The sequence below is a fragment of the Callorhinus ursinus genome, unplaced genomic scaffold, assembly GCF_003265705.2.
Source record: "Callorhinus ursinus isolate GAN/ISIS: 27379988/994484 unplaced genomic scaffold, GSC_fseal_2.0 scaffold7, whole genome shotgun sequence".
Lineage (NCBI taxonomy): Eukaryota > Metazoa > Chordata > Mammalia > Carnivora > Otariidae > Callorhinus > Callorhinus ursinus.
Window position 1 is genome coordinate 25,627,030 of NW_027397069.1, and position 287,644 is coordinate 25,914,673.

Below are 287,644 nucleotides of genomic sequence, written 5' to 3' on the forward strand. Positions count from 1 at the left end.
TTGAGATTGATTCTTCATATAGTAACACTATTTTCAGATATTATGAATGTTAGTGTATAAAAGCCAGCTTTGTTTCCAAGACTGAGAGGTCCTTTCTATCCTGGATTGTAATCATACCACAAAATTTGTCCATTTGTTTACCTGCCTACCTTGAAGGTGTGGCACAGATGGAACCTTGGATTTCTGTGCCTGCTCTCTTCTTCCTTCAAACATTATTATCTTCTCTAAAAGCCTTTTTGTGTTGGTTTCAATTTTAGCTGTCTTTGTGCTACATAAGTTGTATCCTTCTTAAGACAATACATGGTTATCCTGAACCTGAACAAAGTGTCTGATATCTCTGATCGATAGTTACCACTTTTTGCTTTGCAACTAATAAGAAGTTTGTGGAGAGCCAGATTTTTATTTTTTAGAGCATCCCCAGCTCTCTTGTGCCTCACATTATCGCTGAAGGAGTAATACTTAACCTTTTCATGGAGTTTTTTGAAATTATTCTTTCTAAGGCCCAGGATACACACACATCAGATTTTGCTCAGAATTTTCCTATCTCAGCCGTCAAAAACTCTGAAATGATACACTTTTCCCTAATGTTATATCCCTTAACCATAGTTACTTGGAATTTACTATGTATTCAGTAATATGCTATGAGTATGTTTTATGCAGGTGCAGTTATGTCTAGAAGTTATTTAGAGACCCATTGTGTTTTGGGGGTTATATCCACCTTACAGATTTTCATCCATCTTCCTTCCAACTTTTTTATCATGTAGGTTAATGTAATATTCTAATGAAAAGCCTGTTTCTGTTTTATCTTTCAGTTGGAAATTTTCTTCTAGCTTTCATTATTTTATAATTCATTTAGTATACTAACCTTTATGTGAATAAATTTTATTTCCTATTCCATTTCTTAAGCTCCTTTAGTATTCACATAATTCAGCTTTTTTCCTGATAAATTTACCAAGATTCTTGATTTACCGATCATGCAGTGATACTGCATCTAAAGCTGTCTGTCCAGATAGCTACTAGCTAAGAGTTTGTAATTATTACTATCACCTTATTTTAAATCCTCCAAACTATTAATAGAAGTGGAAATAATTATTATACTTAATTATACTAATTGTTTTATCTGCATATTGTTCAGTTACTCACATCTTTTGACCAGGTTGAATGTTTAATTTATATATTATCTCAAGAACCAATAAACTAGTTTTTTTCTATTTTTAAAAATAGATAATTTTAAAATAATTTCCAGAATATCAAGTTAGACTTAACCATTTACTGCCTATGGAAGGTGTCTATACTGTCAAAAATATCTGAAGTTCTATTCAGAGCAGAATACAAATGTACAGTACTGGGATTTAAATCAGGTGAAGAAAGTCAGGAACACTGTCCCTGTTGTTCTACCATAAGCTCAATGAAATTTTATGATCATTGCTTATGAAGGATATATAGAATTAGATTTCTTTCTTATAATTTAAAAATATATATACACACCAATGTAGGTATGTATAAGCATGGACAGAATACAGTGAAATTTAAGCATTGTCATAGGTTTATAAAACTTCCTCAAATTCTTTCAAATATCTATGTTAGGGTTACATGTAGTAATTTTACTGAGACTATAAAATCCAATCCAAATCTCCTTAAGATTGAGAACTAGACAAGAAGCAAAAATAGATGCTGAAGACTATTTCTGCCAGTTATTTGTAGTCTCCTATAGCATGTTCTGTGGGAAAAAGTCCATCAATATTACTTCCCCTGTCTGAGTATCAGGGATAGTACATAGGCGATGTGATTAGACACCTGACCTCTCAGATATAATGTATTTCCAACATAGTGTCCTTTCTAATATTCCGTTTAACATCTCTGATCATTGCTTAATTGTTGATTTAACAATGAAAAGGAGTATATGCCACTTTTTAAATCCCAGAACTGCAGTTTTGTGTGCTGCCACCAGATGGTGACATATTCTTTGATTCTTCCAGTGTATGTTCCCAGTGACAAGGTCAAGGTTCTAATATTTACAGCAAAACCACAATTTGTCCTTGTTAAACTGAAACAAGAATGTTTTCCTTATTAAAAATTAAAGTTATACTGCTTTTTTATTATCAGTACCTAAGGAGTAATTTTTTTAAGTACAGTTTACAGTGAACTCAGAGTTGCTGTGATCAGAAAATGAACTAAGTTCCCCAGGGAACTTAATAGTCAGGATCCAAAACAAAGAAAACAAAGAATAAATGACACATAAAGAACCGTATTGTTAATAAAGGGATATTTTATACCAAACACACAACATTGACTTCAAATAAATATTGGAGAAAAATCCCGTTTTTTATATTGTTTTAATACTCTCTTTAGTGAACTATATATTGCACCCCAAATAATCAGAATTCCACAGAGGCAAATTTAATAATTGGTTGTTTTTCCTATAAAGTGAGATTTTAAAAAGAACATGATTATTTCGTTTCCAACAAATTGCCTGAAAGTTGACTGACTTTCTTTTGTGCATAGATATCAGTGTATGTCTTAAGGATTGTTTCTCTTTTTAAATTGAAAAATACACATCTTTTAAAAAGTTAACTATATCAACTTATGTTCAAATATGAGCAAATTTTGTAAAAATTAAATGCATAAAACAAGTGGTGTGTGTAGTCACAGCTTAATTTCTTTAGGCATTTAAGACTTTCAAAAAATGTTTCTTATTCACTGTGAATCATACCTAGGAATTCAATCTCTCTAGGCTTTGTAACATATTGAAAAAACTTCAAAGCTGTTCTGGCTTCAAAACCTTTTCCAGGAGTTTGTCCTTAAACCTCTAACATCTTACCCTGCAAATTGCCTTGTTTTTCACATTTATGCTTACGGGTGCTTCCAATTAAGATAGTATTTTGATTCCTTCTCCTATGTCCTCCTGTTAAACCCTGTCTTCACAGACTTTAGCAAGCAAGCCACGACTGTATCCTTACATTTGCAGTTTGAATTCCCCTTGAATTAACTGTTCCATTCGAAAGCTGGTACCCTCCTAACAGATATTTTCAGTGACAGTTGCAGACTTTGTATTATATGAGATTTAAATAGCAGAAGAATTCCTTTTGCAGTGCTTGGTACCTTTGAGGTCTTACAGATTTCAAAAACAACGTTGCTCAAAAACAGTAAAAATTTAAGATTTTTTTTTAACTTAGATGATGATTTGAGGGCGTGTATGCCCCATCTCTCCACGCACTCCTACCTTTCTCTCTTGAACCACTGCAAGGAGTCCTTGCAGTCATTCTTATTCACAGAAATTAGTCACTTTTGTTTGTCAGTGCTAAGATCTCATTGTACTTGATCTGTCAGTGGTGTATGACAGAGTTGATCCCTCTTTTTTTCCCTGAAATACCTTCTGCTGGATATTTCCTACCTCATTGACTGTTCATTTCTCTTTTCTGCATCCTCCTCTGTTCTGTCTTCCTAGGAATGTCCCAGGGCTTTGTCTCTTCTGGACCTCACTCCCTAATTGGCCCTCTCCAGGCATGGAATGTCACTTAGCATCTGCATGCTTGTGGCTCCCAAGTTCGTCACCACTTGATCGAATATATATTTGTTTGTTGCCTCTCCTTTTACCTGAAGATAAACTCCATTTCATCATTTTATCTTCAGTTTCTAGAACAGTGTCTGACACGTAATACATAGTACCTTGCATGGAAGGACTTCTTGGCTTATGAGTAGTTCATATTTAATCTTGGCCACACTAATAAATCAGTCAACTATTACTTTTTCTGCATTGAGAAAAGTGTATGTTGTATCCAATTTTTTATTTCAGTAACAAGAAAGTTATCTCCTTACTACCTGAATTTATTTTAGCTCAACTGATTACATTTATTTTCATTGCTATGAGTTAAAATTTTAAATAAAATGGATTTTTTTTTCAGATTTAGATAGAGGGTTTTTTTAAGATACTACTTTTAAAAGACTACAATTTAGAAGTTCTATTAATTATTTGGAAAAATGATAATTTTAAGTACTTCATTTTCTGCATGGTAAATCATTAATGTGTCTAACATTTTTCAGTGACTTATAAATTTGCTTTGCTTTGTTTGTGTTACAAAACTTTTTATAAACAAAATTTGGTATCTCAGTAATAGGCTCTACAGAACAGTAGCACTAACGTTTCCCACCAAAGGTGGACTTAGAAAAGTAGTCAACCGTGTTTCCATACATACTGGAAAAATCATATAGTCATGTGTCCATATAGAAAACTAGGTGACAGTAGCTATGCTAAACTGTAAGTAATATTTCTGTATCTCCCACTATTTACAAAAGAAAAAAATTTACTTATAAACTTGTATTTATAAGTAAATGAGCACCAAAGAAAAGAAAACTGAGTTAAAGAAACATTAGTCTAAAAAGGAATGTTCATATTTGGTTTATGAGAGCAATGAGCCTTACTTAACTTTTAATGCATTTGGAGCTATCTTTATTCATTTAAATCAATTTGACCTTTGTTTTCCGTTTTAATTTTAGAGAAATATAAACCTGTTGGAAAATTTAGCAAAATATAAACTTTTTACTGAGGTGATTGTGCATACCATTTGAAATGCTTTGTTTCTGCTTGTGTTCTCTGCTGAATTTTTTTTTCCATTGAATCTGTGCTGCTTCTTTGCCAATGTTTTCCACTATAGAATCTCCATCTCACAACCTTGCTTCTCGCGAGCGCATTTACAAAACTTATGGTGTAGCTGGGCCTGCCTCTGCTCTCTCATCTCTGTCTCACAAACTCAAGGGTGGGTATGCGTGCATTCATGGATGGGCCATTCGTAGTGAACATAGGAGGTTTCAGTAAAGTTTTATTAGTTCACCTCAGTCATTTCCATCCCATCCCATTTTTTTGGATTAAAGTTTATCATTTTATTTAAAATTTGATATTTTGGGGTAATTTGTGTTGTATCTATTCAATATTATATTATTAATTAACCTATTGATATGCATGGTTGTTATATTTATAGGTTAAATATTGTTTTTACTTAATTTCAGACCTATATAAGGTCTTAAACAAAATAGGTATATAGAAAGAAGTGCCTGATTTGGGGGTTGTAAAGTCAATATTATCAGAACAAGGTGGTATATATGTGTAAGGCATAAAGCATATTGTGATCTGTAAGAACATAGTATGTCATGTGACAGGGTTAGTCTTAAACTTATTTTTCTGCTACGGAATGTTAAATCATTTTCCTGTTTCAGTTTCTTATGAAAAACACTTTGATAATTAAGTTGAAATTTTTCAGTTTAACTTAGGTATCAGGATAGATATACATATGTAGATACATAGGTCTAAACCTACATGTCCCATCTGGCATTGAGTCTTCCTTATAGCATTTTCTTAATTACTTAGTTTTAATATTTTAAATTTAGAAATACTCAAACTACTATGACAACTGGTAAAATTTCAGGTAGTTTAAAAATATGCTTTTGGTCTTTTACAAGACTATAGATGCCTACTCATTTTTTTGTCTTAAAGTAATATTTAATTAAACTTGAAATCCTGTATTTTAAGACAATTTTATCAAGTTATTTTTGCACCAGTGGGTAACGTATTGCAGAAGTTTTTCAAGTAGTTTTCCTTTTTCTGAGAAATCAATAAAACGTTTTTATATTTCTCCTTTTCACAGTTGACAGTGATACTATATATTCCTATAGGATAATAAATAGTATTGTAGAACCTGATCTCTACAGTATATAGTGTTGTGTAACCTGATACATAGCATGGCATAGCACAATATAGTATTATATTATGGTATGTTAATTATAGTGTAGTATTACATAACCTGATGATTTATGATTTTGGCACAAAAAAATTATACAGGTCATTAGTGAATGAATATGTAACATTTAACATGTTTACTAATTTGTTTGAAATTACTAAATTTCCATCCTGCCCTGTATTATTTTTTCTTCAGAATTCCATTGAGGTTAGACAATTTTTGCCTACTATGACTTAAACTTACATACAATAAATATAAAAAATTAAGCTAAATTAAGTGATGAATGTGAAAGTATTATATATGCTCTAAATATTTTATATTTATTGATATTTCTTATATTTATTGATATTTCAAGCAGCTACAACATGACAGTTTTTCCTAATACTTGCTACATGCTCCAAAACTTTTTAAACCCAAATGAAGAAAATAAACATCAATTAGCAGCACATGGGTCTACGATACTTAACAAACATGACACTCTTTTTAAAAAATACATGAAATACATTTTGGAAAAGTAAATTTTTCAAAAGGATTTGTTTATAATTTTGCAGTTAACAGTTCAGGTAGAAATAACTGCATTATTTATATACTTGGACTCCCAAAAGATATTTAGCTATGACCACTTACAGATCCTGAGAAAATATTCACCATACTAGAGGCAAAGAAATTAAGTGTACAGGTGCCTGTGCCCTCCAACCCTCTCTATATAGCAAACATTTTTTGCTAACTTATAACAAGTAGTGTTCCTGATATTTGTAAGATTCCATTATTCAGCCAACCACAGAGATTTCCCTTTATGAGGAATTGCACACCATGGATTTAGAAAGCAAACCTGTTTCGATTCACAAATTGATCTCTTAAAGAAAGGACTGGCAAACTGATTTACTGTTTACTTATTTGTCTAGTTTTACTGTTACGTATCGTTCAGCTTCTGAAATAAATGTGATGGTGAAAGCACTTCCAGCTGTCAAATTAGTAACAAAAACTAGTACTCCAAACATCACACATTGAAAATTAGTGGAGAGGACTAGACTGGTATTTAATTCTACCAAATACAGTTTATTTATAAAATTTGCTCTGTGGATCTACTATTAGATCAATAAGATGAGCAGCAGTTTGCTAAACTACTTTTGTACAGTTTGAGAGCACTTATTTGTCAGGATTTTACATCTTTTTATCTGTGCTCTACCAAGGCAACATCAGTATCTAGAAATTTTTTTATATGTGATTTTTTTCACCACTTTTCCCTCAAATTAGCCTCGTCTCTTACACTATTTTTATGCAAAGAACACATACTACATATGATAAATGAAGTTCGTGATAGAATGATAAAGAACTGTAGAAACTGAAGAGCATTATATTTAGTATATTTTGCTCATTCAAAGAATGAGAATAATTATTCTGAACACTGTTATGTTGCAGTTAAAATAACTGTTCCATTCATTAATGTGCTCTAGAGACACCATTTGCCATACTTCATTATTTTACCACAGAATTACAAGACTCTGAAGCATCTGACCCTTACATCATAGTGGCTACAGTTAGTTTTCCTTGTGGCCTTGTCAGTCATAATTATAAAAAGTGGATTTTCAGGGAATCTGAAATTTGGGAATAGCAGAAGAAAAAAGTATTTATTGAGCATGTACTATATTCCAGGACCCATTCTTGACATTGTATCAGTGAAGAGTAGCAGACAGAAATACCAGTCCTTATGGACCTTCCATTAGGAGGGCAGATTCTATGGCAATACTGTCTGATTCTATGGCAATACTGTCTTGACCTATAGACAACTAGAGTGTAGACTACAAACACCTGTGTGCACTTGCATATGCCCATGCACACACACACAAGCCAGCCAAAAAAACATTTCCCTACATTACCCAAATTTGTTTGCATCCCTTTTGCAAAAAAAGAGATACCTGCAGTATAACCAGTTAAGAGAGCCATCACACTTTACCACATACCCTTTTTCAAAACATATAAATACTTCTAGCAAGGTTTATGGGTTTTCAGTCTTTAATACCACTTGAATCACTTTAATCGTATTGCTTTTCTCCTGACAACTAATATTATGTGCATTAAAGGTAGACATTTTTATTTTAGGGAAGAAAGGTAATGTTCTAGGTTGACCACTTACTGGTGACAGAGACAGCCTGGCTCTAATGCCTCAAAGGAAAGCCTGAGGAAGGAGAGGCACTGCATGAGGGCCAGGATGCCAAAAACAAATGGTGTCCCTGTGGAAATATCTAGTGCTCTGCCTGGGAAAGAGAGACTTTTTTTTATCCTTTTTTTCCGTTATTTTCCTGACTTCTTCTTTCAGGGCCCCATGATTCAGACATGTACTCCTAATTCTGAGGATCCCACCATTTTTTTTTCCAAGAAGACACAGCTCTAAGTTCTAACGAACTAAACTTAATGAACTAAATAAACTTTTAGAATACAATCTTTATAAACAATAAGACTGCCTGAATTACATGTAATTAAATAATAACTTTCAGGCATTCATATATTAATTATAAATTCTAATCCAATCATTATTTGTGTTTCCTAATAAGCAGCTCTTTATCAGCCTAATTGTGTGTATTTCTGTACTTGAAAATAATAAATGTATCTATATATAAATTCAGTTTCCTAGTTCAGTAAGATCTGTACCATTACCCTAATAAGGATGTGAGGTATGACTCTACCGGAAATTTAGCTCAACTACTTTATATTTTAAAACACACAGTTTTTAATTTCTTATTCAAGAAAAGTAATAGTTATGGTTTTTCTTTCTAGTCTGTCCCTGAATTTAAATTCTAATGAATAATTATACTGGCGCTGAGATTCAGATATCATGGATAATTCATACTGATGCATAGGTATTATTTGTTCAGTCTGTTGTACATCCATGAAAATAGTTTTTGGTGGAAATGGTTGTATAATGATGCAATAGAAATTTTACAAGAAATAGTACCCTTTTTTCCCTTATTCTTCAAGTATTTTTGTCTATGACAATATAAATTTTTTAGTTATGTTTTTATTCAATATTTAGTGGCTATATTGTTAGTAAGTTATAGTTTTATTAACAATTTTCACTATGAAATGGACCATACAGGTGACCGAGGAACTCTCTCAACATCTTCTAGACCAGTTTCTACTTCAGGAAAATCAGAACTGTCCTCTAAACACAGCAGATCTCTTAAACCTGATGGACGTATGAGCCGGACTACTGCTGATCAGAAGAAGCCAAGGGGTACAGAAGGCTTATCAGCTAGTGAATCCCTTATGTTGAAATCTGATGCTGCAAAGTTGAGGTCAGACTCTCATAGTAGGTCCTTGTCCCCCAACCATAATACCTTGCAGACGCTAAAATCTGATGGGAGGATGTCTTCTAGCTTTAGAGCTGAATCCCCAGGACCAGGTTCTCGGTCATCATCTCCTAAGCCAAAGACTCTCCCAACCAATAGGTCTAGCCCATCTGGTGCTAGTTCTCCACGCTCCTCCTCACCACATGATAAAAATCTACCTCAAAAAACCACTGCTCCTGTTAAAACTAAACTTGATCCTCCTCGGGAACGTTCCAAATCAGACTCTTACACACTTGACCCAGATACCCTACGCAAGAAGAAAATGCCCCTCACAGAACCATTAAGGGGACGATCAACATCACCAAAACCAAAACCGGTACCAAAGGATTCTAAAGATTCCCCTGGATCCGAAAATAGAGCTCCTTCTCCCCATGTGGTGCAAGAAAACCTTCACAGTGAAGTGGTCGAGGTCTGCACTTCAAGTACTTTAAAAACAAATAGTCTAACAGATAGCACCTGTGACGAAAGCAGTGAATTTAAGAGTGTCGATGAAAGTTCCAATAAAGTTCATTTCAGCATAGGAAAAGCACCACTGAAAGATGAACAGGAAATGAGAGCATCCCCCAAAATAAGTAGAAAATGTGCTAATAGGCACAGCAGGCCCAAAAAGGAAAAATCTAGCTTTCTCTTTAAAGGAGATGGATCCAAACCTTTGGAGCCCGCCAAGCAAGCCATGTCTCCTTCCGTGGCTGAGTGTGCCAGAGCAGTCTTTGCCTCTTTCCTGTGGCATGAAGGCATAGTACATGATGCAATGGCCTGTTCTTCTTTCTTAAAATTTAATCCTGAACTTTCCAAAGAACATGCTCCTATAAGAAATAGTTTAAACAGCCAACAGCCTACAGAAGAAAAAGAAACCAAATTAAAAAATAGACATTCATTGGAGATATCATCTGCACTGAATATGTTTAATATTGCACCTCATGGACCAGATATATCTAAAATGGGTAGTATCAACAAAAATAAGGTGTTGTCTATGCTTAAAGAACCGCCTCTGCATGAAAAATGTGAGGATGGGAAAACCGAAGCCACTTTCGAAATGTCTATGCACCACCCAATGAAGTCCAAATCTCCTCTTCCCTTAACTTTACAACATTTAGTGGCTTTTTGGGAAGACATCTCTTTGGCTACTATCAAAGCAGCTTCCCAGAATATGATTTTTCCAAGTCCCGGTTCTTGTGCAGTCCTTAAAAAGAAAGAGTGTGAAAAAGAGAATAAGAAGGCCAAAAAAGACAAAAAGAAAAAGGAAAAGACAGAAGTTCGACCCAGGGGTAATTTGTTTGGTGAGATGGCCCAGCTGGCCGTGGGTGGACCAGAGAAAGACACCATCTGTGAGCTGTGTGGAGAATCCCATCCATACCCAGTGACCTATCACATGCGACAGGCTCACCCAGGTAAATGATATTACTGAATCTATAAGCACTTTGTGTTAAAAAAAAAAAAAAAGGAACTAAGTCACTTCTGACTTGAGCTGCTCTATGAATTATGTTAAAGTAAAGAGAAACTGTTTAAAGTGCATCAATATCAGTTTTGTGGAAAATAGGTAAAGAAATTCTGATAGTATGGTGGTAAGGCAATTCAGTACAATGGTATCTTAATGTATCACATTCTGAAACACTTTATTTTTTAAATGTTTTATGTGTTACCCAAAGGGTGCTGTTAAAGTGTGTAACACAACAGAAATAATGACCTGTCCATACACATAGGAAAGATCCCAGTATTAGGTCTTCTTCGATTTTAGTGTTTTCCTGTTAAAAGTTGCAAATTAAATTAGACTACACTGATTTCCTTGGTCATTTTCCTATGGAACTGATCTCAACTATTTAATCAGAAGACTGTATTTTTTTAAAGATTTTATTTATTTGAGAGAGAATGAGAGAGCGAGTATGATAGGGGAAAGGGTCAGAGGGATAAGCAGACTCCCTGCTGAGCAGGGAGCCCAATATGGGACTCGATCCTAGGATTCCAGGATCATGACCTGAGCCAAAGGCAGTCGCTTAACCAATGAGCCACCCAGGCGCCCAGAAGACTGTATTTTAGATAAATATAAGGAATTCTATAACAATTGATAAGTATTCCCAAATTCACCTATTATGACTTTGGTTAAAATTTTTTTCTTTCTACATACCATACATGAAATGTTTTATGAAATACATGATTCCTTGAAATATATCATTCTTACAGAATATTTTGTCCAATCTTACTGGCATATGTCAGTAAACCTAAATGTACCCCCATCTTAAATTTATTTTTTTCTACCTGTATAGAGAGTATCTCCAATATTTTAGGCATCATTTAATTGGTTATTTTTTGGCCAAGTGGGCTATTTTTCTGATGCAGTTAATAGCCTGAAAAAAAAAAAGTCAGATACTTTCTTCAGTATTTTGCTTACTTTGCAAAGGTAAGTCATCATTCATGTGTAAGCATCAAGGATCAGATTGTTAAGGACACTTAAAGTGTATTTTTGCTCTTGTTTCAAGGTTGTGGCCGGTATGCCGGTGGACAAGGTTACAATAGCATTGGACATTTTTGTGGAGGATGGGCTGGTAACTGTGGTGATGGTGGCCTAGGAGGAAGCACTTGGTATCTGGTATGTGATCGCTGTAGAGAAAAATATCTCCGTGAAAAACAGGCTGCTGCAAGGGAGAAGGTATTTTTATTCTGTTCTGGCTATACTGTTCATGATAAGAATAAATCTTATAAAAATCCCTTTTTATCCTCATACAATATCAGATAACTCCACAGAATTGATATTAAAGATCAGCTTTTATAATCAGAATAATATTCAAATTTAACATTTGTACTGTTAGTTATTTTTAATTACAAAAATAAATTATATCTTGGGATAATACAAGACAACTAACCTGTGGCACATATGCCTTACTGACAAATGTTTACTGTGTAATTCTTTATTATTCATGGTGTACTACTCTACACATGTACATAGCTTTCCATCTTCACCTTTATCTCTCTCAACTCTCCTTCTTTTCCATTCTCCTTTTCCTTTTCTACTCTTTATCTACTCTCTTTGTCTTAATCCTTAATTATGTTGTAGGTCTATGGGAACTAGAGGCACACCTAACTAAAAATTTTGGCAAACATACAATGCACACCACACACACACACACACACACACACACACACACACACACTGCTTACCCTTTAAAAAAAATAATTACATTTAGATTTTCCCAAGGAAAGAAAAGAAATAGTTTGTGTTCAAAATAAAATAATTTCAGACAGCTCAGGAAAAGCATAAAGTGAATGTTATTTTTGGTAATCACTATTATTATTTTAAAATAGTTCTATAAGTGTTTAATAATTTTTATTAGAAACTCACAATACTTAGGCTAAGAAATTTAAAATTTGAATCTAAGTAGGAAAAGATGACTGCAAAGTTTTCTTTGCCAGGTCAAACAGTCCAGGAGGAAACCAATGCAAGTCAAGACTCCTCGTGCCTTGCCCACTATGGAAGCTCACCAGGTGATTAAGGCGAATGCGCTCTTCTTGCTGTCCCTGAGCAGCGCAGCGGAGCCAAGCATTCTGTGTTACCATCCAACAAAGCCATTTCAGTCTCATCTTCCCAGCGTGAAAGAGGGCATTTCTGAGGATCTTCCCGTTAAAATGCCTTGTCTCTACCTGCAGACATTAGCTAGGTAATATAACTTGGTGGTTGTTTTTTTTAATCACTTGGGATTAGGAGCTATTGTTGATTAATATCATGCTCTGAATACCCACACTACATTACCTTTTGTGTACAATAAAGAGACCTCCAGGGATTTATTTTGTGAGTTCCTTGACCAATATATGACTGGCAGGGTATACACTTTATGGGAGTCAAGATTTTTAAAAAAATGTAAATACTATATTAATTTGTATTATTAATACAAAATATGTCATAGAAACTAAGACTCTAGCTATCTTTTACTTTTTGGAAAGCTGACTTCAGTCTGTTAATAGTTGGAAGTGCTGAAGTGGAAAGAAACAATTTGCTATCGAAATCTTCCATTTTGTTTTTTTGAAGTATTCATTCTGTTAGCATTTAAATGTTAGTTAGCTGGGTACCAACTTTGTTCTAGACCTTGAAGACACCAAGATGAATGTAATAAAATCCTGACTTCCATGTGCTCACACTCTGGTGGGAAGACAGACCTGTAAAGGAAACATTTAAGATGTTTTATGAAGAGTTCTCTAATAGAAGTATGCATAGGATGCTGTTAGGGCATGAAGGATGGAGAGTACCTGAATCTTTCCAAGGAAGGAAAGCAGTCAGTCAAGTAGGTGATGGAGGAAAGCAATTCCCCACAGTAAAGCACATGTGTGAAGACAGACATGAAATAGCATTACACATTTAAGGAATCAGAGGCTGGTTAAAGCATTGGCCACTGGGAGAAACATAAGAAATGCCCCAGTAGTAGCTACCTAAGACCAGGTAATGTGGGGCTCTGTAGCCCATGCTAAGTTTGGATTTTATCCCATAGGGAGAACGGTTAAGGAATATTAAACAGGGAAATAAATGAACTGATTTGCAGTTAGATCACTCTGCTTCAAACATGGAAATTCCATAAAGGTTATAACTAGAGGTGGGGGAAGCCTGTTCATAGTATACCGTTGTCCTTTACTGGACTTGAGTTGTACAGCCTATACTTCCGTACATTATACACTGGCATTGTAAACACACTTTCATATACCAGATTCAGACTTTTTTTCAACAGCTGTCAAATGAAGATTTCTGGAAATTGCCTGCAGGAATGGCTTGCCAACAACAGTTCCATTTTAGCGATGTTGTCCTCTCTATAGCAGAATTATATAGTTTTTTTTTAAATTTTGTACTTACTATTTTAATAAAATGAACAGGAAACAAAATGAGAATGTCATATAAATGCATTTGAAACCAAGGTGGAGATCATTAGGTATGCCAAATGTAACAAATCTTTAGCTTCAGTCAGACGACTTAGGAGACTTAGGTTAACAACTCTCTGTTCCAGTTTGAAAAGGAAAGAATTAAATTGTAAAACATGTTTAAAAATATGCCACTGTACCATAATCATGGATTTTATATTTTTAGTCCCCTGGGGAATGGACACCCACACCCACCACACCCCATGGAACATTTCATGGGTCTAATCTCTCTCAAATTTGATTCTTACATATGTTCCTACCAAAAATGGTGACTGTATTTCAATAGTCCATGCAAGAAACATGAGCCTGAACCAAGGCAATGATGATAGGGAGTCAGAAGAGAGGAAACTTAGTATTCATAGGGCTGAGTGTTCACAGCTGGTCACAGTTGAGGATTGGCCTACCACAACTCCAAGATACTTTGGCCCAGGCACCTGGATAGTTGGCCCAGGCACCTGGATAGTTGGTGGGATCATTCACCAAAACACTAGAGGATGGAAACGTTCTCAGAAGAAAAGAAAATGAGTTCAATTTTGGATTTGAAATGTTTGTGGTACCTGGAATATTTATGTGTGAAATTGTCAGACTTCTATTTCCTCCTACTTACATCTATGATTATTTTAATACTTCACTCTTACAGTTAAATGTGCTGCTTTTACTTTTATGAAAGAAATTAAAAATAAAAAGTATCTATGGTGCCATCATACTTGAAGTCACTGGATTTGATTTAATGCAGGCATCATCATGAAAATTTTGTGGGCTATCAAGATGACAACCTCTTCCAGGATGAAATGAGATATCTACGTTCAACATCTGTACCGGCCCCGTACATATCCGTAACACCTGATGCAAGTCCTAATGTTTTTGAAGAGCCAGAGAGCAATATGAAGTCTATGCCACCAAGGTATTTCACTTCTCCCCTCTCTATTGGATAGCCAGTGTTTGGTGGGAGAAAGACTTTGAACTAAAAAAGAATGCTTTAGAAGTTCTTTTGTATGTCCTTCCATCTCAAGAAGGACATTGAGTCAGCTCTGCTAACTATTAGAGCTGTAAGAAAAAGCATACATACATACATGAATAAGACGAAGTCCTTGATAGCAGAGGCAGACTAGTTGGAGAGAAGAGATCAACTGATGGAAGTAATAATGAAGGATTCCATTGTATGATATTGTATCATTGAGTGCTGTAGTAAATGAGACTAGAGAAAGATTAGTTTGAGGCAGTGCTTAGGGAAAGTTCCGTGAGAGAAGTAGCACCAAAAATAAATCTTGAACTTACTGGATTACCGCATGCAGTCTTCTCCCACTTGCTTAGGTATGGTAGTAACATCAGTGTAAAGACCTTCTTGAAAACTGAATAGAAGCATATAAATATAAAGCAGAGGGAATTAGGGTACCACTGTGACTTTTTGGAGGAGGAACTGCATGATAAAATTTCAAAGATAGTCTCACTAGTGTCGATTGAGAAGCTTATACATTTAGTCAAAGATTTCCACTAACTGTGTGGAGTTGGATTATGTTGGGAATGATTATTAAAAAAAAGATGGATAATAGAAATATTTTCTAGTAAAAATCAGTGTGGCTTGTTGGCTAACTAGATAATGAAAAGGATAAGTTTAGGATAGCATCAAGATATCAGGCATGAGTAATTGCAGACACATTATCATTGGGAAGGAAGACATTTGCTCAAGGAAGAAAGAATGTGCTTCTTTACATATGCCACTGTGTTAATACTATGTGGTTATTATTATAACTAATATAACAGATTTTAATACACACAGTAGAACTCATATATCCAAGTGAGTATTTTTCCACTGAAAATACTTGCAACATTTTCCCCCAACTGTGTGGATTATTCCTCAAGAGTTTTTTTGAGCTGCTTTTAAAATTTTCTCCAAAGAGTACAGTGTAGCCTTTTATATCTTTAAGGTAATAAAGTATCTCTAAAGGAGATAGATTTTCTGGAAGAGTCAGAAGCCATTTTGAGACTAGTCTGATAAATGTGATTCATTGGGTTGTTATTACCCTTTAGGATCAAAATTAAGTGGTATAAACTTCGAGGTAAAAACAGTGAAAAGAAGTTTGCATATATCTTGGAATATCATAGAATATTCTGTGTATCGTAGAATATCATAGTCAGGGTAAAATCCTCTAACATAGAAGCCCCTAGTATCATCACTAGTGTCACAGAAGAAAGTGGAAATCTAGGGAATCCTATTTCCCACAGTGCCGTGCTGAAGCAAAGCGGCAATCCAAGGTGCCAGGGAATGCTGCCACAGAGACAGGATACACACCCAACTCAGTGGAATGGTATAGAATATTCAATAAAATCTCAAGTTATCTCTGGAAGGAAAAAAAAAAAAAAAACAAGTGTCAGTGTGGAAAAGGAAGTCTAGGGAAATCCACTGATAGTTTATCAGAACAAACACAAGACCTAGACAGAGTTGCCCACTTTAAAAATATCATCAAAAGGAAAATAAATAGTATGTCATGAAAGGCAGATGAAGAACCCAATCTCAAAGAAAAATCTCTCAAAGAAAAAAAGAACATTTATAAGTACTCTGCTGTACTGGAAAACTTGATAATGACATATATTTAATGAAACAGTGGGAGAATGAATTAAAAGGTTATATCACAGAGCTAGGAGGACAGACTGAAGACCAAATCAATACCATTAAAAGACTAATAAATTAGAAACATTTAGAATAGTAAATTGAATGACTGACATAAAGGAAAAATTTGAGATAATCACAGTAAGTAAAGAGTAATAAGACAAATAATTATAGCAGTTAGAATGAAGATAACAGGCATGGAAACAGGACAGTCTAACATAAGAATAACTGGTATTGGGGCACCACCTGGGTGGCTCAGTGCGTTAAGCATCTGCCTTTGGCTCAGGTCATGATCTCAGGGTGCTGGGATCAAGCCCCGTGTCCGGGCTCCCTGCTCAGCGGGAAGTCTGCTTCTCCCTCTCCCTCTGACCCTCCCTCCTTCTTGTGTTTGCTCCCTCTCTTTGTCTCTCAAATAAATAAATAAATAAATAAATAAATAAATAAATAAAATCTTTAAAAAAAAGAATGACTAGTATTTTTAAATTAGAAAAACCAACCAATGTAATTGAAAATGTATCTAAAGCTATAATATAAGAAAAAATACCCCAAATGATGAAGTATTGAATTTCTAGATTAAAAGGAAATTTTTGTACCAGGTGACTATGAGGAATAACTGAACTTAAAAAAAAAAAAATTGGTTTTCCAACCATTTTGAGTCTGTTTTTGTGTGTGGTGTAAGGAAATGGTCCAGTTTCATTCTTCTGCATGTGGCTGTCCAATTTTCCTAACACCATTTGTTGAAGAGACTGTCTTTTTTCCATTGGACATTCTTTCCTGCTTTGTCGAAGATTAGTTGACCATAGAGTTGAGTGTCCATTTCTGGGCTCTCTATTCTGTTCCATTGATCTATGTGTCTGTTTTTGTGCCAGTACCATGCTGTCTTGATCATGACAGCTTTGTAATAGACCTTGAAGTCCGGAATTGTGATGCCCCCAGCTTTGCTTTTCTTTTTCAACATTCCTCTGGCTATTCGGGGTCTTTTCTAGTTCCATACACATTTTAGGATTATTTGTTCCATTTCTTTGAAAAAAGTGGATGGTATTTTGATGGGGATTGCATTGAATGTGTAGATTGCTATAGGTAGCATTGACATCTTCACAATATTTGTTTTTCCAATCCATGAGCATGGGACATTTTTCCATTTCTTTGTGTCTTCCTCAATTTCTTTCATGAGTATTTTATAGTTTTCTGAGTACAGATTCTTTGCCTCTTTGGTTAGATTTATTCCTAGATATCTTATGGGTTTGGGTGCAATTGTAAATGGGATCGACTCCTTAATTTCTCTTTCTTCTGTCTTCTTGTTGGTGTATAGGAATGCCACTGATTTCTGTGCATTGATTTTTATATCCTGCCACTGTACTGAATTCCTGTATGAGTTCTAGCAGTTTTGGAGTGGAGTCTTTTGGGTTTTCCACATAAAGTATCATATCATTTGCAAAGAGTGAGAGTTTGACTTCTTTGCTGATTTGGATGCCTTTGATTTCTTTTTGTTGTCTGATTGCTGTGGCTAGGACTTCTAATACTATATTGAATAGCATTGGTGATAGTGGATATCCCTGCCATGTTCCTGACCTAAATGTGAGACAGGAGTCCATCAGAATCCTAAAGGAGAACACAGGCAGCAACCTCTTCGACCTCAACTGCAGCAACTTCTTCCTAGAAACATCGCCAAAGGCAAGGGAAGCAAGGGCAAAAATGAACTATTGGGACTTCCTCAAGATAAAAAGCTTTTGCACAGCGAAAGAAACAAGTCAACAAAACCAAAAGACAACCAACAGAATGGGAGAAGATATTTGCAAATGACATATCAGATAAAGGGCTAGTATCCAAAATCTATAAAGAACTTATGAAACTCAACACCCAAAGAACAAATGATCCAATCAAGAAATGGGCAGAAGACATGAACAGACATTTTTCCAAAGAAGACATCCAAATGGCCAACAGACACATGAAAAAGTGCTCAACATCACTCGGCATCAGGGAAATCCAAATCAAAATCTCAACGAGATACCACCTCACACCAGTCAGAATGGCTAAAATTAACAAGTCAGGAAACAACAGATGTTGGCGAGGATGCAGAGAAAGGGGAACCCTCCTACACTGTTGGTGGGAATGCAAGCTGGTGCAGCCCCTCTGGAAAACAGTATGGAGGTTCCTCAAAAATTTGAAAATAGAGCTACCATATGATCCAGCAATTGCACTACTGGGTATTTACCCCAAAGATACAAATGTAGGGATCCGAAGGGGTACGTGCACCCCGAGGTTTATAGCAGCAGTGTCCACAATAGCCAAACTGTGGAAAGAGCCAAGATGTCCATCGACAGATGAATAGATAAAGAAGATGTGGTATATATATACAATGGAATATTATGCAGCCATCAAAAGGAATGAAATCTTGCCATTTGCAACAACATGGATGGAACTGGAGTGTATTCTGCTGAATGAAATAAGTCAGTCAGAGAAAGACATGTATCATATGACCTCACTGATATGAGGAATTCTTAATCTCAGGAAACAAACTGAGGGTTGCTGGAGTGGTGGGGGGTGGGAGGGATGGGGAGGCTGGGTGATACACATTGGGGAGAGTATGTGCTATGGTGAGTGCTATGAATTGTGTAAGACTGTTGAATCACAGACCTGTACCTCTGAAACAATATATGGTAAAAAAAAAAAAAAAAAAGATAGTAGGAGGGAAGAATAAAGGGAGGAAATCGGAGGGGGAGACGAACCGTGAGAGACTATGGACTCTGAAAAACAAACTGAGGGTTCTAGAGGGGAGGGGGGCGAGGGAATGGGTTAGCGGGTGATGGGTATTAAAGAGGGCACGTTCTGCATGGAGCCCTGGGTGTTACGTAAACAATGAATCATGGAACACTACATCAAAAACTAATGATGTAATGTATGGTGTTTAACATAATAAAAAATAAAAAAAATTGGTTAAGTTACTGAAATTCCAAGAAAAAAAAACATACAAATTTTTCAAGTGTCTGAGCAGCGAAAAAAGAAGTCAACGTACAAAAGGAAAAGTTTTCTGTTGAACAACTTTGAGTGAAAGAAAACAAGTGAAACAATGTCTCTAAAGCTTCAAAAGATATTACCTTGGAAGTTTTACCCAATCAATCAAACATACTGATATATAAAAGATCTTGGGAATCTTAAAACCAAATTATGGATTAATCAAATAAATAAAATGCATGGAAAGCATAAAAGGCTATAGACTTTTTTCCATCGGACATTCTTTCCTGGTTTGTCAAAGATTAGTTGACCATAGTGTTGAGGGTCCATTTCTGGCCTCTCTATTCTGTTCCACTGATCTGTGTGTCTGTTTTTGTGCCAGTACCATGCTGTCTTGATCATGACAGCTTTGTAATAGACCTTGAAGTCCGGAATTGTGATGCCACCAGCTTTGCTTTTCTTTTTCAACATTCCTCTGGCTATTCGGGGTCTTTTCTGGTTCCATACACATTTTAGGATTATTTGTTCCATTTCTTTGAAAAAAGTGGATGGTATTTTGTTAGGGATTGCATTAAATGTGTAGATTGCTGTAGGTAGCTCTGACATCTTCACAGTATTTGTTCTTCCAATCCATGAGCATAGAACGTTTTTCCATTTCTTTGTGTCTTCCTCAATTTCTTTCATGAGTATTTTACAGTTTTCTGAGTACAGATTCTTTGCCTCTTTAGTTAGATTTATTCCTAGGTATCTTATGGTAATGGTATTGGGACAATTGGACAGCCACATGCAGAAGAATGAAATTGGACCATTTCCTTACACCACACACAAAAATAGACTCAAAATGGATGACAGACCTCAGGGTGAGACAGGAATCCATCAAAATCCTAGAGGAGAACACAGGCAGCAACCTCTTCGACCTCAGCCGCAGCAACTTCTTCCTAGAAACATTGCCAAAGGCAAGGGAAGCCAGGGCAAAAATGAACTACTGGGACTTCATCAAGATAAAAAGATTTTGCACAGCAAAGGAAACAGTCAACAAAACCAAAAGACAACCGACAGAATGGGAGAAGATATTTGCAAATGACATATCAGATAAAGGGCTAGTATCCAAAATCTATAAAGAACTTATCAAACTCAACAACCAAAGAGCAAATGATCCAATCATAAATGGCAGAAGACATGAACAGACATTTTCCAAAGAAGACATCCAAATGGCCGACAGACACATGAAAAAGTGCTCAACATTGCTCAGCATCAGGGAAATCCAAATCAAAACCTCAAAGAGATACCACCTCACACCAGTCAGAATGGCTAAAATTAACAAGTCAGGAAACAACAGATGTTGGCAAGGATGCGGAGAAAGGGGAATCCTCCTACACTGTTGGTGGGAGTGCAAGCTGGTGCAGCCACTCTGGAAAACAGTATGGAGGTTCCTCAAACAGTTGAAAATAGAGCTACCATATGATCCAGCAATTGTACTACTGGGTATTTACCCCAAAGATACAAATGTAGGGATCTGAAGGGGTATGTGCACCGCAATGTTTATAGCAGCAATGTCCACAGTAGCCAAACCATGGAAAGAGCCAAGATGTCCATCGACAGATGAAGAGATAAAGAAGATATGGTATTATATACACAATGGAATATTATGCAGCCATCAAAAAAACCCAAATTCTTGCCATTTGGAATGACGTGGATGGAACTAGAGGGTATTATGCTGAGCAAAATATGTCAATCAGAGAAAGATATGTATCATACAACCTCACTGATTTGAGGAATTCTTAATCTCAGGAAACAAACTGCGGGTTGCTGGAGTGGTGGGGGGGTGGGAGGGATGGGGTGGCTGGGTGATAGACATTGGGGAGGGTATGTGCTATGGTGAGCGCTGTGAATTGTGTAAGACTGTTGAATCACAGACCTGTACCTCTGAAACAAATAATATATTATATGTTAAAAAAAAAAAAAGGATAGCAGGAAGGGAAAAATGAAGGGGGGGAAATCGGAGGGAGAGACGAACCATGAGAGACTATGGACTCTAAGAAATAAACTGAGGTTTTTAAAGGGGAGAGGGTGGGTGGATGGGTTAGCCTGGTGATGGGTATTAAGGAGGGCATGTATTGCATGGAGCACTGGATGTTATACGCAAACAATGAATCATGGAACACTGCATCAAAAACTAATGATGTAATGTATGGTGACTAACATAACATTATAAAATAAAATATAAAAATAAAAAAATAAAAATTAATTTTAAAAAACAACACTATAGACTTTACACATAAGGGTAGTTTTCATAAAATCTTAAAGAAACTATGACTCAAGCGTTTTTATATTCAGCCAAGTTGAAACATCACAAGCGTATAGTAATTCAGGTAATAGAGCATCTTTGAGCTATTCTTTAAAAAAGTCTTGACAAACTCAAGCTATTACAGAAGATAATAATGACTCCATTAAATCAGTAGGGGATAGAAGGGTGGTTTTGCCTCGCAGGTGACATCTGGCAGTGTTTGAAAACGTCCTTGTTTGTCATAACTCGGCTAGTTCAGTGGGCATCCTAGTGTGGAGAGGTCAAGAATGTTGCTATCAACGTACAGTACACAAGACAGCCCCCCACAACAAGGAATTATAAGCATGACCATTGACAGCCCCCCACAACAAGGAATTATAAGCATGACCATTTTTATAAGAACAAGTCATTATCTTTTTAGGTTGTATAACTTTTTTTTTTTCACGTTGTTGGATAAGCTTCCTCTGAAAGCACAACAAATGTCTTGAGTTTTGTAGTAACACCATTTATAAAGTGAATTGAATTAATGTATCCCTACTCGCTGGTCATTCTGGAACCTGTTGGCCCGTGCCGACATCCAGGCACAGTATTTACAGCCCATTCAAACAAGAATGATTATACCCTTAGGTGGTGAGTAAAGAAAACAGCCAGGGAGTTAACTACTTCCTAGAAAACATAAGCTTGACTGATGGACATAGTAGTTCAAACCTGACTTGAATGATGGAAAAGAAATCCAGAACTCATAGTGGGCAAAACTGTCCCTATTTGGAATGAGGTAACAGAAAAAAGAACACATGAAAAGAATAGTTGGTAAATCTTTCTTAGAGAGAAAGTAAGGAAAGGTATTTCTCTTTTTTATAAAAAGCCTCAGTAAAAGAAAATATATAACCATATTAATAGCTTTTCAAGTATTTTTTATTGTTGCTATAGTAAATAGAAAAATTGTTAGTTTAATTAAACTGGAATGAAAATCATTGAGTTCTAGAATGTCAGCATAATATAACTGTGCCAAAAATCAGTTTGTTACCTCTCATTGCACTTAGTATGGCCGTGCTCTAGAAAGGACTGTGGGCAGCACTTCCCAAGAACGAGAAACCTAATAGAAAACTCAAGCACAGAAAGAAGATTGAATTGTTTCACTTTCCAGTTTATTGTGTGTATACATACCTGTTTTGTTTCTCTTCTGTGCTCTTACGAATATATCTGTCTAGGTTTCTTGAATATCATGACATAACTTCCACCACAATGCTTTTGATTCTGAAAGGAGTTTAGAACATTTAATGCCTTTTTTTCTTCTTCATTGAAAAATGCAAAGTAGATTTAAGAAAACCAGAAGTTTTAGGACGCAGTTTCTGAAATCAAATTGTGACTTAAAGAGAGATTGTCAAGTTGGCTTTGAATTTGTGTTTTTTCTACAGGAGGTATAGGTTCATATATTTGACTACACTATTATAAATTAAATGTAGTTTCACTTTATTCACTTTTTCTCCTAAGTTTTTATCTGTCATCATGTTCTATCTGCAGTTTGGAAACTAGTCCCATAACCGATACTGATCTTGCAAAGAGAACTGTCTTCCAAAGATCATACTCAGTTGTTGCTTCTGAATATGATAAACAACACTCCATTTTACCTGCACGAGTTAAAGCCATTCCTAGAAGAAGAGTTAACAGTGGAGACACTGGTAAGTATAAAGATAAAAAGAAAGATTGTGTGGTCCAAATGGTTTTATTTGCAGATATTTTTTTTAAATCTAGTTTTTGAGGGGCGCCTGGGTGTCTCAGTCGTTAAGCGTCTGCCTTCGGCTCAGGTCAGGATCCCAGGGTCCTGGGATTGAGCCCCACATCGGGCTCCCTGCTCAGCGGGAAGCCTGCTTCTTCTCCCACTCCCCCTGCTTGTGTTCCCTGTCTCGCTGTGTCTCTCTGTCAAATAAATAAAAATATTAAAAATAAATAAATAAAATCTAGTTTTTGAAAGGAAATGGATTAATTTTAAATTGTGGTTGACGTTCCTTTTATTTGACACACCCAAAAGTATGCTTGTCTAAATTTTGCATCTCGGTTGGAAGAGACACCTAGAGACCATCCAGTGATAACTCAAGAATAAGTTGACCTTTAAAATCTTACCTGTTAGGTTCTAAGCCAAACATTGCCACCATTATCCCTTCTACTAAGTTTCAGTGAACTAGTGGTTCCAGTGACTTACACTTTCACAATTATATTCTCATTCCTAATAGAAGCTTCTAACTCTTGGAGCTACTTCCACTGTGAATAAATAATGTGGGGATATAAGTAGCTCTTAATCAGTAAAAAAGTTAAATAATCTGGACTAGTTGGTATCAATAGCCCCAAAGTAGAGCTGCTTGGTTCTATGTCAAGAATAAAGAAAGAAATCCAAGAGAAAAGGATAATATCGCGATTTATCAGGTAGCCCACTTAACTAAAATGAAGATTTGGTCTAATATTTATACATAGGTAATTGTATATCATATATAGATTCCATTTAGGGAAAAAATACAATACTTAGCTTTTAGAGTGTTTTAGAAAGCATGAACTTTAGATTCAGCCCAGAATTCAAAAAACAATGAGACAACCTAATAGCTACATGATTTTAGGAAAGTAAGATAATTTATCTTTTGGGATGCCGGGGTGGCTCAGTTGGCTAAGCGTCTGCCTTCAGCTCAGGTCGTGATCCCAGAGTCCTGGGATGGAGTCCTGCATCGGGTTCCTTGCTCAATAGGAGCCTGCTTCTCCCTCTCTCTCTGCCGCTCCTCCAGCTCATGCTCACATGCTCTCTTTCTCTGTCTCTCTCTGACAAATAAAATCTTTTAAAAAAAAGTATTTAATCTTTCTCAGCCTCAGTAAAAATTGAAATTGTTACGATTTGTGTCACATGCAAAAACAAAAACCCCTAAGACTCTAGTGAATAAGCTAGATACTGTTATTTTTAATATCATCTTAAATATATTAATTGTATGTATTATCTATGAAAGTTAATTTTTTTTTTTTTTTTAATAAATAGAAGTTGGTTCTTCCCTCTTGAGACATCCATCTCCTGAGCTTTCCCGGCTAATCTCAGCCCACAGCTCTCTTTCCAAAGGAGAACGAAATTTCCAATGGCCAGTTTTAGCTTTTGTTATACAACATCATGATCTAGAAGGTCTTGAAATAGCAATGAAACAGGCCCTAAGGAAATCTGCTTGCCGAGTTTTTGCTATGGAGGTATGAATACATTAATGGGGTTATTGATTCATTGATCATACAAATCATTTGATGATTTTTTTTAATGTTAGTTCCTTTTCTACCCAACAGAAATTTCAAAAAATTAAGAAACATTAGCCAATCAAAAATATCAAATGTTCACATCAAAATTAAACTCTTTGTTTACGAATATAAATGAATATAGAGGTCCATATTTAAGCACTCTAAAGAAATTTATTTCTGCACTGCTTTATTGTTTGAATCCTGTTAGTATCTTTTTTAAAAAAGCTTTTTGTAATAAGGATGTCATTTCAGATAGAAGAATCATGAAAAAGACATAACAAGTAGACCTTTTGAGTTATAAATTTAACTATAATGACTTTCCTGTGTCTATTCTCAGGAAATGATAGGATTACTATCTGTCATATTTTTATATATATATTATATATATATATTTTAATCTTTTTTGTCATGAGTATAATAAATAACCTGCCACTTCATTGATGATGGGAACAGTGTAAATACATTTAAGTATATGATAGCTTGTACAGACTCGAGAAACATTTTGTGTTATCCTAAATGCAAATTGGGAAAAAAAATGTGCTTCAGCAAATTAATATGAAGATGAATTTTTGAAATAAAAAGTGGTTTGAAAAAATATTTCTGTGTTACATTTCATAAGTATTATTTTCCCTATTATGTTTTTTACTCGGGACCAAAATTATTGACGATTTCAAGTTCAGTGTGTTTTCAATGAGATGAAGGCCAGCTGTGTTCATTATCTTCCCTTGGAACACTTGGTCCGTGGAGTACTCTGTTTCTTACTCAGAATGTTTGCTCGCATGTTTTCTTCTATCTGTGACTCACTTAACCATCATTTGTCCAGGCGTTCAACTGGCTTCTGTGTAATGTCATCCAGACGACTTCTCTGCATGACATTCTGTGGCATTTTGTGGCCTCTCTGACGCCTGCCCCAGTGGACCCAGAGGAAGAAGAGGATGAGGAACGTAAAACAAGCAAAGAAAATGCAGAACAAGTACGGGAGATTCGGGGCTTCTCAGTTGTCCGTATTTTTATAGAAGAGTAGAACCATCTCCAGATAATGCAATAGTATACGTGAGCTCGTTCACAGATTGTATAACCTAAAGGCGAGAATAAAATTTCAATGCTGTGGGCAGTATATTCACTCTGTTTAGTGAATTTTAGTGAGTTTTCGCTCCAGCAAAGATGTGATCATTCAGTTCTGATTTCTTGCTAAACGTTATTGTCATGAAGCAGTGACAACATAATGCCTATGCAAGACAGATAACCAGGGCGACATTATCCTACGGAAAACCTGTCTACTTCACAACATGGCTGTAAGTTGGCAGAGAGTAAAAATATACCATGTAGGGACGTGAAATTTAAAAATGTCTGCTTGGCTGCAAAGGACTTGGATTTTATGGGAAGCAACCTGCATAATGGAAAGGCATTGACTAGAACCCTGGAAACCTGGGTGCCAGCCGCATTTCCACCTCTGTAACGGTGCAACTGTGGGCCTCGTTTCCGTATCTGTAGAGGGAAGACTAGACAGCATTTAGTTCCCTTGTAGGCATGCTAAAATTATATGCTTAACATTTTATGATTAATTTCCAAGGATATCAAGTAACATTATTACAGCCAGATTCTTAAAACTCACAAGGAAACGAAGTATCATGAGTAAGAACTAGTAGAAACGGAGGCAACAGAAACAGACCAGCAATTTCCGTGGTGGTAATTTATCTATTTGTAGTATGGCTGTGTTTAATGTGTTTAAGGAAATAAAAGACCAACTTTAAAATATAATAATGTAAGAACTGTAAGAAAGACATTTGAAAAAGAACTAAATAACAGGTAAGACTTATATATTAGTATAATAATTAATGTTAGAAAAAAAGCAGTGAACCAAAAAAAATCAGTTCTGAAATTTACAACAGATTAGTCAAAAAATTGGTGAATTGTAAAAGAGACCTGAAGAAATCATCCAGAATAAAACAAAAAAAAAAAAATGAATTGCTTTAAAAAGTGAAAAATATGAGGTCATATTTATGACCTTTATGACCAATTTAAAAATTGATATTTTCAGTGTGCTGAGAGGAAATAACTGTCAATCCAGTGAATCTGTCTTTGTAGAAGAAGGGCAAAATAAAGATATTTTCAGAAAATAAACAGATAAATAGATATTTGCCACAAACAGACTGTTAGAAAGGAAAATTGTAATACGCTTCAGGTACAAAAGGAGATCTCACATGGAAGATCTGAGAATGAAAAGAAAAGAAAGTGTTACTTCTTAACAAAGACTGTATAAAAAGTGACAATGTGTAATGCGAATGATTTTTAAAACTTAGTACCAAAATACAGACAGCAGTACCATATACATGAGGAGACAAGTGATTGGTGTTAGTGTTCAGTGGGTTGATAATGATTTTGATTAGCTTTAGATTAAGTTGAGTGTGTGTCATTACACAAAGAATAGAAATAGAGTGTATAGGGAGAGGGCACCTGGCTGGCTTGCTCAGTGGAGTGTGTGACACTTGATCTCGGGGTTGTGAGTTCAAGCCCCACATTAGGCGTAGAGATGACTTAAAAATAAAATCTTTTAAAAAAATTTTATAAGAAAAAAAATAGACTGTGTAATTTCCAAACTCATAGAGAAATGAAAAAAAAAAGAACTCAACTCTTCCCCAAGAGGGAAAACAAAATAGAAAAAGTGGTACAAATAGAAAGTAACATATTAGAAATAAGTACAAAGAAGACTAAATCTTCCATTTAAAGGACAAAAATTGGGATGCCTGGGGTGGCTCAGTCAGTTAAGCGTCCCAACTTGTGATTTTGGCTCAGGTCATGATCTCCGGTCATGAGATAGAGCCCTGTGTGGAGCCCTACGCTCCACAGGGAGTCTACTTCTCTGTCTCTGTCCCTCCCCCCCCCCGCCCCTGAGCACACGCGCGCGCACACACACACACACTCTCTCTCTCAAATAAATAAATAAATCTTTTTAAAAAATAAATAAGGGGCACCTGGGAGGCCCAGTTGGTTGGAGCCTTCAGCTCAGGTCATGATCTGAGGGTCCTGGGATTGAGTTCTGCATCCCTGCTTATCAGGAGTCTACTTCTTCCTCTCCCTTTGCACTTCCCCACTGCTCATGCTCGCTCTCCCTCACTCTCTCAAATAAATAAAATCTTTTAAAAAATAAATAAAAAGCAAAAATTGTCAGAATAGATGAAAAAAACAAAAGGTAGTTGCTGTTCATGAACATTACATCTAAAACATAAGAATCCAGGAAGATTAAAAGTGGAAGTTTAGAAAAGGATATACTGGACAAACACCAAACAAAATAAAGTTGGTGTGACTCTTTAACATCAGAAAAAAAAGAAAGCTTTAAGACAAAATTAATAATAGGGATAAAAAAGCTTTCTACAAAATGATGAATAGTTCTAAACATGTATGTATCAATAATATAGTCTTAAAAATATTAGGTAAAAATTGACAGAACTGCAAGGAGAAATAGAAAAAAAAATCCACAATTACAGTGTAAGATTGTTTCACACCTTTAACAACTAGATATTCCTGCATAAGGAACCACCCTAAAACTCATCAGATGAAAACAGTTGCCTTTTTCTGACAAATCTGTGGGTGAGGCTTCAATTTCTGCATACACATATAGAGTCAGATTTGTGAGCACACCAGGATCGATACAGATAGAGTATTCATTTGTTTGGTGATTTTATTTATGAGTGACCTCATCACTTTTTCCCTAAAAGATAATACAAACAAAATTAGTTAATGTGTGTTTTGGGTATGATTTGGTTTTGGTTTTATTTACATCTCTGTTACATGACTGTCTTTACAGTATACATAACCTTATAAGTATACATAATTTTTTTTGTGTGGGGAAAGTTCTTTTCAGCATACAGACTGATCAACTTGCTTTCACTTTCTGTCTCAGGAGAAAGACACAAGGGTATGCGAACATCCTCTCTCAGATATAGTGATTGCCGGTGAAGCTGCTCATCCTTTACCACACACGTTTCACCGCTTACTTCAAACAATCTCCGATCTTATGATGTCTCTTCCGAGTGGCAGTTCGTTACAGCAAATGGCCCTAAGGTAATTTTACATCTAAGTGTTCTAGGTACAGTGGAGGAGAGATTTTATGTAATGTTCAACTCAAAATGCTCAAAAGACCTTTTTAAATAGTAAGATACAAAGAATCTCTACATTATGTGAATGGTGTTTCACTCATTACTGTCATAATCTAGAATCATCCTCCTTAGCTCGCACCCATTTGCTGCTCTGTAAAATGAGGTTAATACACTTCTTAGTGCTCTGAATTATCAGTCTGTAACAGTTTTCCTCACTTCTGCCCTCTTCTACCCCAAGTCTCTTGTCTCAGTGCTACCCAAGGGTAGACTCTTAAATGTCACAAAAGGGAGAGGGAGAATGAAGTCTCAGAAGCAGAAATCAAAATAGGGTTTTGAATTGAAAAGAATTTTGAGAAAAATGGAACCTTAGTTATATACAAGGCAGCCTAAGTCTACCTTGGGGAACATCACCTACTTTTAAGTCTCAGCCTGCTAAGATTTTAACATTACTTCTACATTGTGAACCTTGTTATCAGAGCCACATATGGGACCACACATATAAATGATATTTATCCTCCACTGATTTTTATAAGCTGTAAGGTGATGGAGTGATTTGGGGCTACCCACAGCCCTGATGATAAGACCAGCAGAGGGGAGATTGTGTTTCCCCTTCACAAGATTTTTGAAGTGCAGTATGTGTTATATACACCCTCATGAATTAGTATAAAATTATAAGACTAATAAATTTGAGAGGCTGTTTCAGTTGGGATAACACTTGTCTATCTGCAAAATTGATTTATTATCTTTTTTGTTTCTGTAGCCTTGATCTTCGTGGCTACAGAAGCAAATTTCTTTATATGTAGATGTATTTTTCTATGTGTAAAATGAGTGAACTTTCTTTAGATCTTACCTTGTTCCAAAGAGGTAGTGATATTATTCCCTGATTTTTTTTTTCATTTCTGTTTTTCACCTGGAACATTTAAGATTTTTTGAAATACTAACTACAGAGTGCTTTTCCAGGATTTCCTTAGGAATTATTTAATATATTGCTTATACCTTTTTAGGTGCTGGAGTCTGAAATTCAAGCAGTCTGATCACCAGTTCCTCCATCAGAGTAATGTCTTTCATCACATTAACAATATTTTGTCAAAATCAGATGATGGAGACAGTGAAGAAAGTTTTAGCATCAGTATTCAGTCTGGCTTTGAAGCGATGAGTCAGGTCAGTCATTTACCACCTGTGCTGTGTTATCCCGCTAACATTCAACAGTGTACAGAAGGAGAAACTGCAAGTTACTCCTAAACAATCTGATTCATTTGTTTCTTACCTCATGTCTTGTTTGTTTTATTATCATGAAAGATTTCCATTTCAGTGTTGTAGTAATGTACCTTTGTTTCTGGTAGGAATTGTGCATAGTAATGTGCTTAAAGGACTTGACCAGCATTGTTGACATAAAAACTTCAAGCCGACCTGCCATGATTGGCAGTTTGACAGATGGTTCTACAGAAACCTTTTGGGAGTCAGGAGATGAGGATAAAAACAAAACTAAGAACATCACCATCAACTGTGTGAAAGGAATCAATGCCCGCTACGTATCTGTCCATGTGGACAATTCCCGAGATCTTGGGGTAAGAAAGGAAACTTGATTTGTGGCTCATTAGTTCTTTTCAGACCCTCGGTGACCATGCCCTATCATTTCGGAGCTTAGCAAAAAGATTTTCTTGTGGAACTGCACCAATCAAACAACATTTTTATGTTTCCCAAATAAATCTTAAATCTAAAAACAGATAAAGAGCAGTGGGGCACTGTGGAATACCAATTCTAAAAAGAGGTGTGATTACAAATAACACCATGGCTCCAGCTAAGCAGAATAAATGAATGCCCTATAACTGCCTACCCGAGTGCCCTTGTTTCAGCTCTTCTCTTGGCCTGAAGTCTTCCCCTTAAACTCTGCCTATCAGATTCCTCCCAGAATCTCGAAAGACCAGGAGAAAAATCCTCTCCCAGTACATCTTCTATAAAAATTACTCTTTCCGGGGCACCTGGGTGGCGTAGTCGGTTGAGTGTCTGCCTTCAGCTCAGGTCATGATCCCAGGGTCCTGGGATCAAGCCCTGCATTAGGCTCCCTGCTCAGCGGGGAGCCTGCTTCTCCCTCTCCTCCCTGCTCATGATCTCTCTCACTATCTCTGCTGCTATCTCTGTCTGTCTCTCTCAAATAAATAAAATCTTTTTTAAAAAATTACTCTTTCCCTTCTCTAGGTTCTTTTTTATATTACTCTGACGGCACTTAATACACTTGGACCTATTGTGTAATTAGCTCTCAGTTTCCAACCCTCACCCTTAGCTGTCATGGCAGTGTTGGTGGGGTATCTAGACTAACCTGAATAATCATAATTTATATTCTTCCTAGCACTATTCTATTCACATGTTTCATCTAAATTAAGTACTCCTTCACAAAGGCAGTCAACAAAGGAAAAAGAGGCCTATTTACTTGAGTGTTAAGAACCAAGAAGAAGGCACCAGCTGCCAAACCCACATGCTTCTACCCCCCATTCCTGGGGAAGGATACTCCTTAGAATTTTTCCTTCAGAATGGGTGTGGCTTGCTAGCAGATAGAGTATTAATAAATCCCCTTTGACCGTTGCCAAGCTTCTCCCATCCCATTCATGTATTTCCTTTCCCAGAAAGAGCCAGAGTGGTGGGGTTGGGTCTTGGGTAACCCAGATGGAATGCCAACCTCAGAAGTCCAGTCTGCTGTCAGAACACTCCTTGCCATCCACAGCCACCCCCAACTCCTGTTTCCTGGCAGCAAACAAGAAAAGGGAGCGTAGCTAATATATCATAAGCTTATCTCCTTTTCAGAGCCAAGAGTTTCAATTGGCACAACTACTTTATCTTACTAGAAAGTCAAGTGTAAGAAATCAAAACATTTTTCTAGCTAGAATTTACTGTTCAGTACAAAGTTATCTTTGATTCATGGTGTATTTTAAGCTAGGACATATTCTCTCTCTGTCAGAACAATGATTGCAATCAATTTGACATTTTTCCCTTTTAGGGAGATAATTGTAGCAATATTCGATTTTAAAAGCCTCAGTAGGTAAGCCAACATCGGCTTTCCTTTTAAGAAACCTCTAAGTTACATGCATCCTTGAGGCTAATATACCTCTGCGTCCCCATCTGCCAACACCACCAGTGCCTTATGTATGGCAGTTGTTGGAATTCCATCAGCCTAGAGCTGATATATAGCTAAGTATGCAGTTCTCTAAGGAATTAATGTGCTAATCTGTTTCTTGATGTGCCTTGCTTAAAAGTTACTTAACTTTAAGGTCTCTGGCTCTAGTACCAGCATGATTCTTTTCAGTACTTAAAGATACTGAACTTCTGTTTGTATTTCTTTCATGTGTTAATGTTCCTTCTCTAGTGTGGCAAGCATCTCCAGAGGATAGAACCCATCATTCTCATATATCCTTCTCCAAGTCTGTAAGGCAGTCTGGGTACATTGTGACACTCACAAGTGTTTGTTGATTAAGCCACCTGCCTTCCTTTTACGTCCAGAAGCAAGGAAAGTATAGCAGAGAGAGTGGGACAAGAGTGATAGAGTTGTTGAAAGGTCTCATGATAGAGATAGAACTTAAATCTTTAGACTTTGGGGGCACCTGTGTGGCTCAGTTGGTTAAGCAGCTGCCTTCGGCTCAGGTCATGATCCCGGGGGGTCCTGGGATTAAGCCCGCATTGGGCTCCCTGCTCAGTGGGGAGTCTGCTTGTCCCTCTGCCCCCCTATGCCGCTCATGCTCTCTCTCTCTCTCTCTCTCAAATAAATAAAATCTTTAATAAAAATAAATAAATAAATCTCTATAGACTTTGGATAAAAAGAGGGAATGCCAAGCTCCTCTTTCAGAGCCCATGGAGAATGAAGGTAGAATTTGTGAGAATAAGACAAGACTGGGGTTGGTTGTAAGAATGTGGTTGGTCGGGCAGAGGGAGTGAGATCAGTTAGGAAGAACGATGACAGAGTCAATGTGACATTGGTACACTGTAAGAAGTCTCTGTAAATTCAGGAGCAGGAATATGGAATAATAATTGTTGATTGTCTATTTTAGAATAAAGTTACCTCAATGACCTTCTTAACTGGCAAAGCAGTAGAAGATTTGTGCAGAATCAAGCAGGTAATTAAAATTTTGTCATTAAATGTTTTGCTACCCAGGGAGAAATTCTTCTCAGCCTTTACTGTTAAATTCTAATTTTGGCATGCTACCAAAGTATTCTAGAAAATCATCTGTTTACAAAACACTAAACTGACAAATAGTCCAGATATAAGAACATTTACAACCATCCCTGTGCTAAACATCTTATCTGTTAGTGCCCTAAATGTTCCCGTCATGAGTGATTATACTTTACCTACAGTCTTCGACTCTGCCTAGGCTCCTTAAAAAGAGTCAGAATGCCTTAAATGCATCATAGATCAATTCACAATCAACACCTACTCTTCAGGTTAAAATGTAGATTATTGTCCTCTAACCTGAAAATCTATCACTTAAAACACTAAAACTGTATCCAGGCTGCAAGTCGATTTACACACCATCTCTAGAAACAAATTAGGTTTTATTTGGGCATGTATCTGAGATTCTGTATAAACTGACTTGTGTTAGTGAAACTTTATCAAAGCTGTTCTTCTCTAGCTACTTTATCCCATAAATGTTGACCACTTGTTTTGCTTTGTTTTTCAAATCATATTGAAAGAATGAATTGAGATTTTGGATTAAACAAATAGTAAGTTTTGTTTTAAAGGCTAAAAAATTTAGGGAAATAATCCTATTCAGTGAGATACTATTTATGCTCAATGCTCTTTCTAGAAAATTGGCATTATCAATTAAAATAATATCAATTTAGATGTCTATATAAATAATGTAGACGTCCCAGGTCATTTCTCTTTGACATCAAATACCATAAGAACAGTTTTCATTTTATCAAGTGAATAGTGTCAAAAACCAGTTCACAGTGCATTGAAATTTAATCCTTGAAAAAAAGTTATATTCTCAATGAAATGCAGTGAAATAAGGAATCACAAATGTGAAGTTACATATAATTTTTCTTCAAAAGTAAAACATATTAAGAAATTGCACATCAAAAATGCTCATCTTCTAAAAAAAAAAAAAATGCTTATCTTTAAATGGTGCTTTAATGTGAAGATGCACAAAACAGGACCCGATGCTGATCTTGTGAGTGTTTCCACTTGCAGTCAGTGTAGGGAAAGGGCAGTCACATAAATTGATTGATGATGTTACTTATATAACTTGTCCCTGGAAAGTACTCAGACCTACATTTTAATTCTCAACTCCATCTCGTACTGAGAATCCCTCAACCTGTTTTAACCTCATTTCATCTGTATAATAGCTACTATAGTATTACTTACCCTCACAAGGTTTAAGATAATCAGCGTGAAGTAACAGTAAACCTTGGTCCCTGCACAAGTCTTTGTGATTTGAGCTTGCTGTTATTAGCGCTAAGTCTAGGACAGTGATAAGAGAGTGAGACAGCTGTATCAGGTTTCTGTCCCTTTTCTGTTGTGCTAGGTCGATCTGGATTCCAGGCACATTGGTTGGGTAACAAGTGAACTTCCAGGAGGGGATAATCACATCATCAAGATTGAATTAAAGGGCCCAGAAAATACGCTGAGAGTTCGACAAGTAAAAGTCCTGGGCTGGAAGGATGGCGAAAGCACCAAAATTGCTGGCCAGATTTCAGCCAGCGTGGCCCAGCAAAGGAACTGTGAAGCCGAGACTCTGCGAGTGTTCAGACTTATTACATCTCAAGTGAGTGTCCTCACTACATAATCTAGCACAGGATACCCTGAAATAAAATCTTATTCAATAATAACACCAAAATAGTAACAAAATACTTTGTAAAACAAGTTAGAGATGGCTGGCAACAGATGTGACCCATTTCCTCCTCTTCTCATAGCCCAAAACGCCTGTGTTTCATTTTGCACTCATAACTCTTAAAAGTAGTGGTATATAGCAAGAATAGCATAGTAATATTATAAAACCTGCAGAATTAGCTCATGCATCCTTTAGCTTTCACACATTGATTCCTTCTCATGTTCCTGTCTTCATCAGGTATTTGGAAAGCTCATCTCTGGAGATGCTGAACCTACACCAGAACAAGAGGAAAAAGCACTACTGTCATCACCTGAAGGAGAGGAAAAAGTATACAATGTATTTATTTGTATTCTAAAAATATTTATTTCCCTTTTTCATTTTCTTATTTTTGTTCAGTGAAATAATCCATCTATTGGCATGTATTTTAATGGATAGATGATATTAGTTTATATGCAGTTAATGTTTTTTACTTTAATTAGTAGAAGATGAAGAAACTATCAAAAGAAATTATTTGTTTACATATGATCTAGCTAGTATTGTAAGTAACAGAATTTGCTCTGTATCTTAGGCTGTTGTGTTCAAATGTTAGGATTTGTAAAATCAGCTTAGTCATTTACTGTGCACCATCGATGATCTTCTTCCTCCATTTAATCTGCCCTTCACAGTCCAGTTCAAAAATACTGTCTTCTCCAGGAATCTTCTTTATGTTTCCCCCAACAAAATGCAGTTTTCCTTCTGCTAAACTTCATCGTAGTTTCTATGAGTCTCTTCTCAATTTCTTTCATATGTTTGTTTATACACATATTTGTCTCTTCTACTGAATCATAGCTTCTTAAAGACCAAGTGCATATCTGATTTGTCTTTATATCCATGGCATAAAACACACATGCATTCAGTATATTTTTACTGGAGTAACTTGTTCTTCATCTTGTTCTTGAAATTTCTTTTAAATTGTGTTTGCCTTTACTTATTTGGTCTACTCTAAAACAAGAGGAAAACCTCATCTTTTTCCAAAAAGAGGTCAACCCTGACTGGTCTCAATATTCTTAAGTCATTAGATATTACAGATAATCACCTTGGCAGCCTTTTGAAAGATAATTTCATGGATTTATCTAGTCTAGCCCTGTGCCTTCTGATACAGTAATGTCTAAGTCATCCACCCACATCTTTCTATTTGTGGTCTGTAGAAAATAAGATTTTATAAATTCTGGTTGTTTCTTTTAGCATCCTGTGGGGATATCATTTGAATGACTGCAAGAGTGTGTGACTATTCATTAAATCAACTGAATTTTAGCAAATGGCAGTTCTGTGCTAAATTACTATGACAATTGGTACCAAGCCCTCGGAAAGTTTGTGTTCCATTCTTAGATATGAACCTTTCACACACACCCCCAAAAGGAAATCAATAGGGATACTATGTAGCATATAATCAATTTTTCATGTATGTGAAAACATTGCACATGTCACAGGGTTTCAGAGTACATTAGAAGTATTGTGCCCTGCAGTGGTCAAAAGAGGCTTTTGGTAGGTATTGGGTATGACTTGGACCTGAAAGGGAATGGGTCAGAGTTAGATTGACAGAGGGGATGGGAGCAGGGCTCACTGAGAGGCTGGCCTAATAGTAGGAGTGTGTAGGTTGAGATGTTAAGGTTGATTGGGAAAGTTTATGCTAGTGGTAAGATGCCCATGAAGTAGCATAATTGTTAAGAGAATCATTTTTTACATCAGGTTTTTAAAGTAGAATTTAGATAAGGAAAAAATTCATCCTTTTAAACTGTATTGTTTGATGAATTTTTGTAAATTTTTTGGTGTAAGTTAATAATATACGCTTATTGGGGAGCCTGGGTGGTTCAGTCGTTAAGCGTCTGCTTTCAGCTCAGGTCATGATCCCAGGGTCCTGGGTTCAAGCCCCATATCGGGCTCCCCGCTCAGCGGGAAGCCTGCTTCTCCCTCTCTCACTCTCCAAGCTTGTGTTCTCTCTCTCTCGCTGTGTCTCTGTCTGTCAAATAAATAAAATCTTAAAAAAAAAAAAAAAGAACTAAATAAATAAATAAATAAATAAATAATATACGCTTATTATCCTTTTAATATCAATAGTATCTGTAGTGATGTGTCTTCTTTTATTACTTCTTTCCATTTGTTCGCTTTGTGTTTGATTTGTTCTCTTTCTAGTTTCAAAGACTTGAGATCTTTCTTTTTTTCATATAAGCAATGGTACAGTTTTCTTAGCACTGCTTTAGTTGAGTGTCACAAATTTTGGTGTGTTGGTTATATTTTTTTTTCATTTCATTTAGTTCAGAATACTTTTTTATTTCGATTTCGGTTTCTTCTTTGACCCCTGGATAATGTAGAGGTTTCTTGTTAATTTCTAAATATTTGGGGATTTTTCAAATAGCTTTCTATTACTAATTTCTAGTGTAATTCGTAGCAGTCAAAGAATATACTTTGTATAATTTCAGTCCTTTTAAAATTGTTAAGATTTGAATTCTGACTCATATTTTAGTGAATGTCCACATGCACTTGAAAAGAGCTTGAACTCTGCTTTTGTTCTGTGAGGGGTTTCTATAAATATCAATTCAAGTTGGTTGATACTTTTGTTCAAGTCTTCAAGAGCTTTACTGATTTTTGTTTGCTCATCTGCTTGTTCTGTCAAGTGCAGAGAAAGTTTTGAAGTGTCCAGCTATTTGGATTTGTCTGTTTGGATTTTAGTTTACCTGGTTGCAAACCTCAGCTGTTCAATGGATACCAAAAATTACATGGTTTTGTAGACTATCAGCTTCTTCTCATTGTTAAAGTGGGCGTCACATTCTCTTGTAGCTTTCTTTATCCTAAGAAAAGTGAAGCTAAGAGTCATTTTTTATTCTCAGAAGAGTAGCTTTGCCTCACTTTTCTTACCTGGAAAATAAAATATCATATTTACCTAATGGGCTTGTTGTGAAGGTTAAGAGTATGTGTATGTGATAACTATATAGCTGTGTATCTATACCTTAAGAGAGTGCCATTCACATAATAAGCACTACAAAATGTCAGCCTTTACGTCTCTTCTTATGATATGTTTCTTTGACTCCTGTTAGTGGTAGATTAGCCTAATCTAAGAACACCATTATCATAGAGTTTTGTTGGGAAATTTCCCTTTTAACCAAATACCATTTTCTGAGTTCTAAAAACTAAATGTAGGATACTCAAAATTTAGAAATAGATGTAATCAAAGTAGCCCAAATTGACAGATTAAAGAAGTTCATGAGAAGAAAGTATGCTTCTCTGGATTTCTTAAATTCAGAAATTTTGCTTTTTTTTTTTTTTCTATGGTTGACCTTAACCAACAGTGGTTTCTTCAAACTTTATCCTTTATCTTAGTGTTACAGACCTCAATTTAAAATAAATTCACCTTATAAAAATACCTGCATAGTTATTTCTCAAGATACTTTAAGATCAAATATACAAATTTTATTCAAAGAGCCTGGGTTTTTTTTTCCCCCCTTTTTCTATGTAAAGGCAACATCAGATGCCGACCTGAAAGAACATATGGTTGGAATCATATTCAGCAGGAGTAAGCTGACTAATTTACAGAAACAGGTTGGTAAATAGCCATTTCATTGTCTTCATCAGTTTTTGTTTTTAGGGTGTAAAGTGTTTTCCAAAATTTATGGAGGCTTCTTTATGCTGACTCTTTCGTAGGTCCTGCAGAATGTGTCTGCCTTTTTCTAGAGAGGAAGGAGTATATTGGCATACCTGCATCACTTTAAAGATTTTGTTATGAATGTTAACTTTCTTACCTTGCTGCTCTTTGTTATTTCTCATTTTCAGGTAGATTGTTTCATTTTGGTGTCAAATATCCACCTGCATCAAATTTCATTTGCATTTTCTGTATTCCTTTTCCCACTGTTTTTTTGTGTGTCGGTTGATTTTTTTTTTCTGAGCAGTTATAGTGTTAACTAAATCAGTGTTAATATTTTTAATTATAAGGAGATGGAGTAGTGCTAGATTGTTCACATAATGAGGTACCTATGTAACATAATAATTAGCCCTTCAGAAATCAAATAAAACACTGGCTTTACATTAGCCCATCATTTTAACTTTCAACATCATTAAATCTTGTTTAAATAAATAAATTTATCTGTGCTTTATCTTTTTAACAGTGTTTCATTGAATCTTAGATGCTACCAGTTATAAAATGTGCTGTTATCTCATGTATCACTAAAAAAAAGAAAATTTGCTGCCAATTACATTGTGAATGCCATCAATTATAAAACACATTATGAATAGAAATATTAATAATATGTGGAAGGAAAATATGCCTTAGAAGTGATAAAATATGGTAATTTGCTTTGATTAATTTGATGTCTTAAACCACAGCCAGGGGTATTGGTAACTTGTATATAAATAGTTTCTACATAGTAGTTGACTTAAATATTATGATTTTTATTCATGGTTCTGCTAGTTTTCCTTAATTGTTTTTAAGATGAGTTAAGAAAATAGTATGATGGAGAATTAATGGGGAGAAAGAGTATTAAATTGAGTATCAACTAATATTCTTGTCTTTTTTTTTTTTTTTACTAGAAGTAGTAAATCAGATTTACAAATATGTTTTTACATTTTCTTTATGTTGCTTTAAATAGGTGTGTGCTCACATCGTCCAGGCTATTCGCATGGAGGCCACCAGAGTTCGTGAAGAATGGGAACATGCTATATCAAGCAAAGAAAATGCCAATTCTCAGCCCAATGATGAAGATGCCTCCTCTGACGCTTACTGCTTTGAGCTGCTCTCTATGGTCTTAGCCCTGAGTGGCTCTAACGTGGGCCGCCAGTATCTGGCTCAGCAGCTAACTCTGCTCCAGGATCTCTTTTCACTGCTCCATACGGCCTCTCCTCGAGTCCAGAGACAGGTGACTGCTCATACCACCTACCTTTTGGCTTTATTCCTCAAAACACTGTTAAAAATTACACTATCAAAGAGAATCACCTTAGGGTCTTAACTATTAATCTTTATTTTTTGTTTTGTTATTTGTTTTTTTGAATTTATCTTAACTCCATGCTTTTTATTTTGGACTAATTGTTTTGAGAATATGGAAGAGCAAAGTATGTTCCATTTTATTACTATGCTATTGCGATAAAGAATATCCTGTCTACTGATTGTCTTATTACCATGAAATGTGTAATGTTTTTTTATTCCTGACCAAATAAAGACATGTTTTTTTCTTGCTGCTCTGGAGGGCTAATTACCACTTCAGAAATCAAAATAGTGTTTAAGTCATACTTCTGTTCTTCTGAAAGCTTTTGATGTCATAGAATGGCAGCTAGGCTCATTTAAAAAAATGAGAACTTTAGAACACCAATCTTTAAGAGGAATTCTTTCCTTTTATTTTTCTTGTCAGGTAACCTCCTTACTAAGACGGGTATTGCCTGAAGTGACCCCTAATCGTCTGGCCAGCATCATAGGAGTGAAATCCCTTCCCCCAGCAGATATCAGTGATATCATTCACTCAACAGAAAAAGGAGATTGGAATAAACTAGGTATCTTGGACATGTTTCTGGGATGCATTGCCAAAGCACTCACAGTGCAGCTCAAAGCCAAAGGAACTACCATCACAGGAACAGCTGGTACCACTGTGGGCAAAGGTGTTACAACAGTTACTCTTCCGATGATTTTCAATTCCAGGTTGGTTGTTGCATCTGTTTTAGTACTAAAATAGAACAGAGGGAGCTACTATTTAGAGAATTAAGACAGGATTTCAAATTCCACCTTGTTTGTTTACCAAAGAGAAGCCATAAATGACTAATCCATGTATAAAAATAAATGCTGTCTATAATAAAAGTGTAGTTTCAAGTTAGTGGGGAAAGGAAAGTGTGTCGAATATATGACGTTGAAATACTTCTCATGTAGAAAAAATATCGTAGGCCCCTATCTCACACCATATACAGAAATAAACTTGAGATCAATTAAAGCTTTATGTATATTTCTTTTAAAAATCTACTAGGACAAATTCTAGAAGAATATTTTTGTAATCTTCAATCCAGGAAGACCTCCTTAAAACACAGAACCCAAATGTCACAGGGGAAAAATTCTCAGATTTGGCTACATAAAAATGAAAGTTAATTATATGAAAATGTTTTTAAAATGTAAACTGACTTGAAAATATTTAACACCTATATAGTAACAATGAATTATTAGTCATAATATTTAAAAAATGACCACAGATTAATGGGAAAAGGCAACTGATAGAAAAATACATGACAAGAGCAGTTACTTCCAAGAAGAAAAATCCAAATGCCAGAGACAAACAAAAAGACACTTTGCTGGGAATCAGAGAAATATAGATTAAAACGATAGGAAAATATCTTTGTCTTGGCAGCATTATGAAGAAATAGGCATTTTTTTATAGCATCTAATGTAGATTACTGCAGCCTTTTTGGATGTCAGTTTAATAACATATCACTGTATTTAAAATATGCTTATCCTTTGACCTACCAGTTCTACTTCTAGAATTGTTTCCCTCAGAAATGTTTATACACGTGCACAAAGATATATGCAAGGAAGTTTGTTACCGAATTGTGTGTAACAGCAGAAAATTAGACATCTGGAAAGTACTACTCAAAGAGCCAGTTCATGATGTTAAATAACACCAGAATGTAAATCAGTGTGTTGCTTTCTTCATCTAGATAGTCTTAACAAAAGAAAAAAAAAAATGTCAGCTGAAGTAATTATACTCTATGATGTAGTTGTACTCAATGATGTAGTTGACATATTCTGGCACAAGCCCTTAATATCTCTCTCTATGTGGATTGGTAACAAATAGTTTGTAGTCCTTGGATATGCTTTGAACAGCTCTGTTCTAGAGGATGCAGGGTACAAAAATAGTATATAAACAAATGCCTGAAGGGAACATGTATCAGAATAGCTACTCTCAGGGTTGAAGAGATAAGTTATGGGTAATATCTTGATTAATTTCTTTTTAAAATTCTTAAATTGTTTGAATCATTTAAAAAATTAAAATGCATACTGAAATAGCAGTTTTCATCATATTTATCTGTAACTGTAACTGATTAGTTTGCAAATGCTGACTTTTCTTTGTAGTTATGTCCGTCGAGGTGAAAGTCATTGGTGGATGAAGGGCTCAACTCCTACCCAGATCTCAGAGATCATCATCAAACTTATCAAGGATATGGCGGCAGTGAGTTCCCCTCCTCCTGATCATTATGTCACTGAAGTGTAGTCAAAATCTGATTAAAACAAGCAGCTTATTCTGCTACATCAATAGTAGAAGTACACTGATGTTATTTTGCTTTACTTAAAGCCTCGTTTAGTAGGTTAACTATCATGCTGTTCGTCTTTTCGGTCAGTGATTAATTTGTCCTTTGTGTAAACTGTTCATTTCCAACTTCCCAGTTAATTTACTTGCAAATTGTTATATTAGTCTTCTAAGACTTTAAAACTTAAAAAATAAAATACACTTTTTTGAGCCCTACAAATCAGCCTGAGTCCAAAACCCTAAAGGAAAAACAGGGCTCCCCAAAGTGAAAGTTTCTCATTCTCCCTAGTTCTCCTGGTTTATAAAACTTCTACTCTTCTTTATTAATATTCTCTGTCATTGTCTGTAGATGTTCTTTTCAGGGAGATCCAGGTGTGTGGAGAAAAGGGAATTACTTCTCAGAGTACCTGGCTCTTATTGGTTGCTCCGTAATGCTAGTTTCCTCACATTCCATTATATGTTCAGGCTCAGGAGGGCAAGATGCTGTGGAATGTGGGCTTCTGAGAGGTAGAGCAGACAAAACATTCTGGAGGAGGAGGAGGGACTGGAACTGCCCTTTAAGAGACTGATACCATATGGAGGAGAGGCAAGAGAGGATATTCTGGGGAGATAGGAAGTTCGGTCACTGCTCCCAACGGCAAGGACATTTCCTCAGTTGGAGTAATGGAGAACTTTCTCACTTTCAACAAGTCTTTCTCAGGATGTTCACTGGATGAAAATACTAAGGAAAAATATTTAGGAACACCTAAATTCTATGGTAGTCAGGTATTTATGTTCAGCAAAAATCAAGTTAGCAAATAAAAGTTGTTGTGGGGGCACCTGGGGGGCTCAGCCAGTTAAGCATCTACTTTCAGCTCAGGTCATGATCCCTGGGTCCTGGGATCGAGTCCCATATCCGGCTCCCTGCTCAGCACGGAGCCTTCTTCCTCTCCCTCTGCCACTGCCCCTGTTTGTGCTCTCTTGCTCTATCTCTCAAATAAATAAATAAATAAAATTTTTTTAAAAAATAAATAAAAGTAGTTGTAGTTTGAACCCATTTATCCTCTTGGGTTCTAGTAATACTCATCTAAAAGCAATTAACTTAGCTATATAAATTTTGTGTTAAATAACAAAGCTTCATAATCAGAATTTTTCTGAAGCATAGGTACTTTATTTAGTACTTCTGTTTTTATCTAAACCTAAGAGGAAATACTCTTGGGCTGTATAGATTGAGTATTGAGAACCTAACTTTTTATTTACTTTCCAATCATTAAAATAGTGATTAGAAGTTGAATTTTTCATAGAGTTGTGAAGGATTTTTATTTCAAAAGTATGCCCCTGAATCTAAAGCTGCACTAACAGGGGCACCTGGGTAGCTCACTCGGTTGATTGTCCAACTCTTGATTCCTGGCTCAGGTCATGATCTCAGCGTCATGGGATTGGGCCCCACAGTGGGCTCCGCACTCAACATGGAGTTTGCTTCTTCCTCTCCCTCTGCTTTTCCCCCCACTCACGTACTCTCTCTCTCTCTATCTCAAATAAATAAAATCTTTTTTAAAAAGTTGCACTAACATCTTTCCTTTTTGATGAGATGTTGTTTAAGAGAAGAGAATTTACTATTATAATTATACATTTCTGGTTGCTTATTAAATTATTCTCTCCTGCTCAATAGGGTCATCTGTCTGAAGCATGGTCCCGAGTGACAAAAAATGCCATTGCAGAAACCATCATTGCCTTGACCAAGATGGAGGAAGAATTTAGATCTCCAGTGAGATGTATTGCAACAACTAGGGTAGGAGTTTCTTTTCATTTGGTCTATATCGTTGCCGTAATAGGTTTGAACAAACTTAAATCAATAAGTCAGCTTAATCCAATTTTTTTTTACCAAATACTGTATTTACGGAAAAGGTGTGAAAGGCTTTTTTGAATTACGAACCAAGTATAGTGGTTACAAACATTCATTGTTATGTGTTCTTTATCCCTTGTTTTTGTTATTATTTGGGAAGCTAAGGATCAACTGGTTAGAAAAGGCTAAGTTCCCTTATGTTGTCTTTCTAATAATGTATTTATCATAGCTTACATAGTAAATTTAGTGTCAGCATTATGCTCCATTAGACTGAGAGTCCGTCAAAGACAAGGCCCTCCCTTACTCATTTGGTATGGCCTAATTATTCTAAAGTAGAGCCTACCTATTGGATTTACAGACCTTACTTTTAAAAAAGCAAAAAGTATACGGGCGCCTGGGTGGCTCAGTTGGTTAAGCGACTGCCCTCGGTTCAGGTCATGATCCTGGAGTCCTGGGATCGAGTCCTGCATCAGGCTTCCTGCTCAGCAGGGTGTCTGGTTCTCCCTCTGACCCTCCCCCCTCTCATGTGCTCTCTCTCCCTCATTCTCTCTTTCAAATAAACAAATAAAATCTTTAAAAAAAAAAAAAAAACAAAAAGTATAAGCCCTGGGCAGAGTGGGGCAAAATCTCTTAGCTAGAGAGTAGGATTGCATTCTTCCGATGAGACATCTATAGTCATTTTTGACCCACCAAATTTCATGTCCCGTGTACTTCCAAAAGAGATTAGGGATTTTCTTGAAGCAGGGCAGTGTGGCAGCATTAGGAAGAAGCAAACACTGGCAGAAATCGTTTGATTTAATCTTCAGAAGTCTGGAAAGGAAGACAAATTGTCTTTCTCTGGGGCAGAAAAAGCCACTTGATGCCGTGCTGTTATTGAATGTGACAAGTGAAGCAGTTCCTCTAACAGCAGAGCCTTATTAGCACCACACACATACGCTTCTTTCCTTCTGCACTCCCCCTTTATCCTTGCACACTTTAGGTTTCTGTTTCTGTTTTTCCTTTTGCTATTTTTCCATCTTCCTGTTCATGTCCAGTGACACTCATAAGCACTTCTTAAATAATTAACTATTTTTCGGTAATAATGTGTAAAACTGAAGCTTACCCTTTAAGCCTTCAGAAAATTTTAAACTGTTTCTGAGGCTATTTTCTAAAGTTTGCTAGACATTTACTTATTTCTGACAAAGTATACCAAGGATAGTGCTAGGCATTTAGGGGCATACAGAGACCTCTGAGGAGCTGTTACTCTGCAGAAGGATTTAACATGACCCCGCCTACTCATGGGACTGTGTAAAATTGAACAGTCATTGTGCCACCTTGCTTGGAATGTAGTGCCTCAGGCAGATGACACTAGATGGGAAAATTTGCAAGAGGCATGGGTACAGTAAATATTCAATATGTAAATTAATTTACTGATACATTGCTTCCACAGTAGACCAATAAAGGATAATCTTATATGTCAGGTAAAAACCAGAATGGTTCATCCAGCAGCAGTCAGTAAACATACTGTGCGCGTGGTCCATACAGCGGTGAGCACGTGTGCCTGGTACCATGTCAGAAAACCTGAGTGCCACTGGGTCTCCATGTATTTCCAAATTCAGCTAGCGTTTGTTGAGCTGTTATCATGTATCAGACAGTCACTGTTTTCTAAGCCTTTCTAAAAATTCAGTATTGTAACAGCCTTTCCTTTTAACAGCTCTGGCTTGCTCTGGCTTCACTGTGCGTGCTGGATCAGGACCATGTAGATCGTCTCTCTTCGGGGAGATGGATGGGAAAGGATGGACAGCAAAAACAAATGGTAAGACCAGAATTGTCTTATAAAAATGTATCTTTTTTTTTTTTATAAGTAAGCTTAAGCTTACCACAAAAAAAAAAAAAAAAAAAGACCAAAAAACAAAAACAAAAAAACGAACCTGCAAATCAAAATTCCACAATTAGCAGAAAATTGTGTCACATTGCCCACGGTCATCTCACAAGTCTGTTTCACTTAGGGTCCCCTCTTCATAGTTTGTTAGGGACTTTAATTATGTAAAAGCGCTTTCCCCTTCTTCTCTGAGTCATGTTTGCATCATATTAAAATGTGTTTTTAGCCACACTCTCATTGTATATCTAGATTTTACTCTAAATGGTTATCAGTCTTAGGGTTAGAAGGAAATAAAGCAGTAAGAGAGGCACCATGACATACCATTTATTCACAAATACACTACTTAAAGTAGTTTGAATAGGTATCCCTAGGTACACTGGAAGGGAAGACTTTATAAAGGTCCTTTCAACATTTTCTCACTAATGTTCAAGTTTCAGAATGAGTCATTTATTCATTGAGCATACAGGATGTTTGAACCTAGGGGAAAGAAAGTTTCTTAAGTCATTAATCAAAGTATACATGTTTATTTTATTAGTCATTAAACCGGGCGCCTGGGTGGCTTAGTTGGTTAAGCAACTGCCTTCGGCTCAGGTCATGATCCTGGAGTCCTGGGATCGAGTCCCGCATAGGGCTCCCTGCTCAGCAGGGAGTCTACTTCTCCCTCTGACCCTCCCCTTCTCATGCTCTCTCTCTCAAATAAATAAAATCTTTAAAAAAAATTTTTTTTAAATCATTAAACCTGCTCAGCACATTAATTATTGAATTAAGGGTTTTGAGGTGTTTTTGTACTTAAGTACACTTGCCATAATTCTGTTTAATGTTCAGCTTCTAAATTCCTAATAGACTTCAGAACAATAACATTATTGTTGTAAATAAATTACATTCCATTTGTATGAGCGTCTGCGACATTCTTGTAAATGTAATGTGACATGTGGGAACACCTTGTTTCAGCCTATGTGTGACAACCATGACGATGGAGAAACTGCAGCCATCATTTTATGCAACGTATGTGGAAATCTGTGCACTGACTGTGACAGATTCCTTCATCTTCATCGGCGAACCAAGACTCATCAAAGACAGGTGACAGCTTCTGTCTGTATGTGCGGAGCAGTATCTGGAGCATAGGATACGTTCAGTAAATTTTGAAATAAATGTGGGAAGGAGTCTTGCTGTGATGGGAAGAAAGGGACTTTGCAATCAGAGCCTCAGTGGAGTTCCCAACTGTCTCATTTATCGCTGTATAAACCAAGATGGTTGGCTAACCTCTCTCAGACTTAGTTTCCACATTTATAAAAATGGGGCTGTTGTCAAGATTCAGGACAAGATTAGAAATGTCCAAAGCTTCTTAGAGTGCTTAGTAAATAAAAACCATTATTGTTATTGAGTAATTAAATTTTATACTTCCTCCTTCAGAGTGAAAAAATATTTTTCCCTTTTCTTAACGAAACAATAGGTCTTCAAAGAAGAAGAAGAAGCTATCAAGGTTGACCTTCATGAAGGTTGTGGTAGAACCAAATTGTTCTGGTTGATGGCACTAGCAGATTCTAAAACAATGAAGGCAATGGTGGAATTCCGAGAACACACAGGTAGCAGAAGATTTAAGATTGAACCATGCCTGCTGCTTAGGATTTAACTAGATATTATTTACTTACTGTGAATTATTTAATGTGGATTATTTTGAGTATATTCTGATAACTATGACATCATTGATCGCTGTCTGTATTATTATATATACTGGATAATGTCCTGTAACAGAGAGAGCATTAGAACCTGGTTTGTCACTCACTAGCTATGTTCCCTTGAGCAAGTCATTTTATCTCCAAAACACATGGTTTTCCATTTTTTATTTTTTTCTAAAGTAAGTCTGGTTATATTCTCAGCTTAAAGTTATATTGAATCTTACAAATTCTTAATTTTCAGTACCTCTGTAGCTTGCCGTTTGTCTGACTGACATAAATTTTTGCTGTTGGAGTTAAGTGCAAATCTGAACAAATTTAACTCCACATAGGAGTAATTTTTCATGCTACAAGAGCGTGGTCTTTTTTTCTCATAGCTGACTTTTTTTTTTCCTATAATCTATCAAGGTCATATATTACATTAATAAATCTAATGTTTAACCATCCTTGTATTCATGAATTAAACTATCCTTTTTAAAAACCTATTTTTCCTGTAAATATTGCTGAATTCCGTGTATTACTATTATATTTAGAATTTTTGTATCTCTGTTTTAAAATGAGCTTGGTCTGCATTTTTGTATCTTCCTGTTCTTTTTCCTATTGTTCTGTTCTTGTTTTATGGATTGTGTTCCTTCTTTGACTGTTTCAAACATTTTCCTTTACATATTGCTCTGTCAATGCTAGTTCCTTAGATGGGAATTCTTCTTTTTTCAAGTTTCATATTCTCTAACAATAGGTTTTCTTCTATGCCTTGTAATTTTGTCATTATATAAATTCTTAAAGGTTTATCTTCTGTGCCTTCTTATTTAATTTTTATTATTATATTTAATCTGGAACTGTGCTTTTGGAGCTGGGGATTTGCCGTATCTGCTCAACCTGCTATCTGTTTGGCTTCTGATAGGTCTTTAGTTTCTTGTCCCTTTTTTTGTGATTAGTTACTTTATAATTACAACAGCTTTACAACCCTTCCACTGTAAAACTGCCAGGCTGGTTTCCCAGAGATAGCAACTGATACAAACCTGATTTTCCTGTTGTTGTTTTTTTTTATTAGTTGTATTAAAATATGTAGAAAACATATTCTTAAGGAGGATTTTTCTTTTTCTGCTTGAACCTAGGCAAGCCCACCACAAGTAGCTCAGAAGCATGCCGCTTTTGTGGTTCCAGGAGTGGAACAGAGTTATCTGCTGTTGGCAGTGTGTGTTCTGATGCAGACTGCCAGGTGAGTGAGTATACAGTTAGACAGGCTGTCCCAGTAAGAAATAGCATACATTCCCTCATGATGTATTTACTTCATATTAATTAAGAGTTAGAGCTCAGCATCACTTCAGTTTTCTAAATTAATATATTCTCCATGTCAAGAGCTAAATGCTTTATCAGAGCTAGAGAATGGATAAGTTTCTCAAACCCACACAGACAGTGTGTGTTTATCAGCTATCACCATAATAGATATTTAATGTTTGCTTTTTTGCTACAAAAAGGTAAAAATCTATGGACTGCATTTCTTTGACCTCTAACCTACTTTATTCACTTATTTCCCTATAATCAACTTTCAATATTTGAGAGTTCTTTAGTCCTCAACATCCATACACATATTTCATGCTATCCAGATATTTTCAGTTCCTCAATTCAGTTGACAAGAACTTGGATAGGCCCCAGCTAGTGAAAGATACCTGTATGGTGTTTTGTTTTGTTTTGTTTTTTTAAAGATTATTTATTTATTTATTTGACAGAGAGAGACACAGCAAGAGAGGGAACACAAGCAGGGGGAGTGGGAGAGGGAGAGGGAGAAGCAGGCTTCCCGCGGAGCAGGGAGCTCAATGCGGGGCTCGATCCCAGGACCCTGGGATCATGACCTGAGCCGAAGGCAGACACTCAACCGACTGAGCCACCCAGGCGCCCGCCTGTATGTTTTTTATACCCATTTTAGTGAGGGGATAGGTGGTGATTGGGAGATTGTATATCCAGAATTTTTTTGCTTCATGACTGTGCACAAAAATAAATAGATTAAAATTATATTTCACTTTTTATCATCATTCCCATTATGTGAAGTGAAATTTTTTTAAATCACATTAAAAGAAATTACTGAAAAATTTTAAATTAAAATTTTAAAATTACACACTAAAAAAATTTGCTAATAATCCATAAGTTATATTCAAATAAAGAATAAAAATAGGATGCCTGGGTGGCTCAGTTGGCTAAGCATCTGCCTTTGGCCCAGGTCATGATGCCAGGGTCCTGGGATCGAGTTCCACATCGGGCTCCCTGCTCAGTGGGGAGCCTGCTTCTCCCTCTGCCTGCCGCTCCCCCCCTGCTTGTGCTCTCTCTCTCTCTCTCTCTCTCTCTCTCAGACAAATATATAAATAAAATCTTTAAAAAAATAAAAAGAATAAAAATAACTTTATTGCTACATAGCCTTAATGTGTATTTCCTGTGGGAAATATCTTGGAAAATTAACATAATGGATATAATTACCAGGCTGTGTGCCTTTTTTGATATTTTGTATGCCATTATAATTTATGTCTAATAGGAGTATGCTAAGATAGCCTGTAGTAAGACGCATCCCTGTGGCCATCCGTGTGGAGGTGTCAAGAATGAAGAGCACTGTCTGCCCTGTCTACATGGCTGTGACAAAAGTGCCACAACACTGAAGCAGGACGCCGACGACATGTGCATGATCTGCTTCACCGAGGCGCTCTCAGCAGCACCAGCCATTCAGGTTGTCTCAGCTTATAAAGTGCCTGGAATTTAACATGGGAAATAGAAATATATCTGTGAAATAAAGAGATCCCTGGACTTCTTGCCTCACTGGGAGAAAATGTGCCCCTAGTATCTCCCAGTTTGTCGAAGAGCGTATTCCGACTCTTTATGTTCTGTTTCCATTTTGTGCACTCAGCTTTCATTTGTCATTTGTCTGAGCCTATATAATCAATGGAATGTATAAAATGTTCATAAGGGAGGAAAAGATAATCAGATTATCTGGTAACTACTCTCCTTAATTTCCAAAACCCAAAATGGTAGCACTATGTAATTGATGTGTACGTAGTAGTACACACCGCTGTATGAAACATATATGCATATGTCTATAATATTAGTGATATTATTGAAGTTACTATTTGCTAAATGTTTTTTTAAATTTGACCACTTGTTTATATTTTCAGTTCTTATGATTCTAAGATAAATGAATATTCTCACAAAATAAATCTTAAGTCTTTAAATCAGTAGTTCCTTCTTTCTATGAGATACAAAAGGGAATAATTTTAAATTGCTCCCTAACCTGACTTACTCTTTATAAGGTGGCATTAATATGCAAGTGGTAATAAATTGGAAGAAGCTGAAGACCTAGTTAATAATTCATGAATAACAGAGAGGTGCTGAAATTTCATTGTCCTAAACTTGATTTTTCTTTTATCTGCTTTAATTAGCACCTTCATTGAATAATCTGCCAGTTATTCAAGTGTTTATTATTATCACATTTGCTTATATCCCTCTTTTTTTTTAATTTAAGCTGGACTGTAGTCACGTATTCCACTTACAGTGCTGCCGACGAGTTTTGGAAAACAGATGGCTTGGTCCAAGGATAACATTTGGATTTATATCTTGTCCCATTTGCAAGGTATGGAGAGAATCAGAAATTATCTACTTTCTATCTGTTTTCATCTTTATCTTCATCTTCCAGAATAAATGTGTCCACATCTCTTGGTGTCCTTCCCAGTTTACTTTTTGCCCCCAGCCCCCATCAGTTTCTGCTCTTTTCATCCAGGTGATGCCAAAGAATATTATAAGATCTCTCTATCTGTTATAATGCATTTCAAAACAGTAAGTGTCAATTAAAAGCTGGTTAAGTGAAATTAAACATAGCGCATCAGAAAATTCATTTAGATATCTTCATGCATTAAAGGGTGTTTGTCACCACATTCAGACCCTTCAGAGTTCAGATATGTGACATGACAACGGGTGACTACCAAAATGAATGAGCCTGTGGTGCTTGTAGGCTCTGATACCTGCCATTAAAGATGAAGTCTGGGTTTTCATCTTCATTAAAGATGAAGCCTAAAAACCAAGATTCTTTTAGAATCTTAGGTAAAATAAGGAGAAAATACTGACATTTTGCCCATCTCTTTAAGGATAGTAAGCAAAGTAGCAACTTGTTTTGGCAAGCCAGTGATGATTAATAAAAAAAAAAAAAAAGCCTTTCTTTAAGATTGTGATTAACAATGCCTTCTCTGTTCATTCTTCATTCCTTTTTGTTCTGTTAAGCTCTCCCTATTTCCTTCAGATGTGCAGACTGGTTTGAAGGGTATAACATGGAAAGACTTAGCACAATTATTGCTTAGTTAGACGGAGGAACAATCAAAAAGATTGTAGTAATTTGCCCTCTCTTCTCATATGGTGCCACAAAGAAAGGTCACATTTAGGAAATGATATATGAAGATGATACAGAAAATACTACCTCCTCATTTCTGTCACCTGGCGTTCTACCCTACCCCCAAGGAGCCAGAACTCACACACACGGAGGGAGTATGTCTTCCTTGTGGTAATAAGGCAACCTTTTATTCCCAGAAGAGCTAAGGCAGCCAGAGAAAAATTTCAGACTCAGGAAATGTGAAGCTAATAAAACAGAATTTTCATGCTTTATATCCCCTTTGCCCCTGTTGTCCCTGATCTTGGGAAAATGTGAGCTTGTGAGGATTTTACAGGATTATTCCTAAATGGCATTTTATTTAGAAAATGTTCACTCTCTGCTTATCTCCTGGCACAGTGCTTGGTTCTTAGGTGCACACTTCAGTATTTGTTGAATTCATAGGTAAATGATTCTGTTAAAGAATGTTCATTTTTTAAATTTCAGAACAAAATAAATCATATAGTATTAAAAGACCTGCTTGATCCAATAAAAGAACTCTATGAGGATGTCAGAAGAAAAGCCTTAATGAGATTGGAATACGAAGGTCTGCATAAGAGTGAAGCTATCACAACTCCTGGTGTGAGATTTTATAATGACCCAGCTGGCTATGCCATGAACAGATATGCATATTATGTCTGCTACAAATGCAGAAAGGTATGCTGTGAATTATACTAGGAATTTTTAAGAACTAAAGATTATCTATGTGATTAAGAATTGAATTGTATAATGATATCTAATTCTTATATCTTAAGTCTGAAGTTAAAAATCAGAAAGCTTGATACTACATTTGAAGTTGAATTTTTTTTACTTAATTTGGGGATTTTTTTTTTAACCTATACAGACTATTTCCAAAGCATGTTACATTTCTGTATACAAGTTACTGCACATCAGTAATCTCCTGTTTGCCAAATCCAGTTGGTATTTTTTTTTTTTAAAGATTTTATTTATTTATTTGACAGAGAGAGACATAGCGAGAGGGGGAACACAAGCAGGGGGAGTGGGAGAGGGAGAAGCAGGCTCCCCGCTGAGCAGGGAGCCCGATGCGGGGCTCGATCCCAGGATCCTGGGATCATGACCCGAGCCGAAGGCAGACGCTAAACGACTGAGCCACCCAGGCGCCCCTCCAGTTGGTTTTTAAATAAATGTCTTCTACTTAACTCTTTTCACCATTTCCTCATTAAAATTCCTTGGCTTCCAGGACAATACTCTGGATATCCTTTCTTTCTGGTTTCTTGTCTTTAACTCCTTTATATAGGGTTCCTTTTCATTCGCCGCCTCCTTACATATTTAGTTTCTCAGCACTGTATTCGTGCCTAATAATAACCTCCTTACTTTTGCTGAGCTTCTGTATATCCATGTCTTTGCCAAACATCTGTACCATCCTGACCTTCCAAAATTTTTGAGATTTAGATACAAATATTTAAGTGCTTACCAGACATTTGAATTTCTCACACATACTTCAAAGTCCACATGAGGAGTATTATAATCATCGACTTTGACTCTCTCGTTCTCCAGTCTTTATTTACAAAGTCTTTTCAATTCTGTCTCTAAATCTCTCTGAGTTCTTTTTTTCTGTTACATCTTCAGCAACCCTAATCATTTTCTTTGGTAATTATAGTAGCCTTCTTACTGAGCCCCTTGTGTGGAGCCCCTAGTCCTTCCATTCCATCCTTTACACTTACATCACTGCTAGTAGATTAATATTTCTCAACCTCAGATCTGATGTGTCATTTTTCTGCTTACCCTGTCCAAATCTCCCGTCTCATTTCCCAATATGCTACCATTTGCACCCCGTGCTACCAAATACCGAACAGCCTGCAATTCCCCAAATTCAGCCATGTCTCCTCACTCACTGACTCCTCCGTGCCATTGCATAGGCTGTTCCTCTTCATGGAATGCTCTTCCCTACTCCTTCTCTACATTTCACTCTGACCTGACGCCCAGCCCAAACTGACGTGCTTGTATGCATAGCCAAATCTGTCTGTTTCACCTTCTCTGTAATGTGCCCACACCTCCTCTCCACTACCACATGATTTTGATATCTTACATACCGTCTTTGTAGCACTCCTTATTTTGCATTATGATTACTGATTCACTTGTCTCCGCGCCACTTGGTAAGTTCTGTGAGAACAGAGACAATGTTTTTTCGTTTCTCTTTCTCCAGTACTTGGTTGGCACTTATTAGACACTGAGTTAATTAGAGAATGAATAAATGAATGAAGGAATCTGTAAATGAAAAGTGCATAGTCTCCTAATGTAACAAAAAGAAAATACAGCTAATGAATGGAAGGCTAACTAGGTAGATGATAGCCAAAAAGGCAGATAAATATACATACATTCAGGGCAAGACTAATAGTGTACATTTGTGAAACTTGTATTGTTACAAATAACAAAATAGTATTTCTGTGTGTTCAATGTGTTAAACATCGTAAATGAATACTGTGTTACCATAGGGATGACAGTCCAATGTCTAGGAAGCCAAGCAGGGAATCTAGAAAAGTGAAATAGCTAGAATAAACAGTAGACCTCAGGGCAAATGAAGTACTTCTGAGGCCAGATTTAGCTGGGGACAACCATTTATAACTTCTGTATCAATGGAACCTGTCTTTTGACCTGTTTTTCTGGTACAGATAATAGATTTATATTGACTTATCTTGTTTATCCTCAAGTATCGACATAGCTTTTTGGCTGTGGGACATGTTGTGTATGCAGATTGCCCCAATTATAATTGGCCTCATTTATTTCGTGTCCAGAGTAAATACAGATAAACCATCCACCAAGATAATTTCATTTATTCAAGTGTGTATATTGGATACTGCTGAGTTCCTGCACACAGTGTAGCTTTATAAGTATGAGCAGTCTTCTGAGGAATTACCAAATTTCCCTTTCCTTTCTTTCTTTCTTTCTTTTTTTTTTTAAGTAACCTCTACACCCAACGTGGGGCTTGAACTCACAACCCCAAGATTTAAGAGTCGTGTGCTCTACTAAGCCAGCCAGGCACCCGTTCCCTTTCCTTTTTAAAATTTTTTGTATAATCAAAATTGATTTTTTTTTCTGTCACATTAGCCCCACGATTCTAATTGTGTACTAATATTTATTTTAGGCATAGTTTTTGTTTTTTGTCTTAAAGATTTTATTTATTGATTTAACAGAGATAGTGAGAGCAGGAATACAAGCAGGGGGAGTGGGAGAGGGAGAAGCAGGCTTCCCACGGAGCAGGGAGCCCGATGCGGGGCTCGATCCCAGGACCCTGGGATCATGACCTGAGCTGAAGGCAGACGCTTAACCCCTGAGCCACCCAGGCGCCCCAAAATTTGGAAATTTCTTGAACATATTTTTCAAAGCAGTAGAAGGAAACATTTAATACTTCAAAATGAGAAAAATTACTCAAACTTTGCCCTGAAAAAAGTTTCTCATCATTATTTAATATCTTATTCTTGATGTTTATTTGGAATAATATACATTCTTTCGTTATTTTGTTTTGACAATACAATGTTTGAACTTCCTACTGTAAGCATGAGTTTATTGCAGAATTAAAGCAGATTTATTTCATACCCTGATCCACCCATATAGGCATCTACTTGGCATTGCAAGGGAGTGTCGAATAGATAATAGTATTTTCTAAGACCTCTTGATCTTTCTTTCGCTGTGCTCATACTGTATCTCCCATAGCAAGGTTTTCTTTTTTCCTGCCGTAATCTAATTGTGTTCTCTGCATAGGCATATTTTGGTGGCGAAGCTCGCTGCGATGCTGAGGCTGGACAAGGGGATGACTATGATCCCAGAGAGCTCATTTGCGGTGCCTGTTCTGATGTGTCCAGGGCTCAGGTGGGCAGAACATTTTATTAGAAAGGACAGTTTAGCAATGTTAAACCTCTGTTTTTTTCAAAAATAATAATATAACTAATGTGGTGGGAATAGTATAGCAGGTTTTTTGCCCAGTGTTTTCTGATGTTTATACACAGTGTATAATTTTCCAAATTAATTCATAGATATTATTCTCTCCAATGGTATTTGCATTTTATAATTTTGTCCTCCATGAAATGGTCACCATATTTCAACAAGTAATAAATTTACTTATTTCATTTTCTTAAACCTGCAGCCACACTTTTAGGTTTACCTCACCTCCAGTGAAATCTCCACAGTGCAGCTATGAGACTGAGAGATAGATGAAATACTAACTATTCAGTTTGGCTGCCCAGGAACAGTTCACCAGGAACTTAAATGTGTCTTATTTATTAAATCAGATTGGTTCTGATGGACGAGATGAGATGAGAATTTAGGGCTTTCTCCAGACCATTTGGGCAAAGCCACACATTTATGCATCAATATTTTTAATGTATCTGTCATCAGTTCTTCAGTCAGTTTTGAGAGCTATGTGTACTTACAAAATATGAATCACTGAGCTATATATATGACTATCTTAAGTGTGATTGAAATGACTTGCCATAATCTTGTGTCTGTGTATTTTCTTTTGCTATAGATGTGTCCAAAACATGGCACAGACTTTTTGGAATATAAATGTCGCTACTGCTGTTCAGTGGCTGTCTTTTTCTGTTTTGGAACAACACATTTTTGTAATGCTTGTCATGATGATTTTCAGAGAATGACTAGCATTCCCAAGGAAGAACTACCACACTGTCCTGCAGGTATGCTTTTAATATTTTTAAACATGACTGTGATGTATATACTTTCTGGTTTAATTTAATGATCACCATAAGAACTCTGTTCCAAGTGGCAGAAACCCGGTTCAGACTCGCCTGAAGAATCAGGCAATTTTTTGGCCCTTGTAAGCTTCTGACATTCTGAATGAAGTAGAAAGATCACCGTGGTTATGAGGCGTCAGGAGTTATAATGGAGACAGTTACCTGGGGAAGGAGAAGGAAGTCATTTAAAGATTAGTAAAAGAATCACTGTTCAGCACTAAAGGGCCATGTGAAGTTTGAAGTTACGAATTGATAATAGAACCATTTTAAAGGATTCTTGTGATTTTTTTTTTTTGAGACACCTGGAACCAGTGCCATAAAATGGACAAGTGATTTGATCTAGAATGACTGGGAATTGGCAGTGTAGTGAACATCAGAAAGCCAAGGAGTTAAGCCACTGAGAATATGGGAGAAATGATTGTGTATGGAGGTCAGGCTGAGAAAAATAAGAATATGAAACCAAAAAGAAACAAAAAATTGGAAGAGATCAGGAGGGTGGTGGTCCCAGTGAGGTGGGAAGGGAGAGAAGTGGAAGGTGAGGTAAACATGGCCGCAGAAGAGAATTTTACATGAGATATATCTGGAATTGGTGAAAATACATACAAAAGTACTTAGAGCACAATACACGATTTTGTTAAAGCTGGGAAACACACTCTCATTCACTGCTTATCAGAGTGCAGATGCTAGAACTCTATAGAAAAAGCCATTTGACGGTGCCTCTCAAAATTGCAAACACATCAATAGTCCCACTTCTGGGGATATACCTACATATGTGACGTAAATAAAAAGTAAATGTGCAAGGATATTACTTGTAATAATAAAAATTTGTAAACAATCCAAGTATCCAGTAGGAGGGTGGTTAAACACTAAGTACTATGCACCATCAAAAAATAAATAAATAAATAAAATGATGAGGGTGGTGTTTCTGTGTACTGATCTGGAAAGATGTAGAGGAGACTATTACATGAAAAATCAAGTTACAGAACAGGGTATACGGTATGTGATCTTGTAAGAAAGGGGGAAATGAAAATATATACTCATATTTGTTTACATGTACCTTAAAAAATACTGGAACAGTACACTAGAAATTAACAAAATTAATTAACTATTGGGAAAACCCAGGAAGATGGGTAGAGAAGGGGGGAAGGTGACTTATTATATACAATTTTTCTAACATTTTGATTTTTAAACCATGAGAAATAAATTATCCAGAAAGAAAAAGAATATGTAGGTTTTTTTGTTTTGTTTTGTTTTGATTTAGTATGGCTACTTCTATTTGTTCATGTCAAAAAGAAATTGTTACACTGTTCCCCCTCTAAAAACTTTTTTTTTTAAGTAGATATAATAGACTTTGAAAGAAGCAAGATCAGAATAATGTGAGGCTAGGTGTTTAGGATAATGGCCAGAATAAAGATGTGAAACCTAATAGCAGGAGGAGGATGCTGAGCTGGAGGTGAGCAGATGAAGGGAGTGAAATGGGGGCAGCATTTGGATCAGGTTAGCTTCAAGGGGAGGGAGAGGGGGTTACTGAATGAAAGTTGTAAGTCAGTGGTCTGGGTAAATGGGAACCAGGAGAGTCAGTCTTGCTTCCTGGCCTTATAACATAGAGGAGCTCAGGAGATCAGCAGCTTCTAGTTGAGAAAGCTTAGAGGCGAGCAATGTCATCAGGGAAAATCCACATTTTGCTTAATGGAAGAAAGTTTCTTTTATGTTCAGAAACAAGGACAAAAGAACAAAACACTAAAAGTATTCAGATTAGCTAGCAATAAGACAGGTATGGTGGAGAACATAGTGGTGGGGTCGTTGCTGAGAGGTTCCGGCCAAGGCAAGGCCTCTCCTCACACATTCACACGATCACTTAGGTCAGCCAACACAGGGACCCCACCCTGGAAACAGCCGTGAACCAGAGAAATGAGGCAGGAAAGGATTTAGAGAGTTTGCAGAAGGAAGGAACAGTCATCGATCCTGGGCATTTTCACATGTATTTTCTTTCTTTGTTTCCGTTTTCTTTTCTTTCTTAATTTCTCTCTCTCTCTTTCCTTCTTTTCTTTCTTTCTTTTTAAGATTTTATTTATTTATTTGTCAGAGAGAGAGAGCACAGGCAGGGAGAGCGGCAGGCAGAGGGAGAAGGAGGCTCCCCACTGAGCAGGGAACCCGATGCAGGACTTGCTCCCAGGACCCTGGGATCATGACCTGAGCCAAAGGCAGACATTTAACCAACTGGGCCACCCAGGCGTCCCTTAAATGTATTTTCTTACGTAGTTTTTACAACCTATACCGTAGCTGGTCTAAGATCATAACGCTCAGACAGGGGTGTGCTCTCCCAGCCTCTCACATTCCTCTAATTTATCCATTCCTTTAGAGAACTGGAATAAAATTAAAGCAGACCCCACAGTGAAATCAGCAGGGAAGACAGCCATGCATTTCACTTAGAAGGACAGAAGGATTGATTCTCTAACCACTGTCAGCCCATTAATTCCAATTAATATATGGGTGAGGATAAGAGTCCAGATTAAGAAATTAGATAGTTCCTCTATTTCTAAAATATTTGCTGACTACCTTCTTTGTGCCAGGATACTTAACCTTTATAGCTCCCTATGAGTTAAATATTGCTGTGCCTATTTTAAAGATGAGGGACCTAAGAATCAAGAAAGATTAAGTTAACTTTGCCTCAGGTTTATCTGCAAAGTGGGGACAATAGTTCCTGCCTCTGACTGGTAGAAGATTGAGTTAATATACTAGAACAGTGCCTCAGTAGTAAGCACGCAAATGTCTGCAGGTGTGTTTTGGTTACTGTTTTTCACCATCATGATTAGATTATGAACTTCTTGAAGATAGGGGCCTTGTACTCTTCATTTTTACATCCCAAGCACCTGATGTAACACCGTTCACCCATTAGGCACTAAGTAAATATTTGTTGAATAAATGACCCTTTGTTTTCTCCCAGAAAAAAACAAGGACTGCAGTTTGCAGGGGCCATCGTTGATGGTGTCAGGCACTTAAGTTAGATCTGCCATTGAGTGTCCCTCCCTCCTGACAGCTCTCCCCCTCCCACCAGGGGGGCAGGTGGAATATCAGTGTGCAGTGTGATTTGGGGTGGGAGGTGCTGATATACTTTATAATTTTAACTGGAATAATTACCTTTCTAGGTTTTAACTGCTGCTCTTGTGTCTGCTAGCTGAAACCAGCAGTTGACTTCTTCTGAGATGATCTGTCCTCAGTTTGATATTACCCTCATGCCTTGGTCTTCCACTTCTATGGAGCTTAATTTTCATTCCTTTACATGAGGCCAGTTTGTTGTTGTTCAGTAGTAGTAATAACAACTAACATTTACTGAGTATATGTACAGCCTAAGCTTCATAAACACTAGCCTTTTTTCCCCTCCTGTTTTCCTTCTTTTACATCACAGAAGTTTTTAAACGTAGAAGAGATAAATAAGATCTCATTCCCCATTGATCTGGATAAGCTCATTCCATCCGATCGCATACTTTTCTCTTAAATAGAGTCAAAATTTACATTTATTGTTTTGGTTACTAGCTGTAGGAAACTAATGCATACTTTTATCCCTTCCTCTGCTGTTAGGGACTCTGCATTCAAGTATAAGCCCAGCCAGTATTCCCTGCACAGTAAAGCTCCTCATTTATAAAGGAGCTAAAAATGCCTTTTAAATGATATGAAACACATGATGTGAAGCACATTAACATAACAGGTCTTTTTTAAAATAGAAAAGTACAGGTTTTTATACATTTTGTATTTTTTTCTATTTTTTATTTAAATTCCATTAATCAACATATAATGTATTATTAGTTTCAGAGGTAGAGTTCAGTGATTCATCAGTCTTTTTACACCATTACATCACGTGCCCTCAATGTCCATTTTTAAGCCTCATCTATTTAATTATTATTAAGCTTATATCTTCCCCAAAGTGCTTCTTCCACATTGTTAAATTTTGTATTATTTTACCATTCATATATTTAGGCCGGTTTTCATTTTTCTACTAATCTCCCTTCAGATACTTTTAAAAATAACAGACTTTAATAATCAGTCTTCCCATTCGTCAGTGTGTACTTTTTCAGAGAAGGTATAAGGATAACATGGCTTATTTACACTTAAATTTGTTCTTACTTGGAGAAGAACATTCTATACAAAAGTTTCCATATTCTCTCATCCAGAATAATTTTCTGTTCAACTGAACTGATGGGTTTTCATTATCATTTTTGTTCATCATTCCTTGCCGTAAAATGATGTATCTAATGCTCAACATCACTCATCATCAGGGAAATGCCAATCAAAACCACAGTGAGATACCACCTCACACCAGTCAGGATGGCTAGAATCAAAAAGACAAGAAATAACAAATGTTGGCAAGGATGTGGACTAAAAAGAACCTTTGTACACTGTTGGTGGGAATGCAAACTAGTGCAGCCACTGTGGAAAACAAGATGAAGGGTCCTCAGAAATTAAAAATAGAAATACCAGGGGCCCTGGTGGCTCAGTCACTTAAGCCTCTGACTCTTGATCTCAGCTCACCTCTTGATGTCAGGGTCATGAGTTCAAGCCCCATGTTGGACTCCATGCTGGGCATGGAGCCTATTTAAAAAAATAAATGAAAATATAACTATCATATGATCCAGTAATACCACTACTGGGTATTTACCCAAAGAAAATGAAAACACTAATTCAAAAAGATATATGCACCCCTGTGTTTATTTTAGCATTATTTAACAATAGCCAAGATATGGAAGCAACCCAAATGCCCGTCAATAGACAAATGGATAAAGAAACTGTGGTACACACACACACACACACACAGAGACACACAATGGACTGTTATGCAGCCGTAAAAAGAATGAGATCTTGCCATCTGTGATAACATGGATGGACCTAGAAGGTATTATGCTAAGTGAAGTAAGTCAGAGAAAGACAAATACTGTATGATTTCACTTACATGTGGAATCTAAAAAACAAAAAAGCAGAAACAGACCCATAAATAAAGAGAACAAACTGATAGTTCGAGGAAGGGGGATACAAAATGGGTAAAGAGGGAGTGGGAGGTACAGGCTTCTAATTATGGAATGAATAAGTCATGGGACTGAAAGGTAGTACAGCATAGAAAATACAATCAGTGGTATTAGAATAGCTTTGTATGGTGACAGATGGTAGCTACACTTGTGGTGAGCATAACATAATGTATAGATTTTGTGGAATCATTATGTTATACACCTGGAGCTGATGTAGCATTGTGTGTCAACTATGCTTCAATTAAAAAAAAATTTTTTTTTAGGTGATGTATCTCATTCATTAATCAAATAAGATCTATAGCTCATAGGGGTTATTTCTAGGCAGGATGTTGTAGGTAAGGGATTCTGTCCTTTCTCTGTTGTATATACCTGGTATGTTGAATTTTTTATGGTGAACATTTTTACTTTTGTAGCTAGAAGAAATATAATTTTTAAATTTTATATTTGTGTAACCATAGCCATATAATTTCTTTGAATAACTTATTGGTGATTTATATTTACATTAGGTTTGTATGTATGTGTCATTTTTAATTATATTCTTTTGCCTCCTTCAAAATTTATATAGGTCCCAAAGGCAAACAATTAGAAGGAACTGAATGTCCACTCCATGTTGTTCATCCACCCACTGGGGAAGAATTTGCTTTGGGTTGTGGAGTGTGCAGAAATGCTCACACTTTTTAGAACACTCAGATTCCTTTGTCTACAGAGAAGAAGTTGCCTTCATCCCCCAAGTGGATGTGGTAAAGTTTAAACTCTGCTCAGGATAAGGACGGGACCATTTTTACATCCATGAAAATGAACCATTCACAGTGCAAGAAGGATGCCAAATACCATGTACATAATTCTTGCTATGGAAAGTTTCCCCATTCTTTCGGTTTATCTTCTTTTGAACCAAGACATCAAACTTGTGAGGTGTTTGCATGTGGCCATTACCGTCATTGGCCTGTGAAGCATTGAACATTTATAGGTAATTGATATAAAAGAATCGCCATGCCCATGGACTAAGAATGATGCTGGCTTTCAAGCAAAAAAAGAAAAATAATCATTGTTTATTGTATACTGCCTTTTTGTAATCCTGTATAATTGCATCACGGGTGAGGATGAAAAGAGGAATATTCTGGTTTATTTCCTAGACTGTTATTTAAAAAAAAAAAATTGTGTTAGGACTGGCATATAAATGTAATAAGTATCACACTGTATATAAAGATATCAATGTTTGTCCTGTATAAGAATTACTAAATTACAAATGCAGTTTCATTTAAACTTCTAGGTTACGTTGAGCCTGAAATTTTAATGAAGTGCAATACGGAGTGTGCCTCATTATCTTGCAGCTGTAAACATATTGGAATGTACATGTCAATAAACCACTGTACATTTTTATACAGTGATAAAGTCTGACAACTGTGTGAGCTATTGCTTTAGAAACAAAATGGAAATTTTTAGATTTTACGATCTAAAAATCCATCCAAATTCATTAACACAGCACAATGATGACTTTCTTAACTCTTAGGGAAGAGTAGTAATGCAGTACCTTTTGGAATCTTAAACACTGGGACAAACATATAAATATGTATGTTAATAAACAGACACATGCCAAAGACAGGAAAAGAAAACATTTAGGAAATTGACCAACCCCATCTTACTAACCAGCCCCTTATTAAACTTTTATAAAGTAATCAACAAAATTACTAGGCTTTTTTTTTCTTACAGACTACAGTGTGTTTCTGTAGATCTTTTTTACAGTTAACTCATGAAATTGACAAACTATTGATTTATGAGTCATCATAAGTCAGGTTATATTTATTTCAGGAGAATGGCAAAAGTTTTGATAAGTTTTGTTCTACATTCCCACTGTTGAAAATGTATACATCTATTCGTCAATATAATGTTTGCTTTGAAGAAACTTGAAAAGATCAAATCTGGACACAGATAACTATTCAGAGAATCTTTTAATAAATTTCATAAACATGTCCAAGTCCTATGCTTCAGGATTTAGGAAAGACTGTTGTTACTGGTTTTTATTTTTGCTGTTGTTGGCAGAGGAGTAGCTAAGAGGCCATTTGAGCTCCATCTTGAAGAATAAGTAGTATTTGAAGGGGTGGAGAAAGGCATTAGGAAAAATACGTAAATAGAAAATTCTACAATGTAATAGAACAGCGTGAGTAGTCTAATTCCTGATGTTGGAGACTACTGCCAAAAACAAACCAAAAACAAAAACCTGAAGATCACAAAGACTGATCTCTTCATGATGCAGTTTGTGGATCCGCTGTTCGTGCAAACTCATGGGCTTCCTGAGCAAGGAAGGATCTGAAGTAGTACAGAAGGTCCCCCTTCATCTAAATAAGATACATCTGATCCATCGGAGATTACACAAACTCTGTGTTGGGTGATGGTGCCCCAGAATGACAAGCAATTTGTAATTGCCTCAATGTGTTTGAAAGCAGGAGCAATCTGTTGTCCTTGAGGGCACCACTGGTGGTCCCAAGCCAAGGTGAAAGGGTTGCAGGCAGAACTAATCCAATTTGAACCTCCAGAAGACCTTGGGTTAATATTTCATGAAGAAATCTTGATGCCTTAAGCAGAGAAGTGTTCTGAAGGTATTCACATGTTTATATCCTCAAAGGGCCAGTTGAGACTTGCTGCCTGTGTTCAAAAAAGATTCCAGAACCTTCAGGGCAACACAGTCTTTTCCTTCAGAACATATCATTCTGCCGTGATGATGTTGGGCAGCATCAGGAAGGGATGACCACTCAGGCCCAGGGCCTACCTCTCAGGACTTAGGAAGCTCTGTGTCTCCTTTTCCAGCCCTCAGCTATGACAGTAACCTGGTGCCTGGCCTAGGCCTGTGGGAGAAGTCTGAGGGCACAGGCTCAGGACCGGCTTTAAATTTTTCCAGAAAACCCAAAGTAGGGGCGCCTGGGTAAGCATCTGCCTTCAGCTCAGGTCATGATCCCAGAGGCCCGGGATTGGGATCGAGCCCCACATCCAGCTCTCTGCTCAGCAGGGAGTCTGCTTCTCCCTCTGCCCCTTCTGCCACTTGTGAGCTCGCTCGCTCTCTCTCAAAATCTTAAAAAAGAAAACCCAAAATAGATGCAGAGACGAGACAGAAGCTGTTCCTAGGTATATCGAGGAGACTGGAGGGGAGAACGGGATAAGGCCATTAGAGTGGTAAGAGTAGAGGTAAGGTAATTAGAATGGATTTAAACTCACAGGCCATGGGAATGAGACCAACCTTCAGAATGCCACACGGGAGACGTCACGGACACTTGAGAACTGGAAAGAATACCATTTTGTATCCATTAACTTTGCTGGCAAATTGATCGGTTCCAGCGTGTAAACTGTGATGGATATAAAAGGAGACAAGAAACTAATGAGATGCTTGACTAGAATGAGCCATCTCAAGTTAATATTCTAGAAATCAAAAGGATAAAACTTACCATAATTTATGAGGAAGGTATTTTTAATCATATCCCAAGCATCTCAAAACCAGAACTTCAGGAACAAGTTATGACAAAGCACAGAAAGGAAGGGGCTTTGCATGCATCTGTCTCAAGCATACCTTGCACAAAGAAAAAGGTAAGAAACAACAGAATCACGATAGCAGGTGTTAGGGAAGCTGGAAAGAAACCTGCTTTCCTCTTATATTTTCAGGCCTAGGAATAAGCCATTTTTAAGCAGTTTTCCCGCCAGACTGTTTAGGTCTAAAAAATTCCTTCTCCTATCTATAAGATTACTTGAAAAATACATGCAGTATTCTCTGTTCACTTTTAATTCACAACAGGTGTTGATTTGCCTTCTTTTTCAGATTTTCAGCCCCCACGTCTCTCCCCACTTTGTCGCCGAATTCTACCTGTGTAGAGTAACATGTGTCTCTGAGAGTGCCTGTCTGATGGGACATGGCAGTTCATTTTCCTGAAAACCACCAACAGTGCCTAAAGCATGCTGAAGTTGAAGCCAGTAGGCTTGAGTTCGAGTCCTGCTTCTGCCTCTGTTTTGGCTGTGTGAACTGAGTAACCCACTTACCCTTCTTCAGTCACAATGTCTTAGAAACAATAATACCTAATCTAAGTCAAATGAGAAAGAATTTACACAAGCACTTCGTCCCACAACAAAGTAGTATCTGAAAGTGAAGAGTAAAGGAGAAAACATTTATTCAGCACCTTCTATTGTTAAGCTATTCAACACCTTCTCAATGGCAGACACCAAATTGTAGGCCTTTCATTTAATCCAGCAATTCTGAAGGATGTAACATTATTAATCTCATTTTATGACTTTAAAGGTTTAGAGAAGTTAAATGACTTGCACTGGATTCCAGCTAATCTAATCTAGCAAAGCCTGAGATGTGGGGGCACCTGGGTGGTTCAGTCAGTTAAGCGTCCACCTCTTGGTTTCTGTCATGATCATGGTTTCAGTCATGATCTTGGGGTTGCGAGATTGAGCCCCTTGTCAGGCTCCAGGCTCAGCTTGTGGAGTCTGCTTGAGATTCTTTCCCCCTCTGCTACTCCCCCTTCTCGTTCTTGAGCACTCTCTCTCCCTCTCTCCCTCTTTCTCTAAAATAAATAAAATCTTAAAACAAAACAAAACCTGAGATGTGAATCCAGTTCTTTTTGTCTCTAAAACCCAAGCTCTACCATCTCATGCTATTGCTATTACATCACCCACAGCTTCAGTGAAAAGAAGTAACTGGATACTTGCTGTATGGGTAAGGTTACGAAGGGAACGTGACAGTATTTGCCTCAAGAAGCAGGCTAGATCTGGAGGTGCACAGCTTGGATCTCCTTGCGGGGAGCCCCCACGTCAAGGAGGCTGTTAATCGACAGCCTCCAGCTGCAGCACCTGTGAGATCTGCCACAGCACTTAGTCCAAAGCCACACTCTCCCCAGGGAAGCCCCAGCCAGTGGCGGGAGTATGGGGTGCTAGGACCTGGCCATCTCTGCCCAACAAGCACTGCTTTCTGGACAATCTGCACCAGGACTCTGGGGCTAGCCGAGACTTCCCCAGAGCAGCTTTTCCCACCCGGCCTTCCTTCTCTCTACCCTCTCCTAGATGTCAAACCCACAGTGCAGTCTTATGGCCGTCCCCGCCTGCTGCCCCTCACCCCTTCATCTCTCATTGGCACTACCCCAAACAGACTTCCTGCACTTCTAACTTTATCTTGGCCTCTGTTTCCCAGAGGACCTGACTGACACAGGGGGATAACACATTTTAAATGACTTACTTATGGTGTCTTCATTTCACAAACCATGTAAGGTAACTTAGAGGAAATTCAAAGACCATAAAAGATAAATACTGAAGTGAAGAAAAATTATGAAAAGAAATCCCGGGTTAGAGATGAGTGTCCAGTAAGTAACCATACAGTCTTACATAGTGGCTAGAGAACAGGCCATCAACTTTGAGATACATTTCTTAGCTAACAAAGCAAGGCAGGGAACATGTTCAGGTACAACTTAATGTGCATTTCCTCAAAAAAAGCAAAGTGCAGATATTGAGCCTAGTCTTGAAGCATGGATAAATTTTGTCAAGGAAAAGTAGGAAAGAGCATCCCAGGGAGAGAGTATGGTAAGAGCTAAAGCAATGATGTGTTCCTCTGAAGTGGAAGTAAGCTGTTTTTCTTTATTAATTCATTGATAAATATCTGAGCACCATTCTATATCTACAGTTGACAGTACATTCTCATGAGGGTGGGAACTGGGTTCCCAACTGCTTTAGTAACCATGATTTACACACAGAAAGTACCTGATGAACATGAGTTGGTGAGTAAAATACGTGCGATGTGCTGTGCCAAATGCCAAGGATAAGACACTCACAGAACACTTACAAAAATGTGTAAATAATGTTGTTAAGAACTAGAATCAAGGTTTTCTATCAATAAGAACATTTGTTGGGGTACCTGGGTGGCTCAATCAGTTCAGCATCTGAGTTCAGCTCAGGTCATGATCTCAGGGTCCTGGGATGGAGCCCCACGTGGAGCCCCTCGAGGAGCCCTGTGTCAGGCTCAGTGGGGAGACTGCTTCTCCCTCTCCTTCTGCCCCTCACCCACCCCCATTCCTGCCCTCTCTGTCTCAGTCTCTTTTGCAAGTAAATAAATAAAAATCTTAAAAAAAAAATGAACATTTGTCAAGAGTTTACAGTAGCTAAACACTTTGCTAATCCAGAGTGGAGGGTGTAGTAGGCAAATAACAGTCCTCCAAAGATGCCCATGTCCTAACCCCCGGGAGATGTGAATATGTTGCCTCGTGTGGCAAAAGGGACTTTGCAGATGTGATTAAGGGTACAGACCTGGAGATGGGGAAATTATCCGGGATTAATCCAGCAGGCCCAATGTAATCTCAAGAATCCTAATATGGGAAAAAGGCAGGAAGATCAAAGCCAGAGAAGGAGAGGTGGTGATAGCAGCAGAGCTCAGAGATAGAGAGTGGAAGACCCTACACTGTTTGGCTTTGAAGATGGAGGAAGGGGCCAGCAACCAAGGAATGCAAGCAGCCTTAGACGCTGGAACAAGTAAGGAAACATTTTCTGCTAGAGCTGTGATTTTAGCCGACCTGGACTTCTGACCTCCAGAACCATATGCTTTAATAAATCTGTATTGTTTTAAACCACTAAGTCTGGGGCAATTTCTTATAGCAGCAATAGGAAACAAAAATATAAATAAATAAAAGGGGCTTCATGTGCGTTATCACACTTTCATCTTCCACAAACCTGTGCACAATTGTTTTCCTTTTGCAGATGAGGCAGCCGAATCTCATGGAGGTTAAATAAGTAGCCCAAGGTTTTGTACTAAAAGACAAAGTATTGAAAATACCTAAATTATTTTTTTGAATTCCTTACATATTGAAATATAATAGTTGTGATATACTGGGTTAAATAAAATATATTATTAAAATTAATTTTACCTGTTCCTTTTTACTTTTTTTTTTTTAAGAGAGACAGTGAGAGGGCAGCGAGGGGTGAGGGAAGGGCAGGGGAGAGGGAAAAAGAAAATCTTAAGCAGGCTCCACACAGAACCCAACAGTGGGTTCTATCTCACAACCCTGAGATCATGACCTGAGCTGAAATCAAGTGAGCTAGCCACTTGCTCTCTCTTGCTCTCTCTCTCTCAAATAAATAAATAAATAAAATCTTAAAAAAAACATGACCTGAGCCAAAGGCAGATACTTGACTGGCTGAGTGACCCAGGCACCCTGAGAGAGAAAGAGAGAGAGAGAGAGAGAATCTAAAGCAGGCTTCATGCTCAGCTCAGAGCCTGACGGAGGGCTCAGTCTCAAGACCCTAAGATCATGACTTGAGCCAAGATCAAGAGTCAGATGCTTAACTGACTGAGCCACCCAGGTGCCCTAAGGAATAGTTATTTTAAAATTAGATGAATATGAAAAACAAATGAGAAATTTGGGGAATGGGATTTTCAATTTCAGCTTATAGTTGGTATAAACTCTATATTGGAGGCAAAGAGAAAATCAGTGAGTTAGAAGATGATATGTAATGTAGCAAAGAGAAACAAAGAGAAAAATATAAAAGGGCAGTTAAAAGACATAGAAAATGAATTGAGAGGAGTGAGCATGCAATGCATAAGACCAAAATGGAAGGGTTGCAGGGAAAGAACTATCTGAAGAGACAGTAACTTATATGGGGACGGCAGATGAGTTTGCAAGAGAAGTTGTAACCCAGATCCCTCCATAAGGTGGGAATTTTGAAGATCTTTATCCTTTTCAAGGAATAGCTGGCCCAGGCCACAGGGAGATAAACAATCAGGTAACCTGTCTTAGCTTGAGCTCTAGGTTAGGAAAAAGAAAAAAAGTCTTTCTGAGCATTCATAACCATGGGCCTGCCCTCACACAGGCTAGAGCCTGAAATTATACTGTCATGACCCAAGAACCCAGGAGTCAAGAAATTATGATAAAAAGTTGTTCCAGGCTAGTAATACCCTGCAGCACTTAGCAGAAGCAAACCCAAAAAGCCTCTCTAGAGTGACACGCCCTCAACCAGGCTGCACAGGATTCCTACACCTAAAGCTTCACAGAAGATGAATTCACAATCCAAAAATCATAAAATACATGAATAAAAACCCACCATGAACATTTACAAAAATCAAGATTAGGCCCCCAATTATTTCATGTGATTAAAATGATTAAAGAAAAAAAATTAAAAACGAGAAAAGAACATCAAGAGAGATCAAACAGATGTGAAAAAGAACCAAGTGTAACATTTAGAAATAAAAAATATAGGGAGAGATTGGCTTAAAGGAAGCTATACTGATCTGAAGAAAAAATTAGTGAGTTGGAAGACATATCTGAGGAAATCACAAAGATTTCAGTACAGGGCAATAAAGACATAAAAAATATGAAATTAAGAGATAGGGAGGCAATCCTCTCATGCAGAATAATTCCCAATAATTTCTGCAGACATTCCCCTCCCTCACGGAGATGGAGTATAACTCCCCAACACTTTAGTGTCATCTGTGCTTTGTGATTTCCTTCTAAACAATACAGTATGGAAATTGAGGAAAAAAAGTAATTTTGTAGTGGAGCAACTTGACCTCACCCTGATGAATGTCAACATCAAGAGAGATTAAGTCCTTTTGACAACAGGTAGCCTTGATATGATGTGATAAGAATGGTACTTTATACATTTGTGATCTTTCTCCCAAACAATCATACTCTCAGTCTAATCATGAGAAAAACAAGATACAAACCCCAATGGAGGAACATTATACAAAATACTGAATCCTGGAGCAGTACTTCTAACTGTGAAAGTCACTGAAACAAGGAGTAACTACAATGGTGTCTTAGGAGCTACTCAACATAACCTAATCTGTCTTAACCAGTGGAGGGCCAAGGTGGGCGTGGAGATGGGAAGAGCTTGATCCTGGCAGAGAGGGTACACTGTCTGTAGAGAATTTAAAAACAGTAATAATGCTGATAAATGTTGGTTTGCTTTTTATTATCACATGTATTGGCAATTCTAAACAGGGTTGGCAATACAAGATTCTGTGCTGGACCAAACTACTCCACAGCCACCCTCTTCCTTCCCCTTCAGTGGCACGGATCTTGACTAATACAACTGACAAATGTAAGTAAGTGCTGACGGGTTTAAAAATAAACACAAATTTCAAAACACAAGTTACAAAAAGGTGAAACAAAATCATTAAAAACAGTAGCAGGTAAGGAGAGGGAACATTCAATAGGTGAAATGTGTCAAGATCCTTGTCTTCTTTAGGGGGAGAACAGACTGTGATGAGGATTTTAAAAGAGACTGCGACTGGAGTGTGAGAGTTTTAACGTGATACCATATATCCTAGTTACGTTTGCTGATTTGGCTTAATATGCTTTGCCAATCATTTATACTGTTAACCGTGCTTTAAATAAATGGGCCTGATTGATTTACCTGTTTTTCTTCCACTAATAATTATCATTGCCTGTCTTAAACTTCCCATTGTCCTTCATCATTCAGTCACTGAACAACCTAAAAAAATGTTGCTGTTCAGATCCATCCACATTATTATGTGGCGAGAGACTCTGTTCCATTTGACCTGATGATCAGATAGCCAGGCCCTCAACAAAGAACCGATGGCATTTTCCCACACTGAATTTTAATGTAATTTTACACATGGCTTCCAAGGTTGATTTCTGGGGAGCGATAGAAGAGTAGAGCACTCGCTGGGCATCACTGCTTCCAGGCTCTTACACATGGGGCAGATCACAGAGAAGACCTCTTGGGGTGAAAAATAACTTTCTTTTTATTTTGGAGGAAGGCCGGAGGTTTGGTGCATGATTCAAGTTATGATTTTGTACCTAAGGACATTTCTAACTTTAAGAAAACCCAGGGTCTAAAAATCCGAACTTTTAAAACAAGCTAAGTAGGCAGCCCTTAAGACACAAAGGCTTCACCTGGGGGTTATCTTTTAAATAGCCATCTACTCCTTTACACTTTCTCATTGTGTTTCAGAAAGCTGTTCTCAAATTTCAGGAGTCTATCTACTTTATAAAGGTAGTTTTAAAAAGTAGTAACTCTGATGACAAAAAGATGGTTTTAGAAAAATTGGAAAATACAAACTTTAAATATAAAAATCATTTGTAATCCCATCGTTAACACTGCCACCATTCTTCCCTGACTCCTCATAGTTTTTAAAATCACCTATACGTACCTAGGCTGTGTGTCAGTTTTTAGAGCCTGTATTTTAACCCCTCGGGTTCCGCGGCGCAGGCGTGCCCAGCCGAAGCCCCGCCTGGCAGCGCGGAGGTGTGTCCGCCGTCAGCAGCTGAGTTGATTTTTCTGCCGCGAACCAGCTGTGCGTTTGCCGCTGGCTGCGGAGACAGTCCCTCCTTTCCTCCCTTCCTGCTCCATCTCCCTAAACTTTCCAGTTTCAACAGCAGATAGCTTTTTAGCCATCTAGCTCGTTCCAGCCCTCCCACACTGGCTTCGAAACGAAAACTCCCCTAAAAGGAGCAGTAGCGTGTCGGGGAGAAAGGCGGCCGACTCTCCTGGAATCGGAAGGCGGAGGCCCCCGTCGGCACCGGCGGTGCGCGCTCCCGGCGGGCGCGGCCCACTCCCACCTTCCCCCGCCCTCCGCGGGCGCGCCCCGGCGGAGACGCGCCCGCCTTCTCGGGCGGAGACGCGCCCGCCTTCTCGGGCGGAGACGCGCCCGCCTTCTCGGGCGGAGACGCGCCCGCCTTCTCGGGCGGAGACGCGCCGGGGAAAGCGCGCGGCCGCGAGCCCCGGGCGCCATTTTGGAGCCGCTGTCTGGGCCGAGGCGGCGGGGACCTACGCGGTGGCCGCGACTCGCTGAAGGAGTCTTTTGCGGCGACAAGGGGTCTCGGAAGGAGGACGCGGACCGCGCGGGACTGAAAAAGAAGTTTTCTCCTGGGGCAGCCAGAGCCGCAAAGGTGGAGCCGCGTTGGCGTCCGCCGCGGGACCAGAGCCTCGGATGCGGGCGGAGCGCGGGGGGCCGCGGCGGCGGGAGCGCGAAGCGGGGCCCCCGGGGGGCCTCATGTGAGAGCCGCGGGACCGGCCGCCGCCGCCGTCCCCGGAGCCCGGGGTGGTGTGTGCGGGAAGCCGCCCGCGGCAGCAGGTAACGGCGGAGGGGCAGGGCCAGAGCCCCCCGGTGACGGCGGGGCGGGGGTGGGTCCGCCGACCTTCGCGGGCGGCAGGGCGGGTCGGGGGCGCGGGGTCCCGGGCGCGTTCTGGCCGCCCCTCGGGAGCGTCGGGCGGAGCGCGGCGCCCAGACCTTGGAGCTTGCTTGGGGGCGTTTCCCCGCGATGCCTGCTTCAAAACATGTCAACAAGGCGTGGTGCGTGTGCGGGCTCGGGGTTGTCGCCGGGTTTTATTACCCTCGACGGGGATTGGTGACAGGCACCGTAGAGCTTGCGCTCTGCCACGCTCTTCCCGGCGTGGGCTGTGCCCGTGTGTGTAGCTTGAAAAACGAGGGGCGTTAAGATGTCAAAACAGACTGCCCAGGGTAGAGCGCGTGCGAAATGTCGGAGAGCCAATCCGTGGAGGTGGCGCAGGAGGAGGGGACGCTTCGGCCCCGTAGCCAAGTAGAAAACTTGGTCAACTTGCGATGAGCAGCTTCGCGCCTGCCTTAGGCGTGGGCAGCGTTTCAGGTGGAGTTGCATATAGGGATCAGGAAGCAGCCTGTTAAATGACTGACGTGCATCTCCAAGCTAAGAGGGTAGATTACCATTATTTTGTTGCTGATGATGTCCAATCCAGTGGCCCAGATCTCTTAATTAGTCTTTTTTTCTCCTTCTTTTGAAATATTTATAATAATGCCCTCCACTCTGAGTTTTCTACAAATAACCGCTACATATATTTTCATCACCACAGTCTTCCTACCATCTAGTTCTGAGAATTAATCTCTTCCCACTTTTTTTTTCTTTGTATTCCAGCCGAAGAATGCAGATTAATTTTGATGTTAGTCAAAGCAGAACACAAACGGAAAGGGAATGTGATGCCAAAAGAGGCTTTTTAGAGCTCAGTACAAATGGGCTTTTACAATCACTACATGCACAGTTTACTAAAAGTGCTTAATACAAATGGTGGACACACAGCTGAGTGTTCTCAGCGCTTCTTCTAATGAACGAGTTTACTGCTTCTTTCAGAGTGTATGGAAATGTTAAGAGTTCAGTAACTCCCTGTGCTGCTCAACTAGTCTGTAGTTTTTCCTTATTAGTGTCCCCCCCCTTTGGTGCATCATGATAATATCAATCCCTACCAAGTGTTCTTGGGGCCTAAGTTGCATGAATTATTTGGGGCCTGGAGAAGTTGCAGTTTGAAATGGAACTGCTGGAGCCCTGAAGAAGCCTGATTTTCGTGCTTTGCAAAGTCTCATTGACATTTATTGTCCAGCTTCCTCCTCTGCACTCCTGTTCAAATATAAGAGGTGTTTTCACTTTGACTAAAACAGGAGAACTCCTGTTTTAAAACTCCATTTAAAACTCCACTGATGTAAATTTTTTGCAGACTGGTGGATGCTCTGAATTGTTTATACAGCAAAGCTTCATGTGTAAATAGATTTAATAAAATACTTGAGATCATCTTGGAAAAAACTGACATTTAAAAATTTTATTAGACGCCTACAGTGTTCTTTTATTTTCATGCATGAATGAAAATAATACAGAGAACCATTTTTATCAGCATTTGGCCTTGCATTTTTCTCTTGCTGACATAGACTCTTGACTGACATATTACAGTCATATTACATATGACAATTTGTAGACTTTTGTTCAGCTTTTCATAAACTGGTAAGTGCTTAAAATATACTTTGGTGATCATACAGTCTTATATCTAGACCAAGAGATACTATTCCTCAGGGTTGCATATGTCTTTTCGATATGGCACCTTTTTTCTCCCCTCAACTTGGAAGGGTATTGAAACATACTTTTATTTAAAACAGGGCTGTAATAGACAAAGGAAAGTACCTATTGTTAGCATCAGCAAAGTATTAGCAAAGAAAATTGTGTAAATAAGGCTGTCATTTTATTGTTTATATATCCCTATATTCTAAAGTAAAATGAATCATTCCATCTGTAAGTTGAATAATTATCGTTTTAGAAGATTTTCTCCAGAAACAGGCAGTCAGCATTGTATATTAAGGAGTAGAAATTATAAAGACAGTTTCATTCTTTTTTGAATCTGTGCATCTCGAAATTATGAGTGATTTTAGGCAGTCAGAAGAGAAATTATAAGCCAAATTGTGAGTTTGGTGGGCAGCAGACTCTTTGTTCTTTGACCCAAATTTTCTGTGCTAAAATTAAGCCTTCAGGATAAGGTAGGGCCGAAAAATGGGTCATAGTGACAGTGTTACCTCAACCTCTAGTGGGATATTATTACTAGAAGGTTTTTTTTTTATATTAAAGATTATATTGTAGATTATACTACCTTTTCTCCAAACACATTCAAAAATGTATTCTTAGATTCACACCCAAGTTTTAATCTTCCATAAAACTACCCTCTTGCCATCACCTCTGTCATTCTGTTTTCTTCTTTCCTCTCCCCTTGCTAGTTGTTTAACTCACATAGTTGGAAGTAGGATCAGTGAGGAATGTAGTTCATTTATTGCACATGTGCTAAGACCTCCTGGGCAGATTCTAATGGCATGAAGGCCAAGGGGCCTTTGCCATTGTTTCCTTCCAGCCGCCAGTCCTCTTTTACAAGTTTTGCTAGCTGTTGGATAGAGAGAGTCTACAGAGACATAATTTGGTTAAGAGTCATGCATATGCACATCCTTCATCCCACACAGAAATCAGAAATTCTTACACACTCATATGCCAGAAGAAGGGAGTTGGAGCCACAAGCCATTCTTTCCAAAAGCTGTGACTCCAAATCGAAACCACTACCCTGCCAGAACTATTCTCTAGAGATAAAAGTGTTGCAGGCCTAAACTAAACAGGGGTACTAGTGATTGATCTGCAATTACCCCCTTCAGTTTGGAGCCTGCAGTACTTTTCCAAATAACAAATCAAAACAAGACCTTTTTATCTGATTAAAATGTAATTCATTGACATTAAAAGAAATGCATATATTATAGACAAACGCATATAATATTGGCAAAACAGTATTCAACTGTAATGCCACTATTATAATCTCATTACTACATTGTTAATATATAATACAGTATAATCCCACTTATTATAGTTACGTTACTGTGGTGAATCTACTTCCGGTGTGTGTTTCTTATACATAAACATGTGTTCTTGCACTTTCTCACACATACTTCATTTTTGTGTCATACATTGTAATGTCTTTAATGCTAGACTGCTTTCCTGTACCTGAATTCAACATTCTCTATCTCCTTTCAAGCCCTAATACTATTTAATTCCTCACAAGAACCCTGTGCGTTATTATCCCCACTTTACAAACTGAAGCGCACAGGAAGGTCAAGTAATTTGTTCAAGGCCACATAACGAAGAGAGGTAGGGCCACAGTTCAAACCCAGGGAGCTTGATTCCCCAGAGCCCATTCTCTTAACCATGCTACTATTTTGCAACAAAGACCATTACAAAAAAACAAATGGAATGAAGGTAGTACATATATACAGAGTAAATACATACCTAGTTCAGAAATACAGTTTAGTGGGGCACCTGGGTGGCTCAGTCGTTAAGCGTCTGCCTTCAGCTCAGGTCATGATCCCGGGGTCCTGGGATTGAGCCCCGCATCGGGCTCCCTGCTCCGCGGGAGGCCTGCTTCTCCCTCTCCCACTCCTCCTGCTTGTGTTCCCTCTCTCACTGTGTCTCTCTCTGTCAAATAAATAAAATCTTTAAAAAAAAAAAAATACAGTTTAGGGTAAACATTGCAATAGTAACTGATGTGTTGGAAGAAGAAACCACATTTTGGACCTGTGCATAGTAGGGATGGATTTGTTTATTTTAAGCAGAGATTGCATCTGGCAGTAATGCATATCACAGACTATTCAGTGTGGAAAGATCTGTTGGCTACTTAATTCAAATCCTTTCTAAAGGTCCTTGGGACTGTGGTGTCCTTGAATTTAACTCAGATATAGCAGGTATCCTTAGATGATTTTTTTTTAATTTTATTTTAATGTTAATCACCATACATTACATCATTAGTTTTTGATGTAGTGTTCCATGATTAATTGTTTGCATATAACACCCAGTGCTCCATGCAGTACGTGCCCTCCTTAATACCCATCACCAGGCTAACCCATCCCCCCAGCCCCTCCCCTCTAGAACCCTCAGTTTGTTTCCTAGAGTTCATAGTCTCTCGTGGTTCGTCCGTCCCTCCAATTCCCCCTCTTCATTTTTCCCTTCCTACTATCTTCTTTTTTTAAAACATATAATGTATTATTGTTTCAGAGGTACAGGTCTGTTAAGAACCTTTGGAAAGTATCACCGTAGATTCTTTTTTATATTCCTTTTAGTTGACTACAGTTTTTGAAATATAATTCTTGGTTTAGTTTCAAAATCATGATTCTTCCCCTCACCCAAGTAGTACAGTATAAAAACAGATGTTTAAAAACACCTGTAAAATAACAGTTGGTCTCCACTGGCATTTTTCATTATATTTTGTTTTGATATTCTCCTTGAATTACTGGTCCAGTTCTTTTTGCATGTTTGTGTTTCTATTTATAAACATACATATGCATCTCAGTGACAGAATGAGTATTGGATTTATTTTTATTCAAAAGTTAAGTATGAAAAAAAATGATGCATTTTTCTGAATAGGATGAAACGAGGAGGAAGAGATAGTGACCATAATTCATCGGAAGGTACTGCAGAGAAGTCTAAGAAACTGAGGACTACAAATGAGCATTCTCAGACTTGTGATTGGGGTAATCTCCTTCAGGACATTATTCTCCAAGTATTTAAGTATTTGCCTCTTCTTGACCGGGCTCATGCTTCACAAGTTTGCCGCAACTGGAACCAGGTATTTCACATGCCTGACTTGTGGAGATGTTTCGAATTTGAACTGAATCAGCCAGCTACATCTTACTTGAAAGCTACACATCCAGAGCTGATCAAACAGATTATTAAAAGACATTCAAACCATCTGCAATATGTCAGCTTCAAGGTAATACTTTAAATCCTTTTAAAAAATAAAGCATATTTTGTTTTGGCTTTTTTTGTCCTAAACCAGTATGTCTTCCCCTGTCTTTAAAATACTGCCTTTTTAGAGAAAGTTCTTAAAGGTTGAGAATTACTGCATACCTTAGAAGCTGTCAGAAATATATTTGAGCTAAATAACTCCATTGAATCATAATTACTGATAATTTTTTAAAAGAACAGAAGCAACTATTAAATAAGCATAAATCATTTACCATAGCTGACAGTCACATTGAATTATTGTTAATTTGAGGAAAAAGAAATATAAAATAAATGTGGAGATTATGATTGACTAAACTTAATTGCTGTTACTGTTTAATAGGGACTGAATTCTGCTTATTGATGGCTTTATGATATAGGGTCTTCAAAGAAAAAGGAGATACAGAAATATTATGTAAAAGGTTTAGATGAATATATTTTAGAGAGAAATAGGAGAAGGTGTGTGGAAGAATGCCAAAGAGAACTGTTTGTTTCTTTTCATTGCCAGAAGGGACATATTGGAGTTCATGCAGTGATGAAAGAAATTAAGTGGGGTGGCTTTTTGAGCTGTCTGGAATAGTTTAAGGAATCACAGTGGTTTATAGGAGTACAGAGGCTTATAATGTTTTGTTCTGAGGATGAGTAATGGAATGTAGACGTGTTTACTAAACCTTTAACATACCTGACAGTTGTTGCAAAGTAACATATGGAATATCTGATTACCCATAGGTAGCAGTTGTTAAATAGGTCAGATTAAACCTAGATAAAGCAATGGTTCTTAACCCAGAGTTCTTTGCAGAAACTAGTCTTGACTCTCTCAAGGGTGTCATTCCTTTTTAGATGAAGATTACTTGCTTATTCTTCCACATGTGTCTGAAGAGGAGGAGAGAGGTGGTGATGGGAATGGTTGGGTACATTTGGCCATTTTACCAGAAAAATGCACAAAGGCACTTAGCCCACTGGGGGTAGGATTGGTAGGTTTAGCAAGTAAAAATAGAGGATGTCTATTAATTGAATTTTGATTTTAGATAATCAACAAATAATTTGGTATAAATATGTTCCATTCATTATTTGGGACATAATACTTAAGTGGATGTCCTGTATATTGTCTGGCAACCCTAACTGAGGGTAAGGGTGAGGAAATGGTGAGAGAATCAAACAAATCCAAGAACTCCTTGAGTGTTGTCCCTCCCCTCACCTCCCCATGAAGAAACTTCAAGAGCCTTCCTTGGTTTCAGTCATCTTTGAGTTGTCTAAGAGTATTCTAATGGTAAATTTGAGAAAAGATGAGCATAATACATTAATCTTATATGTTTAAGACCACTTGCATCCAGGGGGTTGGCTGGGTCAGTGTTAAACTCCTTTACAGCCATGTGACACAATTCAGCTGTATCCAACTTGTATAACCCTCACAAAACCATCTGTCCTATAAGTTTAAACTTTTTCTTTATTTTATTATGTTAATCACCATACATTACATCATTAGTTTTTGATGTAGTGTTCCATGATTCATTGTTTGCATATAACACCCAGTGCTCCATTCAGTACGTGCCCTCTTTAATACCCATCACCAGGCTAACCCATCCCCCCCCACCCCCCTCCCCTCTAGAATCTTCAGTTTGTTTCTCAGAGTCCATATGTCTCATGGTTCGTCTCCCTCTCTGATTTCCTCCCCTTCATTTTTCCCTTCCTACTGTCTTTTTTTTTTTTAACATATGATGTATTATTTGTTTCAGAAGTACAGGTCAGTGATTCAACAGTCTTACACAATTCACAGCGCTCACCATAGCGCACATACCCTCCCCAATGTCTATCACCCAGCCACCCCATCCCTCCCACCCCCCACCACTCCAGCAACCCTCAGTTTGCTTCCTGAGATTAAGAATTCCTCATATCAGTGAGATCATATGATACATGTCTTTCTCTGATTGACTTATTTCGCTCAGCAGAATACCCTTCAGTTCCATCCACGTCGTTGCAAATGGCAAGATTTCATTCCTTTTGATGGCTGCATAATATTCCATTGTATATATACACCACATCTTTTTTATCCATTCATCTGTCGATGGACATCTTGGCTCTTTCCATAGTTTGGCTATTGTGGACATTGCTGCTATAAACATTGGGGTGCATGTACCCCTTCGGATCACTACATTTGTATCTTTGCGGTAAATACCCGGTAGTGCAATTGCTGGGTCATGTGGTAGCTCTATTTTCAACTGTTTGAGGAACCTCCATACTGTTTTCCAGAGGGGCTGCACCAGCTTGCATTCCCACCAACGGTGTAGGAGGGTTCCCCTTTCTCCACATCCTCGCCAACATCTGTCGTTTCCTGACTTGTTAATTTCACCTCACACCAGTCAGAATGGCTAAGTTTAAACATTTTTATTAGGGATTGTTTATTTTCCTGAGATACAATTTCTGATTTACCAAAAGAACCATACTGTTAAGATTCTCCTGAGCTCTCCTGATTATATTTGTGTTCAGTTTATCACTAACTAGGCTAGACAGGCTTGTAGTCAATTATGCGTATAGAACAGTGGTTCTCAAACTTTATGTGCATCATAAACACCTGGAGTGCTTGTTGAGACAAAGATTGCTGGGTCCCACCCCCAGAGTTTCTGATTGAGATGATCTGGGTTGAGCATGAGAATTTGCATTTCTAACTGCTTCTCAGGTGTTGTTGATGCTGCTGGTCTAGGGAGCACACATTGGAACCACTTGTGTAGAAATACTTAGCCAATGAAAAGTATTACAAACACTTCTGAAATAGTCCATCAGTTTTACAACCAGCTCTTGAGAACATTTTTGGGTTAAGGTAGTGTACATCAATCTGGAAATGAAAGTAATATTACTTTTAAGTAGTCTCTCTTAAGATGTTTTTTAGTCCAGGGAAAACTTCCTCTTTGGTAGAAGAGCTCCTTCTCATATCCTACAGGAGTTTTTGTCCATATTACTCTTCCTCCAGGAAATGTTTATGTGTGGGAGCAGCTGCTTCTCATTTGGTTCAGATTTTCATGCTTCACTGGTCAGATGTCCTTATTTTATTTCACATTCATCTTTCCATTAATATCATTAATGATGAATCCCAGGTTGTGACTGATTTGAACCTTTTGAGTAAATGCTCACTTTATGGTTCCTTGAAACGTGTACCATAGACACTGTATTTGCATGTAGAATCAGATCCACTACCAAATATATAATTATTTTTCAGAGGTTATAAATTCATGTGTTCCATTAGGTTATATATCATACGGTCAGTTTGGAATAAATCAACTTAAAAACCAAGTCCTTTCAACATTAAGTATATATTGTATCATAACAAAATTTAAGTCTTGACAATTGCACTTAAAATTTTTCAGGGAGACATGTATGTGAGGGTATATGATTGAAAGAATAAATACTCTTTGTAATGTAATAAACTAATAACTGTTCGTGCTTTTGTAAAAATAAGATTACACAGAGAAATGTAAATATATGCATGGCTAAATGATGTGTTCTTTTTTAAGGTGGACAGCAGCAAAGAATCAGCTGAAGCAGCTTGTGATATATTATCGCAGCTGGTAAATTGCTCTTTAAAAACACTTGGACTTATTTCAACGGCTCGGCCAAGCTTTATGGATTTACCAAAGGTATTTGCTGGTTTTGTTATTGGCAGTTACTGAGAAATTGAATGAAGCCCTGCCCATTTCTTGTAGTGACAATAAGAGTGTAAGAAAAATAGTATACTCAGTGGAAAACTGGTTACTATTTAGATGGTTAGGCAGTAGGATTTTTAAAAAAGCTTTTCCTTTTTCTGATTACCTTGTACTTCTTGATGGGAAAAGTTTGAATTTGCAGAGGGGACATACTAACAGAGACTAAGTAAAACTGAGAAACAAGCATATTAGAAAAAAGACATATAGCAGCCCCTTTTTGGACTTTCAGAGCAGATTGGTGAAATTATAATCAAAGAAAAGTAGACAGTGCCAGTAGTGAGAACATATATAGCTCACTTATAAAATCTTCTGGTAAATGTGTAAAGATTTATTCTTGAGCAAAAATTAGTGCAGCTTGGATTAATGCATAGATTTTATTTAAAGAAAACCTTTTCTTTTTGGTGAAGAGTGAACTATTTATATTCATATATATATGTTCTAACATAATCCTGCATGTAATTATATGGTGTCTCTAATAACTAGTCTCAAAGGAGAAAAATAAGTGTGCATTTTTAAAGATTTATTTAATTTTTTTATTCACATTTTTTAAAGATTTTATTTGACGGAGAGAGAGCACAAGTAGGGGGAGCAGCAGAGGGAGAGGGAGAAGCAGACTCCCCGCTGAGCAGGGAGCCCAGTGCGGGGCTCGCTCCCAGGACCCTGGGATCATGACCTGAGCCAAAGGCAAACGCTTAACGACTGAGCCACCCAGGCAGCCCTATTTATTTAATTTAGAGAGCACGCTCGAATGTGAAGGAGGGGCAAAGGGAGGGGGAGAGGGAGAGAATCTCAAGAAGAATCCCCACCCAGCATGGAGCCCAGTGTGGAGCTTGATCCCGTGACCCTGAGATCATGACTTGAGCTGAAATCAAGAATCAGACGCCCAACCGACTAAGCCACTTAGACACCCCAAGTGTGCATTTTTAGAAAGGCAATTGATAAAGGCCCCCTGAGTTGTTAGCTGATGTTGGGTAGGTTAGCATCCAGCAATAATTTGAAAGGTTTTTTTCAGAGTACACTGCAAACTGAAATATAGATACCCATATAACACATCTAACAGTTTAATTTACTAGGGTGATTCAGGAAGAAATAGTATTAAATTGAGTGTGTGTTATAACCCAGGTGGTAATGGAATGGAATATCAGTAACAAATGTATCACCAGTTGATTACAAAGTCTTAATTGATTTTATTTTTTGAGAGAGAGCGAGCATGAGTGGCTGGGGTTGGGGGCAGAGTGAGAGGGAGAGAGAGAATCCCAAGCAAGCTTCACACCTAATGTGGAGCCCAACATGGGGCTTGATCGCATGACCCTAAGATCATGACCTGAGCCCCTTAATTGATTTTTTAAAAGTTTCCTTACATACATTTGAGATTAAATGTTTTCCTCATGTGAGGTAAGGGAGATGGGTAAGATACTCTGTTCAACATTTTAAGATTGTAAGTACGTGAGTCAGAGCACTGTGGTTCTCTCAAACTTAATGTACGTGAAAATCACCTTTAGAAACTTTGAGATTTTGGATTACTTTTCCTGTTCCGAATTTCCCCCTCCTATGAGCAGTCCAGGAGATTCTGATTAAGTCAGTTAGAGCACTGGGCGCCTGGGTGGCTCAGTCGTTAAGTGTCTGCCTTCGGCTCGGGTCATGATCCCAGGGTGCTGGGATCGAGCCCCGCATCGGGCTCCCTGCTCAGTGGGAAGCCTTCTTCTCCCTCTCCCACTCCCCCTGCTTGTGTTCCCTTTCTCGCTGTGTCTCTCTCTCTCAAATAAATCTTAAAAAAAAAAAAAAAGCACTGACTTATATGGGAAATGATATATTCTGAATTGATTTTCTACGTACATAGCATAGCTAAAAAACAAATATATAGTATAAAACATACCATATTAAAAGGTATGCTGAAGGGTGGGGGGATGGGTTAGCCTGGTGATGGGTATTGAGGAGGGCACGTTCTGCATGGAGCACTGGGTGTTATGAACAAACAATGAATCATGGAACACTGCATCAAAAACTAATGATGTAATATATGGTGATTAACATAACAATAAAAAAATTAAAAAAAAAAGGTATGCTGAACAAATTTAATTTCCTTTTTTCTTACTACTAAGGATTATTATTATACATATCTAGTACTAATACTTTGGTAGTTTTTTCTTTGGGTACTATGATGCATCTAGTAGGATGGCTTCCTTCCTTAATTAAATGGGTCTAAGATGCTTATATTGTTCCCCCCCCCCCCCCCCCCCCCCCCCTTTTGGCTTTGTAGAAGATTGAAATAGGATATTGCTATATCTTGGAAATCTTGGGAGAACTGAAGAGAACATGAAAGAAATGTATTTGACCAGAGATAAATCTGAGGGAAATGAGGAAAAGGCAGTGATAGTCATGAGTATACTAATGACATGTGACTGTACAAGATATAATTGAGTTTGATGCCGAAGTGGTAGGAGAAAGCTATTAACATTTAAATGGGTCAAAATTTAATTAGTTAACCAGTTATTGTAGGGGAAAAGAAAGTTAGGGTATGTGATCATGAAAATGGTGTTTCATTGTACTTTCTTGGCTGTTAGCCTGCCCTCATTCCTTTTAACTGCTGTAGTGAATTTATAAAGCAAAATGGAGGGTGAGATTGGTTATGTAGAGGAAGATGTTGGAGCATATGTTTACCTCTCTTTCCTACTCCTGGATTCTTTGTCCATTGGTTTTAGCTGATTCCAAGTTACATACTCTGACCATGCTTTAATTCCTGCTGTACTACAGTGGTTCCTTTAGGGTCAGATTCTGTGTCCAGCAGATAATTACATGTATATAATAAATGCAATAATAATAACTGGTACGTTTGTGGGAGAATACATTAGAATAACATGGCTTGAAAATATTATAGACAATTTAACATATTTAAAGGAGTTTTAAACTTGGAATTTTATTTAGGTGTGATTTTCCTTATTTTAGAATCAAATTTTCTGTGAGCTTTTATATTCCAACTAAGTCTTTCATAGCTTCTGAGTTGATTTTTGTTATAATTTTTAATGATTATGCCAATAATTATTACTATTTTAACAGTCATTATCAGACCAAAAAAGAATGCAGTTGAGTGTTATAAAACACCGGAGCAGGGTTTCCAGATGTGATACGAAGTTTTGGAGAGGTGTTCTCATCCTGGAATCCATAATTTGTCTTCTTACTTACCAGTGATTATTGTGATTTAGGACTCACCCTAAGGCTTGAAATCTCTTTCTTCTACAGCTGAAAAGATTTTCCTCAAAGATCGCAAATAGTCACATCTCTTTTTTACAGAGTGCAGGGATGCTACGCCTAAAACAGTTAGTAATATATCATTAGGGTTCAGATGAACCATATGTGAATTATATGAACACCCCCCTTCTCATTTGTGAAAATTGCAACTTTTAATTTTTTTGCTTTTCAGTCTCACTTTATTTCTGCACTGACGGTAGTGTTTGTAAACTCCAAATCCTTGTCCTCGCTTAAAATAGATGATACCCCAGTAGATGATCCATCCCTCAAAGTACTAGTGGCCAACAACAGTGATACACTCAAGCTGCTGAAAATGAGCAGCTGTCCTCACGTCTCTCCAGCAGGTATGTTGTGCTTTTTGCCAGATGACATGTTAGTAAAATGTATTGATGTATTTATCAAATTAAAAACTGTGATCATTAACCTTGTGGATGGGTTAATATGATTATTTCATCTCTTTTGCATAAACATATTTTTAATGTCATAATACAATAACATAAATTCTGTAGCATTCCTAGCCTAGACACTTACTTTCAACTTATTTTCTACTCTTATTTGGCAACTTGTGTCCAACCTGTGCAAGAAAATGGATAAATTTTAAAAAAAGACAGTATTAGATCTGCCTGAGGTGTCCCTTCAGGTTAGATAGAATTTTCTCTAATTGTAGTTGAGCCAGCAGGGTAGGTTTTGAATCAGCAATTTAGTAATTGTTTTTCTTCTCACTGTGTAGAGGGAGGAGAGTTGTGCTAAAGTTGCCATCTTACATTTTGCAAGATAACCCTATTCCTATGTTGAATTTTGGAGCTGAGAGCCCATTGAATGGGGAATAGCATTATGAAAGCTCTTTCCAACTTTTATAGAATTTTCTAAGCATTACTACATTACTCAGTTTGAAATCATTTAAATTCTAAATGGTTCATATTGTAAAGTAAGTATAAACTCGCACTTGGTATTACTGCTCTCTGATGCTTCACTTCTGACACATCCTCCCACTGTTGACATCCCTCCCAGTCTTTTGGCTGTGTTATTTGAGAAACCTCTTTTTAAGACATAGTGTTAAATCCTTGGTGTCTTTAAATACTTCCCACCTCCTTGCCATAACTAAAGCCTGGCCTTCCCCCAAGAAAATGATTTCCTCTTGGATGGAGATTACTTACTTGTCCATGTGTCCTACATGGAGGGTCTTGGTGATGGGAATGGCTAGGTCTATTGCAGTATTCCCTAGCTGCTTCTGCTACTTCTAGATTATTACTGAAAGTGATTATCTAAATAAAATATAATTTAAGAAGAATGGACCTTTGGCACTTCTGATGTGACCTTGGTTACATTTTCTATCTACAGTATAGGTTTGCTGTGAGAGTGTGGTTCATATTTCATAGCTTGATAGGGTACAAGGCCCTTTGTATCCTGATCTCCACCTGCCTCTTTAATCTTATTTGCTATTCATTCACATGACGCTTTTACTTGAGTCCTACATAACTACAGTTCTTAGTCCCTGTGTGTGTGCTTTAGTACATTGTACTTTGTGGAATACCGTTCCCCCCCGCCCCACTTCTTCATCTAGCTAACTCCAGGCCAGCCTTCAGAATTGAGCTCAGATGATCCAGTTTTGTTCTTATTTCCTCCTTCTCTCTGGTTTAGATCCCCCATGTGTTGTTTCTGTAGCACTCTGAACATAACTTACAGCATTTCCCATAATATAGGAGAGCCTTTGGGTCTCTGGTTTCTCTGTGAGACTATGAGTTCATTATTCTCTTTATCCTGGTCCATCTTCTGTTCATTTACTTTATTAAACATACACATCAATTCTGATAGTGTGTCTAAACTTGCATGGTCTTACCTAATGGCTTTTGGGCAAGCTGTTCAGGAAGGGAAGGGAAATGAAAGAGGGTTACTTGTAATACTTTTTAATTTAAGAGTATAACCATAGAGGATTTCAATTTAAAATTTAACATATTTGCATATTTTCTTTCTATCCATATTTTGCATAGTGGGACTATTCTTTCTTGAAGTTGAAATTAAGGGCTGTTTTCTATTTTTCTTCACTGAATATTTTATCAAACTTCTTTCCCATTTCATACAGTCCTTATAGTTGTCTACTTGCTTGATTTCTAGGCACCATTTGATACTAGTGACTTGACTCTGATACTGTACTCTTGATTTTCCTCCTTCCTCTCTGATTGTTCTACCATTTCTTTTACTGATTTCTCTTTTCATTCCTTAAATTTTGGTGTTTCACTGTGTTCTGTGCTGGGTCCTTTTTTTGTTTTACTGTGCAAACTCTGGGCTGTGTCATGGTCATCTATGGTTTCAGTTTCATTCTATATGTTAACACTTCCTACTTAGAGTTGCTCTGGAACTCCAGAGCTTTGTTAAGCTGCGATGGCCCAGTTGCTTGGGAGTGTCTCATTGATATTCAGACTAATAATGAACTTTCTTTTCCCTCTATCCAGATCTCTCACCTTTTCCTTTATGCTATCTCAGTAAATGGTACCATCCATCCTAGTTGTCAGGGACCTGACAGACATCCTTGATTCTTCCTACCCTTTCGACATCCCTTCAATCACCAAGGTCTGGTGGCTCCATCCCTAAAGTATGCCTTGAATCTCTATGCTGCGGACTGAAGATCTGTGTCGATCCCCCCTCCAATCCCCTTTCATATTGCTGAAGCCCTGAGTTGCAGTGTGGGGGTGTTTGGAATTGGGTTGGAAGAGTTAGGTCATGAGGGTAGAGCTCTCATAAATGGGATTAGTGCCCTTATAAGAAGAGACAGGAGAGAGGATCTCCTTTTCACCATGTGAAGACACAGCAAGAAGGTGGCTATCCACAAGCCAGCAAGAATTGTGGTCCTCACCAGAACCTGACCATGCTATTAACATCCTGATGTTGGACTTCCAGGCTCCAGAACTGTGAGGAATAAGTGTTTATTGCGTAAGCCACCCTGTCTGTGGTATTCTGTTAAGCAACCTGAACTGACACTGCACCTTTCTTCATCTCCACCCTTACTACTCTAGTACAGGCCCCCATAATCTTTGTGTAGTGTCCTCTTTTTTTTTTTTTTTGAGATTTATTAAAAGAGAGCAAGAGAGTGACAGGATGTGAGCATGAGTGGGGTGGGTAGGAGGAGCAGAGGGAGAGGGATAAGCAGACTCTGTGCTCATTGAGGAACCCGTTGTGGGGCTCGATCTCACCACTCTGAGATTGTGACCTGAGCTGAAGTCAAGAGTCGGACACTTAGGGGCGCCTGGGGGCTCAGTCGTTGGGCGTCTGCCTTCAGCTCGGGTCATGATCCCCGGGTCCTGGGATCGAGCCCCGCATCAGGCTCCCTGCCCGGCAGGGAGCCGGCTTCTCCCTCTCCCACTCCCCCTGCTTGTGTTCCCTCTCTCGCTGTGTCTCTCTCTGTCAAATAAATAAATAAAATTAAAAAAAAAAAAAGAATCGGACACTTAACCAACTGAGCCACCCAGGCGCCCCTGTGCAGTACCCTCTTAAACTGATTTCCTAACTTGCAGCCTGCTCTTCTTTAATGTGATTTCCATGCTACAGACGGTAATCTTTCTGAAATACAAATCTGATTTCTCGTTTTCTTCACACTATGCTTTAGGTAAGATCCCAACTCCTTACTGAGGCTTACAAGGTCCCATATAATCTAGCCCTTGCATGTCTCTTGGGCTTCATCCATAAAGATGTTACCTTACTTGCATTACTATATGTTGAGTTCCTTTTAGTTCTTAGAAGGCTTGTGTTTCTTCCACGACTGGGTGTTTATACGGGAAATACTATTCACTTTCCTTCTCCCTCACCTCTTGCCCTCACTTGATCCTTCTAATTCTTTCTGTCCCACTGTGTTAGCTCTGGGAAATCTTCCTTGATTCCCTTGTTATGACTCCCAGAGCATTCTTGTTTCATTATCTGCTGCCTTCTATTAGGATAAGGCTGTCTTGTTCATGTTGTATTTTACTGCCCTAGCACCAGTGCTTGATATGAAGACGCTTTTAAGTATCAGCTGAAATAATAAACATTTAGTTATTTAGTATTCTGTGTTGTTGATAAGCCAACATTTTGTCTTATAATTCTTTTAAGGTTGGATACTTATTTCTACATTTTTGCTGTGATTTAAAAAATGAACTATTTTGGCACATAGCGGTTTCCTTCTACTAATTTCTTCCATAGGACAGATGATTAAGTAGAAGAACTAGGTCAGAGGTTCTGGATCTTTTTTATGCTTTTTACTGTTTTTTCTTCTAAATGAGTTGTGTGAATTTATAATACCACCAATAATGAATTTCTGTGCAAGTTATAGCATATATCAGTGTTTCATTTCTTTTTATTTCCAAATAATATTCCTTTGTATGGATATATGCCACGTTTACCTTTTGTTCATTTGATGGATATTTGGGTTTCCACGTTTTGACTGTTATGAACAATGCTGCTATGAAAACTCATGTAAGATTTTGTGTGGACATAAGGCTTAATTTCTTTTGGTTATATACCTATGAGTGGAATTGCTGAATCATATAGTAACTGTTTGAGTTTTCTTTTTTTTTTTAAAAGATTTTATTTATTTATTTGAGAGAGAATGAGAGAGAGAGAGCACATGAGAGGGGGGAGGGTCAGAGGGAGAAGCAGACTCCCTGCTGAGCAGGGAGCCCGGGACTTGATCCCGTGACTCCAGGATCATGACCTGAGCTGAAGGCAGTTGCTTAACCGACTGAGCCACCCAGGCGCCCCTGTTTGAGTTTTCTATTGCTGCGTAACTAACAACTACAAATTTAGCAGGTTAAACCAACACTGATTTAGTAGTATCACAGTTCTGTAGGTCAGAGCTATAGGCTTTGCTCAGCTAGCTTGTCTGCTTAGCTAGAGAGTTCTGAGTCTGACTTCTTTTCTGCAACTGGACTCAGCTTTTGAAGTGCTCATGTGATTAGATTAGAACCACCTGGACAATCCTAAAGCCAACTGTGCTGTATAACGTAACATAATCATGGGAGTGGTATCTTATCACATTTACAAGTTCCAGGGGGTTAGGTTGTGTGATCTTCGGAACCATTTTTAGAATTATGCCTGCCACAACTGCTTTAATAGTTATCAAATGGTATCTGTTTCTTTTATTTGCATCTTTGGTTACTATTCCCCATGTATTTGTTTTCTATCAGGCTTTATGAGATTGTAAAGAACAGAGATCAGGTTATCCTGGGTAATGATTTATTTCAAAGTATATCCACACCTTATGGAGAACAAAAACTTTGAGGTGGCTGAAGAGTGAAGCACAGATGTCTTTTTTTTTTTTTTTTTAAGATTTATTTATTTTAGGGATGCCTGGGTGACTCGGTTAAGCATCTTCCTTTGGCTCAGGTCATGATCCTAGCTAGGGTCCCAGGATCGAGTCCCGCATCGGGCTCCTTGCCCCGCGGGGAGCCTGCTTCTCCCTCTGCCTCCCGCTCCCTCTGCTTGTGCTCTCTCTCTCTAAAATAAATGAAATCTTACTTATTTTAGAAAGAGAGAGAGAGGGTGGAGGGGGAGGAGCAGAGGGAGAGAGACAAGCAGACTCTGCACTGAGCACGGAGCCCAGTGCAGGGCTCAATCCCATGACCCTGAGATCATGACCTGAGCTGAAACCAAGAATCAGACACTTAACTGAGCCACCCAGGCACTCCAGCACAGATGTCTTTTATTCCCTCTTTTGTGACTCTTATACTGATGAGTCAGTTTATCTCTTCACTGATTCTGTTGCCTATATTCTCCTTCCACTGCTATTAAGCTTTGTCTTACTGATGCCTGTCTTGTCACTTCTCAACCAGTAGTTAAGTACATGAACTTAAGAGTCAGTCTGTTTGAATTCCAGCTTTGCTGTCTTTAGCTGCATCGACTTCAAAATAGAAATAACACTTTTCTAGATTTTTTTGAGTATTCATGGGATAACATATCTAGTACCTGACATGTCATACTTATACAATAAATAGTAGATAATATATGTGTTTTGTTCCTATCCTGGTTTCTAAACACAAGAAATAAATGGTTTGAATGGATCATTTATCAAGTAGTATAGGCCATCTGGTTGGGGTAGAATTTTTATTCTAGGCCATTTCACTGATCAGGTACTGACCTTTGGTAAGATCTGCTGCTGATAGGGGTTTGGTGCAGTTCTGAAGCATAGTGCCCTAAGTATAGGGAAACATTTATAGAACTGTTTTCTGGATATGTTAGAATATGTTAGTTATATTTAATATTTCCATGAATGTGAATTTGTTTATCTTTGACTCATTTATCTAGTGGTATCTTGGTATTTTTTGTCTTGGAAATTTGATAAGTTTATTATATACTGTTAGTTAAAACTCTGTTGCTCACGTGTTAGAAATCTTTTTTAGGGCGCCTGGGTGGCTCAGTTGGTTAAGCGACTGCCTTCGGCTCAGGTCATGATCCTGGAGTCCCGGGATCGAGTCCCGCATCGGGCTCCCTGCTCAGCAGGGAGTCTGCTTCTCCCTCTTCCCTCTCGTGCTCTGTGTCTCTCATTCTCTCTTTCGCAAATAAATAAATAAAATCTTGAAAAAAAAAAAAAAGCTTTTTTAAAAAGTTGTCAAATGTTTTATTTAGTTACATTGATTCTTTTGTATGGCTTTACCTTTTTTTTTCTTTTTAATTAGGATTAAGTTTTCAATTTCAAAAAATGTCCATTGGCCTCTGTAGCAATGATCATATAATTTTTCTTGGCTTAACCTGCAAGTTTGGTATTAATAATCAGTTTTTTTAAAAAATATGACACTGTCCATTTGTTACTGGGGTAAACTTAGTTATGGAATATTAACATACAGCTAACACTTGAACAACATGGGTTTGAACTTTGTGGGTCCACACACGTGGACTTTTTACAATAAATACAGATTTATACTATATATATATATTTCCTCTTACGATTTTCTTAGTATTTTCTTTTTTCTAACTTTATTGTAAGAATGTAGCACAAAATATATTTAATATACAAAATATGTATTAATTGACTATGTTATCAATAAGGCATCTGGTCAACAGTAGGCTATTAGTGGCTAAATGTTTGAAGAGTCAAAAGTTATGTGCAGATTTTTAACTGTACAGGGGTCAGTGCCCCTAACCCCGGTGTTGTTCAAGGGTCAACTGTATTTATTAATAATTTATGATCTAAGTTGTTAAGTGAGCTTCATGTCTTTTTAAGGTATCATATTTAGAATTGGTCTCATTTTCTTATAGACAGAATTAGTAATAGGTTTTTAACTGTGACTTTCTGGTAGTCCAACAATATAAATTTTAAATTGTATAGCTTTGTGATAGGGAAATATGGTAAACCTTTATTGTGAGACATGTACTTGATGAAATTTTTTGAACAGATGATGAATTTGTACAAAAATTTGGAAATAATTAGGTCTTTTCTCTTTCAAGGTATCCTTTGTGTGGCTGATCAATGTCATGGCTTACGTGAACTGGCCCTGAATTACCACTTGTTAAGTGATGAATTGCTGCTTGCTTTATCTTCTGAAAAACACGTCCGATTAGAACATTTGCGCATTGATGTGGTTAGTGAAAATCCTGGACAGACACACTTCCATACTATTCAGAAGAGCAGCTGGGATGCTTTCATCAGACATTCACCAAAAGTGAACTTAGTGATGTATTTTTTTTTATATGAAGAGGAATTTGATCCATTCTTTCGGTATGAAATACCTGCCACCCATCTTTACTTTGGGAGATCAGTAAGCAAAGATGTGCTTGGCCGTGTGGGAATGACATGCCCTAGACTAGTTGAACTAGTAGTATGTGCTAATGGATTACGGCCACTTGATGAAGAGTTAATTCGCATTGCAGAACGTTGTAAAAATTTGTCAGCTATTGGACTAGGGGAATGTGAAGTCTCATGTAGTGCCTTTGTTGAGTTTGTGAAGATGTGTGGTGGCCGCCTGTCTCAGTTATCCATTATGGAAGAAGTATTAATTCCTGACCAAAAATATAGTTTGGAGCAGATCCATTGGGAGGTGTCCAAGCATCTCGGTAGGGTGTGGTTTCCAGACATGATGCCTACTTGGTAAAGACCGAATGATGTGTAGGGCATGATGAATAGCACCTTAACATTAAGCATATTGTATTATCATAAGAGTTTATTTCCTGTAGTTCTGATGTAATTCTGTTTTGTAGCATGGAAATTTGATACCTGCATTGAATATGTAAGGATGTTACTGGAAGACCCATGGACCAGTTTCGGTCAGAAAACTTCATCTTTCTTTAGCCTGATAGCAATCAAAGCTCAGAAAAAATCTTTTAAAATGTCATTCAGATCTGAAAGTAATAACCAGTTTTGAAGATTAACAGTCTGAAAGAAACAAAACCTATACTAGTATCTGAGAAGTGAGTACTAATAGGTTTTCCAAAGTTATGTTCTCTATGCATTTTTTTAAAAATGTAAACTTGACATTTTAGGGTCTTCAGTTATACATACACCTGTTATAAGGTGTTTAATATAGCTCAGGACAGAGCATTTTGTGAGAAAAAATGTGTAGGATATGTCGTATCAAATGAAAGAGATTGGTTGAATGTTCTGAAATATGTTACAGAGCTGTTTAAAGAGGTATGTATAAGTAATTGGATCTCTTAGAAAACTGGAAGTGTCAGTGGTTATTATAGAAGGATAATAAACAGAGCCAAGATCAAATTAAAAGAAAAAAACAGGAAGGGAGGCAGTGTTTAACTTTGTATAAACTTTCAGGTTTGCTCTATAATCTGCTAAACCATATAAATTCTTTTCTGTGATGTTACTATGTATGTGACACTTTGAGGCATCCAGTGTAAAGTAAGGAATGCTTTACCAGTTCTCCTTGGTTTTATCTTTGTTAAAGCTAGTTTTGAAGTATTATACAATAATTGAAATGAAAAACTTATCTATATAAAAAAGCCAAATTGAAGTAATTAAAGGTAGAACTTTAAAATGTTTATAAATTATTTCCATGAAAGAATATTATTTCCAGTGAATTTTAGTGATGGCTCATTTTTCCATTTTGGAATTAAATAGTTCTATAAGTAGAGTTTTCAAAAATAAAAGGAGCACCAATTGTACAGTTCAGCATAAACAAGTAAACTTAAAGGAGGATATATTTAAGTTCATAATCATATTTTTGAGTAAATATTCTCAGTGGACTGGAAAAATTTAATAGAAAAATGTCTTAAGTTTTGTGATTTTAATTTGGTTAAAATGCTATTTTATATTATTTAAGTTAGGTAGCATTTTTATTACTTTCATATGAATAAAGGTTATCCACACATTGCTGTAAAAATATTAAGTTTTGGGTTATATTTAGTTTTTTTAGGTATTATATAAGCTTTGATTCTGAGCACTAGTGCTAGTAGATTATTACCTTTCCTAAGGGAAATTAGAAGTGATTTACCCCAATGGACTAATATATTAATGCTTGAAACTTTTAGAAAGCATCTTGGTAATTATGGAAACTAACAGTCTTACAGATCTAATCTATTTTTTAAATAGATTACCTTCCTAAGAATAAAGTAAAAGGTGATTTTTCAAAAGTTATGGTATTCTGGCCACATATAAATGAGAAGAAAAAAGGCTGATCCAGACTTGGAAATTAAAAGCAATTATTGTAATATTTTCCCCTCTCACCAATAGTAAATAGCTTTGTACAAGAAATACCTGTGTTAGTGGATGAAGCTTTTCTTCCTTGAACAACTTTGGAAAATGGATTTGACAGTACATAATCAGTTCTACTAACCAAAGCTTTATTTGGAAATTTAGTTTTTTGTACAAATTGAATTACATAATGCTTGAAATACTTTGTCACTTTATAAGCAAAATGCATAGCACTTACTTTGTTTATACTGTAAAGTATGTTAAATGCTTTTATCAATTTGAGAATAAAGAGTTACTAATGCCTTTGTATTATTTAATTTTTAAAAACTACCCTAACATGTACTTGATTTTCCAACAAGTGAGGCGTACAAATTTAGGGTTTTAGTTTCAAATTTGTATTGATAAATACAGTGTTTAATATTAAATAAGTTTATGGAAAGATGTAGTAAGATTAGGCAAATGGAATCTATCCTTGAAATAAACTCTTATGACTAAAGTGATAGGAAATAAAAACTGACCGTGAAATGCACATTTCTTTTTCAAATTTTATAAAGAAAATAGTTAAATTAAAAAGAATAGACTCTGCTTTTAGAATAAGAATTATAAAACAGATTATTTTGAAATAGAATTCTTAAAAGTCCTTAAACCCAGGTAGCCTTTTCATAGAGACATGTCTTCTATAAATCCATACAGTCACAATAGTTTGTGTTTTTTTAAGATTTATTTATTTTCGAGAGAGAGCTGAGGGGAGGGGCACAGGGAGAAAGAGCCTTAAGCAGTCTCTGCTGTGCACAAAGCCCCACTCAGCTTGACCTGGGGCTCCGCCTCATGACCTTGAGATCACAACCTGAGTCTGATGCTTAACAGACTTTACCACCCAGGTGTCCCAACCAGAATAGTTTCTAAACTATTGAAATGATTTTCATTTCCTCTCTTCACAGCTTCTAGAAAATAACTTCAATTTCCCTTGGTAATCTGGGCTATTTAACAATACTATCAGGAAAAAAAACAACAGGCATAACTAAAGATTAAATCAATTTACTGCATTCAGAGAAAATTTTTTATTTACAGAAAAGCTTAGAATAGATAAATGGGGGGGGGGTTGGTGTGAAGGCTTAGGCCTGAACTAGGTCCTTTAAGAAGCTGTAATCTGTACCCCATACATAACTGGGAACAATATTTGTAGACTCCAGCTTCAGTTTATCTGAGATTTTACTGTTATCAAGCAGCCAGAAGAATTTTACCTGCTTCTGACACCCAACTATCCTTTAAACACAAGGACATATGACTTACAAACAGACACAAAGCCCTTTATTCCAAAAGACAACCAAGAGCTTATCCTTAGAATAATCAGTCCAGTAAAAGAATATATGAAGAAGGGGAGAGAAAATGTAGACAGGCAAATTTGAGAGCACAGGAAGCTACTTGGACAATGAAAGGTAAATAGGAAGATGATGGAAACAAACTTCGCCCAGCCCATTTGTCTTGGCTGTGAACAGGGAAAAGCATGTGTATGGTTTTGGAACACTGTTCTTCGTAGAACATACCAACAATTTCTTAAAAAAAAGATCTTGAACTGAAAGCCCCAAAAACTTCAAGTACCACCAGACCAGATTATAAAACTAGATGAAGTTTAAGACTTTCTTCCCTGATTTCAAAGGAGCCAATATCAAGGGTTCCAAATATGTATTTTAATCTTTTGACTGTTTTCCTATAAGTATTAAAATACATTTGATGACACTTTGTGGGTATACTTACTGAATACTGAGCCAGAATAAGTGAGGATATATTTATTCTAAAGCCCCTATATCAGACTTCAACAAAATGGTTTTTCACAGAAATAGAGGAAATTTTATACATTCATAACAGAAAAATAGAAATCACATTTAAGTTATATAGTAGATCAAAGGGCAGCAAGATTTAATTGGCAAATTCCTGCCTGGCCATAAACTACCATTTTGAAAGCATGTTCATTCCATCTCTACTCCAAAAGGCCTACTTCATCTTATAAGTACAGTTGACAAGTTTGATAAATTCTTAAGTAAGTACTAATGTGATTTTTATGCTCTATGCTATAGTCACCTGAGTCTACCAATTATTTTCACAGAATTCCTTCATTTGTTAAAATATTCTTAGGAACTGAAAAATACTGAATAAAAATTCAAGTTCCACATCCAGATGTCCTCATTTGTCTTTGCTACGGAACCAAGTTCTGTGCTTTAGAGTTAACACAAATGTGGCACAAGAGTTTTTGCTTGTTTCCCCAGTGCAGTTCTAGAAAATCCAGAATTCTGTTTTCCAGATCAATTTTCCTAAATTATCTAGTAAAAGTTGGCACTGCCCTATTTCAGCCACTAGGTGGTGATAACGCAAAGATCCACGTTTGTGACCTTCTGAAGATAACTAGCAGGTTAAAGAGGCAAAATTAATTAGGAGAGTTTAGGCACTATTAACATGAGTACATAGGCTAAATGGTAGGCAGTGAAACAAAGTTCTCCCCATGTATCTTAGCAAGACTTTGCCTTTGTGCTGCAGTAAGCAGAGTAATGCAGTGCTTAAGTTATCTGTGGTGAAGGGCTGGGTTTTTATTTTCAGACTGGTGTAGTGCCTATAGTTTTAAAAAAGACAATAAAAATTAATTCCTAGACAAATGAAATAAAGACATACAAAATACAAGCAATTTTTTTATTAGATTCAACAGAAACAAAATTACTCCAATAAGTTGCTTTAAAAGAAGTTTCTGAATCTTTCCTATCCGTGTCTGTACTTGACCAGTAACCTATGGTGTTGGTAACCTGTGGTGCAGGCACTGGTCTGAGGACTACATTTTGAGTAACGGTGAAACCTCGCTTGATAGTGTTTGCCATGCAGTCAACAGGACTGGTTCAAAATGTGGCTCGGTTACCATTAGCTGGGTAGCCAGGGAAAGGTCATTTATCCTAAGCCCCAGTTTACTCATTTGGGTCAGGTAAATAATGCCTCTGTTTGGGCTTTGTAGGAGAACTCAGTGATAACTAACCTCTCAAGAGGCACTCAAATGTTAGTAGAAACTGAGTAACAGTTTACATATTTAACCGATTGTCTCTGCTTCATCATCTTACTGACTGGTGTTTTTTCCATGAATAGACATCACCAAACATTTAAAGGACCTTGAAGCACAGCTACTTGGAGATCCTTGACAAAAACCTGTCCCCTGTCTGAGAAGTGTACCCTCTTCTGAGTTGGCACCTCAACTGGGTGGAAGGAATTCAAGAAGAGTAGAGGAGTCAGAGGGTGCCTGTTCACCCAGATGCACCTGCAGTCAGATACTTGTGTCCCCTGTGTTTGAAGAATTGCAGAAGCATTCAACTGTCAGCTCAGTCTAGGGAATTACTATAAACCCCAGGAAAGGTTGGCATTTAAACTACATTAGGCCAGATCAAGGATGGCACTTTGTTCTTTGACTCATCATTATAGCGACCATTTACTGTAACTTTCCTATGACAAACATACATGGCTTCAGTCTTTACAACAATCCTGACAGATGAATCATCTTAGACATAAGGACAGTAAAGTTAAGAAATGCTAAGCTGCCTAAATCACAAAATGCCAGTTGCTGGCTAATTCTAAAATGCTAGCTAGAAACTTGAGCTCTTTAACACTGTTTTTACCTCATCCAGAAGCACGAGTGCTGCAGCTATGGTGTCCAGATTGGTCTCTAAGTGAACAGAACAAAATCAAACTACTAGACCTGGTCCCAAAAGTTACAAAAGCTGTAAAGTCCGTCTAAACCACCAAAAAGTACTTAAATGAAAATGCATAACTACTGTACCAGAAAAAAGTACCTCCCATCATGAAAATGTCACTGAGGGTATTAAAAAAATCTTGGTACACCATATCCACAATTAAAAAAAAAAGGGGGTCCCCAAAGATCCTATATATCTGATATGAACTGTAATTCATATTAAGAAAGGCTTGGAGTTTGAAACCAAGATCACCTAATGGGCCCACTTTGACCAATGCAGTAAGTTTCAGCTTCTCTCCAAAAATAGTCCTGAGATGGTATGGGGCAATTCTGCCCAGGTGCATTTCTGGTCCAAGGTAGAAAGGCCTAAGAATTCCACAAATGTAAAATCACCCCGTGAAAAACATATATGCTGGTGATGAAAGAAAGAGCAGAATTAAAATATTATAAACCAGAGAGTGTTTTGTTTCTGTTAGGTAAAGGGATTTCTTCATAAGTTACTTTAATAAAAGGGAATTTCATAGGTAAAAACCAATATTCAAAATTATAAAACAAATAGAACTCTCTGTGTATAATCACTGCATCAAAAATTTGCAAGATACTGAAGAGAAATTCCTTAGTTGACCAATGTGGTTTGAAGGGGTAATAAAATTTTTTTATGGCTAAAGCAAGAGTCTTATTTCCTGTTGGCCCAAAAACAGATGTTTCATTTCCCAAATAGGTAGGTTCTCCACTGTAAAGAAATATTCTCGTATAGTTGGTTTCTATCTTCTTGAATTCTGCTCCAAGTTCAGCCAACTTCTTATATGTCCTTAACACGAATTTAGAACAGTCGTAGGATTCAAACCATGTCTCCGCCCCTCTTGCTGGGCTGGCTTGGACAGTCCATGTCTCGTAATAAATCCCTGTTTCATTGTCCCGCTTTACCCACTTGGCCATTTCGTTAAATGTGTTTCCTAGTTAAAAAAAAGAAAAAAATTACCTATGTGAACATCAAAGCTAATACTAGTTTTATGTAAAATGTTCTAACCTGATGATTAAGGCCATGAATAAATAATAGTTTTTATTATTATTTAATTATCTATTATTTATAGTAATAGTTCCAAACCTGTATCTCACGATAGGTATCCAAGCTCAGCCAATTTTTATTCTATTTTTCAAGGTACAAGGTATTTCTGAATTGTAAACATTAGCTACAACAGGTGTATAAAGTCTTACATACCAATTCTACAATCATTTAAGGTATAGTCAAAAGCAAAATTATACACATGCAGAAGCCCCCCCCCTTTTTTTAAGAGTTTATTTATATTTTGACAGAGACAGTGAGAGAGGGAACACAAGCAGGGGGAGTGGCAGAGGGAGAAGCAGGCTTCCCGCCGAGCAGGGAGCCCGATGCGGGGCTCGATCCCAGGACCCTGGGATCATGACCTGAGCTGAAGGCAGACGCTTAACGACTGAGCCACCCAGGTGCCCCAGAAGCCCTCTTTCTTTACCCCACTCAACAAATTTTGGATTCAGAGGCAAAAGAGAGAAAACCAGGAAAAAACTCTGGAAGAGGTAAAAGTGAATGGGGCGGGGCCAAGGCGTGTTAAGAATGGAGGAGGGGAAATGCAGAGCTTTTCCGTCACATAGCATGGTGCCCACACAGTATGAATGGCAGCCAGGGGAGCCGCTACTCTAGAAAGCTGGCCTACTCATGTTACAAGAGAAAAATACTTATATACCCTATCCTCCTTGAATATTTGATATTTCCCTTTTCTCTCTATACTTGCAGCTGGTGGGATTCTGCTTACAACCTTCCCACTAACCATACAAATTCTTCCAATGAAGCAACTAAACGGGAAATGTTTTTGGCCACGTTTGTGCACTATACAGATTCTGGAATGGCTCACACTCTTCCACCACCTTGTACCAGACCAGAGGAATCTCTCCAAAAGTTAACAAAACACCATACTTCGTGTGGTTACAACCTCATTTACAATGCCTAATAGAGCTTGGCCCCAACAATTCACTTTTTCACCTTGTGTGAACCTTTCTTAAGTGCTCCAACTTGAGTCCATGAAATCAGTACTTCATGTCCTATAAAATGAATAGAGTGGCTGCTTTGATCAACTTTATGGACTTAAAATTGTGGAATAATATAAAGCCTGTTTTCTTAGAACTGGGGATACTGTTCTTAGTGTTCTTCAACTTTAAAAAGTCACTCCTGTAATTAAGAGAGAATACTTCAAAACACTTCTGTAACATGAGAAAATATCAATGAACAGAATTAATCACAAAGCAGATGGGTAACTTGAAAGATTTAGGTACTAGCACATTACAAACTATTTTACATGAAATAATGATCACTTGTTCATATCATACACTGATGTCAGAAAGAAGAATTTTCAGATAATGAGATAGGTGGACAGAGAAAGGAGAAATGTAAACTGGCCTGGAATGAAGAGTATGAATGCTGAGCACGGTTAAAAGAGAAATGGACTTTGGTATTGTTGGAATGGTTTGGGGCACATCAATTAGAAAGTAGGAAGGAAGATCAGGTAACAGCATGGTGTACAGTTAGAAGATTCCCAGATGACATTTAAGACACCATTCTATTCCTGGTTCTACCAGCAGATTTGTGACTTGAAGAGACTGGTTAAGTCATGCTACCTGGCTGACCCTCAATTCCTTACTTATAAAAGGAAGAAGAGTGTTTTCTCCTCACTGAACTATGAGATAACACGCTCCAAAATGCTGTGCAAAGAGCTATCCAAGTGGAAAGCATGATAACATCCTCAAGTCCTGTGGTTTACTGAAGAATTATCACAAACAGGGCTTTCATTCCAGATCTCCATTTTCTTGGAGAACAAGTATAATGCGGAGCTCTATGAATCATATGGGCAAGCTCCCTATCTCTAGGATGCAATGGCAGTCTCATCCCCATTCTACACACATGGGGTAATGAGTCAATAAAGTAAAATGTCATCCAAGGTCACATACCAGTTTCTGGTAAAAGTTCTGAACTTTCTTCATCACTACCCAACAACGCTACACATGCAGCAAAATTCCAAGTGTTTCATCAACTTTCCAATACATCCAAAAGAACATTTTTTTTTAAATTTATTTATTTATTTTGAGAGAGTGAGAATGAGAGAGAGAGAGAGTACATGAAAGGGGGGAGGGTTAGAGGGAGAAGCAGGCTCCTCGCTGAGCAGGGAGCCCGATGCGGGACTCGATCCCGGGACTCCAGGATCATGACCTGAGCCGAAGGCAGTCGCTTAACCGACTGAGCCACCCAGGCGCCCAGAACAGAAAATCTTAAGAGATAAAATATTTCAATTGCTTGAGGAGCCTCAAATCCATAAGACTGTGAATATTTTGGGAAATAATGTAGTGAAGTAGTTAAGAAAATGGTCAACAGGGCTTCAGTGCCAAGGTTGGAGTCCCACTTATTAGCTGTGTGACTTTAAGCACTTTGTGCTTCAGTTTCCCCATCTGTAAAATGGTGGTGGTGGGGAATAACAGTAACTATTTTGGGGAGGGGTGGTTGTGATGATAAATGATGTATAGATAAATGATATAGATAAAGCACCTGGAACCGCTGCTGGGCCCAGAGTAAGTCCCCATGAGTGGTAGCTATTACTTCTTGACATAAAAACAAGGTATCATCACTGAAAGTCTTTTTCCAGATACGGTTAACAGCACCTTTAATCAGTTATTTTATCGGACGTTTCGTGGATGTTCTTCTACTGTTTTATTTAGAAAGTCCAATTTAATTGCAGAAAACATTTTATCATTTCATTCATTTTTTACCATGGAATAGAGGAGATACACTATTCATCATCTAAAGGTGACGCTTGGGCGCCTGGGTGGCTCAGATGGTTAAGCGTCTGCCTTTGACTCAGGTCATGATCCCAGGGTCCTGGGATCGAGTCCTGCATCAGGCTCCCTGCTCCTTGGGAGCCTGCTTCTCCCTCTGCCTCTCTCTCTCTCTCTGTCTCTCATGAAATTAAAAAAAAAAAAAAAGTTTAAAGGTGACGCTTGGCATGAGCAATAGTTTGGGTCAAAAATTATTGCTTCCAGAAGTACATTTTGTAAACTGACCTCTAAAGAGCAGAACATGAATGAAATGCCTCAATGAAAGTAATTTTTTTTCATTTGGATACTGATGCAATTGTCAAATATTGCCATATTTTTCAAACTTACCTGATATGGTTGCTACTAGAACTAACGTCCCGTTTTCCCTCCAGTGAATATCATCAATTCCTTCAAAAAAGCAGGCAGCTCCTTGATTACACCAGAAAGGGGCGTTCATTTCAGGTCGGAGATGGGGAAATGTACAGTTTCCAAGTTGGAAAAGTTCATACCATTCCATTGTGTAGTTCTTGCCAGTTAAAGTACTCTTGAATCCAATGGCATCATGCATAATTTTCTGTGTAAAGATCATACATGTATAAAAGCACCTGTGAAGGAACCACTGGCCCAGGAACCAAATGGGAGAAAATGTAATACACCATGACTGTCTATCAACTACAGCAACTGCTCAGCCATTCTTCCTCCATTTGCTATTCTTGCGTCCATGCTGTGGCTCCTCAAAGCCCAGGCCCTCCTCCACTCTGGTTTTGACTGCTGCCTATCTCAGACAGTAAGGATGTTTGCTATACGGACATGCTCTTCATTTCTTTACAGTTTAGAATGGGTTCAAGAAGCTCTGTGCCAGTCTCAGGAAGTCTATATACTTACAGGCGGATGAGAGGCTCAAATGGTGAGCTAACCTAGGAAAAGTGTGTGCAGCAGGGACTGGAGGTGAAGTGTTTCCTGCCTACCTTGCCCCTTCCCCAGGCCTTCTCCTTTCTTACTTTCCAGGAGCTGGGTACAGGAGGTGGGTACAGATACAGAATATCAAAATGGATTAAAGCAACTGCATTTGTTACTGTCAGGATCATAAAATACGGTAATATTTTTTTGACTACCCATTTTAAAGATTTTATTATTTATTTGAGAGAGAGCACGCACAAGCTTGCGAGCACACGGGTGCCCTCGCGAGCGGGGTGCGGGGCAGAGGGAGAGGGAGAGAATCTCAAGCAGACTCTGCCCGCAAGCACAGAGCCCAGGCGGGGCTGGATCTCATGACCCCAAGATCATGATGAGCTGAGCCAAAACCAAGAGTCAGATGTTTAACCAGCTGAGTCACCCAGGTGCCCCACTGACTACTCATTTTAAACATGCTAAGAACACCAATTAAACATTGTCTCAAATCAGCCCTTTGAACAGCGATTATTCCCTCAAATCCACTTAATAAATCATTTAATTAACCGAAGTTATAAGATCAATATGCAGCCTTACCAAGTGTCCCAGGAGGTTCCCATATTTAAATTCCCATACTGGGGCTTGTAACCGAAAGACTTCAATGACATCATCACCTTTCATAACTGGGATAGGTGAGCCAGTTGGACAGAATGTGTATTTAGCTTGACAATAAGGATCTGGTTCTGGACGGAAGGAAAAGCGTCTAATAAAGAAAAAGAAACCACTAACTTAGATTCTAATAGGAATTTGGTTCTTCTTGAACATTTTAGAATCCAGATTTTAGTACCACTGTCAATAACATTTTCAGAGGAAACATTCAAGTTTAGCCCATAGTGTTTAAACATTTGATCTGTTATCCTGTGAACAAACTTCAATGACGTCTTATTTATTTTTAAAGATTTTATGTATTTGACAGAGAGCACAAGCAGGGGAAGCAGCAGCAGAGGCAGAGGGAAAAGCAGGCTCCCCGATGAGCAGGAAGCCGGATGCCGGCCTCCAACCCAGGGCCCTGGCATCATGACCTGAGCTGAAGGCAGATGCTTAGCCGACTAAGCCACCCAGGCGCCCTCCAATGATGTCTTTAATAGCAAATGATACATTAAAAGCACTTTGATAAACGCATGCTTCTCTGTTTCCTGCTCCCATTGTGAAAATCTTGAAAACGGAGGCTGTATCTTAAAATGTTGACAGATCAGATCTTATTTAGTAGACAAATATTCACTGAATAAAGGAGTATTTTCAAGTGACATTTAATTTCCTAAACAATCCATATGTTAAGATGATTCCAAAATAATTATGATTAAATAGAATATATATATATATATATTTTAGAATATATTTTCTGTTTTCTTAAGAATTAACCAACAGGAGTGCCCCTCTATTTGCTAGACGGGATGTGGCCCAATTCATGAATCATTTAATAAAGCTAATTAGATCTTTAAAGTAAACAATTTTAAATAATGAGATTAACCAATGATCCTTCAGCCAATATTTATTAAAGCTCTACTATGTGTAGGACACCATACTAGGGAGGAGGAAAACAAAATTAAAATGATGTTCCCTTCCTCAAGAACATTTGGGTGGGGGCTGGGAATACATTAAACAAGTAAACCAAGTGCAGTGTGGTAAGTGCTAAAGAAAGATAGAGTCCTGCGAGCACACAGGAGAGAAATCACTTTTACCAGATGTGGAATGGGTGGGGATGAGGACAAAGAAAGAGATGAAGACCTGGCTTAGGTTTTTAAAATACTTCCAAAGGTCAGGACACAAAAGTAGAGAAAACATTAAGTATTTTAAGACAGCGGGTAAATAAAACTGTAAATAAAGAATTCAGGCTTCAGGGCAGGAGAGGGCAGCAGGGGCTGTCCTTTTGCACTGATGCAGCACGAACCGCAACCCGTGGACTCTACAACTGGCAAGGAATGAGCCCCAGAGTGAGCTTCACGGATTTTAAGTAGCAGCCCTGGTCTGACTGGATTTGCTGCAAAACAAACCTTATTTTATGAGTTAGAAGAGGGCGGTGAGAGAGGAAGTTAAGGCATCGGTCAGTTAGTTTACTGTAATAATGTAACAAGAAGAGAAGCCCCCCCCAATCCCCGAAGGCCTTGGCAATAGGACCAGGGGGCGGATTGTAGTAGTAGACACCCCTGGTCACCTTCCATATTTGGCAGTGGAAGATACAGATGAAAGACGCTGCCTCCATCTATCCTGAAGAATACTGATCTCTAAGGTTTTAGACAGATCTGTTCTTTTATAACGCTACCACATCAACAAAAATTTCTATTTTAAGAAGTTAGCCAAAAATATTAACACCCCCCTTCCCTCCACACACACAACATTTATAAGACTCAGGTATACTTACCTGTTTTAGAGGTGCTCATCTGGTTGAAACAAATACATAACTATACAAAGTTTTCACTTGCCCACAGCTAAATCTCTTGTAGGTCAAGGGTAATTTCAAAAGCATAATTTGTGTGAACTTAATAAAGTTAAATTTTATTATATTCAGTAGAGAAGATTAAACTCAATATTTGAAATTTTTATAGAAACACGAAGTTATAGTTCATACATTCCCCTAATTTTAAATCAAGTAGTTTTGAATTTACAATCTCTTATTTTATTGAACATTTTTTACTTCTTTTTTATGTTTTTTTGAGCGAACGTTGTATTAACATTTTTTTCAAGAAAACCCAAACTTCTCTTTCTATATATATCGAGCAAAACAAGGAAGTGGTGCAAAGCATTCAGTGAGCAGAATACGCTAATATCCAGGCTTGACAAGAGCTGGCATTTACTAGATGTAATCCCCCTACAAACACCGGGTAAATGCTACTATTCCTGCTAACTCAGGACATGTGGTTACAGAGATACGGATATCGGCTCTCGAACAGCTAGTGATGGTGGTGCCTGATTTGACTGGAACCCAGAACTCTCGCCTGACCACTAGGTTAACCTGCCTCTCCACTCACTATTTTGTCATCCGAAATAGCTGTGCGTTTTCAAAAGCCCTGCCTGGTGTTAACAGCGTTGTTTTCTTTCCGTGTGTTTAGCCACCTGACCATCTTCCGCTGTGTAAATAACTCTTCTAGGTCAGAGGCTCCAATCAGCTTCACAGGTTTGCAGTCTCTGTCCTGGTCTTATGACCACATCCTACACCCAGACTGGGAACGGGACAAACGAGGTCACCAGCCTTCCCGGGGTGCCCGAGTCAAAGGGGGCGGGCGAGTCTAAGGACACATGACTTTTAGGGATAAAAACGGAAAGTCTCAGAAAACCCCAACCAGTGGGTCACGCTGTCAGTTGTGCCAATGGGTACGCGCTCACGATAACGACGTGCAAGACGTTAATAAACAAACGCGATATTCAGTCTCCTCAAACTATTCAAACAGTCGGTTACTTGCATCCAAAATTCACTCAGTAAAATGACATTACTTCCCGTTTCTTTCATGATTAGGGAGTGTCCTGAGCCTAGGTCAGCTAGAAACTGGCGCAAGTGTCCCCAGAGGAAGGGAGGCCCCAGGGCGGCGCGCCCCACCCGGTCCCCCACCGCGAGGGGAGCGCCTCTCGGCCCCGGCACCCCGCCCCGCTAGCCCCTGCCGTGCGCGCGCCCGCCGCGCCCGCGCGCACTCACTTGTAGGGCACGGGCCACTGGCGCCGGGAGGGGTCGGCCGCGGCTGTCGGCAGCCAGAGCAGCGCCAGGGCCCAGCGCCAAAGAGCGCACCCCGAGGCCGCACCCGCGCTCCGCTGCCCACCGACCCCACGGTGGGCGCTCCCCGCCTGCGCCATGTGGCGGCTCCCGGTGCTTCCGGCGCCTCCCGACCCCGGCGACGCGGACTGAGCATGCGCGGAGCCAGGCCTCCGCGCCGCACCAAGCCCGGACTCGGCCGCCTGGGTCCGGCCGGTCCCACCCTCGGCCCCGCCGCACCGGACGCCTTCCGGAGCGGGAGGGAGCGGAGCTCTTTCGTGCGGACCGGTTTTCCTGTCCGCAGCTGCCCGCAGGGTGGTGGCTTTCAAAACTTTGCCGGCCGGGAAGGCGCCTGGGTCCGGCTTCTTGGAGCGCTCCATCCGGGCCTCGGGGCCTCCTTTTTCTGAAACAGACCCAGAATGCCGAGTGCTTCTGGCCCCGCGTCTCAGTTTAAAGTTCACCGCTTCTTTGGAGCTATTTTTCTGACCTGCGCTCAACAATTCCCACCTAAACCAAACCACCACCACCAACAAAAGAGTCCGTCTTTGGGCCCCTCCTTTGGATTCTCTAGCACGGAACTCTCACCCCTCCACACAGGGTCCAGACTAGGTGACATTAAACATTGGAGTGAAAGAATCTTTATTTGGCGGTGGTGGTGCAGTGAGGAAGACAATCCTGGAGGAATGACTGGTCCTCACCCAACCTGAGCCAATGGCCACCGCAGTGCACAGCCCACGATACTACGCTATTTAATCCACTCGACCCCTTCCCCCCCAGATGTTCTTCCTTGTTGGGATCACCCGCTTCAGTGGGGGAGAAGATTCTACATTACCCTTCTTTGACCCTTCATCCAGCTCAAGAAAACAATGGGATCAACCGCCCTGCTTCTGGTGAGATATCCAAGGCCTGCCATACTTTTATACAAAGATATTAACTTATGTCTATAAATAGTACATTAAAAGCGTTATAACTTATAGTTACTTGTTTTACAAGAGAGCAGCTTACCTTCACTTCACCCACAACACTTGTGAACCATCATAGTATTTGTAAAGGATAGTGGAGTAAGTGACGTCAGAGGCGACCACATGACCCATGCTGGGGATGGAGGGAGCAGCACTGGCTTCCCCACGCCTGCTAGGCTTTCTGAGGGCTGATGGGAATTTGTCCCTCCCGCACCCAACCTCCCCTTCTCCCACTTGCTGCACCAGCTTGGGAAATTCTGTGGAGATTCAGGCAGGGTACCCTTTTAACACCCATTTACCTAACTATTTAGGTGGGTGCAATCCTAGCTCTCCTGCATACCATGGCTCAGTTCTGAATCACCAACTGACCTCTCCAAAGACCCACACAAGTTGGGGGTGGGGAGGGAGGGCGCAACACATCCTAGCTATGACGGCTGAAATGTAATGTTCAGTTTGACAGGGCACCCACAGGATTCCCAGAGGGTATTTACTTGAGCATGATTTACCCCTGAAGCAGCTCTCCAAAGTAACAATATACAAATAATGGGATCATAGGCTAGAGGGCCAATGGAGCTTCCCATCCTACTCAGGACTTCTGAGAGCTATAGAAACAAGTTTCGAGTTGACCATGGTCAGTGGTGGGGCTCTTCTCTCTCGGGACTGCAGTCTCTTCATTCCGCGTGCAGGGAGCTCTAATGGTGAGAAAGCAGTCCCTCATATTAGCCTTAACTAAGCCTCTCAGTAGCTCCCATCTGCTCGGGTCTGGTTCTGCCTTCTGTTCCTTTTGGCTATGACCCCAGCATCCCAGGCAGAAGATGCTTATAGACTGTTGTTACCTGATACCTCATTGTAGTGACCTCTCTAGTTCATGGTTTTTAAATCTTGGAAGATCCATCAAAAAATAGTTTGAATTTTAATCCAATTGGTTTCCCTTGGGTCCTTGCTCAGTTAGCTTAAGAACATTCAGAAGAGTACTGTAGTCTGATAAAATTATGTTTATCAACCATTGAACTGTTGCCCACCAGTGGAACTGTATAGCATCTCCTCAAAGGAAAAAATAGAGTTATAGGATTCTGGGGGAGGGTAGAGTTTAGGTGAAATTTAAATTTTTATCTTCACCTCCACCTTGGGCAGGTAGATCCGGTTAATTTCACGAAGCAACTGCAAGCCAGTCTGTATCCAGAATTACTGGTTTAAAAACCAGTCCACATTTTTTTTCATCTTTCTTGCCCTTCAGAATGTTCGCAGCTTTTTTTTTTTCTTTTTACTAATAATGGGATATATATGTGCTTAGAATCTCTCCCGTAGATCTATCCCACAGATAGGAGATATTACTCAGTTTTGTAAAACCAAAAATACAGAGAAGAGAGAATGTTTAGAATATTAATATATATTTTAATCAAATACAAAGTTTAATAACAGGAGGCTGAAACATGATCGTATGCTTTCTAGTCCTAATGATGCCTTCTTAAAGTCAAGGGACGTTTGACTCAGACCAGCCTTATCTAAATCCCGGAGAAGTGGACCTGCAAGTTTTGGGGTGGGGTAGAAGTCAGTGAAGAAGGTGTGACACCTAGGGCCCCAGTATATAGGTGCCTGCCCTGCACTTCCTTCCTTGCCTCCTAATCCTCATGTCTCCCCAGATCACTGCCCCTGCAGGATCCAGCTGTTGGGGAAAGAGGAACTCTTTCTGATGGCAGACTGGGGGTGATAATCCAGAGCTTGGTTGGGTTGGATGCCTGGAAGTAGGTCAAGTAAGAGCTTCCAAATGGTCTGCTTTGGGTTTTTGGCATTAAAACGCCTGAGATTTTAGGGGCGCCCGGGTGGCTCAGTCAACCGGTTAAGCGTTTGCCTTCAGCTCAGGCCCTGATCCCGGAGTTCTGGGATCGAACTCGTGCGCTCCCTCTCAAATAAATAAATAAAATCTTAAAAAAAATAAATAAAACCCGTGAGATTTTAACTTAGAGCCCTGAGTTTGTGAGTTTTATTTCCCATTTGCTTTAGTTCAGTGATTGCCAACCCTGACAGATGATGGAATCACCTCAGTAGATTTTAAGACATACCAATGCCCAAGCTAGTGCTTCCATCCCAGGGGTTCCCATGGAACAGGGCCTCAGCCTCTCCAGGTGATTCTAATATGCAGCAGGCTTGAGAATCCCAGCTTTAGAAAGACTTTAAACATAGATTTATTCAACTCTCCCATGGTTTTGAGCCCTCTGTTTCTATCTATAAAATCAAATCCTCTCGGGACACCTGGGTGGCTCAGTCGGTTAAGCGTCTGCCTTCGGCTTAGGTCATGATCCCAGGGTCCTGGGATTGAGCCCTGCATCTCATCAGGCTCCTTGCTCAGTGGAGAGCCTGCTTTGCCCTCTGCCTGCCGCTCCCCCTGCTTGTGCTCTAACAAATAAATAAATAAAATCTTTAAAATAAAATAAAATCCTCTCTTCCATCTCTTTAAAAAGCATGTACTGTTGACCCTTGAAGAACACGGGTGTGAACTGTGTGGGTCCCCTTATACACAGAATTTTTTTTAATATCAATACAGTACAGCTGTAAATGTACTTTTATGATTTCCTTAACATTTTCTTCTCCTAGCTTACTTCATTGTAAGACTGCAGTATATAATACATGTAACATACAAAATGTGTGCGTTAACAGTTTATGTTATCAGTAAGGCTTTAGGTCAACAGTAGGCTATGGGTAGTCAAAGTTACACAAATTTTCGATGCATGGAGTTGTGTCGTTCAAGGGCTATGTAATTTATATACATATGTATACACACATATATGGCTGTGTGTGTATAGATAGATATGTGTATGTATGTATTTGGAAATCAGTCTCTTTCTGTTCTACTTTCTTTCTGGAAGCTAATTTATAGCTCTCCCCCCCAACCCCCGCAGAAGTCCCCTGCAGTTCTTCCTTGTGGCTATTTGTAGTTGGTGTTGGCCCTGAAGGCATACGGAATTACTTAGTGGTTTTCTGACTTTCCTTCCTGGTTTAGGCTCTGAGATTGATTTGCTTGATTATTTTCATAGAGGCAATGACATCATTTGTTTTTATTTCTATTTTTGAAGGTGAAGCTATTTGCTCCTAATGCTGAGCAGATGTACATTGTTAATCACTTGAAAGAGAGCCCAGCAGAAGAGAAGAGAAATGTGCTGGAGGAAAGTGCCAGGAGAGCCCATGAGGACATAGAAGATTTGGCAGACCTGAACCCCAGCAAGCTTGAAGCTGTCATTATGCCGGTGAGTTAGCTGAAAGCTGTGAGACCAACTGTTAATTTTAATTAATGTTCACTGACTTTAAACCCCTTTGCAGAAAGAGTGGTGCAGACTTAGCTACCATCTTGAAGCCTCTGTGCCAGGCTCTAGATCACGGTTCTCAAACTTTGCTGCACATGAAAGTCACTTGGGAAGGCTTTAAAAAGTCTCAGTGCCTGGGTCACACCTGAGACCAGTCGCATCAGACTTCCTGGTGCTGGAAACAGATGGTAGTGCTTTTTGATGCTCCACAGGTTCTCCCACTGTGCGGCCAAGTTTGAGAACCAGTGCTTTATGAAAGGAGTCACCAGTGGTTCCCAGACTTGGGTGCGCCTGTAATCACCTGGAGGACTTTAAAACCACCAGTGCCTGTGTCCCTATGGCCTGGATTTTGGAATTTTTTAAGATTCCCATATGATTCTCATATGCAGACAAGTTTGGGAACCACTGCTCTATAAAAGCATGTCTCTAAGTTTAATAGGTATGTGAATCACCTGGAGATCTTGTTACAGCCCGCAGGTGCTGATTCAGCTCCCAGGTGACAGGTGGCATGCAGCCCACGTTTTGAGACCTTGAGACACTGGAAATCACAGTGGAGGGTTGCCTGTTTCTGGACCTTTTCAGTGCAGGAATCACTTATAGATAGGTGACTCTACCTTTTAAAATAAATAATTGATTTACAAGTATAATTGTCTTAGATGTTTTTTACTTCTTTTTATTTAATCCCCTCATAAGAAACTGTGTGTTATATATTGATCTTTTTCAGACTAAACAGTTTTAGTTTGTTCAAACACTTAAAATCAGTTTTAAGATTATTTTTTAAGATTTTTCTTGAGAGAGGGCATGCGCACAGGCGCACGTGCACACACACACAAGCAGGGGTGAGGGGGCAGAGGGAGAGAGAATCTCAAGGAGACTCCTCCCTGAGCATGAGCCTGACACAGGGCTCAATCTCATGACCCTGAGATCATGACCTGAGCCAAAATCAAGAGTCAGATGGATGTTTAACTGACTGTGCCACCTATGCACCGTTATTTTAAGATTATTTATTTTGGGAGGCACGTGGGTGGCTCAGTTGGTTAAGCATCTGCCTTTGGCTCAGGTCATTTTCATAGGGTCCTAGGATCAACCCCCACATCGGGCTCCTTGCTCAGCAGGAAGTCTGCTTCTCCCTCTCCCTCTGCTGCTCCCTCTGCTTGTGCTCTCTCTCTCTCAAATAAATAAATAAAATCTTAAAAAATAATCTTTTTTTAAGATTTTATTTATTTGAGTGAGAGAGCGCACACGAGAGAGCACGAGCGAGAGGGAGAAGCAGTCCCCCCACCCCTGCTGAGCAGGGAGCCCGACTCAGGGCTCAGTCCCAGGGTCCCGGGATCATGACCCAAGCTGAAGACAGGTGCTTAACTGACTGAGCCACCCAGGTGCCCCTATTTTAAGATTATTTGAAATGTTCACAATATTCTTGAAATCTTTGAAGGTGGTTTGGAGATGTCCTACCGTGAGAATCAGAAATCATTGTTTTAGATAAGGAGTGTGTTGCTGTGGATACTTACATGTCTATCTGAACAGGTTGCTTACTGCTATTTTACATACAAAGTATTCCAGATATCTATTGCTGGGTAACAGGCACCACCAAAATTTAGTGTCTTCAACAATAATTTATTATCTTTCCTGGTTCTTTTGATCGACTAGGCTTAGCTTGAGCTTCGTTTGAGATCTCTCTGGCAAGCTGCATGGTGGCTGGAGCTGCAGGCATCTGAAGGCATGACTGGGCTGGAAGTCACCACCCTGGTGTCTTTCTGGTGCCTAAGCTGGGATTGTCTGGAACACCTGAGCAGCCATCTGGCCATTCCCTGTGGCGATCTTGGGCTTCCTGGTAACCTATAGACCCCAGGGTGTTTGAGCTTCTCACATGAGAGCTGGCAACCCTCAGAACAACATTCCAAGAGACCCAGGCTTTCCTCTTACGCTCTAGCCACAGATGTCCCTCAGTGTCATCTCTGCCACATTCCATTGATCAAAAGGGAGATTTAGGTTCAAAGAGAGGAGTCTACAAAAGGCAACGAATACTAGGCGGCATGGTTATCGGGCATTGGAGACTTGCTACACATTATATATACAACATAAGTTTAAATATCTCTTTACAAAACCTGGGGGGAACATAAGGGAGATTAATTATTAATTTTATTTGAGCTGCTGGTGTCTTGTAGATTTAGTCTTTTTTTCTTTCACTGCGAAAAGGTATGCCCTGAGACAACTTTGTAAAGATTATTGCCCTTGAGGTCTGATGTTAAAATTAGTTTTCACGTCTCAAATGGTGTCACTTGTAAATCAATCAAAAAATTACAGTGGTTTTTAGTATATGTGCTGCCGAAGCGAGCACAAATTACAGTGGTTTTTAAAACAATCTTTTATTCTAATACATCAAGATACAGTTTTGTTTTTAGGAGGACTGAAGTTATCTCAAATGCTCTTTTAAAAATTATATTTCTACTTTGTACCACACTTGAAATATTTAGCAAAAATTATCATCATGATGGGTATCCCACCTTGTATCTTCAGAATTTTACTGTTGATGAAAAACGTTTATTATTATTATTATTTGGTGTCTGTAAAATCCACTTTCTACAAGGGCTACATTGAAGCTGTGTAAATTCCCTAAGGGTCAGGTTTGTGTTTCAGCATTTGGCACCAGCTTTTTACAGAAGGATCTCTGAGCAACTTTGACAAATACAGGTTGCTGTTCTGACTTTTAAAAATGAAGTTAATGAATTAATTAAATCATTGCCAACCCCAGAAGACTTAAAGAAATGTTATTTTTGCATTCTAATGGTGGGTTATTGTGCTCATCTGCCTTAATTCTTTGCTGAAGAATTAATTGTTCATAGGTTCTTCTTGTCAGCTGCCTCAGGTAGCCCTGGGTTTCCTCTCTTTGTAGGTGGTGTTGGGGTGGCCCAGAGCCACCCCGTGAGCAGTTCGGTAAAGGACTCTTCTGTTGCATTTCACACATCCTGGCAGCTGACACCTTCATGCTGTGAAGTCACAGTGGGTCAGGAAACTCATGTGGATGCAGGGGGAGGAAAGGATGAAAAGCTTACTGCCTGGTAAGTAGGTTCTATAGCATTTTCCCATTTTCCTTCCTCCAAATGAGTATCAATGTGACTGCTTTCCTGGTAGCTTAACGAATTATCTTCCACTTGGGGCCTGCCATATTTGGTAATTGGCACTCAGGTGGGGGCCGGACACGGTGAGGGACAGTGCTTTAAGGTGATGAGACCAGCTGGCTTTGAATCATAGGGAAAATGTATTCATTCGAAATACACTGGCTTACTCTATAAGAAAAAATTTTCAGTATATCAGTTCTCTTGTATGATATCATTCAGCTGAATGGATCAAATTATCCTTGCTTTAATTATTTCCTATTGATCCGAGTACATACAGCCTTCATTTTCTCTTACTAAGGGAATATTTAAATGAAGCCTCATGTTGGAACAGATTTCTTCCATGCACAGTGCCTGTGGGCTTCTGTTCCAAACACTGCCGCATTTGAGAGGCCAGTGCGAGCTGACCATTTTAACTCTCTTCACAGTCATGGTGTCGATTGCCTGAGAAACATTTTCTTCCTCCCAGGTATCTTTTCTTCTGATAGGTTCGATGATGCAGCTGGGGCCGCTGCCGAATAGGAGCCTGGCTGCGCAAAGGGCTGCAGGGAGGGGGGTCCTGCCAGGATGCTGCCAACAGAGCGGCCCAGAGGCGGCCCCTCCATGGGAGCAGTGTGGGGAGGGCGGCAAGGCGGCGGGGGAGGCTTTCGAAGGGGTTTGAAAAGTGATGCTTCAGTGATAATATTTAGAAGAACATGTTCAAGTAAAAACAGCTCCAACCAAATGAGGGACACACTTTATCACTTACTGAGAGGTACTTTCAGTGTGATCCTGACTCAAAGATTAAATAATTGTCACTGAATTATTCAGAAATACATGGTTTCTAGACAAGCATAGTTTCACTTCTTTCATTTTTCAAAGTCAGAAATGACTCTCAAGCCGTGTTTCAAACAGACGGGCATTGGGCTGTTCCAAAGGCTCTTTCCTGAACCTCCAGCTTGGCTCCTGTAAGGACACCAACTGTAACTGGGATGGGTTGAATTGTCCATAATAAGAAGGACAATAGAAAGCAGGGGGAATTTAAGTGAGATGATGACATCTGGATGTTGATTTCTGCATTTGCAACTCAACTAGATGACTAAACTAATCTTCATGATTTCTGTGAAGGTTTTCTGTTTGCTATGACTCAGATAAAGCCATGACACTTTTTAACGTTACTGTGTGTCATACATTCTTTTGATGTCCTCTGCAGCTGTCCGTGCCTGGGCACCCAGGCTTTAGCAGGAACCAGAGTAGCCTGTGGAACGCTCATCTGTTTTGGAGTGTTTCACTTGCTAGGAACTATCCCTATACTTTTTTTTTTAATTACAGAGTAGGGGAAGAGGGGAGGAATAAAACAATCTCACCGGGTGATAAAAACCTGCAACATCGCAGGTAGATTTCATATGGATGGGAAGAGACTACAGACACGGGCGCATGCGCACAGGTGCATCCTTCTGCCGGAAGGAGGAGCAGCAGATCTTACTGTGACCTTGCCCTGCTCCCTTCAGTTCCCTGTGGCTTTGCTCTGTGCGGGGAAGTCCTGCATTTCTCCAGTGCCATGAAGCTTCTGTTGTCACAGGTTCTGTCTCGGCCCAGGAAGAACCGGAAGCTACGAATTCTACCTCTGGAAGGTTCACATTCCCACCAGGGGAGGAGTGAGGAAGCACAGCTGGCCCCGAATAGGTACAGAGCACTTTCCTTGTCCTGTGTACTGATTTGCTTGTCTCTCTACTCACAGCTTATGGATTATAAGCTCATGATGGTAAGAGGCGTTTGTCTATTTTGTTGACCTGCACCAGGAACATCCTCTGGCATATGAAGCCCTTGATAAAAGTTTGTTGATAATGAACGCCCACCATTTACAAAGCGTCTCCAAAGAGGTTCCCCTACGTAAGGTATTACAGGCCTAAAGGTGGGGTCATAGGAGATTCATCTGACGGGGATATCTGTTTTAGATAAAGGCTTCCGAGCAAAGTTGTTATAAAATACAACATATAAAAATTCCCTTTAAAGTCACATATTCTTGGGGCGTTTGGGTGGCTCAGTTGTTAAGCATCTGCCTTCGGCTCAGGCCATGATCCCGGGGTCCCAGGATCAAGTCCCGCATCGGGCTCCGTGCTCCGAGGGAAGCCTGCTTCTCTCTCTGCCCCTCACCCCGCTCGTGCTCTCTCTGTCTTACTCTTTTTCTCTCAAATAAATAAATAAAATCTTACAAAGAAAGAAAACTCACATAGTCTCATTTTCAGTGCCTGGGCTAAAATCATTACCGCTCTTGTGACAGCTGTGAGCTGCTGGGGCTAGCAGCTTTAGTTAACACTGTGATAGAACCCACGGCTTGTAGAGCTCCCACTGCTACACAGCAGAGACAATTCCCGGAGTGGAGGTGACATCCAATTTTCCTGTGTTGTATCTTTATAGCCTACAAAACCACACAAATAGGAAAGAAAGGCATTTCGGGATGGGAAATGCGCAGGAAAGAGAATGTAGCAGGCCTCAAGCTGCTGTCTTTATTAAGGCCCATTCATGAGGTTCATCCTTGGCGGGCATCTGGGAGCTTGGCCCTTAACCCACTCCCTGACTGATAAAAATAGTTTGCTCTGCCGAGACTGTGCAGACATAGTTGTTCAGCAGACAATTATGCCAAACACCTGCTTTCCTTCTTTGAGTTTGGGATTATGATCGTTGCTGGGCGGAGGGGACCTACGTGACCAGACACTATTAAAAACCTTGGGTGCTAATTCTCTCCCCAGGGGAGAAAGAGTGTACACACTTCAGTGAATTTTTCACTCCTGGAGAGAGGAACACATTCGTGCGTCTCCTAACTGGTGGGAGGGGGCATCTGAAGCCTCCAGATGCTGCCAGTGGCTTTTTCTCTAGTCGAACTTGTCATGTATCCTTTCACTGTAATAAACCTTACCCATGGGTACGAGAGTCCCCTATATTCTTCTAATGATCCCTGAATGTGCGTGTGGTCTTGGGGATCCCCAAAACACATATGCTAGCCAGCATCGTGGTTCCTTTGGTGTATCTAGTGACAGGTAGTTTGACTTAAGGCCTTGAACGTGTGCAGAGGATGCAGAAACACAGGGAGGGTGCTGGAATGTGCCTCTCTCTGAGCTGGAGCTTTGGTCCCAGTCTCAGGTGGGTTTTCTCCCTGGTGGCCCGGCCTGATCCATGTGGAGGACTCATTCGCCGACACATAGAGCCTATAACACTGTGGCACATCCTTTGCTGCCACCCCGAAGGGAATGGAAGGGGAAAAGCAAGCATTTTCCACACTGCCTAGACAGCAGATCAGAGCGGCCCAAGCCCCCACCTTGGGCTTTCTCAGGGTGAGTGGCCCACAGGCCATCCTTGTTCTCCAGTTTCATGGACCCAAGAGACAAGTGGGCTTGATTTAACTCTTCCATTCCATCAAAGCTCTCCTTCAGCACTCTGGCTCAAAAATGCCCAAGCTTTTGACCCTTCTAAAAAGGAATCATCTAGAAAGGAATGTGGGGAGCCAATCTTTCCCTCTCTTACCTCTGCTTTTTTTTTTTTTGTATGTGGTATGGTGGGGGAGTGGGGGTGGGGGATGGTGTGCAGGACTGCCAGTGAGGAGGACCCTTATGTTCTCTCTACAGACCCATATTCCCTCATAGTTTTTCCTGCCAGTTAACTTGGTGTGCATAATAACCAATATCAAGGTCACCTTGAGTGCTGTGGTCCCCTCAGGACATCTTCCCCAACCTCTGCTGTTTGTCTGAAGCATCCATCAAGGCTGTGAAAAGATAAACTGAGGCGTATTAAATTTTTTTTAAAAGATTTTATTTAGGGGCGCCTGGGTGGCTCAGTTGGTTAAGCGACTGCCTTCGGCTCAGGTCATGATCCTGGAGTCCCGGGATCGAGTCCCACATCGGACTCCCTGCTCAGCAGGGAGTCTGCTTCTCCCTCTGACCCTCTTCCCTCTCGTGCTCTCTATCTCCCATTCTCTCTCTCTCAAATAAATAAATAAAATCTTAAAAAAAAAACTTTAAAAAAATAAAAGATTTTGTTTATTTGACAGAGAGAGTGAGCACAAGAAGGGGGAAGGGTAGAGGGAGAAGGAGAAGCAGACTCCCCACTGAGCAGGGAGCCTGACACGGGACTCGATTCCAGCACCCTGGGATCAAGACCTGAACTGAAGGCAGATGCTCAACCAACTGAGCCACCCAAGTGTCCCTGTGTTAAATTTTTTTAAAGAGTTTACTTGAGAGGCGCCTGGGTGGCACAGTCAGCTGAGCATCCGACTCCTGGTTTTGGCTCAGACTGTGATCTCAGGGTCATGAGATCGAGCCCTGCTTCAGGCTCTGAGATTCTCTCGCTCCCTCTTCCTCTCCCTTGACCCCTCCTGCTAGTGCTTGCTTGCTCGTCCTCTGGCTCTCTCTCTCAAATAAATAAATAAATAACATTACATTACATTACATTACAAAAAAGTTTATTTGAGCAAAAATTGATTTGAATTACATAGCATCCAACCTAGCCAGGTAGAAAGGAGCTCCAAGTTACTGTGTAAGATGAAAGACTTATAGGTAGGAGGGAATAGGAACAGGGAAGTTACATTAGACCAAATAGATTGTTTATTTCAAGGTTACTTTCCTTTAGGGGATGGCGGGGGTCTGTCAGGCATATTGCCTAACTAGTGCTGTTCTGGAAATTCCTGAATGATTGGTTTGAGATTCCATTTCTGGGAGTGCTGAAACTGTAAGTAAATCTCATTTTAGTGGTGTGGGGCTTAGCCTAAGGACTCCATTTTGGGTCTGTGTCTTGCTTATAACAGGGGTTACCTGAGGATATTATTACTAGCCCTTAGATCTTGCCCCTAGAAATTTCTGAAGTGTATAAAGACAGGATAATTAAATTGTATCTGAAGGCCACATTAGAAACCACCACTTTGATCTCCCGTTTTATTTACTGTTCAGATTAATCACAGCTACATGATATGTCTTATCGAACAGCATAATCCAAGTGGTAGAGAGCCAGCCATAGAAAATTCTACACATTTCTAAGTACTGTTTTAGCTACATCCTACAAATTTGGATATATGCTATTTTTGTTATCGGTTGGTTCTAAATGTTTTATAATTTTTATGACAATTTCTTCTGTGACCCAAAAGTTACTTCAAGGAATTTTCATTTCCAAACATTTCAAGTTTTCTAATCATCTTTTTTTATATTGAATTTAAACTTAATTGCATTATGATTAGAGAAAATGATCTGTATCTTCCAGTCCTTTGAAAAGTTGTTAAAACTTGCTTTATGGCTTATGGTCCTTTTTTGTAAATGTTCTGTGAGATATTTAAAAGATTGTGAAATCTCTACTTGTTTGGTGCAGATTCTCTGTAGGTCCTTTAGATAAAACATGTAAATTGTGTTTAAATCTTAATACAGTTTATTTATCTTTGGTTTTCTTGAGATATCAGTTGCTAAGAGATTAGTGTTAAAATTCTCTCAGTATGGTATTGGATTCATGTATTTCTCCTTGTAGTTCAGTATTACTTAGAATTATTTTAATTACCTACTGATTTGAATTTTTTATCATTATGTAGTCACCTTCCTTGTTCCCAGTAATGCTTTTTGCTTGAGTTCTGTTTTTGTCTAACATTAACATTTATTTATTCCAGCTTGCTTTGGTTAGTGTTCCATCCATATTTCTCGCATCTTTTTACTTTCGACTTTTCTGCATCCTTATGAGTCTTGGATAACTTATATAACTGGATTTTTAAAAAGCCTTCTGATGACACCAAAAGCAGGAACAATAACATTTTATTTTTATTTTCTATATTTTTTAATAAAATTTTTTTAAATGGTAAGATGGAGTTGATTGAAATTTAAAATTTTTGATCTTTAAAAGAGACCACTAAAAACATGAAAAGACAAACCACAGACTTGGGGGAAAATGTTTGTAAAACATACATCTGATAAAGAACTTATACCCAGGATATATAAAGAATTCCTACAACTGAATAAGAAGACAACCTAATTAAAATATTTCTCAAAAATAGGCAAGAATTCATCATTTGGAAAATGCAGACTGAAACGAGATACCATTACATACTCATTAGACAGGCTAAAATAAAAGAGACTGACAATTCCAAGGGTTGGTAAGGATATGGAGAAACTGGGACCCTCATATATTACTGGTAGAAATGTAATGGGATAGAACTACCTTGGAGACGTTTTTTGGTTTTTATTTTTAAGATTTTATTTATTTATTTGACAGAGACAGAGAGAACACAAGTAGGCAGAGTGGCAGGGAGAGGGAGAAGCAAGCTCCCCACTGAGCAGAGAGCCCGATGCAGGACTTGATCCCAGAGTCCCGGGATCATGACCTGAACCGAAGGCAGACACTTGACGGACTGAGCCACCCAGGCGCCCCTGGAGGTTTTTTTTATAAAGTTAAACATGTACTAACTAAATGACCCAGCATTCCAGCAACTAGGTATCGACCTAAGAGAAATAGAAAGATATGTTCACACCAAGACATACATGTGGATGATCATAGAAGCATAATTTGTAGTAGACCCGAACTGGAAACAGTCCACTGTCCATCGACTACTGAATGGGTAAATAAATGTATATTCATACAATGGAACAGTACTCAGCAATGAAAGGGAATAAAATACTGATACATATGTGGGAAAAAAAAGCCCTGTTATGCTAAGTGAAAGATGCCAGACATGTAAGACTACATATTGTATGATTCCATTGTTTTAAAAATATTTTATTTATTTATTTGAGAGAGGGCACAGAGGGAAAGTGAGAGGGAGAAGCAGACTGCCCGCTGAGCAGAGAGCCCGACTCAGGGCTCGATCCCAGGACCCTGAGATCAGGATCTGAGCTGAAGGCAGACGCTTAACCAACTGAGCCACCCAGGCACCCCTGTATGATTCCATTTAAATGAAATATCTGGAAAAGACACAACTATAGAGATAGAAAATGGATCATTGGCTGCTAAGGGCTGGAGGTGGGAATGAGGATTAATCACAGGCCTGCATGAGGAGTTTTTGTTTTTTGTTTTTTTGGCATGACAGAGGTACTCCAGGTATTCTGATGGCTCAGTTGATGGAGCATGCAATTCTTGATCTCGGGCTGTGAGTATGAGCCCCACATTGGGTGGAGAGATTACTAAAAATAAAATCTTAAAAAAAAAGAAGTACTCCAAAACTGGATTGTGGCAATGTTTGCACAACTCTGTAACTTTACTAAAACTCACTGAACTATACACTCAAACTAGATGAATTAATGATATGTAAATTAGAAACTAATAAACATTAAACATTGTTTTTAATTATACATAATCTTTGTGTTTTTTAACTGGAGTATTTAGTCCATTTATTCTTTTTGTAATTATAGGTATATATGGATTTTTTCCTGTTGTTTTATATTGTGTTTTTTGTATGTTCTACATTTCTCATTTTTTTTCCTCCCTTCTTGCCTTCCTTTGGATTATTTTTTTCCTAATTCCATACTTCTCCATTTTTTAATTTTTTATTATTTTTAAAAGATTTATTTGTTTATTTGAGAGAGCGAGAATGAGAGAGAGAGAGAAAAAGTACATGAGAGGGGGGAGGGTTAGAGGGAGAAGCAGGCTCCTCGCTGAGCAGGGAGCCCGATGCGGGACTCAATCCCGGGACTCCAGGATCATGACCTGAGCCGAAGGCAGTCACTTAACCAACTGAGCCACCCAGGTGCCCAATTTTTTATTATTTTTTTAAATTTCTCCCTCTATTAACCTGGAAGTGATACATTCTACTGCTGTCTTATAATGGTTACCTGGAAATGTCAACATGCATACTTACAAATCAAGGTCTAGAGTTAATAGCTTTACCCTTTTCTCAAATGACACAAGGAATTTAGACTACATTAACTACAATAACTCCCTGCTTATATCTATTGCTAAAGTTGTAATTTTTAACCCCATAAGACATTTCTGTTATTTTACAAAATCAATATTTAATTACTCACATATATACTTTTTTTTTTTGTTGCCATCCTGTATTATATCTCAGACTCTTCATCCATTATATTTTTCCCAAGAAATTTTTGTAACAAATGGCAATATATTGTAGAGGTTAACAGCGTGGCTTCCAGAGCCAAACTCTTTTTACTTTTTACACTGCTTTTTATTTCTGCTTTATCAGTAAGGAAACCGAGGCAGAGGGTTACCCAGCAACATGCCTAGGGTCACATTTAGTAAGTTGTAGGGGCAGGATTTGGACCCACCAACTCCTTATATTTAAACCAATAGCACCCCCTCCACTGTGGAGGGTTTGTAAAAACCCGTGGTCTAAGAAATCTGTTGGTGGCACAATAGGCCAGAGGCCTTCTCCACTGTCAGCAAATTTGCATGTAGGTTCAAATTCCTCCTACATCTTGAGGTTCATGAAGTTCATAAAGAACTCCTCTGTAAAGATTAACTTTACAAGCAAATTACAGGTGACTTGAATTTCAGCCTTATGAATGCTTATAAAAATCAATTTCTCTGTGTTCCTTGCATATTTATTATTTTGCTTTAGGTACCTGGAACTGTCTGGCAAAATTTATAGGACACGACTCTTTCCATAAAAATCCAGTTCTCTTTCTGGACTCTCTCCACCTTGCTTGCCTTATTCCTGGGCAGATCGACCGTAAACCCTTGCTTTATAAAGCAAATAACCGAATTCTCCCCAATATAAAGTCACTTAGATGTTGATAAATCTCAGGAGAGATTGTACGATGGAATTGTTAAATGCTGGATAGATTTTGAAACCATCTCTGATGGAGAAGGTCCTTTCAGCAGAGTGGTTAGCACAGAACAGTCTTCTAGGTCTTCTAGATTCTCTACGATCTTGAGAAGCCTTTCTACTGTGTCGTAGGACAGCGTGCTGGAGGCATTGGCTCTGAACTTCTCCCGCAGGTCCTCCTGGCTCAGTGGCTTCCTCCAGTGGCCGTAGAAGGTATCCGAGCACTCTGTGAAGGTGGCTCCATCACTGAGAATGACACTTACCTCACAGTATAGTGTGTTGAAGCTTGGCAGGTTGTCCTGAGGGTGCTCGAGCTCCACTTTCCCGAGCAACTCTCTCACCTGTGGCCTATCGATCTGGCATTTGTGGAAGGATGGGACGGTGATGCCACCATCGAGCAGTGTGGTACAGGCCACATACTGGAACGAGTGACGAGCTTCATGCTCCGAGTCTGGGAAGGGCCTGTTGACATACTGGACATCTGGAATTCTGAGCACAATTCTCTCAACGCGGTCAGTGGGAAGCAGGGCTCTGTCTGTTACAAGGTGCTTTCGGACGGACGCAGCTGCGTCCGCCACCCAATGGGTGGCCAGATGTGCAGGGAACCTCTTGAAGGCCACATCCTGCTGATCCAGCAGCCATGTGTGGGAATCTAGGTTTGGAAGAACCTGTGGGGAGTAGTTGGCATAGAAGGCCCCAAAGCCCGTCTGCATGTCCAAGACCTGCTTGTTTCCTTGGAGACCCAGCATTGCCAGGAAAGCAGATTCCATCCCATGCCTGGCAGCATTGCCGATATGAAGAGGCTTGGTCTGAGTGGCAGCATTTGCCATGGGTGCCCCGGCATGAGAAACAGCAATAGCCAGGGCCTCTTGGCATTTTGTCATGCTGAGCCCTAGAAACTTGGATGTGGCAGCCGCACTACCCAAAGTTCCTACAACTGAGGGGGGATGGAATCTGAAAAGTAAAAAAAAAAAGCGAAGAGTTGGAGCTTTACAGACCTCAGTCACCAGGAGGCAGTATAGTTAGTGGTCAGGCGTGTGGATGCCGCAGGCCTGCTGCCTGGGTTCAAATCTCAGCTCTGCCACTTACTAGCTGTGTGATCTTAGCAAAGTCACTCAACCTCTCTGCACCTCTTTCCTCTCCCATAAAATGGTGCTAATCATACTATCTACTGATAGGATTTCATGAGTTTTGAACGAATCTACAGGCTTACAATAGTGCCTGACACAGTAAATTGTTAATTGTTGCCAGAAAAGCAAAAGTTGTTATTTGCTGAAACCCCACGTAAGTAGCTATAAAAAGGGAGAACCTGGTGGAAACTGTGAAAATCCACTCAGTATTCCAATTTACTCCTCTCCTAGTAGGCGGGATCAATTGGAAAAGTAAATATAAGATTGAACTACATGATACAGTCAACATGGGACCATTTTTGATTAGTGGGTTGAACAGTTTCAAGATCTTCTGAATGTTCTCAGTCTGAAGGACCTTAGCAAATATCAAAGTAGATTCTACTTTGAGATGGGATTAGGAAGATTCACAGTACCCGTGGATGCCAAAATGACATGAATCACCCTCGACTAGAGGCCCCAATTAATTTTATGCTCATGGTTGCTTGACCCTCTAAACCCAAAGGAGACTTTTCATTAGTACTTCTGAAGTCACACCTTTGTATATGGATATATGGTTTGATATGTGACTGGAAAATTGACTTAGCTGTCAGCACTAATGTTAATATTTTCAACTGAGCTAAGCTCTATGTCAGAAGGCTCTGCAGAGATAATGATCGACAGGTGAAGGGGACATGTGTCTGCCTCTGGATGGGGCAGATTCTCTCCGTACCTCTTTGGTATGTCACTGGCTTCTTTGGAGAAATGCAGTAATTGGCCTTGTACTTCAATCCCAACATTGAAAGCCAGCAGCAGATCAAGGCCAGAAAATGTTCGACTTGAAGGGAGAGCTTCTGCTAAAGCCATGAGGACAGGAAGGACAGCTCCAGAAGGGTGGGTGGCAGGATGCCATGTGTCATCAAAATCCATTGAGTGAATCTATGTAAACAGACACACAACAACCAAAAACCAAAAAAATAATATTTCTCTGAATGCAGTGACCAGTAAGGGTTTAGTTTCATAATAACTTTATTTGATATGAGATTTTTTAGATCTGATTATCCGAAAATAAAACCTATAAGCTGGCTGTAATTCGTAATCATACGGCTGGGCACTGAAACATGCTGTCCTCTGCCCAGAGCAGACAGGACTTTGGGGAGCAACTAGAGAGCCCCCAGTGGGCTTGGATCTTACCCAGGTGGCCAGAAATCTTTGGCACAGCCCCTGGAAAGAGCTATATCCCCCCTTAAAAATAAGGCTGTGAAATTAGATGGTGGTTCCTCTCTCCCTCCCCCACCCTTCAAATAAGTTGCACTAAAAGTTTAATGCCATTTATTCCATATCAGGCCATATATTTTTGTACCTTTTCATTACGAAATAATTTCAAATTTATAGGGAAGTTGCAAGGACTCTTGAACCCAGATTAACTATTAAGCTATATTTTAAAATCATTATTTTCTGCTGTAGGTTTTATTCCTCTTCGTCCTAGCCATCTGCTTATCCCTTATACGAAATAGTAATAACCAGAAGTTCACTTAAAAATAGAATTCCAGGGGTGCCTGGGTGGCTCAGTCAGTTAAGCATCTGCCTTCAGCTCAGGTCATGATCCCAGGGTCCTGGGATTGAGCCCCGCATTGGGCTCCCTGCTCAGCGGGGAGCCTGCTTCTCCCTCTCCTTCCCTCTTGTGCTTGTGCGCTCTCTCTCTCTCTCTCTCTTTCTCTCAAATAAATAAATAAATAAAATCTTTAAAAAATAGAATTCCATGTCTATTGGATGTGGCTGGTCTGGATGCTGGACATCTACTCCTGGATGCACTTGCTGGATTTGACTTTCAGTATTCTGAGCTACTGTCCCAAACCATAAAAATACCTCAGAAGTCCCAACACATTCACGTCTAAATTATATCTTGTATATAGATACAGACGGATGCTGACACACAAAGCAAAAAAACTTGTCAGATGAAAAGTGCTGATTTTTGCTTCAGAAAATGTAGACACCATATGGCCATTGTTTCTTTCTCAATAAATATCTAGTGAATGAATGGATGGATGAAAAGCTGGTTATTGAATAGAAACTGGCACTGGTTACAACAAAAGGAACTGAGTCTAGATATCAAGTTTTATATTTTTTGCTATCTATATGCAAAGTTTAGATACCTTAGGGTGTTTTATCTAAGTCCTCCATCTTATTTCCTGTGCTTCACAATTTATTTGAAAGCATTAATTCACTGTCAAACACAAAAAGTGAAGTAACTACATAGAAGAGAGGACAGACCACTTCATCTCTCTGAACTTCAGTAACTCATCCGTGAAATATGGAAACCGAACAATTTCTGAGCTATTTCCTGGCTCTGAAATTATTATTGTCTCACAGTTGAAAAGATACGTAAGTCTCCTTACAGCCACACCGTTCACAAAAGCAGCATATGATGGCGGGAGCCTTAGGTCTGGTCGACCCCAAACACTGCTGGACATGTTGGAACTGTAGATCTGGAACCAAAGAATATCAATCAGTGATACAGAGTGAAAACACGACATGCCAAGTTACCACTTCAAGAGCCGTTCCTCATCTTTGGAGTCAATAATGGTGCTTATTTGAACATTTTGTGCTGGATTGCAGCCTTAAACCATTGGAATTTTCTCTTCCTTGTAGAGGAATACACAACTTTCCCCATGGAAGGGAGAGGAGATGTTGGGGCTCTGTCCCAGACTGAGATCCACAGGTGTGCCAGGGAATGGAGTCTGAATTTATTCTTATTTATTTCTTGAGGGTAAATACCAGGGAAGGTGGACCAATTGTCTATACCAAGTACATCCTTTGGAGGGTGGGTGCTCCATCTCCCACATAACACACCCACTCTGCTCAGAGTGCTGAACCAGCTTTTTCTCCAGAGACTCTTAAAGTCTTTGCATGAATAAATGGTAGATGCTATTGGGGTAGACGCTATTCCTAAGATTGGTCTATAGACAGTAACTTAGCGAAGAATATGGATGAATATTAAAACTCAGATAAATAGAGCATAAAACCATATACAGCGATGCTACACACACCAAGTACTATCTCTAAAACAAAGAGTAGAATAATAGACCATAAACACATATCTCTGGGCACATTGACAGGTATACCTCATGAGCAGGCATTTGGTTTTATATCTAAAGTAGACACCGAGCTTCTTACCTTACTATATTCGCTGGCTTTGTGAAACACTTCTGTACTGGTTCCCAGGAAGCCAACGCCCAGAGTATCCAGAATCATTCTCTTGCTTCTTTGAATAACGTTATCTGTCAGGTGCCCCACTGTCAAGCCATGGATCACTCTGGCAAAGCTTTCTGTGACAGACTTTAAAGAGAAGAGTGTTAGAACATGCTACGTGCAATTTGTATTTGCTTATTCCTCGCTATACAGGAGCTTGAGGTACTTTTATGTGACGAGTTTTGCTCCACTAGGGGAAAGCCAGTTAATCAACCTAAGTTCAATTCCTGAGAAATGATGAGCACGGAGTCCTGCTATGTGTGAGGCAAAGGGATGTAGAAATGCCCAATAGCCAGTTTCTGTCCTCGAGTTGAGGACACAGGCCAACATGCAGGTGATGGCCACAGAGAGGGTGGGCTATGGCGGAGGGAAGCACAGAGTTAGGAGACGATGAGAGGGACATCTTGCCCATAAGGTGGGCATGCTGGGGGGCGCCTGGGTGGCTCAGTTGGTTAAGCAACTGCCTTCAGCTCAGGTCATGATCCTGGAGTCCCGGAATCGAGTCCCGCATCGGGCTCCCTGCTTAGCAGGGAGTCTGCTTCTCCCTTTGACCCTCCCCCCTCTCATGCTCTCTCTCTCTATCTCATTCTCTCTCTCAAATAAATCTTTAAAAAAAAATAAGGTGGGCATGCTGGGACCGGTGTATCCATCTAGGAGCTGCCATTATTAGATATGCGCCCGGTGTCATGCTGACTGTTGTAAATACAGTATCCATTGAATGCCGCAAGTTTCTGGGTAGGTATTATGAGCATCATCTCGCTTTGCAGGTGAGGAGACCCAGACTTGATGTTCCTGAGTTACACAACTCTTAGATGGTGGAGTTTGGACACATTCCTACAGGCCTAACTCCAAACTGCTGCATGTAATTATTAAGCCACGTTTCTCGAGGAGGAAAAGAAACATCGGAACATGTGGGGTTCTTGTTGAAAATGAACATTTCTGGTCCCTACTCCAGACTTCCAGAATTAGACTACCACCCCACCTGCAAATGAACTAGAAGCTTTGGAAGCATAGCACAGGATTCTGTGTTTTCATTAAGATCTTTAGGTGATTCTTAAATGTTCTAGTGCTATCATGTCCGACATGGTAGCTACTCTCCACATCGACTATTGAGCATTTGAAATGTGGCTAGTCCAAACTAGGATGTGTCATAAGAGTAAAATAAACACTGGGTTTTGAAGATTTAGTAGGAAAACAAGAATATAGAGCATCTCAGTAATAATTGTAAAATATTGATTATGTGCTAAGATGATAATATTTAGGATATATCAGTAAATGAAATGTAGTATTATAACTAATTTTATCAGCTGCTTTTTAAAATATGGCCACTAGAAAATTTAAAATTACACTTGAGAACTACTTCCTGTCTATTCTTGGTGGTGGAGATTACCTGGAGGCATCGATACCTGGGCTGGTTATGAAGACTTAAGGGAGTCAGCAGGTGAAGGTGCCCGGGACAAGGATGGAGGTTAAAGGCAGAGGTGACAGCGTGGCCTGGGGCTTAGAGGTGTGAGGGATGCAGTGATTTAGGCAAGCCCAGCTGCAGAGCTGCACACAGGGGGCAGAGGTGAGAGGGGTTTGCAGGCTAGACTGAGTGGTGGAAGTTCCACCAGGCTAAAGACTGTGGCTTAAAGGGGAGCCATGGTGCTGTCTTTAAAAAGGTTCATATGATCAGAACTGTGTTTTGCAAAGATCTCCATCAGCCCTCGTGCAGAGAATGGATTGAGAGGGGTAGACAAGGGCAGGTAAGAGACTGCTGTGATAGCCCAGGTTCTGGGTGGGGATACGACGGTGCCATGTGCCACGAGAGGGAGCACAGGAAGAGGGGCAGCTGTCTGGACAGTGACGACGGGCTAGCTGTGAACTTGCTGAATATGAAATGCCCGTGCTCATCCTAGTGGAGAAGACCATTCTTTTTTTTTTTTTTTTAAGATTTTATTTATTTATTTGACAGAGAGAGACACAGTGAGAGAAGGAACACAAGCAGGGAGAGTGGGAGAGGGAGAAGCAGGCCTCCCGCCGAGCAAGGAGCCCAATGTGGGGCCCGATCCCAGGACCCTGGGATCATGACCCGAGCCGAAGGCAGATGCTTAACGAATGAGCCACCCAGGCGCCCCTGGAGAAGACCATTCTGCTGCCACCCACAAACCAGATCATAAAAACCTGCGGGATTATTTGCATTTCAGAAGCAGCAGAGTGTTTTGCCATTCCTTTAAAGATCAAGTTCTTCAATGTATAGGTGGTTATTTTGTTTTCTACACGTCTTCCCAAGACAACATCTATTATGTACCACTAAAAACACCCACTCTTCAACTGTGTCTCACGACATGCCTAGTACTTAGCACCACTTAGTAAATGTCAGCTTGTTTCCCTTTTCTGCTCTGATTATTACATCGTTGTACAACTTCCTTTGCCTCTCTGAGCATCAGATACCGCTTTTTAAAACATAGGCTACAGGGCGACGGGTTTTTGAATCAGAGGATCTGGGGTGTGTGGGGCTCCCTGATGCTAAGATCAGTGTCTGGGCAGGGGTTCAGAGATGGAACCAGTGGCCATCTGAAAGTCCTCAACCTGCCCACCAGCTGGTTCCCTATTTTCAGTCTTGAGATGACCAAGTCACAGAACCCTTGCCATTTTCGAAAAAGAATGGGCTACGTCGTATGTCTCTGAAACTTTGGTAGAAAGGTGAGGGGAGCCTGGGGTGGGAGACAGCAGGAGAGAAGGCAGATGGGGGAGAGAGAGGGGGCTGGCACGGATGTTTCTAATCAGGATGGAGAATAATAACTTGGATTGTCCTGCTGCTAGAAATGTGGGTAAACATATTTAGGGACAGGGGCAGGGAAGGAGGGAAAAGCACTGGCTTGATGATCCACCAAGTAAACTGAGAACTGGTTGGATCCCTTGTTCTAAGCAAAATGACCTCTTTTCAAGCTCTCTTTCCATCTGCACAGCTCCCACAGTTGAAGGCATTTAGTGATTGGTCGTTCATCTCTCCGGGGTTAGATCCGACCTGGGGGAGAGGCTTATGCAGACACGTGTGTGCCTGGGGAGCATGTGTCATGGGGGCAACCACATGGAGCCTGGAAGGGGATTATGGCATCCGTTTGCATGATCCCATGGCGCTAGAGACCTGCGAAGGTAGGGCCCACTGGGGATCTCCTGACAAGTCCTGGATAGCGCCTGCGTCCCAAAGAAATGCTCCCGAGGAAGAAGGAACATGAGAACATAAACATGCAACTGCTCAGCTGTCTGTAGGATTGAATTCATCTATTTCTAAAATGTTTTTTTGGTCTTCCTGATTTTCTCATGGCATTTACAACAAAATACTGTTATCAATGTATAAATTAAGGCAAAACATGCAGCCATTTGATAAATATTTCACAAGTTCTTGCCATGTGTCTGGCACTGTGCTAAGCTCTCTAGAATATCAAACCAAGATGTTAGGATTCCTGCTACAAAAAGATTATCTTCTCCGGGGAACTAAGGACAGTAAACAGACATTAAAAAGGCAATCTGGCCATGCCATAATGGAAACAGACAAAACCAGGAGGTTAAAATTCAATGAGCTTGTAATAATTCATTTTCTTCCTAATTCTGTGCAACAGAATCATATCTCTTACTGGTAAAACACCAATGAAAAACCAGATGCAGGTAATTAGATAGCTCAGAGGCTATGAGAAATGCTAAAATGCCGTTTTTGAAGAAAGCAGGAAGCTCTAAGGACATTGAGAAAAGGAGAGGTAAGCTAGAAAACCAATTTAAGTAAGCCACGTAAGATGTGACAATACCTTGAGCATCGTGTCAAAATTGGAGGCGTATCTCAGGCGCGAACTGGAGGAGGACTTCACTGGCTGGGTGACACCCTTTATACCTTTCACTCTTCCCAGCCCATTCCCCTTCTCTTTGTTGTGACCCTAAAGTTTCCACTATTTCAACACCTCCCACATACATACGCTCATTTCAACTTCCTCATGATGAGTTGTTTAACCTACAGGGGATGAGGAATTAAATGAGGCCAGGAAGGAACAGAGAGATGGTCAAATGATTTCTTGTAGACATCAGGGAAGTGCACTGACAGCAAAGGTAGGATTGCATCCTGGGCTTAGATGCCAGACATCAAACGCAGAAAAATGCACCCTCTTTTATCCAGGTATTCCTGCTTCGAAAAGTTTATGCTAAGGAAATCGGCATGGATGTATGGAAGAAAAAAAACACAGATTTGCTTATAAGATTAAAAACTAAAAACAATCAAGTACCCCCAAACAGTGGGTTGCTGAAGTAAAATAGGGCATGGGCAGTGTTTAAGGCACACTCATCTCCCCCTTCATGTCACCACTGTTGGTCACTGTTGTCTGGGGACAAATGTGCCAGCCTGAGTTCCTGGTAGCTTGACATTAAGAACCTAGAAGGGCATTGGGAATTAATCATGCTTTTCTCCTGCTCGACCCTTGTTGGGTCCTGCCCTGCCTTTCTGCAGATGCAGATCTCTGGTTCCTGGTCCTCTGCTCAGCTGCTGGGATACATGGCCTGCCTCCCTGCTCTCGCCCACGGCACTGGCCCCACAGCCTGTCCAGGCCTCTTTGCTTATAATCAATCACTCTGGTGTGGCTGGTCTGGATCTCGCTCTGCTTCTCTGGGTAATTACTGTTTCCTTAGTCTTAGACAATTGGTTTATACTCCTAGTGGTCCAAAAAAAAAAAAAAAAAAAAAAAAAAACAGGTTATTTAACATCTGAGCAATTCCTAAGACCACTTTTACATGAAATGAAAATAGGCTATGGTGACTTCAACCATCTCACCGTGGAAAAGCTTTATAAAGGAATGATGAGGGGTGCCTGGTGGCTCAGTCAGTTGAGCATCTGTCTTCGCTCTCAGGTCATGACCCCAGGGTCTTCGGATGGAGCCTGCTTCTCCCTCTCCCTCTGCTTGCTGCTCTTCCTGCTTGTGCTGTCTCCAACCCCCCCCTCCGTCAAATGAATAAGTAAATAAAATCTTTAAAAAAAATAAAGGAATGATGAGCTTTAGTAAGCCTGATGAGCTTTAATGAAAAGTGCCATCATTTAGCTTCTCTGGGCTCAAGTTTTGCCAGTATTTTTTTTTTTAAATATGTCAATTTGGCTAGGCTATGGTATCCATGTGTTGGGCCAAATACCAGTCTAGATGTTGCTTTGAAGGTGTTTTTCGGATGTGGTTAACATTTAAATCAATAGACTTTGAGTAAAGCAGATTATAATCTATAATGGGTCTCATCCAATCAATAGAAGGCCTTAAGAGAAAACACTGAGATCCCCCAAGAAGGAATTCTGCCTCCAGATGGCTGTTCAGATTCCCGACTCCTGTGTCCACTCTTCCCTGGCTCTTCAGGCTGCCAACCTCCCCTGCAGATTTCATGGTAGCCAGCCTTCACCATCACATGAGCCAATTCTCTGAAATCTCTCTCTCCATTTGAATTCATTCTAAACACACACACACACACACACACACACACACACACACACACACCCCATTCTATTGGTTTTGTTTCTCTGGAGAACCCTAATACAAAATGCCTTCAAGGCCCCCAGCTTCCATATCATTTGTCTTTGTATCTCCAGTACGTTTAATCATCTCTGCCCCATTCTGGGTGCTGTGTGAATGAATGTGTGAGGGAGGGCATGAATGTGGACCCTAGGTGAGTATGGTAGCTCCAAGTCCCTCCCCTATTCTAGTTTTTGGACAGTTGAGGAATTGCACTTCTGCCCCGGGGGGTAACATTCTGCCTGCATGTCCTAAAATGGACAGCAGGGGCTTTCCTGAAAGGCTCTGGAGCTGCTGTGCCTCCATGGACTTCTGGAATGTTGGGGGACCAGTATCAGCTCAGGAGCTCATCCTGTGGAGGGATGAAAGCTGACTGTGGGAACAGCTGGTGTCAGGGAGTAATGAAGAATTTAAAGAGACCAATGGGCCAATCCAGCAGGGCTTTGCTAGGAACATGGCTTCATGAGGTCACGTGAGTGACCCTGCAGGATCCAGCCCTGAGTGCTGAGCTCTACTGGGGAGGGACTGCCTCAACCTTTTAAAAAGGCTGAGGCATAGGGACACCTGGGTGGCTCAGTCGTTAAGCGTCTGCCTTCGGCTCAGGTCATAATCCCAGGGTCCTGGGATCGAGCCCCTCATGGGGCTCCCTGCTCCAGGGGAAGCCTGCTTCTCCCTCCCTCCCACTCCCCCTGCTTGTGTTCCCTCTCTCGCTGTGTCTCTCTGTCAAATAAATAAAATCTTAAAAAAAAAAAAAAAAAGGCTGGGTGCCTGGGTGGCTCAGTTGGTTAAGCGACTCCCTTCAGCTTGGGTCATGATCCCGGAGACCTCCCCTCTCATGCTGTTTCTCTCTCTCTCTCTCAAATAAATAAATAAAATCTTAAAAAAAAAAAAAGGCTGAGGCATAGATCAGAATGCCAGTCTGCCATTTTATACTTTGGATGTTCCTTTCCATTGCAAGGCTAGATACTTTCACCGTGTAGGGTCTTTCCCTAGGGCAGTGTGGCTGGGAAGTCAGGTGAGTAATGAGATACTGCTTGCTGAGTAGGACTGGAAGACAACAGTGACAGGGATTTCAGGGACATTCACCAGGACAGTCACAAGTCCCTGCTCCCACAGAGTGGATACTTCTCTGTTGGTCTTCACCAGATGCAGTCCTTTTAGGTTACCCTAGATGGTCTCTGTTTACTTGTTTTTCTTTATTCCCCTTTAAGAATCCATACTGATCATCTTCCTCTTGTTGCAACACTCCTATACATGACAGCACATTCTTGTTTGGTCATGTTTTCAGTGTAGTTCTCAGAAATTACATTTGAGTTCTTGTAACTGGTAAGGTGTCTGCTTACTTGTGGCATATCATGTCTTCTTGAAATATCTTCATGGTCCTGACACCTTGTCATTGCTCTTAGACATCTCTTGTCTCGTCTCATCTTTAGCATGGGTCATTTGTACAGAACTCAGTCATTATCTGTGGATTTTGCTAGTTTAAGTTGCAGAGGTAATCTGTGTGCCTCCATCCTGGGTGTCCCTCATGTTGCTCCAATGCATGAATCACAAGGAATAGATCCAAGAATGAATGGGACTGATCATGTTTAAAAGTATTAAAATTTTGGGGCGCCTGGGTGGCTCAGTCGGTTGAGTGTCTGCCTTCGGCTCGGGTCAGGATCCCAGGGTCCTGGGATCGAGCCCCGCATTGGGCTCCCTGCTCCGCGGGAAGCCTGCTTCTCCCTCTCCCACTCCCCCTGCTTGTGTTCCCTCTTTCGCTGTCTCTGTCTCTCTCAAATAAATAAATAAAATCTTTAAAAAAATAAAAGTATTAAAATTTTAAGGTAAATAATTAGTGGGAAGTTGGGGTGTAAGAAGGAAAATGCTTAGGAATGACATGATTGAAAAATACAGTAAGTCCAAAAGCAAGGTTGAATAGGGCCAAGAAGGTTAAAGAGTAGGCGAGTAAGTGAAAAATAGGAAATGCCACACGGTACACTTGCATAGGTTGTGAACCGCTCCTATGTAGGAGGGCTCCATCTACATCATAGACCTGGTAGCTCTGTAGGACTGCGATAATAACGGCATAGCAGAAACATGAAGTTTTTCATTCTGATGAAATCATTGTTTTATAACAATTTTTCTGACGAGGAAAGTAAAGTATGCTGGAAGACAATTCTGCCTGGGTCTCACACGTTTCTTCACATTTTGCCAGCGGACTCACTGACTGTTTATTCCAGATTATCTTTTGAAAAATGTGCGTAGTAAACAGCCTTGGAAAGTAGAAGTATTATCTCTGTGGAGGAAAGGGCAAGCAGGCTTACTGCCTACTGTAGAAGATTTGGGTTCCCTGAATTCAGGTTTCTCTCCTGTAATGAAATTCCCTGCATGTGTAGATGTCACCTCTTTCCATTGTTGTGGGCAAAGGGGCTTTTCTTGTTGCGAGAAAAAGCTGACACTCTGCTATTTCTGTGAGTAATAAAGTCCCTTGTTTCTGGCCCAGAAGTCTCGTGTCTTCTGCCACCATCCATGAAACTGTGGTAGGCTACATTGTTAGCATGCTTGTAGGGTAATATCGCAGTCCTTGACACGGTGTCTGGAAGAAGGGGAGCATTTTTCTGAATAGCAAAAAGGTGCTCTATGAACTACCAGCAGCCAGAGAGGAGCTAAGTCCAGAGCATAATATAAAGAGGAGAGAAGGTGGGGATAAGCAGCGGAGATGGTTTTTCTAGCCAATTCATTGATCATCTATGTACAGTGAGGCCCCTCACAACTTCTAAGATCAGTGCTGACCTCAGTGTAAGATGCTTAACCCTTGCTATCTAAAAAACTCAAGTAGGGGAGATTTTAGAAATCTCTTCCTCAGGTAAGGCCCCAGGCCAATGAAACAGACTCTCTAGGGGTGACAGGCCGGCATCAGTATTTTTTAACGTTACCCAGATGATTCCGTCTGTAGCCAAGCTGAGAGCCTAAGATTCTGAGATTTACTGATGATGTTCCCTTCCTCCCGTCGAGTCAGCACTTACTGGTCTCTGGCCTTCCACTCTGGGATTTAAGGCTTGCTCCTTCTCCAGATATGTACCTGGCTTCGTTCAGAGCCCTACAGTCTCTCCAGTTCTAGCCGGCTCTTTCTTCAGTCTTTCCCTGGGGCCCACAGATCTCTCCAGATGCTATCTCTTGTCTCCATGCAGTTCTGACTTTTGTCTGATTTCTCCTAAGCTGTGTCAGGCTCCACTGGGCAACAAATTATTTCTTTAAAGACCCTAAGCACTGAAAAAAAGATGCTGTAAGCACTTGCCCGTTTCCCTTGTTGGGCAATTGAGCGTTGCTGTCACCTCATGTCACACTTCCCTGACGCTGAGCGGGGACGTCGGTGCGGCCTGTACATTGGATGGCAGGGGACATACCTGCTTGACAGAGTTTCAGCCGGCACCTGGCAGGGTCTGTTCCCTCAAAGCCCACTCAGCAGTGTGGGTGGATCTGTCAAAGGCTCATTTCTGGCAGTTAACTGGGCATTGGCCTGTCTGGCGTGGTTGTCTTAGCCCCAAGACAGCCTTGGCTCTCCTCCTCCTGGGAAATAACCCAATATGTGTTTTAGTTCATCTAGGCAAGCAAATTTACTTGTTGAGAAGAGTGGTTCTCAAACTGTGCGTATCAGAGTCACCCGGAGGGCTTGTCCCTAGAGTTTCTTTTATTTTATTTTTTAAAGATTTTTATTTATTTATTTGAGAGAGAGAATGAGATGGAGCATGAGAGGGGGGAGGGCCAGAGGGAGAAGCAGACCCCCCGCTGAGCAGGGAGCCCGATGCGGGACTCGATCCCGGGACTCCAGGATCATGACCTGAGCCGAAGGCAGTCGCTTAACCAACTGAGCCACCCAGGCGCCCCTAGAGTTTCTTTTAGAAAGTCTGGGAAGGTCCAAGAATGAACATTTCTGACAAGTTCCCAGGTGGTGTCTGTGCTCCTGGTGCCATACCCACGCTCTGGGAACCACTGCCTTACACCCGTGCTGCAGTGTGGTCCACACCAGCGTCCGCAGGGGGCTTGCTGGAAATGCAGAATTCCAGGCCCAGCCCGGACCTGTTAAATCAGAATCTATGTTCATTAAGTTTCTCAACATGTGATCTGTGTGCACCTTGAAGCATGAGAAGTGTTAGTTTAGATCACGTATTTTTGACCCCATTTAGGACTTTTAAATGTCAAACAAAGATAAGCCTTATTGGTTATCAATATCCAAAGTAGTCAGTACATTATACTATATTCTGGCCACAAAGGAGACCAAATAAGAATTTATGGGTGACTTAGGGCAAATCTATCACAACTCCAAATGCCTCAACATTATGTCCTTCTAACAGAGAGAAGGTAATATCTTCAAATTGATAGCAATTTAAAAGATTGTTAATACTCATATGCTCAGTGCAGTCTAATGCCAGACGGGAAAGATGAGTTTTTTTAGCCCCTTCTCTGCCAGTAAAACAATGGATGACATAACATACACACTTAATTTAGAGGTTACTTAGAGTTTGGATACTTTGAAAATCAGTCAGTTAGAAGTACATCTGTTAGTTCTGGGTCACTGATGGTAGGAGATAGAAAAAAAAAGAATGCAATTTTTACAGTTACTCTTACATTTTGGAAAAAAATAAAGATAGGCAGACAAGATAAAGTACATCAAGTTTGCTTTCTAAAAAGTGGGAGTATCGAGATCTTGTTATTTTCCCTAAGTGTCAATGAAGATTTTGGATATCAAAATTAAAGATGAATGATCAGATAAGTGTCCAAACACAGTAAGAGAAAATAATTTGCATCTGTCAATAAATTCTGACAAGCTGTGTGAGAATAATCAAGCAATACCAACAAAACCTCTACTTCAAGCCCAAAATGTGCAAAATGGAAGCATTTAGTAAATGTTTCTGAAATATAAGATCTAAATGCTACAAAAGCCTGAAACTTAATAGTCAAAATAGCCATCTGTCTTGAGTGTTTATGATGGGCCAGCAGCCGAGCTAAGAGCTTTATCTATATTCAACACAGTCTCATTAATCCTTGCCCAAACCTTCTGCTCCCATGTTTGCTTGTATTTTGCAGATGAGGAAACCAAAGCTCAAGGAGTATGCGTCTTTATATACGCATGCCATCATTATGGACACTCTCTGCAAGAACCTCTTGAAATAATTATTAGCTTATTTTGCCTGAATGTTGCTGGTAGGAGGATACAGAGGAAAACATTCACATATTTCTTTCTTTGCCTTTTATTAAAATGAAGAATGTTTCGATGACCAATCCTCTTGCCGTGCCCGGGACTGAGGCATTTCATTGCCAAAGCCGGGAAAGTCCCAGGCACACTGCGATGTTGGTTAGTCTCTGGAAAATTCAGGGAAGTGCAGCCTTGGAGTTTAGGCTCTGTAAGCGGTGGGCTCCGGCTTTTCTCTAGTTTTATTTTTTTTTTAAGATTTTATTTTTATTTATTTTTAAAGATTTTATGTATTTGACAGAGAGAGAGGGAGAGAGAGCGAGCACAAACCAAGCGTGGGGGGCAGAGGGAGAAGCAGGCTCCCAGCTGAGTAGGGACCCTGGGATCATGACCTGCGCCAAAGGCAGCCGCTTAACTGACTGACCCACCCAGGTGTCCCTCTAGTTTTAGTTAACAAGCATTTCTTAGCGAGAAAAGGGGACTAAAAGCCCTTTAGTGCCTTAAGATCTATTCTTAATGGATTAGTGAATGCTGAGCCTGCTGGCACTAAAACTGGCTTTTTTTTGGTGACTTTTTTTCCCCTCAGCCATGATGATGGATCTGTAGGAGATGGTGGGCCCGACGAGAATCATAGTCTGACGTCTAGGAACCGGATACTGTGATTTGCCCCACCTAAAGGAACACGGTGAAGTGATCAGCTTTGAACGACCCTGGATGTGTTTCAAAGGCTGTGTGCCCTTTCACTTTTTTAACTGGTAAGTGACAAGGCCAGCCTTCCTTGCTGTACACCAGCAATCTCCCCTGTTTTGTTATTTTGGCTCGTGAACTCATCTTCAGTGAGGTTGATGTGGTTTGAAGTGGTGGGGTTTGGAGCCCATGGGCAAGAAGGAATTCTTGAGACATTTTTGGTGCAAAAAGGTAATTTTATTAAAACACAGGGACCCGTGGGCAGAAAGAGCTGCCCTGGGGCCGTGAGGAACGGCTGATTATACACTTTGGAGCTGGGGGGAGGTAAAAGCAAAGGGAAATTTCCAAAAGTACTTTCATCTGCTAAAGAAGACTCCCAAGACCCTGGAGGCCTAGCTATTGTCAAGCTAAGGTTGTTTTTCCCCCTAACAAGGCATTAGCATTAAGACAGTTGGGTTTCCTGGAGGAACATTATACTCTGCCTGCCTCAAGTACTTGACGATGGGCTGCAGCTTATAAGGACATTTCATTTCGTCTCCATTTCCTTCTGCCTTTGCTCTCCGTATCAGAGTTTTGTCTGTGGATCCCCACAGTGGCCTGAGTTGAGGGCGCAGCCCTTCCTTACTCACAGCAGGTTTTATTTCCTTCTGCTGGGAGTCCCTGCATTTCATGGTCTTGGAGTGGGGAGGGTGGAAAGCATTTCTTATGCTAATTTCTGGCTTGGTAGATGAGGATCATGCGCGTAGTATAAAGTCAAATCATAAGACCATGGAAGGGCAGACCTATGATTGTTAATTCTTGTGGGGGATACTTTCCTGCCCCTACTCAGAGCCCACATGGAGATAGGCAGGCATTCTTGTCTCCCTATACTGGTGGATAATTTTTCTGGTGTATCTAGGGCTGTCAGATGAAATACAGGGCTCCCAGTTAAATATGAATTTCAGACTGGCAACAAATACTTTTCCAGTATAAGTATGTCCCAAATACAATACTGGACATACTATATTAAAAACTTATTTGCTGTTCATTTGCATTACTGATTTAACTAGATGTCCTATTGAAGGATAGTTAGAAGGCAGGCAGGCAGGGAGAAGGGGCCCCCGCCCGAAGAGGCAACACTCTTAAAAGGATTTTACACCACCCTGGAAGGAGCCCTCCACCCTTTCCCACGTCATAGGTAGATGACAAAAACCTGATTAGATGACAGGTGCTGGGAGGGTTAATCGGATAAAAACAGCCCGCCAACAAGTGCATAAAAACCCCTAGACCTAGAAACTCGGGTGGCAACCCTCTCGGGTCCCCGCCCTCTTCGGGAGCTTTGTATTATCACTTTGCTGTCGCTCAATAAACCTTGCTTTGGTGCCCACACTCTGTCTGGTCTATCTTCATTCTTTGAAGTGGTGTGACCAAGAGCCACGGGCATCGACAGAGAAAAAAATCCTCTAACGCTGTTAATTTGCTAAATATGGCAACTCTGGGCGTATCTTTTACTTGGGCCGAGGTCTTTTTTGGGCAGTCAAGCTTTATTTGGGGTCTCGGTTGTAACTTCTCGACTGAGGTCTCCTTCCATGAAGACTTTAAACTCAATTCTGAGGGGTGCGTGGGTGGCTCAGTTGGTTAAGCATCTGACTCTTGATTTACGCTCAGGTCATGATCTCAGGGACCTGAGATGGAACCCTGTGTCATGTCAGGCTCTGTGCGGGGTGTGGAGCCTGCTTAAGATTCTCTTTCCCTCTCCCTCTGCGCTACACCCCCACTTTGTGCCCATGAGAGCGCACACACACATGCTCTAAAAATAAAATTTCAACCCTGAGATTGTGAGGCTGGCAGCAAGCTTGAAAGCCCCACCAACCACATGATTGACACACTCTTGGCTCTCTGGCTTCCTGTTGTAGTTTTCAGTTTTATTCTCATTTTTGGCCCTTGGAGTTCCCTTATTTTCTTCTAAGCTCAGGCATGTCTTTAAGAGAATGTTTGTTATATTTTGTCCAGGATTTTCAGGTGTTTTGAAGTGAAAGGGTTCCAGGTTACCTGGGCTGTCCTATTACAGAACATTGAAACTGCCACCCCTCTGTAAAAATCAACTAGTAATGAAGGATAGTTGGCAGGCAGGCAGGGACAAGGGGCCCCGCCCTAAGAGGAAATCACCCTTTAAAGGATTTTACACCACCCTGGAAGGAGCCCTCCACCCTTCCCCACGTGATAGGTAGATGACAAAAACCTGATTGAATGACAGGCACCTGGAGGGTTAATCAGATTAAAACAGCCCACCAACTAGCCCATTAAGACCCCTAGATCTAAATGCCAAATGGCAACCCTCTCGGGTCCCCTGCCTCTTCGGGAGCTTTGTAGTATTGCTCAGTAACTATCACTCAGTAAACAGCTTTGCTGCCCACCACTCTTCATCTGGTCTACCTCTTCATTCCTCGAAGCAGCGTGACCAAGAACTGGGGGCACTAAAGGAAAAGAAATCCGGTAACACCGAGGCCTCTGGTACTATATTGGTGTCAGGAAAAGTTAGTATTCAGCTCTCTAGACTTTCGGAGCTGTTCATAGGAGGGAGATATTATGCATGGTGAAGTATATTTTGACCTAAATATAAGTCAACAATGTAGTGAGATACTTTGAAATCAGGCTATTATAAAACAAATAAGTTTCGAATGTACCAAAGGCTAAAGATACATGGGAAAGAATAATGACAGAGCACCTAATTGAAGACAATGTAATTTTAAGTCTAGATGATTTGATTCCTATGGTAGTGTTAATGGGTGATCACTAAATTCCCTTAGAGCAGGAACCCTCCCCAGCAGGGTTTCGATTTCCCCTTCTTGGCCTGTGACTGGGGTTTGGCTCTTGAAAGGGAAGAGCCAGCAAGTGATTTGTGCCTTCTCCTCTTTTCTTTGTCATGATGATCATCCAGTGGTCAGAGGCAGGGAACACCCACAGCTGATTTCTATGGATATGTAGAGTGAGCAAGAAAAAAAAAAACTCTTTGTACTTTTAACCCACGGGGTGGGGGAGTACAATTGGTCTATCTTGACTGATACAGGTACCCTAGACCCTCAGGCATGATGCTAGGTACTGAAGCTGCAACAGTCAGCCGATTAAATGGAGTCTTTCTCCTCATGGAATTTAGGTTCTGATGCAGGACACAGAGATTAACTACATAGAAAAATTAACATTAAAAAAAAAACTGCGGGGCGCCTGGGTGACTTAGGGGGTTAAGTGACTGCCTTTGGCTCAGGTCATGATCTCAGGGTCCGAGGATCGAGCCCCACTTAGCGCTCTCTGCTCAGCGGGGACCCTGCTTCTCTCTCTCATGCTCCTTCTGTGCTCTCCCTCTCTCTCTCTCTCAAATAAATAAAGCCTTAAAAAAAACAAAACTGAGATAAAAGTTTTGAAGGAAACCAATTTTTGGTAAAATTAAAATGCATTTCCTTAAAATGATACCCCACCTATTTCTAGAAAAGCCAGAGGCTATTACAAAATCAAACACAATGCACATTGACCAGAGATACATTAATATAGCAGAGGAATCAATGTTACAGGGTCCTTGGGACAAAGCAATTACTGCAGTAGGGCACAATAATTTTCTACTTCTCTGGAGCTGAGGCAAAAAGAGGAAATATTTGAGTAATATGATTCTTATTGCCTGACAGTAGGACACAGGCCAGCTTTTTCAGGAACTGAAGTTTTTCTTGCCCTGAATCAAGAAGCAGTTTCTTGTCTGGGTCTTCCACGAGGGATGTTGCACAACTTAATGGGCAGTAACTCTGATTTTGCAAAAGTCACAGGGACATTGTTTAAGTGGATGTTCCCACTTCTGTGGGAAGGATCCATATTTTCCTCAAAAAAGAGCATGAAATGGAGCACCTGGGTGGTGTTGGGGGAATTTCATTGTCCCCTAAACTATTGCTGTGCTTGAGGCCCTTAGCATTTCTTACTTTGGCCAAAGAAAAGGCCGCCTAAGTGTACTGTCTGCTTCTAACCTCATTCTCTTAACTGCATCCTCCTTTAGACCACAAGAGTGTTCTCTCTAAAACACAAGTCTTTGTTAGGTGTTTGTATAAGTTACTCAAGGGCTTCCCATCATTTAAAGAAGTTTCTTAAAAATGCAATCTTGGGCAAATGCATCAGAGCCACCTGGAGTGGTTGTTAAATGGAAGATTTCTGGCCCTTGCCCAGATCTATGGAATCAGCACCTCGGGGGGGGGGTGTACTTTTCAAAAAATATTTTTATTTTGAGAGAGAGAGAGAGAGAACTGCAATGCGGTGGGGGAAGGGGCAAAAGGAGAGGGAGAGAGAATCCTTAAGCAGATTCCAGGCTCAGCACGAGCCACATGGCCGGCCCCATCTCACAACCCCAAGTTCATGGCCTCAGCCAAAATCGAGTCCACCACTCAACCGACTGCGCCACCCAGGCGCCCCAGGGGGGTGTGTACTTTTATCATGCTACCTGGGTGATTCTATCATGCCGCCTGAATGAGATCTAAGCATCCTAAAAGGACAGGAATGTTCTGATCTCTACTCCTGTCTCCAGCCTTATCTCTTGTCAATTTCTCTGAATTCCCCCAAACACCTAACTGCTTGTAGGTTCTCCCCAACTCCAGCACGCATAACTCACGGTCTTTCCACTGTCCCCACTGCCCAGAGTGCCTTCTCCTCCCTTAGCTATGTTGACTGCTCCCTGCGTTTCCATCCCAGGCATCCCGCCCCTCTCCTTAGGCATCACCACCCTCTCACCTCTCCAGGCGTAGTCATTTGCGGCTCCCCTGGGCACATGCTCGCCCATCCTTAGCATACCATCCTGGAAATTCTGGAGGCCTCAAGTAGATGTCACAGGGGAGGGGACATTTCATTAAGGCCTGTTGAAAAAAGGACGAGTAGAATTTTCCCGGTGGAGCAAAGGGGTAAGGGCATTTCTGGCGGAGGGAGACTTCAGGGAGAAGCGGCCAGTGAGGTGGAGCTGCACCTGCACGGGGTGGGGTGGCCGGGGAGGCAGCAGCAGCAAGACAAGGGGGCGGTGTCATCAGTGCCTCCTTAAGGAAGGCTCCACGTGCCTCGAGGCCCCCGACCCAGAAAGCCAGGGGGGACAGTGCCACCTACTGTGCCAAACTGGTTTCCCAGGCCCTTGCGTGGGAAGAAGCCAGTAGGTGGCTCTGGACCTAGTCATCACAATGGGAGTTGTAAATTGAAATCTCTCATAGAATTAGATCTCCGCTGTGACATATGGAACACAGTCAACACATAATGAGCATTATTCTAACTCGTGATATTTTCTTCCCATCAAGCCTTTAATAAAGGTCCTGTCTTTTATTATTTTATGGAATGTATCTTACTTGCTTCCATGATTTTCCCTTTATCCTTCTTGATATTTTCATCCTAAAGTTATATAAGTATCTGAAGCTTAATTGCTGCAGCTCGTTTTAATAGTCTCCATTCACCGTTGAGATTTTTACTTCCATATAATAGCGACATATCAAGAATTATACCACCAGCTCTTTCAATCTGACGTGGTCCCCAGGGCCTAGTGGGTGCTCAATAAACTAGTGGGGAGAAGGCGAGCAGGGCTTTCAATGATGGGATCTTGTGACCCACAGGTGTTTGAACAGTGCTATTTCTTTTTTTTTAATTTTAATTTTTTTATTTTCAAAAGGTTTCTTTTTCTTCCTTCCATTTCTTTCGTTCATTCTTTCTTTTCTTTCTTTCTTTCTCTTCTCTTCTCTCTCTCTCTCTTTTTTAAGATTTTACTTATTTATTTGACAGAGAGAGACACAGTGAGAGAGGGAACACAAGCAGGGGGAGTGGGAGAGGGAGAAGCGCCCGGGCGCCCAAGCGCCCTCTTTTCTTCTTTTCTTTCCATTGTTTGCATATAACACCCAGTGCTCCATGCAGTACATGCCTTCTTTAACTGTGTAAGACTGATAAACAGTGCTATTTCGATTAAAGGCCACTTCTTCCTCTACAATTTCGGAGTTAAGTCCTTAAGACTATTCTGGATGGAAGAACCTTGCAACTGCGCAACTTACCTAATTCACTGTCTGAGCCTTTCCACAGACTCAAAAGCCATGGGGGCTCAGAGAAGCTCCAGAGGGAGGCACTGGCCCCTCTAGGCTCAGACCCCCACACTTACAGGGGGACCTCATCCCTCCATCTCCTTCCCTTACAGAGATAAGGACAGGGGACTGGGGGCAGCAAACATGCTTCCAGGGACTTTTTTTTTTTTTTTTTTAATTCTCTACAGGGAATTGCAGAAAAAAACAGATTCTCCCTCATTTTGTCTCCTCCGAAATCTTTCTGTCTCACACCAAGACAAGTTGAAATTGATCTAGGGGCACCTGGGTGGCTCAGTTGGTTAAGCGACTGCCTTCGGCTCAGGTCATGATCCTGGAGTCCCGGGATCGAGTCCCTCTTCAGGCTCCCTGCTCAGCGGGGAGTCTGCTGCTCCCTCTGACTCTCTTTCCTCTCGTGCTCTTTCTCTCTCATTCTCTCTCTCTCAAATAAATAAATAAAATCTTTAAAAAAAAAGAAAAATTGCTCTAAGGCCAAGCCCTTGATTGCTTTATTTTTGCATTTTTCCTGCTTTTCCACACAGAGGTGGGTCACATGGTTAATCAAATTCAGGAAAACTCACATCAGTTAGCAGTTCAGGAGCATTCCACGCTTGGGGGAAGTGTCATGTCAAGCAGATGAGGTCACTCACGGGTGTGAGATAGAGCAGTGCTCCTTAAACTTTCGGGAACTTAGAATCACCTGGAGAGCTTATTAAAACACAGATTATGGGCCCCATCTCCAGAATTTCAGTAGGACTGTGACAGAGACTGTAAATTTGCATTTAGGATTGTAAGATTTAGCAAATTAAAAAAATGCAAGATGCCTAATTAAATTTGAATTGCAGATAAACACATTTTTAAAGGATAAGTATGTCCTCAAGTTACATGAGACATACCCTACATATTTTTTATCATAAAAATTTATTCACTGCTTATCTGAAATTCCAGTTGAACTGGGTGTCCTGAATTCCATCTGGCAACGTAATTTGCATTTCCAACAAGGGCCGCGGGGATGATGACGTTCCTGGTCTGGAGACCACAGTCGGAGCCACAGGTATAGACTAGCCTGAGTGCAGAGCCCTAGGGAACACCGACACTTAACCAACAAAAAAATCTGTAAGCGAGGCAGCAGAATTAGGAGTGTTTTCTCAAAACCCAAAGGAGAAAAATGTTTTAAAGACACGGAGTGATCAACAGGGTCACTTGTCAGAGTTTGGGGGACTCTGAGAATTGAAAAAAAGAAATTATATTTGGCAACGGGAAGACTTCAGGAATCTTCATCAAAGCATTTTCAGGGCAGTGATGGGGCAGGAAGCAGCTGGCAGGGAGAAGCAGTGGGGGCGTGGTGGACATGACCGGCTGCTTACGATTATTCCTATTCCGAGGGGCTTCTTTGTGAAACAGAATAAAGGGGGATGCAGGGGCGTTTGAAGGTATTTTTTTATTAAAGGGGATGGTGGCTATATTTTATGGGCATAGAAGAAGTCAGTATAAGGAACACCTGAGATTACAGAAACTGGAGAAGAGCAAATGGGGACACAGCTCCGAGCGATGGCCGGCTTCTGATGTGTAAGCAGGGAAGGCTCTCGGTTCTGTGCGGAGATCCATCCGGCAGAGCCTTGGGCGGCAGTTGCCTTTTTTTAAGTGGTCAGACATAGAGGGCTCAGGTCTGAGGCGTCTGACAATTTGCTGCCCAAATCCACCCCCTTTTAAAGGGATTTAATCAGTTTTGGGTCTCTGCAGACGTCCGCCGATTCTGCCCGTTATCAGTTCTGGGGTGTGGGCTGACGCTGGTCCTGCCAAGTCTTGTAGCTGCAGGACCTTACCTGCTTGTGTCATTGCTTGACACAGGCCCCTGCTTGACATGAGGGACTCCATTATACTCTCTCCACTAGGTAATAGAAAAATTGGCGTAATACATTCAATAACCCAAACCCCACCATTAAAGCATTGTTTTACTCTATCGTGTTAAGACAATCTCACGTTCAGTTTGTTTAAAAGGTCAGAGTTTCTCAAATTGCAGTCTTGGGAGCATCTGCCACAGTGTTAGTTGTCAGGAGTGTCCGGAAGCCGGGAATCTCTTCTGAGCCAGAGAGAACCATTTTGAGAAATCCTGGAAGGAATGGGTAGGCTCTGAGGCAGAGCCACCAGACTTATTTTCCTCTGGTTTGACTGGCTTGCTGCACTTGATCTTAGCCAAAAGGCCGAGAAGCGATTGACTGGCTTGCTTCTTCTCTGCTGGCTCAACATGGACTATGTATCTCTTCACCCAGAGAACTTGGGAGGCAGGTCAGCGACAAAATGAATCAGAACCCAGCAAAGCAGAGGAGGTGCTCCTGTGAGGTTTCCATGCAGCTTCTCCAATACCCTCTTCCCCCGCCCCGACCCACTGCTGTGGGGAAAGGTTAGGAGGTTTGAAGTGAACATACATATCTTATCCTCACTGTTGTGGGGATACATATCCTCACTGGGTTAACTCCAGAATGCAGCCTGCTTTATTCTTTTTCCATTTGCATTTGACTTAACTATTTGTATTTAGCACATTGAAGATTTGATGCTTGATTTTAAAATTGAGTGTGTTATCATTTAATAACATTTATTCAGTGTATATTATTTATATCATATTAAATAAGTATTATTTAACACATGACATTCATTATTATTTAGTAAATAACATTAATATTACTGAGAATAACATTTATTAAAAGTTATTTAAATAAATAGCATTCAATTTCTATTAATACGAATTTAAAATATAGAAATGACTTAATTTTGAAATGCATAATCATGTTTTCTTGCACAATGAAATAACCAAGTATTGCATTTGAGAATGTCCATACATTGACCCTGTCCTTGTCATGGCCAGTGTGTCCCTGGATTTTTATTGTGAACGTCTGAACAGAGGGTTGCGCCCCCTGGGGCCAACCACAGTCTAGTGGGCTCGAGCCATTTCTGTTCCAGCCCTCTCCCCAGATTAATTGAGGAGGCATTTGGGGCAACCAAATGTCAGAATTACAGAAAATCACAAACCAGTACTACTACCCACATCCCTCTGCCCTCTTCTGGAAATAACCCAGTGGTGCTGACTTTGAAGTGGGTGGTCTCCTTCTGCGGGCCCAGAAGGAGAAGGGAGCTATACGAATTGCCTGGGCAGAAAGAGCTGATGATGATTTGATGTCCTTTGTTATCTCGGGAGGTATGATAACGCACTGAATGAACATTTTGTTATTGGATTTTCGAGACAGTGTGTTTTGCTCTACTGGGCAACTATCTGTTGAGAATGAGGTTCCAGGATACAGTTCCAACCTGTGTAATTCTGAGAAAAGAATTTCCAGGGTGGGGTTTTTGTGTGGCCCCCACCCCTTGTCCCTGGTTAACATAGCCTGCTTATTCCAAAGAAGGTGAGAATTCGTCCTTCAAAAGTCTCCGCTGAATCGATGGAGTACTTGCACTTCGCTAAAAGGTCGAGCCTGAATGCCTCCAAACTACTGTTGAGCACAGGCAAAAGAAAAAAAAAAAAAAAGAAAAAAGTCAAGTTTTTAAACCATAGCAATCTTCCTGTCCATTAAAAATAACAAAATTTATTTCCCACGTTCAGGAATTGGTGGTATAGTGGTGAGCATAGCTGCCTTCCAAGAAATTTTTTCAGTTTCTCTTCCTCACTCACCCAGTTTATCACTGAGTGAATAATGGCTTGATTTTGACTCACACCTAGGAAAGCTCACCTGTGTTGGGGGAGATGGTACAGTCATGGCCAGATTATTCAGTCCTGAATTTGATACTGGCGTTGATACAGCCTGATGTTGATACTGGCGTTGGGGCACCTGAGAGGAGAAAGCAGGGTGAGGTTTTTTTTCTCTTTTCAACTCAGAAGTATAGGAAGTTGAGATTTCTCCATCTCAAAACTGGGTTCAGCAAAGCATGCTACTTTAGTTCTGTAGTTACTCATTATACTTATTTATTTTCTAGAAAGATAGGTCAAGGTCACTGAGCTCCATAGATATGTCAGGAATAATGAAATAGAAAGAAAAAAACCCATTAATCTCATAATTGTTTGTCATAGTCATGGATGACATTATAGTAACTAATAAAGTTAATAAAAGTTAAACAAAATTTAATAAAACCAAAACATCTGCAAAAATTAAGCACCTACTAAATTGACCACTGACGTGATGTTTCATTTTTTGAATTTGTTCTTCAGTTTAGAAATAACTAACAATTGAAAAGAAAGGGGTGCCTGGCTGGCTCAGTGGGTGAAGCATGCCACTCTATCTCGGGCCTTGAGTTCGAGCCCCACATTGGGCGTAGAGCCTACTTGGAAAAAAAAAAAAGGAAAGAAAGAAAATACTTTAATTTTAAATCATCACCGTGAAGTGAAATATTTCATACATTTCATACATAAGTTAAAATTTGCAGTCACCAAACAAAAACAGTACACCTCTCAGTTTGCACTCTCTGTGTTTTAAATTTAAACACAAAATAACAACTCTGAGCAGTTACACAGAATGAAAGAATTTGAAGTAATTCCGTTTCTATTTCTTTCCTGTACTATCATTGTTTACTTGGAATCTGCCGTTTTAATGCAGGGATGTGTCGTTCCACTGGAGCTGAAGGCACAAACTGCCTGGAGGGGACTTGGAAGAGTCTTTTTTTTTCTTTTTTTAAGATTTTAATCATTTATTTGAGAGAGAGAGACAGAGTGACAGAGAGCACAGGTGGGGAGGAGAGGGAGAAGCAGCCTTCCCTCTGAGCAGGGAGCCCGATGTGGGGACTTGATCCCAGGACCCTGAGATCATGACCTGAGCTGAAGGCAGAGAGGCTCAACCAACTGAGCCACCCAGGCGTCCCGGGAGTTGGAAGATTCTAAAGCATATGAATGTACTCTTGAAATAGACAAGTTCTTGTGTGAAGGGAGGTAAGTTGGGAGTTCTTTGAATTAATTTCCAAGTAGAATACTCAATGGAGGATAAGTAATAAAACTGTGTTAATTTGAAACTTGCACATATATTATTATTTTTTTAAAGACTTTATTTATTTGAGAGAGAGAGCATGAGGGTGGAGGGGCAGAAGCAGACTCTCTGCTAAGCAGGGAGCCATCCAGAGGTGGGGCTCTATCCCAGGACCCTGAGATCATGACCTGAGCTGAAGGCAGACACATAACTGACTGAGCCACCCAGGTGCCCCACGTATATTATTTAATTTTTTTTAATTTTTTTTAAAGATTTTATTTATTTATTTGAGAGAGAGAGAGAGAATGAGAGATAGAGAGCACGAGAGGGAAGAGGGTCAGAGGGAGAAGCAGACTCCCTGCCGAGCAGGGAGCCCGATGTGGGACTCGATCCCGGAACTCCAGGATCATGACCTGAGCCGAAGGCAGTTGCTTAACCAACTGAGCCACCCAGGCGCCCCCACGTGTATTATTTAAAACTCAACCATAATCACACCGATTGTTTAGAATTTAGACCACCAACAAAATGTTTTTTGGGAAGGAGTGTTCTATCACTGGATTGTTTAGACTTGCTAGTGGATGGTAACAATAAAAAGCAGGCTGACTTTAAGTCCGTTTTATTGCTTCTTAATAACTCCTTTACAGATAATGCTCTTCTTATTGCCAGCAGCCGAGGCTAAAGAGATTTAAGTGAACATGTGGGAGTTCTGCTTACCGGCAACTGACTCAGGTGGGAGGAATACTCTTTCTTGCTCTTTCTTTCCTCATCTCTGCAGTATGTTAGGAGGACATGATGGGTAGAGCTTTAGCACCTTCTTCCATCATGAGGGAAACTTGAGGATGGAAGCTAGTGATAGGGTAGAGTAGAAAACTTGAGGACCCAGGTCCCTGCTTGTGTGGACAATACTAAGTAGCCCCTGATGAGTCATGACCTTATAGAATCCCCTCCCATTGGGTTAAGATGGAACCCATGACTTGCTTCTTCTAAGCAATGGGACATGGCAAAGGAGATGGGCTATCACTCCCACAGTGACACTTCATTATATGGCAAGGGTGAAAGATTTCGTAGATGTAATTAAGGTCCCTAATCAGTTGACTTCCAGTTCATCAGAAGGGAGATTATTCTGGGTAGACTTGCCCTAATCAGGGGAATCTTTAAAAGAGGGCCTATGCCTTCCCTGAATTCAGAGATTCCAAGCAGCAGAGACTCTTTTTGCTCACTTGCTGGTCTTGAAAAAGTAATGCTCCACAAAGGTTATAGCCACAAAGAAATGAACTCTGCCAACAATTCAGTTCTGAGGCAGCTTGGAAGTGGATTGTCCCCCCAGTCTCCTGATGATGATGCAGCCCAGCCAACACCTTGATTTCAGCTTTGTGAGGCCACCCAGCTAAGCCAAAGTCAGACTCTTCACTCACAGACACTGTGAGATAATAAAAGTGTGTTGTTTCAAGCTGTTGAGTTAGTGCTAGTTTGTTATGTAGCATAGAACACATAGAACACTAGTACATTGATGTCCGTGCTGTTGCTGTAACAGCCCAGGAATGCCTACCTCCAGGCTCCTTTTACAAAGTGAGCAAGAATTAAATTTCTCACTTCTTTAAACCATTATAATTTTAGATTTTCATTTATAGGTAGCAGACCCTCACCTTAACTGATTCATGGAGTAATGAGGAAGGGTTTATAGAAGATGAGTCATTTGTGGTTGATCTTAAAAGTGGATACAAATTCAGAAGGTGGAAACTGGGGTGTCTGGAGATAGAAAATGATTTTCCTGGGGCAGAGTGAATAAACATAAATTGTAGGTGTTTTGAAGAAATAAGAAATAATTCAGTTTCACTAGATTGAATGAGATGAGGCTGGAAAGGTAGATTAGAGCTGAATCAAAGCCAGAAGTGCTTGGAGATTATTTTTCTTTTTCTTTTTTTTTTTTTTTAAAGGTTTTATTTATTTATTTGAGAGAGAGAATGAGATAGAGAGAGCATGAGAGGGAAGAGGGTCAGAGGGAGAAGCAGACTTCCTGCTGAGCAGGGAGCCCAATGCGGGACTCGATCCTGGGACTCCAGGATCACGACCTGAGCCGAAGGCAGTCGCTTAACCCACTGAGCCACCCAGGCACCCTGGAGATTATTTTTCAAGCAATGGAGAGCAATGGAGATTTTCTGACCAGGGCGGTAGCATGAGCCGAGCTACGCCTTATTTTAGAAATGCAGTATGAGTCAGTTCTCTTCAGCTTGCAGAAACATATCTCAAAGTAGATTTTGTCTCAAAGAGATTTATGGGAAGAGAAACAGGAACTTAAAACAGGAGCCAGAGACCTCAGCAACCAGAAAGAGAGACTCATGCCTTAAGGGCTATTTGTCTTGTTATTTGACTTTGTTTTCTGCTGCAAGAAGCTTCTTGTGGCTGGAGCATTGCCCCTTACAGTTGCCCACCTAAGGGGAAAGAAGGGACTTCCCTTCCAGCTTTGGTTGAGGATATCTCTGCTGGAAGCTACACTTTGAATGGACAACCTTGGAATAATCCTGAAGGACAATGGGCAGGATATGATGACTGGCCTGAGTGTGTGTGTGTGTGTGTGAGAGAGAGAGAGAGAGAGAGAGAGAGAGAGAGAGAGAGAGTGTGTGTGTGTGTGTGTGGTGTCTGCTACTAGAAAAAGGAGCCTGGGGAATCAAAACAAAATGTTTATGTAAGTGTAATTTGAATTTCACGATTCTGTCTTTTCCTATCAGGGTCTCATGGACAAATGATGTACTCTTATGATTATATGCCACTAGGGGAATAAAATTTTAGTTGAATTTATATTTAATTTAGGAATAAAGGTATATACAAATGATTATTCATAATTTTACCAACGGTTTCTCCTTATCTCTGTCAATGTCAACCTAACTCTAAGCTATATAATTAAAATTAGTTTCCATTATACAAGTTTTTAATCCTCAATTATTAATTTATCTTATGTCCAAAGGATGTAAAATACTGTTATGCTTATCCATCACTGAAAGAAAAGAGAATTTCAGAATAGCTATTTAAATGTACTTTCGGGGCACCTGGGTGGCTTAGTTGGTTAAATGTCTGACTCTTGATTTCGGCTCAGATCATGATCTCAGGGTCCTGGGATTGAGCACAGGGGGGAGTCTGCTTGAGGATCCTCTCCCCCTGCCTCTCTCCCTGCTCTTTCTCTCAAATAAAGAAATAAATCTTAAAAAAAAAATGTACTTTCAAGTTCTTCAAATAATCTCAGTGAAATACTAACTCATTGATTAAGAAAGCAATATTCTTTTGCTCAAATATACTAGTAGACTTAGATAATTGTTAAATAAAATCTGAGGTCATCTAAGAAATATACTATTTTAACCTGCACCTTTGGGGCGCCTGGGTGGCTCAGTTGTTAAGCGTCTGCCTTTGGCTCAGATCATGATCCCAGGGTTCTGGGATCGAGCCCCGCGTCGCGCTCCCTGCTCTGTGGTAGGCCTGCTTCTCCCTCTCTCACTCCCCGTGCTTGTGTTCCCTCTCTCGCTGTGTCCCTGTCAAAAAAAAAAAAAAAAAAAAATCTAACCTGCACCTTTTACCATACATAATTTAGGTACCCATGAAATGTTTGGAAAGTTTAGGGTCTTTTTTTTTTTTTTCAAAGTAAGCTCCATGCCCAGCATGGGACCTGAACTCACAATCCTGAGATCAAGAATTGAGCCAAGATGAAGAAAGAGTCTGACACCTAACCGACTGAGTCTTGCAGGTACCCCTAGTGTCTTTTTCTAAATTCTTGGATATATTGATCATCTCTACATTTTATCTGGAAATATTCAAGCATATAAAGTTGACTCAGATCTGTAATTGACATGATAAACACCCATCTGAGTAATTGAAGATGCCAGCATTTAAAATGTCTGAAATATAAAATGCATTTTTCTAAAATGTGGCTGAACTACTTTCTGCAACACTTCCAGTCAGCTACTTGGTGGGTGCAGCTGATACTTTTTACCACTAGGTGCTACTCTTCCTCCATCACATACGTATCTCCAGGCTCAAAAGCAAGATAGATGCAAAACCAACTGAGTCCTTTGTTTCCTGACCGCTATTTAAACAAGCTAAAACTTCACCTTGCATATTTACTCATCAGTGTAACAATACAGTACTTTGAAAATGGTTGGCCAAGCATTCAACATTTTGTAGAAAGTGAAGCTTATCCCCGCTTTCTGCAGTATCACCCCATACCACATTTCAGAAAACTAGACTATCAATACCTCTAGTTGCTATTAATTCATATTCATGAAGCGAAGCTATGGGGTTATAATCTCATTAAAAAGACAATTGACATGACCATGATTTCTCCCCAGAAAGGTGGCATATTATAATATCTAAACAATTTTACATGTGAGATAATAAAAAACACAAAACTTGAAGTTATTATATATTACAAATCACCCAAAGGCCTTATTATTGATCTGTATTTGTGAAGGAGGAAAATGTATGGAATCTGTTTATAGTCTCATGCTAAATGTCTTGAGATAGATGATAAGTAGCTGATAGGATCCCTATTTGTTTAGCTTTTCTGGAAGGATTTCTCCCACCCAGTGCTTGTGGATAAGCACATCGTAAACATTTTTGAAGATAAAGAGGACATAAACCACCCTCCTATTTATGTCCACTGGACCTTTTTGAGGAAAAGTTTTGTCAAGGCATCGGATTGAAAATTCAGCAATTCTAAATATTAAATTTTAAAAATTTCCCTCCCAATGGATAAAAAATTTGAGGTGGGAAAAAATTAAAAGCTAAATAAATTGTGATTAAAAAAACACAAAATAAGCCAATTGGGCAGATTAGATACTTGGAACATATTTCTTCACGTCTTCCTTCAGATTCACCCATCCACTCACTGACTCACTCACGCAAACTTTTATTGAGCAAGCTTATGTATTTCAGATACAAAAATAAAATGGAATGGCCTCTATGTTGTGAAGGCTTGAAGTTTAGGATGAAGTGGGGCTGGCAAGGAAGAGAAGGAGAGTCAGATTTGTAAGCAGAGAATTGGCATAGTGACAGCTCCCAGGATCCTCTTTCATTTGAGCAGGATGACAAATATGAATAGAAGGATCCTTTGGTGACTTTCACATGCCTTGAGACTAAGTGGACAAAAATGTTCCACTGTCTGGATAGATGTGTTCTTGAACTTGTCGGTGGCTGTGCTGTCCATCGCCTGGTAGTCCTGCAGGCAGGACGTGGCCACATGACTGAGTTTGGGCCAGAGATTGATGTGGGAGTGTTGGGCAGGACACCTGGACAGGTGCCTGCCTTCCTCTGGGTTACCAGCACATCTCATTGTAATTGGATCATTGGAAATATAATCGACACTGGTTTTTGTTTTACTCGTATCTCTTGAGTCTTGTTTCCCTGTCAAGGAACTATTTTGATTAGAGGAATAAGGACCTGCTTTTTGCTCTAACTTTGGAGATAGGATTTTAGGGTTTCGACAGACAGAGATAGAAATAACATGATGAGCAAATCCAGCAATTCAGCCCCTTTCACACCAGCAAGAGTACAAGTCACCCACAAAGGTTACTTTTGAAGGTCGAAAGAGAATTGAAGTGAAAAGAATATTGATTAAACCAGAGGAAGCCGAAAAGGCTCTGTTCTTCAGGTAGACCCAAAGCGGCAGGATCCAGGTGTGTCATGTTAATAAAGGAGGCTAGAGACACACTGAGAGACAGCAAAAGTGAGAGGTGGGAAATGATCTTTCCATTATTCCCTCTTGGTTAGAAACCCCATTATATGCGCTATGGGCTCCCTGAACTCCTCTTTTGAGGAGAAAAGAATAGTGAAGTGTAATCCCATGTCTTTAAGTGCTATTTTGAGAAGGCCCCACTCACATCCCCATTTCCTTCCTTGCACCACTTGGATGCGTCCACTCCTTCCCTGGGTACGTCCAACTCTGAGCCTCACCTGAGTAGCTGAAAGTAGTTGGCACAAAAACCAAACAAACACATATGCCTTTTGATGTTCTTGTACAGGGTGCATGGCTATTTCCTTATCCTGCTGACAGAACAGAGTTCCCTCGCTCCTCCTCTGAACTGAACATCGGAAGGTTTGATCAGAACATTTAAATACCTAACACACATAGTTAGCCTTCCTGGGGTGCTCTGAGAAAACACGCAGGATAATCATCTGGTTACTTGAAGCTGCTAACTAGGGAAAAATATTCCTCTTAAATTAAAAAAAATAAGGCTTATTTGAAACTTAGGACATCAACTAAATGATTATACCAATGTTTTAAACATCTTCAGTTTAAGTGGTTTGGATATGCATGCGTTATTCTGTCTATGCTATTATTTTTTCTTAGAAAAACGTTTTCTAGGTAGTAGGTAGAAAGGAAACGTTAAACTGAATCCAGGTTCTTAATCAGTTGAATTCATTCATTCATTCAATTGATATTTCTTGCATGGACACTGTGAATGTGATAAACAGAGGGTTGTTTATTTATCGTAAAATTTGTGTAATGTTTGCCTTCTCTGCTGAGGCTAGAAGGCGGCCTGCCTTGCACACAGCTGTATCCTCAGAACACAGCGCAGGGCCTTACACGTGGTGGAAGCGTAATGCCTGGAGACCCGCTACTTCCACTGTCCAAACAACACAGATACTTGGGGCAGTTTGGGAAGGGCTGATATAACGTCTAGCTAGAAGGCTAGAAGAATTGGAAGGATGATGGAGATTCTATCAGGAAAAGGGATTGGATAGTCCAAATATGTATAAAATTCATGGAACAACTCTCCCACTCTCCTTGGGATATATTAAAAACACCTGGTCCTGTGTTAAATTGGGTAGGGGAAAGCTAAGCTTCCAGATTGTGATGACGTCACACACTGGGACAATTCCTGAGATAAATGAAAGCTGCTTCTTTCTATCTTTAGTATCTCTATATTTCTATGGCTGAGATATTTGCAAACAGTGATAAATGTAGGGTGATAGACCCTTTGGGGGCATGACTTAAGCGTAAATAATCAAAGGGCTGATGAAAGTTTAACTGCTTCATTTTTTTATTTTACTTTTTAAAGATTTTATTTATTTATTTGGGGGGGGCATGAGAAAGGGAAGGGTCAGAGGGAGAAGCAGACTCCCCACTGAGTGGGGAGCCTGATGTGGGGCTTGACCCTGGGACTCCAGGATCATGACCTGAGCCCAAGGCAGAGGCTCAACCGACTGAGCCACCCAGGTGTCCCTGACTGCTTCAATTTTTTTTTTATTTAAATTACCGGACTTCATTTCTTAGAGCAGTTTTAGGTTTACGGAAAAAATGAATAGAAAGTACAAAGAGTTCCCATATATTCCCACCTCCGAAGTTTCTTCTGTGTTTTCCTTTGGTGTAGTGTATTTGTTACAATTGATGTGACAACTGATGGATACATTGGTTTATTTTTTTTTAAGATTTTATTTATTTATTTGAGAGAAAGACATAGCAAGAGAGGGAACACAAGCAGAGGGAGTGGAAGAGGGAGAAGCAGGCTTCCCTCGGAGCAGGGAGCCCGATGCGGGGCTCAATCCCAGGACCCTGGGATCATGACCTGAGCCGAAGGCAGACGCCTAACGACTGAGCCACCCAGGCACCCCAATGGATACATTAGTTTAAACTGAAGTCCATATTTTACATTAGGATTTACTCTGAGTTGTATAATTCTATGGATTTTGCCAAATACATAATGATTGCCTCAGTTTTCATCCAGCATAAGGGCTCAATAATATAAGATTTTAGTAGAATGAGGGGCACCTGGGTGGCTCAGTTGGTTAAGTGGCTGCCTTTGGCTCAGGTCATGATCCCAGAGTTCTGGGATTGAGCCCCACATCGGGCTCCTTCCTCAGCGGGGAGCCTGCTTTTCCCTCTCCCTCTGCTTGCCAGTCCACTTGCTTGTGCTCTCCCTCTCTCTATCTCTATCAAATAAATAAATAAAATCTTAAAAAAAAGGTTTTAGTAGAATGAACAGGTGAGAAACCAATATAATTAAAAAATCAATTTGTGCAATAAAATGATTTAAATTATGTGGATTGGCACCATATTATTTAATAGGTTTTTACTTCCACTGTAATGTACTTATAAAAGTAGATTTATTAGTAAATGTTCACTTGTTATACTTGTATGGTTTGATTTATTTAAGTAAAGGAATAAAAATGATTATAAAACACTTTGGAAATATTTGATAATAATGAGAGTATTGCCTTCACATTTAGTCAAAGATTTAACAAGAAGAAAATTCTGCCTTTTTTTTTTCTTTCAATCTGGTAATCACTGGGTATGTGGACATATAAGGCATCACTAGTCTACTGTTTGCCATGTATCCTGGCATATGGGGAATGTATAAGACATATTAGCTATTGATTATGATTGTAAGTTCTCTAAAATTAGAGGTATTAAATCAAGGTTTGATCCCTGAAAATGGGAGAGGAGATTAGAAAAAAAACAAACCTGTTTACTTTTGCATAAGAAGTTGGTGAGGCAATTCTCTGAAATTATAGAATCTTAGAAATAGAAAGGAAGGAGCGGCTGGGTGGCTCAGTCGGTTAAGCATCTGCCTTCGGCTCAGGTCACAGTCCCGGGGTCCTGGGATCGAGCCCCGCATCGGGCTCCCTGCTTGGCGGGAAGCCTCCTTCTCCCTCTGCCTGCCACTCTGCCTACTTGTGCTCTTTCTCTGTGTCAAATAAATAAATCTTAAAAAAAAGAGAAAGAAATATAAAGGAAGTATATCATCTAGTGCAGCTTCTTAACCCAAATTATGAATCCCTTTTATGTCACTTGTCTTCAGTGGGCCTACAGCTTAGATCTATCGCAGGAATGGGAACACAGTTCTTGTTGAAGTGGCATTTCCCATCAATGGGTGGTTTCAGTTCAAAAGGTTTTCATGAGCTAAACCTGAACTTTTCCGTTTTAACTTCTACCTGCAGAACCTAGTTTTGCTGTTTGGTATTGGGAAGACTACAGCTGCCACGCTGCCTCAAACAGTACTACCTTCTAGGCGATTCTACTATATTCTAGGCTAAACTAAAAAAAGTCTTGCCATTCTATTGTTTTTGGATTCCTCAAAATCTTGCTTATACTCTTTGAAATAACCTTTGCCAATGGCAATAACTCTTTTTCTTTATTTATTGTTATTATTTGTGATAACACAACATAAAACCTACACTCTTAGCAAAATTTTGAGTACTAGGCACTAAACAGTACCATAGACCTCTAAGGACTTATTCATCTTGTATAACTGAACTTTGTGCCCTTTGACTAACACCTCTCTGTTTCTCCTTACTCCCAGCCCCTAGGAACCACTATTCTGCTCTGTTTCTATGAGTTTGACTATGTAAGTGATACCATGTAGTATTTGTCCTTTTGTGTCTAGCTTATTTCGCTTAGCATAATGTCCTCCAGGCTCATCCATGTCCCAATGGCATGATTTCCTTCTTTTTCTAAAGCTGAGTAATATTTCATTTTATATATATATACATTTTCTTTATTCATCCATCAATGGATATTTAGATAATACAAGAAAAAACAGACAGGTGGGACTATATCAAACTAAAAAGCTTCTGCACAGAAAAGGGAAAATCAACAAAATGAAAAGGCAACCTATGGAATGGGTGAAAATACTTGCAAATCATATATCTGATATGGGCTTAATATCCAAAACACGTAAGAAACTTCTATACCCTAATAGCAAAAAAACAAGTAACTCGACTACAAAGCGGGCAAAAGAATTGAATATTTTTCCAAAGAAGACATCCAGATGGCCAATGAAAAGGTATATGAAAGGTGCTCACCATCACCAGTCATCAGGGAAATGCAAATCAAGACAATAAAAACAACTCAAGATGGTGATGTCTACAGTAAGACATAAATACCGGTTTTACTATCAGTTATTGTGTTTCTATGATTGCATGTTCAGCTTTTCTTTATAAAATGAGGGATTTGATTTGAATAATTTCTAGAGTCCTTTCCAAATTTTAAAAGCTATTGTATTTGGTGTGTCTGTGTGTGTGTGTTACAGATATTCCATCTTATTGGCTTCTTTTTTTTTTTTTAAGATTTTATTTATTTCTTATTGGCTTCTTGAACTTGCAACTGATGCTGAGTCCCAGATAATTTTTCACATGAACTTCTGCTAAGCTGCATCTTATACAACTGTATGATATACATTTATCCCTATTACTTTATCTCTTGTTTGTTGTTACTGAAGCCTATGTGGATGATTTTGAATGTTAATTCCATATTTGTTGGATTAGTAAGCCCAGCAAGATATGTGTCATCTAAAAATTTTGTTAACATGATTATCACATATTCATTTAATTTGCTGATAAAAGTTGAGTAGAAAACAGAACCTTGTTCCTACTCCTTTCTCTTTAGTTTGACATTGTTCCATTCATCATCAATCTTGAATAGACCTCTGTTACCAACAATGGGCCCATGTAATTGATATTAAAATCCAGCCTCTCTCCCTAAATTGTCCAAAAAGATATTATGATTGAGCTGTCAAATATCTTATAAAAATATAGTATACTGTGATACAGTCTTACTACATTGCATGAGATTAGCAATGCAGCCCAAGAAGGAAAAGTGTTTTGTTAGAGATGACTTAGTGAAAGTGAGCTGTTATTGTTTCCAGAGGTCAGTTCTCTCTCTAAAAAGTCCATGAACAATCTATTTAAGAATCCATTCTGGAATTTTTTAGAGGAGGAGGTCAAGTTTCTAGTCTTTACTTTCTGGGAACTATCTTTTTTCTTTCCTTGGAAAGCTGAACAACATTGTCTCTCATTCATGGGTAGAAAAGGTCAGTCCTTCAACACTCTGTTCATATACAGCCTAGAGACTGAAGACATAGAAAGGTACACAGGTGGGTGTGAAAAGTGATTTTTGGAGGGGACTGGGCATTGTCATATTAGTTATGAAATGCTTTCTTCCCCTGTGATCTCGTTATGCCTCCTTAACAGAATCATAAATAAATGATACATAATAGAGGAATTAATAATAAAGAATATCTTCATTAAGAAGTGAGCATTTAGATACAGTGCAGTGTATCCACACACATACTTTACCTGGGTTTATGGCCTGTAAATGCAGGAGAGGGTTTCCTCCTGTCCCTAAGCTACACAGCCGAGGGTGAGACCACTGGGGCTCGTCTCTTCACAAACAGCTTGGACTCCTCAAGTCTGTCTGAAGAGCGCCTGATCATAAGAACAAGTGACTAAGGGGGCTGAGAATGCTCTTTCACTAACATGCATGTAGTTTCAGTTCTTTATAGCTTATGAAGCTGTGGCTTCTTGCTGATCGACAGCCATCTTTCCTCAAAAGAAGCTCAGGTTCACGTACTATGACACTATTGGGAAGGTGTGGTGGTTAATTTTTTGTGTCAATTTGGCTAGCCTATGGTGTCCAATTGTTTAGTCAAACGCTGGTCCAGTGTTGCTGTGAAGGTATTTTGAAGATGTGCTTAACATGTACAATTATTCAGGGATGCCTGGGTGGCTCAGTCATTAAGCGTCTGCCTTCGGCTCAGGTCATGATCCCGGGGTCCTGGGATCGAGTCCCGCATCGGGCTCCCTGCTCGGCGGGAAGCCTGCTTCTCCCTCTGCCTGCCGCTCCCCCTGCTTGTGCTCTGTCTCTGGCAAACAAAGAAATAAAATCTTAAAAAAAAAAAAAGTACAATTATTCGGTTTTAAGTAAAGGAGATTATCTTCCATAACGTAGATGGGCCTCATCCAATAAATGGAAGGTCAAGAGAACCAAACACTGAGGTTTCCCAAAGAAGAATGAATTCCATCTCAAGGCTTGGGACTCCAGGCTGCTGGTTCTACAAAAATTTTGGGCTTACCAGCCCCCACAATCATGTGAGCTAATTCTTTAAAATTAATCGTTTTCTTTATCTTTCGAATGATAGATATTTAGACATAGATCTAGATATCCATCCTATTGATTCTTTTCTCTTGGAGAACCTGACACAGGAAGGTATCTTCCTTCCCTATAATGTTCCTGTGTGACACATGAAACTCCCAACGGCCCCCCCTGCTGGCCAGTCATTCTGATATTGTGCAGATTCTGATGAGCCATTTTGACCTCTGGAGCTACTGTGGCTTCCAACAAAATCAGGCACATAGTAGGTGCTTTATAAATATTTAAAGGGATGTTGAACGCAATGTAAAGAATGCAATGTAACTTCTGTTATATTGTTAATATCTCTTCCAGTAATGTCTGCTACAATCAATGTAAAACTTCTGTTTCCTTTGCAGGGTACACACGTGTTTTGCCTCTTGTGGGTCCACTGTACCATGGGCGCTGCAGGGAAACACCCCAGTTGCCACTTGAGTTGGTACTCTTGCTGCCCTGTCCTCTTCAGGCCTGGTTCTTCATCACTTCCAGGCTTAGGCTCCTGGGCTGGGCACGGAGAGGGAGTCACCATCTTTGGATATTCAGGACACCCGGAGTTTCCTTAGACTCCCTTTACGCCGCCTTACCTCTGCCCACTGCTACCTAGACTCTTCCTCCCAGGTGTTGCCAGTGGCTGAACTAGTTCGGAATAAAACTAAGCTATTTTATTAATTGTTCACCTGAGTTGCAAAGTCTAGGATGACAAGCCCTGAAACTGAAACTTCCAAACTGTCTAGATTTTGGCTAAATCCTTGAACCAGAGAGCAAATTTATCTTGGAAATGACTGACTTCTGGGAAGAAGAGGGAACAGCAGATGAAATGCCATTTACCTTGCCCATTTTAGACACTACTGATACTACTAGAGAGGTCATCCAAGAGACAGAGTAATAAAACTCTCAAGGTAAGCACATTTAGCAAGGAACTGTTGGGATTACAGAAGCGGGGTAGAGACAGGAACAGGAAGGTGGCAGTAGAAACTGATGTTTATGATGTGCCCATTATGTGCCAGACACTGTAAAATGCAGTGCTTTCTATCGTATTTAATCTCACAAGAGTCCGGCATTTTTGCTCTATTTTAAGATAAAGAGCTGAAGTTCACGATATTTAAATAATTTTGCCCCAAATCTTACATTTTAAATAACAAAGCCAGGAGAAGCGTACAGGTTCATCCAACTCCAAAGTGTATGATTTTCTCATATACTTGAGGAAAAGAAACTTATTTTCTAAACATAAATCATAATGGGCAATATCAATTTAAAGTTTAGCAGAGTTTGAGGCCATTTCCTTACTGTGAAATATCATGCATATTTCCGCAGTAACTGGAAAGCAAATTAGGGAAACGTCCCTCCCCTCACTTAATTATATCAAACAAATGATCTTACAATTACATAAGAAGTCGCCCATTACAGTCTAGCCAGTGGCTTGGCTTCTTGTCCAAACCTCACAGTGAAAAATGCAGACTTTCTGGAACCACATATTAAAATCTCTGCGGTTGAATCAGCCCTTCTTCCTTCTGCAAAACCTAACCTCAATACTATTCAGCATACAGAGAACTCCGGGGATGAGATCCTTAAAGCCCCGTGTCAAAAGGTGAATACCTGATAATCATCATCTTGGTTTCACGCTCGTGAAAACTGGTTTTGTCCTAATTTATTCTCAGACACGTGGGTCTGTCCTGCAGTGAGGTGCCTAGTTTTACAGGCTTGTAAAGAGATTGACCCCAAATTTGGCATACGTATACAGTAACGCAATGATGTTCTTGTCTAAACTGGCTCTGAAGAAAATTCCTAACAGATATGCCAAAAATGGTGAGCGATTCTGACATTTCCCAAATAAGCATATAGTCTCCAAGGTGATTATTTTGAATGACAATCCTCATGTGGGGCGTGAAATTGAGTAGATTTGACAGGGCTGCTGAAAAGCTGGAAGAGCACTGAATGTCGAGTCACAAAGCCTCTGTTGGCATCCCTGCCCTGCATCCAGCTCCCTGAGAGGCACCGTTTGCATTCTGTTGCTGCCTGAGGGGCAGGGGAAGTCATCTAACCTTTCTGAGCTTCCTTCCGCATTTGGGACACTGTTGAATGACACTTGCCGACACTGTGGTAATAATCAAGTGAAGCTGACAGTACGAAAGCCCTCAAAACAGTGGGGCACTGGAATAGAATGTGGTAACTCACTCATCGTTAACCTCCTGGTGAAGTCCCACAGTCTGAAACCAAGGCCTTCAAGTTCTTAGGAAACACCAGTGGTGTTAATAATTAGCCTTGGTGAGAAATCCCAGAGTCACCCGTGTGTGTGAGGTCCAGTTACTTCTGTGCTCGGTTTGATATGTAAAGCCACCAGTAGAACCCGTTTGTTCGATCTCACAAGCCCCAGAAGACCAGTGGGTACTGCTTGCTCTGGAGTGCGAGAGCCTGGGTCTCAGCACTTTTCACCAGCTCACTTTATCCTTGTCTAGAGTAATGAGATCGGAGTAAACATACTAAGAAGCTGATGCTTTGCAAACCTTTATGGTATTTTCAAAGGCCACGAATGAAATCTTATTTATCACGTGTGGGACTGGGTTGGGCGAAGAGTAGGGCAATAGTGGGTCTATTCTGTCTGCGGGGTCAAATATGTCCTTGGAGATGCCTCCTGGAGGCAAGACTGTGCTATCCATAGAAGGCAGAAGTGAGAGCCAAGGATTTCACTCTTGCCTAATCCTAGTTCTTTCACAGCAACTATTTTGAGTTTTCAGTCACCAGTCCAGGAGCTCACAAGCACAGGGACACTAGAGCACCATTTCTGCCCGTGGCAGGGATAAACAGCTGCATTATGTTGGTCAAGTTACCTAACCTCCCTTTGCCTTGGGTACCTCATCAGTAAAGTGGGGAAAATAATAGAACCGCTTTCCTTCATATATGTAAAGCTTTTGTAGAAGTGAGAAGCTAGAAAAGACAGCATTTAAAAGCATCAATTCTGGGGCGCCTGGGTGGCTCAGTTGGTTAAGCATGTGCCTTCGGCTCAGGTCATGGTGCTGGAGTCCCGGAATCAAGTCCTGCTTTGGGGCTCCCTGCTCAGCAGGGAGTCTGCTTCTCCCTCTGACCCTCCCCCTTTCATGCTCTCTCTCTCTCTTTCTCTCTCTCTCAAATGGAAAAATAAAATCTTAAAAAAAAAGCATCAATTCTGAAATAGATTGCCTGGGTTCAAATCCCAGCTCCACCACTCATTTGCTCATATGATCTTCTAAAAATTGGGTAGTTATAGTACTAGCCTCAAAGATGAAATGTGCTAATGCCATGGATGGATCTAACAGGGTCAGCACATAGTGCTATATGGAGCCTGCTGTTATATTACTAATTGTTTCTGGGAAAAGTCTCAGACACTATTTATAAGGATATGGAAATTAAAAATTAAAAAATTTCCAACATTATTAATTTTTTTCCTGTGTTTGGTTCTATTAACTATAAAAGTCACATCATAGTGATGTTGGGATTTCCTTCATTTTCTAGGCCATGTCCTAGACTTTGGCTATGTCCCTCATTTAACATTTTCTCTCTCTTTTTTAAGGATTAGATATTGGTGTATATTTTGCTGGATCTTTATTGAGACTCTTTTATTCCCTGCTTTACTTCAAGTTCAGCATCCAATTCTTTTCTTTTTCTGAAAGCAACAAGTCAATGAATTTTAAAGGCTGCGTTCAGAAGGGATTCACACACATTGGAAGGATGATAAATGAATGAAACATTTATTTGGGGTAATTTCTGATTCTGTCTCTTCTCCCCTTTCCTCAGAGCATTCATTTCAGTGTTTTTGCCATTCGTTTACTCCTTCGGTATTTATTGCGGAGGCTTGTCAGGCCCTCTGACAGGCGGTGGAAAATCGGGGTTCTGACATTCGAGTGGTGTCTTACAGCTTACTGATCGTTCATGTTGAGTTTATTCAGTCCTCCGAGGCGCTCACTTCATTTCACCCAGCTCTTCCTCCCCTTTTAACTTTATATTTCTCATAACCATCCTCATTTCTTTGCTCAGATCTTTAGTGTGCAGAATATTTGCCAAGTGCATGGGGGGCGCAGTGGGGTGGGAAGTTGACTGGAAGAGAAGGTGGTAGGTGGGGGGAGATACAAATCGGATAGGAACGTGGGTCAGAGAGGTTTCCCATACCTTAACGCTTTAGGACAAAAGGACAAAGCACCGTCTCTTATTTAGGAAAGTGCAACGAGTCACTTGCAAAGGAACAATGACCATCCATCTACCCGTCACCAGAAACTGGATTGAGACTAGACACAGAGCTGGCGATTTCCCAACTCCTCCCTTACCTTAAGTATATTAACATACGCAAGCCAGAGTTATGGCCCTCCCTTCGCTTATAAACACGCAGGCCCTTAAGTCCCAGCATTAAAGCTCCCCAGTTACACTTCTTGAATTTCATGATACTAACCAACAGACAAGAAATAGAACATACCAAATTGGCCAGAAAAGTATTTCTCCAGTCTCAGATCACCTGTGTCCTTCATCACTATGCCCCTCATGCACAACCTAGACTTCTGTGAAGAAATACCAATGGCTTCCTGCAGTAGGACTAGCTTGTGGTGGATGAACGGGTTATGTCAGTTGGTAGAGACTGAAGGTAGTATGCTGCCGGTGTGTAGGCATGCAGTATCTCTCACATTTGAGCTTATACTGATCTCTTCAAGGGTACTTTGAAGATTCACAAGATACAAGCCGATGATAATACAAGCAGATGATAACCACAGATAAACTTATACTGTTGAAATGTACCAAGCTCATTCCTTACCTAGATGCCTTTAACTTGCTTTGCCCTCTGCCTGGAATGCTCTTCCTCCAGGACTGCTCATGGTTCTCTCTTTCTTGTCATTCAGCTCAAATGTCACTTTCATGGAGAGGCCCTCCCGGCCAGTCTATACATAGTATCTCCACTCTCAGTCCCTCTATCTCATTTCACAATTCTATTTACTTCATGGCATTTATCTCTACCTAAAGTGGACTTACCTATCTATATACTTATTATCTCTCTTCCTCACAACACTTTAAGCTCCAAGAAGGCAGAGATTATGTTTTAACACACTGAGTACAAGGCACTTAATGTATATTGGTCAAATGAGCAAGTGAGCAACAGATACTTATTGAATATGCCTATTATATGCCTATTCTAGGCACTGGGGATGTGCTAATGAATCAAGCAAACTCCCTGAACTCCTGGAGTTTGCATTCTAATGCAGGGAAACAGAAAACAGAAAGGGAAGCTGCTTGGGTGGGGCTGCGCTATATTAAATAAAGTGATTAAGGTCTTGCTGCAGTTTTGAAGAAGGTGAGGAGGGAGGCACCTGAAGAAGGTGAGGAAGATAAGGTGGGGGAGGGTAAGCCTTTTAGCAAAAGAGATAGGGAGTGCAAAGGTCCTGAGCAAACAGTGGGGAGGCTGAAGTGGCTAAAGCCAGCAAACTGCTGGGTGAGTGGCAGCAGATGGGTGGAGAGGTGCTGGGGAGGCGGGGGGCAGCTCCAATCCTGTAGAGTCTTGTAGGCCAATGAAAGGAGTTTGTTTTTTATTCTTTTGTGAGATGGGAAGCCACTGGGAGGCTTTGAGCACAGAGACATCTGATTTAGGTTATAAGAGGATCCCTCCTTTTGTTCTGGTGATAAAATATTGTAGGGGACAAAGGGGGATGCAGTTAGCAGACAATAATGCAATAATCCAGGTAAGAGATGATGGGTGGCTTGGTCCAGGGTGGTGGGTGGGGAGCTGTGGGAGGGAAGAACTTGTTAATAGTCTGGAAGTATTTTAAGGGCAGAACTGAAAGGATCTGCCGGTACAATGAACAAAGTAATGATATAAAAATATGTACAGAAAGAAGGCTTTTCTGGGGTTTATAGAAAAGAGACTGGTTTTGTCAGTCTCGTGACACTGATATGCCAAATAGTAGCACAACCATCTAGAAATTCAACATTGGAACTTGGGACTTTTTGTGTCATCTATTATTTCTCCCAAAGAACAAACAAAAAAAGAACGGTCAAATATATTCAGCATCAAAGTCTGTACTTGCAATTAAGTGAGCTGGTTTGGGGCTTGATCATATTTCAGCATTCTGACATGAATGAGATAATTGTTCAGCAGACATAAACATTTCAAAGTAAAAATGACACTTACCCATGAGAAGATTGTAAAGCTCATTGGGTAGTTACAACAAGGGTAAACATTTTTATCGAGAACAAAGATCTCCCCTGATTTATCCTGACTGACGGTCCGTACTTCAAACTGATCTGACAACTGCTCAGACTTCTGACCCTTTGCCTACTGAGCTACACGGAAAGCGCTGTGGATCAGATTCAACCTTGCATTCTTCACGATCTGGCGCTGGCAAATAGAGGTGCACAACACGTAGTCATTGACACGGTGATTTCTTAACATCCTTCACCGCCCTCTCTTCTGTCCTCGTTCTGTAGTGCTCAGTGGCGCTATATTTTACTTTCCGAAGTCAGGGTCAGATAATCACCACAAATAAGAAATTTCAGAATGTGTTGGGCCTGGGTAGGCTGGCACGTGGAGGGAGCGATCGAGAGGGCTCCTCGGCCTGGGAAGCCAGGGAAGGCTTGGGGCGGTGCGGGAGAAGGAGTGCTCTGGGCTGCCGCGTGCCCCATGAATGCAAACGTGGAGGGAGGAGTTACAGCACAGGTGGGATCTAGGGAAGGCCTTCCCAAGTACAAAGGCCTGAGACAGAGGACGGCCTGGAATGACCGCGGTGCACGAGAGAGCAGGCGCACCTGGACCTTCGGGAGGAGAAACACGCAGGGGCTGAAAGGTGGTTTTTCCAAGTTACGTTAGATCCGTAAAACCTCCTTGTTTTGCGGCGAGATTCAGCGAAGGCTGAAAGGGCGCGGCAGGCGGATTGGTTACTTCGGCCTCCCTACTCGCCCGGCAGGCTGGCCTCCATCCTCAGGGGAACGCGCCACCGAGCGCACCCAAGTTCTCCCGTGGCCACTGCAGCTCATTTCCTCCTACCTTGAGGTCTCTCAACCAATGAGTTTGCCTCTTCACCCAGAAAATTAACTATCGGTGACAGTTCTACGGCTGGAGAGTGAGGTGAGTTTTTTTGTTTCTTGGGCTTTTTCGAGGCTACTCGTTAACGTCAGCACTATCTGGCCGCCTCCGGACTGGGGCGGCCCCTTCCTCCCTCCACATTGTTGCCGGCTGTTGAGGACTTTCAGCAACAACACAACCGACCAGGGCAGCGCCACAGCCCCAGTGTTTAAAGCGGCCAGTTCCTGAGGCGACCGGGCCGAGGCGGCCGCGCACTTTTCTGCTGCCCGGGCGGGGGGAGCCGAAAAGTTTACGTCCTCCTTCCAGGCGGGATTAGGAGGGGAGAGGGTGCAGTGACGGCCCCTCCGAAGGAAGCTCGTCTTCCGAAGCGGCCCGTCCCAGGCTCTGTCCATCTTCGAAGGGAAGAAAGTTGGGCGGGAGCGGAAAGGGTTCGAGCGCGGGCCCGGCGAGGTGGAGGTGGGGCGATTGGGGAGTCGGGTCGCCCCCGACGCGCGCAAGCCGGGGTGGAGCCAGCAGCGGGCGCGGCGTCAGCGTTTAGGATGCAAATCGATTCCCCGCTCCGCCGTCCCCCCCCCCCCCCGCCCGGGGGAGCAAGGCTCCGCCGCTCGGTGGCCGCCCCCGCCTCCTGCGCGCCGCGGCGCCGGAGCTGGCGGCCCTACTTAAGCCGCGCGCCGACCGAGACCCGACACTCGCCTGGAGCGCGCGGGTGAGGCGGGCCGAGCGCACCGGGGTTCTCGGGGGCTCTGCGCGGCTCGCGGCTCGCGGCGGCGGCGGCCGGAGCGCGGGGCTGAGCCAGCGTCCGGGAAAGGCGGCGGCGGCTTCGGCGCGCGGCCCCGCTCGCTGCCACCACCCCAGACCGGCCACCTCTTTGCCATGGCTCTGGCGGACAGCACACGTGGATTACCCAACGGGGGCGGCGGCGGGGGTGGCAGCGGCTCGTCGTCCTCCTCGGCGGAGCCGCCGCTCTTCCCCGATATCGTGGAGCTGAACGTGGGGGGCCAGGTGTATGTGACCCGGCGCTGCACGGTGGTGTCGGTGCCCGACTCGCTGCTCTGGCGCATGTTCACGCAGCAGCAGCCGCAGGAGCTGGCCCGGGACAGCAAAGGCCGCTTCTTTCTGGACCGAGACGGCTTCCTCTTCCGCTACATCCTGGATTACCTGCGGGACTTGCAGCTTGTGCTGCCCGACTATTTCCCCGAGCGTAGCCGGCTGCAGCGCGAGGCCGAGTACTTCGAGCTGCCCGAGCTCGTGCGCCGCCTCGGGGCGCCCCAGCAGCCCGGCCCCGGGCCGCCGCCGCCGCACTCGCGGCGCGGGGTGCAGAAGGAGGGCTCGCTGGGCGACGAGCTGCTGCCGCTCGGCTACGCGGAGCCCGAGCAGCAAGAGGGCTCGTCGGCCGGGGCGCCGTCGCCCACGCTGGAGCTGGCTAGCCGCAGCCCGTCCGGGGGTGCGGCGGGCCCGCTGCTCACGCCGTCCCAGTCGTTGGACGGCAGCCGGCGCTCCGGCTACATCACCATCGGCTACCGCGGCTCCTACACTATCGGGCGGGACGCGCAGGCGGACGCCAAGTTCCGGCGAGTGGCACGCATCACCGTGTGCGGCAAGACGTCGCTGGCCAAGGAGGTGTTCGGCGACACCCTGAATGAGAGCCGGGATCCGGACCGGCCTCCCGAGCGCTACACTTCTCGCTATTACCTCAAGTTCAACTTCCTGGAGCAGGCCTTCGACAAGCTGTCCGAGTCGGGCTTTCACATGGTGGCGTGCAGTTCCACGGGCACCTGCGCCTTCGCCAGCAGCACCGACCAGAGCGAGGACAAGATCTGGACCAGCTACACGGAGTACGTCTTCTGCAGGGAGTGAGCTCCCCAGACCCCCTCGCGGCTCCAGCTCTCCCATCCCCCCTCCTTCCTGCCAAGGAGAGGATTATAGATCTCCCCTCCTATCCCACGCCTTTCCATTCCCCTGCCTCCACCTTTAGTAGCTGGGCCAGGCCCACTCACCCCCCCCCCCGACTTGAGAACCTGCAGCCGCAGATCCTCTCGGCTTCTTCGTCTTCTTTGGACCCCGCTAACCGAGAGAGCCTAGATGTGCCCCCCCCCCCCCCATTGCTTCCTCTTTCCCCTGACTCAAACCACCCCTCCCTTGAATTGTCCTTCAGTCTGGATCTAATGGGGGCAGTGTGGCCACAAAGTTACCAAGTACCTGGGGATGGCAGAATTGTTCAGAACCTGATTGGACCCTGTCCAGTGTGTAGAAGATTGAAATCCCAAGCCCTTTTGACTCATTCGAGGCTTAAGAGATCAGAATTGAGAACACTGGGAATAGTGTTTTAAAAGGTCATTATGTAACCTTTTGACCCTTTTTAAAGGTAGAGTTTTAGAGGGCTGGATGGAAGACTCTGGACCTGGAATTAGGATCCCGTGGAGGCAGGTCAGTGACTACAAAATGACTAAAGTTTTGACAAGTTACAGGTAGAAGTAGGAAAAGAATCTAGTGCTGGCACAATGAAGGATCGTATCTCTTCCGTGCACAATGAAAGATCTTCGCCTGTGGCTTAAACTTGTATAAAGTCACTCTCCTGCGTTAGGAGGCATCCTTTCTCCTTGGCTCCAGCGCTTGATGCGCTTAGTTCGACTGGTCGACATGGCCGCCCTTCCTGGCGGGAGGGAGCAAGAGTGCTGACGCCGGAAGGGCCAGACAGCCCAGGTCACCAAGCACTGCGGGAAGTCACCTGGCCGTGACTGTAAACGGAGCTGGGGAGTAGTAATGCACGTCGTGGGTATTAAGAAAGCCCATATTCTTGCAGTGAATGGCAGTAGGACCTTAGCTCATAAGACTTGGGGGGTGGGATGGGGAGGGAGGAAGGAGGGGTGAAGGGGTGGGAAGGGAGGAGCAGACACATTCATTTATTATTTGAAAGGTGGAAGTTTGTGCCATCCGTTCGAGTACACGCACATTTAAAAAAATAGTACACACAAACATGCAAAGCATTTTATAAAGATTAATAACAGATCCACTCTTATCTGGCAGTTTAATGAACTAACTGTTTTGAGTTGAAACTTAGAAGTTGCTGATACTTACATAACCAAAGAGTTACCCAGTAGTTTTTGAACTTTAGTTTCGTTTTTTTTTAAACTTTATTTTCTTGTTGATTATAAATCCTGATTTTAAGATCTATTAACAAGCAAAATCTGTTTGATTTTGGTTAAACTTAAGATCTCTTCTTAAAAATCCGTATTTTCTTCAAACCCAGCCAGTGTTGACTTCTGGGCAAACCCCGAAATCCTGAAAATGCCATTTCTTTCCTGCAGATGGTTTGAAATGAAGGTGGAATCTTTTTGGGTGACAGCTGCAGAACCATAGAAGCACCAAGGGCTGCCCATCTGTAGGTAGTTGTACAATGACATGTTTTTAAACGAAGGTGAAAAAGTACTTACAAGTGGGCCGAGCAATAAAATAGTGTTTTAGGTAAATGCAAGAGAAACGGAAGGAGACCTGGTTGCCTTATACCTTTAACATGGAATAAATTCCCACTGCATATCCTGTCTACACCTTAGGTGAAGGGAAGTAAATCCTTGTCTTTCATGCTGTGTGGCTCCTTTGGATATTCTGTGATGACGGAGAAGCCTTTCCTTTTTCATTGGTTTAGTAGTTTCTCTGAAGTATGTTTTTAAAGATTTTGTAAGAGTCGTTTTCAGTGTTCAAATTAGTGCTATTTTTCTTCTTTTTAAAAATGAATCTTGTACTGTATCTTACTATGTCCATAACAGATACTAAGAATTGGAACAGTTTTATTCTTAGATTCATGTGATCCAATCTGTATATACCATATATAAACATTTTACACGAATCATTTAGTTTTTTAATTCATTTACTAATGCTAAAAGATTTCCTATATTTACCCCCAGTAACGTGCATCAGATGGTGTATATACTAAAGCAACATGTTTTCATGAGTTTCTTAGATCTTTGTCTCTGGGGACACCGGGTTAGGAAAAAATACATAGTTTTAAAACTGAGTTTGCTCCATACTTTTTTCCTGGCTATTAGTTATGTACTAATAATGTGTCCATTAACTGTCCACTTAAGATCGAGGTACCTGTATTTTTAACCCACTAATTCTATTTTTTTTTAATTGGTAAACAAAGATGTGAAGTCTTTTCATGGGAGTTACATTTTTAGAAAGGTAAAGTTAGCTTTATGTATGAAGACTGTAATTGTAAGAGAAATGGAAGCAGAAATCCAGGAAGTTGGGTGTGTTCTCAGAGTAGGTGATGCAACAGAGCTTATCTCTGTTCCAAGCCTGAAATGATTTAGCAAAGCCGCTTTCTGGACAAAACAGTGCCACAGAGATTTCTCCACGCTATATGGTGTTCTCTTAGATTGTGAGACAAAAAACACATACTTGAGAACATTTTAGGACAGATCAAATCCACTGACAGATGGCAAGACTCTGGGATTCTGATTTTCCCTGTTAAATCTGCACAGCTCCGGGAGTCATGGGAAACTGCTGAAGTTTTGTTTGTGCCACTCAAGTCTTAATGAATTTTATCTCGTAAAACTTTGAGTTGAGCTGTTCCACTTCATTGGGCATATGGATCTTAACTTCCCCACACACCCTGGCTTCCCTGCAGTGCTCCCCTACCCCTTTCATCCCGTCAAAGACTGGGAATTTAAATGGTTAGAGACCTAAACTGACTTCTGTTCCTAGGGATGACTGTCCACTCTAAGGTTGGCTGTCAAAAAATGAAAATATTCTACTTTTAGCCCAAAGTAAAGGCTGGGTAGGAAACTCATTCTATGCTGGGTGGATCCTATAACTGTGGTGAGGTGACTTAGCATAGGTGCTTTGGGGTTCCCTCTCTTCCATGTGCCATGGGCCACAGAAGGACCCTTGGTAGTCTACAAAGTGGGCTGGAGTGTCTGTGGTCACCTCTGAGCTTGGATGGGATATCAAGGGTCCATACGAGTAAGCCCTCCAAAGATACCATTCAAATAACCTGGGAGAATGTTATAAATGATTCAGATAATTATGACTGCAGGAAGCTGACCCAGTGTAGTGTGCATTTACCATGGCTTTAATGACTATTTGGTTCATAAGTACCAGGGAGTGACATGAGATTTAACAAATTTCATTAAAAAAAAAAAGAATTGTTGACAGTGGTGGTTAAAAACACAGGTACCATGCTCAGTGCTTTTGCACCAGGTATTGGATAAGTCGCCTGTTTTTTAATACATGTAGACCATGAACCATAGTCAGTCTAATTTTTCAAATTGTACGTTGTAGAAAATACTCCTTGGAGGTGTGAGACTTAGACATTTTTTTTCCCTTTCAGTACTGTTTTTATTCTTGTGTTTCTTTTTTTGTGGTGATGGTGGTGGTGGTTTTTTGTTTTTTGTTTTTTTTTTTTGGCATTGATAGCAAAGTGAAAATTTGTAATACTAGCCAAAATTGTCTTCTCTTTCAAACCAGATCCATATATGGGGCCTGTTATTTCTCTGAGGAAATGCATAATCTGAATTCTCAGACAAAAATGGGCGACTGGCAATGCTCATAACATATTCAATTTTTATTGGACTTTTCCATGGAGTGTTACTACATTGAAGCCATGTAAGGTGAAGCTTTGGTAATTTTTTACTTTTTAAATTATGGTAAATTCTAATCTAATATTCAAAACATTTTGTACTCCACATGAAAAATGCTAAATTATGGTGCAAGATTTTAGAAAAGTATTGACTGGAGGGGTTGAATTCTGTAAGAATTTCTTTTATAGTCTCAATCATAAGTACTTTACTCAATTGACTTAAATTTCTAAAATAGTAAACTGAATATTTTTTATTGTAAACTTAGCAGAGTAAATCCTTTGGAATTTCTTTTGTTTTTTCCTTATGATAACTCATTTAAAAACTGAATTAGTTTTCTTAGATGACGTAAGTCTGTCTTTTGAGAATAAATAAAATACTCTTGGGTTTTCAGTGGCTATAGTACCTTATGCAGGGTTTCCTAGAGCCAGAAACAAGTTATGTTGAAGTTAACTTTTCTTTGTCACAATTTTGGACAATAAAAATCTTAAAGATCTTTGAATTTGAAGATTTAGATTCTCTACTGGGGACCTTGAAACTTAGATGGAAGAAATCCAAGCAGACAATTTACACTAGAGTTTAATCTTGTGTGGTAGGATGATGAATAGTTGATCAAGAATCCTTGTCACCTTATACATTTTGTGTTTTATTTCCCCACAGGCCAAGTTTTTTTGTATTTTAAATGTATTTTGAGGTATGTGAGCATTAATTGTAATGTAAACTATTATACAACTGTCTTTGTGACTTTATAGGCAAGTGAATTTTGCCATTATTATTGAGTACAAATGATAATTCGTTTGTGACCACTTACCCATCATTAATGACATTTAATGACGAAAGTTTAAGACATCCATTGTGGATGTTAATTTTAAAGACATAAATTATATATTATTTAAATTTTTCCCTACATATGAAAAACTCTTATCTGCCAAACAATCTAAGATTTCCACAGAGCTCCCCGGGATTATGCAATTGTTAAAAACATTATATGCTAAGTGATACGTATCACTGAACCATTTTCTCAAAGTAGAAGGGGAAAGGAAAAAAGTCATAACGATTATCAGACTTTTCTAATGAAACAGAAAGCCAAGAAAAAAAACCCCCCTCTGTATTTTAAAAAAGACAATTCAGACGAGCCCAAACTTTAAGTGAGAATTTCTTCAACCATCCAAATGCTCTAGAGATTTTTGTTCTCCCTGTTCACAACCAGTTGTATAATAGACCTACTTGATACTGTTTTCCTCCCTGTGTGTGAAGTAATGAATCATTGATTATGTGACTTGTTAATGTATTCTATTAAACACTAGAGAATAAAACATTCACTCCTTTAATTATTCCTTTTGGCTCCTGGGTATGGATTGGCTTGAACACTGGTCTGATTTCATTTAAGGGGTTAAGGAGTGGGAATGAATGCTTCCCAGGTTGTTGTGGGGCTGATGATGAGCATTACGCCATCAGAAGACCTCCTTTCTGTGTAATTGGCCCGCTTGGCTAGGAGGGAACAGGCTTTTCCCCCAGAGTTTCTTGCCAAGAATGCGACTTGTCAAGGTGGATTGGTACTCAATGTGGAGGAAGAGTCCTTCACATTTTCTTTGACCTCAGTCTTAGCAGCATATTGCAAATTGTTTTGAACGTGGGGAATGAAGGTAGAGATGCCTTTTAAAGTTTGTGGAGGGGGTGGGGCGCCTGGGTGGCTATTTGGGTAAGTGTCTGACTCCTGATTACAGCTCAGGTTACATGATCTCTGGGTCCTGAGATCGAGCCCTGTGTTGGGCTCTGTGCTAGGCATGGAGCCTGCTTAAGATTCTGTCCCTCTCTCTCTCCCGCTGCTCCTCCCTGGCTCACACTTGCTCTCTCTCTGTCTCTCTCAAAGAAAAAGTTCATAGGGAAAAAGAAATAGAAACTTTGAGACATGCCTTAATTAAAAGTACAATTCATGAAGTTAAATTTCCAAAGAATGTTGGGAGAGGATCTGCATTTTTATGATAGGGTCTCTTTCCTGCATCCCCTCCATCATTGGTGACACTCCTCTTGAAAGAGAGCACAGTGCCTTCTGGACTGAGAAACCAGCCAAGCTGAAGGCAGTGGTACCGGAAGCCGGGAGTGCGCGTGCAGAGTGAGCCAGGCTTCGCCCTTCCTCTTTGCTTTTGCCTGTATTTCCTCTAGATAGCTTTTGTTTTGAAAGTGTGTGTGTTTATGTACAAATACACATAAACAATTTGGTTTTTGAAAAGTTTATGTGAAAAATTTAAGCAATAAATTTTTGTATATAATAACAAGTCAATCTCCCTCCTTCAGTAACCCCTGGAGGGTTTTTCCCCCCTCCAGGGGGAACCATTTGTATATTTTTACAGAGACATCCTATATATAATGAATATATATATTCTTCCCTTTTTTTCGATTCAGTAGGAATTGTACCTGTCCTGTGCCCTGCTTTCTTCTTTGAACCACACATTCTGGAGCTCTTGCAGTGCATGGGTGAACGTGTAGCAAGGATCGACCTCATTCTGCTTGATAGCTACGGGGTACGGTGCATGATGGGTCATGGTCTGGAAGTGGTGTCATTTACCTCACCAGTCCTTTCTTGATGGGCATTTAAGTTTTAGGTTTTTTGTTTCTACTCCAAAGAGTGCTGTATTGAATATCTTTTCACATATGTGCAAATATATGACTCTTTTTTGTTTATTTTTAAGGATTTTATTTTATTTCTTTGACAGAGACAGCGAGAGAGGGAACACAAGCAGCGGAAGTGGGAGAGGGAGAAGCAGGCTTCCCGCCGAGCAGGACTGAGCCACCCAGGCCCCCCTTTATGACTCTTTTTTGTATGAAGTGATGCCAAGAGATGTATCACCTGTAGTCACTGTTTTCTCCTGTAGTGTCTACGGAAATGCTAGGATTCATTGGGAGCTCTCAAGGGATTGGGGATGGTGGTAGATGGAGTAACTCTAGAATCATTGGATCTACAGGTATGAAGTTTTATGTGGCCTTCATACTGAGGACAAGTCCTCCCTCCCAGGCCCCCCCATTTTTCTATTTCTGAAGATTATCCTTATTCCATTTTTAGTCTAGGGTTTTTTTCCTCCCCCATGAAGTATGGCTGACACTTGGTTTTTAGGGATATAATATACAAAGAGGAGCCATAATGTCATAATGTTTTCTCTGGGGGGAGTTGGAAAAGGATGGGAAGCTATAGAATACATATGGGGCCCTTTCTGGAATATCAGTTGGACTAACAGATGTGTATATTTGATTTGGGAAATTAAGTCATTTAATTGGCAGGTAATTTACAAAAAATCTGTTTTATCTTATGGAAAAAATGATAAATTTACAAGAACTTCAAAGAGAGAACCCAAGGGGCGCCTGGGTGGCTCAGTCGTTAAGCGACTGCCTTCGGCTCAGGTCATGATCCCAGGGTCCTGGGATCGAGCCCCACATCGGGCTCCCTGCTCAGTGGGGAGTCTGCTTCTCCCTCTCCCACTCCCCCTGCTTGTGTTCCTGCTCTCGCTGTGTCTCTCTCTCTGAAATAAATAAATAAAATCTTAAAAAAAAGAGAGAGAGAGAGAACCCAAAACATTAAAGATACTCTGAACTTAAAAAAAAAAAAAAAAGATATTTTGAACTTGTCAAATCTTAGGGACAGTTCACCCTCCTCTGTCATTAACAACTTGGTGGTGGGGTTGAGAATTTCTGCAGGTATATGCTGGGCTTGTTTCTTGATGAATAGTTTAGAGAAAATGTTAACCTCTTTTTTTTAAAGATTTTATTTATTCATTTGAGAGAGAGAGACCAAGGGAGAGGGAGGGAGGGGGAGAGAGAGAGAGAGAACAAGGGAGGGGCAGAGGGAGAAGCTGACTCCCTGTTGAGCTCAATCCCAGGACCTGGAGATTCCACCTGAGAGGAAGGCAGATGCTTAACCATCTCAGATGCTTAACCATCTGAGCCACCCAGGCTCAGAGGTTAACCGAAATGTTAACCTCTTAAGTTCTCAGCTCTATTCTGTTCACATAAGAAGTTTCAAGGTCAGTGTCCCTTTGGGGCCAGAATGCACCTCTCTTCCAATCACAGACCCCCCCTAAGAGTGGGCTGTGGGGCGAGGTCGAAAGGAGGCACTCAGGGGCCACTTTAGGCCATTAATTCTTAACTTGGCTGCTGCAACTTTTTCTCAGGCACAGCCATCCGGGATTCATTCATTTATTCAAAATCTCTTGAGCACCCACTCTGTGCCAGACTGTGCCAATCTGTGAGTAATGGGCATTAGAAGGGAGCCAAATAATAACAAAATAACTTGGAGGTGCAGGGTTAGGACAGTCTGAGGAATTGCTGGGGAAAGAAGGGGGATACCTGACTCAGCCTTAGGCTTCCTGGAGGAGGTTGTGGCAGCACGGAGGCTTAAAGGTAAAGGAGAGAAGGGCGGGGGGGCTCTTCTAACACCTGAACGCAGCGAAAACCAGAACCTCATGGGGGGAAAAAAAGCCCTCTGCCCCCAAAAACAAAAACAAAAACAAAACAACCAGCCAGCCAACTAAAAAGCTGGAGTGGTAGTAAGAGCCAGATCAGGGTGACCCTCATAGACTGTGTTAAAAGACAGATGCTAGTGTTTACTGAAGAATTTTAAGAATTTTAAGTAAGGTATGAAATAATAAAAAATAGTGCCACTTTTTCAAAGACCGCTGGGAGCTCCGTGGGGGATGGTTTGATGGGCCTAGGGAGTTGGAAACCAGTTAGGCAGCTGCGTATGGGGTCAAGTTTATGTACATTGAGCCACATGGCAGAGCACCCAGCTGCGAGGGTGGGTAAGGTTTTGTTCACCTTTCTCCTCTCTTTGAACCTCTCAGGCCACGCAGTTTTCTATGAGATTTGCTTGCCATGTATTGGGAGCACCATGTTTGAATGAGGAATTCTTCTGTTAATCCCTAGATCTGAGAATCGAGAGACATTTTATGGAGTCTTTGAGAGACCTAGGTATTTAGTAGGCACTTTACTGAGCACCTGTTATAGTACATCAAGAACTCGGAAACACCAACGCATCCTTTCAGCTTCAACGTTCATTCCCTGAGTCCCTGATATATTTGAGACACAACAGTCTCCTTTCAGGTATGTCTTCTTATGGAGAGCAAAATGGTAGACTGGCCAGGTGAAGGGCCTTTACTTCCGACACTACCAGAAATCATGGAAAACAGCACTGTTGGGCCTTATACACTTTGCATGTCTAGAGTTTTAGGAACACTACCTTTCCCCCACAGTTCTTTTAAATACCCTTGATAGCTACTCAGAGTGATTTCTCCCCCTGTTTTTCAAAGGGAAAAAGATGGAGCACAGGATTGTGGAGCCGGAGGTGGTGTGGGAGGCGGGGTGGGGAGAGGACCCAAAGGGGTTTGGGGTAAGGGGCTTCCTGGATCAAGTGGGGGTCCCACTCCCCTGGACTTGCCTTGACATGGGTGAAGGGAGGAGAGGATTAAGAAGAGGACTGTTGCTCTTGGTCGTAATGGAGAAACGATGACCATTCTAACCTGACTGAGGACATGTTGTGTTTTTATTCATTTATGTGCAAAACTGAAGTCCAAGCAAAATTAAAGCATAAGAACAAGAAAAAAAAAAAAAGATGAAGCACAGTAATGACAGATTCTAAAGTTAGTTATTTGGACTTCCCCTTTGTTTTATAACAGTCAACATTTCCCAAGTGATTTACAAATTGTTCCTCATTAATTCATTCCCTCTCTCCATTCTCCTACTTTCCAAGTGGGTGAGGGAGAGAATCTAAGGTTAGAACAAGCCCTCATTTCTGTATATAGAAGGAAAAGGGCAGTAGAAGTATCTTCTTGTTCGGGCTTTGTCTGTCTTTGAAAAGCACTGAATGAAACCACACAGTTTCGAGCGAGAGGAATGTGAAGGACATTGACTGGGGGTTTAGGCTCCCTGGTGACTTGGGCTGCTTGCTTCTACTTTATGCTGTGGTTTTAATCTTCACTTAGCCTTGACACTGATTTACCCATTTATGGGGGGTGGGGGGAACATTTATTTCTTTATATTCGCCTCAGGGCTCAACACAGTACCTAGCCCATAATAGGTCATCAATAAAAGTTTGTTGAATAAATGAATGAATGCTCATGTTCATTCATCCTTTTTTAGGTATTAGGGAGAAAAAGAACAAACTTAAAATTTGCTCTTTACTTTTTTTTGGTAATACTACTAAGAATCAATAATGCCTCTATACATATATATTTTTTGAGAAATTATAACTAGTTTCATAAATCAATAGAAATGACTACCCTTCTATATGATTTGAAAGTCACAAAGGTTACAAAAAGACCTAAAGTAATGTGGGTATTTTCTCTGAATAGTTATTAGGTGGCAGGTGCTCCAAAACCCCACATCTTGACAATGTTTCCATTTTATGATGTAAGTCAAGTTCACTGAGAACCATGTTATAGGCTTTCATCCAGGGCTAGTATTTATTACAAAGTTTCGAAAATCTTAACTGGAAAGTTTCAAGAGGTGCCTCTTAAGAGTTGTAGGAAAGAAATTTGACCTCCCTGGAACACTGGAGTATACGGTTCCAAATGTTCTGCTGGCAAGGGTTGTGGGTTTTTAAAACAACAGTTGCGAGAGCTTAAAAACAATAAATGTGTGGGGCGCCTGGGTGGCTCAGTTGGTTGAGCGACTGCCTTCGGCTCAGGTCATGATCCTGGAGTCCCGGGATCGAGTCCCACATCGGGCTCCCTGCTCGGCGGGGAGTCTGCTTCTCCCTCTGACCCTCTCCCCTCTCATGCTCTCTCTCTCAAATAAATAAATAAAATCTTAAAAAAAAAACCAAAAAAACAATAAATGTGTGCCATGATGCTCCGACCTTACAATTCTGCTCAGAACCACGTGTGTTCCAAGTGTTAAGTACTTTCCATGAGCTAATGTCAGAGTCACTGCTATTTGGTCAAAGTGTTGCCGGCTCCATCTGGGAGTGTTACTTTTAAAATATAAGTAAGAAACAACAACAGTGCTATGGACTGGATGTTTGCATCCCCCCAAAATTCGCATGTTGAAGTCCTGATCCCCGATGTGATGGTGTTCAGGGGTGGGGCCTCTGGGGGGTGAATAGTTCGTGAGGGTGGAACCCTCAAGAATGGGAGCGGTGCCCGTAGACAAGAGACTCCAGAAAGCAGCCTTGTCTTTTCCACCATATGAGGACACAACTGGAAGCTGGCTGTCTATAAACCAGAAAGTGGCCTCTCTTCAGACACTAAATCTGGCAGCGCCTTGGTCTTGGACTTCCCCGCCTCCAGAAGTGAGAAGTAAATGTTTGTTCTTAAGTTCCCCCAGTCTATGGTAATTTTGTTACAGCAGCCCGAACTCTGACAAATAACAGTGAAACTTTATTGTTGTATTTCTCCTCTGGAGTGTAGAGGTTCCTTTTCCCGGAATCTTAGAAGAATTCTCGAAACAAGTTTCATGTGATTATCATCATACAGTTTAATTCTAGGTTTGAGTCAATTTGGGGATAAGTAAGAAAATCAATGCTTTGTTTTAGTTTCTGGATCTAACAGATGAAGAGAGTCTTTGGAGCTTGAATCCTTTGACATTTGTCTTTGATCCACTCTAGGACATAAGTGATAAATCTGCCATTGACTTCTGGTTAAGAGCACGGTATTAACTCTCACTTAGTTACAGCAAATTAAACAAAAATGATCATTAAGAAAGAGCAGAGAGAAGGAAGTCATTTCTTTAAAAATGTTGAAGTTAAAATTGCCACCTGCTGTAGTGAGAAACTATGGGAAACTCACCTTTTTAATTGTGATACACAGTTTCCTTATCGAGAAGTTTTAAAATGAGGGCTACAGTGCCATGAGGATCATTGTTAGTGGTTCTGTGAAAGACATGGATCTTGGAGACATGCTTAGTGATTATCAGTGCCATTCACTTCAGTCTTTGTCTCAGAAAATGAGAGTCTGCAGTTCTAGTATAAAAATCAATGTAGAAATGTTTTCCTCAATCCAAAATTTGGAGTTTTGTGATAGTTGGGTAGTATGTTATGTTCCAAAGAAGTTGCCATAGCCTTTTTAAGAGATGTATAGCTAAAGTAAACTTTATTAATAAAGCTAGGGCTGTGGGAAGCTGAAATAAACTTTATTAGTAAAGCTTTATGGAACTTCTGTCTTCCCTAGTAATTAACACTTTGCGCCTGTTAAACCAAAAATGGTTTAGTCTAAAAGCCAAAGGCTTAAAACACACACACACACACACACACCCTAAAAAGAAAAACAAAGAACCTCAAATGAGCATGCTTTTGTTTTAGTATCCTATAAGCAATGTCCATAATATTTTTTAAGCAAAATGAAGTATATTTGTTAAAAATAACTTTCTAATTTTGCAGATACAAAACCATAGTTGTCTAGTCAACCACCCTGTACTCTATGTACTGTTGAAAGCAGCCGGAAGCTCTTGCGCATGTTAATTTCCCCTGGAGGGGAAATGGTGAGAGGACAGGGTTAGTCAGGCACTGGGTAGCAGGAACGTATGAAGCATAACTACAAAAAGACAAGAATTCTTTTTTTATTTTTATGTAGGAACATCAAATTAATAAACCCGTATAAACCCTGTAGGTAGACTTACCTTTATTGCAATAAGAGCTACTGGAAATTAACTTGAAATGATATTTAGCAGTTTATTAGTAGACAGAAGGGAGGGGCTATCTGTTAAAAAATTTGTGGTGTTGGAGAAGATAAAAAAGTTCCGGAGACGGGTGGTGGTGATGGCTGCACATCAATGTGAATGCAGTTAATGCCACAGAACTGGATATTTAGAAATGGTGAAATGGGGGAGGGGTGCGCACCTGGGTGGCTGGGTTGGTTGAGCCTTTGACTCTTGGTTTCTGCTCAGGTCATGATCTCATGGGTTGTGGCACTGGGCCCCCCCGGGGCCCTGCTCCGAGCAGGGCGTCAGCTTGGGGGTTCTCTCCCTCTGCCCCTCCCTCCATTGCACCTGTGCACACCCCCCCGAATAAATGAATAAATCTTTAAAAAATACGGTTAAATGGTACATTTTCTGTATGCGTATTTTATCACAATAAAAATAATATGCGTTTAAGGAAAATAATATAAAAAAATAGAAAATTATGAAGAGAATAAAAATTCTTATTGTAAAGCTACCAAACCAACATTGACATTGAAATCACCTCTAATTACAGTGAAGAACCATGGAAAGTTGCTCTTCCGGTTGTCTTATGCCAGTAACATAATGCTCATACATATTTGCAGTTCTTCAGTTGGAAGAGTTCTGAATCATGCAATAAAATCTGCCCAATAACTTTAGGTAACCTTTTAATTTCTGAAAATTTGAGAATACATGTTTGTGTCAGTATGAGCTTAAATTTGTATTATATGAATATTCTATTTTTGGTGCTTTGTCCCTCTCCATTAGCTCAAATAATTAAGAGTTGGTACTCGAAATGAAATTCCACCCCATTTGGAATTTCAAAGGGCTTTGCAAGAACATTACAATTCCCATTCCACAAGTCAGAAGCAGGAATAAATAATTGTTCAGGACGGTAAGAGTGTTTAGAGTCAGGAGTTAACTTAGCATTTCTAATGTTAAGAAAGGTCCTGGTCTGGGATGCCTGGGCTGGTTCAGTAGGTAGAGCATGCAACTCTTGATCTCAGGGTTGTAAGTTTGACCCCCATGTTGGATGTAGAGATTACTTAAAAATAAGATCTAAAAAAAAAAAAAAAAAAAAAAAAAGAAAGGTCCTGGTCTATATCCTGTTAACATTCTCACTGTTACATAAATTCATTTAGTGTTTGCACGGCTTATAAACATAAGGCCAATCTTTTTTTTAATAGATTATTTATTTGAGAGAGAGAGAAAGAGAATGAGCAGGGGGAGGGGCAGAGAGACAGATTCCCTGCTGAGCTGGGGACTCTGATGCAGATGGACCCCAGGACCCTGAGATCATGACCTGAGCTGAAGTCAGATGCTTAAACCTACTGAGCCACCCAGGTGCCTCCCATAAGGCCGGTCTTTATGCAACAAAGCTATGTAATGGAAAATCACAATAGTGGTTTTAAGATTTCAGAATAATTGCATGGATTGGAACTCTATACTGGGGTATGTTCCACAGAATTTTCCCAATGCTCATCTGCAACAGGAGGGTGAAGGATGACCAGAGGATGTGAGAATCTGTCTTAGCTGCTTTGGGGTTGGCATCATTTGGGAAATGAGTCAGAGCTAAAGGTTGTCAACTCAGGAGGAAGACTGTGCTTCAGAATAATGGATTATAAATGTGGGTGAAAATTAATACTGGGAAGAATATATATACCAGATGGCGGAGGAACCAACTTGGTTGAAGTAGTTTGGGAGATGAGACATACAGATCAAGGAGTGGTTCTCAGTGGGGGGGGGATGGGGTAATTCTTCATCCTCCCCAGGATCATTGGGCCACGTCTCGAGACGTTTTTGGTTGTCACAAACTGGGGGAAGGGTGCTCCTGGCATCTGGTGAGCAGAGACCAGGGACACTATTAAACTTCTTATTAACATACAGGATAGGCTCCCACAACAAAGAGTTACTTGGCCCTACATGGTGATAATTCTGAATGCATAGGTAGGCAAGGGTATACCACGGTAAGGCATTTGGTTCAAATGTGGACCAAGGCATTGAATGTTAGGGAGTCCCAAGAGGAAAGGGTTATGTGACTTGTCAGATTTGGGATGGGCTAAAATGAAGAAGGGAGATGGCTGGTGGTATTTTTGTGATCTTGGTGGGTGTCCCATTGGAGCAGGCCGGGAGAAGCCAGGATATGGAATAGAATTGAACGGGAAGTCTTGCCAGGCAATGTATCAAGTCTGGAGAAGGGCAAGATGGTACCCCAGCTTCAGGCGGCAAAATGAAGTTTAAATGGCCCTAGAAAAAGAAGTGGATAAATATGGTGGGCCTGGGTAGGTGAATGTGGAAGAGAGTCTGGGAAGACAGGACTGGTCAAAAGTAATGGAAGCCAGCAAGTAGAACAAGCGTTCTCAAACTTGCTTGCTCCATTAGAGTCACTTAGGGAATTAAAAAAATACTGACGCCGGGGCCCCACCTCAGACCAATTCAATCCGTGTTTGGGGGAAGGTTTGAGACTTTAATTATGTTTATAGACATTTCCCGAATGTGTCTCACGTGCAGCTAGGGTTAAGAACTGCTGTCCCCATAGGTCAATAAAGTCAAGGAGGAATAAACAGGGTGATTAGAACAAGGCTGAAATAAGCTGCCGTGTGAGATTGGGGGCTGCCTGTCCTCTGCCCTGGAGTTTTGCTACCTGTCCTTTGCAGGAACCTGTGCGGGTTGCTGCTGGCCTCCAGCCTGGGTTTCACTTGCAATTTGCTGGTAGGAGGTTGAGCCGGGCAGGCAGGGGCTCACTTTTTACTAGTGACCAGTGACAGAGCTTTGCATTTAAACTTCCAGAAAGACCTCAAATTGCCCTCCTTAAGTTTTATGGGCAATTAACAATTAGTTCATATTATATGTATATAAGACAGAGAGGTATGACATGATAAGAGAAGAAATGAAAATCCATCAAACTGTGGATATCTTGGGGAAAGTGCACAATTTTCTCTACAGGTAGCTGATAAAAGCAGCCTGTTAATCTCACCTCGGTGCCCAAGGAAGGATGATGAACTGGCCAGAAGGATGCCTCCTTGTCAGAGGGGCATCCCCTATCTGCCCTTTCCGGTGTGGAAACATTCTTGAAAAAACATGCCTTTCTAGCAGAAAGGGAATATGGGTGAAAGCATTCTTTGCAGATTCCTGGGACATTTTCAGAGGGATTGAGTAAGTGACTGGTGGTTAGAATCTGCTCTGTTTTCATCTGTCTCTGGCGGGGCCTGGTGGCAATTTAATATTCTTTATTATTATTTTGCATGCAACTTCCTTCCTAGCTTATGATTCCTGTCAGGACTGTGTGTTATTACCCATTAGTCATTTTTCTTGGGTTGGTCTATAATGCTTCAAAAGAGGGCTGGCGTGTTTCAGTAATTTTGCCTACAATTTGATTTGCATTCTCTAGAATCCCCATTTAGTTTCATCAGCACATTTCCACATCCAACAGCTGGGCCTCTGGATGGGATCATTTACATACATTAGCAGCTGAAAGGTAAGCACCAGCGACCAAAGCTGGCCTGACATTTTCCCAGCACCTCACCTGACTTTTCTGGAAGTAAACTCTGCCTCCCTTATTTGTAACTGTGTCAGTGACAATATTCTGTGGACAAAAAACTGTTGGTCTCCAGGCAACTTTTAAACTAAAACGCTTTGTTGGAAGGCATTGAGGGATAATCAGAGAACATGTTCTGTCCTACTTCAGGGTCAGGGGAGAATATTGCTCCCCCCCATTACATGTATGTTTATTATTCGATAAATGGCAGAGAAATTGGCTTCTCAATTGGTTGATGATTGTCTGACGGCAGATAATCTATTAATTCATAAACATCATTGTGACTGAGACCCCTGAACGATTCTCCAAATGGCTTGACATGACCCAGTCAGGACTTGGGAAAGATGTCATGTGAGGCTTGCAAAGCTCACGTTTTTTTCCCCCATCATTTTCTTTTTAAATTATTTCTATTACATATAATGTATTATTTGTTTCAGGATCCATCATTTTCTTTACTCACAATTAAATTCTTGAACTGTGGTCTTGGTCTGTACGGTAAACTGAAATTGTCTCCCCACCTTCCCTCAGAGATATCTCCATCCTAATTTCTGGAACCAGTACTTGTGAAAAAGATGTCTTTGCAGATGTTGAGTTAAGCATTTTGAGATGACATTATCTTGGATTATGCCAGAGTCCCCCTAAATGCCGTTGCGAATGTCCCCATAAGAGAGAGTTAGAGGGAGATTTGAACACAGACAGAAGAGGAGTAAACCATGCAACCAGTGAGGCTGAAGTTGGAGTGATGTGGCCGCAAGTCAGGGGTTGGTGCAGCCACCGGAAGCTGGAAGAGGCAAGGACAGGATTTTCTCCTAGAGCTTCTGGAAGGAATGTGGTCCTGCCAACACCTTAATTTCAGCCCAGTGAAATCAATTTTGGACATTTGGCTGTGGGACTATGAGAGAATAAATTGCTGTTGTTTTAAGCCACCACATATGTGGTGATTGGTTACAGCAGTTTTAGGAAACTAATAGGGTCTGTAAGAGTCTATCCCATGGATCTTGGACAGGTCGCTTATTTATTCTAGTATATCAAAGTCAGTGAGTTTCATTTCTGGAAATAAATTATTAACATTCTTGATATTTTTCATTTGGTATCTCATCTATGACCCATTTATTCTACTGAGTCCTTTCTGTTTAGGCAAACGATCTTCCTGAAGAGATCCCCAAACATGGGACAAAGCATTTGTGAACAAGTAACCTAGAAGACTCAGTGTTCCAGAAAAGAGAACAATTCTCTGCTATATATTGAACATTGATCATCTCACTGTTTTACTTCCTATTCCAGTTTCTATGAGATAGATAGAACCACTGTATTTTATCAGTATAGAATAGTGTTGTATAAGATACCATAGAATTGGAATTATACTCGACTATTCTCAGACTTCACCTTTACTTCCTCTGCAGTTATTTGACTATGATTCACTGGGCTGGCTCAGGAGTTAATGGGACACTGTAGTATGGGTGTCACTGAGGATAATGTGGGCCCTTGGGGGACCTATTTCTATACAAGTTGTGAAGCCCAGTGAAATGTTTCAAGAAAACGTAATGGATTTTTGGTTTTAGCTAAAGGTCCTAGAAATGGATAAAACAAACTGCTAGAGATTTTAAAAATGCTCTTCATAAAAGCTCTTCACGAATTTTTCTATTAAAAACCAGAGAAACAGAATTCTTTTTATAATCATTGACCCTCTCATATGACAATAACTGCTTCTTAAAGGGGATAGGACATAATCAAGTTGGAAAACTGAATGGTTTCTTTTTGCAGAGAATTTCAGTACATGCTGTGTGTTTGTGTTTGTGAAAATGTATCAATAAGCAAGGATTTTTTAGAAAACTTATAATTTTATAGCAAAACTATAAAGTAAACTTTCAGTTAAATGTAAATGATTATGTTTTCCCAAGTACCTTCCCTATGGAAATGGGAGAACTCTTCAAAATAGGTGTGAGTCATTTGTACAGGAAATCTATTTTTAAAGCTTAATTTTGTTTGTGGGTGTAAAGGAGCAAATTTTGCCACCCCAAGATATGCCTCTTTGGCATATTGACTGTTCTGAGCTGGTTATTTTTAAGAAACTGCAGAGGCAAGAGAAACTCTGAAAACTGAGTAGAAGTTAGCTCGTAGTAAGAGACATTTACATGTGTAAGAAAAATCTCCATTTGTAAGTTCCTTCCTTAGTATCAGGAAGAAGGGGACGTTCTTAAGTCATTAGAAATTTGTCAACAGAGAGGACAGGGGGCTTAAATCTGCATAACAACCTTACCCTTCTTTACTGTGCTTTTCCTGGGAAGCTTCTGTAGCTCACTCCCCAACTCCAATACCTCCTTTTACCTTTAGCTGGAGGTGATATTTAAGATGATGGCTTCAGGGGCGCCTGGGTGGCTCAGTCGTTAAGTGTCTGCCTTCGGCTCGGGTCATGATCCCGGGGTCCTGGAATCGAGCCCCGCATCGGGCTCCCTGCTCAGCGGGAAGCCCGCTTCTCCCTCTCCCACTCCCCCTGCTTGTGTTCCCTCTCTCGCCGTGTCTCTCTCTGTCACATAAATAAAATCTTTAAAAAACAAAACAAAAAAGATGATGGTTTCAGCCATTTCAGTGAGGTACTCAGTTTTCCTTGGTCTCTCTCATGTGTACAGGAGGTATACATTATTATTAGACTTTGTTTGATTTTTTTCCTGTTTTTCTGTCTCCTGTCAATTTGATTCTTAGACCAGCTAGGAGAATGTTGAAGGGTAGAGTTAAATTCTTTTCTACCCTACTTGCTTACAATTTCATATGCTCTCTCTGTTCCTTCCACAATTTATTCCAAGGAACTGTGGTAGATACTGATTGAGGTAAATAAGACACTGTCTTTACTACTAAATGTTTTATTAGAGCCTTTATGAATTTTCGGAGATACAAAGCAATTGTGAAGAAGGTGGGCCTGAGATCAGTTTGAATGGGGAGAAGCTGTTCACTTCAGAATGAATCCCTAAAATCTCTAACAAATCCCAAGAATAAGTTAAATTTCACAATGTTGGGAGATGGGTTATACATGTATAATTTTTATTTGTAAAATAAACCTTTGATAATGAAAATGCTGAAGAACAATTATAGGCTTTGCTCTGAAGGGTCGGTCAGAATTAACCAGAGATGGCATATGAATTATGGATTTTCTTTTCTAGTGAAATGTCTTTTATCACAATTCCCTGAGAAAATTTATATTGTGCATGTTGAAGAGAATGAGAACTAATTTAATTATCCACTCTGTTGTTTGTTTATTTTCTGTCTAAAAGAAAACACCCCGTTTTCTTGTATGATGAATTCAATACAATTACCATATGATGAGTCAAAAATTGTGTCAGAATACCGTGCTAGATATGTACTTTATATGATCAGTATTTCTAAACAGGTGTAAATATGATTCTGTTCACGGACACTAGATTAAAGCAGAAGGAATTTTTTGTTACTCAAAATGTTCTAATCTATATCGAGAGTGTGTTCTCTTTGCCCGAGGCAATACATACTGACTTACCTATCTTAATATACTAAAAATATAAGGTGGATAGTGAAATAATTTCATGTAAAATTGAAGTTTGCTAAGCTAAAGTAATTAAATAGTTGATTGGGTTGTGGAAGGAGACTTTAAAAAGGGAAATAGAAAAGTAGTTTCTTTGAATTTGAGGTAAAATGGCTTTTATGTTCAGAGAAGTAATGTGGGTGTGAGGTCTGTGTGTGGAGGAGAGGAAAAGGGGATTTGGTTATGGGGAAGGTGAGAAATCACAGGGTTTTAAAAATCAGACTTAAGTGTGGTTTCCTTGCAACTGTCCGGTAGCCCTGTCTTTGCTACATGCTGAGTCCTGCTGTTCATTTCTGATTTCACCCAGTTTTGAATTCTCGACATTGGCACCTCCCAGCTCCCACACTTTGTCAGAAGTCAAGGCTATCTGAGAACCACGCTGCTGGAGCTGAGATTCTCATCTGACTGTCAGCCAGAGAAGGTGTGATAGAGTGAAAAACCCAGGACTTCCGTACAAGAAACCTAGTTTTCAGTCCTGGCAACTAACACTTATTAAATCTGTGACCTTCGTAAGGCATTTATCTTCTTTGTGCTTCAGTTTTCTCACTATAAAATGGAAGTACCTCACAGTTTTGTTTTGATGCTACGTAACATAGTGTACGTAAAAACAGCTGAAAGTGATTTGTAAGTAGTAGGGGCTCAGTCTTGTTCTCCTTCTTCTTGGTAAAGAGCACCCTGTTTGTCCAGTTATCAGAGCACCTCCTCAGGGTGGCAGGATGGATTCTAAAGGTTTTCTGGAGATACTTCACTAATATTTTATTGCTTGGGAATAATAACAAATAAGCAGAAGTATAAGGATTTTGTATAGATACATGCCTGCATATATACATCTTTTTTGGGGAGTACATCTTAACTTTTCCTTCCCTCTTTTTTCCATATTTTTTCTCAGACTGGACTAACCTGGGCTGAGGTTAGTGAGATTAGTTCAGATTTGGATGTTGGCATAGGGCTGCCAACATGGGCCCTATTTTGTTTTGGTAGCAACTTTTTGGTACATCTTCATGCATGAGCCCCACTCTTGCTTCTTACCATCTCCCATTTGTATCGCTAGGGATGGCCAGCATATCATGCTGCTTGTGGTAGCCGACCAGGCCAAAAATCTCAAAATCCATTTGTCAAGAGCTAGGACATGAATTAGGTTTACATTCCTTCAGAGGAATTTCTCTTCATAAAGAGGAGTGGCTAGCCCAATTAGGAGGATGAGCAGGGATGGGAAAAAGCCTTCTCCAGTTGTTCTCTTTCTCCTAAGTGCAGTCTCTTCCAGGATTTGCAGGTGGAGCCGAGGATTTGCAAATGTAAGTAACAGATGTGATTTGTTTGACTGGTGTAGAATTCCCGTGCTTCTGAAAATGATCTGACAACATTCCAACAGAGTAAGGATTGACAGACAATAAAGAGCTGCCTTTAGAGGGGCAAGTGATCCCCAGTCTGGACAGTTCCCTCCTGCCTTGTATAATTGCCTAAATTGGCTGTTTGGCCCTTGGAGGCATTTGGATTTGCCACATCCACCCTACACTTAGCAGTGCATACCCACTACCACCTCTCCTGGCTGCATCTTCCCTCTTCCTGCCCTGGCATCCACCCACACATATGTTTTTCCAGTAGAGCCCATGAGCTCAGTAAAAACAAGAACTGGTCTTCAGAGAAAGAACAGGGTTTACCATGGCAAACCAATGATATTCAAAACCACAAACCATAATTCCAGAAATACCAGTTCTGTTTCTTGTTTCTTTTGAGAAGTAAATATCTTATTTTGGAAGCCAAAACTATAATTAGAACACTACAGTGATAGTTTTATGGAATCATTTAAAAGACAATGGATGTGATAAAGAAAGATTGGATTAAAGGACTGAAAAAGATAAATCAGGCAAATTCTCACCAGAAGAAAGCTTATGCACTTATATTAATTAAAAAAAAAAATAGGTCTTAAGGCCAAAAAGCATTACTAGAGATAAAGGTAACATGTCTAAGTCCCTTGAATGTTGCAACAAATTTGGATGCTCAAAATAACACAGTTTCAAAATACATAAAGCAAAATCTACAGAACTGTGAAGGGAGATAAACAATTCTATAATCATAGTGGGAGATTTTAACCCATCTTTCTCCGTAAGTAATGGAATTAGTTAACAAGAAAATCAACAAGGTAGGGCGCCTGGCTGGCTGAGTCGGTTGAGCATATGACTCATGATCTTGAGGGGTCCTGAGTTTAAGCCCCACATCGGGTGCAGAGCTTACTTAAAAAAAAAAAAAAAAGACATCAATAAGGAGAGAGAAAATGTTGAGCAATATATTAACAGATTTGATCTAATGGTCACATAGGACATCTAAGAACTAAAAAATGCATTTCTTTTTAGGAACAGATGGGTTGTTTATAAAAATTGATATATTCCATATCATAATGGAAGTCTAAACAAATTTAAGATGGTAAAATCATACAGAGCATGTCTTCTAACCACAAATGCAATTCAGTTAGAAATCACTAACAAAAAGATGTCTAGGAAAAAAAAATCAATATATGTGAAAACTAAAAAAGTTCTAAGTAACCCATGGGTCAAAGAAAAAGTTGTAATATAAATTAGAAGGCAATTAGAATCACCCCTAAATAAAGATACTGTATGTAAAAACTTTTTTTTTTTTTTTTAAGTAAACATCCCTGCTTTACTGAGACAGGTTTGGACATGTGGCTTTAAACCTCTGTGTTGAATAGAAGCGAACCTACTTGCAATTACATAATTTTCTTATTTGAAATTATGACAGGCAGGCTTACAACAAAGTTAAAATTATCCAAGTCATCATCCAAAGCAGGATTCTTATTCATTAGTCATATGTTTTGCTCACTTTCTTCAATGTACCTGTTGTCCATAATGAGTTACCCCCATGTGAGGCACACTTTGTACCCAACATTGATTGGTTGCCAAGGAGACTCCACTGCCACCCTGGGCAAGCTCATGTTTCCTCTCCCTTTCGGCTAAAAAGAGGGGAACTCATGGTACAGGGTCAAGGGCAAGATGCTGGGAAAGTAGAATACAGACCCAACCTGACAGAGATTTGAAGTGAAAAGTTCTCGCTGTTCCATCCATCAGCAGCAAAAATACTTCAGTTCAAATGATAAAACTTGAAGCTTTAGGCTTGAAGGGATATCAGCATCCAAGAATAGTCAGAATATCCTTCCTTGCATAAATCCAAGGGATAGGCCAAGGGGAATTGGCATCTCCCTGCCACGTCCAGTGGTTTTCTATCCCTGGCTGCATCTAAGTCAAATTTCCCTATAAGAGAAACTCTGCTAACTCTGAACAAAATTGTCCTTTATAGTAGCCGCCAATCAGAGGTTAGGATAGTTCCTTCACAGAGTTCCAAAATTCTGGACTTCTAGAAACTACTTGTTTCTCTTCCAATACTGTGCCATTGATTCTTGCATAAAATTCTGGAATGCTGGCTCTTCACGGCTTTCCTCTGTAACTCTGTGGTCAATATCATCAGTATCACTGTCTGCTTCCTCAGCCTCTTCATCCAAAGTTCCCCGAGTCAGGATCAAGTCAGAAGGGTCAAGTGCAGGAGATAAGCTGTCTGTGGCAGTCCCTGTGTCCAAGGCTACAGAGCCCAGATCTTTCCCAAGGCGTTCCAGTTGTTCCTTCTGCTGCTGGCTCTGTGCACTGGCCAGTGACTTCTTCAGACGTTCATATTCAGGACGATACTCCCTTTCATATTCTAATGCAGCACTGGTGACTTGCATGAAGAATTCATCTAAGCCTGTACCCAGAACAGCAGACACACCCACCACCCTAAGTGCGCTGTAAAATTCATCTAACACCAGGCTCATTGAACGAGTCAGGTTACTGATGTATGTAGTCTCTTGATTCAAGGCATCTTGGAAAGCCTCAAAATCTTGCATCCATTCCACTGCAAAGCTGTGATCAATGATGTCAGTTTGATTCATAACCACAATGAACGGCAGCTTGGTTTTGTACAAGATGCTGCAGGCATAGAGCATATTGGACATGAAGGTCACTGGGTTGGTACTTCTTGATGTGTCCATTACATAAATGACAACTGTTGGAAATGAGGATGCCAGGGCCTCAGTCATGATTGTCCCAGAAGCTGACCACGTGAACACTTCAATCTGTCCAGGTGTGTCAATCAAGACATATTGAGACATGTTCTGGGCCTTCTCAATAAATTTCATCACCAATATTGGCAGGAAAGGGTACTTCATGTACAGCTGGGTCCAGATTAATCACATAAGGTGGAGAGCCTTGGCTATGTAGATGTCCAGTAAGCCTAGACAAACTGAGGGGCGAGGACCCCCCGAAGCCTGCGACTCAGCTGCCTCTGCGGGTGCCGCCATCTTTCTCCTGGCTCCGCCCCCTCTCCTGTATGTAAAAACTTATTGGGAGCAACCAAAGCTGAAAACAGGGCAATTTTTAGTTTATATTTTAGAGAATTTAAGCGAGTGCATTTGAAGATATAGATGAATTCCTGGAAAAATATGACTCCCCAAAACTGACTCAAGAAGAAATAAAGAGTCCTTTTACAGAGAACATTTCAGGTCCAGATAAATTTACCAGAAGTTTTACAAAATCTTTAAGAAACAACTATCCATACTATGCAGACTTAGAGAATAGAAAGAGTAGTATCTAGAATAAAACACTTCTTAGAAGAAATATGAAAAAGATAATCCCATAGAAAAAGAGGCAAAAACATTTTGAACATTTTCATTTTTATAAAAGAGAACTTTCTTTTGTATTTTTATGTTTTAAAAAATAGCTTTATTGATGTATAGTTGATGTATCAAAACAAAAAAACAAATCCCTGAACATATTTAATGTATACAATTTGGCGAATTTGGAGATATGCAGAAACCTGTGAAACCATCACCACAGTCAAAGTAATAAAATACCTACTACCTCCAAAAGTTTCTTCCTTCTGCTCAGCCCTCCCTTCATTTGTGTGTGTGTGTGTGTGTGTGTGTGTGTGTGTGTGTGTAAGAACACTTGGCATGAGACCTATCCTCTTCACAAATTTTTAAATGTACAATACTGATTTGTTAACCATAGACACCATGTTATACCATAAATCTCATAAAAAGACTCATAAAAAGATCCTCAGTCCTCCCCCCTCCCCCTGTCTTCACCCTCTCTCTTGTCCCTCAGTGGTCTTATTCATCAGCATATTCCCAGAGCATTAGAAAACCGAACAGGATCTTGCTCCTAGAAGACTTCCAGTAAATATTTATGTGAACTATAAATAAATATGCATAGTTGAAATCATCCAAGTGCAAGAGAGAAAGCGCAAAGAGAAAGTGAATGGAATAATAAGGAGACCAAAGGTGAAACTCTCCGGAACACTGTCATGCAAGGTGCAGTAGAGTTCAGGACAGGGCCTGAAGAGTAGATGGGATAGAGAAGTGGGGCCAGAAAGGAGAGTATATCAGCGTTGACTAGGATATCTCTGGCTGCAAGAAACTGAACACGTAACTAAGAGTGGCTTAAATAATAGGCTTTTATAATCTCCCATAATAGTCCGGGGGTGGGTAGTTTCAGGGTGAATTGGTACAGCCTTTCTTCCATGTCCCAAGCTCTATATTAGCTTCTGCTAATTCTCCTGGCTTTCCTCTCATGATCACAAAAAGGCTGTCACAGTATCAAATATTAAAAACTGCGTTCAAAGACAGGAATTGTGCGTAGTAGGAGCTCATCCTCAGGTCTCTTTGGCCAGTACTGACTCCTAAACCAATTACAGCAAAGGAGAGTGCGATTTCCTTGATTGGTTTAGGCCAACACAGTTCATCTCCTGGGGCTGGGGGAGAAGCCTCCTCCCTTAGAGCTTCCTGCTGTTCTATACCTGATCGTAGCTGGCTATTGTGTAGGCGGAAAGTAGGCGTGTGGGCACCTGGGCATAGGAGGATGACAGCTGGGGAGCCAAGCAACAGTGGATCTGCTATGGGATTCAAAGAAAGAGATGCTCCAGGAAGGAGTCAGTTGGCTCAGTGGCAGCTGAGGCCATTCACAGAAGACAAGGATGGAATGTGACTGTTGGATTTGACAATAAAGAGAATGTTGGTGGCAGTGGTAACAGCAATTTCTGTGGGGCAGGGGAGGAAGTTGGGGGGGCACACCAGGTTATGGTGAGTTAAAGAGTAAATGGGGTTGAGGGAGTGGAGGTAGGGAGGGAAGGCAACTCGTTCAAGGGTCTTGGCCGTCAGGGAGATGAGAGATCTTGGGGCTGGCCTGGGCCTCTGTCCTGTTCTGACTGCACATTCTACCCATTATGTCCCCCAGCCAGGACCGAATCAGCTGGGACATTACCTGCCTGTGTATTGCAGAACTTTTTGAATAATTCCCAGAGCTGATAATATTAGTTTATTGCCCATTCCTCTGACCCTTCTAGTTACTTTTCTTTGACCCTTTTCCTTCCAACATTTCCTTCATGAGATGTGGGGATGAGCACTCTAAATAGACTTTTGTTGAATTTAAAAATGACTCTTTTCTCATTATAAAAATATTTTCATCACAAAAAACACAAAAAATAGAAAGATCCAGAAGGAAAGTAAAAAAAAAAAAAATAATCCTAATCCAAGAGATAATCAGAGATATTACTGTGTTTTTCTTTTAGCTGTTCCCCATCCAAATATATATACGCTTAAGATTTATTTATTTATTTGAGAGAGAAAGTGCGAGCAGGAGGAGGGGCAGAGGGAGAAGAGAGAGAGAATCTCAAGCAGACTCCCCACGGAGCACAGAGCCAGATGCGGGGCTCCATCTCACGAGATTATGATCCCAGGCAAAATCAAGAGTCAGCCGCCCAAACAACTGAGCCACCCTGGAGCCCCCATCCACATATATATTTATTTTACACAGTGAAATACTGTATTTTTGGTTTTACAGTCTGCTTTTTTTTTGGGGGGTGTTATATGGTGAGTTTTTCATCTCAGATGTCTTTGATGAATACAAATTTTTGACAAAAATACTCTATTGTATGAATAGATCATTTAACTTTGCTGAACATCTACATCGTTTCCAAGTCTTTTGCTATATTTGTGTCTGCCTGTGACATAGTTTTTGGGATAAGTTTGTAGCAGTGATGAGTGGTCAGAGAGTGAGTATAAACTGATTTTAAGGTTTTTGGCAAGGCAGCCTTTGGTTAAATTTAGGTGCTCTGGGTCATGGCCTGAGTTCCAACTCAGATCCTGCCATTTTCTAGCTGTGTAACTTTGGGTAAGTCACTGACCCAAGTCTCAAGTTTCCTAATGTGTAAAATGTAGATCATACTATTTATCTCTTAGGGTTCTTAATATGTTAAATAAAATAATTTGCGCAGAGATTTTATCTCAGCGTCTAACAACAAATATGAGCTATTTCTAGAAATGATGCATCAGTTTATGACTATAAGTAGAGTCTATTTTATTTTTAATCTATTATCTATGAAGTTTGGCATATGGGTTTTAAAAAAATGTACAATAATATCTATGGCTGATGTGTTCAAAGACATGTATCTTAATAAATTTGGGGTCAGTAAATCTTAAGCCTTTAGTTTTTTCCCCCTCAGGCCAAATATTTCAGGTTCAGAGGTAATGTTGTGTTGGCCACAGAATGTTTTCTAGAAAATATTCATTTTGCCCTTCACTGGGTGTCTCTGGTTAGTGCATTCTGTTAGAATCTCTTATGTTTGATTAAATCATTAGAATGGATGTGAGTGGTAAACTGTTTATTTCTCAAAGGGCTCTCCCCACCTCTAAGCTACTTTAGTTTCTATTATATATTAAGCCATAGGACTAACCAAAGCTATAAACTGGCTTTAAATAAAAATAATGCTTAGATCTGTGAAAAACCACTGATCCCAAATGTAACCTTTAGGTCTTCTGGAATCTCTCAGAACAGAAAGAAGGCAGTCTTTTAAATTTGCTGAATACCAGAGGATTTTTTGATAGCTAGTAGAGTGATCTATAGCTCTGATAGTGTCTGACTTTTTCACTTTCTGCCTGAGGCTCAGATCCAGAGCTTGGAAGTTTCCTGGCCCATGGATTTGTTTTACTGTGGCAGTCATGGAGCCTGGAGTCCTAACCTTGCATAATAATGTTCTCAGGATTTGAGAATAATCTTTGGGGGAATAGAGCAAAGTTAGTACCGGAAATAGCCTCTACTGAAATTTCTAGTTACCAGATAGAATCTTTGATGTTATTTTTTTCATACAGAAGCTTATTTTCAACATCTGCTTATTTTATTATTTAATAAGCTTCACATATAAGCTTATTTTCCATATATTTTTTTACAATATAAGCTTATTTTCCTTTTATGATAAAATAGAAAATTTAAATAATTAGAATAACTATTATGTGATTTGTTTTTCAGAGCTTTTACTTCTGTGTCTCGGCAAAGGGTTTTGGTGCTCTGCTGAAGCTAGCTCATATTGGCTCATCAGGGCTAGTTGTTAAATTTTCACAAATCGGTTGGGGTCATGTTGGTACGTTGAAATCATCCATGGTGGGAGTATTACACCACAGAAAGAAGCAAACACTACAAATCAGGGTTCCCTGTCCCCAAAGCCAGTTAGTAAATATTTCCCAGCAGCCTGCAGCTTTTCAGATATTTTTAAAGGCACTAAAATTTTTAACCTATCAGACTAAGTTCAATATAATATATTTGAGGTGGAATAAAAAGGTTAGTTATCCGGTAATGCACATTCTACCAGTGGTTGTTTGTGAAATGCTATCGTTTACTCAAAACCAGTCATTTAGAACATGACAGACAAATTGAATGTGGGAAGAAAGGGAACCATAAGTAGGAGACACATATTACAGTAAATGTAGAAAAATAGACAACAGAGGTAAGGAAAATAGCCAAAGGGAAAAAAAATCTTGAAGAGTGAAGGACAGGAAGAAGACTGTGCCAAGCAAAATTGACACTAAAATTGAATTTGAAAAGTACAGAGAGGTTAAAAAAAAGGCATCAGAATGAGATAGTTTTGAAAATGGTCAACAATGCCAACCTGGTGAAGTAATGTCTTCCATCCAAGGTGACACTTGCTGAGATGGAAAGTGGCCCCAAAACCCCCGGACTTTGAAAACAACATATTTGCCCTTGGCATTTTGGAACACATTTAGAGAAGAGCATTATGGGTAGGTAGCCATATATTTATTGTCCAAATTAAGCCTTCTGTGAGCGAAGGGGGGCTCCATTAATAATTACACCTGAATAGCAACATAAACCAGAGCCGTTGAGGCAAACCGGGTTATGTGTACACAGGCATTCGAGGCTACACTCTGGCCACCCGCTTTCCAATCCAACAGGTTAAAAGAACTTGGCGGATAAATTTTACGATGAAAAAGATTAAAATATATATTCCTAGAGGCTATAATTATATGTAAGTAGGTATTTGCCCATGATGAGAAGGTTAAAAGAGTAAAGGGAGGTGGTTCATCACACTGTTGAATAAACAACAAGAAATACGTGAGGACCATGTCATCACAGAGCAGTCGTCTTGGCTTGCTTCACCTTGGTGGGATCTACGTTACCTGCCCTGTAACTGTCAACGCTGAGAATTGTAGGCTCAGAAGCTGTCCAACTTCTGGTTAATTATCAAGTCCTTTACTTTATACTGTTTCCTGTATTACTTTTGGCCTTTTTTCTTTATTCTGCTTCAGCAGTTAAATTTTTCACAGCTCCCAACCCCTGGGTAGAAATCCTTAGTACCACGTGAGAACATGGTTGCCTTCAAGAGAAGGGCTTGTAAGCTCTCTACTGAATTCCAGGGTTTTCCTCCCTCAAATTTGCCATCCTTCATCTTAGCTAAACACAGTTTTTGCCAGCTTTCAGAATGCATGGTGATTAACATAACAATAAAAAATTAAAGGGGGAAAAAGAGTAATCAAATTGATAAATCCCTTTTAAGACATACATTAAAAAGAAATATAAATCACCAGTATTAAGAATGAAAATGAGGACAGATCTTTCAGAAATCAAAAGAATATTAAGGGGAATAAGAACTTTATGCCATTAAGTTTGATAATTTAGATAAAATGGATACTTTTTTAAGAAAAGATCCAATTTAAAGAAACTGACACACATGAAAAATAGAAAATGTCAATAGTGCTGCATCTTTTAAAGAAAGTGTATCAACAATAAAAATTTTACCACAAAGAGAAAAAAAAAAGTCTTTCTCAAAGACTCATGCAGGATTTCTCTGGAGAAACACTAATTTTCTGATTTTTATTGCTGCTATAAGGGCCTTGCTGAATTAGGCACCTCACTTGTACCCCAGTATCTGGGCATACGTTTCTTACAATATCATGGGGCTTGGGACTGCAAGGGTGGTTTCGTGCTCTGGTGTTCGGCCACATTTTACAGTGTATTCATTTTACTTTCTAGGAAATGGGTCAGCTTCTTTAAAAATTCAAGTATCTAAGGCAAGGTACCAACAATTCTTTTTCCTGGAAGTCTCGTCAGAAGTGCCTTCCTAGAAATTTTAAGATCATCCTTCTGTAAGGAAAGGTCTAGTGGACTGTGTTCCCGTTCCTTTCACTTTGAATATCACAGCAAGCATGCCATTCAGGCACTGTTTAATAGGCCTTTCAGTGATGACAGAGATGTCCTATTTCTGTGCTGTCTGCTATCATAGCTGTTTGCCATATGTGTCTACTGAGCACTTGAAAACTCGCTACTATGACTGAGAAGTACATTGTGAATTTAATTCAACTTAAATTTACTTAAATGTGCGTAGCCATGTATAATCAGAGGCCACCGGGTTGGATGGTACAGCTCCACACCCACCTGGTGGCTCTTCAGTGATGCCCTGGCCACAGTTCAGCAATGTTTCCCAAGCTAAGAGTGATCTGTAAGGGCCCACAGTAATCCCACTGAGGTCATTTAAAAGTCTTGCTGCAATTCTCTGCAACATCTTGAAGCTGAATTCAAGGGGCGCCTGGGTGGCTCAGTCTGTGAGCGTCTGACTCTTGGTTTCAGCTCAGGTCATGATCTCGGGGTCGTGGGATTGTGCCCCGCATTGGATCTGCACTCAGCTGGGAATCTGCTTGAGATTCTCTCTCTCCCTCTCCCTGTGTCCCTCCTGCCGCTTGTGCTCTTTCTCCCTCTCTAAGATAAATAAATAAATCTGAAAAAAAAAAAAAAAGAAAAAGCTGAATTCAAGAGGGGGCAGCTAGTCTATGGTGCAGGTAAACGTTATGCCAGAATTTGGACTGCTCCTGGTCAACCGCCTTCTCCCCCAAAGATAATAAGAATTTCTGAAGGTTCTCCAATCTTTTTTTTTTTTTTTTAAGAGATTTTATTTATTTATTTGACAGAGAGAGACACAGCGAGAGAGGGAACACAAGCAGGGGGAGTGGGAGAGGGGGAAGCAGGCTTCCCGCCGAGCGGGGAGCCCGACGCAGGGCTCGATCCCAGGACCCTGGGATCATGACCTGAGCTGAAGGCAGGTGCTTAACTGGCTGAGCCACCCAGGCGTCCCTGAAGGTTCTCCAATCTAATGTCAGAATAAAAGCATAGAGCTCATGACAGGGCTGTGAACACTGCGAATACTATGTTAACTATTATTCATAACAACACTGAATACTGTCATTATCTGACAGTCCCCCCATTATTACAACCAGTGGAACTAGCAAGGCTTCTCTGTCCCTGATAGTGACAGAGCACAGGTCAGAAGTGGTCTGTACTGTAGACATTGATGGTGCCAGTTGCCCCCTCCACGAGGGTGGGAGAGAGACCCTGCTCTTATCGGCCTGTGGCTGCCCCTTCTCTGCCAGTGCCCAGTCCCCTTTTGTAGACGTGTCATTGTATACTCACAGCTCCTTCCAGGGGAAACTTTGTCAGAGTTCTCCATGAAGAGACGGTCTCAGATGGCCATGCATGGCGTCACCTGACTCGTCCCCAGTTGTAGTTCATTGTTCCAAAAGCAGCCAATTCAGGGGCGCCTGGGTGGCTCAGTCGGTTGGGTTCTGCCTTCGGCTCAGATCATGGTCCCAGGGTCCTGGGGTCAAGCCCTGCATTGGGCTCCCTGCTCGGCGGGAAGCCTGCTTCTCCCTCTCCCTCTGCCTGCCACTCTGCCTACTTGTGCTCTCTCTCTCTCTCTCTCTCTGTGTCAATAAATAAATAAAATCTTTAAAAAACAAAAACAAAAACAAAAGCAGCCAATTCAGAGGCTGTCCAGAGGCCTATACTATGATCTGGCTCCAAATGATGAGTTGTGCCAACTCAAGACTCCCTGTCAGGAACAGGATCTGTGAATCGTAATGGTAGGGAAGAGGCCAGCCGTGGGAGCTGAAACACAGGTTGCTTAGGAGAAAGCCGGGGAGTCATACTGGTGCTATGAGGCCACGACAGACCAAGGTCAGAAGGAGGCAGAAATGATGAGGAAGATGGAAAGGCAGAAACTGTGAGTCAGCAGAAGATATGAGCCAGGGAACAGATGAGCAGATCAGCACACGAGGAGTCCGTCTCCAGCTGTTGGAGAACGGCAGAGACAAGGGGGTGGCAGCAGAGCCACACTGATGGCTAAGTCCTAGGACGAGAAGTACCAGTGCCTGCTGCTGAGGCCCTCAGTAACTGGGCATCTGAATGGTCCTGGTCTCCATGAGTCTGATTCTATCTTTTCTTTTCCATGTGAAGAAGGACTGTTGGCTTCCCCTGGGTTCCCTAGTATGGATCTGCATTAGGAAGGGTTTTCCAGAGAAACAGAACCAATATTACACACACACACCTGTGTATATATGCTTATATATATTGTATAGAGAGGTATGTAGCTATATCATGGGGGAGATATTGATAGATTTTTTAGGAACTGGTTCACATGATTGTGGGGACCAGAAAATCTGAAATTTGTAGGGCTTGAAATTGAGGTTGCTGTCTTGAGTCTGAATTCCATATATGGCAGCAGGTTGGAAACTTGGGCATGGTTTTTATGTTGCAGTTTTGAGGAGAATTTCTTCCTCTTTTGGAAACCTCAGGTTTTTTCTTGTAAAGCCTTCAACTGATTAGATGAGGCCCACCCACATGGAGGGTACTGAGCTTTACTCAGAGTCTACTGATTTAAATGTTAGTCACATCTTAAAAATACCTTTACAGCAACATCTCGATTGGTGTTTGACCTACTAATTGGGTACCATAGCTTAGCAAGGCTGATGCATAAAATTAACCATCACAGAATCCTTACTAAAAATCTCCTCTTGCTTGAGACAACTTTAATCTCTGTACTTTCCTCAAGTTTCTTTCAGCTCGTGAATGCTGAAGAAGGATCTGAGCCCAGCAATCTGACTCAAAACTTGTATTTCTAACCAAGAGCTTACATCATTTTGTCTTACATCTATCATTTACTAATTCATTTCTTTATTCAGGCACATTAGTTGGGGACCTCCTAAATGGTTGGCATGGTATTAGGTTCTGGAGAGACAGAGAGTAAATAATTAAAATATGTAATACTATATATTAAATGAAATAATTAAATATGATAAAAACAATTTCTTACATAACACAATACATTAAATATATTTTAAATAAAATAAAATGTTTTATTCTTTATTTATCTTTTAGAGATTTTATTTATTCACTAGAGAGAGAGAGAGAGAGCATGAGCAGGGGAAGGAGCAGAAGGAGAGGAAGAAGCAGACTCCCCACTGAGCAGGAAGCCCGATGTGGGGCTCCATCTCAGACTTCGGGATCATGACCTGAGCTGAAGGCAGATGCTTAACAGACTGAGCCACCCAGGCACCCCAAAATAAAATATTTTAAATGTAAAGTTAGAGCTAACGTGATGGTAGAAGAGAGTGGAAGGCACAATGAGGAGGGACAGGTACTGTGGTTGGGAGGTGGGTTTAGGGAAGGTTCCCACTAGGCGACACTGGATGTCAGATGTGAGGGATGCGTTTGGCATTAGCTAGTTTGGAGCAGAGGGTGAAGGGTGCTGTAAGGAAGGTGGACATGGGGCGGAGGGCTACTGCAGGCTGGGGACTAGCAGCTACAGAAGCCCCTGGCCCGGAGAAAACAGAGTGCATCATGGAAATGGTAGCTGGAAATCTTGATTTCAGTTCCTTGGAATAGTGGCTTGCATTTCTTAATTTCTCCCTCCATTCTCTTTAGCCCCCAGCTACTTAATTGAGGTCTTATATATCCTACGCTCTTTATTAAAATTATTGAATAAATGAACAAATAACTAGTAAAGAATATACTTTATCTTGGTAACCAAATTCTTCCACAAGCCTCTTCGCTGCCGTCAGAGACCCGAAAACTGAGATCAACAGGTCTCACCTGGGATAATACTTCTTGTCCTTTCAAATAACCTTTTGAATTTCAAATAACCTATTTAAATTTTTGCATAGATAATCCCCTTTCTGCATAGACAATGAGGACTGGTTATGGCCATGAAGTAGGTAGGCAGAGGAAGCGCCTGAAGACTCTATTGAGACTAGGCCCAAGCAGTGCATTGCTGCGGTTGACCATGGGGCACAGCTGCTGCAGACAGCTCCCTCTGGCACCAGCAATTAGGAAAGAGGAATCTTGGGGTTCAGTTTGAATAGAACCAGTTGGCCATCTGGAGGGCCAAAGGGCAGGGTGGTGGATTGTGATGAAGATTGCAAGAAACAGTGTGTATGCATCACACATGTGTAAACATACATGTAATGTGTGAGGAATGTTTCAGGTCATGGATGTTTTTTATTTAAAGGAGTGTTAATACAGAACAGTGGTATAGGGACTGCTATCGTGGCTTAAATAATATCAGAAAGCTTTGATCTTCTAATTATGTGTTTTAAAATTTAAAAGGAACTGATTAATTGGGCTTAATTCAATGCACTGTGTAGAGGCAATCGGCTAGTAAAAATATATAAGATTTTTTCCCTCATATCCCAAAAGCTTTGCCCTGGTACATACACAGATACATATACGGTATTAGGACTATGCAGAAGGATGAAAATAATTAGCCATAACTCATTTCACCTAACTGCAGCCTTATAGTAAAGAATAGCTCACAGGTTCATATGGGATTCCAAATTCTTCTCAACTTGATATTTTTTAGGCTCTAAGCTTGGAACTGCTATTGACTATTATTTCTGAATAAATTCTTCAGTTTTTCTGAGCCAAATTTCTTTTTTTTTTTTTTTTAAGATTTTATTTATTTATTTGACAGCGAGAGATACAGCGAGAGAGGGAACACAAGCCGCGGGAGTGGGAGAGGGAGAAGCAGGCTTCCTTACCGAGCAGGGAGCCCGATGTGGGGCTCGATCCCAGGACCCTGGGATCATGACCTGAGCCAAAGGCAGATGCCCAACGACTGAGCCACCCAGGCACCACAATTTCTTCATCAGTAGAGTTAGGGACCAAAGTTGATCTTTCCAATTCATAAAATGTGTTCATCGGGGAGTCCATATTTAAAAAAGTACTTTGAAAAGTCTGTGATCCCATACATGTATAAGAAATAGAGCTAGCTTTCACTCATTTATTTACTCAATATATGGAGCATATTACAGGGGTGGCTGGGTGGCTCAGTCGGTTAAGCGTCTGCCTTCAACTCAGGACATGATCTCAGGGTCCTGGGATCCAGCCCCTCTTCAGGCTTTCTGCTCAGCTGGGAGTCTGCTTCTCCCTCTGTCCCTACCCTCCTCCCATGCCCGCTCCTATTCTCTCTCGCCCACTCTCTTTCTCTCTCAAATAAATAAATAAATAAAACCTTGAGCATATTACAGTGATCGTTTGTATATAATTATGTGTGTGTAACATATGCTGTGCTAATTGCTGCGGTCACACTGATGAAAAAGAGATGTTCCTGCTTGCGTGGTCCCTTGGAGGGGGTGAAGACGATCAGGAGATTCTAGCGAGTGTCTGTGTTACCACTCATGAGGTGCGTGATTTCAGGTAGGTGTAGAATGAAAGGTAATGGTGCCTTTTAGGACTATATAATAGGAGGCTTATGAGAATCAAATGTGCTAACTGTTGAAAAATATATAAAGTGACATACAAAAGTGGTTCTACTATGAAATATCAAGTGGAGAGAGAAAAGAAATTGCAAGAAGTTTGAACCGTGGAAAATGCCCCAAACGAAGGTTAGGGATAAAGGGGGGAAAAAGGAGAAAAGTAGAAAACTGACAAAGAGGAGGGTGGAAAAATGAGAGGAAGTAATACCTGGGAAATATAAACTAGTTGTATTAAAAATACTTTTCAGGGGCACCTGGGTGGCTGCGTCGGTATAGCTACCCACGCCTGATTTCAGCTCAGGTCATGATCTTGGGCTCATGGGATCAAGCCCTCCCCTCCCCCATTGAGGCCCCCCGTTGAGGCCCCCCGTCGAGCTCCACTCTCAGTAGGAAGTCTGCTTGAGATTCTCTCTCTCTCTCTCTCCCTCTGCCCCCCCAATGAATAAACAAATCTTAAAAAAAATATGTTTTTCAGATTTTATCTTGTTAAATATATTAAGTTCACAGGTCTTATTCCAGCACTATTTCCTTCAAAATTTGGGTAAAAAGTATATTTAAAAAAAAAAAAACAAAACCTCTCTAATTTTTGTATTCAAAGTTTATTTCTAGTTTAAAGAAAGAGTCAGTTCTACAAAAAGTAGTCTGCATTTGCACTTTATCCTGAGCCTGTATTTTGGCAACTTGGCTCACAGAGATCTTTTTGCTCAGAACTTGGGAAAAGGGCAAGAGATGCTACAATAGAATGATTCTACCCTATTGACCATAGATTTGCAGCAGGGCCCAGGAGCACACATTCTGGCTAAAATTTGACACCAAAGCTTCACATTTAGAAAGAAAAAGTCTTGCTGTTTGAGATAATGGCTTCACTGGTTTTGTTGAAGGAAGTTAGGCAAGATTAAAGGCTTTGTTGAGGCAAGAACAAAAATAAGTTAGGAATCTGGTGAATGTCGAACAGCATATTTTCGAAGTGAGTATGATACCTTGCTTTTCAAATTTTATGACTCTGCTAGTCACATTTTGGTTGAAAATCTAATCTTGTTCCAAGGCTAAAAGGATAAATTGATACCCTCTCGGTAACAAGGAAAATGTGTAAAGGCAAAACTGTTTAATTATTTCTACTCTGACATGTAGAGAAACTGTTATTTTAAAAAATAAAATTAATTAGTATGACATTGTATTCAAAGCTTTCCTACAAGTAAAGAACGTGTTTGTGAACAGTTTTGCTGACGTTTTTCTCCTCGCTCTTCCTCGGCCGTCAGCATTTTGGTTAAGGCTCTGTAGTCCTCTTGATTTAAACTCTAATCATTATCTACTTTGATTCAGTCATGAGTCTCAAAATATGTTGCTGAAAGAAAACCTTTGATATTTAGGGCAGTTTTTAATGGTTTGTCTTCCTCTGGAATGACCAATTTTAAAGGAAAAAATGCTGACTCATATTCACACTTTCCATGCATACGTTATTTTATGACACATTTTCTCTGAGCATGCAGAATTTCTTCTTAGAACCCAAACTTGCAGGAACTCAGGTGCCAGGACCGAAGCATCTACAAGTGGATTGTCTACAAGGGAGCAGGTTATCTTAAATTTATGCTGCAATCAAGAATAAAGGTAGATAAACCCTTTTTATATTGTCACCACAGGGAAGAAAAGGACAAATGAATACTTATGGCTTTGTATCTTTTCTTACATATCTCACCAGAAAAAGATTTTCCCAGTCATAACATCTTTGCTAAATTAATCGCCAGAGGGACACTGATGTTCAACTGAATCTTTGCAAGACTTTACCCCGGTGTTCTAAAAAGAAAAATGACTCAGTGTGATACGTTTTATTATTATTTTTGAATAATATGAGGAATAGTTCATAAAATATTTTGGTCAGCAAGTGTTCCAGAGCCAGTCTTGGAGATTAAGTTGTCAAATTAAGACAGAGAGGTTATGGAATACTTGTCTGAGATGGTTTCAGTGTTCTTGTGTCAAGCTGAAAAGTGGCTTTATGTTAATGTATTTATTTCAGAGAATGAAACATGGGAAAACTACAGTTTTGCTTATGCTCAGCTTTCTCATTTTAAGATGAGAGAATAATCTTTTATAGAAAAATTTAAAAACATTGAATTAATCTCTGAAACATGGAATTAAAGAGGTATTTTTTTCCCTATAGCTCACACATGTTAACTTTTTCTTTAGTGTATTTTGTTCTGTGAAAAAGATGTATTTTCACTTAATCTGTTTTTTTTTCCTCCAGTTTTGAAGCTAATAGAAAAGATACCCATTCTCCACCCAGCCCAAATTTCAGTGTGAGAAAAGTATTGGCATACTTTTATGCTACCCAGAAATAAATTGATCACTTGCATCTGAGTCACTTTGGGATTTAGAAGAATGAAACAAAAAGTTTTGTGTGTGTATGTGTGTGTTTTCTTTCTTTTTCCTCATTATTTTGCACGATTTTTACTTATAATTTTAAAGCTGAAACTCATTTCAAACATCAATATCAAAAGTTGACTTACTTGTTAAGGTGTATGAGCCCTCAACGATTACATTATTTTTATTTTTTTTAAGAGATTTTTGTAGTTTCAATTAAAGCTCTCAATTCCTATGTGCAAGGATGATTAAAAATTGATTATCAAAAGAGTAATAAACCCAGCCACAAGTTTAAAAGAGGGACCTGCATAGGAAGGCAAGTATTAAAAAATGGTTTAGTTAAAAATTAACCTCCTGCTAAGAATCCTGGTTCTCGCCGGATTGTTGATAAAGATTTGTGCTCTCCGTGGTAAATTAGTGGATGGTGACACTGATATTTGTGGTGGTAAATTAGTGGATGCAGACATGGACTCCTCTGCTTTAGCAGAGGAGGTGGATTACCAGTTACTCTTCTGTGTTCTCAGTTGGATGTTATATATGGTACAGAACTTTAGGATGTTAGAAAGTTTGACATATGAATGAGCAAGACGAGTAGAATTTTACTTTGTAGAAGAAATTAAATGCCAAAAAGTCAAGCATCGTTTGCTCAATCTCTTTTCCCCCAACCCAAGAGTCCATCTCTGGGTTTTATAAACTTAGTGTATGAATACTAATCAGAAAAATGCTTGTGGGCTATTTGTAGAGAAACTTTTACTTTAACCCAAACTGTGAAGGGTCATTCTTCGGATGAATGTGATGGGGCCTCAAAGCAATGCCATTTAGTTTGTCATTTTTAGGTCATGGACTTTCATGGGAGCAAGTTGGAACTTTTAAAATGAAATTGGCCTTCCAGTATCACTATTATTTATTTATTATTATTTATTTATCAAAGGAAGTGGGAGCAACAGAACTTTACCTTTTGTTTTTACATGCGTGAGTTTTTATTTTCGGTTTGATATTAGAACTTCCAGGCTAAGTACAACTTCTTTGAAATGATATATGGAAGTGGAATGCTGTTCCAAGGAAATCAGTGGGTGGTACTGGGGAGGCTACAGTAACTGGCATTTTTCTATGGCATGAACTTAACATTTTATAATTTTGCTGTTGTCCTAGCTACTATCCCAGCTCAGAACCAGTTTCATTTTTTTCTTCTGCCAATCTTTTTTATTAGAGGTGTCACAGCTTTTAATTATTTGTAAATAACTTTCTAAACTAATGAAATAAATATTTGTCAAGTGTATTTTTTTTCTATTTTAAGTTTTAATAGTTATCCCCTGAGTTTATTTTCTTGCCATGCTTAAAGGTAACTTTAGGATGGGTTCTATTTCATTGATGTTGAAATAGAGACCTCTGGAAACTCATGCTGTGCTCTAGCACCTGAGCTGCACTGTTCCTACCAGGGAACATGCTTCATAACTTTTCTTGGTGAAGTCAAATTTGTATTTGTAGAATTAACCAGAACATGTAAACTGAGAATTCCTTTTATCTCCCCATACTCAATCTTAGACATGGAATGATTACAGACAATTCAGGTTTCTTTTTCCTGTTCTGTATCTAAGTGATTGTCCTTTTTTTTTTTTTTTTTTAAAGATTTTATTTATTTGAGAGAGAGAGAGAGAGAGAGCAAGCAGAGGGAGAGGGAGAAGCAGACTCCCTGCGGAGCAGGAAGCCCCATGTGGGCTCAATCCCGATCCCAGGACCCTGAGATCAGGACCTGAGCTGAAGGCAGATGCTTAACCGACTGAGCCACCCGGGCACCCCTCTAAGTGATTGCCCTAAATGAGCTAATCCCCTACCCATTCTAAAATAGGTTCTACTTTGCCCTGTGACTTTGGTCCTTCTGTGGACCCTTGTGCCACATCCTGGGTGACTCCAGATTGACTTGAATGACAACAGCTTCTCAGAGGTTTGACTTACTTATTTCTGACAGTTTCCCCCATCTCTCTCTTCATCAAATCCTTCAAAAGCCATAATTTGCACTGTCATCCTCCATACACCATCACTGAAATCTCATATCCAGATGTCCTCTTTCTGGACATAGCCTCCAACAAAGAGCTTTGAACTCTTTGTTTCATTAGGCCTTCCAGGCTCTTGATTCCTCTATATTTTCTTTCTCCATCACTTATATTCTACAGTTAATTCATTCCCCAGCCCATTTAGATGTTCCGTTCCATCACTTCAGACTCTCTCTTGACATGATCAACTCTTCTGTTCCCATGTCTTCTCTCACATCTGCTTGGCAAAATATCAAGCCTGGATGAATCCAACCATCAGTCTTCTACACCTGAGTAGTCTTCTGATTGGAAAATCTCCCCATGAGCAGATTGGTCCGGCTGAAGGTTGAATGGGTTCAACTGGGTTCTCAGTACTTCTTGGCCTTGACTCTTTGTTACCCCCAAGAACATGGCCTGAATCTTCATTTATATGAGACTCCTTTTATGCCTTGAAAAAGAAATTGAGGCTTTCTTTATCCATGAGTTTGCCTATTTCTTCTTCAAGCTTCCCTTTAGCATTGGCAGCCCTAATGGTGATATAGAAAGACCCATGGTAAATTTGGGCCAATTTTCCAATGTGGTGGGAGGTCCTTGGGCAGGAACTGATACTGAAAGTCTAGTGGGAGGTGGCGTGATGGTGCTTGGAGTTCTTTCTGGTTTATGACAGGATCTCAGGTGGTAACTCATCTGGAAGTGGGCTGAGACCTCAGTTAAGTGTCTGGGCTCAGGCAAGAACTTCAGCCTTGGTAGTGGGATAGGAAGGCCCAGTCAGAAACTGAGTTAGAAGGCCATGCACAGTGTGCTCCGTGGTGGGGGAGAGTAAGTATCAGAGAAGGGCACATCCCAGCTGTGGTTCCCAGATTATACCATATTATGTTATTACAGCAGGTCTGCCCTCCTGTACTTTGATTAGACTAATACTCAAATCAGTTTTATTTTCCCTGAATATGCTGAAACCGGAAGATTAGCGTACAGAAGACAGAGCCAGGAAGCCACCCAGGCACACCAGAAACCGGCTGTCTTACCACGGGATTGATTTGAGATCTTACTGCCTCCTTTGTCAAGAGTGGTTTGGAGAAATGGGTTGAGCTGAGTGTACAGGTGGGTGGGGCTGGTGAAACTCTAGGGGTGACAGATGGAGTGTCATTAGACATGAATGAGATGGAAACCGAACAGATAGGAAAGAGTCAACTATAATGTTTCTTTATTCATAGTATTATTTCATTCATATAAAAGGGATGGGAGGAGACTTTTAAGCCAAAGAATCAACTCTTGGTTTGCCATGTGAGGGTAGTATACCTTATATTTTATTTCTTTATTTATAATGATTTTTTTCACCTTATGGACATTTTAGACCTGGACATAGCTTTCTGGTCTGTGGCTTCCTGACTCTGTCTTCTGCACGCTAATCTTCCAGTTTCAGTATATTCAGGGAAAATAAACTGATTTGAGTATTAGCTTAATCAAAGGAGAGGAGGGCAGATCTGCTGTAATAACGTAATATGGTATTATCCAAAGCTTAATATATTTGTATCGTGCTTTAGGCAACTATAATATGTTAGTAGCTATTTACATAAAAAATCAATCAGAGGATAGTTATCTGCTTTACAAAATTTTCGTTATTAAGTTTCTGTAAAAAAAAACCCTAATTTCCTCTAGGCATTTAAAATCTGATTTGGTGTACTAAGATTCCATTTGCACACCCATTTATCCTGATTAATAATAAAGTAGGATTTATTAATAAGGATAAATAGGCATTTTTGAGTTTAGGCTTAAAATGGTAATGTAAGGATAGAACTCAGTGCTCTGGCTTTTCAGCAGGTCAAGAGGCTAGTTTTCTTAACTGGAAGCTAGGTATAAAGCCATGGGGTGACATGGTTGTCAAAAACTGTTCATGCAATCTGAGCCTCAGGTTACTAGAAATCAAGATCCAGAAGAGAGTGTCAAAGATGCCACACAGACCACAGCTGGGGACCTTCTGCCCCATTTTTCTGAGGAACCTGACAGGCTCAGTGCCTGTAAAGGCAGGTCTCGGGGACAGTGGAGAAACTGGAGCTGCATTCAAGTCGTAAAGGATGAAGACATAAAGGATGCTCAGCTTGAAGAAAAGAAGGAGGGAAGGGTGGTGACGGCTCCTTAAAGATTTGTGATGTGTTGCCATATGGAAGGCAGCTTGGCTTTATCTGCTATTGTAGATTTAGAATTCCAGGTGGGCATTACGGAGAGGCAGTCTTCTCTTCCTCGCTGTGTGTCAAAGCTTGGTTGGTGTGTTTTAGGCAATTTTGGTAATGAGATAAGAGGTTGGTCTGGAGGCTTCCATGGCTCTTTTCAGTGACCACTTTGTTTAAATTTATCCCATCAGGTAAGCTACTCAGTTGTTCTTTTTTTTTTTTTTTAAGATTTTATTTATTTGCCAGAGAGAGAGAGAGAGAGAGAGAGAGCACAAGCAGGGGGAGCGGCAGGCAGAGGGAGAAGCAGGCCTCCTGCTGAGCAGGGAGCCTGATGGGGGACTCGATCCCAAGACCCTGGGATCATGACCTGAGCCGAAGGCAGACGCTTAACCGACTGAGCCACCTAGGCATCCCAGCTACTCAGTTCTTATTTGTTATTTATACTTACATATCACTTATGATGCATCTGGAACTGTTCTAAAAGCACTGTACAAATATCAACCGTTTCACTTATTTTAACGTCCCCACAATTTAGTTATTACCCACACTTTAGAGATCTGGATACTGAGGCCCAGAGCTGTTCAGTTACTTGCATAGAGTAACACAGCAAGAGCCAGATCCCCACACCGGCTGTCTGCCTCTTTGTTTTAGGAATATGTGTCTTGAGGATTATAGTATGCTTGAATTATATATGTGATGGCTCTATTGTTGGTATAATACTGATTGCCTGAAAGTGACTTTTAGCTTTATTATTTTGATGATTTAAAGGTTTTCTTATCTGGGAAGAGTTTCTGATTCACCTCGATTCACATAAGCATGTTTTGCTAGAAAACAAATATATTGTTTTGTGTCCCCTGTGGCCTAAAGCATTTTCAAATAGTAGTTTGGATAATTCGAATACTTCATCAGCTCAGCGCCTCCCCCGCCCCTGCCATTTGTAGGTTCTAGTGAATTTTAAAGAAAAATGACTATTTCTTCTAATTGCTCCTTTCACAATCCATGTAATTTCTTTACAATCACAGGATCTTATGTTATACCTCCAGGACTTAGAAGAACTAGTTATTTCGAAATTTTAACTCCCTATCAGGGGTAATCTCAGTACTGGAGGGTATATGGCTTACTAAACACAGAATGGTGTTTGCTGTTCCTTGGGCTCACAACCTCAAAAGCCTCATCTGTTGGCAGACAGCTGTAACACACCCATAACAGCCTTCCCAGTGTTTATGTTTAGTTCATGAAGCAGAAAATATGACAGGTTCTGTATCTTTCAAAGCATCTCCCCACAAACGCTAGTTAATCCCCTGGCTTTCAAAGGCCAACAAAATTTATCTTTCTGCTGGCAGCAAGAATATAGTCCCTTTTCCCCCCCAGTCTTATCTAGATGCTATTTACTGACACTGTTGTTTAGCCAAGATGACTATAATTTTTCCTATGATATTAAGCAGACAAACCTTTGTTTCCAGAATATGAACTAATTTTATGAAGAATAATTTATCAATTACTTAGTCTGGGTTCCAGTTTTTTCATTCTTTTTTTTTAATTGAACTGGTGGAATAATTTTAGAGCTGAAGAAGTACCACCTTAAACAAGTCCATAGACAATTTAAAACTAGTTTTTTTTTTTTAAGATTTTATTTATTTATTTGAGAGAGAGAATGAGATAGAGAGACAGAGCATGAGGGGGGGAGGTTCAGAGGGAGAAGCAGACTCCCTGCTGAGCGGGGAGCCCGATGTGGGACTCGATCCCAGACTCCAGGATCATGTAATAATGTATTAATTTCAGTGAGCAGTTTGATTGTCTAAATAACAATAACACAAAGGATGACTGGAAACATTCCTCCGCAACACTGTTCACAAGCTGCGTAGCTTTTACCAATTTGATTGTGTCTACAACTGTAACGGACTGCTGCAGAGAGCAGGCAGGGGCTGAGGATTGACTGGGCAGGAGTGCCTTTTTGAAAACCGCCGGAGCCTGGAAAAACTGGCCACCAGAATAAAACTGATAGGGCGGAGAGAGACAAGTGATGGGGAGAGGTGTGCTCCCTCCTGGGTAACACTGAAGAGAAACCTTGTGATGCTTGTGTCAAGGGTAATGAGTGCCCCAGTAACAGGTGCACTGGTTATCCAGAATGTGGCTTCCTGGGAGGCAGGAAGTGGACAGCCTACAGTGGGTGCAGCCGGAAGTGGGACCCATACCCAAGAGCCAGAGGATGGAATGGAGAAGACCTGGCAGGAAGGGCTTCCTGGGCATTTCCAGGATTCGGCATATGCTGGCTAAGGTGGAAGGCTGAACCTGTGGGAGCACCAGCGCCAAGGACCTAGGTTTACTCTAGGAAAAGAATTTGCCACCCATCCGTGGCAATGGCTGAATCTGACTGGGGCAGATTGGTACCTCTCCATTAGTCTCCAGAGCAATGCAGGGTTTGTACAGGTTTTCATCAGGGATACTTTTGGCTGCGTGTATTGGAAAACCTGAATACGATGTCTTACTTGTGAAGGAGTTTGTTCTTTGTGCCCTGGAGAAAAATCTGTAGGGGGGTTTTTTGCTGGCTCTGGTTCCAAGGCTCAGCAATGTTAGTCCTGACGTCTGTGATTCTTTTGGGATTTCCCTCACTGGCCAAGGAAGGTTCCTGCAGCCCAGCCATCATATCAGTAGGAAGAAGGGAGAAGGCTTTTCCTGCTGAACTGTGTCATGTGGACATTCCAAGCTGGGAGAGGACCCAGGAAAGTGGCTGGAAGAAGTGGGGTTGATCATTTAACCAACAATGTCTGCTTCATCAGACTTTCCTGCTAACTAAACTTTATAATACAATCTCTTGAGATGAGTTTTTTTTTTTTTTCTGGAAAAGTAGAGGGTGTGTGAATATAAAATATCCTGTGATATTCCATGGCACTATTTTCTGAGAATTAGCGAGATTAATAGATTATGGTGCCTTATAATGATGATGATGATGATGGTGGTGGTGGTGGTGGCACTAAGAATAGCTACTGCATACAGCTTCCTATGTGCTAAGCTCTGATTCAAATGCTGTATGTAAATAAGCTTTTTAAAAAAATTTGTCTACAACACTATGAGATGGAAACTAGTAGTATTGTTCCCATTTTACACATTGGGTAACTGGGGCCTTTGAGTGACTAAAGGGCCTACTCTCAGTCACCTAGCTGGCAAGTGGGGAAGCCAACAGTCACACCCTGCGGTCTGGCCCCAGGGCTCATGCTCTTTACCATGTGCTTTTTAAATTTTTAGGTTTTTAATTAAAAAATTGTGTTTATTTATTAGAGGAAGAGACAGAGAGAGCATGATGAGCAGGGGGCAGGACAGAGGGAGAAGCAGGCTCCCAGCCAAGTGGGGATCCCAGTGCGGGGCTCGATCCCAGGACCCTGGGGTCACAACCCGAGCCGAAGGCAGCCACTTAACCGAATGAGCCACCCAAGATGCCCCTAAATTTTTATGTTTTTAAGGATCACACCTACCTCTTTAATATTATTCTAAGTTTTATCATCATCATTATTTTTCCTAAAGATTACTTAATTCCTTGGTCCTGAAAAGATTAAAAACAATGTAAATATGTGCCCATCTCCAAAAAGTAGAATCGCTGCCAGAAGAACAAAAGCTGCACAGGTGAGAAGATGGAAGGATGGGCTGTTGCATCCGGATACTGTGAGGTTGGCAGGAGAGAGCTGTGTTAATCCAGTTCCACCCATTTTGAAAAGTCTGGACCAGATTAGGAGCCATTAGGGAAATCAGAATGTAAATTTCAGGTTGGAGACATGACATATTTTAAAGGCAGGCAGTTGAATGATTCCAGCTTATGGGTAACTTTGGGTAAAATTCATTTTGTCACCTGCCTGAACTAAACAATTACTTCCTGCTGGTGTTTTTCTTCTGTGTTAATGGTTTTGAACATCTAGACTAAACAATTTACTTTTTATACAGAGGCAAAATTTCACAAAATGCCAACATTCAAATCAACCAGCTTCTCACCTATCAAAATTGGATAAAACTCTGAGTGTGTGAGTGTGTGTATGTGAGTGTGAATGTGTATGTGTGTGTGTGAGTATAAAGCAAATAACTGAACTGGTTGGTTGCCAATGAAAAAAAAAACCCTACTAATTTTCATTTTCAATTAAAACACTAGAGGTAAAGAAATACGAAACACACACCATATGCCTGACATGATGAGCTGTAATTGGAGAAAAAGCGTGGATTGCTGAAGAGAGCCGTTAGCTAGGGGTGAGAAGAAACAGGCTCTTGTTCTCAGTTGTCCTTTAGTTCTATGGCTCTTTTTATTTTATTACCATACCTTGGTAACACTGTGGTACTGTCCTGTGGTATGCTTCAGTGCCTTCCAGAGAGCAGGCCTACATCATGGGTCCATAGTTTTGTGGGCCACTGGGGATCAGAAAGTAGAACCTGGGCTGGAAGGGATTTATCTGAGATCATGTTCCCCAATATCCACCTGTAGAGACGATCCAAGAAATTTTTGAATCAGTGTCTCAGTAGCCATGTTGACAAGGACTCTATGGCACTTAATGTAGGCGGTTCATGTAGAATCTAAGCTGTTCTTAGTTGTCATATTAGCTCTTGGAAGCTGCAGGGAGTCTCCATTTGCCTTGAGGACAAAGTTGAAGGTCTTCTGAACCCGAGCTTATCGGCTAGCAAGTTGTCACTGCCTCTGTAGAGGGAACTTCCTCACTTCCTTCCTCTTATCATGCAGAACAATCTGAGCTCCTTCCACACACCATGGTATCAGTTACCTCTTTCCTCTCCTTGTGTGCTTTCCCTTAACTGGAATATCCGTCTTATTCTTTCATTTGATTAATGTCTTTTCCAACTGAGGCTCAGCTCAGGCATCACCGCCTTCAAAGAACCGTCCTTGATTCTCCTTGATTGCTTCAGGTTGAGTTAGGCAACCCTTCCCTGTGTTCCGGCAATACCCTCTGTATGTATACTCTGGTACTGTAGGCTCCACATTGGGTTGAAATGATCTGTCAGTGTCTGCTCCCACTAAGACTGTGACCAACTTGAGTGGAAGGACATGTCTTAGTCATCTTTGTGTTTCTGTGGGAGGATACATTGTTAATTCTCGATACAATTTATGGACTTTATGAAAAGAAAGAAGCCCACCCCTGACTTTTCCTGCTGCCAGGTATGGGGTTGTTCTATGGAGGAGTGGAATGAAATGAGTTTCGGGACTATCTGAACTCTGATAGAAATCCTATATGCAGGAGCCTGATATGCTTTTATTTTCACATCATGGGGCTGGGATTGGCATTTTGGTCAATGGTAGCTGTTGGTAGCTAAGGGATTTTATTTGATTAGATGTCCTTAACAGTAATGATATGAAATATTTCTACTTGCATTGTTAGCGGATACCTGATCTTATATTGTCTTGCTTTCATTTTTGATATTTATCTTCTCTAGTTATTTGAAATAGTCCAGTATCTATTTATACACCATGCTATTCTGCAACTCCTATGTTGAGCATATTGGAAGTTTTAATGCCAGGAAAGCTTGGATGTTGTAAATTTTTTACTAGTTTCTAGACTCAGATAGGTTTTATGTATCATATAGTTTGCCATCAGAGATCTAAGTCAAAGCCAAACACCAAATATTTGTTGAATCTGTTGTGCAAAGCCCCACGGCAGGTGCAAAGGCAAATAAGTGATGGACTAGTGGGGCAGACAAGGCAGAAGTACTTGGAAAGTCAAGGGCAAAATAAAGGTTGAATGGTAAAGCAAGAACAGCCAGGATGTTGGATGAATGTGTAGCTAGACAAATGTTATGAAATTAGAGGAAGGCAAGAAGGCTAGGGCTGGGGAGATCTGTGAACACTTTGGAGAGGAGAGTCTCAGTGAGGACTTGGAGAAATGGGAATGCTGCTTTTAGGCAAAAAGGAGAGAGGAGGGCTTAGCAGATGGTGGAGAAGGGGATTGGGAGAGCAAAGTTCTGGAAGCTGGAGGTGTTCCGGTGTGTGTGGGGGGAACAGAGGATTTATGGAGGGCTAAGGCCACAGAGGGAGGGTCTTGAAAGAAGTATTTTAACACCAAGACTGATAAAAGCAGTTTACTGTGTAGTGCTTCTCACACTGGAACGTGCCTGCACGTTCTCCCAGGGCTTGGGTTAAAATGCGGACTCTGATTCAGTTGGTCTGGGCTGGGGCCATGGAATCTGCTTTTCTCCATGTTGCTAATCTGTGGACCTCACGGGGAGTAGCAAGGGATTGGAGCACGAGGTGGAACACTGCAAAGATTTCATCGGGAAAATGGTTTTAATGACATTCTTAGTATGTAACCGACTGTTTCAGGGTCTCATAGACTTCAGTGATGTGAAGGAGGACTTATAGTTGCCAAAGATGCGTGATAGTCAGCCGGGGAGTCCCATGACAGAGTCTACGGTCAGCAGGTAGTGATGCAGTTCCATCAAGGCTAAAAAACTGGGTTGGTCTTTATAAAATATCATTATAAAATATATATTTTACTGAATGTTAGGCATATTAAAATATCTGGAGGAATTACTTGTTTAATTTACACTGCGATAACTTCTTTAGTATTTGTCCAAACAATCATTTGTTTTTTATTTTTTTTTTTTTTTTTTTTTTTTTTTTTTTTTACAGATCTTATTTATTTATTTGAGAGAGAGAGAGCAAGTGAGAGAGAGAGCACGAGCAGGGGGAGGAGCAGAGGGAGAGGGAGAAGCAGACTCCCTGCTGAACAGAGAGCCCGATGCGGGGCTCGATCCTGGGACCCTGAGATCATGACCTGAGCTAAAGGCAGATGCTCAACCAACTGAGCCACCCAGGCGCCCCCAGTCATTTGCTTTTTTAAAGATTTTATTTATGTATTTATTTGAGAGAGCAGGGGGAGTGGCAGGGGGAGAGGGAGAGAGAGAATCTCAAGCAGACTTCCTGCTGAGCGCAGAGCACAACATGGGGCTTGATTTCACCACCCTGAGATCATGACCTGAGCTGAAATCAAGAGTTCGACGCTTAACCAACTGAGCCACCTGGTGCCCCACATAGTCATTATTAATCAATTATTCTTTGCATGTGAAAGGGAGCTTGCTTTGTAATTTTCTTGGGTTAGATCAATCATAACCATGGCTCCCCTTTGAACTATTGCAGAGCTTAAAAATCACAGCTTTACCCCAGACCAGTGAAATCAGAATCTCTGGGGCTGTGTATTAACCCTGGGCCTTAGTAAATTTTAAGGGTTTCCGAGGGGGATTCAAATGAGCTTCAGGATTGAGATCCACTGGGATAATTGATCAGACTATCTAACACTGAATTAAAATGCTGGAACGGGGGGGTTTTGACTAACATACTGTGGGTTTGGCAGGCTGAAAACCAGAGTTGGTTCTGAGAGTCATTCTGGGCTCAGGAAGCAGAATCTCTGGGATCCACCTCCAGGGGGGTTCACTAGGGAAGCTGCAAACGGAGGTGGGTGGTGTCAGGGGTGTGCAGGAGATTGGGAGCACTGGTAACTAGGGAAGCAGGCAAGGTAACCAAAGACATGGATGTGGGAGTGGGAGCAGTTGCTAGGGAGAGGCAAAAGCATCCTGCCAGATGGTGCCTGACATCTCTATGAAACTGTTTTTTAACAGGCCAAACTTGCTCTTGCAACAGTCTTACAACTGCCATCCCGGGGAGGTTCCTTTTTTTTTTTTTTTTTTTTTTAAATTGAGAGAGAGAGAGAGAGCGTGAGCAGGAGGGGGCAGAGGGGAGAGTAGAGGAGAGGGGAGAGAATCTTAAGCAGTCTGTGCACTCAGTGTGGAGCTGATGCGGGGCTCGATCTCACGACTCTGAGACCGTGACCTGAGCTGAAATCAAGAGTCAGATGCTTAACCGACTGAGCCACCCAGGTGTCCCCCCCACCCGCCATGTTGGTACGTTAAAGCCTAGAGCCCTTTGACATGGAGAAGCAGCATGAAGGTGAAGTCTGAGAACAGGAAACAAAGAGAAGTTTCCAAGGGGGTTCTACAAAGTGTAGGAGGGTGCTAAAACAGAGAGGAGTAGAACCCGATACAAACTTCTTACACTTTCTGACTTTCCTTGGTGGCGCTAAGGTGAAATCCACACTCGATGCCCCAGGCCATGCCTGTATGTGGTCATTCATAAAAACACGGATCCTACTGCCCAGATTCTTGCTATATGAGCTGATGGTGTCAGGCCTTGGCTCACGATTATTTCTCAGGTTTTAATGAGCTTCCTGTTGGAAGACATCAGGCCTTTCAAAATGCTAGATGCCTTAGTGAAATTTGCTTTTTAGACGTAAACATCTTATTTCATATAAGAATAAGTTTTTCTTATTTTTCAAGGATTTATGGCGGCAAACACTGAAAAATATTCATGTTTGCTGGCACCAATACCCCTGAAGTGAGGTCGAGGACCCGGCACCAGTCTCAGACTGCATCTGCAGTGAGGACCAGGGCCCGGCTGAAATGAGAGGGACAGTATTGCTAGGGAGTGGATTTGACACGGTGCTTCCCCTCAAGTATCACACACAGGCAGAATGATAAAGAAAAGCACTTTCTGGGCTATGGGGGAGTGCGGCAAACATAAATTATTATCTGCTCTCTGTTTGAGACTGAAATAAGCACAGGGAGACCATTCTTATTCTTGGCAAAAGGCTCCTGCTCCTAAAATGTGTTTTTCACAGACAGTCGTCTGAGCCCTCCTGACGTGGGACCCTCAAGCTGACCTCTTGTAGGGCAGGAGAAAAATCCCATACAGGGATTTTTTTCCCGAGACTTTGGTTTGGTGGAAGGGTCGTGGCCAGGAGCGGAGCTGCGGCCGTGCACATGCCTTGGCTGCCTTCTGCACGGGCTTGCTCGGGGCGGGGTGGGAGGCTGGGAGTGGACCGGTTAGGCTGCAGTGAGGGAGGCCACTTCTGATCAAAAATTTAAGGATGGGAAGAAAAATGGGGAGGATTTGTCACACCATCAGCTTCTGACTTTACTACTAAATGTCAGGCCGACTATAAACTCAGTAGTTCTTTGCTTATGAGGCCTTGTTTTTTTTAAAGAAAACCTCCCACAATTGGGAAGAACGTAGCCATTTAACAGTTATTTAGTGAAACGTTCCAGAGGTTGGAATCGGTTGCTGTTTAAGACAGCAGTGCTTCTGCTGAGCAAGTGCAGACAAAGGCAGACTGCGGAAGACATCCATTGTCAGGACTCTGCCCTCTACGTTCATTGACTCACCCGTTCTCCTTATGGAAATATGTTACTGGCATGAGGTGTGAATGACTGATAGGAGTTTTAAGGGTCCTCTCTCCAGAGATCTCTTTTCACAGGAGTCCAACCTTGACCTCAGGTCAATTCCAAATCTGACTCTGGGGGCTCTCGCCCTGGTGACTCCCCTTTGCTATAAGATGGAAACTCCTCAAAAGGCAGGGGGGAGGCTGTGGGACCAATTCATGCTGTTTGTCCCTATGCCAGAGTCTTTGCTGATGATTGGATTATCTCGGCACTCTCCTTTCCCTTGTGTCCTCGGAGAGCTCCCTTTTTACTTCCTTCCCAGCCCTAGTCCTTTGAGAGGCTGCCATTTTTCAGCAATTTCTCCATACCTAAAGTTGAGACCCTTGAGGAAGGAAGACTCTTTGGGGTTTCAGGGAGTGTAAAAACCCCTGCAATTGCAGGCAAATATTTTTGCATATTTTTTTAAAGAAGAGGATTGATTAAATTCATTAGATTCTCAAAAGTCTCTGTGACATCCTTCACACCTCTCCCTACACCCCCTCCCCAACATCACAGATGCTCCATGATGGCATTGCAAGTAGCAGGGCGGAGAAATTATTTGAGGTCTCTGGGGTCTTCTTGTACACAGCTCCCATGGGACACAGGACCAACCAATGCAGTCATCCATCACTGTCCTTCCACAGTTGTTCTCTGCTGAGTGTGGATTCAGCGGTAACACTGTGAGCCTCTTAATTGAGCCTCACAGCAGTCCTGGGACTCCCAGGGTTGATGTCTGAATTATTCAGCGCTCTTTCAGTTGCAAGTTAGTTTAAACAGAAGAAATATTTATTGACTCACATAAATGTGATATTGTGGGGGGGGGGATGAAGTGGATTTCAGAGATGATTCACCTAATATAATCAGGAGTGGCTTTCCCTCTCAAAGATAAGGATGGTTACCGAGACTGAAGGCTTTCATTCTGCTCATTTAGTACCCATAGTGTGGACACTTTGCTCCCTCCTGCCCTTCCTTATCTGATAGCTACTGCTTGTGTCCTCAAGAACTCTCTCAACATTGCGCCACCCATGTGGTTCTTTGTGGCCATGGGAACGAGGTATGCTGACTGGTCAGCGGGCTTGGGTGACATACCAGCTTCTGGAGTTGGAGGGGGGGAAGTTAGTCCACTTTTGTTGAAATATATGGACAGAGAATGGGAAAGAGGTGGTTTCACAAGGGGAGACTCCTGCTGTTCCCAAAATGAAAGGGAAGGGATGCAAGGCAAAAGCAATGGATATCTATCATGATATCCTTTTTTTTTTTTTTTTTAAGATTTTATTTATTTGAGAGAGAGTGAGTGAGAGAGAGCACAAGCTGGGGGGGGGGCGGGGGAGAAGCAGAGGGAGAAGCAGACTCCCCACTGAAGCAGGGAGACCGATGCGGGGCTTGATCCCAGCACCCCGGGATCACCACCTGAGCCGAAGGCAAACGCTTAACCGACTGAAACACCCAGGCACCCCTATCGTGATAGCCTTCTAATTCAAGTGTGTTCACCATTTTAGAGATGGGAGGGGTCTTAGAACATCAGAGAGTTGAGAGACTTACGATTCCCTGAAACTGTATGGGAAGAAATCTGACGTGTGTATAATATGCACCTAGTCACAGGGAGGAAATGCACAGCTTTTACCAGCTGCTCGGCCAAGAACTGCCGATTGAGGCCCTTCATTTCTCAGATGAGGAAACAGAGGGCTCAGAAACTCTAGGTGACCTGCCCTCCGAGACATTTTGTCCGGCATTTATTGACGGCCCCAGGGTTTTCTGGCAGGACCCCGGTCTCCGGATACTGTTAAGAACAGCCTTCTCTTCTCCAGCATATGAGGGGAGCACTGTGCACGGGATCCACCTCTGGAGGCTCACAATGCATTTTAGGCCTATCAGAAGCTCTGAAAACCTTATTCTGAAGAAATACATTAAACTCCATTTAACCCAGAAACCTATTTGAATACTTTTTCTTTTCCTGAGCCACCTGGAACACAGTTTGGGAAACTGTGTTGGGGCACTTTGCCTTCCCTTTAGGCTCTGTGGGATCCCGTGGGTGCTGGCTGGGTATCGAGGACACCTCATTTCTAGTGCCCTGGGCTCCCTATTTCTCTGGTTCGGTGTCAGAGATTCCGGGACACAGTCCCTTTGTAATTTATGGAGGCGTCTCCCTGCTGCACTCAGCTGCGTTTTATCATACCTCCTTGGCTATGGCAAAGCAGTTAGACAAATGCTTCTGGCTCAGTGCAGGAGGGAAGGGATGGTCACAGTTCAGCGCCAGGCTCCCAGCGGGCCTCAGTGAGTGCCACGTGCCCGGGACGTAGGCCGTGTCCACAGGCCTGTTGTCTGCACGCTTGTGTGGTGGAAGCAGCTGGCTCTGCCCTCGGTCCCTTCTGGCCCCCCACCCACTTCCTCTCAGACCCCTCCCTCCCGCATCTCCTCAAGGGGGCTTTCCGGTGTCCGTTCTCTAGACGTTTCTCCTTTACTTGTATGTTTTCTCAGTCATTAACGATGATGATGATGATGATGATGATGATGATGATGATGATGATGATAGTCAATATTTACCGGGATCTCTCTCTATGCCAGGAATTGTTCTCAGCATTTTAGCTGTATTAATCATTAACTCTTCACAGCAGCGTGATGTGCTAGGTAATATTTGGTCCCACTTTATAGAGGCAGATTTATATTACATTTTACACCTAGGGATTTGTACAGCTCTGAGGATATAGCAGAGAACAAAACCAATGCATGCCCGTAGTTGGATTTATTCCTCCGTGGGGACAGCTGACTGAGGTGTCCACCAGGGAATACAGTCTCCCGGTGTCCATGAAATATTCATGGGCACTAAGGACAGTGTGTTCCTCCCCAGAAGTGTTCTGCTTTTATCAAATGTCGTGGGAGGATAAGATGTCTTTAACTTAAGAGCGATCCTAATGATGGGACTTTTAGACCCTGGTGGGGGGGGGGGTAGTTGGGGAGGTGACCTTAGACTAGGGAATTTCCCTCTCCCCTTAAAGCAGACTATGCACGGGACTGCCTCTCAGGAGCCATCTCTTCTTTTCTATTTGGGATTTCTGGAGTGGGAGATACAGGCATGCTTACCGTGGGGACGTAGAGAGAGTCAGTGCTTATGAATCCATTGTTGCTGATGCTTTGGGCCTGTAACAAAGCTGAGGAACTCCTCTCAGTGCCCCGGCTTTTCTTAGCGTGGGTCGGTTTGAATGTACCTCGAGGTGCCTCCACTCACACGTGCCCACTGTCTGTGCTCCTGCCCTTATGGTCTTCTTGTTCCACAGATGAGCCTGGTGCCTTAGTAGGACCCCTCCCCCTGCAACTCAGATGGAAGAGTTAGTGACAACATGTGTACCCTTCCTACAAGTTCTTACGTTTCAGATTAGGACTTGGGTTTCAACATAGGCACGTGAAGGGTTTTCCTTCAGATCAACTAAAATGTCCTTCTTACCATCTCTGCTGTTTCTTATAGATTGTGTCTGTTTGGCGGAGTATAGAGATTTGAATGCAACTGATGTGGTTATGGGTATTTGAGGTGAGGAGTCAGACTAAGAGGGAGGGAAAGGGGACAGTATCTGGTGAGTGCAGGTCTGGCAAAGTGAGGCAGGGGACTGGAGGCCAGAGGGGGTAGAGCCCAGGGGAGGCTGGAGAGGCCATCATGGCCACTTCCCAGAATGGGGGAGGCAGAGAAGAGGAGGAGGTTTCTAAGTAATGAACCCATGCTTTACCTCTCTGGTGTGTATTATAGACAGCCCATGGTCAGGAAACTGTGATAAAGCAGAATTTGTGTTCTAAACAGCTGATAGTTCATTAAGGAGGAAGGGTACTAGGCTGTCACCTCTAGGCAGAAAACTAAGGAGGGGTGAATTGTCCCCCCCCAAAAAAAAGACACGTTAAAGCCCAAACCCCCAGTACCTCTGAATGTGACCTTATTTAGAAATAGAGTCTTCAGAGACTTAATCAGGTTAAAATGAGGTCTAATGACCCTCACCTAAGGGTGGGCCCTAATCCAGTATGATGGGAAGTTTGGCCACAGAGATAGACACACACAGAGAAGACTAGATGGACAGACACAGGGAGGAGGCATGTGAGGATGGAGACAGAGCTCAGAATTGCGTTGCCACAGGCCAGGGAATGTCTGGGGTTATGGGAGGCTGGAAGGGGCAAGGAAGAATCCTTCCCCTATAGATTTCAGAGGAAGCAGGGTCAAGCTGCCACCTTGATTCTGGGACTCCCTGCCTACAGAACTGGGAGACAATACATTTCTGTTGCACTAAGTCACCCAGTTTGTGGTTCTTTGCTCCAGCAGCCCTAGGAAACTGATTAATCGAAGGGGAGCAGGCAATCACATTTGCTAAGACTTGGGATGCGCCAGGCACCGTGATGAGGGTATTCATAATTAGTGCTTCTTTTTATCCACCTGGCAACCCTGGAAGGTAGGCATTGTTACTCTAGAGGTTAAGGAATTGCTCAAGGGCATATAATGAGTACTCAGCGGAGCCTGGGGTTTCACAGAAGCCAGCTCTGCCACAGCCCTCGGTCCCTGGGGCCGTGGTGAGGGGATTGATGGTTAACCTGGGAGGTTTGCAGTTTGGGGCCACCCTGGGAATTTGGTCTGAGACTTTACTCTTTATACGTCACAGTGCTCACTGGTCTCTCTTACGTTCATGTGAAATTGCCGTCCTCTGCTCTGTCACGCTAGTTTGAAAATCTCTTTTCTATCTCATACAATTTTCCACATCCATCTCCATCCATCTCTCTGTGTTTAGGATCTCTTGAATCAGCTGCTAGCCTGGGACAGGTCACATGAATTTCAGGAACCGTGTAGGAAGAGAAAATTTTGATTTGAGAAGCCCAATGACGAACTATTATTATCGTGGGTCTACTGGTTTGTTATTTTGGTGTGAACTTCTAAACTTCTAGGGGTTCTATTTCAGCTGTTAGGAAAGTCTAAAGTGGGATGGAAGTATCTAGGATCATTAGTCTCATTATCTTCGTCAAAAATAATTGGTTTACTGCATGGAGATTGGTTCTTTCCTGGAAAGGTGCACAGCAAGTTAAATAGGCATGACCCTCATTTGCATAGACATTTCAATTAATTCTTGGCCTTGACATTCCACAGATAGTTTTAGAGTAAAGAAAGTATATACACAATTAGATATTAGTGAACTCTGAATTTTAAAAATAATAGAACCAAGGGGTAAAATATGTTTGAGTAGATGTCAGAATGGGAAGAAAATATAAAATGCACATATGCTAAGTCTATCAGTCTGGGTCTGATCGGAAGAGAAAAACCACAGTCATTTGAACACGGAAAGTTTAATACAAAGAATTACTGACTAACAGGGAAGGGGAGCAATATGGGGCTACCTGGGAAGAAGTAAAGAGAACTCTAGAATATCTGAACTTCGGAGTTGGGACAGCCATTATCCCTACGGCTAAGCTAGGGTCAGGGGAGAGCGCCCCCAGGGGCCCAGAGACCCACACCTTGGAGAGGGTGCAGCTGTGGCTGACAATAGCAGAGAAGTCAGTGTGATGCTGTGCTGTTGGAATTACCTAGAAAGTTGACCTTAGGAATTTGCCGGAAACCTGCCTTCTAGGGTGCTGGATGAAGTTGTTCACAGGGAGGTGTCTCAGAAACTCAGCTACAGATCTGCCCAAAGGGATGTTGGGAGAGCTGTGGGCTGCTCCGGGATGCAGACCACTGCGCCCTGCCGGAGCCCAGCAAGGGAGAAGCTGGTTCTGCTGCAGGTGCTGGGCCTTGGGGAAGCCACGTGTGCTGGGAGAGGACCCTCAAGATATTGGGAGTCTGGCAGGAGCCTGGAGATTAAACACCAGAACCAGGAAACAAAAATCTTTTCCTCCTGCAATGTCTCTCCAAAGGTTAACATAGCGCCAGCTAGCAGAGTAAAAACATTTAAAGGGACCATATCCATTTTTCCGGAGCAGACAAAAAGAACGACTTAGGAGCTGAGAGGCAATAAGTGGGTAAGCGTACTACTGAGCCGTAAAATTCTAAATAGCTTCAATTCCAGTTGCAGCTAATGGATCCAAATATAATTGGCCTGCGAATTGGCAGCGAGTTTCCTGCTGGCCAAAGTAAGATGAGCAACAAGACTAGTTTTCATTTTTGGTAAGACAAATAATTGCTACGCTTCAGGAGAGACCAAACATTTTCTAGAACATAAATTTAGAAGCAATTTCTCAGGTGATACCCGCTTCTGGAAAGGCACTGGAAGATGGAGGGCACAAAATGCCCAGAGGAACATCCATCCAAGATGAATTTCCTATAGTTTTATAGTTTCCTCATTGAGAGCTGAAAACATTACATATATACTGAAATCTGACTATTTATCAGATGCCGATATTTAGAAGCTTAATATGGATTAAGGAAATGTTGAGGTAGATAAAAATAAAGTCAATTATATTTCTGATGAGAGAGGAAAGTTGAGCACCTAGCAATAGAGTACTAAAAATACCTCCCCTGGGTTGAACACAGCGTAATAACATGAAAGCAAAAGAGCTTTTTGACTGGAGCCACTGGAAAATTTTAACCCTGGCATATAACTTCTTGTCATAAATATTTAAATAAGAGAATTTGATTTCTAGGATGTAGGTACCCATCTATATTAGACTCTTGGTATCTTCTTGAGAACTGCGGCTTTCAGAGTTTATTCTCAGACATGCCTCAGATAGTATGATTAGCATACCATTAAATTGAAGAGGTGAGGGAAAGTTTGGTTTCTTCACAGAAGCTTTTGCATTTATGAGATGTTTCTGTGTGTATTTCTGTGCCACAAAGAGGCAGATGTTTCTCTAACCTGCCTTATCTGATTTGACTTGGGAGGCGAGAGAAAGTACAATGTGTGTGATCTGAAATCCCCTCAAATAAAGTTAGGGACAGAGAAATATTGGTAAGCTTTCTTCTGTTAAGCCATTCTCCATGTTAAAATTAAATGATTTGTGAAAATTTACTTTAAAGTTCTTAGAATATGCTCTTTCTGTCGAGACCATGATTAAGTTTGCCATATACATAGAGTATCTCCATCACTAGCTGGTGGTGAAGAGCACTGTCTCTGGAGCCAGCTTGCCTGGGGTCAGTCCTGGGCTGGTGCTCATGATCGGAGACTCCCCCAACTGAGACACCTACCAGTTCCCCAGATTCTTACCCAGCAGCCCTCCAGTTAGGGTGCAGACATGTGACCTCGGTCCCACCAATCAGACTTCACATTGGAAGCCAGTGAAGCTGGGGCTGGTGTGGGGCCATCTTGGCTAGCGCAGGGGTAAGAGCATCCCGTGTCTGGAGACCGTCGTGGCAGTGCTGATTGTGTGGGCCAAGATGTCTGGAACCACAGGGCTGGATCAATGCAATTTGGGCATTTTATTGGCTGCTTCGTCCCCAAGCCTGTTGATGGGCTGTTCTAAGGGTCCCACGAGGGAACTCGTCTTATTTATTTATTTATTTATTTATTTATTTATTTATTCACTTAAACTATTTAGAATTGGTTTTGGGTCATCTGAAAGTAAACTGACATGGCAAGCTATTCAGGGAAAGAGTAGCTTTTGGAGTATTTTGCCATTACTGTGAGGGAATAGCCCTACTTTTTGCATCCTTTATTTAAACATCCAATGCTCTCTTGGTCCCCCTTCCCCTGACCTTCTGAACTGTGTATAGATCTAAGCCCTACGGTGGCTTGGGTCAGCTGTGGTGGTCACCTTTATAAGCTTGGGTGGTCAGTGCTCCCGCAGCTCCTACTGATTTCATGTTATCTTGTTTGACACACTGACTTGAACAACAGTATGTGAGCCCAAACTTTGAATTCGGGGTTCCTGATGATTGCAACATCTTATATGATAGAAGTAATAGAGTAGACAGATATTCAGGAAGGAAGATGGAGAGAATGACAGGGTATCTGGAGTTGTTTAGCGCCTGAAGCAGGGTGGACAGTGAGAAGGGTCAGAAGCACGAGAAAAGCAGAAAGAAAGGAAGCAGGCACAGTGAAGACAGGCCAGGGTCTGCCTCTTGCAGTGGTCCTCCTTTGAGCCTCTTTGTTAACCCAGAGGGCGTGGCCCAGTAGGGGGCGATGGGGGCAGACTGCTATGGCGCTCTTTTGCCAAAGATTCATTTAGTGTCTCACTAGGGTTTTCTTTCTCATGCCATCGTCCTAGCAGAAGTCTTTCAGGGGAAGAAATATCATCTGGCTACTTTTACCAAAACAAGTCTACTTTTATTTTTAAACAGAGAAATCTCAGTTAAGGGGGCCAGAGGACAGGGCCAGCATCTGGGGTTTAACGAGCTACCAAGACCTGGGCTCTGTGACCTTTTGTGGGAATGGCTGCTCTAAGAGGAGGCTCCTGGGAGAAATTGCCCTAAGCAGACTTTGGGAGGAAGACAGTTAAAGAAAGCCCTGGAACCAGCCCACAGCCAAATGGCTGGGCTGGGAGAAGTCATAGCTGTACTGATTTCACTGAGGATCTGGAGGCAGAGACTCGGAGCCTGAAGCGTAAGAGCACGTGGTAGCAGAAAGTATCCCAGTTGTAGTTTTGTTCCTTATCAGATATAATCTCTAAGTAATATATACTTTTATTGTGGTAAAATATGCATAAGACATAGTTTACCATTTTTACCATTTCTAGGTGTACATGTTAGTGACATTAAGCTGTGCAACCATCCCCACCATTCATCGCCAGAATGTTTTCTTCTCCCCAAACCGAAACTGTACCCATGATAGCCTGTCTCCCTATTCTCCCCTCCTCCCAGTATGGTAACCACCATTCTGCTTTATCCCTGGGATGCAAGGGTGGTTCAACATTCACAAATCAATCAGTATGATAGAACACATTAATAAGAGGAGAGAGAAGAACCGTATGGTCCTCTCAATCGATGCAGAAAAAGCATTTGACAAAATACAGCACCCTTTCCTGATTAAAACTCTTAAGAGTATACGGATAGAGGGAACATTCCTCAAGTTCATAAAATCCATCTATGAAAAACCCACAGCGAATATCGTCCTCAATGGGGAAAAGCTGAGAGCCTTTCCCTTAAGATCAGGAACACGACAAAGATGCTCACTCTCGCCACTATTGGTCAACATAGTACTAGAAGTCCTAGCAACAGCAATCAGACAACAAAAAGAAATAAAAGGTATTCAGATTGTCAAAGAAGAAGTCAAACTCTCTCTCTTCGCCGATGACATGATACTTTTTGTGGAAAATCCGAAAGACTCCACCCCCAAATTACTAGAACTCATACAGCAATTCAGTAATGTGGCAGGATACAAAATCAATGCACAGAAATCAGTTGCTTTCTTATACACTAACAATGCAGCTGTAGAAAGAGAGCACCAAAAACCATAAGATACCTCAGAATAAACCTACCCAAAGGGATAAAGGATCTATACTTTAGGAACTACAGAACACTAATGAAAGAAATCGAAGAAGGCACAAAAAGATGGAAAAACATTCCATGCTCATGGATCGGAAGAATAAACATTGTCTCTAGGAGTTTGAAACCACTGTGGTTACCTCACATAACTGGAATCATGCAGTATTTGTCTTTTTGGAACTGGCTGATTTTATTTAGCATAACGATCCTCAAGGTTCATCTATGTTGTAGTCTGTGGCAGATTGTCCTTCTCTTTTAAGGCTGAATAATATTCTATTGTATGTGTGTAGCATGTTTTGTTTATCCATTCTTCTGTCGATGGACATTTTGATTGTTCCCACTTTTTGGTGATTACAAATAGTGCTGCTGCGAACATGGGAATGTAGCTATCTGTTTGGGTCCCTGCTTTCAGTTCTTTTGGGATATATACCCAGAAGTAGAATTGCTGGATCATGTGGGAAATCTATATTTAATTTTTTTTACACTTAATTTGTTGAGGAACCACCAGAGGGTTTCTAAATAATATATATTTTTAAAGATTTTTATTTATTTCTTTGAGAGAGAGAGAGAGAGAATGGCGGGGGGGAGCGAGAAGCAGACTCCCCACTGAGCAGGGAGCCCGAGGTGGGGCTCGATCCCAGGACCCTGGGATCATGATCTGAGCTGAAAACAGATGCTTAACTGACTGAGCCACCCAGGCACCCCTCTAAATAATATTTGTAATAAACCTTCTTATTAAGGGAAATTGAAATGCAATAAAATAGAAAGAAGAGTATAATGAATTCTCGTGTGTACCACATTTGGTTTCAATAGTTGTTTAGGATGATTATGTGGTGTGTAATGTGGATCAACTTATTAACTTATTGAGCAGTTGAGTATCAAATGATGAATCAGACATGATTCCTGTCAGCTGAGGTAACCCTGGGTGGTGGCGAGGGCAGGTGCGCAGCTCCAGTCCCCTCCTCTGGGAGCATGGCTGGCTGAGAGCCCCAGTCGCTGCTCTGGATCTACCATCATGTTTGTGCGTACTACACCCTCAGTGAGTGGGCTGCTAGTAGCACGGTGGGGGGACTGTCACCCACTGTGAGATGCAGGATTCTTCCAATGGTGACTTTGACTCAAGACCTTTCCATCAGCCTGATCAGACCTTTCTCAGAATGTTCTGTGATCTGAGGCTCTATTCAATTTTCCTCCCTTCCCCTCTCCTCTTTTGCACTGGTCAGCTCAGCATCTCTCCCAGTTCTCTTCCCTTACTTCTCCACAGGTGTTTCCCATGGTAAATCTCTTACACATCCAATCCTGTCTGTTTCTTGAAGGACCTGAGCCAACCTATTTAAGGCTTTACTTAAGTTTTGGGTCTTTTTCACATCCCAGAAATGCAAACAATTTGAACTTCAAGAGGACTCATTCCTTCTTAAATATCCTTTGGCCCCTGCCACCAGGTATCTCTCACTGGCCGTCTTTTTCTGCAAGTTGAAATCATTTTGGCCTTTCTCCATTCACTGAACTTATTTTCCACCATTTACCCAAGTGTATGTGTCCCTCTGGTGTGGAGGAGTTAGTCCCTCCTTAGAGTCAGAATCTTTGGGACTCATCTTTCTTGCCAAAGTTTGCTTATTAAGGTATATCCCAAATGAAGATAATTTCCTATCTAAGTGGGCTTCTGACATCAGCCTTTAAAATATGTGTTTTTCAGCCCCACTACACATGAATATAGATGGATGAAGAAAATGAAAAGTGAAGTGTAGTGGGTGTTGGGATTGATCTGGCTACTGGGTAGTGTGAGCCACGAAGGAGGGGATGTTAGACTTGAACTGGGGCCGGGGTGGTGGTGGTGGTGGGTGTGCAGAAAGCAGAAAGCCCAGGTAGGATCCTACTTGCTGCAGTTGCCCGGAGGGGGTGAGGTGGCGTAGGGGGTGGGAAGTAGGTGTGGAGAGGAGTGGAAGTAGCCCTACTCAAAAAGGTCTCAATATGAAAAAAAGATCATTGTCATCAAAAGACCTGATGCTTATTTCACATTTATTAGGTACACTGGTCTAAGCGCTTTCCATGCAACTCCATGAATCCACACAGCAGGCGATGTTTCTTGCCCCACTTTCCAGAGGAGGAGAATGAGGCACAGAGTGAGAAACTGGGTGGCTTGTCAAGGTCTTAGCACCAGAGAGGGGTAGAGTCAGGATATGGACTCAGGCTGGCTCCCGACCGTGTGTTCGTCCCCTCTCTCCCCCACTCCTAACACCATGAGGCAGGCCTGGGAACTGGCTGTGGGTGCTAGAGAGAAGGATGGTCAGAGTTCAGCATTCTAGAATCTGGTACACTAATTTTTTCATTTGACCTCAAATGCAGAGATAGTAGTATCATTACTAATGCTTACTCTAATAGAAAAGACAATATTTAATATTTATAGCAAGCCGATGCCATTTATTTAAGCAGATGCGATCACTGACATGTGGGTTATCTATCTGTTGCAATACCACATACAGAGAAATGATGGGTATTCCTGAACTGAACCTTCATGAATCTTTCCATGCTCCCATCCCATACCGCTCATAACTCAAGCTTTTTCTTTCTGAATTGTAATAAAACGTCTTCACTATAATGTGTCATCTTTACTTGCAATTAAAACAGAATAAGGATATATGAGTCAAATGGTACATTTTTATTCTTTTCCGGTTCTCATCTCTATGAGCTGTGGAATAAAATAACAAAAATGACAAGAGAAAGTTGAAATATGTCTGTGGATTGATTTCTGTGTCCTATTTCTAAAGCAAGCAAGAAAGTGTTCATATTAAAGTAGATTTCCTTTCCAAAAATGTACAGCTTCTTAAAAGACTATAAGCCATTGACGTACAATTGCTTAGAAGTATACAATTATTTTAAAAGTAAAAAAGACTTCCAATTTATAAGTTTCCTCGGCTATTCCTTCAAAGTCTTATTTATTCTCCCTGAAAGCACTCAGCAAACCACGAATGCAACAAAGAACAAATGGAACTGGGTGGCTCAGACGGTTGGGCATCTGCCCTCAGCTTGGGTAATGGTCTCAGGGTCCTGGGATCGAGCCCCCATGTCGGGCTCTCTGCTCGGTGGGAGGCCTGCTTTGTCCTCTCCCTCTGCTGCTCCCCCTGCTTGTACTCTTCTCGCTCTCTCTGTCGAATAAATAAATAAAATCTTAAAAAAATTAAAAAAAAAAAAGAACAAACGTCCTAAATGCAAGATGGAATCAGGCCAACAGCTATTAGTCTGAGATAGGTGATATATTGACTCGGTGTATTAGGTAAGCTATTTATTTTCTTTATTTACGATCACTTAAGTCTAATTGCTTTAGAAGATAAAAGGTAATTTTTGATTTATGCAGAAAACCTGGGGGGAAAGTTTCTGAGCACTTTAATCTTTTTTTTTTAGGGGGGGTGGCAGGGGGAGAGAGAGAGAGAATCTTAAGCAGGCTCCACACCTAATGTGGAGCCAGTGTGGGGCTCGATCTCAGGACCCTGAGATCACGACCTGAGCCGAAATCAAGGGTTGGACGTTTGACTGACTGAGACCCCAGGCCCCCCAGAGCATTTTAAAAGATATTCACAGCTAGGCTCTGGGTGCCTTCTGGAAGAAGTTGCATCCTGTGTGAAAGTGTCTCCACAGTTTTTACCTTATTATCGCTACCGTGTTCCATAAGGGACCACAACCATCACTGTTGCTTTCTAGGGGGTGAGGCCCTGTGCTATGGCACTGAGCCCACTCAGCGGGCCCAGTGGTGGGACGCAGAGCCTTCTCCCGGGGGGGGGGGCGGGGAAATGCGGCCAGCTCACCAGGGGGACTGGGCTCTCTGCTCCAGCTTCTCCTACTTAGAGCCACGCTCAGCATGTTATGAGGGAAACCAGTAGTCCTTGCACCCCATGTGAAGGTGTGTTGACTTCTTCCTCCCGCCTGTCAGCTTGGCTCTGAGCCTCCTGCTGCCTCTGAGCCTCCCCCCACGACCCAGTTCAGTGCCCTGGGTGGGGGGGTGGGGAATGCCAAACCCTTATCCGGTACTACTGGGGAAAACCCGTTCACAGAGACTCTGATGCCCTTGTCTACTGAGTCCTCTGCAGCAGCTTGCTGGGAAATATTTATGGATAATTTTGGTGATGCTTTACCGGGACAGAGCGTCCCAGGCCCTCATCATCATCATCATCATCATCATCATCATCATCATCATCTTCATTAAGTGCCCAATTCTGGGTGATTTTCTGTTTGATACTGAATCAAAAATTAAACAGCCTAGATTTCCTCTGTGTAGAATTATAACTTAGGGTAAACACCATCGCTGAAGGGATGGGCACAAATTTGCAAATATGACCGAGGGATGAAACCAACTTGGTAGCAGCCAGCATGGGTGGAACCATGATTGGCATATCAGAAGGAGATATGCAGGTAACGGGGACTCTTGAGGAACAGGAAGTAGTTTGCCTTTCTCTGGTTAGTATTTCAGGGGAACAGGGACAGCAGAGCTCCCCTTCGCTGAGTCTCAGTGGTCAAATAGAGTGTGGGGGTGGTGGGTATTCCGGGATTCTCGGTGCTCAGTTTTATGGAGAGGAGTCATGAATTGACTTAAGTTCTGACTGCTGGTACTGGAGGTGGGTTGAAGGAGCAGTGCCTAAGAAAGAAACCAGGTTCAGACTCAGACCTGGGTTTGAATCACAGCCCTGTGACCAGCTGTAAGATCTGGGGCAAATCATGCAACTGGAATTCTCAGCCTCGTTTTATTTGTCTGTAAAATGGGAATAACATCTGCTTTGTCTGATGTATCTGAGATCCCTGGCTTGTATCACAAAGAGCAATCACTGCTATCTTGGTACATAGAAGGGTCAAGGCAAATAACAACGTCCACAGGGCCCACACGAAAAATTCTGGAGGGTTGGATATCACCATGAATCTGTGTTTCCTAAAGGCGGCATGGCCCTGGGTTAAAATCTAGGTTTTCGTGCTATAAGTAGATCCACAATCTAAAGATGAAACTTTTTTTTTTTTTTTTAAAGCTCTCAAAACCCTGTGGGGAGAGGCAGAGAAATCCACCTTATTTCACACTTGCGTTTCTGGACAGTGGCTTTGGAGATGGTGGGTAGGACAGGCATCTAAGCTGTGGGTAAGCTTCAAGACCTCCACCCTGCTCTCTATACTGCCTGTTAATGCTGAGCCACAGCTTCCTTTTTATGTTTCCATATGTTTCCTCTGTAGCTGCAAGCCTGCCCAGGCTGCAGGAGAGAGGCCGTGGGGTCCAGACGTGGGCTGAGCTCTGTCTCGGCCCCACTGCAGTCCAAGTTGGCACGAGGAGATGAAGACCTCTCTTCAGAGCAGCCCACCAGACGCCTCATGAGGAGTGTGGGCAGAACAGATGAGAAGTGCACAATTTCTGATTCAGAAAACCCTGGGGCTAGAGCTTCTCAAACGTTCATGCTCCATGAGCCCCTTCCTTTCTCTTACCCCGAGCACAAGAAGACAATGAGGAGTAGTGGGCAGAGAGTGCCCAGGAGACCTGAATTCAAGTTCTGTGTAATCTTGGGTTCCCACTACTCACTCCGGGCTAGGTTTTCTATCAGTAAATGACCAAAGTGGACAGAGGTCGTTCCAAGTTGCAATGCCTGGGCCTTAAACTCCCAAGGGTGGGCAGAACCTTTCCCGCACCTCTCCCCGCCCCCCCCCGACAATGGCCCATGTGCCCAGGGCTCTGTTTTTTGGGTCTCTGCTTCTCTGACTGCCCCCAGAGCTTGGCTGTTTGCCACCTACCTTCTGGGTGAAGCAGAGGGTGCTGAGGGCTTGCGCTTAGAAAGGAAGTGAGAGAAGTCAGAGCCTGCTGCGAGCCTGGGTTGCTTGGGGAGGGTGGGGAGGGTGGGGCAGCTGAAAGTTTGTGTTCATTTCTATTTGCTTTGTGGAAATTGAGACCGGGTTGCTGGGAGCCAGAGACCATCCAATAAACACTATTTCCAGGACAGGAGTTGGGGGGCTCTACTCCCTGAACATTTCACTTCTCTGCTTCAGGACTTTTTCATGAAACCTTTCAACAGCGAGCACTTAGCTAAAGCTTGGTGCCGTTCCTCAGCCGCTGGCCTTCCTGTCCAACTGGCCAGGCTGCCAGAAGTGGCTCATTGTGTTTTGGGGCAGTGGGGTTTAGTGAGACCTAGGATCTCATTCTTACATTTTTCTCCTCACAGTCCACGCTGGAACAACAAATCTCATGCCCGAGAATGGAGCTGAAGAAGCTGAAAGGAAAGCGGGGTCCACACAGGAGAAACGAAGGAGGGGATTAAGAGAGATAGGAAACATCTCATCAATGTGGCACCTCCATCCTCTGGATATTCCAGAGGAAACCTCCAGAATGTCCCGCTTCCCAAATGTACATACATCGAAAGCCAATGAGATTTTGTGACCCATAGTATTCTCTGCCTGGTGCCCAGTGATATGCTCAGTGGAGGTAAAAATGCAAAGTACGGCCTGGAAAGAAATTTATTTTTGTGGTTTCTTAGAAATGACTGCCATCCGTAGCTCTTAGAACGTGAAGCAGCAGATGGAGTTGCATACGCCCCATGGGAGGGAGGACGGGGGCAGCAATTTCTTTCTGACTCCAGTGTATTTCATACTGAGACACAGGAAGGCTCATGGAATTTGATGCCCCAGCTCATCACTGCTCAAGACTCAATTCAGCCCAGATTGCTCCTGTTGGAGAAGTGACCTCGGATGGTTCCTTTAATGAGGCAGGAAGGGGAAATTCCATTTTCTGCCTGAGTGCAGCCTGCCTGAAGGCTGAGGGGTCCAGATGCCGAGCCGGTGACCGACTTGGATCCAGGAGCGGCAGTGTCAGCAGATCTGGAGGCTCAGCCTCGCTTGGAATCAGATGCTATTAAAGCAGAACAGAATCTCCTCTGAACAAGCCATGGCCACCATCTGCTGTAGCAATGTCCCCACCGTGATGTGCTCCCTGCTTCTTCTGGTTACCTTCCCATGCATGTAGTGCCACTTGATTTGAGAGGCTGTAAGCTATAAATAATGGCTTTAGCACCCCGGCTCAAGCCAGGGGCAGAATTCTCTATGGTGGAATCGTGCCAGTGCCCTGAAAAGGCAGTGGTGGCCCCTCATCTGCCTCCCTCCCTCCCCCCAGTTCCCTCCTGCCGGTCCCCACCCTTTCTTTTTCCAGGCCTCTGGGACTCTCTCTTGCTTGGCAGCTGCATCTGGTGGACCAGCTTGGAGCAATGAGCTTCTGCCTCCCAGCTCAGTGAAACTTGAAGTTTGAAAGAGAGCCTCCAGAAGAGAGTAGCACTGATTCCAGAAGAATGGACTTGGAATGGTGGCTTGGCAAGTGCCCAGCTTGCTGGCTTCCGGGCCAGGGAGATACTGTTGCACAAGGTGGCCTTTGGAGTGCCCGTCCTCTGAATTAGACCATCTAGGTCATTTGCCACGTTTTTGGGAGTAGGGCTGGCACTGACACAAATTAATTTCCAATTCTGCCCTCAGAATAGCAGCACCCAAGATCTGGGACTGTTGGCATTTAGTAGGCTGCCCTGGGGGCAACTTCTTCAGATGTTTTTGTCATTTCTTTTAGCACAGGGTTCTAACCTGGTAGTAACTGTAGGGCTTTGGGTGTCTTAGGGAGCTAAAACAAAGTATCATAGACTACGTGGCTTAAACAACAAACGTTTCTCTCTCATAGTTCTGGAGGCTGGGAATCCGAGATCATGATGCCGGCTGATCGGGTTCCTGGTGAGGGCTTGATGCCTGGCTTGCGGATGCTGGCTGCCTTCTGGCCCTCAGAGGGAGTGGGAGAAGGAGAGGGAGAGCCAGGGACAGAGCTTGTAAGGTTGAATCGGCTTGAGAACCCCAGGCGCTCCAAATTCTAGCCTGTTGTTATTTCAACAACGTTCTTGTGCCTCAGGTACCAGTTGTTCTTTTAGTTACGATATTTGCTCTTTCAGACTTCTTTTGACAAGAAATTTGTACGTCTGAAGTCAATTTATTTAATAATAAGAGTATCTGTCCCTACGATGGAAGTTGAAACCGAAGCATTTGCAGATGACACCATCAAATGAGTAGCATCTGCCTCAAAAAGCAGGCCTAATATATTCTGCCCTGGGCAAAAGTAACGGGACCTCTTATAAGGAGAGTTGACAACTTGAATGAAAGTATCACGTGGTCCTTGAGATTAAATAGTGGCAAGAGTCACCATAGAAAGAAAGCATTTCGCATGCTCTTAACAGGAAGCTTGAGACCCTTGTTTGACCTGATCAATATGATGAAGAATGAGAAAGACTGTGCCATCCAGGTGGGGTGGGGGGTGGGGACAAGTACATGTGGGAGGCAGGAGACCAAGGGACAGAGAGGCCAAGGTGGGCACACTAGGAAGGCAGAAGGAGCCCCTTTTCCCCAACTTGATGTCCTGACTCCTAGAGGCAGGTGTGTTCTGTGGTGGTGAAGAATGGACTGAAAGTCCTGTAATTGGAATCCTATAACCCGCCCTGAGGCCAGGCGCACCAAGTGAACTGCTTTCAGGTTGTATTTCCGGGCTGGCCAGGCGAGGCACACACATGAGGGGCCTGAAAGCTGCAAGGCTCAGTGTAAGTGGACGTGTTGGCTTTCTCGTTTCTCCCTCAATCTCCCATGAGCTTACATCCTCCAGAGGTGAATTCACTGTGTGTGCTGACAACATGGAATATCAAAGCCTATAGAGGGGAGGACTGGCCTTGCCTGAGGGAGAGAGCCCCAAGCTAAATGTCACTCTGAGGGTCGTTTGGCTGTAAGCCTGGCAGGACCTCCTGGTGACACTTCTAACGTGACCCGCACCTTCTTTCAGACTTAACGTACGTAACCAGGGCAATTATTTATACACAGTGTACTCGAACTACATTTCCTCCAGCTATGACCAAGTTTAATCTCAACCTATTTTTCTCATTTAAGCTCTTGCCCCGCATTCTCCTCCCAGTTCCTGTTTTTCATTTCAGAAGCAGTTTATGAGTTGAAACACTCATAAACTTTCGTTGTTGAAACACTCTTGAGAAAGTGAAATGTGACTTATCACCGGCTAGCCTGACGTACGTGTGATACAGTCTTGTCTTGGACAAAGCGGAGTACTTTATTACCTTATTTTTGAAGAAATGAGTCATTTCTGGGTGTGTTTCCAAGAAACGGACAATTTAATAATAAAAAATATTTGTCTTTATGTAAGATATTTGTCTTTATGTAATATATAGTAGAAGAGTATTTGTCTTAATAATAATGTTTTAAGGTAAGATGTCGTTGTACCTTACACAGGGAAAGAATGGGACACAGGGTCTCCCGCCAGATGAAGGGAAAGGAGGAACACGAGAGTACTGACAACAAAGAAGACTGGAGGTGACTTTGGTGAGGACACCCGGAACAGTGAGAGCATCCCTCCGTATGTGTGTATCGCTTCACGTCAACTTTTTTTTTTAGTACTTTTTTCACTTTTTTTTTTAAAGATTTATTTATTTATTTTGAGAGAGTGAGAATGAGAGAGAGAGAGAGAGAGAGAGAGAGAGAGAGTACATGAGAGGGGGAATGGTCAGAGGGAGAAGCAGGCTCCTTGCTGAGCAGGGAGCCCGATGCGGGACTCGATCCCGGGACTCCAGGATCATGACCTGAGCCGAAGGCAGTCGCTTAACCAACAGAGCCACCCAGGCGCTCCCTATTTTCACTTTTTAATAAAAATTTAAAGTTTTATAGTGTAATATTTTTTAATTACAGCATCAGAAATAGAGGCACTATTTCTATTTACGATTCTGGAAATTAGGGGAAAAATGACTATTTGACAGTTGTTATACAAGGTACGTTGGTGATATAGCAGTACCAGTCAATTTTCCAGAAAAACTTGCATTCTGTAAATTGTTTTTGCACTGGATGAATTTCATGACAACTTTTTGAGGTAGGCTGGTTAGGCTATATTGTTTACCTTTAATGACACAGTGGGAACTGGAGGACGCTCCACCTCGAAAGAATGTTCTGGTGGTTGTGGGGAGCAATGCCACCTATGTGGTATGGGGGTCTGGGAACTCCAGGCTGCTATTGATTTGGAATCCAGATTCCCTCACAGACCCACCTGCTCTCTGGTGACCACTGCCTCCCACCAATCCCCATGACCAGAATCTCATCAACTACCTACTAGAGAGAAATTGGTTTATTGATTTAATCGATTTATATTTTTTTTGAGAAATTAGTTTACTAATTACTATTGTTGAGGGCCTATTACATGCAGGTCATCCTTCTAGATTCCAAAGAAAGATTTATAGACACAATCCTTGCTTTGGAGGCAACAGTTAGTAATAATATTAATACTAAGGATAGTTTCCCTTCATGAAGTAATCATCACTGTTCTAGATGTAGGGATATAAAGATAAATCAGACATAATCCATGTCTTCTGGGAACTCATGTTTAATGCTGAAGTTAAAAGGATGAATCAGATACTGTTCCTGTACTTAAAGGGTACAATCGAGTAAATACTAGTAAATATAAATAATAATGACAATAATAGCTTCTGTGTACCAGGCACTGTATTAAGTGCCCTGATTCTACTCCTTAAACCTTACTCTTTGCAAATGTATCTTAATAATTAATTGGGATAATTAGTTGTCCCAATTACAGAGAAGGGTTTAGGATCAGAAAGATAAAGTGAGCTGATATTAATCACCTGGGCAGAATATTGTGGAAAAGAGATCAAAGCCAGCCTGACTCCCTAGCTTGCCCTATTTCCTCCACACAAGAACAGAGGCCTGTTGCTTAGCAAAGTTTTATCATCAATAGGGAAGGCTCTCTTACATCATCTACAGTGTTTTCAGAAGCATAACTGCCCAATGAAATGCTCTAGTGGAAACCAGTGTGGGAAAGCACAGAGCCTCCAGGATGGGCCCCTCTGAAAGAACGTGCATATTAATTAAGGTAGATTCATTGCAGTAAGAAACAAATTGGAGTCAAGAATGTGCAATGGCTCAAACATAATAGTTTATTTCTTGCTTATATAATACCCTGAAGGGTGTTCTTTAATTGGAGCTTCCTTCCTGGTGGTGATTCAGGGACCCAACCTGCACCTACCCTGTGGCTCTGCCGTGTGGCTCTGTCGTCCTCCCCATGTGGCTTCCAAAGTGGTTGTGTTTGTTGCATCAGGCCAGTGGGTGGAGAAAGAATACAGACTGCTGTGCATGGAAGTTCCATGCACCAGACAGACAAGTGGTGCATGTCCCTTACAGTCCCCTTGTTAGGGTTCAGTGTTGTGGCTATACCTAACTCCGAGGGAACTGGGCGTGAGGCCCAGCTATGTGTCCAGGAAGGACAAGGAATGTGGCCCCCAGTCTCGGCCCCGTGGTGGTTTTGCTGCACCTCCATACTGAAACAACTAACCTGGCAGCACTAGGGTGTCCCGTGAATGGGAAGGTGTTTTTTTAGTTATAGCCCTAGCAAAGTGGCCTGAAAGTTCTGGCTAGAGTATTTTGTGGAGAAGAGTAGGAGCAGGTTTCTGAAGGACAGAGAAGTCAAGGTGTGGTCAGGAGAGAGAGCTTCAGCACTGTTCACATTTCCAGAGGCCTCCTCCCATCTGTAAACTTGTGAGGCTCTTACATTGGCTTTTAGTTGGTGCAGTCTCTGCATCTGACCCACAGGGCGCGGGCGAGCGTCTCCTCCTTAGCTCTGCCCTGGACCGTGGAGAGTGGTGGAAGGCCACTGGGCCTTGGGCTCTCATTTTTCCACCTAGTGTTCACTTGGTCTTCGGGATAAACATAGAGGACTCAGCAGTCAGGGGGTTGGAGAAGAAGAGGGTGGCTGAGGGGTGAGGAAGCTGACCACTGGAGCAAAAGCAGAACACATTTTTTTTCTTTTCTCTAGATCTGTATTCTTTCCCTCATTTCCCTTCATTGAATGTGACTTTCCTCTCTGAGAGCATATTTGTGCAGATCGCCTGCCTCATGGGACCCCTCCATCATCCATGTTATGTAAGGTGTCTTCGGGGGACATGCTACCCAGTAGCTCCATGGGGAGAAGAGTCACAGGACTGGCCCCCAAGACAGCTACGAAGGCAGTGACATTATCAGGCACCTTTGCTTTTTATTTTGTGTCTTTCCAGCAGGGCCTTTCCTGGGTTTACTTCTAGCTCTGTTGGTTGGAAACATACCTGATAAAGGGTTCTCTATAAAATCTTCACTTTTTGTGCGGGGCTGGGTATTTCCACTGTATCAGGCTGCTCTTCCGTCATCTTCAGAACAAATCTTTGCTGATGGGATTTCTGGCTCCCCAATAATTTCTGGGCGTCGTAGCCTGGGCAAATCCTCCTAGGTGCTCTCAGAAGCTATAGATGAATTCTTGAAATTCATCTTCTTGAGGCCAAGTTTTTTCTGGTGAAGTTAGGTGATTTTATTCAAGCCCTGAATGGAGTCCATTTTCCTATATCCATGGATCGAATCACTGGATAAATTAGAAAAAGCACTCAGCCACCACAAATCATTTCCTTTATAGGTCAGAGGTTTTCATCTTTAGACAATGCCCTGAGTTAGGCAGTCGGTAAATTATGAAGGTATTATTTAGTGGGAGAGGTACTGGAGTTGGAACATTTGGTCTACACTTAAAATTGAAAACAGAGGTTCTTAATATGTATGCGGCATAAATAGATTTGATGGCACACCGGGAGAGACTGAGAGTCTCAGAAGAGTGTAACAGGTAAGCGATGATTACAGTGCGGCTGCCATCGCGGTATGGTCATGACCCCCGGTGTGTAGAACATTCTTCCTTGCTCCCACACCGCTCACCAGTTTCAGTGGTGCCCATCTTGGTAGACCTATTGATGGCCCTGAACTCCTTCTCTGATATACCAATAAGGCAAAATTCTTGTGGGTTATAGTGAACAAACAGCCTTTATTTGTATCCGGATGAATTATGTTCCTTACCTCTTATTCGCAGCACATTGTCCTCTACTTTATAACATTTAAATGAAATTATGGCAACACACTCATGCAAGGGTACACCATGAGTAGTTGCCACTGACTGTGGACCATTGTGAGTTCTAGAAAGGGTTGAACATACAAAGATGAACACTGAAGAGCTTGGAAATAGCACAAGGCTAATTTATTTATGGAGGGTATTATGGGTTGAATTGTGTTTCCCAAAAAGGTATGTTGAGGTCCTAACTCCCCATACCATGAATATGACTTTATTTGGAAATAAGGCTCTTTGTTTATGTAATCAAATTAAGTTGAGGTCATCCTGGATGATGGTGGGTCCTAATTCGCTGGTGTCCTTATAAGAAGAGGCAAATTTGTGCCCAGAGACACACAGGGAGAAGGCCACGTGATGACAGAGGCACAGATTGGAGTGAATCAGCTGCAAGCCAAGCAATGCCGAGGACTGTTGGCAAGCACCACCAGCCAGAAGAAAGGCCTGGAAGGGATTCTCCCGCAGAGCCTGCAGAAGGAACCAACCCTGCCAACACCTTGATTTCAGACTCCCAGCCTCTGGAGCTGTGAGAGAAAAAATGTCTGTTGTTTTAAGCACCCCAGTTTGCGGTGCTTTGTTATGGCAGCCACACAGGAAACCGGCCCCGAGGGTAATGTCGAAACATTACCAGTCATTTCCTCCACCAACGTTGTTCTGTTACAGTTGTGCCTTGTGTCGTGGCGACCCCGGAGATGCCTACTGGTGGGAAAATGACTTTGATGCAAAATTGCTTCCACTTAGAGCCAAGAGAAATTCTCTCTCTCTCCCTGCCCCCACTCCCTCTTTCTCTCCCCTCCCCCAACCCCTCCTGGCACCTTCCAAGTTCACTCATTGGTAAAAGCGCCCCCATAATACTCATACTTTCTTAAAAAATATGTATTGACAGGGGCTTATGTTTTTCTATTTCGTTTTCAGATGCTGAGGTTTTTAGTGAGCCCTTTCTGGTCAATACTGCAGGGTTTCCATCAAATAGCACTAGAAGTCTTTTCAAAGACCTGCGAGATTGAAAAGATCCCAGCCTGTTGAACAGAGAGTAATTGGTGTCACACACCCGCCTCATTCTTATAAATATCTCCTCTTCCCTTGCCGCCAGGAACTGGGAAAAGGAAGAGGTGCAGGGGGCGTGGGAGTGCGGGGCGGCGCCCCCTGAGAAGAGGAACGGGCCTTTTGCGCATTACTCGCATCTGCTGGTTAGCTCGGCGCCCCCTGCGGCGGAGGCCAAGGGGCCTGTGAAAAAACCAGCTGTCCCACGGCCACATTCGATGATATGTGGAAGGGAAGAGGTGGAGGTAAACGCAACCCAATTAATCAAATAAGGATTAAGGGCAAGCAAAGACAAAAATAGTACCTTTACTGATTTCTGGGAGATAATTAAATCAGACTTACTGCACAGGGAGAGAAAGGATATGGTAGGTTTATAAAAGAGAAGACCTTAAGTTCTGCAACATTAAGTTAATGCTCTGCATCAACAAAGGGAAGAAATCCCCTCCTGGCGGGGTGATACCGGCACATTGGGATAGTTAGTAGCTATTAAAAAAGATCGCAAAGAGTGAACAGTAAAATATCCATAGCTATTTGAGCATAATAAACTCTTATATTGAATAGTTGGATGAGATGTTCTTTTAACTGGTTGCATAAAATACAAAATTTTCCAACACAGAAAGGCAGCTTACTTTTTTTTTTGCTGTTGGGAGTTCTCACTGAACATCCCTGCTGCCAATTTTAATTGATATTCCATTGAAGGTATTAATAAAATTTTAGAACATACCACTAATATATATGTATAGTATCTGCAACACACACACACACACACACACACACACACACACACAGTCTGAAATAGATGTCTTCTCAGCTCTTATTTTCTTGGAGAGAGCTCATGGCAACCTTCCTGCCTGAAAGGGCAACTTCCTTTCTCCTCTCTACTCATTGATCAACAAAATGCATCTACACATATATACTAGTCACCGGGAGTGTAAATAGTATATTTAATGTGTATTCTTACTCAGTGTTTATTTTATAAGTAACTGTCATGATCAGGGTCCTTGGACTGCAGGCAACAGATGACTTTGGGCAATTGAAGAAGGGAATCTCCTGGAAATTTACCAGGAACTCAGCAAATCCTTGGAAAACTGAGAATCAGACTTAGTAATAATCATTATTTAAGGCTGCTCTGGGGGCTGGGAATGTTGTCAGACCAGGAACGATCATGTTTGGGCACCACAGGTGGGAAGTGTGGATTCCAGCAGCTTCTTCCATCCCAGTATCTCTCACATAAGATGCAAATCCTGGAAGACAGCAGCTGATTCCCCAGGCTTCTGGCTTTTCTGAGGAAGTGTGGAGAAGGCTGGTTAATTCGACATTCTTAGTAGGATGCAGGGACTGGATTTACTGTCCCACCAAAGCAATACAATGGGAAAGAAGGAATTGACCCAAAGAAAATTTGTGTCGTATAGGAAGGAGAAGTGAATATTGAGCTGTCAAAAATATTAAACACACATGCACATAGAGCTCTACTGTAATAGTTTATATGTATGTCTTTACATTTGATTTAAATTATTGTGCATGCATACACAAATGCATATTATATTACATAGACCTATGCTATTTTTAAATAGTACCTTGCAATGATAGTGCAGGTCTGATGTAGATTTTTGAAGGCCATGAAACACTTAGAAAAAAGGTTTATTTATTTATTTGAGAGAGAGAGAGAGGACGGTGGCGGGGGGTGGGGTGGACAGAGGGAGAAGGAGAGAGAAACTCAAGCGGACTCCACGCTGAGTGCAAAGCCCGATGTGAGGCTGGATCTCATGACAGTGAAATCATGACCTGAGCTGAAATCAAGAGTCGGACGCTTAACCGACTGAGCCACCCAGGTGCCCCTTTGAAATACTTTTTTGATGATTCTTTTCTAGGAAATAATTTTTCCTAATCTGAATGATTTCTTTTTTAGGGTCTAGCAGAGAAGGAATGAGGGTAATGTATTGAATCAAAGCACATCTCTTGATTTATGGGGTGCCTCAGTAGTGACTTGAAGATGAACAGATCATTAATCTGATACTTACTGAAAAGGTGGATGGAAATGCATAGAGAGAGAGGCACTGAAATTACAGCAGGACCACTGGCCTTTCGACATTTTCAGGAAAAGGATCACAAGTATAGAAGAGTCTGGCTTATGATGCAAAACAGGTAGTTGGAAAGGAAGAAGGGAATGAACATGTAATCATCCAGTCTAGGTAATTTTGAGACTTGTGAAGCTAAACTAAAAAATTATCAGATTTTATACTTGATGAGTATGTCTTTTGTCTTGTCTTTGTTTCTAAAAAGAGTTAGTTGTTGTTATTTAGCTATATTTGTGGATAAACATCTTGACCAAACTCAGTATAGATACTAAAATTTTATTTGATTAAAAAGTGGGGAAATCACAATCAATTCATCTACAAATACAATTAAGAAGCCTAACTTTTTTTTTTTTAAGATTTTATTTATTTATTTGACAGAGAGAGACACAGCGAGAGAGGGAACACAAGCAGGGGGAGTGGGAGAGGGAGAAGCAGGCTTCCCACGGAGCAGGGAGCCCGATGCGGGGCTCGATCCCAGGACCCTGGGATTATGACCTGAGCTGAAGGCAGATGCTTAACGACTGAGCCACCCAGGTGCCCCAAGAAGCCTAACTTTTTAAAGAGTGATTTTTTTTAATGTTTAATTTATTTTTCAGTAATTTTTACATCCAGTGTGGGGCTTGAACTCATGACCCCAAGATCAAGAGGCAAATGCTATACTGACTGAGCCAGCCAGCTGCCCCAGAATTACTTTATTTTTTAAATTAACATATAATGTATTATTTGTTTCAGGGGTACAGGTCTGTGATTCAACAGTCTTACACAATTCACAGCGCTCACCATAGCACATACCTCCCCAGTGTCCATCACCCAGCCACCCCATCCCTCCCACCCCCTCCACTCCAGCAACCTTCAGTTTGTTTCCTGAGATTAAGAGTCTCTTATGGTTTGTCTCCCTCTCTGGTTTCGTCTTGTTTCATTTTTCCCTCTCTTCCCCTATGATCCTCTGTCTTGTTTCTCAAATTCCTCATATCAGTGAGATCATATGATACTTATCTTTGTCTGATTGACTTATTCTGCTTAGCATAATACCCTCTAGTTCCCTCCACGTCGTTGCAAATGGCAAAATTTCATTTTTTCTGATGGCTGCGTAACATTCCTTTGTATATATATATATATCACATCTTCTTTATCCATTCATCTGTCGATGGACATCTGGGCTTAAAGAGTGATTTCTATTGAAACATATTCTAGTAATTTGAAAATACTGACATTTGTGACTTTAAAAAGGCCAATTATAAGTTATTACATTTTGAATCCTGAGTTTTTGTTAGTGGCTTGACCTATAATCGCAGATACACATTCTCTGCCAATTGAGTGCTTCCAGTAGAGTTAAATGTTATGAATTTGGGTGGACCAAAAGAAATGTTCTTTTTTCTTTATGTAAGTTTCTTTTAAATCCAATCAAGCAATGGCTTCATTTTTTTCATAATTCTGCCATGGTGGTGTTCAGTTGAAGGTTGTTCCTTTTATTTTCCTTAGCTCTCCAGTAATGGGTAACATTTTATTACCTCTGAGGCTGACTGGGTATGTAAGCATCACAGGATGGTCGGCCCTGTAAACCCGCTTTGCCTCTACTGATACGAGGCTCCATGAGCTTGTCAACTGTTGTTAAAATAGAGCGGGAAGTGGATGGTAATGTAATTGGTCTCTAAGGCGAAAGATCAACAGATTCCACGTTGCTATAATTTTTTTAATGCAAGAATCTTTAGCCATGGCATTAGCATATTTTGTGTAGTCTGGAAAGCAGCAAGGCATATATAAAAATGGGAGAATCTCAAACGAAATCTTAAGCAAGGGCCCTTAATGTGGAAATAATAGTTCTCTGGGACCTGGAGGAAGTCTGATGGAGAACCTACTGGGTCAGAAGAACTAGATCATAGAAGAGGGCTTGTATTAGGGGAATAGAAGCTAGAATGCTACCGCGTGGGGAGAAGTGGGCTGTGCTTCTTTCTCTGAGTTTCCTCCTATCATCCTACCCCCTCTGTGCTCCCTCCCACCCCTCCCAAATCCCTTCAAAACCTTTGTGTCTGGGGGTGGTTGCTATAACTGGGTTTAAAGGCTTTTCTCTATTATTCTTACAAGATCTCCCTGGAGTAGACTAATGTTATCATCATTTTACAGATGAAGGAACATATGTCACTAGCCTACAATTATAAAGAAAATGGCAAAGCAGAGATTGTTCTCTGCTTAGTTACCTAAAAAAAGTTCACGATGTTCACATGCTTAGTACTGGAGTAAGTAGTGTGAAGGTTCAGAAATACCTGGAAAATTTCAGAAGGAAAATTGCATCCCCACCCCAAGGATTTTTTTTTCTCTTTTTTTCCCCCCTACAAACATTTCAGAGGGAAACTTCTCAATTCTCTCATAAAATGAGAAAGAAAAATTGTCTCTCCCTGTCCTCGGAGCATTTTTAAAAAATGGGTTTTCATACCTCACCCCAGAGACGGGAAAATTGGGTACTGTCTCAGGGTTTCCATATTTTGGAAGGTCCTGTATTCGCAGTGGAGCTGGGTCTTTGGGGTCCGATTTCTGCAGCAAGCAGCAGAAGGGGGGATGGCCAGCAGCAGATGCCAAGACAGCTTTGGGGTGTTCCTGCATGATTAGCAGCGTAGGATGGCTTCTCTCTCGCCCTCAAGTCCCTGAGGCCGAGATGAGGGTTGGCTGCCAGACAGCGTCCTGGTGACATAGGCTTCGGGACATATGTCGGCAGCCTTCTTGGGATCCTTATTCCCCTCTGATTATCTCTTTTGTCTGTACTACTAATCAAACTCTACAGCAAGTAAAAGTAGAGGTTAATTTTGTAATATTAGCTCTCAAAGAGGAGGAATTATGAGAGACACGTGTACTACACTAACTCAGTGATTGATTTTGTTTTCTATTTTAACTCCACTTGACACGTGAGCTTCACCAAGTCACCAGTGTCCAAACCTCAGTGAACTCGTCCATAAAAGTGAGCCCATCTTCCAGTTGTTGACAGGATGTTTTGAAGGATAAGGGAGTTAAGATGGGTAAAGCTGCTATACACAGTACAAGCTGGGTCTGTATTGGGTACTTTGGGTCGTAATCCCAGATCCTTCAGACAAGGTCTGAATTCTGCCTTTTGGAGTTCCACGTTAGTGTTATCTGCGCAAATTTCAGTGTAGGAAATGTGTAGACAGAGCACCTCAGTGTTCGGAACTCAGGTCTGTGGCTTTCGTAGATTGGTCATTACTCCAATCTCTCCCAGTTTGTGTGATTGCCACAAAATCATGTAAAAGTGGTATCCCATGTTCTCCGTTTGATAAAGCATCCCCTACCCACCTAGGGCTTAATGAATTGAAAGTTTTACTGCATAGAAAATAATCAGGTGTTAAGAGAAGCACAAAATATACTATCATTTTCTGAAGGTTAACAGGCTTTTTCTGTCTCTGTGTTTCCCTCCACAGCATTACCCTCTAACGTGAGGCTACTTCTCCCGATGCAGCAGAGATTGAAATGTCACAGCAGCATGATCAATTAGATGATGTAGAAGAGAGGCATTTGCTACCTGACCTTAATCCACAGGGCAAGACTAACTGCATGGAGAAGACTGAATACGGAGAGACTGCAAGGCAGAGGAAAGCAGCAGAGTAGAGTTTAAACGGGCACAAAGCAGCATAAATGTTGACTCATGATGAAAAGGACATCCTCAGGATAAAGGCTTATTATGACATGCATTGGTGCACTTACTCGTTCAATTCTGAGTGAGGACAAAATAAACATAAACATCTCTAACAAAAAAAAATATAGTAGAAAAGGAAGCAGGTAAATTTTTGCAAAAAGTCTAGATTTTAGATCACGTAGCTTGCTGAACCAAAGTGACAGGGAGAAAGATGCCAACGATACCCATGCCGTCAGATGTTGGCAGTGGGAGACATGACTAAGGGACCATGATAGCTGTCTTCCTCTCTTTAAAGCCCTATCCTCAGAAGGAGGGTTAGACACCTTGTGGTGGGAATGACAGAGGAGGGGTGTGACTTACTGTAAGGAATGGCTTCCCAATATTTGGAACCTGACAAAGGTCGCTGGAGCAGCCTTGCCCAGCTCCCCTGGGGCTGCATCAGTGGATAACCGTGGTTGTAGAGGGATTCTTGCATTAAATGAGATGACTTCAGTCACTCCCTAATATGCCTGCTCTGGAGCTTTGCGCCCCCTTGGGGAGGTCTAAAATGGTTTTGAAGCTTGTTGAGGAGCAGAACTAAATGAACTTTGGAGCTGCTTAGGCTTTGATAGAATCAGTCCTTCTCAGCCGCATGTGTGCACATCATGGGCCTGGGAATGGTTGCGAGTCTATTTTGATTATGGACAGCTGGTGTTAGCTAAGGGCTTTATCAGGTAGTCATCCCTAGTAACAATGATATGAAGCGTTTCCCCCTGGATTATTAGTCGAGATCTGTTATGTTTACTCTTTTAGTTTTATAGTTATTTTTCTTTTCCATTTAAGCACAACTCAGTGTAAAAGGGTTGTAGTTGGGAATCTGTTTCCCCAAATCAGTGGCTATTTTTTTCTAGGATCCATTTGGTTGTTTCTATTTGTGGAGTTCCATTGTGAGACATCAATTTACCGTAGCTGTGGAAAATTAGCAGGAGGTTCAGAGGAAAGCCATGGAAATGATGAGGACCAGGAAAATGAAATACAACATGTATCCTGGGGAGGTGAGGTTGAGGATAATGTTTACGCTTGTTTGCATGTCACTTTCCCTCGCACAGCTACTCAAATACATACATGTTGATTAACTTGTGTAGGGCTTGTGTACAACTGTGGTCTTCTAGTTTACGAAGGCTAATGGGGACGATGTTTTCTATTGAGACCCGGGTATGAGCTTCAGGATGATCACATAGTGGGTACTCCATATTTAACATATATTCATTGGATTAAACTGAATTCAATGTTAGTTTCAATACAGGCATCCTGCTGATAGTAAAGGTCATTAAACTTTAAAATGTGTTCTCAAGGAACACTGTGGCATCTTCATTTGAGAACATCTTTTAAATTGGATAGCTAATTATCTGTTTAGAATAAAAGCAGAGAAATAGTTCTGAGTACTTCATAAGGACTCATACAGTTCTTGATTTCATTTGTGTGCTTTGCTTGTGTGTAAGCAAAGCATTAACTCCATAACTCAGGGGTGAAATAACACATGCATAAAAGATGAGTAGGTAGAAAGAAACCCCTTATTTGAAATCATTATTTTTATCTAATCAAAAAGTATATAATAGTCCTAGTTCTGCACTATCAAATTTCCTCATAAAAAATGATCACATATGTTCCTGAGAGTGCCCAACATGTATTACAAACCTATCATTGTCCCCAGGAGAAATTGATTCTGGGAAAGAGAAGATAGAATAAAACTTTGACTTTTCTTGAAAAAGTAACTGCATGGAGGACATATTGTTTCAGAACAAATAATGCCAATAAGACTTAATAGTTTCAAGCTGGAAGATGGTTATCGTTGTACCACTGGAGAAACTTTCTGTTCTTCTTTTTCTGGTTGATGGATACTATGGTAAACATTTCAGAGAAGGCTACCTCTCCAAGATACATTATCTCCCTTCTCCTACTACCTCCATTCTCAGCCAGGAAGTTTAGGTGACATTGACCCTCCCTCCGGGTATATGATTAGGTGGCTCTGATTGGTTTAGTCTAATTGGCACATCCCAGTCTTCCTGTCCCCATGGGAAGAGCATGTGACACAATCTGGCCAATGAGAGTGTGAATTCCAGAAGAGAACTTCTCTCCTTCTGGCTGGTGTGGGGAAGAGATGTGAGGGCTGACACTGCTGCAGCCATTTTGCTACAAGGAGGGAGAGCCCAGATCCTGTGAGATGAAACTTCTAGCTCTCTGTTCTTTAGTTTGCTCATCTTTAAAATGCAGATGGTAATAGTACTTTCCTGTAGGTTTGTCGTCGAAATTAAATTGTTTAACTTATATGAGATGTTTAGGATAGTAAGCACCAATAAATGATACTTATTAGTAGATATAGTATATTTCCTCTATTTTAAGGAAAAAAAAACATCATTTCCCTTCCCTGAGCTCAATAATGTTTTAGACCCGAGCTGTTTGGTTAATTGTATTTAATTTCATAAATTCTTTTCTTTTTTAAGATTTTATTTATTTATTTGATGGAGAGAGACACAGTGAGAGAGGGAACACAAGCCGGGAGAGTGGGAGAGGGAGAAGCAGGCCTCCCCCTGTGCAGGGAGCCCGATGCGGGGCTCGATCCCAGGACCCTGAGATCATGACCTGAGCTGAAGGCAGACGCTTAATGACTGAGCCACCCAGGTGCCCAAAATGATTTTCTTTTCTACTCCACACTTAAGTGATCTCTGCAAAACCTTCATTGTATTTAAGACTTTCCAGAAAATTGGGTTTTCCAGGAATACATTGTCCATGTCAGCATTTAAATTATGAAAGCTTTGGGACTGAGCTCTAATCTAAGAGCCATCTCTGGACTTCTCGTACCTCCAAAATACTGGACTCTTCTTGAATTGTAGCTCTGTCTGGGAATAGTTTTGCAGAGAAGGAAGAGCTATGGTCCTATTTGCCAGCAGTTCCCACAGACTGGGCGTGTTTTCACATGCTAACTAACTGGGGGCATCTGCTGAGCTCCGAGAGTCTGAGCTAATAAAGGTCTGCATGTGCCCGTGTCTGGGAAGTCAGAAGATGCGCGCGCGCGCACACACGCACACACACGCACACACACACACACACACAGGCTTCTCTGCTCTTCGTGCTGTCCCAGTAGCATTTCTTCCTTTAAGATCCACGTTGATCTGTTTATTATTTTAAAAAGAAGATTAGCAGAGATAGAGAATAATGGTTGGAATCCATTCTAGAAGAGGTTAAGTAATGGATTTTTCTTTGGAAAGGAACTATTCCATTTTAGTAAGAAATTTGTCAAGTTTTTGGTTATATTTGACAGAACAAAGACATTTGACATTTGTAGATATTCCTGTAGTGCTTTGGGAGAAATAGGATCCATGTGAAGATAAGCACATTTAAAAAAAAGGTCGGAGTGCCTGGGTGACTCGGTTGGTTGGGCTTCTGCCTTCAGCTCAGGTCATGATCTCAGCTCAGGGTCCTGGGATCGAGCCCCACGTCAGGCTCCCTGGTCAGTGGGGAGCGTGCTTCTCCCTCTCCCTCTGCCTCCACCCTCACCACTCATGCTCACTCTCTCTAGTGCTGTCTCTCTCTCTCAAATAAATAAAGTCTTAAAAAAATAAAACAAAAAGGGTCTACAACATAGGTCACCTGTGGGCAGAGCTGTGGGCAGGGGGGAGACTTGAAAGGAAACTTCCATGTTTTTACTGTATATGTAGAGTACATCTGTATGGATTGAATTTTATTTGATGGCAAATTTATGTATTACTTGCATAATTTTAAGAAATTAACTAACATGTCAATAATCTTATCCAAGTTGAAGGTTATATTTTTCTATGACTAATTGTTCAGATTCAGATTATTTTAATCATACCAGGTGTTTATGCTTGAGTCACCTAATGATTCGGGTGAATTCAGACTCTCTTAAACTTAAATGTTGGGTACACAGCAAACTCCTTATTTATGTTTGGGATAGTATATAATTTAATGTTTCTGAAAGACCACCTTACTGATCTCTTCTTGGAACCCCCTCACACCACCCCCCTTTTAATACTGTAGAGGTTTAGGCTGTATTTACATCCGCAATGACTATTTTCCCTGAGAGATTTGTTCCGAGATAAAACAGCACATATTTATGGGTATTTATGACTCTTGGCTTTCACCATTTCCTGTTGAATGAAAATCATTTGCCTTGTGAATGGAACTTTGCAGTAACCTCACACTCATGGTGATTGGAACTTTCTGGTGCAGTTAGATCCAGCAGCTCAGGAAAAGTAGAAGTTTCAGGCAAGATGGGCCCTTGGGTCATCCAGCCTAACCTTTCAGTTCATATATGGGGAGAAGTTAGCCCAGGATGCTCAGAGGGATTTCCAAGTTTCTTGCATAACCCCTATTAGGAGCAGGATGGGGACCCGAAGTTAGTTCCCCTGGCTTGTTCTGCTTCCTGACACATGATGTAGTGAGGAGTCACCCAGAAGTCAGCTTGCTCACTTCATTTGCATTCTGGATGCTAGAACCAGAGTTGAACCATGTGGGTGGGACTTGGGGAATCCAGATGACAGGGTGTGGATTTAGTGTAGTAGCATGTAGTATAAATAAACAATAAAATGCAGGTTTAAAGAGAGGAATATTTTACATCTGTGTAGCAGTTTGAAAAGATTATTTTCCTTCTGCTTATAAAAGTAATACATGCTCAATTTAGTAAATTTTTGGAAGCATAAAGAAGAAAATTAAAATTACTCTTAACTGCATTGTCAAGAAATGATCAAGATTAATATTTTGGAAGTACACACACATACATATGCGCATAATCCAGTCAGATCATGTTGCATCTATAATTTTGTATCCTGTTTTTTTTCACTTAGTATTATATGATGAGCCTTTCCCCATGTCACTCAACGTTCTGCAAAGAACTCGATTTTTAAATCGCTAACTAGCTAATATTCTCAGGTTGTTCTTTTTGGTTTTTATCGTTTTGAATGATGAGCCCCGAGGACTGGATGAGGTGGAATAAATCCTGCTACGGAATGAAAAGAAAGGGTGCCAAGGTTTGGTTCTGTGATCTGCGACGTCAGCATGGATCGTTCGCTGACAACTGCAGCGGAGCTCTGTCAGTCTCCCCCCCGCAGCAGCAGAGGTCGTCGAGAGGCAGGTGACAGAAAGTCAATTCAAAGACACACACTAAAGACAGTGTAATAGGTTTTTTTTTTTTTTTTTTTTTTTGTCCTCTCTATCAGCATAAATTGACAGTGCAAAGCACCGTTCCGACCACAGACTGGTCCCCCCGGGGCCGCCGCGAGACAGAGCCCTCAACTTCCGGGTGGACGCAGAGGCAGAAGCGACGCTTGAGCATTCAGACGCTCATTATCCCGCCTGTCCCGCTTCGGCACACGGCGTTTAGATCGTCCCTGTTTATTACTCTTACGCCAGAAGCAGGGCCATTAAAGGAGGAAGAGGTAAAATTGAAAACTGTCCACTTTGTTCCTCACCAATCATTTCTGCTTAAGAGTTGCGATGAAAAATGGGGTCAAGTAATCGAAGCGCTTGCCTTCATCTGCTTCTGAGTTCTGTGAGTTCAGCGTTGCCATAGATAATTGAGAAACTTGCAGAGTTAGAAGCACCAACGTAACCTCAAAGATGCAAGTCAAATTCAGCATCGCGGCCAATTGATCACTTGGGGCTGGGTAGCAGCTTAGCCTGGTAGGTCAGAGGGGACCCCACTTCTCAAGAGGGCGGAGCGGATGGGGCTGAGACGCAGGTGACACCCAGCCTCCCTCCGGTGCTCGGGGCGCAATCATGCCGTCCCTCCTCTCTTTCCCCACTTCCTCAGATGGCTCAGAGTATGTTGCTCATTAAAGAAACTAATTATACCTCTGTTCCAATGAATTAAACGGAATTCAGGTAGGGAGCATGGTACTTTGGGAGAACAGAGAGTTTATGTATGATTCCAGGAAATGTTCCTGAGTCTGATAAATACTCACAAGTTACTGAGAGCAATAAAGATGCAGGGGTGTTTTGCTTTCTTTGTGTTTTCATTGTGAGTTGGGTTGATGATGAGTCTGTTGCCAGCAGGGTATGGTTTCCTCCTGCGCAGGAATGCCAAATTTGCAGGGCTTGGTGGGGAATGAGCTAGGAATGTGATTTCTTCCTTTCTCGAGCAATTTTCTGCCTGCATGAAATGCTAATGAACGTCTCACACATGACAGAGCAGTGAGATATATCCTTCCTTTGCTATTTTTGGCAGATTCTGACTTTACAAAGTTTAGGTCTTAATGTAATGGTGACAAGACACTTATAGTAGACCCTTCTTCCTCCTCCCCCAAATCTGTGCGCTGGCTGCTCCTCTCCCTGCAACGAGCAGATGTGCTGAGTCTCTGATTTGAAATGAGCTCTATATTGCTGTGGTGCCCCGGCATCCCGTCTTCCTCCACCGTGCCTCTGTGTCCAAGTCTGGGAAAAGTCTAGCTCCAGCCAAGTAAGTCTTGAACTTCAATCTCAGACCAGTTCAGACATTTATTATTAGTTGTAAATGACTAGCATTAAAGCCTGATTTTATTTATTTATTATTTTAACCAGTCGGGGATGGGATAGGGCAAAAATAGGGAGTTGAACATGCTTATGGGCTGCAGGTTAAATGCTTCAATGAGTTGATCATTATACCATGAAATGAACACGCTTGTAGGAGGGACTAAAGGGAAATGACTTCAGGTAATCAACTTTGGATTTAGGGACTTGGCTGATTGGTGGTGCCAGTGGGAGAGTGTCGTTTGGGGCATGGTGGCCTTTGCTGGTGGAATTGATGGGTGGTCCTCTGATATTCTTGCCACCTCGGCAGCAGGTCCACATCAGCTTTGGTAAGTGACAGAAGAGTGTATGAGGCCCAAGGTTGGAAGCTTGGGAACTGCAGAGACAAATTGAGATGCTGCTTTGGGGGAGGTATTCTGTTAGTGTTGAGGATGAAGAGCCCAAGCGTGGGAGGCTGGGTTCATCCTGCTTCTTGTTTGCAACCCAGGACTGCCTGTGGCAATGGGTCACAATTTATTTCGGCTACAGAAGCGTGAGAGAGACAAAAGAAGAAAGAGAAAGATTCTGCAAATGCAATAACACTTAGAAAGATCCGGGGCAGAGAGGAAGATGGGCCTGGGGATACATTCCCCAGTGTGAATCCAGCTCATTCAGAGTCTCCTGGTTCTGAGGTTCAATTCAGCTTCCATATCTCCTTGTTTCCGTTCCATCTTCGCCTTCTGCTCTCCTCATTCATTTTCTCAATGATCTCAGAAATTCTCATGTTTGATGTTAAAGTTGCTATCCAAAAGCCCATGGTTGCAGAATATGCCATTTAAAAGGCCCTTTGATCACTCGTATGCCCAGGAAAAGATGTGTATCCTCTTTTGTTCTCTTAGTTTCTGTCACATAGGAAAGAAATGGAAAGATGTCACGATTGGATAAATAAATTGGGGATATACTTGGTCTGCTATAGACCTGATCTCAGGATGGCCTCGGGTGGTGAGCTCAGAATAATTATTAAGTACTGAGAAAGATGAGTTGGAAAGGTCCTAAAGTTTTCTGAAAGAGCTCCAATATTTGGAGGGGGGAAAAAAAAACTAATAAACTAGCATTTGTGGCTGGAATAGCAAAGCTGTGAAAGTTTTACTGAAGATTATGGAAGTGTGAAGAATGTAGATTGGGTTGACCTGCACTGGCCAAGCCAGCAACATCAGGCAGGAGGTAAAACTTGAAGCTTCTGAATCTATAGGATGTGCTTCTCACAGAAGAAGAAGGATATGAAATATAAATGGATTCAAAAAAGATTTAGGTGGATAACAATAATGGGTTATAAAGGATGTTTTAAGTGTTGGGAGGGTACATTCCCATCTCTGTTTATAATATTCTAAATATTATTTGTAACTAATTAAAAAAACCCCACATTCTTTTAAAAATCTAGAGAACATGAAAAGGAAGAAGAAAATAGAGATTAACTATAATCTCATTTTACTTTTAACATTTTAATGTATTTGCTTTCACTTTTTCCACACTATTTTAAAATCATCTTAACATGGCTGTGACTGCAATTTTGTATGCTGCTTTTATATTTTTATTTAAGCCCAATGTTTTCTCAAGTCTCCAGGAAGTCTGTCTTTTAAATGTGATTTTAAGGGCGCCTGGGTGGCTCAGTTGGTTAGGTGACTGCCTTCGGCTCAGGTCATGATCCTGGAGTCCCAGGATCGAGTCCCACATCGGGCTCCCTGCTCAGCGGGGAGTCTGCTTCTCCCTCTGACCCTCTTCCCTCTCATGCTCTCTATCTCTCATTCTCTCTCTCTCAAATAAATAAATAAAATCTTGAGAAAAAATGTGATTTTAAGATGCCATTGACTTTAGGACACATTATTATTTTATATACTGCTATGAAAGGACAAAAATGTTTCTAATTAAGCTGTAACACAAAGCCTTAATGATCGCCTTCCATGAAAAATTTGTTGGTCAGACCAGCCTTTCAATTCTTTGACATTTCTTTCTAGTTCAGGGATTTGGCAATTCTTTTGCCTTTAGTTGCATTATGTGGCATGTAAAAGAAATATATATTTGCATATGATATATATATATATATATTTTTTTTTTTTGCATGTGCCTCAGAAAAAAAAATGTAACATCTCTTTGTCTACTTATGTTCCATAAAGTACTCACATGATTTGTTGCTTTGTAACAAAATGTGGAATAGTGATCATTCCTCCTGTGATGAATATTTGCCTCACCAATATAAAATTTACCCACTGCTGTTCTGTTTACATGCCTTTCTGTGTACACAAAACTTTTCATCACAATGCTGAATCACAGTGTTACTTCGAAGACATTTTAAGTAGTGGTGAAATCAACATGGGTAGTACCAACAATGTACATAATTCAGCTGAGGTAATGACAAGATGAACATCTGTGACCATATTCATGCTTGCCTGGCACTGACAGCTACTTTTTGCCTACTGCGTGTCTGATGGGGATAGTAAGATGCTGGCTGACTACTATAAGACATAGTTCAAGTTCAGAGAGGTTAACATGTGGATAAAGGTGAATCTTAGCATCAATGGATGCACCTGAATTTTAATTAATCATTTTGTTATCCTGGGTCTTTTATTTATAAAAGTTATGTATTTATAAAATACGAACTTTTTTCTCTCATAATACAAATGTTTCTTTGCATTGGTGACTATTTCTTTGGGATAGATTCTGAGAAGCGGAATTATTCAGTCAAAGGATATAAACATTTTTAAGGTCTTTGACATACATTTCCAAAAAGCTTTACAGAAATTATATAGGCTTATGAACAATGTTATTTCGGTTTCCTAAACTTGTCTTTGTGGAGGAAAGCTGTGGTAGGCAGCCGGCAAGACAGCATCAAAGATCCAAAGTGATGGCATGTGGTTTTGGGGCTAGGTCATACAAATCTCAGCTCCCACCTTGCTCTTTTGGACCACATATTGTAGGGGAAGCCAGGAGTCATGTTAAGGGAACACTGCAGCCTCCAGAGAGGCCTCTTTAGGGAGGAACTGAGCCTTCCAATGAGAACCAACTTGTGAGTAAATCACCTTGAAAATGGATTCTTTTGTCCCAATTAGGTCTTCAGATGACTCTAATGTCTTGCAAAGAAAAACCACCATGAAGGAGGAAAGTCTATATTAAATCCAGATTAGTATCACGTAATATTACAGACCTCTATCAAATTGCATTATCTTATATATTAAACAGAACCATTTAGAATAATGCGCATTCCTTTTGATGTGGAATATTTCCATTTTCCTTGAGTTGATATGTCTGATCTGTGTGGCTTTGGGTCTTTGCCTTGCAGAAGCTTAATGTGGAAGGGATCCAAATGTATGTCAAATTGAATATTGCTAGATATTGAGAGTTCAAGACAAAACAGGAGGGTCAAATATCTGTGCGCTATGGAGGAAGATCACAGTAGCAATTTGATTCAATTAAATTCAAGAGTACTTACTGAGTGTTAACACAGCATGTGCTAGCTAGTACGAGTACAGTGGTCACAAAAACCGATGTTCATCCTAACTTCATGGAGCTTACAATCAAGAGGCACCATAACTCATCCCAAATTTCCTGAATTGTACCCTCATCTTCTGTCATAAAATGTAGGTATCAAGGTGTTTGAAGGGTGCTGAAGTTGGGAAAGGAGTATAAAATGTTTCACTGGGAGTAGGAGTTTTTCTCTACCTTATATAGAATTTCTTAGAATTCTTTAGTTGACTCATTCTTTACCCTCAATCCTTTGTGTGTGTGTGTGTGTGTGTGTGTGTGTGTGTGTGTGTGTGTGTGTTCTATGGTGTGTCAGGCACCGTTGGTCAGAAACTCTGTATCTGCCCCTATGATGTCCAGCCGGAACAACATGTCACTAATATAATTTTCTAAAATTCTGAGTGTCAAACAGGCTCTGTGTGCTTACGTTATCCTGGGACCTCAAAGGTCTGGATTTCCTCCCAGGAATGGAAATACTGTTTGTGTTGGTGGCTGGTTCCTCTTTGACACCTTTTGTCTGCATGTCATTCTGGTCACCCTCAGAGGTGGTGTGATACAGTGAACGGTTTTGGGAACTCGGAAATTTGGAATTATAAGAACTAGGTTTGAATCTCATTTTTCCATCTCTTTAGCTGAGTGTGATCTTAGGAAAAATGCTTAATTTTCTTGGTCATCATCTTTCATTGTTTTTATAGCAACCTTATGACATAGATACAATCAAGTCCATTTTATACTTGAGAAAACAGGAGTTTAGCAAGGTTAGGTAATTTTCCCAAGAGCCAGGGTTCAAGTACATGGAGTCTGACTTTAGTGTCCATACTTCAGGACTCCTTTATGTCAATTATTAAGGGCTGACCACGGTATTTGGTGCATAGGAAATCGGCAACAAAGTATGGCTATTATTGTGGCTATTATGAGTGAGAACCAAGATAATGGAAGAATTTACTGATGGTTGGAAACAAAACCTTAATGGCAGACCTGTGCTTGAGTTATTTTGGAGTACAGAATCATTCTCCTTCGACCTCTGACCCCAACCACATGTAAGGCTAACCTTGATTAGAGTGGTAAATGTCAGTCGTAATTGAAAGATCTAATTTTTATAATTCTATTTCCTCTGTGATGAAGAATTACACTTTTGACATTTTCAGTTAATGCTCTAGATAGCCGTAGATTGACATATCCGGTCCCGGGGGCCTTAAACCAAGAGCTGAAATATAGAGATGAATCCATAATGAGTTATGGATCCTGTTAAAATGTGAAAGTTAAAGAAAATATCCTCAATTAATGCTGTTTTGAGGTGTTTAAAAATGCTTATATTCTACAGACATAAAAATAGGGTGAAATGTATATAGATTTTCATAGATGACAATACATAAACAAATTCTTGGCAATGATGAACTGTTATCTCTGGCTCAGCAGGGAGAAATGTGGTCGAAATTCCTTATCATTTCCTTCCCTATCTTATTAGCATTTCAGAGGTTAATCCTCTGTTAATGTATCTTCTCAGAGTGCTTTCCTTTTTCACTCCCAAGTTTTATTTATTCATTTTTATCCACCATAGAGAGATATTGTCCTCCTCTTTTTGGTTGCATTTAGGTAGGGAATTGATGTTGTACAAATGTCATATTTAAGAGTGGCTTTCCCATTCCATTTTTTTTTCAAGTTTTCTCTTGCATCTGAAATTGTTCCTGGAGAGGGTTAAAAAAAATCATTTTATGGCCATAATCATAACAAAAACTATTGCAATTATTTTTCCTTGTTTGAAAGAGAACCAAGCCTCATTTTTTCTATATGATTTTGACCCAAATCATCTTGTTTGTGTAGCCAGACAGGGCAGTGACTTGGCCATAAACATATCCACGCTGACAAGTCTCTGGGGAGGTTGACGAACTTGAGATACAGCCACCAAAACATGTGTTCTGGTTACCAACAGGACTATGAAAATTGAATTCAAATTATATCTGTTAATGGACCCATTTAAATAATAATTCTTTAAAATTATGCTAAATAAAGATTAACTTCTCCAGGGGCTGTTGGCAACACCTAACAGCTTGGGTCTGCAGATTTGTGTCAGATTCCAAAGGGACAATGAAAAATAAAAATCTCAATCAAAATATTTCTGTTTTTAAAGGAAGAGGAGAAGAGAACTCATTGCTTTATACTTACATAAACACTTACAAACATGCAAGGAAACCAGTTCTGTTTCTAGAGTATATGTCAGTTCTTTTGAGATGAGAAAAGTCAGACTTTCGGCTTGGGACCTAATTGAAATCATTTATTGTTCACGATTTAGTGTTTTTGTTTTTGTTTGTTTTTAGAGTTGATTAGTCTTCGAGATCAAAGACTAATATTAAAAAAGAACTTTTCCTTTAATTTTGCACTACTTAAATGAGAATGTACTGTGGATTTTGTCAGAAAGAAATAAGTAAATTTGAAAATCTAGGACATCCTGCTCATCTGGAATGTGGCTAGGTCCAGTCCATCATCACCCTTTATTTTTTCTAAATAAATTTAGACAAGTGAATGAATCTAAAATATTTTGTTGGGGAATTGTCAAGAAACTCCAAAGTTGTGACTCTTAGTGTGTATTTATTGAAAACTGTAAGAGCCAAGAAAGGGAGTGCCAATTTTAGGAGCCCAAGAATATATAATTAAATCACTCTGCTTTGTTCATAAAAGTGACTGAGGACTAACAGAATCCACTTTCCATCTCTCATGTGATTCTGTTCATGATAGAGACAATTCATATGATATAGAAGTTAACCTGCCTCATGAAAAAAATGTAATGCAGTTTTCTGTTTCTGTTACTGAATCACAATCCTTTCAAACTCTTCAGCCCAGTGCATTTATTCCTACTAGAGAGCGCTATCAGAGCCCCCCTGTAATCTGTGTGGGTAAACAGGCATAAAAGTACGACGGAGTTATTAATGATGGGAGAAATGGAAGATTAACTTCTTTCTTAAAAACTGAAAGGCACCACAGAACATGTTCTTTGATTTTACCCAGGTATGAGGGTCTAGAAAATGTCTTATTGAAATTACAGGTATTTTCTAAATCTGTCTTATATTGTTGTTTCCTCCCATATGTTTATTGTCAACTAACAGCTTAGAACTGATGAGCTGTGTGGAAATGTTTTGTAAAGCTGCCGCTCTTCCTTTCTGACAACCGTTTCTTTTAACTCAAACCTCTTCTTAAAAGGAATACAATTTGGTGACAGCATTGATGGACATAGAGGGTATTATGCTAAGTGAAATAAGTCAGAGAAAGACAAACACTGTATGGTGTTTATATTTGGAATTTGAAAAACAAAACAGAAACAGACTCATAAATACAGAGAACAAACTGGTGATTGCCGGGGGGGGGGGGGGGAGTGGGGGATGGATGAAATAAATAGATGAAGGGGATTAAGAGGTACAAACTTCCAGTTAATAAAATAAGTCACAGAGATATAAAGTACAGTATAAGGAATATAGCCAATAAAATAATAATTTTGCATGGTGACAGATGGTAACTAGACTTATCAAGTTGGTCGTTTGTATTGTATATAAATGTCAAATCACTATGTTGTATACCCAAAACTAATATAACATTGTATGTCAATCATACTTCAATTAAAAAAAGAATACCATTTATATGCACATCTTTTGTCTACAAACTATGGCCAGTAAGTGCACTTTTACATGATATGAGAGGGGGTTTAGTTAGATTTAGTTTCTTTTGTGGTAATTAAAATGATGTGACATGCTTGTGTTTTGGGAAGATCACTCGGGACAGAGTGAGGGAAATGGGTGAGGAAGAGCAATGACCTGAGTGAAGGTGACAGGAGGAGAATGGCTAAGAGGGAACAGAACTCAAGGATGTTCTAGGAAATGGATTTATTGGAAGGGGGTATTGAGAGGGGAAAGAGGATTTTCTTATGGCTCAAAGTGCCTTCCTTGGATGATGGTCAATTCCATTCAGGGAGCTCAGGGCTGCAGAGGAAAGATGTCACTGTGGCACGTTGAGATTGAGACACCTCTGATCCATGCCTGTGGTTCAGTTAGGACTTGAGCTTGAAATGGAAATCTGCACTGAAGACTCAGCCTGGGTAGTGTTCATTTATGAGACAGCAGCGAGTGTGTGGTTTGGGAAGAGAAGGAAGGGAAGGAAGGAAAATGAGAAAACCCAAAAACAAAAGGGTGGGTCAAGGAGGAGGAGGTTGGGAGATGGAAGTATCAGAGAAGGGAGGCAAGGGTGTTTAGTCTCCACACCCATCGCATGAGGAATGGTTGAGTGACTGGGTCAACTTTGGCTCTAGGGAGAGCAGATCCTTTCGAGGGTGGAATAGTGTGCCTTTCAGTCTTTTTTTTTTTTTTTTTTAAACTTCAACCTCTTTTTTTAAATTTTTTTTAAGATTTTATTTATTTATTTGAGAGAGAGAATGAGATAGAGAGAGAGCATGAGAGGGGAGAGCGTCCGAGGGAGAAGCAGACTCCCTGCTGAGCAGGGAGCCCGATGTGGGACTCGATCCCAGGACTCCAGGATCATGACCTGAGCCGAAGGCAGTCGCTTAACCAACTGAGCCACTCAGGCGCCCATCAGTCTTTTTATTTTTTAAAAGATTTTATTTATTTATTTAAGAGAGAAAGAGAGAGAGCATGAGCAGGGAGTTGGGGGGAGGCAGAAGGAGAAGCAGGCTCCCCGCTGAGCAGAGAGCCTGACACAGGGCTCAGTTCCACGACCCTGGGATCATGACCTGAGCTAAAACCAGATGCATAACCAACTGAGCCACTCAGGCGTCCCCCTTTCAGTCTTTTTAAAGAAGGACTAGATTCAGTTTGTGCTGTTCCCGAGGAACTTTGTGGAAGTCAATTCTGCTTTGTTTATGGAAGTATTTTCAGAGTAGAAACACAACATGGGATGTAATCACCTCAAAGCATCCACAGCTGCCTCTTTGTTAAAGGTGCACCAGCTAAGATGTCAGTCCTGATTGGAGGGGGCTGGGTGGGTATGCTAGATGACATCTAAGGTTCTCTGAAGCCTGAGAGTTGATAAAGAGACTATAAATGCATACTTTTTATGAAAGTGTTTTTGCCAAATTTAAGCTCAGCTTCAAGGGAACAGTACTATGCTGTGGTGACAGAGCACGCATGCACAGTGAAGGAAAGTGGTCTTTCCCCTTCATGCTCTCCCCAAATAGTGATGCTTTAGTCTCCCTTCCCCACGTTGTAATATTACAGGCTTCGAAATTCCATGAGTTAACCATTCCGAGGATAGATCAGACAATCTTTCTTGCATTATTATCTGATTTGAATTTGAAAATAAGGAGGTATGTTTACAGTTGTTTGTAGTCTAATAGTGTACAGTTGATGAATATTGTTTTTTTCCAGCAAAGATATGATCTTTTATAATACAGACTTGTCTCTATGCTAATTCCACATCAGAACTTGAACGTATCGTAGAGAGGTTCACTCTTATTATGGCATCATCATCCCTTAGCTATTGTACGAAGGAAGACTCGGACAAAAACGTCCATTGTTCATGGGGAATCTTTGAGAATACATTATTAGGTGGAAATAGCCACATATGTACACCACATTTGATCCTGTCAGCCACAGACAGGTGCAGCCCCTTTAGCAAGGATATGACTTATTTTACAGAAAAACATCTCTGATGGGACATGTTGACCAAAGGTTGGAATGAGGACTAGGAGTAGACTTGACTGGAAGTGGAGTTGTTCATATAATTTCTCGCTCTCAGTTCCAGACTTTATTATACTAAATTATAATTTGCATCATTCAAATGCAAATGAATTCTCAAAAGCCCTGTGTGGGTTTCATGTAATTCTTTTTGGGCAAGAGATGCTCAGTGTTTCACTTATTTGAAAGAATCCCGTGATGCAACGGATTCCAAGAAAAAAAAATGTGAATTTGAAAGTGCTCGTCCCATTGGAAGGGCTGGTATAATCATATCAAATTCACATCTGGTTTTATTTTGCTGACTGTCTCTCCTCTTGGCTTCCCTAAAGTATATGTGACTTATGGAATATAATGCTCTTTACTTGACTTTGCCTTGTTCCCCAGGGTCTGAATCCTCCTAGAATTATGATCCCACTTAAATATTGACTATAAAAGTGAGGAACACAGCGGAAAGTTTTGAAAAGCATAACAAACTAACAATGTTATTATGAAAATGTGGCAATTCATTCAATAGTAACACTTCATTTTTGGCCTTTTTGAACCAATCTTGCAGCCGACCAAACTGCTCATGATGCAGGACACTTCATAAGTCACCAAACCTCCCTTGGCAGTTTATATCTTTTGCTCTAGAAGGTAAGAAAATATTCACACAGCTTTTAATGCTCTCCAGCTGTTCGTTGGTAAAGACCTCAACAGGAGGCTCATAGGGAGAAAACCATGCTTGGTTTAAATTCTAAAGGAGACTCTACAAAAAACCCGACTCTCTTTGGCCTCTGCTTTTGGGAAATGATCTTCTCTCATCAGCCCCGTGACACTTGTACTGCTTCACAGAGCTTTTCTGTGGTGGTCCTGTGGTCACTGGCTCAGGTCACTTAGAGAACAACTAACTGGTGAGAGCTTCCCTTCAGATTTTTTTCTGACCAGGCTCTTCCGGATGGAGAACACGGTGTAGTTCTCAACAGGTTCTGTGGAGAATTGGTCATGCAGGATGCTTTATGGTGAAAAAGGTGGCATGGGACAAATCAGGCTGGGAAACAAATTTAGAGCTTATGATTAGAGATGGTATATTAAAGGGTCTGAGAAATTCTGCAGTAAAGAATTCTTCTTTAAACTCTGTTTAACCCACTAGTAGGATGTAGTAATTAAGAGTGCCGACTTTGAGCACAGACTTGGACTGAAATCCCAGGCTCACTATTAGCCATGAAACTTGGGCAAATTGCTTCCCTGTACGATGGGAATCTTCTTCTTCTTCTTTTTTTTTAAAGATTTTATTTATTTTTGAGAGAGAGCATGTGTGTGTGTGTGAGTGGGGGGAGGGGCAGAGGGAGAGGGAGAGAGAGAATCTCAAGCAGACTCCCTGCTGGGCACAGAGCCTGATGTGGGGCTTGATCTCATAACCCAGAGATAATGACCTGAACCAAAATCATGAGTTGGACCCTCAACCGACTGAGCCACCCAGGCGCCCCTGATGGGAATCTTCCAACCCCATTGTAGCAGTGGGAATAATGAGTTTCAGCTCATAGGGCTTATTGTGTATGGCAAATAATATAATGTTATGTAGAACATTTGGTGGAGTGCCAGGATCAGAGTCCAAACTCAGTTGCTTGTTTCTAGTATAATATCATTATCTTATTTGAATGCATGACTCTGGGGGCAACACACGAGAGACTACTCTTCTAAGGAAACCAGATGGGGAATGCTGATCTGATAGATTGAGACCTGTATTAATACTTTTAAAGAACTGAGGGAGCTGGTACCCATGATGTCATGAGAATTCTCCAAGTTGGCTGATATTTCTCTCCCAGTATTGTTTCCTAGAGAAAATATATAGAATTTTGGGTGCTTAATATGAAATTGACTTTGAAATATAGTACTCAAAGGTTGTTAGAAACAAGACCCATTTTCTGTCTTGAATATCAAAAGCTGAATTCTAGGATGTAAACATCCAGAGAGAAGCCCCAAGAGAGTGAGGAAGAAGGGAAGTTTGTTTCCTCATGTAAAGAAGTTAATGGAGAATTTGAACACTTATGGGAAGAGGATTGAAGCCGAGTTATCTCTCAGAACAGAGATGAGGTAACAAGGCTGATTATGAATAAGTCTCCAGTAGGTAGTTAGTTTTTAAGCCCAAGTGAAACGGAGGGAAGTTTTGTGTTCAATTTCAGTAATGGCCCTTTTTAGTTTTCTGCTTGCCCTCTGAGCTACCTTCTACCCTTTTCTTAGTTCTTTCTCACCCTAGACACCCTGTTCAGATGAGATAAAATCTTATGGAAACCTGCTCTTAGCTCAACTTTTGAAAGATCTGATGGTTAATTTGTGTGGAAGTATAAAATGGCATTTCTCAACCTTCGCGCTATTGACATTATGGACTGGAAAATTCTTGACTGGCGGGGGGCTGTCCTGTGCATTGTAGGATGTTTAACCGAATCTCTGGCTTCTTCCCACTAGATGCCAGGGGCACCCTTCACCCTCATAGTAACAACCAACAATGTCTCCGGTCATTGTCGAATGATCCCTGGAGGGCGTTATCCCTCTCTCACCTCATGGAGAACCACTGAGTACAAAGGTTTTACAGCAGTTAAATCCATACCACTCTCAGAGTTAGAGTCCCTTTTTATCATATGTCATTTCTTAATTACCCAAGGTAGAACTGTGAACAGAAGATTCATTTATAAGATGATGGTCAGGGAAGAATGATTTTATGCAATCAAATCAAAAAGGGAGATGTCTCCTTTATTTAAACCACATAGGCCAAACCTGTGAGACTGGGTCAACTCTCCTCCTCAGCAGATGGCTTGACACAGGTTTGAAGCTTTGTCCTTATCTGTATTAAAATTTGAAGCCTAGGGCAACTGGGTGGCTCAGTCAGTTAAGCATCCGACTCTTTTTTTTTAAGATTTTATTTATTTATTTGAGAGAGAGAGAGAAACAGTATGAGGGGGAGAAGGTCAGAGGGAGAAGCAGGCTCCCCGCTGAGCCGGGAGCCTGATGTGGGACTCGATCCCAGGACTCCAGGATCATGACCTGAGCCGAAGGCAGTCGCTTAACCAACTGAGCCACCCAGGCGCCCCAAGCGTCCTACTCTTGATCTCAGGGTTGTGAGTTCAAGCCCCGGGTGGGCTTCACACTGGGCTTAGAGCCTACTTTAAAAAAAAAAAAAAATCAAAGCCTATTTCCCAACCCTTCACTCCAAATATGTTTAATGGTTGAGCATTAAACAATGAATAGAATCTCTGATCGTCTACCTGACTTAGTCATTAACAAAGCAAAAATAGATGGACGCCTAGTTTCTTGTCCTCTGGTAATCGAATTAGGCTTATTGTTCAACAAACCCTATGGCAGAGCAGCATTTTCAACAAAGGCAAAAAATAAGTTCTAAATTGGTGATATTTCAGGGTATCTTTAAATACCCATTTGGCATTGAATCCCAAAGAATAAGGGCTGAAGTCCAAAGACTGCTGGGTTTTTTTTTTTTTTTTTTCTAATTTGCATTTGGCTTTTTGCTTGTCGGATCTTTTTGCATGCCTGCCTCCCTTCCCCGCCTCAGTTGCGGCCTGCTCTGGGAACTTTCATTTTAACAAAGAGGAACACGTACTGTGCAATGAAAACATTGGCTCTAAATCATTTCAGCTATAAAATGTAGCTGTTTGGAGCCCCGTAATTGGGCCCATGGTTCTGAAAATAAAAAGGACTGCCAACATCTGAGTGTTGGTTAATTGGTCCATGGGGAGAGACCCCGGGAGTGTCCAAGAGACCAGTTTTTGACTTTTTTATTGTTCTAGTTTTTCTGTGGGACCTGCAGTATTCCCTTGCTAATCATTTACCACCACTAACTGTTTATTTTGTGTGGTAGAATACCATCCGTACCACAGAATTCATAATTCTGACATGGGGGCGAGGGGAAGGCTCGAATGCTTGGCAGGCAAAAATATATGTGCTTTGTAGATTCAGCGCAAAGTAAGAGGGAACGTTTCTTTATGGCTACTGCATGGCTTGGGACACCAGCTACAATGTTATCTGTGAAAAGCAGGTTCGTAGCAGTGCAAAATCCTTGTGTTGGTCACAGAGCAAATAAATAACTCATTTATTTTAGATATTGGAAATGTGCTCAGAATTCACATTGCTTCATGAAATCCGTAGTTTAAGGATGTATATAAATGTGCAGACTTGTTAAAACAGTCAAAGCGTTAGTGACCTGATACTTGTTTTCATGATTTGTTCTCTGAAAGTCAGATATTAAGGAAATAGTCTGTTCTGTGAAGTTTGAGAGTATGAATTCCTTGCAAGGAGATAAAAAGAGGGTTTAGTCCTTTTTCCATTTTGCCAAACCTGAGAGAATGTGTTAAAATCTATATAACCTTGCATTTTTCTTTTTTTAATTAATAAATGTTAATTCTGAGACCAAGAAATGTTTTTCCAGGGATGTTAGGGGTGTTCATTCCAGAAACAAAGGGAGATTCTGGGGGAGGTCAGAGCTGAAGTGAGCTTAACCAATGGTTGACTGCCAACTTCTCCTTGGGAGTATGGAGGGTGGTTTAAGGGCACTCCTGGGGGCTAGAGTCTGATATCTCTAGTACCCAGCATCACGGGGCACTCAGTAAATCCTGCCTAAACTAGTTAATAGCAGTCACATATTATTCCTTCTTGGCTAACAGGCCGAAAGGGCTCAGGAAGGTGGACAATGAGGGGCAGGTACGATGCGTCAGCCTCATGGAGAATGGATCATAAAGAAGATTGATTCTTTGGATGACATCGGTAGAAAGTTTATTTAAAGTAGCTGAACTGAAAGACGGGGAATTTATTAATTACTGAGGGGGTCTTGCTAAACCCGGGGGCAGGAATTTAGTTAAAACTCTGGAATTAACTAGAAGCAGAGGCTTAACAATCACCCATTCCCTCCAGTCCTTGATTCTGCTTCTGTTCAGCTGTGCCTTCCTCTATTTGAACATTAGATTTTTCTGCCTCTCTTTTACCCATAGTAAGAAACATGACCGATATTGAGATGTCAGCATCCAAACTTTTCTTTTTAAGGCCTCAAATCTCTGGGCACTGGGTCTAAAAATCCCACAGAAGGATCTCATTGGCCAAGTTCAGATTAGAGTCAGTCTTGCTCCATTGAATAGGATCAGTAGTGTGATGTCTTGCTATCAACAGGAAGGCTCAGGCATTAGCCTGGGACAAAGATAGTGTGTAGACGGGAGCATTGGATTGATGGTATCCTAAGTGTCCACAAGTTTCAACATAATCCAAATTATAAGTGATATAGAAGAAAAAAATAACTTTTAGTCACAGGGAGGTTTACTATCTGTAAAGAGAGAAATTAGGAAATACACTAGTCACTTCATAGGAATTCATTAAGGGCTACCATGTGCTGTTGAAGAAGTGAGATGAAATCAGAAATGGCTTATGTGGAAGGAAAGATTTGAATCTGGCCTGGAAGGATCTGGATGTGGATGTGGATCTGGAGAGGTAGAAGGGAGAGAAGGCTTTCCAGACAAGGACTACACAAAAAGGCCAGAGGCACTAATAAGCTCCACGTTGGTGGCAGGGAGCACCGGCCTGATTGTATTTAGATTTGCCTACGGCAAATGTGCAAGATACATTTGGATCATTAGGGTGGCACCATATTGTAGAGGGCCCTGGCCGGTGGGCAGAGAATTTAGATTTGGCAAGCAAGAACGGAACAGTAAAGGTTTTTGAAGAAAGAGTAATAAGATAAAAGAGAAGTTTTAGAGGGTGCTGGTGATAGGAGTGTTTCAGACATGATGACCAAGACGCTGAAGGCAGGACGGCTTCCTAGGACACAGAGCATAAAATACAGAGTCTCAGACCTCATTCCTGCTACTGAATCAGAATCTCTATGGTGAGGGCTGGGAGTCCCTATGTTTGGAAAATTCCTCAGGTAGCAAATGCTGAGGATATACCTTAATGATTACCGTGCTGCGATTTTTCAGTTTGGGTGGTGAGAAACTAAACTTTTTGAAGTAGGAAATGATATCATCCTTTGAGAAGTACAGTTCATTCTTCACGAATGGGAGGAATGGGAAAGAAGAGGAAAACAATCAATAATCTGGAATCTTAGCTAATTTAAGACTAAGGTCAACTCTTTTTTTTTTAAGATTTATTTATTTATTTTAGAGAGAGAGCATGAGTGGGAGGGGCAGAGGGAAAGGAAAAGAGAATCTCAAGCAGACTCTGCACTGAACGCAGAGCCCTACACGGAGCTCCATCCCAGGACCCTGACATTAAGACCTGAGTTGAAACCACCAGTTGGATGCTTAACCAACTGTGGCATCCAGGTGCCCCGACTAAGGTCAGCTCTTAATGATCCAGTTTCTTACTGCTTTTATTCATTTAATAAGTTATTTCTGTAATTCTTTTCTTTTTCTTTTATTTTTTTGTAATTTTTTTGGTAATTATTTTAAAAGAACATAATGATCACCTATGTGTCCACCATCCAGAGGAGAAGCTGAGACCCTGGTTGTTGTCAAATATAACCTGTTCTTCCATCCCCATCATTGTCTGGATGTTTCCTCCCAGAGGTAACCATCATCCTGAGTCTCGTGTTCACTGTTTTCTTTATATAATTTATCATATGTGTTACTGTTGATTGTATGTGTTATTGTTGTGTTCCTAAAAGGCATATGCAGTTTGTAATTTTCTTGACTTTGTAAAAAAGGCAGCATGCTGTAAGCAATATTTGGAACTTTTTTTAAATTTAATTTAATTTTATTATGTTATGTTAGTCACCATTCATTACATCATTAGTTTTTGATGTAGTGTTCCATGATTCATTGTTTGCATATAACACCCAGTGCTCCGTGCAATACATGCCCTCCTTAATATGTATCACCGGGCTAACCCATCCCTCCACCCCCTTCCCCTCTAAAACCCTCAGTTTGTTTCTCAGAGTCCATAGTCTCTCATGGTTCGTCTCCCCCTCCGATTTCCCCCCCTTCATTTTTCCCTTCCTACTATCTTCTTCTTCTTTTTAACATATAATGTATTATTTGTTTCAGAGGTACAGATCTGTGATTCAACAGTCTTACACAATTCACAGTGCTCACCATAGCACATACCCTCCCCAGTGTCTATTACCCAGCCACCCCATCCCTCCCACCCCCCAAACCCTCAGTTTGTTTCCTGAGATTAAGAATTCCTCATATCAGTGAGATCATATGATAATTGTCTTTCTCTGATTGACTTATTTCACTTAGCATAATACCCTCTAGTTCCATCCACGTTGTTGCAAATGGCAAGATTTCAGCGTTTTTTTTTTTGATGGATGCATAATATTCCATTGTATATATATATACCACATTTTCTTTATCCATTCATCTGTTGATGGACATCTGGCTCTTTCCATAGTTTGGCTATTGGTGGGCATTGCTGCTACAAACATTGGGGTGCACATACCCCTTCGGATCACTACATTTGTATCTTTGGGGCAAATACCCAGTAAGGCAATTGCTGGGTCATAGGGTAGCTCTATTTTCAACTTTTTGAGGAACCTCCATACTGTTTTCCAGAGGGGCTACACCAGCTTGCATTCCCACTAACAGTGTAGGAGGGTTCCCCTTTCTCTGCATCCTCGCCAACATCTGTCGTTTCCTGACTTGTTAATTTTAGCCATTCTGACTGTTGTGAGGTGGTGTCTCTTTGAGGTTTTGATTTGGATTTCCCTGATGCCGAGCGATGTTGAGCACTTTTTCATGTGTCTGTTGGCCATTTGGATGTCTTCTTTGGAAAAATGTCTGTTCATGTCTTCTGCCCATTTCTTGATTGGATCATTTGTTCTTTGGGTGTTGAGTTTCATAAGTTCTTTATAGATTTTGGATACTAGCCCTTTATCTGATATGTCATTTGCAAATATCTTCTCCCATTCTGTCGGTTGTCTTTTGGTTTTGTTGACTGTTTCCTTCACTGTGCAAAAGCTTTTTATCTTGATGAAGTCCCAATAGTGTATTTTTGCCCTTGCTTCCCTTGCCTTTGGTGATGTTTCTAGGAAGAAGTTGCTGTGGCTGAGGTCGAAGAGGTTGCTGCCTGTGTTCTCCTCTAGGATTTTGATGATTCCTGTCTCACATTGAGGTCTTTCATCCATTTTGAGTCTATTTTTGTGTGTGGTGTAAAGAAATGGTCCAGTTTCATTCTTCTGCATGTGGCTGTCCAATTTTCCCAACACCATTTGTTGAAGAGACTGTCTTTTTGCCATTGGACATTCTTTCCTGCTTTGTCAAAGATGAGTTGACCATAGAGTTGAGGGTCCATTTCTGGGCTCTCTATTCTGTTCCACTGATCTATGTGAAAAGCAAATCTGGTGGCATCACAATTCTGGACTTCAAACTCTATTACAAAGCTGTAATCATCAAGACAGTATGGTATTGGAACTTACTTTTTAAATTTAATATGACATTGCTAAGATTCTTCCATGTTGTTGGGTGTCACTGTAGTTCAGGTGATGGAGTTTTTGGAGTAATTGTGGGAATGGGGCACCGGGATCTGGGCTGAGCTTGCCAATTACCCCCACAAGCTGTGAAGAAGCATTGACAGTCTCCAGCAACCTTCCCTTCCTAGGGCAGGGGGTGAGAAGCCAAGCCCTGGGGTGTATTTTCAGGAAAAGGGCAGGTTGAGCCAATGGATTTCCTGTTCCTCAACTAGAGTGTCTCAGAGAGGGCACTAGCTCCTTCCTTTGCACACCTTCAATCAGCTATAATCTATGCCTGCCATAATACCAAGGAGAATGACCAGACAAGTGGGTATTAATTACAGTTAATGTACAGATTGGTGAATTCACCCTGATGCCAAGAACCTACTATACATTTAGGCTACTTTTCTCATGTATAATATACATTTATAATATCTTACCTTTATGTAATATATTGCTTTATACACAATTGCATATTGTTGTGGACTAAATTCAGTCCCCCCCCTCCCCAATTCATGTGTTTGAGTTCTAATCCTCAGTGCCTCAGCATGCTACTGTATTTGGAGATAGGGTCTTAAAGAGGTGACTAAGTTTAAGTGAGGTCCTTGCTGTGGGCCTTAATCCAGTATGACAAGTTTTAAAAAAGAGAACATTTGGACACAGACACACACACACACAGGGAAGACCATGTGAGGATGCGGGGAGAAGTCAGCAGCCATCTGTAAGGCAAGAAGAGAGGCCTCAGAAGAAACCTACCTTGTTGACACTGTGATCTTGGACTTCTAGGCTTCGGAATTGTGAGCAAATAAAATTTTCTCTTGTTTAAGCCACCCAGTCTCTGGTATTTTGGTATGACAGCCCTAGCAAACTAATACCCGTATAATTTCTATTATGACTAGTGTTACCATGACAATTAAAATAATAATTTCATGACTAGATTTCCTGATTCAAATTCTGTCCTCACCATTTATGAGTTTATAATACCCTGGAATGTTCCAATTCCACCAAGAGGGGGTAGCCTCCTTTCTATAAGGTTTCTACCCCTTCTCCTCCCCTCCCTTACAACTAAACATCTCTGGATGTAATACAACGAACAAGCATAGGAAGTCTCTGAAAGGTAAATGAAAAAGGGCTGCCTGGGACCACAGGACTTGAGGAATGACACATGGTGAGTTGCTGGGATACCTTACTGCTATCTCTATACTTTGGACGGGTGCTTCAGAAGCCTCCAAACCAGAACCACCTATAGGCACAGGCATGAAAAGCTCCAAGAAGATTCTGTTCCCCTGAGGCAAAGGACCAGGAAGCATTTTGAAAACATCTACCCTACTCTAGCCAAGTGTCAAACACCAATGGAGGAATGACCCCTCTATCTTCTACCCCCTTGCTGTGTGGAAGCAGGCAGCATGCTCCCGTAACCCCACAGGGAGGCCTCAGCAGGGTCGAGTAGGAAGCTAACCTTCTGTCCTGTGCCTGGAGGAAGCAAGCAGTGCCTCGATTCTCACGCTGGCTTGTGTTGGCAGGACCAAGTGGGCCGCTGATCTCCCATGTCCTGCCCAGTGGAACCAGGCAGTGCAAATCGGTTAGGGGCGTGTCAGTAGGACCCAGGGCTGACCTGAGTCTTCATCTTCACCAACAATGAGACAGAGACAGTGCACCCTGGGGCCAATCAGCACTCTACTTTCCCCAGTGGGGAGCTGAGCCTCCACTCCATCCAGTAGCAACAAGACAGGATTAGATATTGGGAGGCAGGGCTTGCAGTCAGCCCCCCTCCCCCCCACCACCGGTGGCAGCTGAGCTCAGGGTGTAGGAGTTAGTGCCCCACTTTCACGAAGAAGGTGTCAATCAGGTAGAAGGAGAGCTGAATAGGAATACCCCTGTCTGCAAGGAGGCGGTGTGAGTCGGTCCTTTTTTCTTGCTCTGGCGGCATTGGCAGGGCCCACAGGGCATTTGAACATACACACCCATCTCATCTTGCACTGCACCTCACTGGAGGGCCAGCCTGCTAGAAACAGAAGTTAATATAGGATACAGAGTCTCATCATAAACTATCCAAAATGCCCAGCATTCAATAGAAAGTCACGTGTTCATACCAAGAACTGGAAAGATCAAAACATGAATGAGAAAAGACAATCAACAGATGCCAACGCTCAGATGAATCACATTTTGAAATGATCTCACAACTTACAGCAGTCCTGTAAAAATGCTTCACAAGGAATGAATTTTTTGAAACAAATGAAAAGTTAGAAAATCTGAGCCAAAAAACAGAAGTTATATAAAAAAGGAACCAAGTGGAAATTATAGAACTGAAAAATACAATAACCAAGGCAAAAACTCATTGGGTGGGCTCAGTAGTAGACTAGAGAAGACAGACTAAAATCAGTGAATTTGAGGACAGATCAGTAGAATGTACTGAATATGAATAACAGAACAGAGAGAGAGAGAGAGAAAGAGAGAGTAAACCTCGGACAAGTTACTTAAACTGTCTGAATTTCACTCTCCTATCTTTAAAATGAAAGTCGTGACTACAGTCAAATCAAAGGAATGTGGTGACAATTAATTGAGATGTAGATAAAAGGCTTAGTAGAGTGGCTGGCACAAACATAGTAGGTTCTCAATAAAAGGTAATTATTATAATTATTAAAATCATCCTGTGTAGGTAGCCATGTGATTTCATCTCTTTGTACAGTTAATTCCATTCGATACGTCATTCAAAATGTAAATGTTATTCTTAAGGGCTGAGGGGAGATTGGTGTTGGCGGAGGCTGGGTAAGGAAGGTTTCTTGAATGAACATTTTTTTTTAAAAGAGTTTATTTACTTATTTGACAGAGAGACACAGCAAGAGAGGGAACACAAGCACAGGGAGTGGGAGAGGGAGAAGCAGGTTTCCCACCAAGCAGGGAGCCCAATGCGGGGCTCGATCCCAGGACCCTGGGACCCTGGGACCATGACCTGAGCTGAAGGCAAGACACTTAACGACTGAGCCACCCAGGCGCCCCCGATGACACTGTTTTTAATCAGGGCTTGGAAGACGTCACAGGCCTGGAGGAACAGGTGGAGGGCGCATCTTCCTCACAGAGGTGGCAAGGTGCTACCTGGTTGGGAGCTCGTGAGGTTCACTCTTGGAGTTCTTTTTGCCTTCTTGGGCTAAGGATAAAAAGAGCAGTGAGTGGACAGACAGGAAGACAGGCCCCAGCTTCTAGGGGACTAGTCAGGAAATGACTTTCGTGGTGAATGTGGTTCTGGTCTGAGCGATCTAATAAGAAGCAAGTTGCTATGCTAATTACCCCTTAACGCTTGTCTTTTGTGTCCTTCTAGGCCATGGAAGTGCCTCACTCCTTGGGTTTATTAGAAGTGTTCTGCCGTGAGCAGCAGCCTCCCACATATGCTCACGTGTGCCCGGGTGCACACATCCGATCACACCCTATGCATCATCACATCCCCACTTACAGACATACTTGCACATACGCTCACACAGACTTGCATAGGCTCGCACATATTCACAGTCACACTCCCCACAGACGCTCAACGCATGCAGTCACACAGACTCCCACATTCATGCTCACCCACATGCCACCCCATACACATAACCCTCTCGCACAACCACAGACCTGCACACACTTGAACTACACAGCTGTGCATAAACACACTGTGCACACACAGTAGTCACACACACTACTCACACCTCCCACCACATATACATATAGAAACACACTCACAGGCACGTTTGGAAACATCTCAACGTATTTAGTTTCATAATATGACTAAATATTAATAGACAGTTTTCATAAAATAGGCTAAAAGCAGACAATCTACTATTAGTTAAAAACGAATCTCTACCAATAATAATGAAAAGGTCACGTAGTGAATCTCTTTTTTTCTTTGTGTGATTTCTTAAGCTTTATTGTTGTAGGAAAGCCTCCAAAATTCTTTAACTTCTCTTAACAGACAACAGGAATGTAGTGTCTCTGTTTTTCATTTTTTTCACGTTTTAATTTGCTTTGGGTCATCGTAGCACCTTTTAATAATGATACACATTGTGGCTATAAACCTTTTTAAAAGTACATAAATGCAGTTTTGTTTACCATATCATTTCTATCTTCTCAACATTCTCGATTTTATCCTATTTTCTGGGACAGCCATTTATTTTTCAACGGGTCTTGTAGGCTGTTTTTCCTCAGAATTATCTTTCTGTAGTGGTTAAATTAATTCCCAAGCCTTTGGATTTTTTTTAATCTTTGATCTTTGGAATCTCTGAGACTTTTTCTTACAATCAGTTACTTTCAGTTCATTCTCTTTCACTTCTACTTGTTTTTATAGAAATGTTCTTTTTCTTATTTTAGTATTGCCTTTAATATTATTGCATGTTGCTTCTTTGCTCTGGCTGTGAATAGCTGCACGGGCAGACAGACAACTAAAACTCATGATTTTCACAAGGTCCAAAAAACATTTGTCATGCTGTGCGCCTAATGGTGGTATCCATCACCAAAGCAATAAATGGAGCATATTAAGCAGATGTATTGGTGCTGAGGACGGACGCTTAGGAGAGCCTAAGTAAATACAATATTTCTCTAATAGATAAACACCACCTGAGTTTTCATCTTACCAAAGACAATTGGGAGCCCTAATGAGAACCGGGAATTGCTTCTTTATGGGTTTCTTGGTTTTTAGTTGGGTAAAGAAGGGTCTGTAATTTAGATCAGGGCTGTTGGCTCCATAATGGTCAGACAGAGACCAATAATGGCAGTTAAACAAGTAATATACCTCATCTCTGACCCAGGATAATATTATTCAGGATGAGAAAGTACTAGGTATATTTAGCTTTTTTTGTAACTGGGTCTGTTAGCCCAATTAGGCAATTTTAGACTAGCTCACTAGGTAAATGTGCAGGGACCCAGAAGTCAAATTGTGCTTTCCGAGAGGTTGGGGAAGGGCCAGGGTCTGCACCGGTTTGCTCCAGTGCTGTTTCCAGCCACCCTACTCTGTCTGTCCCCAAGTGACATGGTTGCAGGGTGCTGCCGATCCCTGGGTGCCCAGCCAGACTGGCTGGCTTGTTCCATTGGCAGAAACTAGTCCAGGCCCATCATGCTTCACTTCAGTATTTCTTCTTTCCTTTGGTGTTGCTGTCATTGGTGGTTGTGGTAGAAATAGCAGTAATAGTCTTTTCTCCAACTCTTTGCAGCAAATAAGGTCTTCTTCACAGCTCCTCTTAACGTGGCGAGATAGCTTGAAGGACCCTTTCCATTTGATCCATGAGAAAATGGTCTCAAAAGAGTTAGATCACTCATTCAAGAACCATGCTTTTCCCACTCATGGCAGAAATATTTACCGAACATCCATGTTCCCCCACATTTACTAGTGCCCTCGTGGTAAGATGGAACATACAAGAGCCAGTGCATGACCCTTCAGTCCCTTGCCCTATGGGCCTTTGTTGCCATGGTGATCTAGAAGCCACACCTTGAGATGCTCTGGAATTCTAAGATGATTCCCTGCTTGAAGGGAGCTGCCCTGGAGAGCTGCCACATTTGTTGGTGCTTTTGCCTTAGTGAAAAATAAGCCTTTGATGTATTTAGTTCCAAGATTTTATTTATTACTTATTCTGCAACATAGCTTAGCCTATCCACTATAGTAAACCGATCCTTATTTTTTAATCTAAGTATGTAGAGTTTTTTTAATTTAAAAAAAATTATTTTATTTAAATTCAATTAATTAACATATAGTGCATTGTTAGTTTCAGAGGTAGAGTTCAGCAAGTATGTAGAGTTTAAAAATATGCTTTTGTGTATATCAAACTAATCTCCACAAGAATTCTGAAAGTTAAATATTATATTGATTTCTACCTGATCACCATAATAACAATACTGATATGTTCAGATTATTTTCTGTTCTTTTAGGAGTCGACACCTTGCATTCATAGCATTTGTCACTAGTGGGATTTCATATGTATTTATATAATTCTTTGATCAATGTCTGTCTAAAATTCAAGCTCCAGGAGGATAAAAGCCTGAATTAGACAGTGAATGCCTATTTGTTGAATTCCATAAATAGTTGAGTGCTGGTGTCAGCAGCAAGTGCATCTTACCCCTATAGACAAGCTACAGAGATTCTTAGAACCAGGGAATTTAGTTGCATGATTTGAGTAATCCATGGCGTTTGCCAAAGGGAGCTGGACTAATTCATTTTCCTGATATGGATATAGCCACCTCTGGGACAAGATGGGCCATGCACTCGGGCAGGGACATCCACCCCTCTGGCTGTTTTGATATGAGGAATACCAACTTCAGGCTCTATGTTTTCATGTTAAAAATAATCTATATTTGTGAACAGCCTTCATCCCTAGTTTATTAATATAATACATTCTGATGGAATGCTAAACGTTGTCACAATGACTCTGGGGGCAGAACCAGTTTCATTGCCTTTTATGCTTCAAGACCATAGAGTAAATCCACAAAAGCTTTGGTTATGGTGATGTCATTACTTGTGTGAACATTAGACTCTGAACTTTTGACACTGTAGATATTAATTACATGTAATAGGTGTTAGTACAGGTGCTGGTTTATGCTTTTACATAAATACTAGGTGAATGGCGCTCTTAAGGAACAATTCTGTATGCAATGCAGCTGCTTACATAAGAAAAATGAGCCCCCCCCCCCGCCTTTTTTTTGTAGGATGGTGACTTTGCTTTATCTCTTGGGATGGTGGGTTTATGCTGATCTAGCCACTTGTTCTTAAGTTGATCTTTTTGGTAACCTATAGTTATTTCTGAGAAAATTGAGTAGAATGAGTACAGCCTGTGCCACAGAACTGAGTGACATTAATTGACAAATGAACCGGTTAATGGCTCTGGCGTTGTTACGATAGCATGCTAATGATCTAAACCCAAGAGCGCTGACTTCAAAGAGAGCTCTTGGAACCAAGGAGAGCTATAGGGATAAAATGCAGAACTCAACATTAGTGTATGTGTTCTCTGGATTCAACCAGCAGCACAAATCCTGCCCAAGTGTGTAGATCTGGCCACCACGGGCTTACGGATACACGTATAATTAGGCAACTGAATCACTCAATCTAATGAAGAAAATGCGACAGCACTCTGCTTATTTGGACACAGGTCTTCTTATCTGTGCTTGTGAACAGGATGTGTGATAACAAGATGTCAAAGCAATTGCTGCACTGTTTGCCGAAGGAGGGCAGTCTCCTCAGAGCAGACAGAAGGAACGATCAAAGGCATGTGTGAGAGCCATTGCCAGAGGAGGCCGTGGCTCCAATCAGACCCTGCTGACTTGTCATCTGAGATGGGGACATCAGCTGAGCATGTCTTACTTGTGAGGCAGAATCATAGGGCCCCAACAGTTAGTAGTTCAGTGTCTTCTATGTCAAATATAGTCCAGACATATGGAACAGAAAGGTGTATTGGTCCAAAAGCCAATCTTTTAATCAAGCTGGTAAGTTGAGGGGAGTCCCTGTTGGCCAGATACTGATCCCTCGGCACCGGGAGCAAGAGCCCTTGTCCTCAAGCCCACGGGAAGCAGAGTGTCTTAGGATATCTTGTTTAGGAAAATCTCTTCATCTCTGACCATGCAGATATTTAACCGTTTATCTGGTTTCTTTCATACTTACCCAAGCAAATCCTTTCATTTGAAGTTGCAACACGTATTGTGGTGTTGGGAGTCACTGCAATGAATTATTACAGAAGCATATATTCAGTTAGGGAATAGGGAACAGGACATGTTTCCTGTCTATAAGTTTCAGAGCTTCTCTCAGAGCACAGTGAGGCACGAGTTAAATGAGAATAATTTAAAGTTCATGCTTTGGGAAATAGATTCTGAATGAGGAAGATGAACAATCCCATGCAAAAGTAGGAGGAAGCATAGGAGTTTCCATCAGGTGAGGTGAAGATTATCAGTGGATTGTGCAATGAGATTGGATAACATTGCTTAGCCGTCTGTTTTCGCTAAATCTCCATGGCGGGAGTTATATAAGCAAAGGAGGCCTTCCTTTTATTGCACTGTTCTCTTTTCTTTTCCTTCTTTTAAATTCCTTATAAAAGAAGCAGAAGGGGGGCGCCTGGGTGGCTCAGTTGGTTTAGCGACTGCCTTCGGCTCGGGTCGTGATCCTGGAGTCCCGGGATCGAGTCCCGCATCGGGCTCCCTGCTCAGCAGGGAGTCTGCTTCTCCCTCTGACCCTCTCCCCTCTTGTGCTCTCTCTCTATCTCATTCTCTCTCTCAAATAAATAAATAAATAAATAAATAAATAAATAAATCTTTAAAAAAAAAAGAAGCAGAAGGAGCAGCATGCAAAGCATTCAGAATAATGCAAATTTACTCTCAAATGCTGATAAATGTAAAATAGCCTTTTTTTTTTTTTTCACTTGAACAAAGTCCATTTCCTTGTCCCCTGGAAATTCTTGTTTTGGGGGTTTGTGTCACATTTCTCCCAGTAAGCAGACTTTAAGCAGGTTGGCCACTCCTGAAAACAAGGCTCAAAACATGTCTTTCAAAAACTTCCTTTTAAAAGAATCTTTCTTTGTTTAGTGTCATGCAAAGTAATGTTGGTTGCACAGAGGTCTTTTAAGGAAGAAAAACACTGTATGACTAGCAAGTAATATTAAGTCAAATCGATTCTCCACTCCACGAGGCAGAAAACAAGCTTTCTTGAAAACCAGTGGCAGGAAGTGTTTCTGGATGAGAGGAGTTTGGGAATGGAGGAGTGGAGAAAGTCTCGTTCCTCCTTCCTCCCGGCCACCGTGTTGGGACAGTACGCAGGGCATTTAATCAAAGTGGTAATAATAGCAAATATTTACATAGCACTCACTCTGTGCTGAGAACTTTTCCAAGCACTGCTTTCTGTATGTAGCTCAAAGAAGCCTCTCGCACCCCCCACAGAGTAGCTATGTCTTTAATCTCCTTTCGTGCGTGGGAAACTGAGGTACAGAGAGATGACATGACTTGTCAGAGATCACACAGTGTGGCCTACTGTGGTTTTGCCACAATAGATAAAGACAAGCGCTCAGAGGATGTGATCTGTGGTCTACCAGAAAGAGACCCCCCTCCCCGCCCCCATACCAGTCAAAAGTATTTCCATAAGGCTCTCTGAGATTCTTATCTTGGCATCTGAAGCCTGACAGATAAAAATTTCATTTGAGGTAAGTAGTAGACTCTCTTAAAGGGAGTCTCAGTCATAGCTGAATCCATTTCCTTTCCAACATGACTGAGGGAAAGGTGTTTTGAAGGAAGGAGGAAGGGGAGGCTAGGTTGGTGTGTGTGTAGCCTTGTAGGCTGGGGTGAAGGCTGTGAAGGTGGGCAGCCCACGGAGAGCACCCTCCCCTCCCTTCAGGGGTATGGTGTAGGAAAAGGTAGAGGGAGAGGCCAGAAGAGGCCATGTGGATGGCCTTTAAGAGTCAGGTCCCCTGAGTTGGAAACCCTCCCTACCACTTAACAGCCTACGTACTTCAGCTCTTCAGTTCCCTCTTATTTTACCTCTTGGGTGGTCTTAACTATTTAACAAGATAATGAGGGGAACATATTTTAGCTCAGATGTTAACACAGAGTGAAGGGGCAAAGTGTGAACACAACTCCAGAGCCAGGCTGCTGGGGTTCAGGAGGCTCGGAGCCTCACTCATTGGCTGTGTGTCTTTGGATATGTTGCTAAAGCTGTCTGTAACCTGGCACCCATTACAGTGTCTACCTTCTCATGCTATTGAGGGGGATTGGTTGAGTTAATATGTGTAAAGTGTTTAGGATAGTCCTTGGTACATAATATGTACTATATAATTACTGGCTATTTCCACAGCAAGCACTCAAAAAAAAAAAAAAAGCCATTGACATCAGTAAGCGAAGTATAAATTAGCCTACTTAAAATTTTTTTCTAGCAAGTGTATGCCATGCAATGGTACCTGCTAGCCTATTAGCAAGCTCTCCTTATTGGCTTTGAACCTTCTTACACCCTCTGTGAACTCTTTGCCTGTTGTTTTTGGTTAAATTCTCTGTCTTACCAAGCTTAAGTGTGGCTCAGGGTGGAATGCAATGGGTAATGAGGCAGGATTTTATTCTTTTAGGCTTTGAGAATCAGTCATTACAGGAGTGAAGGAGTCTATCTTTGTGTTTGGATTGACAACCAGAGGGTGGCTGTAAATTGTACGTGTCCTTCTTCTCCTGGTTATCAGGGAATGGGCTTGTGGCCTCCTGAGCTGTGTGTTCTGATATGACATTTCAGAACCGGGGCAGCTCCAGAGTTTTGTTCTAGAGATGCAGACATGCAAGGACTCTAGCCCAGTGGCCCAGTGCATTATTTGTAATTTGTAAATTTATTTACATATAAATATAATTACATTATATTTTATATAATGTATAAATTATATAAATATAATTTATATAAATATAATTACATTATATTATTTGTAAATGTGGACATTTACAAATATGCACTTGTTGTAATTTCCTGGGAACATTTGTAAATGCTTTTGGTGTTTTGTTTTGACCTCCATTTCTATGTGCTTAGAATGGCATTCTTTATAGGGACATTGTGAACAGATGTGGAATGCTGGCAGTCCGCTTTCTAGTTACGATTGTTCACTCATCTATTCATCCATTCACCTAAGACATATTTATTGAGCATCTATTGTGTGGCAAGAATTATTTCAGACACTGGGAATTCAGCAGGGAGCAAAACAGACTCAAATCCCTGCCTTCCAAGTACTTGCATTGTAGTGAAAGGTCAGAGACCGTCACCAAGGCAAGTCCCGTGTGTGGTGGTGATAATGCACCAAGGAGAAAAACAAAGCAGGGAAGGTTGGTGGGGAGATGGAATGGCTAGGAAAGCCTAACTGGGAGGGGTGTTTGAATAAAGACTTGAAGGAGTTTGGGAGTGAACTGTGTGGAAGAGCCTTTTAGGAAAAGGGAACAGCAAATGTGAAGTTGACAAGAGAGTGCCTGCCACGTGTCAGCAGAGCAAGGAGGCCATTGTCTGAGCTGCAGAGGAGTGAGTGATGGGGAGAATAACTGGGAATAGAGTCAGAGAAGAGGGAAAACGAAATTCTATCATGGTAAGGAATTTGGCTTTACTCAGGTTGGCGTGGGAAGCTAGTGTATGCTCTCAGACAGAGGAGTAATAGAACCTGTGACTTGGATCAGGGTGCGGGCCTGGTGGTGAGAAGTGATTGGATTCTGGAAATATCTCAGAATGTAAAATGGTACAGTCACTCTGGAAAGTAGTTTGACAGTTTCTAAAACAAAACAAAAACAACAAACATGAAACCCTAAACATATACTTACCACATAGCCTAGCAATTGCACTCCTGGGCAGTTATCTCGGAGAAATGAATACTTATGTGTTTTATCTTGTTTTGTTTTTTTTTTTTAGAGAGGAGAGAGAGAGTTTGAGAAGGAGGGAGGGGCAGAGGGAGAGAGAGAGAAGCTCAAGCAGGCTTCATGCTCAGTACAGAGCCCGACATGGGGCTTGAACTCACAGCCCTGAGATCATGACCTGAGCCGAAATCAAAAGTTGGACGCTTAACCGACTGAGCCACCCAGGTGCCCCTACACAAAAACCTGTACAGGATTATTCACAGCACTGTTATATATACTAGTGAAAAACTGGAAACAACCAAAATGTCCTTTGATAAGTAAATGGTTAAACAACCATGGAACAGCCATACCATAGAATACTACTCAGCAATGAAAAAGGAACAACCACAAAAAAAAGACGTGTGTCTTTCTAAAAAAAAAAAAAGGAACAAATTATCGATACACACAATAACTTCTAAGGACTTCATGGTTATTATGCTGAGTGAAAAACAGCCAGTCTCAAAGGATCACATGTTATATGGCTCCATTTATCTGACTTTATCAAAATGACAAAATTAAAGAGATGGAAAATAGATTAGTGATTTGCAGGGGTTGGGGATGTGGGGAGGTAAACGTGATTATAAAGGGGAGGCACGAGGAAGATCTTCATGGTCATAGAATAGCTCTGTATCTTGCAGTGGTGCTTAATGGGAATCTCCATATATGGTTAAATGACATGGTACTACTATCCATGCACACCAGTGTTGATTTCCTGGTTTTGACATTGTGCTACAGTTATATGTAAGACACAACATTGATGGAAACTGGGTGAGAGGTACAAAAATGAAATAATATTAGCAGATGTGGGGAGACACATCAGGGGAAGCAGGGAATGAACAGGGCTCTGAGGGTTAAGCAGTGTTGTGGCTTTTTCTTGGGATCTTCTGCCTTCTTTGGCATTCCTAATAGCATTTGTGGTTCCTTTTCAATTTATGTAGTTGCGTGAGGCTTAGAGCCCTTTAATAATAATAGAAGATGCTGATGAAGGCAAAAAGTAAGCAGAGTCAACAGAATTGGCTGACAGAGCTGATGTAGGGTAAATGGAAAAAGGATCTAAAGATGACTCCAAGAGTTTTGGCCTGAGCAACTGGAAGAATTCAGTTACAATTAACCAAAAAGGAGCTAATTTGGGGGTCTGTATTGAGAGTTTAGTTCCAGATATGATAAATTTAAGATGCTATTCAATATCTTTGGAAGCCATTAGCATAAAATGGTATTTCAAATGAGAAATCTAGATGAGATTACCAAGGGAGTGAGTATAGAGAATTCAGGGCTGAGTTTGGGGTACTCTAACATTTAGAGATTTGGGAGATGAAGGGGAACCAGGAAGGAAGATCAGGATGGAGTGTCCAGGCAAGTAGGAGACAAACCAGGAGTGTGAGGTGTCCTCCAAGCCAGTGAGGAGGAATTAGAAAAAGATAGTTACTGCCTTCGCAAAATCTGCTGAAATGTCAATGGGACGAAGCCAGAGACTTGGCCATGGCTTTAGCAATGTGGAGGGCATGGGGGACTTCTGAGAGTAAAAGTGTGACTGGTGTAGATTCAAGTCACAGCACAAAGGGTTAAGTTGCAAACACTGCTCCTGACGGCTCCCTGGGAAACGTGCTAGAAAGGGAAGGAGAAAATGTGGAAGGAACTGGGTAGAGGCTTTCTTGATTGCTTGCTTGCTTGCTTGCTTGCTTGCTTTCTTTCTTTCTTTCTTTCTTTCTTTCTTTCTTTCTCTCTCTCTCTCTTTCTTTCTTTCTCTCTTTTT

At 40.9% G+C, this 287,644-nt stretch overlaps 6 protein-coding genes, 1 long non-coding RNA gene and 1 pseudogene across 38 annotated transcripts in view; 4 read left to right on the forward strand and 4 right to left on the reverse strand.

Moving 5' to 3' along the window:
• The window catches only part of MYCBP2 (MYC binding protein 2), a 262,416-nt gene extending 199,257 nt beyond the window's left edge, over positions 1-63,159 (forward strand). For 9 of the 11 annotated variants that reach the window (XM_025874720.2, XM_025874722.2, XM_025874727.2 and 6 more), the window contains 28 exons: positions 8,833-10,476; positions 11,563-11,732; positions 12,494-12,738; positions 14,721-14,888; positions 23,362-23,519; positions 24,857-25,056; positions 25,922-26,071; positions 29,003-29,163; positions 30,203-30,359; positions 30,542-30,766; positions 33,239-33,304; positions 34,712-34,951; positions 35,255-35,353; positions 38,513-38,593; positions 39,637-39,903; positions 40,393-40,676; positions 42,093-42,189; positions 43,919-44,038; positions 45,786-45,887; positions 46,905-47,033; positions 47,407-47,539; positions 48,745-48,848; positions 50,157-50,345; positions 51,135-51,242; positions 52,476-52,685; positions 55,752-55,859; positions 56,515-56,680; positions 62,324-63,159. In XM_025874720.2, the coding sequence (XP_025730505.1) occupies positions 8,833-10,476; positions 11,563-11,732; positions 12,494-12,738; positions 14,721-14,888; positions 23,362-23,519; positions 24,857-25,056; positions 25,922-26,071; positions 29,003-29,163; positions 30,203-30,359; positions 30,542-30,766; positions 33,239-33,304; positions 34,712-34,951; positions 35,255-35,353; positions 38,513-38,593; positions 39,637-39,903; positions 40,393-40,676; positions 42,093-42,189; positions 43,919-44,038; positions 45,786-45,887; positions 46,905-47,033; positions 47,407-47,539; positions 48,745-48,848; positions 50,157-50,345; positions 51,135-51,242; positions 52,476-52,685; positions 55,752-55,859; positions 56,515-56,680; positions 62,324-62,439 (5,897 nt within the window). In that variant the 3' untranslated portion in view covers positions 62,440-63,159. The remainder of the gene's footprint in view (positions 1-8,832; positions 10,477-11,562; positions 11,733-12,493; positions 12,739-14,720; positions 14,889-23,361; positions 23,520-24,856; positions 25,057-25,921; positions 26,072-29,002; positions 29,164-30,202; positions 30,360-30,541; positions 30,767-33,238; positions 33,305-34,711; positions 34,952-35,254; positions 35,354-38,512; positions 38,594-39,636; positions 39,904-40,392; positions 40,677-42,092; positions 42,190-43,918; positions 44,039-45,785; positions 45,888-46,904; positions 47,034-47,406; positions 47,540-48,744; positions 48,849-50,156; positions 50,346-51,134; positions 51,243-52,475; positions 52,686-55,751; positions 55,860-56,514; positions 56,681-62,323) is intronic. The other 2 variants (XM_025874721.2, XM_025874723.2) reach the window with 1 other exon arrangement.
• A 9,284-nt stretch (positions 63,160-72,443) lies between these two features.
• Positions 72,444-94,647, forward strand: FBXL3 (F-box and leucine rich repeat protein 3). 2 transcript variants are annotated; one of them, XM_025874732.2, is made up of 5 exons: positions 72,444-72,823; positions 77,436-77,781; positions 81,302-81,424; positions 84,912-85,083; positions 92,153-94,647. In XM_025874732.2, exons 2-5 carry the CDS (start codon positions 77,437-77,439, stop codon positions 92,794-92,796), a joined length of 1,284 nt encoding a protein of 427 aa, XP_025730517.1. In that variant the 5' UTR covers positions 72,444-72,823; position 77,436; the 3' UTR covers positions 92,797-94,647. The 2 variants fall into 2 exon arrangements, with proteins under 2 accessions (XP_025730517.1, XP_073750518.1); XM_073894417.1 differs by having other exon boundaries at positions 72,500-72,638.
• A 732-nt stretch (positions 94,648-95,379) lies between these two features.
• Positions 95,380-106,933, reverse strand: CLN5 (CLN5 intracellular trafficking protein). The gene is made up of 4 exons (XM_025874733.2): positions 106,493-106,933; positions 103,399-103,564; positions 102,259-102,484; positions 95,380-99,026 (listed from the first exon to the last, which is right to left on the reverse strand). Exons 1-4 carry the CDS (start codon positions 106,924-106,926, stop codon positions 98,515-98,517), a joined length of 1,338 nt encoding a protein of 445 aa, XP_025730518.2. The 5' UTR covers positions 106,927-106,933; the 3' UTR covers positions 95,380-98,514.
• On the forward strand, positions 106,795-166,052 carry LOC112826556 (glutamine amidotransferase-like class 1 domain-containing protein 3, mitochondrial). Of its 14 annotated transcripts, XM_073894428.1 has the most exons (10): positions 106,795-107,436; positions 110,583-110,753; positions 115,491-115,594; positions 138,291-138,459; positions 148,160-148,286; positions 150,038-150,122; positions 153,028-153,138; positions 160,193-160,255; positions 161,110-161,249; positions 161,649-166,052. In XM_073894428.1, exons 1-4 carry the CDS (start codon positions 107,413-107,415, stop codon positions 138,364-138,366), a joined length of 375 nt encoding a protein of 124 aa, XP_073750529.1. In that variant the 5' UTR covers positions 106,795-107,412; the 3' UTR covers positions 138,367-138,459; positions 148,160-148,286; positions 150,038-150,122; positions 153,028-153,138; positions 160,193-160,255; positions 161,110-161,249; positions 161,649-166,052. The 14 variants fall into 14 exon arrangements, 12 of the variants coding, with proteins under 12 accessions (XP_073750529.1, XP_073750523.1, XP_073750524.1 ...); XM_073894422.1 differs by lacking the exons at positions 148,160-148,286; positions 160,193-160,255; positions 161,110-161,249 and having other exon boundaries at positions 153,028-153,129; XM_073894423.1 differs by lacking the exons at positions 148,160-148,286; positions 160,193-160,255; positions 161,110-161,249; positions 161,649-166,052 and adding an exon at positions 155,402-155,576 and having other exon boundaries at positions 153,028-153,129.
• On the reverse strand, positions 118,351-130,937 carry ACOD1 (aconitate decarboxylase 1). Of its 2 annotated transcripts, XM_025874734.2 has the most exons (5): positions 130,801-130,936; positions 126,938-127,099; positions 126,160-126,249; positions 124,494-124,699; positions 118,351-123,608 (listed from the first exon to the last, which is right to left on the reverse strand). In XM_025874734.2, the coding sequence occupies exons 1-5, from the start codon at positions 130,807-130,809 to the stop codon at positions 122,630-122,632; spliced, it is 1,446 nt and encodes a 481-aa protein (XP_025730519.1). In that variant the 5' UTR covers positions 130,810-130,936; the 3' UTR covers positions 118,351-122,629. The 2 variants fall into 2 exon arrangements, with proteins under 2 accessions (XP_025730519.1, XP_025730520.1); XM_025874735.2 differs by lacking the exon at positions 126,160-126,249 and having other exon boundaries at positions 130,801-130,937.
• LOC112826557 (uncharacterized) lies at positions 145,761-168,185 on the reverse strand. The gene is made up of 3 exons (XR_003208979.2): positions 167,435-168,185; positions 148,170-148,268; positions 145,761-147,932 (listed from the first exon to the last, which is right to left on the reverse strand). It is a non-coding gene; the product is annotated as an uncharacterized lncRNA (long non-coding RNA).
• An 834-nt stretch (positions 168,186-169,019) lies between these two features.
• KCTD12 (potassium channel tetramerization domain containing 12) lies at positions 169,020-240,057 on the forward strand. Of its 7 annotated transcripts, none has more exons than XR_003208975.2 (3): positions 169,021-170,160; positions 170,691-170,752; positions 240,000-240,057. XR_003208975.2 is itself a non-coding variant. In XM_073894419.1 (2 exons), the coding sequence occupies exons 1-2, from the start codon at positions 169,199-169,201 to the stop codon at positions 236,952-236,954; spliced, it is 1,005 nt and encodes a 334-aa protein (XP_073750520.1). In that variant the 5' UTR covers positions 169,020-169,198; the 3' UTR covers positions 236,955-237,135. The 7 variants fall into 7 exon arrangements, 4 of the variants coding, with proteins under 4 accessions (XP_073750520.1, XP_025730524.1, XP_025730523.1 ...); XR_003208974.2 differs by lacking the exon at positions 240,000-240,057 and adding an exon at positions 236,912-237,135; XR_003208973.2 differs by lacking the exon at positions 240,000-240,057 and adding an exon at positions 173,795-175,235.
• On the reverse strand, positions 192,320-193,988 carry LOC112826555 (GPN-loop GTPase 1-like; annotated as a pseudogene).
• Positions 240,058-287,644: the final 47,587 nt, after the last annotated feature.

Excerpts from the sequence above, each read along its gene's own strand:
- LOC112826556 (XM_073894420.1), top strand. The coding sequence starts at position 107,413 with ATGGGATCAACCGCCCTGCTTCTG. Across the intron at positions 107,437-110,582 it reads GATCAACCGCCCTGCTTCTG|GTGAAGCTATTTGCTCCTAA; the intron begins GTGAGATATCCA and ends CTATTTTTGAAG. Across the intron at positions 110,754-115,490 it reads TTGAAGCTGTCATTATGCCG|GTTCTGTCTCGGCCCAGGAA; the intron begins GTGAGTTAGCTG and ends CTGTTGTCACAG.
- ACOD1 (XM_025874734.2), bottom strand. Across the intron at positions 126,250-126,937 it reads AAGCCAGCGAATATAGTAAG|ATCTACAGTTCCAACATGTC; the intron begins GTAAGAAGCTCG and ends CTTTGGTTCCAG. Across the intron at positions 124,700-126,159 it reads CTTTTGTGAACGGTGTGGCT|ATTCACTCAATGGATTTTGA; the intron begins GTAAGGAGACTT and ends CTGTTTACATAG.
- CLN5 (XM_025874733.2), bottom strand. The coding sequence starts at position 106,926 with ATGGAGCGCTCCAAGAAGCCGGACCCAGGCGCCTTCCCGGCCGGCAAA. Across the intron at positions 103,565-106,492 it reads CAGTGGCCCGTGCCCTACAA|ACGCTTTTCCTTCCGTCCAG; the intron begins GTGAGTGCGCGC and ends TTTCTTTATTAG. Across the intron at positions 99,027-102,258 it reads TCTAGTAGCAACCATATCAG|GAAACACATTTAACGAAATG; the intron begins GTAAGTTTGAAA and ends TTTTTTAACTAG.
- KCTD12 (XM_025874737.2), top strand. The coding sequence starts at position 169,199 with ATGGCTCTGGCGGACAGCACACGTGGATTACCCAACGGGGGCGGCGGC. Across the intron at positions 170,161-173,794 it reads ATCTGGACCAGCTACACGGA|ATCCATATATGGGGCCTGTT; the intron begins GTACGTCTTCTG and ends CTTTCAAACCAG.
- FBXL3 (XM_025874732.2), top strand. The coding sequence starts at position 77,437 with ATGAAACGAGGAGGAAGAGATAGTGACCATAATTCATCGGAAGGTACT. Across the intron at positions 81,425-84,911 it reads GCTTTATGGATTTACCAAAG|TCTCACTTTATTTCTGCACT; the intron begins GTATTTGCTGGT and ends TTTGCTTTTCAG. Across the intron at positions 85,084-92,152 it reads TCCTCACGTCTCTCCAGCAG|GTATCCTTTGTGTGGCTGAT; the intron begins GTATGTTGTGCT and ends TTCTCTTTCAAG.